The sequence below is a fragment of the Heteronotia binoei genome, chromosome 7 (assembly GCF_032191835.1).
Source record: "Heteronotia binoei isolate CCM8104 ecotype False Entrance Well chromosome 7, APGP_CSIRO_Hbin_v1, whole genome shotgun sequence".
NCBI classification, from domain to species: Eukaryota; Metazoa; Chordata; class Lepidosauria; order Squamata; family Gekkonidae; genus Heteronotia; species Heteronotia binoei.
In genome coordinates, this window is record NC_083229.1 from 102,041,130 (window position 1) to 102,329,487 (window position 288,358).

A 288,358-nucleotide genomic window follows, 5' to 3' on the forward strand; every position below is an offset into this window, starting at 1 on the left:
TGCTTCATTTTGTGCTCCTAACCCAAATCTTCCAACAGTATTTGATTCTGCTTGTTTCCTACTTTTACATTCCTGTCAGCTATGATTATCAGCACATCTTGTTTAGGTGTGTAATCAATTTCTCCCTGGAGACTTGCATAAAAGCTTTCAATTTCTTTCTCATCAGCATCTGTAGTTGAGGCATAAACTTGAATGATGGCTATGTTGATAGGCTTTCCATGAAATCCGATTGATATTATTTGGTCAGGCTTTGCATTATAGCCCCTGTCTGCTGTCACTATTAGAGCAACTCTGTTTTCTCTTCTGTGCCATTTCCACAGCAAAACACTTTTGCAATTTTCTGACTGAAATATCCTAATCCAATCCACTGTAATTCACACACTCCCAGGATTGCACTGTTGAAATCTTCTATTTCTCATTTTACTATTTCAGGTTTATCTTGATTAATACTCCTCATGTTCTGTGTTACTATTATGTGTCAAGCCGCTTTGGACTTTCCTTTTGCATCCATTCATGTCAACAACTGACTGTCCTTTTGGCTTTAGTCCAGATGCATTATTAAGAACAGCACTATCCGTAGCTGTCCTTAGCTCTTCCCCAGTAGCTGAGTGCTATCCAACCTGGGGTTTCATCTTCCAGCACTATATCTTTTCCTCATTTTGAACTGTCTCATCATAGGGGTTTTTTTTAAGGTAAGAGATTATCAGAAGTGGTTTACCACTGCCTTCTTCTGTGCAGTACTATTCAGGGTTAGCTGAAAGGGCACTGCTGTTGTTTACAGAAGAACCTCTGCAAGTGTCACCTTCCACTACTGCTGCCACCCAATAGCTACCTTTCAAGGATTCCTCCACCTCCATCACCACTGGAATGGTCTATTCTCATCTGCTGATGTGGCTGTTGATTCCCAAAGGGAGTGAGTCTGGTGTCTCAGCTATGACCATTCCACCTTGAGTGATTTGGCTAGGAGTTTAAACTTTGTATTACGGTATTGCTCTTAGCTTTGCTGACACACACATCTCCTCACCAAGTTAAGGTGTGTGTTCAAGAGTGATGGAAGGGCTTTTTTTTCTGGGAAAAAAGGTGCCAGAACTCTTAAAAGGGAAATGAAGGAGAAACACATGGATGCCCCTCATGAACTTTTGAACATCTTTTGATAATTTTCTTTCCACAAAGGGGTTCCAGAACTCTGTTCTGCCACATTCCCCCAGAAAGAAAGCCCTGATTGTAGGTATTGCTACTTTGTGTGTTATTGAAGACCAATAGATTAAATGTTGAATAGGAACAAACACAAAACCCACCATATGCAGAAATTCCAGGCTGTCAATACAATATTTCCACCCATCCATTACCAATATTTCTTTCTCCAAAAAGCCCTGACAAGAGGGAGGAATATACCTCTGAAAATAATATAATCTGCTCAGGATATACTATCCGCTCACAAATTAAACTATGGGTTGGATTCAACCAGCTTTCCTGCTGTTGAAATAAGAAGGAGGTATCATGGGAATAAGGTGAAATGGGAGCTGTAGAGAGAATTTGGGCACGTTTGAATGAGGGGGGGGGAGAAGCCCTGGCTGGATCCAACCCTATGATAGCAATATTTAAGATACAGAAAGAAATTAGGAAAAAAGAAGAAATATAACAATCCCATGTGACTGTAACTCCCTTCAGATGGTCTGAGAAAATGTAAATTTGGATCAAAATAAACAGACAATTTTTTCAAATAAACAATGAAACAAATGAGCCTTGGAACTGATACGAGCAAACATTAAGCAATTCCTGATTTAATTCAAAGCAATGGCCAGGATCTAGTCCAAGATAGAAACACTGTGGACTACCCTGGAAACAGTGATCACAAAAGCTACCAAATTAAATGCATTTGTGGAGAGAAATTTCCCAGATCAGTGCCATTTAATTTGAAAAACAGGAATTTCTCAGAAAGATTAGATAAGAAGATTGTAAAAAAAAAAAAAGTATGCATGTGGGGATAGAACACAGCACAGTATGTGATGGGGTAGGTTACTTAAAATCAACTATAACAGGGATGTAGATAAAATGTATGCCACCTAGAGGGAAAGCATTAACTAATCTGAGAAGGGTGCCAGCAGAGTTGACCAGCACAATCTGCATGGCTCTAAAAAGACGGTGAGGGGTCTGGAGACCAAGTACTACGAGGAACAGCTGAAGGAGCTAGGTATGTTTAGCCTGGAGAGGAGATGACTGAGAGGGGATACGATCACCATCTTCAAGTACTTGAAGGGATGGTACAGAATTGTTTTCTGTTGCCCCAGAAGGTCAGACCAGAACCGACGGGCTGAGATTAAATCAAAAGAGTTTCAAAAGAGTTAGGAAGAACTTCCTGACCATTAGAGCGGTTCCTCAATGGAACAGGTTTCCTCATGAAGTGGTGGGCTCTCCTTCCTTGGAGGTTTTTAAACAGAGGCTAGATGGCCATCTGACAGCAATTCTCTGAATTAGGCAGATCATGAGAAGGAGGGCAGAAAGGGTTGCATCAATGCTTAGTTCTTGTGGCCTTTTCTTAAGAGGTAGAGGTAGTCCCCTGTGCAAGCAACAGTCGTTTCCGACTCTGGGGTGACGTTGCTTTCACAATGTTTTCACAGCAGACTTTTTATGGAGTGGTTTGCCATTGCTTTCCCCAGTCATCTATACAAGCTGGGTACACATTTTACTGGCCTTGGAAGGATGGAAGGCTGAGTCAACCTTGAGCCGGCTACTTGAACCCAGTTTCCGCCAGGATCGAACTCAGGTTGTGAGCAGAGCTTAGTACTGCAGCTTTACCACTCTGAGCCTCGGGCCTTTTCTTAAACACCCAGGGAAATGCTGTTTGCCATTTTGGGGTCAGGCAGGAATTTTTCCTCCAGGCCAGTTTGCCAGGGATCCTGGACAGTTTTTATTTTTTTTTATCTGTTGCCATCTTCTGGCCATAGAGTAGGTGTCACTGGGAGTGAGGTATTTTTGAATCTCCTGCATTGTGCAGGGGGTTGGACTAGATGACCCTGGAGATCCCTGACAATTCCATGATTCTAAGAAGCCCTCTTATAAAAAAAAACATAAAAAGAACAGACAATCCAGAAAGCCACAAGAAACTATCAGTAAGGCAAGTCAAAAAGGAATGGAAAGAGCAAACTGAAACACAGACAGTAAAAACTAATATTTTTCAAGGCACCAAAGCACCAGCTGGAGACAAGAACTAAGAGAATGAAATTACAGAGAAAACTGCTTCTATTTGGAGAAAAACAAGAGAATTTTGGAACAGGAAGTGTATGTTTCTTTGCTATATATAGCAATTACAGTGCAATCCTAAGAGCACTTCCCTGGGAGTAAGTACCCCTGAATATAATGAGACTTCTGAGTTGACTTGCTTGTTAGGTTCCGAGAATTACTTTGCTAAGCAGTGCTCTGCAAGTCACTTTGACTAAGGTGAAATGACTGTTTAGTTCTTTCATCATCAGATAAACACCATAAAATTTCTCACCTTGATTTTTTAAAATGTTTTCAAAACCACCCATGTGATTCTAGCAATTTGTAATTCAACTAACTTTTTTTACTACTACTTAGAGTCACTACAGGGTTGATCTACATGTTATGTTTCTCCAGGGGACACCCCCAAGTGGAGAGGTGCATTCTGGAGCTCTAGGTTTCCCAGATGTCATGCCCTAATTCTGATCAAGACTCCAGGGGACAGAGGGGTGACATAGACCTTCCCTATGACATTTTCCCAGTCTGAAATGACACTGGGGGTGTATTTACACTACGTTAGATAATGCATTTTGCAACTGGACTTTTACTTTGTAAGAATAGCAAAAATCCAGTTGCAAAACACATTACTTAGTGTATTTATTTATTATTTGTTCAAGTAAATAAATAAATAAAATAAATAAATTACTTAATGTAGTGTGAAGGCACCCTGTGTGTGCTACAATTTGCCTCATTGTAGAAACATATTTCTTTGTTCTGTCTATGTGCCACAGTCTCAATCTGAATTGGGCCCCACTCACCCAGGAACCACAGAATTTCAGAACACGGCTCCCCACCTGACCAAGGAATGTCCCTGGAAAAAATGTAACACATAGTTAAACCCTGTCTTTGTAAATTCTACCCACAAATATGTTCTTGTTACCACAAAGAGAAATCTGGGAACAACTCCATGTTCTGACTGTTCTACCCACTTCTCCATAATCACTTGGCTAAATTATTTGGAAACATGGTAGAATCCAATTCATATAATCTGATTATAATACGATAAATATAATTAAGGTGCATCAAAGTTCTTTAGGATCCATACCAGAAACCAAAGTGCTGCCAGACAGTATCAGTCTCCTTTACCACCATCCATTTTACCAGTCATTAAGGATAAACAATCATTTGTTTCAAAGCACTATACAGTTGTTGTATTAAATTAATAGTATGAATAGCATTAAGGAGAGGAAACTATGCTGAGTAATTTTTGCAGTGTTTCTTGAGCCAACAGGCGGCCTCATTCAGAAATCAGTTCTGTGTATTAGTTTATTTTTTCTATTTCTATTTGAAATGTCTATGGAGAAGGACTCCACTACTCACTGGGAAAGCCCTGCCCTTCAGCCCAACCAGTCTAACCGGAGAGCAGCAGCAGCAGTGCCAAGGTTGCTTTTGCCAGCCTTAGTTCCTGGCTACCTCTGATTCAGTGCTTAGGACTGCTGCCTTAGGGGAGAGAAAGTTATCTGCCAGAAGGACCATCCTGGACAAGCAGGTTTCATCTTCAATCTGCCACATCAGTGCTAGCATCAGTATACCCTGTGGTGGAGCAGCTGACTGGGCCAAGAGCTTCTGCCTGAGCCCACCAGGGCCCCTCCCTCGCCACCAGTCTCTGTACCCTTCCCTGCCATTCATTGCAAGATCCTACTTCCCAGCACCGGAGGAAGAAGAAGAAGACCAAAGGAATATAAGAGCAGTTTACAATCTCTTTTCCCTTCACTTCTTTTGTGAGGTAGGTGAGGCAGAGAGAGCTCTGACAGAAACTACTTTTGAGAGGAACAGCTCTGTGAGAACTTGTGACTGACTCAAGGTGCATGTGGAGGAGTGGGGAATCAAACCTGGTTCTTCCGTGTCCAAGGACAGTCAGGAACAGAGCAGCAGTGAGTGGCAGTGAGCAAAGGGGGCAGATGGAGGCCCTCCAATGAATGGGACATACAGATGGAAGGGGGGGTGAATGGAGTGGCTTGGGCCCCACATAGCTACAGGCCTGATATTCAGTCATTGGGGGGGGCATGCAGTGGGGTGGGTGAAAAGGTAAGCAAGGGGAGCTGGCTCTGGGCAGTAGGGAGCCTAGAGCCCCCCTCCAAAAAAAAAAAGAAACTAGAGGAGGCACTGAACCACATCCACCCTTAACATACAGCCCATTGCAATAACTGCTAGGACTTTGAATAACATTCCGGTTTATTAGTTGCAATCTACTATTCTGAGAAACGTGTGCTTATGTTGTTTTAAACTACCTCCAGAATAAAGGTGTCTTTTTTTTTTGTATATTCAAAGTAAATTGTGCACATTCCCTCAAGTAATCCTCACAACAACCTTTTAATGAAAGCTAGTGCTATCACCCACATATTGCAGACGGGATGTGTGTGTGAAACCACAATTTCACTAAGGCAAGACAATGTTCCCTGATTCATAACTCACGCTTTTAACCACAGCACCACACCAGTTATTTAGGTGCCCCCAACGCTTAGCACACACCAATGGGACTTTAGACTTCTTTCCTCTTTGAACTTCTATGAGCAGGAAAGCACAGGAACCTGCAGTTTGGGAAATACAAGCTCTAGTGAACATCTTTCAGACGCACTGCTTGACTGCAATGTTGCCAGCTCATGGACTGTGTAAGGCTTGGTTGCTCCTCCGGTCCTGACTCCTCCAGTGAAGCCAAAATTACAGTAGTACGAGGTGGTCCAAGCTCCTGCGCAGAACCAGCTGCACTAGCGGCTGACTGACTTCCGTTCCAACACTTCACTCCCTGAGACACACATATCGGGAAGGCCCAGCCTCTGGTCCCGTTTCCCCTCCCCTGCAAAACTGCTTTGGCTCTTTTTCAAGTTCTCTGTCGTCCAGGGAGAGGGCCAGGGGGGAAAGGGGGAAAGAGGTTGTGGAACTGCAAAATACAAAAGCAGGTTGGTGGGGGAGCATAATTCTAAAATAAGCTCTAAAATAAGGTCAGTGAGGCTTTATATAAGTAGCACTGCCCCAGTGGCCCCTCCCAGGGGACTGATGTGACTGTCCTGCCTACTCAGCTGCTTGGCATCTGCCAACCCCCCCCCCCCCAAAAAAAACCCTTATCCACTCCTCTGGAACTCTACCTGACCTGAAGCAAAGCCTGGTATGCTTAGTGTTCAGGAAGACCTGTAAAAATATATATTTTGAAGGGCTTTCCCTGATGGTTGACATTCTTTGCTGTTGCACAAATTCCCTGTATGGACTAGGATGATGAGTTTTACTTATGAGGAAATGGCTGTATAACTCATATCATGGCAACATAGTTTTAAACTTATTTATTTTAGCGACATTTTTGGAAGCTGCTGGGCAGATGCTAGAAATGAATATAGGTGTCCACCATTCTCCCTGCCATGGAACTCTTCAAGGCCCAGGGAGACACACACACAGGGTGCTTTCACACCCACTAAATAAAGCACTTTCAATGCACTTTCCTACTGGATTTTACTGTGTGAACAGACAAAACCCAGTTGGAGAGTGCATTGAAATTGGATGAATGCATTATTTAGTATGTGTGATTGCAGCCACACACGCACACCCCAATTGCCTGGGTCAGGAGCTGAAAATATCTGTTTGGGTGGTTAAAAACAGTTCCTAGGTATATGCAAGAGCTGCATTATTGAAGAGGAGAAAAACTATCCCGACTGCATTCCGGGGTTGGCTATCCAAACTGAGAGGTCACTAGAAGTGCACCTGATACGCTGAAGGAAGTTTTTAACCCCCCAGACCGTGGAAAGAGTTGTGGGATTGTGTACTGGAAACTCCAAATTAAATTATAAGCAACTTGTATCCGCAACAATTATGCGTGGGCCTTAGCGCTTTTTTCTTTTTTAAGCGCGGCTGCATCAGCTGGCGCAGAAGTCGGCGAGGCCTGCGCCTTGAGTCAGTGAAGGCTGCCCAGAGAAGCCAGTTGGCATCCGGAAGCGGCGTAAGGGTGAAATTTGCTGTAAGTCCGGCCCCTGAAATAACAACAGTCCGTCTAAAAATAGGCTTGTTTTCTGTCTTAAAGTTGCCTCTCACTTTGTCAGTCATCCGCAAGCCCTAAAATAAAGTCCGGTTCGCAGCCTCTACTGGTAGCGCCTGTAAACAAACTTCGCGAGGAGGGGAGGGGAGGGGAGGGGAGGGGAGGGGAGGGGAAGGCCGGCCGGCCGGCCAGCCAGCGTAGGAAGGCCTTCTGAGGCCTGGTGGCGGCGGCAGCAGCCAAAGCCAGCCAAGGGAGCCGGGGGCCGCTTGGGCCCGGCGAGCAGGCAGCAGGAACATCTGGCGGCGGTGGGGCCAGCTGCGCGCCGCAGCCCAGGCGGCCAAGGTTAGCTGGCTGCGGTTCCCCTCTGCCGCCACTGCTGCTGCTGCCGCCTCTCCCTCGAAAACTCCCTCGGACTTGGAGGCCAGCCAGCGTGGCCAAGGCAACGGCATTAAACAGGAGGCAACAGACTGGGGATTCCGTCATTTCAGTGCAGAAGCGCGGAGGGGAGGGCGGGAAGGAGGGGAGACAACACTGAGAGCAGCAGGCAGGAGAGGGAAGGAGGCAGGGAGGGAGGCGCTTTCCGCAGGCTGGCCGAGCGCAAGCAAGAGCCCCCTGCTTCCTCTCTCCTGCCGCCCCATCCTGAGAGCCCTCCAGGGCCTGAAGGAAGCCGAGACGGGAGGGCGGCTCGAGTGCCGCGAGTGGGCGGGGGAAATGCCGCTTGCGTGTACAACACAGAGAGGCGATGCGCTTTGACAGTCTCTGCTGAGGGTGGGTGGGGGGGGATGATATGTAGCGCGCGCGCGCAAAAGTCTGTCTTAATGCACTTGCTGGGGATGCTGCGGGCATGTTGGGAGGATAAATGTGCCTCACTGACTGTCTTCCTGGCTGCGTACACACGAGTTTTGGCTGGACTGGACGGGGATGTAGGCGAGCCGCCGAACGTGGGGAAAGCAAGCCTTGCGCTTGCGGGAGAGCGAGGGGAAAGGAGTGTTCCGTCTGGTTGCACGGAATGGTGGCGAATTCACGCGTGCAAAAACTCATCCCTTGATGCCACAGCCAGCAAGCGATGAACATAAGCGTGTATAGCCTCGTCTCTCTCTCTTTTTAAAAGTGTTTATGTCTTGTGACTATGTATCTGTTGGCTGCATGGCTTTTCGAGGTACTTAAAGAGTGCACATTCTGATTCTGGACACACGTCGCCTGGAAGCGTTGTGTGTAAGTTTGGCTGCCTTCGCAGTGGGTGTAGAGACGATATCGATTTGTCTGTTTGCGTTGCGCAGAGGATGCGCGCTGGTAGCGCAAACAGTGCGGAAGCTAATAGTTCTTCCGTTCGATCTCAGAGATGGTGGCTGGTTTATTGTGCCCCCGCACTTGCAACTGCACTGGGGAAGCGGAGGCGCGGGTGGGTCTTTGCAATGCTGTCCCTCGTATCACTTAGTGTTTGGCGCACTAGGACTCTGTGCACACTTAAGGGGGGGCGCCAAAAAGGTGTGCAACAGCTCATATCCCCTCTCTATACTGCAATCAGATCCTGCTACCCCCGCCTGTTCACGATTTCCCTGGTTACGAACGAGCCACCTTAACAGCCAGGGGCCGAATATGCGAGCAGGGGAGCGGGCAGCCGGTGGAGACACGCACTTTCATTGACCTGAATCTTCCGCAGCCGGGGAAAAGAGCGCTGGGTCTTCCGTCCTCCCCAAACGCTCAAAGCAAACGAAGCCCGGACCTCTCCTTCGTCGCCCTCCCCCGCCCCTTCTTGCTCATTTGTCGCGGTGATCCCCTCCGAGCCACGAGGGAAGCCTCCTGCTTGCTCCGCCAGACTCGTCCCCAGTGGAGGGAAACCGGAAAGCTCCCAGCTCCAGCCAAGCGGTAGCTGGGGAGACGAGGTCGCGCCGAACGCGCACGGGCGGGCGGGGAAACGAGTAAAAAGACCTGCGACTGGAAAGCGACGCACAGCTGGGTGGGCTCTTGCAAAGCCGGGCGGCATGCGACAGGAGCCCGACTCTCAGTTCAGGCTGGAGCGGCAGACTCCGTAGGAACCCGGAAAACGGGCGGCCGCTGGAACGACAACCGAGGCCACCCGAGTTGGAAACTAGCAAGTCGCCCGCTTGTCGGGACACATGCAAAGTCCTCTCCCGCATGCGCAACCCCTCTGCTTTCAGCCAGGCCTGCTTTCCGGGAAGCGGGCAGAGGGCGCGTGCTGGCCACGTGTTTCTGTGGCGGCCTGTAAAGCCCCCCATTGTTTGGCCAGTGGGTGGGGTGATGTAGCCCCAAGAACCCAGGCTGCATAAGATAGAGGCCTTGCTGTTGTACAGCTTTTTAATTAGGGTTGCCCCGTGGCCACCAGCAGCGGATGAAGGGGGGGGGGGGAGGTGTAGCGTTGCTAGATCCACCTTGAGAAACTCCTGGAGATTTGAGGATGGAGCCTGGGGAGGATGAAGCCCTCCGTGAGGTACAGGGCCTCTCTAAAGCTTCCATTCCAAAGGAACGGATCTCTGTAGTCTGGAGCAGGACCGGATCTACAGTTTTAAGGGGGGCACAAGATGTAATTCCCAGGGATGCCCAGGTCCCACTGGGAGGCTGGCATCCTTATTTCTAATCCTGTTACCCTTTTTAAGGTAAACCACAGTGAGAGCCCGTGTTTGCAAAGCGGCATATAAATCCACCCAGTCATGTGCAGGCTCGACGCGCTTCAATGCAGGCTCCATGCGCAGCAAACCTTGCCAAAACACCCCCTCCCTAGCGCGCGCGCGCAGCCGCTCTCCTTCCACTCGGTCCGAGTTCTTGAATAAACACTTAGTTTTGCCCCCCTTTTCCCGGCTGCGGAGCAGTGTGGTTTGAGGTCCCCGTTTCTTTTAGGAACTGCTCGGTTCTAGTGCAGAAGGTGGTATTTCACAGGTATTTCTTCCTTCCAGTTAAGACTGTGGTCCTGGAGCACGTGGTCACTAACTTCACCAACCCTCTTTTTCCTTACCAGGTTTCCCCAAGCGGCTTTATAGCTTATGGGTCTGGAATCGCAGATGTGACGAGATGCAGGTTCCTATGTCTCTTTGTATATCGGCGGTCTTAGGTGACCACAGTCTTCCTTCCCAACAAGATATTAGGGCTCCCCTTTTGACAGGGAGAGGAGGAAGGAATCCAAATAGGATTGAATCAGAACCTAGCAAGATGGGGGAGTGGGGGTATTCTACTATGCCCAGTACATTTTTAGTAGAAAAAGCTCAGCGGGAGCTTATTTGCATATTAGGCCACATACCCCTGATGTCACCAGTTTCACATAGGGCTTTTGGTAGAAAAAGCGCAGCAGGGGCTCTTTTGCATATTAGGCCACACCCCTGATGCCAAGCCAAACCGGAACTGCGCTCCTGTGCGTTCCTGCTAAAAAAGCCTGACTATGCCTACTATGCATGGGGAGGGGCTGCTTTATAGACTGAGGAGCTTCATGTGGGTAGCCACGTGTTGCTCTGAAGCAACACCAAAGTTTGAGCGAGTCCTGTGGCACCTTCAAAGCCAACAAAGTTTAATTCTGGGTCTTAGTTTCCGTGTGCACGCGCACTTCGGAGCTGCTTCTGATCTCTCCATCCTCGCCTCCTCCCCCTTGAGTCCCGGGCCCGTTTTGACAGCGCTGCGGAGATAGTTACAGAAGAACAACAATTTCAGTAGATCCTCTTAGACTTGAAACGAACTCTTCGGAGTCTGTTACTCATTTAGCAGAATGGGATTTTCCTTTCTATTCTTTGCCAGTTGATGCTGTTTTCCAAATTTCCACAGCGGGGGAAGCCTGCGATTTTTTTTTTTTTTCCATAAAAAAAATCTAATGATTTCAACATGCAAAGATTCTTTATCCCTCCTCCGCATTCCCCGTTCCTCCCCTTTTATTTAAAGGTAATTAATGAAACGCTTTGCTGCTCGGGCTTTGGAAACTACTGGACGCCCCCCCCCCCATCCCCGCCGCCTTGGGGTCAGCAGGAGTCAGGTGGGGACTCTGGGTGGAAAGAGGTCCCGCTGGAAAGCCAGATCTGCCTCTTCAGCAGAATCTGGGAGGAGGGGGGGGGAGTTCCTCTCGGACTTCTCCTGCAGCTTCTTTCCCCCCTGCTGCTGGCTGGCTGGGCTCCTTCGCCAGGCAGCTGAGAGTAGCTCGCCGGACCCGTGACATCACGGGGCGCTGGGCGGGGAGAGGGGCTGGGAGGGGGAAGGAGGGAGGGGGGGTGTTTTCCACCTTTAAAAAGGCAGCAGCCGCCGGGCGGCCGTGCGTCAGAGAGAGACTTAGAGACTCTGCAAACTTTCCCGATCAAAATAAACGCCGGCCCCACATCAGGCACCGGGAGAAGGGAGGGAGCGAGAGAGCCGCGTGTGCGAGCCACTTCCTGAGCGCGCTCTCTCCCTTCTCTTTTGGAGCAGGAGCTCTCGGTGCCTCCTGCTGCCCCGCAAACCCTTCCCCGCCCCGCTCTCCAAACTCAACGCTCATCTTCAGTGACGTCTCTCGGGGGGACAACTACAAAGATTTAGCAGTATTCCGTAAAACGATTGGGGGCTTCCTTGTCTTTTCTGAGAAGTGGGGCCAAAGAAAGCGAGCAAGAAAGAAACTCCAACAAACTTGCTTTTCCGCTCCATATTATTTAGAGCGACAGAGATTGTGTGCGTAAACTGTTGCGAAGGGGGACCCGAACCTCCTCCACCGCACTTTTTTTTTTATTCGCGGAGCGGATGCCAAAGCGGTGATCCTCTTAATCAAATCCTCTTTGCGCCTCGAGATCCAGCCAAGTGCCGACATCAGAAACTTTGGGTGCGTTTCCAGCCGCCTTCTCCAGCAGCAGCAGCATGAAATCAGCGGAGGAAGGTAAAGTCAGGAATCTCGGCTGCCTACCCCCCCCCGCCCCTCCCCTCCCCCCGTCCAGCCGTCTGCAGTTTTTGACATTTGCTGGTCCGGCTGCTGGAAGAAGGGGGGGGGGCGGGAGAGCGCGCGGCGCGCCATGCCAAGGGAAACCCGGGCAGGCGTCTGGCCGGCCGGCCGGCGAGGCGTGCGTGTGCGCGCAAAGGCAGGAGGGTCGGGCAGGCCCGCGGTTGGCGCCGACTGCCGCGATTGGGAGGGAAGCGGTGTCCCCCTGGTGTTTCCCCAAAGCAGTCCTGAGGGTTGCCTGCTGCGACTCCTTGCCAATAGGTGTCTCCTCTGCCTTGCTGAAACTTGGCCTTGAGCGCTGCGGCGCCTCGAGGCGGCAGGCCGGGGAGGAGGGCGGCAGGGAGGGAGGCGCCCAAAATAAAAATAAGCCGCGCGCGGGGTCCTTTGGGGTGGGCGCTCTGCCGGGCGGGAGCCTCGCTGACGTTGGATGCGCAACAAAGCGGCGCTTATGGAAGCGGGGAGGAGGACTCGGAAGGGTGGAGCGGGCTCCTTCTGGAAACCCAAGGAATCCCAGGACACAGTGGAGTTCTTGGCGGGTGTGCCTGCGTTGGCTGCCTGCTGCCTCTGTGCGTTGTACGTGTCAGGGTTTTCCAGAACAGTGTGCAGAACCCATCCAGCCCAATCGAATTACTTTTAACCACTAAATGCTAACGTTCAATAGCGCCGACGGGATTGTGAGGAGATGTCATAAACATGAGCTCTTGACAGAGCACACCCAATAATTAAGACCTCTTGGAGAGAGCAGTTTTAAGCCTGTTCTTTCAAAAGTTGAGTTCCGGAGTAGCTTAAGCCGCCGCCCCCCCCCCCATGACATCACATACATGCCCCCTTGAAAACTGGCAATTCTTTTTATTGATTCTGTTGGAAGAAAGGTTCTTTAAAGACGTGCTTAGGTGATTAGATTTGTAAAGTAATTTTTTTTCTTGGTGTGATGGTTTAATTCCGCCCTGGTATGTTTTGGTATGGTAACTACACTGAGCCAAAAAAAATATATATATACATTATTTAAAGTCCAGCTTTCTCATGTGGGCTCGAGGCAAATTACACAAATTTAATACAATTGACAGGATGGGACACTCAGTTTACAGTGAAATAGGATTTGGGTTGTGGGACCAACCAGAAATCAGGGGGAGTGGAAACAATTGAAGAAAGGCATAAGTGTTAACTTGACATACAATGATGGAAGATTCCATAGTAGGATCCATTTTACACCAAATCATATACAGTAGTGTAGACCACTGTCCCCAATAAATCTGGCCCCGTAACTTTGTGAATCATTTGTATAAAAGGTAAAGGTAGCTCACTCTGCAAGCACCAGTTGTTTCTGACTTGGGGTGACATCACATCATGATGTTTTCACAGCAGACTTTTTACCGGGTGGTTTGCCATCGCCTTCCCAGTCATCTACACTTTACCACAGTATAGCGCTCTCCTATTGCCCATGTACAAAAGTCCTCTTGAGTAATTCGGTTTTGCACAGTTTGAGGAAAGCCAGGAGAACGAGAGCTTTCCTGATCTTTGGTAGGCCATTCCGTAAGGTGGGGGCCACATGAGAGAAGGGACATGTATGGGCAGTGGTTGATTTTGTCCGTTAGCAGGTTAGCACCTGCAGCAGAAGACCTTGCTCAAATGAGCAAAGCTGTTGTGGCAGAGCATAAGGGTGAGAGGCAGTCTCACAGATATGAGGCCAAAAGCAAAATTATTTGTGGACTTCAGTAAGATAACTCTGGAATAACATGCTGTGGAAATGGCAGCTTAATAGCCTTATCCATAAACCAGTTAAACTGGAGCGTCTAAGGATTTAAGATGTGTAGCACGATCCTAGAAACCAATTGATAGAGCTTGTTCTCAAGTAAGTCTGCTAGGATGACAACCTTCAACTCCACTCCATTTCCCTTATAATCTAGAACCATTCTACTGGATTTGGCAGATAAAGTTGGTATCCTAGTCCTGAACAATTGGTAACCTTAGTAATAGGACCAGGTTTGAACCAAGCCCAATTCACTTTAATGGAATTTACTTTTGAATATGTAGTATGTATTTGTAGCATTGTCTTGCAAGAATTTCTTGATGATCTCTCAATACAAAATTAGTTTCAAATAAAGTATGCAAGTCACATGCTTACCAGGAAGTAGTCCCAGTTGAACTCCTCAGTGTATAAACACATTTAGGATTCCTAAACTGATGGCACTCCATGTGATGTGTTTAGTATCGGGAAATAAATCAGTCGAAATTCAAGCGCTTTCATTTCTAACTAGTTCATAGGTTGATATTAAAATATTATTTTCGAGAGACTTCCTCTATTGGCATACTAGAATTCATTCTCATTTGATATATGTATATGTAACATATATTAGAGCAATGCAGATATATTATATTGTAAAATACAGGGTAGCACAGCAGGTAATGGTAAACATATCAATTAACACATGACTATCATTTTTTAAAATTGAATGAGATAGCAGTATGATGTTAATATTAACCCTAGGTTTACAACTTAGAGCATAAATTAATTTTACATGTGTAATTATATGAAAACGTCATTTAAAGTGTAGAATAGTGAATTTACGTGCATCAGGCCAAACCTTACTCAGATCAATAGGACTTACTGCCAGTTAATTGCAGCTTTCCTTTTTAATCTTTTATGTTTCCCTTCATCCCTGCAGCTGTGGTCTCATGTGACTTTTGTCCACATGGGTTCCATAATCTTCAGTATAACTTTTTAATTGGTCAGCAGTTGCCCCTCCTCTTTCTATCACCAGTGGAAAAACTAGTAGGATAAGAACCAGGTTGTAAAGTCATTTATACAATCCTGTCACTCAAAATTGGGTTTTTCAAATGAGAGCCAGATAGTAAGACACAGGCCATCTAGTTTAGTATCTTTTTTTTGGGGGGGGGATTGCAGTGCCACTCTCAGATATGTTGTTTTATAAAATAATTTTATACCTAGATATTTTCAAAATTTGGAATATTTCATCTGTCATTAGATGGGGTAATGACAGAAAGTTTCTTGATAGAAGAGAGTTAACAATTTGAGTCGTTTAGTGCTTGGGCTGTACTGAAACCCTTCAAATTCCTCCTCTTCCAATTAACTTGTCATCTTCCTCATAGTGTTAGCGGCTGTGCCTTTTTAACGCTTGGAATATTTCGTGCAAAATGGTGAGACTTCAGCAGTTTTATGAACTTCTATTTTCAATTTCTGAACATGTAACAGTCAAACTGAAATGAAACACTGTGAAAAACTAAGCAAGGCTGCCCGTGGAGCAAAGGAGTTGCAGACAGTTGATACTGATGAGGTAGGCTTCCTGATGAGACATGAGGTCTCCCCAGTGCATCATGGTCAGATAAGGGAAAAGGCTAGTGACTCTTAATGTCATGGAAACTGTCGGAGAGGCTGTGTCTTACTGCTTTGTGTGGATCATGACAGGAGTCAGTGGGCGAACTCTCGGTCTTTGCTAATCTTCTAGGTCCTTCTCCAGGACTTGTGAAAGCATCTTATGAGTTCCTGTGCTCTTCCTCCTTTCGTCTTTGTTCTTCTTGCCCTTCTCTTCCGGTTTGAAAGCGTCTGTGACGACTCTAGGCAAAATGTCTGTCTGCCTGTGTTAGTAATACTTACCATGCCGTCCTAAGCGGAGTGACACCCTGTTGAATCCTTTAAAATCAGGGCACTTAGAAGGCTGTAACTCTGTTTAGGATTGCATTGTTAGGTTCTTTCACTTATGAGGAAGTTGCTTAATGCTAGTGGCTCCCATGCAGCAGTCCCTCACCCCACATGCACGCCTGCCCTGGCATGAGCACATGCTGCTCGAAAGCTGTGCCTCTCCCCACAAGCAAATGTACGCTACATGCACGTCACTACATGCACTTCATACATTACTATCCTTCGTGCGATTTCTTATGCAAAAGTGACTTATAGCTTTTAATATTCAATGTGGTCTTGAAGACCTGAGACATTTCAATCTTGATTTAGGGAGCTTGCTAGGATCACATTCTGAAAATGCTGAACTAAAGCAGAACTGAGTCACAAAACGAAAGAACTCTTGTGCCCTGCCAATGGTGATTTGCTGTCTGTGATGGTGAAACTGCACCATGTCTTATTGTTTGCAAAATGATTTGATTCCTCAGGAATTCTCACCAGAATATATTCATGAGCAGTAACAGCAGATGCCCTGTCCTGGATAGCCCAGGCTAGCTTGATCTCCTCAAAACTTAGTCAACCCTGGCTAGTGTTTGGATGGGAGACTCCAGGGGTCATTTTGTAGAAAAATAGGTGGTGGAGCTCATCCAGGGATTGTTATGCAGCTGCACATACTATTCAATGGACAAGGAGGTGGAACTCTCAGAAGAAGGGGTGAAACTCTCAGAAAGGTTCAGGAGCTGCACTCCTGTGACCTCCCACTGAATCCGAGGCCTGGGAGACTCCAAGAAATACCAGGGTCATCATGACTTGGAGGCAGGCAATGGCAAACCACCTCTGAACGTCTCTTGCCTTGAAAGCCCTACGGGGTGCCATAAGTCAGATGTAAGTTGAAGGCAAAAAGTAAGCAGACAAGACTTTGTGTGCTAGTGAAAGTAAAAGTGTGCTGGATCTTACCAGAGTCTCTTGCAAGTCCAGCTGTAATTAAGGACAGCTGTGTACGGATGTTTGCTTGATTTCTGAATCACAATGCATCTTAAAAACTAGATTCTAGTCATTTTCTGGAGTTATTTTTTTTTTTGACAGGCTGAAGTTTAAAAAGTAGCAATGTATGCAATATCAATACCGGAAAACAAAATGCAGTTCTGAACTTGATTATTATTAGAGTGTGTTGTTAATAGAGAGCATTCTGGCCTTTGACAACTGTTCTTAAAACATTTTGTTTTAGGTAGGCAAGCACCTGTGTTTTATTTTTCATTTTGATTGGATTACAGACATAACATTGCCTCTATCAGTGTACAAGTTTTCCCATCTGTTTCATTTTCAGAGTTAACTATGCTTCAACATAAAGTATAAACCAGAATTTTCTCTAATAATGATTAACTACATTTTGCAGCCATGATTAGAAATTGGTTTAATTTTATTTTATTGGTTTTCAGTCTGTGGAAATTGGTTTTCAGTCTGTGGTTTGACTTAATCGTGGTTCTAACATTAACATCAATGCAGATGTAATGCAGGGGTAACCAATGGTAGCTCTTAAGATGTTTTTTGCCTACAACTCCCATCAGCCCCAGCCATTGGCCATATAGGTAATATAGGATTATGGCTACCTCGAAAAATAAAGGGGATGGGGTAATGTATGTGCAAGAGGGCAGAAGTGGCAGTGCACTCACATGTGGTGTCATGTGGTAGTCATAATCCTAAGGGACCTGGAAGTATTACATTTGTGCAAAGCCTACGGGTGTCTTCATGGTATGCCTTTTATACAGGAAAACAAAGTTCAGTAAGAGCTCCCAGTTAGATGTTATGAATCTATTATAGAATGTGTTCTGTCCTGGTTACATGTTGTAAGACCCAGGCTGTTCTTTAAACAATGTATTCAGCTGGTATTTGATTTTCCAGTTTTGGCGGGAGGGGCTTCTACAGGAGTGGGCAGCCTCAAAGCTCGTGTTCCATGGACACAAGTCTGTGCACCCATGGAAATGCTATGCTGGACCCCTAGTCTTTTGCTTCTCAATGCTCAAATGGAGCCCAGGGGAAGACATCAAGTTAATATAATTTTTTAAAAATCTAGGTGAAGGTAGGCAATCATTTACCCAATGGGACTTACTGCCTTGGGGCAATGTGGGGAGTTGATTTCCTGGTCTGTCCCTCTGGTGGTAATATTGCAGCCACTTCCCAGATGCTTTAGTTTTGGGATCAAATGTAGATGATGTATGCAGATAACATAGATGGCCAGATCTCCTTGTGGGTGGATCCCCGCCACTCTAGGGTTTGCCACACACAAGGTACTAGATGAGACTGTACTAATTCAGATGGAATCCAAATTTTGTAATGTTCTTCTGCACGTCTTCTTCGAAAGTAGAAAATTAGCACACCAAAGGGTAGGCAATGTTATTTATTAGCCTTCTCCCTGATATACCAGTTCTTTTCTTGCAGAGAAGAACTATTTGTGCGTTGGAGTGCTCAGAAATATCAGCTGCCACAGGTAGCCTAACGTGGTCTGTTCTACCATCTCTGGGTTCTGCTGTCTCATTTTACTGTATGTGGAGACCAAGTCCAAGTCAGAACATGATAAATTATAATATGTATTTTCCTTCAGATGGTAACTGAACCACCAAACAAAAAGTAGCCAACTAGTCCTGTATCTACTGGTAGTACCCGACTAGTTCTATACCTAGTCCTATGACTTGACAGAGGCTCAAGTATCCAATTTTTGCTACCTGCTTTTGCTGTGGGTGACATGCTGTTTGGTGTGCACAGCCTTTCTGGTGTATATGTACCTGAAGTAGCAAACCTATCAGTGCTGAGAGATCTGACCCACATTTTTGCATGCCATCTGGCTAGCACTGGTATAAAGACCACTGCAGACGGGCTGGGAGAGAACTATCAAATGGCTGGGTTAAAGTCATATAGAAAAAAGATCCAAATATTATAGAAAAGTGGTGTAATGAAGCAGTGCAAGCAGTTATGTGATTATTTTTTCCTGCTTTTAAAACAAACAGCCACCAAAATGTATCAATAGGAGGGGCTGCAATTTTAAAAAGGGACTCAACTGCAGGAGAAGAGGGCATCCTCTGTGTGCATTGTGTACAAAAATGCCACCCTACCCAAGCTGCTTTTATGCTGCTGAAATATGAGAGTCCATACATTTTCCTCAGCAAGGTAAAGGCAGCTTTGGGGTGGTGATTTTCAGCAGGAAAACAGTAAAAAGGGAATGAGTCCCGTCTCTCCTCTTTCATGCTTTTAAATCACAGCCACCTGCACATGCATTCTGTTAAATAAATTTTAAAAAGAAACTGATCCCAGAATGACATGTTAACATGCTGTTCCACTCACATGTGCATAGCTTTTTAAATTTCTATTGGTCACACAGCTGTTTACACGCATGTCTTTTCTGCCAAGTAAGGATGTCCAAATCTAGCTTTAGCTTTTTAGTACAGAACAAATGGAAACCCAGAAGGACTTGTGGGAAACATCTCATTTTCTCCTCCCCCACTATTTCCTCTTTATCTTTCCTGAAAGTCCCCAAGTCTCCCCTTTTCCTGCTTCCTGATCTCCTTCGTGAGTTGCCAACTCCAGGTTGGGAAATTCCTGGAGATTTGGGGGTGGAACCTCAAGAGGGTTTGGGGAGGGAAGCAACCTCTCAGCAGGGTATAATTCCATAGAGTCCACCCTGAAAAGTAGTCACTTTCTCCAGGGGAAGTTATCTCTGTCATCCGGAGAGTGATTGTGATCTCCTCCAGCTCCCACCTGGTTGTTAAAGAAAACAAGATGGGAGAAAGCTATGCAGAAAAGTAAAATCAAAAAGAATAAAAGTATCATAGCTTAAAGATTACTAAATATTAGGCCACACACCCCTGATGTAGCCAGTCCTCCAAGCTTATAGGGCTCTTAGTACAGGGCCTACTGTAAGCTCCAGGAGGATTGACTATCTCAGAGATGTGTGGCCTAATATGCAAAGAAGTTCCTGCTACAAAAAAAGCCCTGACAAAATATGCAATAAAGAAACAATATCAGAATTCATTCACAGTTTCAATATTCACTCTAGAGGTAATATTCAACAATAACAATCATGAAGCAAAAGTCCATCAGTATATTCATACAAATGTCTACAGTTTAAGTTTTCAGATACAGTCTTAGAAACAGTTCCTAAAGAAAACGCAGAAAATAAATAAACAGTCCTTTCCCTCTTACTTGGGGTATCAAAATCTCAGTGATAGTATGTACAAATCTGTACAAATCTCATATGTACATAGTTCCCCTTTAATTTCTTCTTTTCTGGTCGATTGTTAATACAATGGATAAAGGTCCCACTATGGAAGAGTGGTGGCCAAAACAAGCAGCAAGTTGACCGCTTGTCCAAGACTGGAGTTCTGCCTATGAGGAGATTGATAACAGGATTTGGAATGTATGAGGAGTGACCCTTATCACATGTATCATGATACAAGAAGTACATGTTTTGTATTTATTGGTGTTCTTTAGTTATTTGGTTACCATACCTCTGGTATTATTGTTGCAGCTACTCTTGCATAACCTTCTCCTGTTTTGCTACATTGTTCACAACTACTGTCATTGGATATAAGTATCCAAAGTTTTGGCTGTCTTCCCTAATGGAATATAAGATAATTTTGAATTGTTTGCTGCTGTAAAACCCGTAGAAGGGTGCCAAAGGAGAATGACATGCGGAGCAAACTCACTTTTGTGTATCATTGTGTGCCTCTTACACAACTGCCTTGCAAAGGGCTGCTGTTCTAGATTACGGTTTTGTGCAGACATGCTCCAGATCTGATTTCTTCCATGCTCTCCTACCCATGGACAACTTTGGTTACTGCTATCACTACATCTCGTTTCCCACCCACCACGCACCTTTTCTTATCACTCAATCTTTTGATGTTGTCACAAGTATCTTGGTACCTAAAACATTCTCTGGAGTCTTATTGGCACTTTATGCTGCAATCGTTTACTTTGTTCTGTCAGGAGATTTTATCAGCCTGGAATAAGCGCATCTGCATTTTCATTCTTTTATTATGGGTTCAAGATTTCTAGTCCCCAGTATATCTTTTCTGTGTCTCCTATATTATCTGGCTCATATTGGGCCAGATTATCTGACCCAAATATGATCTTGGGTATCCTAAGCAGTCCAGAGGGGTAGCCGAAGTAATCTGTTATAGCAAAATAAAATGGAATTCCGCAGCACTTTAAAAAACACTTATTCAATCATGCACTTTTGTGTGTCAGAGCTTGCTTCTTTAGTTGCAATTATCAGCAAATCATTTTCCACATTTTTATGAGGAAAATTACAGAAAGTTGGGGAGGCAAAAGTTGGGGGCAGAGAAAGACTCAGTTATCCATTCAGTGTTAGAGGTTCACGCACGCCATGTGGATGGTAACTGGGTTACTCCAGAAGCAGAGGGGTACCATAATAACATTTCAGTTGTTCTTGAATGGCTATTCTTGCTAGCTGAAGCTACATTGCTTCTTGAGGAGAGGAGTTATTTCTAAAGGTTTGATATCTGGTACATGACTGTATGAAAGTCTTTAAATTGCACCTGCATGCCTGGCCAACAATGGCTTCTCAAGACCTTCTTTTACGACCTTGCGGTAATGAGGTTTTGCCATTTTAAAAGAAGTTGGGAGTCATTTAACTCTTCCTGATAGTTCCATTACACACATCATCAGCAACCTGTATTCTTCTATTTGGTCTTAAACTGTATTTTCATGTACAACAATTGTTTGAATTTTATTCAGACTGAGGTGTAAACCAAATAAGAAGAGCATGGCAGTTAGAGATGTGAAGGCCCAGAGGAAAAAATGAAAACATTTGGGAAATTTTCCACCCAGATTTTCCAATAGAAAAATTGGAAATTTGGAGGTGTGCTGAAAAAAAAAAAATCCTATGAAATATTTTCTGTTTTAGAATGAATGAAATACTTCTATAGAAGAGGTGGGCATGCTGAGGACATATACAGCCCTTAAATCCAAGATGCATTTCTGCCCCCAGAAGGATCCCTAATCTTCATACCAGGAGCATGCAGAGCTTTCATCGCTTCTCAACAGTTGCATGCCTTCTGTTATCCTTTTGACCTGACGTGGCTGACTATTTCACTTCTCCCTGAACCCACAGTGACACATTTCCCCACAGACTGTGTAAAAAGTAGCTTATCACCCTACCTTGCAGGAAGGAGAAGAAAGACTGGAAAGAGGTGCCTCAGAAACTGCACTGAAGGCTCAAAGGATGACTGAAGATTTCATTGAGAATGTAGTTATCTCTAACCTAGGGCTTTTTTTTGGTAAAAAAGCCCGTCAGGAACTCATTTGCATATTAGACCACACCCCCTGGCACCAAGCCAGCCAGAATGGCATGCCTGTGCATTCCTGTTAAAAAAAAGCCCTTCTTTAACCAGATAGCAAAATTTAAAGTACATGTGCTATGACAACAGAAGGTGCTTCTGCTTGCAGCTTTCTCTCGTATTGGGTATGTTTGCAATTTTGCTTGTATAAAACCATGGCACCTGTAACTTTTAAATTCCATAAATGTGTCAAATATTGCATTTATATGCTAAGTCGGCCTGTTGGCTGCGTTTGACACGGTCGACCATCGGCTACTGACGTGCCGCCTCGCCGACGTGGGGATTCAGGGGTTGGCCTTACAGTGGCTTTCCTCTTTCCTGGAAGGTCGGGGACAAAGGGTCGCAATTGGAGGGGAGCTAACCCGGAGGTGCACACTCGATTGTGGTGTGACCCAAGGGGCGGTTCTCTCCCCGATGTTATTTAACATCTACATGCAGCCTCTTGCCCAGATTGCCCGAAGGTACGGGCTAGGGTGTCACCAGTACGCTGATGACACCCAGCTCTATCTACTGATGGATGGCCAGCCGGTCTGCGCCCCGGAAAATCTTGATCGGGCACTACAGGCCATGGCTGAGTGGCTCAGACTGAGTGGGCTGAGGCTAAATCCTGCGAAGACAGAGGTCCTTTGCTTGGGTTGCCGCGGGCCGGGAGGGGGAATCCCCCTACCAGTTTTTGACGGTGCGCCGCTGACAGCGGCGGACAGGGTCAGGAGCTTGGGGGTGCTATTGGAGCCTTCCCTAAAGATGGAGGCTCAGATAGCAGCCGCTGCCAAGTCCGCGTTTTTTCATCTTAGGCGGGCAAGGCAGTTGGCCCCCTTCCTGGAGCGCGACGACCTAGCAACAGTGATCCATGCTACGGTCACCTCGAGGTTGGACTACTGCAATGCCCTCTACATGGGGCTGCCCCTGTCCCGAACTCGGAAATTGCAGCTGGTGCAGAATGCCGCGGCCCGGCTGTTATTGGGTCTCCCAAAGTGGGAACACATTCGGCCAGGTCTAAGGACCCTGCACTGGCTTCCAGTGATATACCGAGTCCGGTACAAGGTGCTGGTTATTACCTTTAAAGCCCTATATGGCCTGGGACCTGCCTACCTGAAGGACCGTCTCTCCCCACATGTTCCCCAGAGAGTACTGAGGTCGGGAACACAAAATCTCCTCACTATCCCTGGGCCAAAAGAAGCCCGCTTGAAATCCACCAGAGAAAGGGCTTTCTCCGTTATGGCCCCTACATGGTGGAATCAGCTGCCGGAGGAGGTGAGGGCCCTGCGGGACCTTGTCCAGTTCCGCAGGGCCTGTAAGACGACCCTCTTCCGGCTAGCCTACACCTAGCTAAGATGAGAACTCAGTGTAGCTTGCCAGACTTCTGTTTTATATGTATTTGGAACGTTTACTGGTTTTAAGGTTTTAACTGTTTAAATGTTTAATGGTTTATATATTTAAATATTGTTTAATTTTTATGTTGATCAATTGCTGGAAGCCGCCCTGAGCCACTTGTGGGAAGGGCGGGATACAAGTCATAGATAAATAAATAAATAAATAAATAAATAAATAAATAAATAAATAAATAAATAAATAAATAAATAAATAAAAAATGATGCATTTTTGGCATGTATGACAGCGCCCCAAGACTTTAAAAGGCAGGAACTTTCTGAACTCCGTTGGCTTGCGGTGGATTTTCCCAGTCAATTATCCCCCCCCCTCCCCAATAGCTGAAGAGATACCAGAATAGATCACACATAAAACTTCCATGTGCATACAGGAGGCAATTTATGCCAGTTTCTCCCTTCTGTGACAAAACTCTGACCCCACCCCAGCTCTGGGGAATGCCAGCAGCCATCCCACAGGAGCAATATTGGGGGCGGGGCGGGGGATTTGGGACTTCAATGGGCAAGAAAAGGCAGGGAAGTTGTACTTCTGCAAATGGAAAACTCCTGTCTGAAGAAATTTGAAGAGGAGTCCAAGCCATTTAATTACTGAATAACCACAACAACAAACTCCTGTCAATAAACTGAGTCTGTCAAGATCTGTCCATCATGGACTGAAAACTTTGTTCCTGTTTAGTTTACTTGTGATTTCATCTTTATGAAACAACTGAAAATTCTTTCATAGTATTATTTTGTTCATATCTCTTGAGTGTTAGCATATGTCAGCTCAGATCTAACAGCAAATATATGAATATTACTTTGTCTGGAAGTAAAAAAAATGTTATGGTTTGCCACTGTGTAAATGAACCTAGGCTAAGGACATCTATAGGCTTGCATGTCCCACCTTCAGGATTCCACACCTGCTTGCAATTTTAGCTTTCAGGGAAAGTGCAACTCGCAGTTTGCTGTTATGTCTGAACTGGCAAACTATGGTTTGCAGTAAAAGCAGAAATCATTAATTGGTTGACTGTGCAAAAGGTAAAGGATTCTCCAGGTTTGTTCATGCAGCGCGACAGCAAAATCTGGCTTGCCATTACTTCTGAAGTGATTCATATTCTTCTGTAGTCTCTGCCAGGTTTGTCTGCAACAAATATAGGATGAACTCATACCACGTGTTTTTCTACCTTTACCTTTTGACTCGTATCCCTTCACGGCGCTGGAACTTTTGAAAATAGCATGAATTTGAGGTTGATACTTTTTTTTTTAATGGAATATTGCTCTGAGGTCCAACTCCTGGAACACACATTTGTAATCTTGTTCTCAGTGGCCCATCAGTGGGTCTGTTGCTGTTATGATCATTATTCATGCAAAATTTAAATTAGTCCCAGCTCTCAGACCCACCCAGGACACCCCTTGTGTATGAGAATTGAATGCTTGGAATTCGAACAGGGCTGCCTTTCACTTTACATTTACCAGACACTTGGCAATCTTTTTCTAAAGCACTGGTGTTTGAAAGCTGAAGTGCTCCAACTTGTGCCCATGGCAATTTTAAAAGCCTCTGCTGTGTGACTGCCCATTCATGTGGAGATCTGCATCCTCTCCCCCCCTCCACCCCGCAGACCTGAGGAGTTTTGTGTATCAGTTAAGGGACTGTATAGAATAGATTCTTTTATCTCTTTCTGCAGTCTAAATATTATCTTTAAGATTTTCTTTATCTGTTTTTAAATGTTTCAGCAAGATGGTTAAATTTGCCACACTTCCTGTGTTCTTCTAAGTATGCTGGACAGACTTTATGCAATGGGTGATCTCCCACTTGCAGCACCTGCTTATCTCTAGAGTATTACTTTCTGTTTTCAGCTTTTGAGGGTAAGTGCATTCTTTACTCTGAAGCAGGCTTTTTAGACATTTCAAAAGAGCATCTTCCCTCCCCTTTCTGTTGCCCCTGGTCCTCTCAGCTGAGCTGTAGCAACTTGCTCTGCCCTGCATATATCCACCGTAAATCTGTTTGTCTCGGAAATCTGGTTTTTCACTTGCCTTATGATATTGGATTGCATGCTGAGCAATTTTTAATAGGTTATTTGCTCTGCTCCTCAAATTTGCAGCTGTGCACTAAGTACTTTAAATTAGTCACATATGAAATTTCTGCTTCACTCTTAGTTAAGAATTAGCTCCAACGCAGACTTAGGGATGCCACCTCCAGATGGGACCTGGGAATCCCCTGGAATTACAGCTCATCTCCAGACTCCAGAAATCAGTTCCCCTGGAGAAAATGGATGCTTTTAAGAGTGGGCTCCATTGAGGTCCCAGACCTCTCAGCTCCATCCCTAAATCTGCAGGAGTTTCCCAACCTGGATCTAGCAACCCTACTGCCCTATCCCTGCTAGTGGCCAGGGGAGAACCTGGCAACCCTAAACTATATATTTTATCTTTGTTTTCAATGTCATTACATTGCAAATTATTAACTACGACCAATTTCCCACTAGTCTTAACTCGTTCTCACTCTCCTCTTCTCCGCGGGGCTTCTGTCGGATTTCACTCTATCTGCCCCAGGGCTGCAACTAGCTTCGTCTTTTTGTGGGACAAACAGAAACTGGTTTTTAGAGGATCTTGTTTGCTTCACGAAAGAGGCAAGGCAAGTTGCAGCCTCGGGGCAGCTTGTGCGAAATCCAACAGAAGCCCTGCTGAGAAGAGGAGAGTGAGAACGAGGTAAGACTAGTGGGAAATTGGTCGTAGTTAATAAGAAGAGGAGAGTGAGAGCGAGGTAAGGTTAGTGGGGAATCAGTCTACATTTTTTGCATATTTCCCTGCCCTGATTGAAGTCTCCCTTAATCTCCCCTAACTATGAAGTCCTAATCAAATCCTGTTTCCTTTGGTCCAGTTTCCTGGCATACAGGTTTTCTGGAGTATTTAACTAGATCATTTTTTAAAAAGATTTTTCTTCTGACACTTGCAATAGTTGCTGCTGTTTTCATATTTGTGAAATGATGTCACAGGTAGTCGAAATGTGTATAAAAATACTGAGCACTGGGCAACCTTTATTACAGCTGATCTCAATGCCACTACTGTTCTAGGTTGCAGTTTTCTGTCAATATTCCCCAGAAGTGCTTCTCACCAAGCAGCCGTTCATAGAACACTTGGGTTGTGGGTTGCAAAGCTGCCCCTCAAAAAACGTTTAGATTCGCCTAGGCCACGATCACACTCACCATTAAATCCATCCCTAACCCGTCGCTATTATACCCTGCAGCTTTTTTACAACAAATTTCCTGATCAGACATCCCTCCATCCTTCAGTTCTAAGCAGCGTTGGTCCTGTCGCTGGTTGATCAGAGGTCTCAACCGGACCTCATTTTTTGAGATGGCATTCCACACTCATGCAAGCGCAGTACGTGGGATATTGTGCTTGGCTTTTTTTTTTAAAGGTGCCGGAAAAGGTGAGCGATCTGCCCCCCCATTTAAACACTCAGAAAGGAAGGGGAAGCCCAGGAGCTCTCTTTGCTGTCTCTCTGCCTGGCGGGGAGACAGTAAAGGTGGGTGATCTTCCTCCCCCCCCCCCATTTAAACACCCTGACATGGTGTTTAAATGGGGGGGGAGCACGGCAACTCTCTTTGCTGTCTCTCCGCCTGGCGGGGAGACGGAAAAGGTGGGTCATCTTCCTTCCCTGGCAGGGAGACAGCAAAGGTGGGCAATCTGCCTCCCCCCCCCATTTAGGAAAGGTCCCCTGTTCAAGAACCAGTCGTTTTCGACTCTGGGGTGATGCTGCTTTCACAAAGTTTTCATGGCAGACCTTTTACGAGGTGGTTTGCCATTGCCTTCCACAGTCATCTATACTTTCCCCCCCAGCAAGCTGGGTACATATTTTACTGACTTCGGAAGGTTGGAAGGCTGAGTCAACAATTGCTGGCGCAATGATATCATTTGGAGTGGGCTCTCGCAGGGAAGCGGATGTGCGCTTGCAACGAGTCGGCTACAATGGAGCGTTCAAACATAGAAAGTACACGCAGGAGTTGTCGGAAGCATTCTTATTCTGGATTTAATGTACTATCAAAAAAGTCCGCATCTCAGTTGTGGCAGTTCGGGACACGAACGAGCCAACGACCACTGCCAGATGCTGATGTTTGGACAACCGCATAAAATCCGACATGCATTTGGCTTTCATCCATGCCCATCTCGTCAGTTTATGTGCGTCTGACCTCGGCCCTAGCAGACTTTATTCAGTCCATTTATAAATAAGCTGTTTGTCCCTAGTTCTGGCCACCCTCTTTATTTTGTCATTGAAGATAGTTTTATTTGAAAACTAGATGCCGTGGCTACAATCTAATACAAAGCTGGGTTTGCCAAACTCCTTGATTTCAGTGGTTTTGGTTAGGTGTGTCTCACACTGTACTGGAATCTGGCCTTTGTGTTCTGATATCCTAATATAGCTGCACTACTTATTGAAAATATACACACTGAAGACAGAAGTGAAAGCGTTAGCAAATTTTACAACTGCTCTGCATATTTTCGACATGAGTAGAGTAAACTCCCACTAAAGATTAGAAATCTAAAAAATAAAAATGAAACAAGAAAAAGATGAGAAAGCAGGATGCCCTACATTCCAGCTATTTCCCACCCGGGTTCCTTTTTAAAAATTACCTGGATGATTCTGCTCATCCACATGAGAGGGGGTTTTTTGTTTGTTTTAACAATGATGCCAAAGACTTTCTCCATACCCTGGTGATTCAGCCTCGCAAACTTTGAGCAAACAGCTGGGAGTAAAGAAGGAAACCAAAAGCCAGCAAAGCACAGAAGGGCTGGTGCATTGCACAATGTATGTCCTGCCAATCGGCTGTGCAGATGTGCCTCTTAAATCAATAACAGCCACCTCTTTCACTCAGAGCCAGTTCTTTCACTCTCTCACACACATACTCAAGCCCGTGCCCATCCTCAAGCTCTCGGCTAGTTCTCCGTTAAGACTTAGGAGTATTTTGCTGCTGCAGCAGCGGTGTTAAGGGCTAGTGGCTACTACCAGTTTAATGCTAGGTTTTAAAAATTGCCTGAGGGAAAACCAGGAGCTGATGTTTGCCAGAGCAGACTAAACTGTAGCAGAAAATTTGTAAGGCAATATAGCACTTTGTTATGGAAAGTAGCAGGAGAGGGAGAAACATAATGGGTCTCATGGAAAAAAAATGGTATTTTCCTGGCACTCTGTGATGGACTTTTCAGGCATTGGCCTGGAAAATGGGATTCCCAGGGTCTATAGAGGAATACCATTTCCATAACTGCTTTTATAAAGTATTCCTTTGAAATATAGCCTGGAAGATCTGGGAGCTCCGCAGTTCTGGCTTCTGGGGCAGTGAGGTCATTTGCATGTTGCAGACTGTAAAATTATCTTGGCTAATGTGAAAGTATTATATTTCACAGCACAAAATTACAGCCCTGCTTAATAACAACAACAAATTGTTAAAGCTCTGCAAATAACTTTGTTGTTGTTGTTAAGAAACAGCTACGGTAGGTTGCACTCTTCAGTGTACTTACAAATCCCACTAAATATAGGATTATTCTGACATAATTTGGGAGTAAGTGCAAGTGTTTTAATAAAGGGTATGCAGACTGTAAATGAAGACGGCAACCATGATATCCTGGATGTTTTTTGATTCTGAATCTGGGAGTCTAGAAGTGAAACTTGCAGAAGGAAACTTGCAGGCTACTGGAAGACTGCTCCAGTTGGTTGATCGTGAGATCTGTCCTGCTCCTTCTGATTCATCATAGTCCCGAACTTTGATTACACAGTTTGCAAATGATCTTCAGTGTGGGCTACACCTACTCCTTGATGGATATTGCTTTAGCATTGTGCTATAGCAGGCAATGGCAAACCACCCTGTAAAAAGTCTACCAATGGCAAACCACCCTGTAAAAAGTTAAAATGTTGTGAAAGCAACGTCACCCCAGAGTTGAAAATGACTGGCACTTGCACAGGGGACTACCTTTACCTTTTTTTTTTAATAGCAGTCATTCACCTGCTGAATTGTCTTGGTCACAGAGAAGAACTCACCTGTGAATTACTGCAATAACCCAACAATAGTGCAATATCCAACAGTGTTTGGACGTGGCCCTGCTAACATAGTACTGTTCAGTTCAGTACTTTTATTGGCATTCATAAAAAATACAACAATGATTACAGATTGAAATGCTTCTTCAGATTTGAAAAACAATTTTAAAAAATCACCCAGTAAGAGATCTAATCTTGTGCCCCCCTGATCATCATAGCAGTTGAAAGATACCTTGCTACAAAGGATGTAATATGGGGACACGGGTCAGATAACAGAAAGAAAACTAGCCTCTCTTCAGATAGTCCATGAAGATTAAACAAGAGGGGGATAATTATGAAGTCCTGCACTTTTTCATAAAAATCTCGGTAGGGTAAAATTTGAGCTACGAATTCAGGTTTCCTTCCTCTACATGGGCAGAGTCTTTTGTGAGAAGAAGAGGAGGAGATTGGACTTATGCCCTGCCCTTCACTACCTGAAGGTGTCTCAGAGCGGCTGACAATCTCCTTTCCCTTCCCCTCCCCATAACAGACACCCTGTGAGGTAAATGGAGCTGAGAGAGCTCTAACAGAAACTGCTCTTGAACAGAACAGCTCTCCGAGAACTTGTGACTGACTCAGGGTTACATCAGCAGGTGTATGTGGAGGAGTGGAGAATCAAGTCCGGTTCCCCCAGATAAGAGCCTGCCCACTTAGCCACTACACCAAAATGGTAACATAGTACTTGGGAACATATACATGTCTGCTCTATTATTTCTTCCTCTTTTTAATGTATATTTTAAGTATCTGTTGGCCACCGCAGATGCTTCAGCTAAATAATGTTGGTAATAATAACCAAGGCTCCCTGCCCTTCCCCTAAAAGACCAGAGATCCCTGAAGGGCAAAGGAGATAAATCCATATTATTATATGTTCATTGTTATGAAAATTCAGTTAAGCCAGTTTCCTGTAGTGGTTAAGTGTGTGGACTCTTATCTGGGAGAACCGGGTTTGATTCCCCATTCCTCCACTTGCACCTGCTGGAATGGCCTTAGGTCAGCCATAGCTTTCATAGGAGTTGTCCTTGAAAGAGCAGTTGCTGTAAGAGCTCTCCTAGCCCCACCTACCTTGCAGGGTGTCTGTTGATGGGGGGAGAGGTAAAGGAGATTGTGACTGCTCTGAGATTCAGAGTATAGTTGTTGTTGTTGTTCGGTCGCACAACCGACTCTGACTCTTTGCGACTCCATGACAAAGTCATGCCAGGCCCTCCTGTCGTCCACCATCCTCCAAAGTCTGCTCAAACTTGTGTTAGTTACATCAGTTATGCTGTCCAGTCATCTCATCTTTTGCCATCCCCTTCTTTTGCCTTCTGTCTTTCCCAGAGTATGGGCTGGGATATAAATCCAATTTCTCCTCCTCCTCCTCTTCCTCTCCCAAGTGTGGTATAAAGGCTAGGGTGCTGGACTAGGCTTGAGAGGACACAGGATTAAATCCCTACTCAGTCATCGGGTGACCTTGGGCCAGTATCTCTCCATCTCTCTCTGTTTGCCATGCTTTACTGGGTTGTTGTAAGACTTCTTCTTCTTTTTTTTAAAGAACCATTTGTGCCGCCCTGAGCCGCTTGGAGGAAGGGTGAGATTAAAAATGAATTAAATAAAATGAATGAGTGTTATTGAAACCAGTAGTACCAGTTTAATTGTGGCTTGCAAATTAGTCCCCTGGTCTTATGTATGTTGTGCTATCATGCTGGCACTGCAAACTGATACGCCATTATAAATTAAAGGACTAAAAATGTTACCCATAGGTTCACATGGGGAGCTTAAATTGAGGCCCGTGATCAGTTACCTATAGTTATAACACAGCATGGTCTGTTGATGGGGGCAAGGAGAAGTTTGGTACTTCACGGTGTACGAACATGGCATTTCCTAGAAGATAGTTGCTTTCCCCCCTTACTTGGATGGTTGGTTGTGGTTTGGTGGTATCATCTGTGGGTCAGCTGTGGCAAACATACACAGGATGGCCTGTGTTTTGCATGATGTGGGTCAGTTGTGGCTGGATACAAGGACATTCTCAGAATCACCCGCTTATACAGACTGGCATTCTCCATTCCTCTTAAAGGCTTCCTCATTTGTCAGCTAGCCAAGAAGATGTTTTAGAATCAGCATGCTCTGGGAAACTGGAAACCTCTGGCAATTAGACTGTTGTCTAGCGGGTAGAGTGAAATACAAACCCTATCATTTCCTTGACGCCTGTGCCATACTTTTGAGCTGAACCCCTGTTTCTCGCCATTCCTTATGCCGCCAAAGAAAAAATGGGGTGTTTGCCAAAAAGTGTATGTTTGCCACCTTACATGAGGAAAGAGTTTTCTTCACCTACCTTGTATAGGAATTCAAAAACAATGCAGAAGGTAGGAGGGGGGGGGGACTAAAGGCATCTTTAATTGGAACAAAGGTTTAATTGTCCCAACCTGTTTTAAAAATAGGAACTCACCTACAATTCATCTTGTGAGTGATTTTGGCGAGTTTAATTATTTTTAAGAATGCTCCAGAAGAGTGAGGAGAAGGCAAAACCAGTTGATGTAAGATGAGTTCAACTACCATATGGTTTCCAAGTGTCCTATACAACCAGTTTATAATATATTAGTTAAATTCATTCACCTCTTGCTTGCTTCAGAATACAAAACTGTAATTCAGTAGTTCCATTTGCCACATAGTTCTGGTACTGGGTAGTGGTTAGAGAGTCAGACTGGGATATGGGAGACTCAGGTGTGAATTCTCACTTTGTCCTGGGAGCTTGCTGAACCGTCTTGGGCTGGTTACACATTCAGCCTCACCTACCTCACAGGATTGTTGTGAGAATAAAATAGAGGAGAGGGGCATTGGGTAAGCTACTTTTGGGTCCCCATTAGTGGGAAAAGCAAAGCATGCATAAATAAATAAATACATGGATATTAATAGAAAAATATTTTTTCACACTTTTCTGTCCATGTCAATGCATTCATCCATCTGGTCCATAGAACTTAATAAAATTTATGTGAAACTGGTCATGTGAATTGATTCTAAAATCCTCCCCGCCCCCTATTAAAAGTATTCACACAAATGGGGACTCCTGTTCAGCTCTAGTTGTTCTGAGAAAGACAAGCATTACGTAGGAGGGGGGAAAGACAACTCTGTGTGTGTGTGTTTTACTGTTGAAGTGTTTACTGTTGAAGCTTTGGAAGGGGTTATATTTCACTAGTGGTAATTTTGTGTGTTAAGTTATTGGTTGAAAATCTAACAGTAGTTTCAATTAGCTCAAAAGAATGGATGGTCTTGAACTTCAGGGTAACTACTTCTGTCTTCCTTGAGATAAATTGTTGGGTGGGTGTCATTGGATAATACGACAGCATCTCCTGTGCTCCTTGCAAAGAATGAAGAGCAATCAAGAAAAGCAGGCACTGAATCCCTGCAAACATTGCAGTATGGTCAATGAATTCTTTTTAAAAAAGAACAAGTGTGTTGATTGTTGATACTGGATGCCAAAAGTTGGCGGAGAGCTGTTTTTATGTTCATGAGATTCTATAAGACAGTGGATCGATAATATGGTTTCCAAATTTCCCAATGCATGAATGTTTCTCCTCTGGAGAAACTATTCAGAATAAAATCAGTTTATAATATATTGATCAAATTCATTCATCTCCTGCTTATTTCGAAATTAAAATTATCTAATTCTGTAGGGGGGGCGGGTTGCCACACAGTAAGAGAGCCAATGTGGTGCAGAGGTTAAAATGTTGGACTAGGATCTGGGAAATCAGATTCAAATCCCCACTTGTGCCATGGAAACTTGCTGGGTGACCTTGGACCAGTCACATAATATCAGCCTAACCTACCTTACAGGGTTGTTGTGAGGTTAAAATGGAGGAAAGGAGAATAATGTGAGCTGCTTTGGGGTAAAATAAGGGATAAATAAAATGATAGAAATCAGGGCACTTTTTTATAGCAGGAACTCCTTTGCATATTAGGCTACACCCCCCTGATGTAGCCAATCCTCCAAGAGCTCACAGTAGGCCGTGTAAGAAAAGCATGTAAGCTCTTGGAGGATTGGCTACATCAGGGGGGGTGTAGCCTAACATACAAAGGAGTTCCTGCTACAAAAAAAGCCCTGATAGAAATCATTTGGGAAGAATGCAGGTAAGAATCTAGGTGTCTATTTTTTTAATTTGGTCACCTTTCTTCCATCATGGTGGTTGATGGTGTAGGTGGGGTTCCCAAGAAGTCTCCCATCCAGAAACTGACCAGGCCCAGATCTGCTTAGCTTCAGGCAATGTGTCTTTAGAACATACCTTGGGAGATCAGTCACAGTTCCAGGATTCTCTAGCACTGTGACAAATCCATATCTAACTGGTGGGTGGATATGCTGTAAAAATTACCGCAAAATTACAAAAGACATTTGTTCAGCAAGCATCTCTTGAGTTCATGGATTGGAGCTCCAACCTTGTTGATTTTGTAGACACTTCTGGGAATTTTGAGAACAATGAGGCTCACGGTTTTTGGGGCTATCACGGTTTTGGGGGCTATCACAAAATGTTCTAAGTGTCTTCTGGTGGAGGCAGCTGTTCCTGAATGGATACTCTCTGCAGTCACAAAGACAATGCCTCTTGGGCTCTTCTTGAAGTACCTCCTGTTTCAAAGAGGTGGAGGAAAGCCAGGACTGATCCTTTGGCTTTTGAAGAGGCATGCTTTGGAAGGAGCAAGTTTATGCCAAGAAATACATCAGAGAGCATACAAATATTACTAATGAACAACCCATGAAAAGTTTTGTACGTGGTTGCTGGAGATCTGCTATTACAACTGATCTCCAGGCAACAGAGATCAGTTCACCTGAAGAAAATGGATGCTTTGCAAGGTGAACTCTGGCATTATTATTATTATTAGTTTATTTATATTTCGCCCATTCCCCCATTGGGGGCTCAGAGCGGAGTACAGCAAATAGAAATAAAATCACAATAAAATCAAAATAAAACCAATTACAACATTCATCAAGTACAGCAAGATGATTCAGCAAGATGACATGGCAGCAAGGTGGTATAGCACAAAATAGTACCGCAATACAGCAACACAGTACAGTAGTGCAGTAGAGCAGCAGAGCAGTAGCGGGGAGGCCAACCGATCAATAAATAGATGCCCACTGCCTCATCCAAAGACCTGGTGGAACAGCTCCGTTTTACAGGCCCTATGAAAGGCCAGCAAGCCAGGTAGGGCCTGGATCTCCATAGGGAGCTGATTCCACCAGGTCAGGGCCAGGACCGAGAAAGTCCTGGCCCTGGTAGAGGCAAGACAGGTATCTCTTGGGCTGGGGGCTATCAGAAGATCTTGGGAGGACTAACGAAGCGACCTCCAGGGCGCATATGGTAAGAGACGGTCCCGTAGGTATGTTGGTCACAGGCCATGCAAGGCCTTAAAAGTCAAAACTAACACCATGAAACGGATCCGGTACTCTATAGACAGCCAGTGCAGGTCACGGAGCACCGGCCGTATGCTCACCTGTATAGGTGATGCAGTCAGCAGGCAAGCTGCTGCATTCTGCACCTGCTGCAGTTTCTGGATCAGTTTCAGGGGCAGGCCAGCATAGAGCGAGTTGCAGTAGTCCAGCCTGGAAGTCACCATTGCATGGGTCACTGTAGCCAGGTCTTGGGGGGATAGGTATGGTGCTAGCTGCCTGATCTGCTGTAGATGGGAAAAGGCAGACCCAGCAGCCGCTGTGATCTGGGCCTCCATGGAGAGGGAGGCTTCCAGAATCACCCCCAGACTCTTCACCTGTTGGGCTGGTACCAGAACAGCACCGCCCAGGGCTGGGAGCTGGATGCCCATTGAAGACCCTCCCTTTCTCTAAACTCCACCATCCTCAGCCTCTACTCCCAAAATCTCCAGGTATTTCCCAACCTGGAGCTGACACAACCCTACATGGCAGATTTGCAGGGTTTATAGTTTCACTACCAGGTTGAGATGAGAAGACAGCATTTGGATTTTTGACTCTGCCACCAATAGAGTTGCTGGCTGACAAGAAAAAAGTATACTGTCTGGGTTTGCTATTTGCAAGCCAGGTGCTAGAACAGCAAGCAGGCCATTTCTTCCTTGCACCAGCCATTGTTTTTGGAGAAGGAGGGTTTGGTAAAGCTGTACGCTTTAGGAGAAAGAGAGGCTGGTATCCTGCCTCTGTATCTACCCAAAGTGCTGTCTGCCTGTCCACCTTCACCCTCGAGATGTGTTTCTGGCCTCCACACCCCTAAGCTCCAGATAGCTGTTACCTACTATTTAAATTTAATTTTTAGATTTATATCCCACCCTTTCCCACAAGCAGGCTCCAGGTCTTAAAAAGAAATGATTAGGGCCCTGGAAAGCCCTTCTTGACCAAGTGTGCCCAGAATGTGCCTGAAACATATTCAGAGCCTGGCTTCCTTCTTTATGTTTGTTATGGGAATGCTGGTGGCACAATGAGACAGCAGAAATTTAAACACCTATTACAGATTAAAAATAAAACATCATAAAAACATAACAGTATAAAAACATAGGCAATACAGCATCAAAAACACAGACAGCAAAGCCTCACAGAAAGTAAAGCGGAGCTAAGTTGTGGACCTCACGGACTGCGGTTAGTTGACTTGTTTTCACATTTTGGATCTAACTGCACAAGACATTTAAACTATTTGGAAACTATTTTAAGTCATGAGTTCCTCAAAGAACTCTGGGGGTGGTAGTATTGTGAGGGAGGATTGTTAGCCATGAATCGCTATTTCATTTGTCAGTAGTTTCCAGTTGTGACAGAATGAAAGATCTGAAAGATGCTTTCATATATAGTCTAGATCCTGATGGCTCTCTTTGGATACAAGGTGGAGAATTCATTCAATCAGGACAACCTGTGATTTGGGAGGGGGGAGGGGTACTAGCTGTGTTTCTGATTTTCACTGCCTTTTCCCCTGAGAGTATAGCTGAACTCCTTTAAGACATCTGGTGTTCTTTGCTCCCCCCCCAAAGACCCTTTCCTTTTTTACACTGGTTGTGGCCTGGGTAGCATAAGTCAACCTCTGGCAAACTGGCCCTGTGTCTTAGGCCTCTGTTCCCCCGTGTGTCTCTGTGGTGTAATATGCGTTGTATTCTGCACAGGCCTACTGACAACCACCTCCTATTTCAGGTAGCAGTCATGTAACTGCTGCATCAGCACCAATGGCATTTTGCCACCAGCATTCCCATAGCATTCACACAACAAACATGAAGAATGAAGGCAGGCTCTGAATATGTTTCAGGCCCTAGTCATTTCTTTATGTGTCGGTTGTGAGGACCAACTGTGTACTACTGCCAGACAATGAAGCAACCACAACGCCCCTGAGTCAGGGGGACAGAATAATCTCCCAGGCCCTTGTAGGTCAAGGGGGCGAGGAAGGTACATTTCATTTCATTTCCTCATGTGTAGGGCTGCAAGCCATGGGGCTGGATGGGAGAAGGGGGTGGGCAGACCGCATTCTGTCTGGGAGGGCAGCCCCCCTCCCCTCATCGCAGCCCAGATCACCAGGCAGGGGAGAAGAGAGGACATGGAGAGACAGGCACGCTCAGTTGGACTGTAACTTGAGCAGAGAGGGTTTATTTTAAAATGAGGAACCAGGGAGAGGCGGGCAGAGGAGAGCAACTAGAGTGTTGAAGTTTCCGGGTGCAGATAAACAAAGGGAGGGGGAGGATCCCACAGAGAGAGGGGGGGGGAGGCAGCGGATCGAGAGATAAGAGAGCAGCGCTCGCCAAAGGGTCACGTTACACGCGCGCACACACACAACTCAGGAGGGGCTGCGGTCGCCTCCCGGGACTTGTTGCACGGAGCGGCGCCGGGATCAAAGGGGAGCGCGCTCAGGGCCCCTGCCCGGCCCAGTGGTGACGGTGGGGGGGGGGGGCGGCTCATTGCCCAGCCTGCCCCAGCAGCTGATCGGCTGCAGCCCCTGCAACAGGTGTCCCGGGGACACAGCCGCACGCGCCTTGGGAAAATCCACTGCAACTTTCCCAGCCCGCTGCAAAGGGAGGAGGAGGAGGTCTCGGCGGGAGCTGCTGCTGCTGCGGCCAAGCCATGACCGGCCTGGAGGAAGAGCCAGAGTTCGATTTCGATTTCCTCTTCGAGTTTAACCAGAGCGACGAGGGCGCCAGCGGCAGAGGTGGGTGCGCAGGCGGACTTGAGAGGCATCCTCGGGGGACCGGACGGGCAGAGGGGAACGGGCCGGCGGATGGGGGGGGGGGGGAGGATTAGCTTGGCAGCGCTTATTTTGCAGCCCGTCAAATGTAGCGGTTCTTCTGGGGCTGGGCGGCAGCGATTGCCGCAATAGGCTGAGCCGGAGGAAGAAGGAGCCTGAAGCGCCGCCCGGCTCTGGGATGAGAGGCGCCACTAGCCCCATTGCGCCCCTTCGCTTCCCCCCAGAGACGGATCTGCTCAGATCAAGCCATCTAGCTACTTTGCTAGAGTCCTGCCCGATCTCCGGTCGGGACGGCAGATCAAAATGGCTCAGCAACCACAGCCCTTTTCTTAATCGTTCCTCGCGGGCTTGAACGCCGTTTTGACACGCGACGCTCAAAACGCATTTCCGCCCCCTAAAAAAAGCCACATTTGGTTGCAAGGGCGTCGAGAGTGTGCAACGTGCCGCTCTCTTCGACATCCTGGACCTGCATTCTAACATTCGCACGTGGCTATGCAAAGCGGCTGCGGCGATAAACTTAAAAAGAGGAAACGGCCTAATTTGGGACGCCTGAGGAATAAACCCGGCTTAAACAATGAGGGCGGCTGTACAGGGGAGGCTGGGCGGGCGGGAGGGCTGAGGCAGCTGGGAGGCTGGGGGAACGGGATTGGAGACAGGACAGCTCGTGCCACTGGGAGGGCCTTTAGACAAGGGAGCAGAGCTGGAACGTGGGTTAGTGAAGTCTGCCAGGACTTTGGCTGCACGCTGGTTATTCTAGCTGGAAGGTTTTGGAGCTAGGCGTGTCCACCCAAGAATTAAGAGTTCTGGGGAAACACTGATGTGGAACAGGAGATGGGTTGGTAGGTTTCAGACAAGAGCCTCCAATGGCCCCAGGGTGGTTAAAGTAACCCTTGTGAGTTCCCAAGCTCTCACAAGAGCTTCATTTTCATGAGAGCCAAGCCTCATGGGTGACTTGCTGTGCTTTATTTCAAGAGGGCTGGGGTGTTGGACAGGGACTGTCTTTACCTCTTGCTGTGAAGCCGCAGACTGGGCATTAGTAGCTGTGGAGGGGTGGGGGGATGACAGAGAGGGCCCCAATGGCTGTGGTAGCTCGGTCTTCCATTTGATACGGTTTCTGGCTGAAAGGTTCCCAAACAGAATCATTCCTTTCTTGCACTGTTATAACGAAGAAGTCCTATTAAAATGTTAGCAGATCTCCAGCATAAGAACATAAGAAGTGCACTGCTGGGTCAGATCCAATGGTCCATCTAGTCCTACATCCTGTCTCGCTCAGTGGCCACCCAGTCCTCTGGAGGGCAAGCAACAGGGCATAGAGGCCGAGACCTTCCCCTGATGTTGTTTCACAGGTTGACTGCCTCTGAACATGGAGGTTCCCCTCAATCACCATGGCTAGTAGCCACTAAGAGAATCTATCTAATCCGCTTTTGAAGCTGTTTTATTCCCGTGGCCATCACTACATCCATTGGCTACAAACTCCACATTTTATTGGCTCTCTGTGTAAAGAAGTATTTCCTTTTGTCTATCCTAAATCTACTGCCCATCAGCTTCATTGGATGACCTCAAGTTCTAGTATTTTGGGAGAGGAAAAAAATTCTCTTTGTCAACTCTCTGCATAATTTTATAAACCAATATCATGTCCTCGGAGCCCCGTGGTGCAGAGTGTGAAAGCTGCAGTGCTGCAGTGCTAAGCTCTGCTCACGACCTGAGCTCGATCCCCGGCGGAAGCTGAGTTTTCAGGTAGCCGGCTCAAGGTTGACTCATCCTTCCATCCTTCTGAGGTCGGTAAAATAAGTACCCAGCTTGCTGGGGGGAAAGTGTAGATGACTGGGGAAGGCAATGGCAAACCACCCCATAAAAAGTTTGCCATGAAAACATTGTGAAAGCAACGTCACCCCAGAGTCGGAAATGACTGGTGCTTGCACAGGGGACCTTTCCTTTCCTATCATGTCCTTCTTACTTGCCTCTTTTCTAAACGGAAAAATTCCAGTCCTTTCCTCATAGGGAAGGTGCTCCAACCTCCTAATCATCTTGGTTGTCCTGGTCTGTACTTTTTCCAGCTCTGTGATGACTTTTGTTTGTTTGCTTAGATACAGTGACAGGAACTGTACACAGGATTTCAAATGATGTCATACCATAGAGACAGTTTGGTGTAGTGGTTAACTGCGTGGACTCTTATTTGGGAGAACTGGGTTTGATTCCCCACTCCTCCACTTGCAGCTGCTGGAATGGCCTTGGGTCAGCCATAGCTCTTGTAAGAGTTGTCCTTGAAAGGGCAGCTTCTATGAGAGCTCTCTCAGCCCCACCCACCTTACAGGGTGTCCGTTGTGGGGGAAGGAGATAATGGAGATTGTAAGCGGCTTTGAGTCTCTGATTCAGAGAGAAGGGTGGGGTATATATCTGCGGTCGTCTTCTTCTTCTATACGGGGGCATTATAATGTTGGCCATTTTATTTTCAGTCCCTTTCCTAATAACCCCTAACATAAGAGTTTGCCTTTTTCACCACTGCAGCACACTGGGTTGACACTTCCATTGAGTATCCACTATGACCTTGAGATCTGTTCCCCTCTCAGTCTGAGCAAGTTCAGGCCCCATTCACTTATACTTGAAGTTGAGACTCTTTTTGTCCCCGTATGCATGACCTCACACTTACCAACAATGAACTTCATTTGCCACATATTCTCCCACTCATCCAGCTTGTGGTGATCCTCTTAGGGATGCTTTTAACCATCCTGAATAATTTGTCATTTGCGAACGTGACCATTACACTACTCACCCCTGGTTCCAGTTAATTTGTGAATAAATAGTACCAGTCCCAATACCGATCCTTGTGGGACCCAATCACTTATGTGGTGCCCAGTAGACCCTCTAGCCACCTCCCAAGCTCCCTGTGAAGAGGCCGGCCTAAGGACTTACTGCCAGGGCATGTATTTCTAATAACAGGGGGGAGGCCACCCGCCTTCCCACAGGTTGCTGCCACCAGACTGGTTTGTTTTATAGGGCCCAATCCACCCTAGTTTCCCTTATAAAGGGCAGTTGCTGTGACAGCCCTCTCAGCCCCACCCACCTCACTGGGTGTCTGTTGTGCAGGGAGAAGATATAGGAGATTGTAAGCCGCTCTGAGTCTCTGATTCAGAGAGAAGGGCGGGGTATAAATCTGCAGTTCTTCTTCTTAAGGGGTCAACAGTTTCCAACTAACCCAAAGATGGTTAGCACATTTCACTGTCTTTTAAGTAGGGCTGATAGGCACTGGTACCTTACAAGCCACTGACGTAACAAAAGGTTTAAACAAAGTTTTATTTTAACTGTGTAGGTAATCCTCCAACACAATGCAATTAAAAATAAAAGCTTCAAAGCTAGCTAATACCTCAACCCTCAGGTCAATTTTAGGAAACCATAACAATCCAGAGTCCCACAGGCACTCCCTTCCTGGGATGGTCCAGCCCAGTCCCCCAGGGTTCCCAAATATTCTTGCTGACCCTTAGGTCACTGCCACTTCTTGCCTCAGCAAGTAGACAAAGGCTCCCAAACTAAGAGCAAAGCTCTCCTTTTTCTATGGCACCAGCCTCTAATTGGCCATCAAGGCCTGATACCCTGCAGTTGGTGGCTCCACCCTGAGGCAACAGCAGAAAGGGAGATATCCTGGGAAACTTAAGTCAATTTAAAACTTACCCCTGGCACTACAGCTTATTTTTCTCCATTGTGAGAACTGTCCATTGAATCCTACTCAAGATCACAAACACAGAATCATGTGGCAGCGCCTGATGATGTCAAGGGACGAGGCCTGATGACATCATATATTTTCTCAGTGATCCCCATGTAGAGGCCTGTAACAGTTTGAGTTGTGCATCTTCTGGAGTGGCAAGTGAAAGGTTTGGAGAGAGACAGGATCTCAGCTGAAGTGAGGAGACTGGAATTGATTCCTGTACAAACCAGGGATAAGGAGAAAAGACTGGAGGGCCATTCAAGACAGACCCTTTTTGGAAGGCTCCTGCAATATAGCAGTCAACCTGCCAGGAGTCTGCCAGGCACAACTGCTTATTTCTTGATGGGTTGATCTCTTGGCACTTGATTCGGGTTGGGGATGGGCTTTCCCAGATCATGTTGCTTGGAAGTTGAGAGAGTAATGACATGGTAGGTATGGAAGTAGCTTGGCTAAGGGCACCTCCCCGCCCCCAGCCCTTAAGAGGATATGTTCTAAGAGTGTATGTACTATTGTGACATGTAGGCCAGTTTTGGTCATAAAGGGTTTCTGGGTTTTAATCCTCAGTAGTAGCATAAGGCTCTACAGAATTTATAATTGCAAAGCAGTAACATTAATTGGTGTCTGAGGATGGGGTCCCTCTGGCCCCGACACTTAACCTCCTTCTAAGGGACCCCAGCAAACCTGCTGTGGTGGTGACAAGTAGAGTTCTGCAGCCTATACTGCTAGCTGGCCCCGCCCTGGTGGCAAAAGCCTCAGATGACTGTTATACTGTTGTATACAGTATACAGTACTGTTGTACTGGGGTCTTATTGCCTGAGCTTGAGACAGGAACTCCTTGCAAACCAGGGTTCTGAAGCCTGGAAGAACTGGCCAATCAGGATGCTAGGCATGTAACGATGAGATGCAAATGTAGGATTCTGGGGTGAACCAGTAGGAGTAACTGTTGCCTGGTAGGGGGGGCGTGGTTAACCATGACCAGAGTGTATATAATGAGTGAAGTGTCTGTGCTGTTTGTGACTGTTTCTTCTTGCAATGAAGTGTTCTTGGTTGATTCAGAGCTGGCTGAACTCACTTTACAATAGTGACTGTCCTTGGGTGCCAGAGAATGAGCAAAAGAGGCAAGCTGGGGACAGCTGGGTAGCAGTGAGAAACTAGTAAAAGAAAGGGCAACCTCTGAGGGCTCACTAGAGCAAGTTGAAGGCCTAGTAGGCAAAAAAACAGCCTGGGGAAATATGAGGAAAAGGGGCTAGAAGAGGCTTCTAACAACTTGAAGGAGAAATGGCAGGCTGGAGAGGGTGGAGGGACAACAGCTGGGAGGCTACTCATTGAAGGACCCTGAGATGCATTGGTGGGGGTGTGGGGAAGTCCCCCCCCCCCAGGTACTCCTTCATAAAGCCTACCTTGAGACAATTAAGAACTTTGTCTTCAAAGCTAGAGGCCAGGGAGAGAGGGAACCAGAGTAAAGTTATATCCTCCTCCTCTCCATTGCTGAGGCATTGCTCTCAGGCACACTGGAAAAGGACAAGATGGAAGACAAGTTGCTCCTTGACTCTGGCCCCCGACCAACGGAGACTGAAAGTGGATATGAGGAAGTTTTTTTTTTGAGATTTTTCTGGGTTTTACACAAACTGCTCGATATGGAAGAGGCTGGGAGGGTTTCCAGGTTGTCAATTCATGGAGCACAATCTGCGTACTGTGTTAAAAACCACTACCTGCAGAGTGGGAAAAGTTGCCAGGAATACACCAGTTATTTTGGTGAGGCTTTACTTCAGTGGGTCAGCTACTCTGAATCCCATCTGTCCAGTGAATGAAAGCCTGAGCTCCATCTGGCAGTGTGTTGTGCTTCAATAAATAGCCACAATTAATGATTGATTTAGGGACAGTTCACAGAAGCGCTTTGCACGTAACTTGGAAGGCTCCCCCCACTCCATGGCTAAATTTCATCATGCATAGAAATAATAGGTTTGAACTGTTTGTCATGAGCACAGATTGCAGTCTTGGATATTTCTATGAAACTTGAACCGATTTGCACTCACTTTACGCCGCTCTCACGTTCATCTTCTCAGTGCGGCATCCTCCGATTTCCCACTATCTGCCCCGGGGCTGCAGCAAAAATCTGCGTTTAAGTGCAGCAAACAGAAACTGGTTTTTAGCAGTTTCTGTTTGCTATGTGCAAATGCCAATCCTTGCTGCAGTCCCGGGGCAGATAGTAGGAAATTGGAAGGATGCCTTGCTGAGAAGATAAACGTGGGAGGCGGCATAAGGTGAGTGCGAAATGAGTGCAACAGTAGAAAGGATTGCTGCATTATGGGGACAGTAGTTTGTGCTGAAGATAATCAGACAAACCATTTGCTATTGTATTTACTTGAAAGAAAGATGACCCTGATTGTTAGCTGACTGTTACGTGCAAAAAGTTTTTTAGTTTTAGACATAACTGTAATTTTTATGCAAATTTAAGGTGACCTCCTTTTATGACATACCTGGGAAACCCCTGTAGTCTTGCATATGCCTGGTACACTGTAGGCAAACAAAAGTCTGAGGGGCTGTGTGAATCAAATTCGGGACATGGCTTGTATTGTTATTACCAGACCATTTTCACAGGGTAGGAGAGAGCTAGGCAAATGGGATTTCCCATTGTCTGTTCCCATTTTAGCATGCCTGACCTACGAGGAATCTTAAACATTTGGAAACAGAAGTGGCTGCCCAGGGCCAGTACGTCCCAGTTGGCCAGCTACGTGGCCGCCTAGAGCACACCAACACCACAGGGGTGGGCGGCGGGTACCCCTCTTCTCACATGTACCCCACCGCCTCAGTGCCCTTTCCCCATTGCTGTGCTCACCCTTGCAGGGCCAGGGGTGATTCAGACAAGGCAGGCAGCAGCAGAGCAGCAGGAGCCACACAGCCCCCCCACCCCCCCAAGCACCACCAACAGCAATGACAGCACCAGCCTGGCAGTGCTGCAGTTCCTTGACAACCAACTGCCCCGCTACCCCTGCCATTCTTGCACACAGCTCCTTTATATGATGCTTACATATGGAAGTCTTCACTGGCTCAAGAGCTGGACCTGCCCACACCTGCCGTTGTACAGAGTATTCAGCGGTGTGAATTGGTCCTGAATTGTTTCTTATGCACATACCAAGAAATTCCTTTGACAGAGATCCATAAAGCACATACTGACCTCTACTCTGTCTCTTTTAGATGTGACAGAATGGATTTGGGACAGATCAGCAGTTTACTTTCTGATCTGAATGAAGGTGTGCAAGAGTAGGTTTCAGATTCATATACTCCTCCCACACCCGCTTTAATTGCTCCAGGGACAGTGAAGGGAAATCCTGTGTTCTAATAGCAGTGAGAGTGGAGGAACAAACACATGAACTCAAGGCTTTTAAACTTGTTTTCCCTGAGGATAGTTCTAGGTGGTGGTGGTGGAGTTACAATAATATCATAGATAAATTGGGCTACGTCTGCTCCTGACTCTCTCTCTCTCTGACTGTCATAAGCAGTGTTCCCTCTAAGCTTCTGAGTCTTGTGAGCAAAAATTCTACTTTGTGAGCTACTGGCATAAAAATTGTGAGCTACTGCATAAATGAGTGTTCTCTGGGGCAGTGTTCCCTCTAAGCTGAGTTAGCGTGAGCTAGCTCACAGATTTTTAGCCTCCAGCTCACACATTTTTGTCTTAGTTCAGGAAAAATGACCCCAGAACACAATAATTCATGCAGTAGCTCACAACTTTAATACAAGTAGCTCACAGAGTAGAATTTTTGCTCACAAGACTCTGAGGCTTAGAGGGAACATTGCTCTGGGGTCATCCTTCCTGAGCTAAGACAAAAATGTGTGAGCTGGAGGCCAAAAATCTGTGAGCTAGCTCACGCTAACTCAGCTTGAAGGGAACATTGGTCATAAGACATTTTCTGTGGTTAAGTAAAACTGGTGAGGAGTTATTTACTGTATGAATTCCCTACGTATATATGAATAAATGTTATTTTCAAGAATTGTTATCTCTGTCATGGTGAGTGGTTGGAGCCCAAGGTAGAGTGATGTTGAATAGTTGTTCCATTTGTACTACATTGCTCCTGTGGTGTACTGAATATCTTTTGGTAGGCAGCCATTTTTGCAAAGGTGTCTGGCAAAAAGGTTTGTATACAGGTGTTGAACATATTAATGATGCTTGACATGATGTAAATCAGCCCAAAGTATAGTTGAACTTCTGATGGAGGCTCTTGAATTATGTTGTGTGTTGTGCAAAAGGTGCTTTGTTTAATGTATGTAAATCCTAGGTGGAGCTGTGAATTGCTAGTAAACAAAAAAGGGAAAGCATTAAGTAACCATGCCAAAGCGACAGGCTCGGCATCTCCTTTGCGCATGCAGTGCTAGGGAGGATTAAGTTGCGTTGGGAATTCAGCCATGATCATTAACAGAGCTGTTCCGGATCTCAGTGTGTAAGTAGAAGAGAATCATTGCCTGGGGTATAGGCCTCCTGGGAAGGGAGGAAACAAACATTGCATGTAGAGGAAGTTCAGAAGTCTTGACTTGTTTGTTTCTTTCATTCAGGAACACAGAATTCTTTAAAAAGCAAGTGATGTTTGCAACGCATGTTGAAACGAGAGCTGGCTTTAAGAAGAAGAATATTGATCTGGCTTACATGATAAACTGAATGGTGGAAATACCATACAGGGTTTGTTTTGTGATAAGAACTAGCAGGCCTGATTTTTGGGGGGGGGGGGGCGTGTTATGCCACAATTGCACAGAACGTTTCTGGAAGTGTTTAAAAATAATTTCTAGTTCTCGTGACTGCAGAGAAGAGATGTAAATTATGATCGTTGGCATATAGTAGAATCTCCTCACTGAAGGTCAAAAACTATTCAGTTAAGGAAGTGACCCATCCGTTGCAAATTCACCGCTCACAAAAGGGTTTTGCTGCTGTTGGATGTGTGAAGCCTTGAAAGGTGCCCTTCAGCACTTCCGTCTACCTCTTCAAAAGGCTCATGGAAAGTACTTATTTGTGAGCACAATAATTAGTCCAGCCTGGGAAATGCCAGTTGTTCTGAGATTCTTTGAACAAGGAAGTGGCTGCTCCACTTGCGTGTAAGAAACAGCTCTCTTTCCTTTGTGCTGTGTGTGTCTGTTGTGTGGCTATTGCTGATTCGTAGGGCAACTGAGTATCTGTCTTTGCAGAAACACTGGTGACAGATACCAGTAGCTGTATGAGATTAGTTGTTCAGACCCTTTTTAGTTGTGTTGGGATGAGATTTGTACACGGTGCTAGCTACCATCTTTGGAGTAAATAATAATTAGAAATAGATGAAAAATCAATAAGATGGAAATTGCCTTTGAAAGATTAATGCGAGAGAACAAATAAAAGCCTAATTGGATTCTAGTGCTGTTTCACTCCAGAGGATCAATAACCCCAGAAACGAGTGTTGCCCAGTAGAGCCTTCTGTATTCTATGTAGGTGCTAATGGGATCAAAATAGAAATTTTACCTCTGGGCTTTTCTGCTTCAATATAAGACGGAACTTAGTTCACATTTCCTGTGTAATGTCTTTCTCCATTGTATGTTTTCCCTCCTCCTTCCGTTTCCTTCCTTGTGCTTCCCTCCTTTTTTCACTCTCGCAAGGGTTAAATTCTCTTGTGGGTATGGAAATGGTAGGATCTGAGTTTCTTAATAATATTTTTAGGCTGTAAAACATTGCATTTCAAAAGTACTGTTTTCTATCGGAGAATAAAACTCTTGTAAGTCTCCCCCGCCCCATTTTTGCATAATAGTAAGGGTAGTCACTCTGGGGTGACGTTGCATCACAACGTTTTAATGGCAGACTTTTTATGGGGTGGTTTGCCATTGCCTTCCCCAGTCATTTACAATTTACCCCCAGCAAGCTGAGTACTCATTTTACTGACCTCAGAAGGATGGAAGACTGAGTCAACCTTGAGCTGGCTACCTGAACCCAGCTTCCATTGGGATCAAACTCAGGTTGTGAGCAGAGTTTGGACTGCAGTTCTGCAGCTTACCACTCTGCACCACAGGGCTCTCTATTTTTGCATAATACCTAGTGTATGTTATGCAAATAAGAGGTCTATCCAACCTGTGGCACAAGTAGCATGCCTGGATGGGTGAGCCCATTGACCCACCTCCAACACATTGCCAGACTTGCACTTTACCTCTCTCTCACATGTTCCATGTTCTCTGCTCTCTAGACCAGAAGTGGAATTATATCAAGGGCTCCACATGCACTGTAGTGCTCACTGGAGCAGCTCTCCCTCTGCCCTTGTGTAACATTGGAGAAAAAGGTTGGTCACACTACAGTATGTCAGTCACAGTATGCAGAGATCAGTCCTAATCAGAATCACGCTCAGGTCTGTTCAGGGGGACTTTCTTCTGGGAAAGTGTTCTTAGGATTGCTCTGAAAGTCTCTTAAGGCAGATTTGAATGTTACAGGGACTACTGATAAAGAACTCTCATGTGGTTTTCAGATCCTCTTTGCATGATTCTAGTGTCCTCTCCAGAGCAGAGCTTGTGCATTTCCTTTGTGGGTAGATGTGGAAATGCAAGATTCATATCGTTCTAAAGCAGGGGTGTCAAACATGCGGCCTGGGGGCCAAATCAGGCCCCCAGAGGGCTCCTATCAGCCCCCCCCCCCCGAGCAACTGGCTGTTGTCTGGTTCCTTCTCCCTCTCTCTTGCTTCTTTCTGCATCACAGCTTGCTTTGCCAGGCTTGCTCAATAACACAAGAGCTCCAGAGCAAAGCCTCTATTGTCTTCATTGGCTGAGGCTTCTCCCTTGGGGAGGAAGTGAGGGAGGAATAGCTTGCTTTGCAGGGCTCTCCAAGTTGCACAGCAGAGCTCCTAAGCCAAGCCTCTCTTCCTTCTGTTGGCTGAACCCCCTCCCCCCATCCCCTGGGGAAGGAAGGAAACAGCCAGAGCTTCTTTTGCCCAGTTCCCTGGATTGCATGGGAGAGATACAAAGAAAGCACCTTTAAGACCAACGAGTGCTAATGTTTTAAGCGTGTTTTATTTTAAGTTTTTAAAAATCTTTTTAATTGTGTTTATGTGTGGCCTTTATGAAGCTTATATCTCCTCTACCTGGCTTTGCATTTTATGACACACATGGCCCGGCCTGACAAGGTCACATTTATGTCAGATCTGGCCCTCATAACAAATGAATTTGACTCTCCTGCTCTAAAGTATTTCTTTGTTGGACTGCTACATGCAGTAGACATGAGAAATGCGGGGAAAAAATATGCACAACTTAGTTTCTCAGTACTTCTGTAGTACTCAGTGCTGTCTTAAGTGTACAGTCTCCTGTGCATTCTTCCTACTAGCATGTCATACAATTCCTACTTGGTGAAAGGGGGGCTGTGATTCAGAGATAGTGATGAGACTGGCTGTGGCTTAGTGGTAGAACATCTGCTTTGCAATGTTATAAATCTTACGTTCGATCCCTGGCATCTTCAATTAAAGGGATCTGGTAGTAGATGTTATGAAAGATTTCTTCTTGAGTCCCTAGAGCAGGGGTGGCCAAACTTGCTTAAGGTAAGAGCCACATAGAATAAATATTTGACGTTTGAGAGCCATAAGACATGAATGTCAGATGTTTGAGAGCCACAAGGAAGGAAGGAAAGGTGGAAAGAAAGCAAATAGATGGGAGGGGCAGGAGGAGGGAGGTAGAGGTGGAAAGAAAGCAACTTCAAATGTATTTTCCAAGTTGCTGGCTGGCTTGGCTTGGAGAAGTGATTTTAAAGAGACAAATGCCTTTTCCAAGCCAGCTGATTGGGTGGTGAGGGCTTTGAGAGCCACACAATATGTGTGAAAGAGCCACATGTGGCTCCCGAGCCAGTTTGGCAACCCCTGCCCTAGAGAGCTGCTGCCAGTCAGAGTAATAAATAACTGACCTTGACAGACCAACAGGAAGCAGCCATGGATCAGTGGAAGGACGTCTCCTTTTAGGCAGAAGGTCACAGGTCCAATCTCTGGCATCTCCCGTTAAAGGGTCTGTGGTAGCAGGTATCAGGAGAAATCCCAAAGAACAGCTGCCAGAGTATAAAGTACCTGAGCTAAGGGCCTGACTTTGTACCAGGGAGCTACAGATGTTTATTTTATTTTATTATATTTCTATCTTGCCCTGCCGCGCAAGTGGGCTCAGGGCAGGTTACAACCAAATTAAAAAACAATTAAAATACATTACAATAATATAATTGAAAAATCTAATAACATAACTCCCAAGATGGCGATCAGTTAACAGAGTTCCTGGATGAGCCTGTACGTATGCCCAGATGGATCAGAGAGCTGGGCGAGTGGGCATCAAGCACCACTGGTATATCTACATGAGGAACATATTCATTCAATTTGTTCAAGACTGGTCACTGTGTGAATGTTGAGCTTGGCCACTGTTTCATGTTAGGATTTTGGTTTACTAAGAAGTTATTTGTGTGTTCAGCATCTCATGTCATTCTTTTTATTTCTGTTTTTTATTTTTATTTTACAGAACATTATATCTATGCATCTTCAAATATAAGTTCGAGCTTGCCTCTAAGTGTGGCACATCCTTCATTGTCAACTCCATGTCATGGCCTTCAGATATCTAATCCAGTCATTTCGATTGTCCCATCAACTAATCATCCTTCAGGATACGAAGGGCACGCTGACAGTGGCACCGCTGGATATTATCTGTCTCCAAATGTCAGACCTAATGGAGTGCCAGCACTAGAAAGCCCTAGAATTGAAATAACCTCTTACTTGGGACTGCATCACAACAACAACCAGTTCTTCCATGATGCGGAGGTTGAGGAGGCCATCCCAAATGCCAAGAGGTCACCTTCTACGGCCACGCTGAACTTACCAAACATTGAGGCTTATAGAGACCCTTCATGCCTGAGCCCAGCAAGCAGTTTGTCTTCCAGAAGTTGCAATTCAGAAGCATCTTCCTATGAATCCAATTACTCTTATCCCTATACTTCTCCCCAGACCTCTCCTTGGCAGTCACCATGTGTATCACCTAAGACCACTGACACCGAGGAGGGGTACCCACGAAACGTGGTAGCCTGCACATTACTTAATTCGCCCAGACATTCTCCCTCTGGATCTCCCAGAACAAGCATTACAGAGGAAAACTGGGTGAGTAATCGCAACTCGAGGCCATCTTCTCCTTGTAACAAGAGAAAATACAGTTTGAATGGCAGACAGACTTCCTACTCGCCACACCACTCTCCAACACCCTCTCCCCAGAGCTCTCCAAGGGTTAGTGTTACTGATGAGACATGGCTGGGAAACACTAACCAATACACCAGTTCTGCGATTGTTGCAGCTATCAATGCTCTCACCACCGATAGCACAATAGACATGAATGATGGGATTCCTATCAAATCCAGGAAAACTGCAATAGATCACACCCCTTCCATGACACTCAAGACTGAACCGAGTGGTGATGAACATGGGACTGTATCACCAACGGCTGACTTATCACCAGAAGAGTTTCCTGGATTCCAGCACATCAGGAAAGGAAGCTTCTGTGATCAGTATCTCTCAGTGCCCCAGAATCCTTATCAGTGGGCTAAATCAAAACCTCTGTCTCCGACATCATACATGAGGTACAATTTATTTTTGCACGTATGTTTTTAAGCAGCTTTATTTTTAAATGTAGTTTTCTTTCAGCCTTTCCCGTAACCTTTCTCTTCTACATTTTAAATCCAAGAGCTTTATTTTTAAATGTCGTTTTCTTTCAGCCTTTCCATTAATCCTTCTCTTCTACAACACTTTAAATTCAAGAGTCATAGAATCATAGAGTTGGAAGGGACCTCCAGGGTCATCTAGTCCAACCCCCTGCACAATGTAGGAAACTCACAAATATCTCCCCCTAAATTCACAGGATCTTCATTGCTGTCAGCTGGCCATCTAGCCTCTGTTTAAAAACCTCCAAGGAAGGAGAACCAACCACCTCCTGAAGAAGCCTGTTTCACTTAGGAACCACTCTAACGGTCAGGAAGCTCTTCCTAATGTTGAGCCAGAAATTATTTTGATTTAATTTCAACCCATTGGTTCTGGTCTGTCCTTCTGGGGCAACAGAAAACAATTCCAGTCACAGAAAAGATGACCACAGATCTCTGCTAGAACCAGAGTTGGTGGTTGGTGGTTAGCTTTGTTTTTATTAAGTTTTTTGCTGATTTGTTTTTACAGGCTTGAAAACATTTAAATGCTCTTAGAGGTAGGTACTAGGAGACAAGGAAGGAAGTAGAGGGCTGCTGCCGAAGGGGGGGAATTACCCCCCCAGATGTGTCTGACAGGAGCCAACCCTACAAAGCAACAAAAAATACAGAACAAAACTGAAACATAAAACAAAATGACATTTAAATCTAATAACATCTTACCCTAATAATGTGCAGTCTGCTCTTTGACCAGCCTGGCCTAGATTATTACTTCTGAGCCCTGTTTGTTTTACATAGCATCATTTTAAGGACCTTAGTTAAAATATTAATATTAACCTGTAGTAATCTTAGTAGGTTCTCTTTTTCCATTACTTGTGTGTGAAATGTCATAACAATGACTGCTTGGTCATTCTGTTTTTCATTCTGAATGGGTTGTCCATATCACACACATAGCACACACAAAATGGGTGGCCATGTTAGTCTATCTGTAGCAGTAGAAAAGAGTAAGAGTCCTGTGGTATCTTAAAGACTAACAAAATTTGTGGTAGGGTATGAACTTTCATGAATCACTGCTCACTTCTTCATATACCTTAAACCAAATGTTGTTAGCCTTTAAGGTGCTACAGGACTCTAATGCATGAATATGGTCTCTGTTCCTTTGTAGCGTGAGATGCAGCCACAGTCGTCTTTGCTTTGAGGAATTTGAAAGTAGCCCAGGACAGAGGCCAAGCACAGACCTCTGTTCCAGACAAAGGTGTTAAAAATTGGCATTGAATTTGGCAGGTCAAATTCTGATGGGCATTTGAGCTTAGCTGAGGTCCTGATTTGTTGCATACTCAGTTGGGTCAAATCAAGCAATGCTTAGTCATGGCAAATGATAAGATGGTGGCTTCTGAGCACCTTGCAAAGCTGCAGACTGTTAGTTTATTCTACTAAATTGATATTGCTGGGCCGCACAATGCATACATTGATAACTGAGTTGCTGTAATTGGCAGCCCATGTCCACCTGTTTATTCACAGACTTTTAGTCCCTGTTTGGAAGTGTTTCTGTACAGAGTCATGGCATTCTGTCCTTGTAAACCATGCAGCACTCATATGCAGTCGGCTTGCCAATCCCCAGGTCCCAGTGAGGGTTCTCCTGCTTTCCCAGGCTCCTTCCTGCTCCCAGACAGCTGGCTGGCGGAGGGAAGCCCCGCCCCCACAGCACCCATGTGCCTTTCCACCTCCGGAGGCTTCAGGCTCCGCTAGGAAAGGCTTCCTCTTGTGTCTGTAAAGCTGATGGATGGTGTGTCTGTGTCTTTAAGACTGAATGGGGGCGAGGGGGGGGGGGGTAAGCAGAAGAACATGGCTGCTCCCAGTGGCTGTGGTTGCACAATCTTTTCAGAGGTCCTTTGCATAGGAAAGGTAAACTTGAACTTTTGGTTGCTCTGTGTTACTTTGAAGAAGTTGGAAGTTCAGCAACTTGTGATTAAAGATGCCAATCCTCTACTTCAGAGTTGTCAGAAACGGGGCAGGGGGGGAGGGAAATGTCTGCCGGGCACTTCATTATTCCCCATAGAGATCAATTCTCATAGGGTATAATGGAGAATTGATCTGGGGGTGTCTGGGACTCTGAAGGGGCTGTTTTTTGAGGTAGAGGCACCAACTTTTCAGCGTAGCATCCAGTGCCTTTCCTCAAAACGCCCTCCAAGTTTCAAAAAGATTGAACTGGGGGTCCAATTCTATGAGTCCCAAAAGAAGGTGCCCCTATCCTTCATTATTTCTAATGTAGGAAAGGCATTTAAAAGGTGTGCGGTTACTTTAAATGTCATGGTCAGAACTCCCTTTGGAGTTCAGTTGTGCTTGTCAGAACTTTGCTTATGGCTCCATACCCCCAGATATTTCTTGAATTAGACTTGGCAACCCATGTCAATAGGCTGGAAATCTCACAATTCAAGATGGATGGCATATGGAGAAAAGCACGTAAAATGAAGTGAGGAAATATACAATTTCTACATATCACTTATGTTTGTGCCCTAAAATTCTGAATGGGGTGCTGTGAAACTAGTGCAAGTGAGAACTCCTAGGAGGTGCTCAGTTGATTGAAGTCTTTGTGATTTCTGAAAGTGCAATTTAATGTAAAAGAACAAACACTTTCCTTCAGGGCCAGTAGTGTTTATACTACTTAATGCCTTTCCTACATTTGCAATATAAGCTGTGGGAAAAGAAACCCCAAAAAACTTCACCTAGATGAATACTCTGTTAGTTTTTTAACTTTAGAAAAAATCTTATGGTGAATAGACTGCTTTAATCTTCATCATTCAGTAGTTTACAGATAATCTTTTTAAAAAGAAGAAAAGTTAAAATGATCCCTATTGTGTTACTGAAAGCAAAGAAAAACGAAATGAGTTCCAGCATTATGTGTGCATAGAATAATTTTCCACTGTTTTGCTTTTGTGTAAAAATATGTTTCCTGGTTTTCAATCTGTTTCCATGTGATCTCATTAACTTGTGCTGCAGGACAGCTGGAAGCTACTGTAAAAGTGTGATTTAAGTTATTTTACCAATCAAGTGCCCTGCCCAAGCTTCCTTTTATCCATAAAACCTTTTCATTTCATGTCTATGAATTAGGCAATTGAACACAGACGGCACGGCACAATCATGGACTACACAACTAAAATTGTTATTTTAAACAGCCTAAAAAAATAGGTAGTCAGTCTGCCCCCCACCCTGTTATTTTACACATCTGCTCTGTTTCAAAGTCTGAGTTAAGTTCCAACAAATAATGCAGATTCCAAAATCCACCCTGTCATAAGCTTTATTTGCCAGAACTATTGTATTACCTCCTGTGTTTCTTCCTGAATTAAAAAAAATCCTACAACGTAAAAGTGATGTGGAAAATTCCAAATGAGTAGCTGTTTTTCACATAGATTCCATGTTAACATGGAGGCCACGTTTGCCTCTATTTGTCAACAAGGCCTCCTCATCCTGATAATTGAGCAATACTAAAAACAGACAGATAAAATTTGTTTCACCCAGATGTACTTTCTCATGTCACAGTAGAATTGCCAGGTCCGACTCAGGTAATATCTGGGGCTTTGGTGGTGGAACCAGGAGACTTTGGGGGTGGAGCCAGGAGCAAAGTTGTGACAAGCATGATTGAACTCTTAAGGGAGTTCTGGCTGTCACATTTAAAGAGACAAAACTCTTAAATGCATCCCCTTCATTGGAAATAATGATGGATGGAGACACCTCCTTTTGGGGCTCATAGACTTGAACCTCCTGGTCTAATCTTTTTGAAACATTGGGGGGGGGCGGTTTGGAGGGGAGAGGCACCAGATGCTATGCTAAAAATCTCATGTCTCTACCTCAAAAAACAGCCCCCTCCCGATACACACAGATTCTCCATTATACCATATGGGAACTGGTCTCCATAGAGTATAATGGAGTGCTCCGCAGATATTCAACACTCCCCCTCTTCTGCTAACCCTGAAGCAGGGGGAGGATCTCCAAACCAGGTGATCCCCTACCTCCAATTGGGAATTGGCAACACTACAAACAGCAGGCTTCTACTCAGCAGGGCATTGCAGCGAATCCTGGCTTCTTGATGAATCTACCTATATGATATATGCATTTATAAAAACTTACTCTGTTTTTAGGTGAACATTTATGTTTTTAAATGCGAAACTGCCCTCAGTTACAAATTGTGTCAGTGTTGAATAGGGATTTGTAGAACATGGGTTCAGTTTGCTATTGACCCTGGTTAAATGACTGCAGCGTGATCCAGCCAAAGGTTCAGGTTAAGAGAGCCAGTTTGGTGTAGTGGTTAAGTGTGCGGACTGTTATCTGGGAGAACCGGGTTTGATTCCCCACTCCTCCACCTTCTGGAATGGTCTTGGGTTAGCCATAGCTCTCCCAGAGCTGTCCTTGAAAGAGCCCTCTCAGCCCCATCCACCTCACAGGGTGTCTGTTGTGCGGGGAGAAGATATAGGAGATTGTAAGCTGCTCTGAATCTCTGATTCAGAGAGAAGGGCGGGGTATAAATCTGCAATTCTTCTTCTAGGATGAATGAAATGTGCACCTAAATCTTCCCCACTGGAAACAGTGCACTTTAAAAGTACTTGACTTGGCTGGATCATGTCCAGTCTCTAGGCCTTACCTGCTAAATCAGAATCTCCACAAGCTATTCCAAATGGTGACAATAAACGAGAGTCAAACGGAAGTGCTTTGCAAGTTTTAAAAAAATGCTACGTAAAGAATTTTAAAAACTTGCATGCCACTGAGCTGATTATTTTAATTTATACAGAATTTTTACTCTGCAAGACATTTAAAAATGGCATCTTAGTGACAACCTGGCGAGGTCATTTTAACCCATTATGCAGATAGGGAATGTACTGTTAAACAGAGGTCATTCACTAAGTACCAAAACTAACCATGACAGCAAGAGAAATATGACTGGATCTCTGATTTTTTTAGGAGGTGGGATTGTGTTAAGCCTTCTCCCCATGTAGTTTCCCCAGTGGAAATCCTACCCCCCCCCCCCCCATACCAGAGTTTCTCTTGTCTCTCTGAGGGAAAATCTACACACGAACCAAGCAACAGTTCTAAGGAGGGTAGTATTTGCATTGTGAAAGCAGTAAAGGGGAAACAGTCCATTCCTCCATGCCCACTTTCATGCAACCTGCAGCAGGCATTAACTTAAAAAAATGCAGGAGAGCCAATGAAGACAACTTGTTCAGAAAAGCCGACTTGTTCAGAGAAGATGATGTGAAATTCAAAAACTGAGTCCCAGCAATGCCTCAAACAAAACATCTGGGTGTTGTTTTCATACAAAGGCCCACATTGATAACCTTGTATGTGGTTGTATTATGTGTGCATTTTAAAGTTCCCCTCTGTTTGCAGTCAGTTAGCCTTTAATCTCCTATTTCAGCATTTAGAAAGTGTTTACAACAGAAGGAGGAGTACATAAGGAGAGAATTGATACAAGCAGATTAACAACCATGTGAATCATGCTGCTTCCAGCAAAGTGGAATAACTTATCTAAACTCTTCCATCTATGATGGAAAATACTCTTGAGGCAAATGCCTACAGTTTAGTAAAGCCAAAATATGGAATATTTTAATAATCCCTTCTTAGCTTTTGTTTAAGCATCTTTGACAAAAGGTATAAGAAAGCAAAGATAATGTGCCTTTTTAATGTCATACAATTTATAGTTACAGATACACTACTAACAAACTCACTTGCAAAGAAGAGATTATTCATGCCATTGGCTTTCCCCCAAGCAACAGGTCTGTTCCTTGTGTGTTTTTTTTCATTTGTTTTCTTTGTGCTGGAGTGCAAACAAGACATCTGTTCAAAAGCAAGTGGTGAGAAGAGAGGGCTTTGCAGGGAACATCATGAGAACGTAAGAGAAACCATGTTGGATTAGGCCAATACTCTGTCACACAGTGGCCAAAAAAACCAGGTGCCATCAGGAGGTCCACTAGTGGGGCCAGGACACTAAAAGCCCTCCCACACTACATAATGTGATGTAAAAACTAGAGTGATACAATTTTTTTTCTCCAGTTGGTATGGGAGAGACCTCCACACAATGATACTTTTTGAAGATGATAAAGATGATGATTATATTGGATTGATATCTGCCTTTCACTCTGAATCTGAGTCTCAGAACAGTTTGCAACCTCCTTTACCTTCCTCCCCCACAACAGACACCTCATAAGGTAGGTGGAGCTGAGAGAACTCTCACAGAAGCTGCCCTTTCAAGGACAGCTCTGCAAAAGCTATGGCTGACCCAAGGCCATTCCAGCAGCTGCAAGTGGAGGAGTGGGGAATCAAACCCAGTTCTCCCAGATGTCTGCGCACCTTAAGGTCGGGGCTTAAGAAGGCAAGGGATACTGACTACAAAAGGCAAACAATACTGACTCATTTACCTATTAGGCCACGCCCCTGACAGCAGTGTTTCACACAGCTTTTTTTGTAGAAAAAGCCCAGCTGAAACTCATTTGCATATTAGGCCACACTCATTGATGTTAAGCCAGCTGGAACTGCGTTCATGTGTGTTCTTACTCAGAAAAAGCCCTGAAAAGGAGAGATGGTCCTGAACACTCTTGTTCTCTCTCCAGCTACCTGCAGCATAGTTCTCCCCTCCTCCTTTTTTTCTTCTTTTGACATCAAGTTGCAGGCAGCCAACTTATGGCAACTCTGTTGGGTTTTCAAGTCAAGAGAGGTTCAGAGGTGGTTTGCCAGTAGCAGCCGAACTTCCTTGGTAGATTCTCATCTAAAGCCGACCCTACTTAGCTGCTTCTGAGATCTGATAAGATTGTGGCCATCCTGGTCAAAGCACAGTTCTTTAGCCTTGCATTTTTTAAAATTGTGGTTATTTTCAAGGCTTATCATCATTACAGACTTGAACTGGTTTGAGATTCATGGACTCCAGGGAGCTGTAGTTCTGTGCAAGGAACTTGGACTGTCTACCAAAACAAAATGTCTTAGATTTTTTTTGGGGGGGGGGAGGGGGGAACTAATGAATGTTGAATTGATATAAAAGTTTATCCTGCTGATAGTGATGGTTCATTTGGACCAGGGTGTTGCCATTGTCAGGGCTCAGCCTTGGAACAGAATGTGCCTGTGAGCAGATGCTGAGGCCATTTCCATCACCTTTGCCAGGACCGAATGCACCTATTTTTGGAGGGGGGGCAAAGTTAAAAAAATGGCACCCCTACTACCCTCCTACCATAGAGATCTACCTATTTTGGAGAGAAAGGGGTTGCTGGTGGCACCCCCCTATTTCTGGCGCCTGGGGCAGCTGCCTTCTCTGCCCCCCCCCCTAGATCCGGCCCTGACCTTTGCATAGGTAGAGAGACTCCCAACATACCAGAGATAAGGGGAAAAGACTGGGGGCAAAGGAGTCATGTTTCTACAGCTTCCCTTTTGCTAGAACTAAAACATTGGTAGATTTGCTTTAGTTTTCTGCACACAGTACAAACATATTCACCTTATGCACTCACCTCTCTGTGTCGTCTGTGAAAACTTCATTGAAATCTATTTAAGCCAATAATGCACACAATGCCAGATTCAGAAATAAATTGGCATTATTATAAAAGAGTGGTGATGCCTCCATTCCATCAAACAGCATGGTCTTCCCAAGTTTCTGATGTTAGATGTGGAAGTTCACATATTTTGTGAAGGCACATGCACACTAGGATTGTAGATACCCACACAAAGAAATCTTCAGGAATGTCTGTGTCTTGAGCTGATGTACTATTGCAAGTAATATGTAGAATTTCTTAATTGATTGCATCATGGCTGATGTAACTTTCTAGCAACCATTTTCCCCCAATTAAATATACCTTTACATTTTGCTAGATATAGACTCTCATAAGATCTCAGAAGCTAAGCAGGGTCAGCCCTGGTTAGTATTTGATGGGAGATCTCTAAGGAATGCCAGGGTCATGACACAGAAGCAAGCAATGACAAACCGTCTCTGAACGTCTGAAAACCCTGCCATAAGTCAGCTGTGAATTAACAGCAAAACACACGCAAACAATAAATTAAGGTACAAATATGTATTGTGTATACTATCTCAGATATTCAGTAGGTTTGTGTATCACAGCATCATGCTTTGCCAAAAGTCTTCTAATCTAATGTATTGCTTGTGCTTTCTAATTAAAATACCAAATGTTTCTGTCATACCACCTAAACTGTATATAATCATATGTACTTTCAGCAGTTAATTCTGGCATATCATTGTATCAGTGCAGAATCAGCATCCTCAACATGTGACCCCCAGCATGTTCTTTTAGAATGCACAGGGTTTCTGTGTAATGCCCGCCCTCAGTGGGATTCGCTCTTCCTGGGGGCATGCTTTTACATTTTGCTTGAAAGCATGGAAGCTTCAATGTTCATGACATGGGAAGCTGTTCCCCAGGCAGCATAGATTTAAAAATAACAGACAGATTTATGATTTCACCACATTTTCACATAAGGTAGATGAAACACATCCACAAAGCTGCCTGACCCCCGCAGGGTACGATATATGCCCTGCCTGCCTATTAGGTTTTAGCAAGGAGAACTTCCATGTGCCTGAAATAGCCACTGCTGTAGGCATTATACTGTTTGACAAGGCATCTGTGGCATTACTAGTAGGTTTCATATTTTCTTGTCTTTATAAATTGGCTATCTAGTTAAATTGCATTACTCTGCTGTTATTGGGTGTTTTGTTGTCTGTATGTTTGGCTGCCATAAAACCTTTTACCTTATTTAATTGGCATTTTAAAAAAATATGTTAAATAAAAGGTCTTGGTATATTCCTCCCCTCCACGCACCCACACACATACTGGTTTACATAAAAGGAAAAGGGTAGGATTGGGTTGGGTTGCTTTAAGAAACTTATCAACCATGACAGTTTGGTCATCATAAAACATCTGTATGTCACAAAACATAAAAAGTAAAGGTAGTCCCCTGTGCAAGCACCAGTCATTTCTGACTCTGAGGTGACGTTACACAACGTTTTCATGGCAGACTTTTAAAGGGGTGGTTTGCCATTGCCTTCCCCAGTCATCTACACTCCCGCCTCCCCCGCCCAGCAAGCTGGGTACTCACCTCAGAAGGATGAAAGACTGAGTCAACCTCAAGCCAGCTACCTGAACTCAGCTTCCGCTGGGATCAAACTCAGGTCGTGAGCAGAGCTTAGGACTGCAGTATTGCAGCTTTACCACTCTGTGCCACGGGGCTCTTGTCTCAAAACATAGCTTTACCTAATAAGTGTTACTGTCAAGCCAATTGACTGAAACAAAATCCAAGCAAATACTTTTTTTTGTTTCCTCTGAGCACCTTCAAAAGCAAACTGTATCTTTAAACTATAAAGCAAACTGTAAGGGAATGTTTAAACAAGTGCCAAACGTTACTACTAAAAATGTAGCAGTGTTTATATATAAAGCAGAGATTTTCATTCCATTATAAAATGTTTTATATTCATGTGCACCTAAAAAGCAAGCTGATTTTTATGGCTGAATTCAAATGAGGATCAGATCTGCTGGATCAGATCTGATATTTGCCTCTTCACATGTCCTGGGTTAAATAAAAGAACACTTGTATTTTGGGCTTCAGGAATTCTCATTTAATCCCTTCAGAGTGGCTGTGTTGCTCTAATTTGTCATGTGTCTGTGTTTTAAAAAAAAATTTTTTTAAAGAAAAACTGGCTGTTCAGTGAAGAGACATGCCTCTATACACTGCACATCTTGGGGGGAGAGTCTGTAACTGGCATTAAATAAAACTTGGCCCTTCAGCACTCTAGCATAACAAATGTTTTTGGGGACCATTTTGCACCGATCACTTGCAGCCCGTAGAAGATTCCCTAAATAATGGACTGAGAAAGAGGATTAGAAACTGCCAATAGTGAGCATCCTTTTGTGTGCAAGCCTGTTATAGTTGCTTACAAATTGATGCCCTCACACATGACTGCTGAAGTTGGGTTCTGGCTAGGGTTGCCAAGTCCAATTAAAGAAAAATCTGGGGACTTTGGGGGTGGAGCCAGGAGACATTGGGGGTGGAGCCAGGAGACATTGGGGGTGGAACCAGGAACAAGGATGTGACAAGCATAATTGAACTCCAAGGGAGTTCTGGCCATCACATTTAAAGGGACAGCTCACCTTTTTAAATGCCTTTCTTCCATAGGAAATAATTAAGGATAGGGGCACCATCTTTTGGGGCTCATAGAATTGGACCCTCTGGTCCAATCGTTTTGAAACTTGGGGGGTATTTTGGGGAGAGGCACTAGATGCTAGATTAAAAATTTGGTGCCTCTACCTCAAAAAATAGTCCCCCCAGAGCCCCCAATACCCACGGATCAATTCCTTATTATTCCCTATGGGAATTGTTCTCCATAGGGAATAATAGAGTGCCTAGTAGACATTTCCCTCCCCCCCACACACACACGCTTTCTAAAGGGGGGGAGGGCCTCCATACCAGGAAATCCCCCCCTCCCTGCCCCCTCCCTCTTTCACACACACAAATACTTACCAGATCTTCTTCCGGAGAACTCTTGCTTTGAAAACGAAAGCAAAGAAAGGGAGGGGCCGTTCTCCGAAGCCCTTCCTGTTTCCTCCTTCCTGCCCAGCCTTAAAGGGGCAGCCGTTTTACAAACTGCTCAGGAGCTCAATACCCTACAGGTATGTTCTCCCCCCCCCTCCACCCCCCCCCCCCCGCTTCCCGATTTCTGGAGACCGGGGGGTGAAGCTGCAAAACCAGAAGTCTCCCGCCAAAGCGGGGTGGTTGGGAAGCCTAGTTCTGGCAGACTGACTGGTAAGCATTGATAAGGGCTTCTACAGTGCATATTGTGGGGGGGGGGGGCAGTGGGGGGAGGGAGAAAACCAAAGTATGCCACCCAAGTAGAATTAAGAGCATTTTCCTCATTACCTTTTAAAATTTTGTTTTGTTCCATGGCTTTGGCGTGCATAACCGTCCCCCCCTCTTAAATTTTGGTTTAACTAGGAGGATTTCTTAAAATAATTCTAAAATTGGACTGTGCACATTTTGATACAACTGCCTATCCTTCAGTTCACTTGTCTTTTCTTCTTCTCCTTCCGCATTATGGTCTGCACCTGTCCATGGTTAAAACACTGAAAAGCAGCAACCCCGATCATATTGTATGTATGATTGTTTCAAAGTGTTTACTGTGGGGTGTTTCAGTGATATTTACAAGTGCTCCTATACCCTGCTGAAACCATGCTTAAAGAATCTTGACCCGACTGTACATATTTATTTATTTACAAAATTTATATCCCACCATTTTGCCTAGTCAGGGCCACCAAGGTGACTAAAAAACCAAAATATTATTTTTAAAAATAATAATAAAATCAATTAAAATCCAAACTATTAGACATGTAAACACACAAAAAAAGCAGCAATTAAAACATAGGGTAGGAAGGTCAGTGGGATCACATCAAGCATTTTGGTAGTACTTTTTCAGGATACGTGTACTCGCTATGAGTGAAGCAGCACCCATAAAGAATATGGATATATATGTATGATCTCTTCTGTACTAGTTCTGTGGTTTCAACAAGCATTTTATTAATGCAACAGGGGGGAAGGGATGGAGAGTTTGTGTGACAGACGATGAGGCAGAGGCCTGGGGTCGGGTTGCTCATACCCAGTCCACCTCCCCACCAATGCTTCCTCTAAGCTATGGAGTCTTGTGAGCAAAACTTCTATTTTGTGAGTTACTGGCATTAAAGTTGTGAGCTACTGCATAAATTAGTTTGGGGCCGTTTTTCCTGAGTTAAGACAAAAATGTGTGAGCTGAAGGCTAAAAAACTATGAGCTAGCTCTTACTAACTTAGCTTAGAGGGGACATTGCTCCCCACACATTCAGTGAACTTGTGGGCTGCTACCTGTACCAAGCTTGTGTCTAGGGTTCCCAACTCCAGATTGGGAAACTTCTGGAGTTTTGGGAGTGGAGCCTGGGGAGGACAGAGGCCTCAGTGGGGTATCATGCCATAGAGTCCACCCTCCAGAGCAGCCATTTTCTCCAGAGGAACTGATCTCTATAGTCAGGAAATGAGCTGAAATTCTGGGGGATCTCCCTGTCCCCCCTGGATGCTGGCATCCCTACTTGTGTCCTTCTGTTATGCCATAGGCAATACAGGCACAGCTCCTGCACCCCTGAGCATCAGTGGATGGTCCTGTGCTGATCTTTTGTTTGTACCGAACCTTTCAGTAAATGTAGGGCTGCTGGGGTTTTTTAAAAACAACAACAACACCCCTTGTCTTATATTTCCAAACAAAGCCAGGATTTGAACCCCACACATTGTCTATAGAATAAGAGTGAACAATTTTGGTTTAAATAGCATAGAAGTGACTAGGTAGATTATGTAGCCTTATTAGTAATATATTTTTGCTATTAATTTTTAAACTGGCAGGCTATTAAATTGAGCCCATAGGGTTGCCACCCTCTGGGTGGTGGCTGGAAATCTCTTGGAATCACATCTGATCTCCAGGCAACAGAGATCAGTTCATCTGGAGAAAATGGTCACTTTGGGAGGTGCCCCAATGAAGTCCCTCCCGTCCCCAAGCTCTGCCTTCCTCAGGCTCCACCCCCAAAATCTCCAGGTATTTCCCAACCTAGAGCTGACACCCCATCTCTTTTCCATTCATAGCCATTTTATGCATACAGATTAAGCAAGTTCTTAAAAAAATTATATGGACAGAAAGGGCATTCCACACAGAACAAGTCAGGAAATCTAGATTTGCTGCTGAAGGTTTGTTTGACTGCAAGTACAAGCAATCCTGTGCTTCAAGGAGTGTATTTGTAAGAAGGAGGTATTTTCAAACACATTTGTCTCATTCACCATTTACATTTCTGAGTGTATCCTTTAAATTTTTTAAAAAACCCTAATATGTGATGAAATAATACCTTCCACTCATTGTACATCTGCCTCAGTATTTCTTCACGTGTTCTTTTCGTGTAAAATCCCTGTGTGGCATGATTGGAGTCTGTCTAATCATAGGAGCCCCACTTTTCACAAAGAGCTTTTAAGGTCTAAATATAAGCTCAGTATCTCTTCCTTTAACTCTACTGTGCTGCAGGAAATTAAGTGTACAATGAAGATAACCTAGTATAGGAAATCACACTAGCAAGCCACAGCCCATGGAACTGTTAAAAGCATCATGCTGCTTCCTCTATCAGGAAAACTACAGTTAATTGTACACTTATTATTATTGGTCAGGACTTGTAAATTGCAAAAGAATTTTAATGATGGGTTGTAGGCTTGAATTTTATGGCTGCCTTGTAATGAAATGAACAACTTTTTTTTAATCAGCATTTCAGCTGCCATTCTGAGATCAAAACAGGAAAAAGGAGTTTTTTGTGTTGTTGTTTTTAATCAGCTATTTTTCCATTTTTATTTTTGTTGGAACTTTGGAGAGAATATCTTTGTAATGATGGAAGGATTTTTTTTAATTACCCTGCAAATGTCATAATCTGATAAATATTTTGTCTTTAGTTACAAGGGAAGGGAGAGAAGGGGCAGAAAAAGCCCATTATTTTGCCCTAATATAAGCAGAATCACCTGCTTTATGGTATTCAGTGATCATCAGCATATGCAGAGGTGCTCCGTGTTTTGCAGATTTCTGGTGCAGTCAAGCAAAGTCTCTTGAAAGTTATCCAAGAACGTTTCAAACTGCAGTGTATATTGTGAGCAACACAAGAAAGTAGACAGGCCTTTCAGAATTCGCTAAATGTGTTCGATTCATGGTAGTTACCTCAAGTTGCTAAATAGGTTAGCAGTGACACAGTAGCATGCTCCAGTTATGAACATTTTGCTTTACTCTTTAAAAATAATCATGGTTTTGACTGAAGTTGGGGAGAATATGTTGTCTGTCAGTTGCACCTTAGGGAGATTTTCCTTAATGCAATCACAGGGCGGGGGAAGGTCCTTAACATGTTTGCAACATTTGTGTCTCTGTTTTTTGGATTCACAAATAAGAACTGAGCTGCTTGTAAGTTACAGCAATAGGAGACTGACTTCACTTGAAGAGTTAAAAGTCAATGTTTGTGTTTGAGGCAACATTCTGTATTCTGAGCCTGAGGATCAATCTTTGTTTCCTCTCAGCACTTGGTTACAAGGGGGTTAAGAAAGATATAAAATACAGTGTGATATCTTATTTGAAGATTCAAATATTGGAATAAAAATTGCTATACGCGTTCTTGACATAATTGTACATTACATGATCAGTTGGGGGGTTGAGCTGGGGCTCGACCCCCCAACTGTTTTCAAGAAGGTTAGGAACAAGCAAACACTATGCTTTATGTACTAGTTTCAGAAAGCAAGCGTTCATAAGCATGACCTATTTAGTAGTTAAAAGTTCAAGTACAGTGGCACCTTTAAGACCAACAAAGTTTTATTCAGTATGAGTTTGCGTGCAGGCACACTTCTTCAGATAAAATGAAATTGAAGAAAACCATTCAAACTTATAGATAGGGCTGAACAGCAAATTAGTATATAACATTATGAAGGCATTTTGAGGCTAAAAGGAACAACAAGCCAACTATACAAGGTCAATAGCTGTATGGATCTAATTAAGAGAGAGCACTAATTGAAGCAATAAATGTGTCAAAAGAGGAGATAACTGTGTAAGAGAATCTTTTATAATTGTGAGAAGTTAACTGAGATTTAGTAGTGAAGAAAGTGGTTCTTAATTGGTGTCCACCAATGTGTTTTCTGGCACCCACTTGTTTTTTCCCCAAAACAGGGAGTTTTGGCTTTCCTTCATCTCATTAGAGTAGCAAGTACTTCAGAAAAGCTCAGGAATCATAATCTTAGGGTCTGCAGGAAACACCGGAAATGCCTCCATCATAGGACAATCCTTGGATTGGAGCCTCTCTACATTTTGTGATTACTTCTCCCCCATGGCAGCCTTTTTGTGGTGGTGTTTACTACCTTTTCCTTAAGGTACCCAAAGGCTCAACAAATTTGAGGACCATGAGTTAAAGCACAATTAGTGTGTATTAAGTGATTATAAATATGCTTAAAACAAGAGCACCTTGCTTGACTGGACCACCCAAGTCTACCTATCTCAGCATTCTTTGCCAAATTCCCAGCGGAACATAGATACCATTCTGGGAAAATGGTCAACAGTTCACTGGTAAACTGTATTCTGATTTATCATTTCTGAGTTATAGGTAGCCAGTCTGTCAATCTGTGCTACTTATAGTTTAGACAACAGAAGTATATGCCATAACTTGGATAAGAGCAGGAAGGTCCATAATCTTGGCTAAAGCATGATCAGGTTATACACTCTTGTCTCCCTCTTTAGAATTGCATTGTAACTTCTTCCCAGCTCATTATAAAGCTAGTTTTGCAGTTTAGGACAGGAAGGCTTTATATGTACAGTAGCTCACACTTGAGATTTATGGCACACTTTTTAAAAAAAGCTGGCTACCACTTCCTTATAACAATAGCATGAACTTGAAATTGTCAGTGTCATGCTGTCACTTGGGCTCATAATTCTCCTCAAGCAGAATTCAGAGTAAGCACTGTTTTCACATGGCTGAAATAATCTCTGTCAAGCTTCTCCAACACCATTTTTGAGCTGTATAAATTTATTAGCTCTATGTCAGGCATGCATCAAAAGAGTGAGGTGATTAGATCTTCATGGGAGTTTCCCTTGAATCCACATTAGAACTCCAGCTAGGTGTGTACAAAAGTCTCTGAAAAAAGCAGATGTTGAATGATTGGTAGAGCCCATTTCTGATAATACCTCTTGTCCAACCATGTTGATGGGCTGTGGTACAAGTAGGCAGGGAACCATAGTAGGTTGAGGACACATAAGGTATTTCTTGGCTGAGGATAGGAAAGATAAACTCTTAGTCAATGTTCTCTCTAAGCTATGGAGTCTTGTGAGCAAAAATTCTGCTTTGTGAGCTACTGGCAATAAAATTGTGAGCAAGTGATTTGGCTACTGCATAAATTAGTTTGCTCTGGGACCATCCTTCCTGAGCTAAGACAAAAATGTGTATGCTATGAGTTAGCTCACACTAACTCAGCATAGAGGGAACATTGCTTTTAGTGATATTTGTGTTTCAGATACAGCTTCAGATTGTTAGGAAATAGCTACCATAATGATCAGATTCCCAGTTGCCATGTTGAGTCCCTTTTAGAGAAAGACAGGTTTATAGTGTTATAAATAAATAAATCTCTTTCAATTCAAATGTATTTGGTCTATGACCAGTACAAATCAAAGTTTTTTAAAAAATACAGTAAATTAAATAGAAAAATACAAAGGGTCATACCTGCTGATATAATGGTTAGAATTTACTATAATTTAAGGTCCATTCGTAAAATTTCTCAGTGAATTTTGCAAGCCACTGTGGAGGGGGGGGGAGTGCACAACTAATATATGTAGCAATGCTGGCCCCAGAAAGTGAGACATGTTTGGTCAGTCTTGTGCTGATGAGGAGGTTTATAGAAGTTTTGTATTGACAGCAGAATTTTGATGTGAGCAAAAGATAAACTTGTTTGAATGGAAGTTGAATACACTGAAGTCCTGGTACTCCCCAAAGTCCATTTCAGAGTAGAGCTGCTGGTATAGGTTTTCCATTTCTTACTGATCACCTCTGTACTTTTTTGATTAATGGACTGATACATTAAGTGGATTTTCTTTAAAAAAAACACCTTAGAAACATTTTTCCATTTTGTTTAAGCATCTGATAGCTCCTGGCTCATCAAATCTGCATCATCCATAAATCTTCATAAAATAACCATTGCCTTTTAAATTACTTATGTCATGCCATTATCTCCACTGATGAAATTTCAGATGTAAGATGGTGAAGGATGAACTGCTAAACATGGTCTCTAAAGTAATAGCGTGAGATTCTTGTGGTTTATGATAGTATGCTTGTTAATATTTAATCCTTGTCGTTTTCCATTACAGTCCATCCTTGCCTGCTCTGGATTGGCAGTTGCCATCTCACTCAGGACCTTATGAACTTCGGATTGAAGTGCAGCCCAAGTCCCACCACAGAGCCCATTACGAAACAGAAGGGAGTCGAGGGGCTGTGAAGGCATCTGCTGGGGGACATCCAATGGTGCAGGTAATAGCTTTTTCAGTGCAACAAAGCTGGCTTGTTGTAGTTGTTCTGAGAAGAACATATACAGAGCTCTTTGCATGCCCTTAAAAACATTTCTGAGAGTAGTTAGTGTTCTCTCTCCATTGCTTAACCTTTTGTCACTTATTGAGCTAATGAAATCTCATCTTTTATTGTTTGCAAGTACTGTGTTGCACTGAGCGTAACTTTTCAATGTCCCAAAAGAAGACCACATGGATCTGATTGTATGCTCTGTGAGCTGCTTGTATGCATTTGTGGTTGCAACCAAAATGCTTCTGTGTGCCATTAAGTATGTAAACCTTGCCACCTGGGTCTTGTCTAAAGCTGCAGTCATATACATAATTGCATATGTTTCAAGCTCATTCATGTAAGTGGATTTAGATGTGCCTAACTCTACATAAGCTTGTACAGTGTTTTCCTACACCAGTGGTGGGAGAGCCAAATAAGTACTTCCTGGGCAATAGGGCAGATCCACATGGCGATTCCCTTGTTACAGCAACGTGCAGAAGCATTTTCACCAACCACCATATTATATTATATATTATTATGTATTATATATCAAAAGGTAGGTGTCTTTGGTAAAAAAGTGTATATATGTTTGTTGGATTTGGGGGAAGCTAGCTAGTATTTGGAACAGTAGAAGCTTACAAAATATTTGCTTTATTAGGACCTGACATTTCTGTCATGTGGAGCGCATTTATTTAATTGCTTTCAGGGAAAAAAATCTTTCTTGAAACTTGTTCTGTGCTCATTCTTTGAAAAAATTGTGCAAGTTTAGGAATAGTTTTCAGCTGGGAACAATTTCAGTTCTGTTTTCCAGAGAGATAGCTAATAGAGGATGAACCAAATTGTGCACAGTTGTTTTGTTCATTTACCCAAGTATGGAACGTTCTGTAATTTATCTTTCACTATCATCTTTAGCTTATTCAGTGCACAAATTATTTAACAATTCCTTCTGTATTTTTGAAAACCCACATTGAATGATATCTAAAGTGAAATTTGGAGCTATAAGTCTGTTCCATGAGTATGTATTTTGCTATATTCCTGGAACAGGGAAATGTAGAGGGGAGGCACCAATTCACAGTGGCCAGCTTGACATTTAAAATTTCCACCCAGGGTGACTGGAAAAAACGGAGTGCAGTGCCAGCATTTAATTGGGCTAAATGTGTCCAGGCACTCCCCTGCAATCGCTTGTTACAGTGTGTGGAAATGAAATGAAGCATGCTGCATGTCTCTGCCTAGGTAGCCATGTGGAATAGAAACAAATGTCAGATATGGAGAAGTAATGAAGAAGCTGAATCTATTTTTCAGTCCCTAGAACAAGTGGAGCTGGTTCTTTTTGGCTTTCCTGTGTTCTCCCTTCTCTGCAGAAAATAAGACTGTATTATGAAGGGTCCTCCCACCCCTGGTGTTTTTTCACTTATTCTCAGCAGACTCTCCTCCATCAATTGACCACTCACATTTGACCATTCAGACGCAATAAAGACGTGCATCTGTGGCCATTTATCTATATGTGTTTTGAGATCATGGACAGGGAAAAAATATCACCAGAAGTCAGGGCCAGCCGCAGGCTATCAGGCATTCTAGACAAGGCTAACTTCTGGTGCCCCTCCCCTGCACTGATAACATCACCAAGTCACATGGGGGGCACCAAATTTGGCACCCCTAGAAGACCAGCACCCTAGGCAATTGCCTAGTGGCAGGGCTGTAGAAGAGATAAGCACAGCTCTGTTGATGTTCCTTCTTCTGCACAAATTTGAAAGGTACAGGAGACCAGTCCTGTATTGCAGTAATTGCTGTTAAGATGGTGTTGGTTTTGCCTGCACATCTGGAGCTAGATGCAACCACTGCCACCCCACCCACTAAAGCTTTCCATCCTGTGCAACACCCATTTTGGTACGTTGTCGTTGCTGTGAATGGAGTTGGAATGCTCATTGCAGTACAGAAAATGCATCTGATAAATGCTACACCCACTCCAACTGAGCCCTGATACTTGCTGCTTCCCTCATTATGGCATCTCTTTCCCACTGCCACTGATCCGGGCCAGCTAACTAGTGATAGGTTGGATATCACCTGTTTATAAGGAAGAACCTTGGCATTGTAACTGCACTGATATATACTTGCTATCTTCTGAGTGAATATGCATACAGTCACATGTGCCCTTAATATATTTCACTCCTACGTGTTTCTCTTTACTTGTTTGAGTGTTTGGCTACCATGGCAGCCCAAGTTATCATAAAGATTTCTAAATGCTTGGAGAATGAGATGAGCTGACACACCTTGAAAGATCTAAAAATGCTTTGAGAAACTGGCTAATCAAAGGTGCTGGTTAATTGGGCACTATGAGGTAATGCTTGGCAAAGCGCTTCATACCCAGTCTCATAAAACTTCGCTACTAATCATAATCCTCCTCAGAAATTCAGTACTTTTCCTGTCAAGCTGCTACAAGGGAGAGAGAAATGCTTTCTATTCTGGGAATTTTTTATTTCAAATTCTGCCCTCCCACTAACATCCTGTATGACTCTAGGCAGCAATTTAATTTCTTCAGTAGTGTTTATGTGCATAAATTTTTCATATTTACAGACTATCAGGTATATCAGTGCAACATGTACATGTACAATGTGCATAAGAAACATAGGAGGAAGTAAAGGGCTGTCTAGGGCTAAATCCAACAATCCTTCCTTTTTTGCAGTGGGCAGTGATCATTATTTTGGGCTTGTTTCTGGACAGGCACACACCATACTAGGAAATGGCTGAGAAATATTAAGGAGTAAAGAGTGACAAAAACAAGAGATCGATTGAAATCATAAAAGAAGTGGAAACAAGTCCTTGAGACAGCCAAGAACACACACTTCCCATAATTATAGGGCTCATTTAGATTACTGGTCCAGTATTAATGTCCTTTGTGTGTTGGGGGGCAGGCCTAGGACTGAAGCACATAGCCCCACAGGGATCATGTCATGTGTGGAAAGAACTGTGGGTACTGAAGAAAAATTGTATATACATAGATATTCACAAATGCCTGGAACAGCATGAAATTCATGGTCCAGTCCTGAAATACGTGTTCCCAGGGCCAAGACCTACACCCACTTTATGTACTCCAGGTCATAGTTTAACATACACTGTTACCCAAACGCACATGAAGAGTGTCCCCTTCATGTGTAGAATTGTAACTTGAGTCCTGGGATAAAGAGGGATAATTTGTTGTTCGCACAGTACTTAGTCTAACAAACTACATCTCCCATGGAAGGAAAGATAGAAGGTAGACAGATACTTAACCAGCAGCAAGTAACTATATCTACCTCTGTATGTCTTTACAAGAGAGTAGAAACAGAAAAGGTGGTCTATGCTAAACGTGCATGAAAGAATCAGGAAACAGTCCAGTTCAGTGTTTCACATTTGCAGGGTCATGACTTGGTACCTGGCCACGGAAGCCTCACTACAGGGTCACAAGAAAAGCCAAAGCTAGCCCTGCCCCCAACAAAGCTAGCCCTGCCCCATCTCTGTGTTATGCAGAGAGGAGCTGGGCTGCCTCTCCTTCCTTCTCCCCTGTTTGAGAGAAAAACTGGCATCCATTGGCACTTTAGACACATGAAGTGTTCTTCAAGGTATGAGCTTTCATGTGCTTTGCAGTATGTTCTTTTGGGGAGATTTCCCTGGGAGGCTTGGGCAGCAAAGAAGGGTGTGTGGTTTTTTTTCAGCCGGGAGGGGTGGGGAGTGGGCATTCCAGTAATTGTTTTTTTTACCAAACGACCCTTGGGCAGAATTTTTGCTGTCTGGGGTCATCTGATAGTGAGGAAGGCTTTTTTTTCTCCTCCCCCCTTCTTTCTTTCTTTCCCTGCAAGTGATGCTCTGTGTATTCTTGGTGCTGGGGGGGGGGGAAGCAACAGTGGGAGGGCTTCTAGTGCCCTGGGTCCACTGGTGGACATTCTGGTGCTTTTGGGGCATTGTATGAGGGAATTTTGGACTGGATAGTCCACTGGCCTGATCCAACATGGCTTCTCTTATGTTTATGTTCTTTCTTTCCATGTCTTTCTTTTCTTTTCCTTCCATTTCATTCTTTCCCTTTCTCTTTCTTTCCTTCCATTTTTGCTGGATGAAACTTTTCTGTTCATCATACTGTTGTTCCAGACATAGGAGCTCTACCAATGAAAAGTTGGCACCCCCAGTTGTAGCCAGGTGGCCTTCTATGAGATTTCTGTGTGAGTGAGTGAGAGTAAGAGGTGTGGGGCAGAAAGAGATAACTGGAGATTACTGCAGTATATCTCAACAGCACTGGAAGAGATGGTATTTTGAATTTGGCACCATTTTACTGGTCCTGCTTTTAACAGCTATCTGACACCAAAATTAAACTCCTCCTGTAGATATTAAAAAGGATGAAAGTAGTTCACTGGCTAAATATCTGCACAACAGGTTGCTTTTAAAGGCATGGGGAACACAGCCAGTAAAAAGCTGCAAGCCCCTCATAAATATCCTTTTTGGGATAACTGCAGAAAAGCTTATATGAACTTCATATAACTTAAAATTAATTCATTAATTGGAGTACAATTCTCTGCTACCTTTCACAGCAATTTCCCAGTGTTTCAACTAAAGAATAGTATGAAAAATAACTGTCAAAAGATTTTCTTGAAACCAAGCAAGCTTGGTTGTAGCTTGAGGCAGTGTTCCAGTAGTAGCAGCTGAAGGAAGGGCCTACTAAATGTGTTAGCATATTTTGAGATAGAGCAACTGCCGTGGCCCAGTGTGAGTGGTACACAGTGCTGGCATTCCTGTTGGCAATGGCAACAGCACTCCCAACTGCATACACTGGCCAGTGCTGTTGAGGAAGGGATGTGTAGGTGGTGCAGGCAATTGAACATGGGCCTTAGGAGTGCTTGCAAGCTGGAGAAGAATACACAAACAGATAGGTACATGCAGGTGTGGCGGTGAAAAGAGAGGACCACCCACTTTTCCCCCCCATTTTGGCTCAGCATGAGTTTCAGAGAGATTTTTTCTGAAAATGAATTTACTTTCAAAGAAGAGACAGGTTTGGGGGAGTGCCCTGGAAGTGACATCACAGGAAAAGGTGGAGTTTTGGTTCAGTGTGCCCCAGAAGTGACATCACTTGGTCCTTGGCACCACAGGAAATGACATAATTCCTGTCTCCCGACTCCACCCCCAAAGTCTCCTGGCTCCACCCCCAAATTTTAGTGGGTAACGAAGGACAAGTGTAAAAATAACCAGGCCACAAGAAAGAAAAGTTTGGGAAACCCTGGTCTAGTTGAAAAATTCCATTGCTCATACAGGTGACTCCAAGCACACATGCTAAGGAAGAACAGCAGGAACCCATACAGAGAGTTGTGACCTGGAAGACCTAGCTATGATAATGTAATGCATATACTTGAAGAAAGATGCAGCCATGTAGACACCAGACAAGAAAAAGTGTTGTCCTGTCTCAATCCTTCTGAGTGAGACAGAGGATAAATATGTTGATAAATTCTTTATTTGTGTAAATAATAGAATTATACTTCAGACATGTTCCTTTTTATTCCTGATCCCATTAGTCTAGTACTCCAGATAATCATGTTAGTTCTATGAAGTGGAAGCACAGCAACACCATTAATTGTCTCACCCCCAAGATAATGTGGGAAGTCCTGGACCAGGAGAGAGGAGTCTAAGGTGCAATTTTATACCTCATGCCAGTGTCTTCCCTTGGTAAATGAACAGGAGCCACAGCAACTGTGTCCCTATGTTGTCTCAAACTACTCCTGTTACCCAGTAGTGTGAGAAAGAGCAGCACTACTAGCCCCCATACCACTGGAATAACACAAGAATCCAGGCTAAGACAAGATTGAAATATCAGTATATCAAACCTGACCCAACTCCATTTTGAGACAAGCTGTATTGTTTGTCCCTTTATCTGTCCTGTGAAAAATACTTCAGAATTTTCAAAACCAGGAAGTGTGCACACACTCTACATGACTAATCCGTAAAATGCAAATTAGGCAGTGGAGGCCTTTTGGGAAGACACGTGAATTAGGATATGCCAATTTACTGTACAGGTTTAGACCCACATAAAAGGTAAACGTAGTGCAAACACCAAGTAGTTACTAACCCATGGGGTGATGTTGTAAGCCAAAATGCCCTCAAAACAAGGTTGGGGAATTAGTCAGGTGAGCACCTGGCTCACTAGGGATCGTTTTCCCAATGTATACAAGATTAACCAACCAGAGAGTAATGCTTAAATAATGGGGACTCTAATTAAGTAAAACAATTACAATTTATTCTAGAAAATATAGGCATAAATACAAGATAGAATACTCATACAATCATACATACAGTCCTAGGAAATATATAGAGAGATATAGAGGAACACATGGGTAGACAAACAAGGTGATATTTACCTATCGTAGTCTTCAAGGAAGGCTCCAATGGCGACAAAAAAGGACGAGGGAAATGGACCCAAAACTGTGGCCAGAATTGGGGATGGATCTAGACAGAAGAACTGGGGTACTGTTAGATGCACACATGAGTGGAGTTGGGTCAGAGGTTAAATAGACTACCTTAGACCCTCAGGGGCTGGGAGGTATAGGGGAAGAGAAAGGGGAGGCTCTGCAGTGACCATAAGGCTGGACTTCTGCAGTAGCCAATAGAAAGTGCATTGGTGACACCTAATTGGGTGCTTGCTCTTGACCAATGGATTTGCCTGGATCCTGGATACCTGAGAGAACTTTCAGATTGAAATGGACCAGGGGAAGGCTCCAAAGTGACAGTTGGGAAGAAGAATAGAAGTGATTACTGGGTGGGGAACACTTAAGATTAAATGGACATATCTAAAAAGGTGACAATAGAGAATCAAATGTTGGCCTAGGTAACACCCGGTTTACAATGGAACTTGGCTTTTGGCTGAAGATGGTCTTCCTCTTCCTTAGTCTTCTTCCTGGCACCAGTCTTTGTCCTGGGTTTCGTTAGACAAAGGCTTGAGTGGTCTGGCAGGATCCATGGCTGGATAAGCTTGATTGCCTTATGCAGAAGTTGAAGCAGCTGTTGGATATGGAGTCAGGAAAACAAGATGGATTCTGGTGGTGTTAGCCTTTGGTTCATGGAAACAGGCTGGAAACATGGTGGCATGGCTTCTTCCACTGCAGCGGCCAAGACTGGGCACACAAAGAGGAGCTGAAAGCTTGTCTGTAGTTCTGGCTAACACCCATCTAGAGATGTAGAATGCTGCTGCAAAGCTGAGGCTTATAGTATCTACATAAGCCTTAGAAACTGTGGGCAAAGTCCACTTCTTAGGGCAGATGTGTGCAAGTCAAAACTCCAGCAACCCTGGCCAACCATACTGGTGATCACAATGTCCATATGTATGAAAAGTAGAAGGCTTTTCCTTACAATGTCACATCATGACATTTTCTTGGCAGACTTTTAATGGGGTGGTTTGCCATTGCTTTTCCCAGTCATCTACACTTTACCCCCAGCAAGCTGGGTACTCAGTTTACCGATCTCGGGAAGGATGGAAAGCTGAGTCAACCTTGAGCCACATGCATGGTATAAAATTTATTAGTACCCAACAAGGCTATGCTGTTGAATATTGAGGGCTGATTTGCTTCCCCCCCTTTAATACTATTACTCGTAACTAAAGGCTGGCTTCAGTGTTCCCTCTCTGAGTTAGTGGGAGCTAGCTGACAGTTTTTTAGCCTCTGGCTCACACATTTTTTTGTCTTAACTCAGAAAGGAGGGCACCAGAACCACTTAATTTAAGCAGTAGCCAAATCGCTCACAGCTTTAATGCCAGTAGCTCACAAAGTTGAATTTTTGCTGACAAGACTCCACGGCTTAAAGGGAACATTGGTTGTCTCCAAAGGCTATTTTCTGTCAGCATGAGGTGCTTCTTCCAGCAGAAAGGATATGCATGGTTTTCAGTTATTCTCCTACCCCTGCATATCTTGCTTTACCACTTATGATATTCCATGGGGTACCCTGCCACCTGGAGTAGCATTTTGAGGAACTCAGCAGGATTAATTGGGGGAAGGAGGTAGAAAATTCCTTTTCCACCAGCCAGCTTCTACTAATGCTACTTTGGATCTTTCCTCTACCTTGAAAAGAGTGTGACACCTTATTTTTTTCAACTTTTTAACCTTCAAACCCTAACTTCTGATTAAGAACCTCACTAATAAGATTTTTTTTCTCATTTTAGATGGATGGATATATGGATAGATGGGGAGAGAGAAAGAGAGAGAGATGAGTGGATAAATTTAGATATATAAATAGATATAGATATATAAATAGAATATCTAGGTAGAGGTTTCTATGTAACAAGAAGGAATCTTATTTGCATTGGGGAGGTAAAATAAAGATGGAGAGATTAATTTCTTACTAGCTTCGCTTGGTGGCCTGGCCAGGTGAGCTATTATTATTATTATTAATTTCTGCTAACTGGAAGGTTTATTGAATACAATTCACATAGGTTTGTCTCAGAACATTTAAGGGTTTTAATAAAATTTCCTACACAGAATTGTGCTGAGAGGTGCTGAGTCTCACCAACATCTTCCCATGCCTTTCAGTAGCTAAGGTTCAGCTGAATGCTGCCCAGCACCAAGACCCCTTGTCTCTGTAGCCAGTGAGCAGCTGATTTAGGTGAAGTCCCTTCATCCATAGATGCCTCAAGATGCAACTGACTTTATTGCCACAGTCATTTGTAGACTTCGTGGCTTAGTAGTCATGCTATACCTATCTCACTTTATCTCCTAACTTAAACCATTTAGATCAAACATATCTAATGATGGTGTGCTTTGTTGCACTGAAATGCCACTTTGTTTTTTAGATGTGCAGTCAAGTTACTAGATGAAGGGTGTATGGGAGTCACTTTACACATTCACCTTACATAATGGGTAAGGTGTTGTGTATTCCATTTCCTTCTGGATCTTTCTGGCATAGTTGTTAATTTATCCATTTCTGTTCTGATCTTCTTTCCCCAAAAGTTTGTATTGTTTTATTCTGTCAATCACAGACTCTTCCTACTTCCTAGATACCCTAGTGTTCCTAGAGGATGCTTGCTTCTGTCGCTTCTCACAGAGGCTTTGCCAGTAGAAGGGTGGGAACATTGCCCAGTGTTTTTCCTTTGATGGTCTACCACCTCTGCTTTTGTCGTGAATTGCAATCTGACAACAGAGGGCCACACCATCAAGACACAATCTTTAGCCTCTTGTTTTTTTCCTGGAAGCCATCGCAAATAATGAACAAACAATAAGATGTGAACTAGAACTGAGTCCTCTTGCACATTTTATCCCAGAGAGGGTATCTTGAAGGATAAGCAGAGATCCACTGATGTTTCAGCCGTGCTAACAAAAAATGACATATGGGAAAGAATCTGAAAGAAAATGAGCAGATCGAAAGAAAAGAGTCCACCCATACTCTGAATGAAACATAATGCACAGTGGCTATTTTATGCTTCACATCAAGAAGGCAGATTGGACTACCCCACCACAAAAAAAAGAAAGAAGCCCCAGTGAGCAGTGATTCAGTTTATCTTGACATGATGGTCTTCCTTGTATGCTTTTTGTAACTTGCACTTGAAAGGAAATGTTACCTCTATAGCCGATGGGGATATTTGATCCTTTTTTATGGTGAGAGAATAGAGAAATTGGCAAACACCTGTTAGCCAGGTTGCCATTAATAGCATGCAGCCACAGAACTGTGCTACAGTCCAGACAGAGGCTATGTTTTATAGCTTTGCTTTAGACAGCCGTTACTTCTCAAGAATAAATCTAATCTGAATGGCTTTCACACATCTCGCCTCTGCATAGTTAAAGCTGACCTTAGAGTAGCAGACAGATAATCAAAACCGAAAAGGAGAATAGTCTGGCAGATGTGTTATGAATATTATTGCTGCTGTAAATGTAATAAATGGTTGTGTGGTTCTGCATCATTAATATATTATTTGGAGGCAGGGAAAGATTTCCTACCTCACATAAAGATAGTTGCTGTATAACCAAAGCTTACTAAGATGGCTAGATCTAGCCTTCCCCAGAACACTTCTTTCAGAAAGTAAAAGTGCTGGGAATTATAATTTTGAATGATTAGAGATTTGCACGGAATGTAGTTGTGTTGGCTTCTCACAATGAGACATAGTTTAAAGTAATGAGTAGTCCAATAAGATGTTATGGGGGGGGGCATGATTGCTCTCTCTAAGTATTTGAAGAGTTGTCACTTAGAGGGCAGCAGAGGAGAGGACTAGTAATAATGGGTTTAAATGAAGGGCAGGAAGGTATCAATTGGATATTAGAAAAAACTTACTTATTGTAAGAGTTGTTCAACAGTGGAATCAGCTACTGAGGGAAGTGGTGAGCTGCCCCTCACTGGCAATCTTTAAGCAGCAGCTGGACAAACACTTGTCAGGGATGCTAGAGGCGGATCCTACATTGAGCCCCTGGTAGACTAGATGGCATGTATGGTCCCTTCCAACTCTATGATTCTATGTATGCAATGAAATATGTATAATTTTTATTAAGATATTTCTTCCAGGCAGAATATTTGAAATGAAAATTAGTTGTATTGTGACTGGGTGACTAATGCTTCTAGTCACTCTATGGTTAATGTGTGCTGTGCTAAGCCTGAGGGTCCATGGGTTATGTCCACTGGAGGGGGGGGGACAGTGGGATGTCTCTCTCTTTGGGCATAATACTATCAGTTGGATCCTATCTAAAACTTCTGTGCATTGGGAAGCTTCCATATACAGAAGCACAACTTTTCCACCTCTCCCTCCTGTTTCAGCCTGAAATCCCCCTCCCAAAAATGCTGCTTCTGGGTGATGGGGGCCACAATGCGGGGGGGGGGAATTGGAGAGCTGCAGCAGGAGGGCAAAAATGGCACAGATTTCCTCTCCCCCAGCAGAATCCAACCCTGTATCTATTACCATGTACTATGAAACTAACAGCATTAAAAACTGACCTTCAGAGTATACAAGGCAGAGTAGTTTGATTGAAAAGGCAAAAACAAAAAAGCCATCTATATTTGAAATACCAAATGCCAGCTTCACAATGCAGATTTGTGTTCCGTATCTTAATTGGAAGTTCCGTCAGGAGTAGCTTCTTTGCCATGGCACCCCTACAAAAGTGGTTCCTTTGCCCACACATCTTGCTGCATTACTATTGGGATGGGTTTATTTACCTCTGGGGGATATCTGTTAGAGACCTAGAATGGCTGCTTTGGAGAAGTAGAAAAGTGAGGGAAATTTATTTTTTAATTATAATTCTTGGCTCTGTATATCCAGGAAAAAAACAGACCTGCTTGTTGTAGATGGTTATGTGTACTTAGGATATGTTCAGGATTTTCAGCATTTCTACAATTTCTATTCCTGTGACTTATAACAACAGCATCACATGCCAAATTCAACAGGTGAAATATTTTCTGGTATGGAGAATAACTATGTGAGGGGGGGTGGAGTTTTACCTGCTTCCATTCTGTCAGATGCACCACAGTTTAAAGGAGCCGGAGTAAGTCTAGTTAAAAGAAAACAACAACTGGCAGCTCTGAAGGGATGGGAGTTTATCTTACTGAGAGCAAAGAGAGTAGGTAGGGTAAGGAGATTTGGGCATGTTTTTACAAACATTTAAAATAATACAGGAACTGTTGGTGCTACTAGAATAGGGTTGGGCTGATGGGGGAGAGCTAGAATGATTGATAAAAATGGAAAGCGCACATCATTAGTTAATTATATATATCAGTGCCACCTAGATGGCATAATTAGGGCGGGGATGTTCTGGCAGAGAGAGTTATGAGAACAGGTAGGTGGATATGGAATTGGTTCTTGATTCCTCTCCCTCACTTATTCACTAGTTTATAATATAAATAGGACTTGTTTTTGGCACGTCACACGGGCTTCTCAACCCGTCCTCATACAACCTCAGTCTTAGTTTAATGGATCAGTCCCCTGATGCAGAAGTCGCACATGCATCCTGTACCCAGATGCAGATCTTCTTTATAGAGAAGTAAGTTCCTCAGGTGGTTGCAGTGATTTCAGCCACACTAGAACACCCTCTTCTGAGTTCTGCAGTGTTTTGGTTGATGTTTCTGATGTGTTGTTTGCGGATCCAGGGGCATAAGGGGGGGTGCAGATAAGGAATGATATGATGGACTACTGATAATATTAGGAATAAAAAGGTCCTAGCTTTATTGAATACACTGCAGGAGAACTGGGGCGGCATGGGGACAGATCCTGCATCAGACGTCCTGCCTGCTGACCAGTGAACCCCACACTCCAGTTCACCTGCTGGGGGTGCAACTGATGAGTTGAAAATCCCAGGGAGTCACATGGATGCCAGTCACTGCATGGCTCCTTTTCCCACCTGATAGTGTGAGCCCCTGATAGTGAGACAGAGGGACGATGATTGAAGACAGGAGGGCCTGGCGTGACTTTGTCCATGGGGTTGCAAAGAGTTGGACTTGACTATGCGACTGAACAACAACAACAGTGAGAGCCCCACTGACAGCCAAGCTGGCCATGCTGCTGAATTGGCTCCACCCGAAGACTCCACCCTAAACCACAGGATATGGGAATGCCAGCACTGCCTCCCTAGCCAAAAGAATCCATCCCAGTGCCCAAACTACCATGAGAGCAGAAGGGAGTTAACTGTCTCCTGCCAATGCTCCTAAGCCTGTAATCAACAAAGCTACCCATTCCGTATTCTTTGTAGCCACCTTTGTGAAATGACTTCACGTTGCAGTGGACATTGAGATGCTGGGGCCCATGAAAGAATTCAAAATCCCCCACTGAAACTCTCCTGCATGTATTTAGTAGTGGCCCTGTTGAGGTAGCAGGGGCAGCAAGCCATGAAGGCAGCCAAGTGTTTAGCCAACAAAAATCAAAACAAGTAGCACCGGGGGACATACTGGAATGTGCTAGATGTAGAAAAGGCATTGGTCTGCCATCCTCACTCCTTTCTGCTACCAGAGCTGGAAGACCAGGCAGTGAGAAAGGGCTGTTGTTACTCTGGAGGCAAGATGCCTGAAGCAGTCATCGCGATTATGCTCAAATTTACATCTGCTCCATTGGCACATGCCCTGATTATACTCCCAACATGCATGCCAGACAACACCCTGCCTGAAGCTGGGCCCCGTATGAGGACCCTACCATGAGGAGCCCGAGCTTGTCATCCAGAAGGTTTCACCTAGTTACCACCTTATGCAAGGCCATCTTCCTAAAGCCTCATCATATTCAATGGCAGGAATGTCCTCCAGCAAGCCTGTAGAGCATTCACAAGGTTGCTGGACATCTGCCAGCCTTGCTTTGTGTAAGCTGGCTGCATATCTTGGCAATCACTCTGGAATCTGTGCTCAGCACCCTTGGGGGGCACTTATACTAGGGAGTGGGGGCCCATCTTGCCCACCTGATCTTCTTGCTTCAGAAGGGTAAATACCCCAAACCTGCTGCCAGACTTCCCATGGAATTTTTGCAGGAGTGAGATGGGTGATTCCAGCCCCCAAGACTGCACAGAGCCCCACCCCCACATCTGGCCATCCTCCTGTTGCTGAAGACCCCACCCCTGCACAGGCTATGTAGTAAGACCACTGGAGACCACATGGTCCTTTACTACTCTGCCCCCCCCCCGTCCCAGAGCCCAAAGAGGTGGTTCGGGATAAGCCTAGCCACGGCTTCCTGTGCTTTCCACATCAAGCTTTTCTCATGCGGTTGCCTTACAAGTAGTAACTACCTAGCAAGTTCTTTCTGCAAGTGACATAGTATGAATTGTTCTTCTTACATACCACAGATAGTCAAACTGACATGCTTTAGTAAAAGTCCAACAAGATAGATTCAACTGCAATACACTATTAGCAAAATAATTTCCCCCAAATTTTAGATTTCTTTGTGTCTAATAAAAAAAAGCATGCAATAGTAGTGTTTGGGATTTATTTCCTTTAAGAATTAGTGTGTGCTCTATCATTCCATTAGTAGCTATTAGAATGAGACAAATGGGCTCCTGATTGAGTGAGAACAGAGAGAATGAGCCAAAGAACATAACATTTGCACCATTTGCTCACATTTTCTCCAGGAAAGTGTTCCACTGCCAACTGCCGAAGAAAAATGGCAAGAGATGTGCTTTAGCTGCACTTTTTCTTACCCCTTCATAGTTTACTCTTTGGTCTCTGATTACATTGGGGGGGGATCAGCTGAGCCCCCCACCAAATTCATTAAACGCTTCATGGATATGATCCTAGCTGACCTTTGGTTGTGAAAGATGAGTAGTGGAGAAATGCCAACATTGCTTTGTGCCATTTATTTTGTAGTGGATATTTCCTATTAGAATTGGACTGCCATAGAGTGATATTTATCTGTAGTCTTTAGATAAGTGCACCTTTACAAGTGCAATCCTATGCAAAGTTTCCCCAGTCCAAGTCTATTGAAGCAAATGGGCTTAGACTGAGGTACTTCTACACAGGATCGCACAGTTAGTGGCCATAACATAATTAGTCTTCTTCTCAGTTAGTCTACACTTCCATATCTTTAGATTTCTTGTCACGACTACTCAATCTGTTGGCTAGGGCTACAGCCTTTACTCATTTAATGACTAGATTAATTGGTTAAAAGTTAATGGGATTTGCAGCTCAGTCTTCACCTACCTTACCCAGAAGTAAAACTCCATGATCAGCAGAATTTACTTGAGTGGAGGTAAGTTTACAGTACAGTCCTGTGCAGAGTTACTCCAGCATGAACTCATTAGTTTCAGTGAGCTTAGACTGGAGTATCTCTGTTTACTATCGCATTGTTAGTGTATTTAGGTTAAGCACTAGTCAACTGCTTTGTCCAATTGATATCCATGTGACAACACCAACCCATTTTCTCTGGATTGAGGCCATTGTATATTGAAAAATTCATTCTGCTTTCAGTGTAGCTTTGGTCCAAGGAAGATCATATGCCTTCTTTATTTATAATTTACATTTCCCATTGTTTATGGGTTTAGAAAGTTGTAAGACCCATAACAATATGCCTGTTGGCGCACCATGTGTAATCACAATGCATGTTTCTATTTTAATCCATCATAATTCCCACCCATAAAGGTGAAAATACATCATCACATTACTCTTAGGCAGGAAGCATGCAATCCTGACTTTCACTAGGAGTACAAGCTCATCATTTCTCTTCTCTTGAAGTGCTGGTTGAGATCTAGATGATAAGAGGGATAATTTATTACAACATTTGCTGCACAAATAAATATAAATCAAGCTTCTTGCAATACTGTCAATGCAATACCTGACCCACCCTGCAAAGTGTGAAGAAGAGTTTCAGTTTTTCAGTCCAATAGTATCCAGTGCTACTTTGTATAAATATGAATGTATGTTTACAGGACACAGTCTTATAGATTTTTAGAAAGTTCCACCTGTACTTTCTTCTAGTTTCTAAATCAGCACTGGAATGCTCTAAGTTGTGCCACTCCAAAATATACATTCTAAAAGGATTCCTAGTCTAAGTTGTAATTTTTGGAAGAAGAGTTGGATTTATACCTCACCAGAGTGTTAAAGCTGCAGTACTGCAGTCCTAAGCTCTGTTCACGACCTGAGTTTGATCCCCGGTGGAAGCTGGGTTTTCAGGTAGCCGGCTCGAGGTTGACTCAGCCTTCCATCCTTCCGAGGTTGGTAAAATGAGTACCCAGCTTGCTGGGGGAAAAGCGTAGATGACTGGGGAAGGCAATGGCAAACCACCCCGTAAAAAGTCTGCCATGAAAACGTTGTGAAAGCAACGTCACCCCAGAGTCGAAAATGACTGGTGCTTGCACAGGGGACCTTTCCTTTCCTTTTCCCTTGAAGTCTCAGAGTGGTTTACAATCTTCTTCCCTTCCTCTCCCCGCAGCCGACACCCTGTGAGGTAGGTGGTGCTGAGGAAGCTCTCAGAGAACTGCACCTGGGAGAACAGCTCTGAGAGAACTGTGGCCGACTCAAGGTCACCCAATGTCTTCATGTAGAGGAGTGGTTCTCCCAGATTAGAGTTTGCACACTTAACCACTACCCCAAACTGGCTCTCTCTTTTACAAGACACCAGAAAATTTCAGAGAGTCCAATAGTATATTTCCTTCCTACTGTGACACTCATGTACAAGTCTTGTTAATGACAACCATGCATCTTTCTAAATAGTCAAAACTATTTACATACATTATTGCAAAAGTTACATCAACAAGATGGCACTTAACCTTTTTGGCATCCACATGACAACCATCAGCTTTAAAATCTTATTGTACTCTGCAGATCATGTACTTGCAGCCTCAGCATGATAGTGTTCTGTGCCCCAGGTGTACAGATGCTGTATTTATAAACCAGCATAACAGGCTAAGAAATTTCTAAACTTCACACCTGCTTCATGAAGCACCAACATAGCCAAATGTTTTGACAATTTACGGTGTTTATAACCCTTACAACAGCTGTGTAAGGTAGACCAGTATTACCCCTATATGACAGGTGGGTTGGGAGTGGGGTTTAAAGCTGAGAATACTGGCTTGTATTCGTGAACCCCCTGCCAAAAAGAGACGGTCTCCTCTTGTCCCCAGATGGAACCAGGCTGCTGGTGCTTAAAATCAAAAAGGTGGCAGAGAAGTTTTTAAACTAAATCTTGGGGGAAAGCTGACAGGAGATGAAATGTCTCTGGTTCGGGAGGACTCATCTCAAAGAGATGAAGGGTTGGCTGCTATTTTTCTACCGGGTAACAGATCAGAGTTGTCCACTGTGATGGTGACAAACAGTATGGACTGTCTGCCAGAGTCTCGAGGCGGCAGGAGGAAGGTGGCGGGCTTAGCTTGCCTGGGAAATTATAGATGTTTGTATGCAAATGCTAGAAGTGTTCGAAGTAAAATTGGTGAATTGGAATGTTTAGTGTTGGGAAAAAACATGGACATGGGAATTTCAGAAACTTGGTAGAATGAGGAGAATCAGTGGGACACGGTGATTCCTGGATATAAGTTATATCAGAAGGATAGGGAGGGAAGGGTTGGAGGTGGGGTGGCTCTGTATGTCAGAGAGGATATACGGTCCAGTAAGACTGAGGTCAGAGAATTAGATTCACTTTTAGAAATGCTTTGGGTTGAAATAGAGGGCCCAAAAGGAAATTTAACTATGGGAGTTTGTTATCGCCCACCAAATCAAAAGAGAGAGAACGATTATAATATGATGGAAGGCTTAAAGATAGCGGCTAAACGTAAAAACTGTGTCATAATAGGTTATTTTAACTACCCACAGATTGATTGGGTCAATATGTGTTCTGGCCGAGAGAAAGATATTGAGTTTCTTGATGCTCTCAATGACTGTGCTATGGAGCAGATGGTCTCAGAACCTACCAGGGGTGAGGCGAGCCTGGAATTGGTCCTAAGTAATGCCCAAGACTTGGTGAGAGATGTAAAAGTGATTGTGCCGCTTGGGAGCAGTGACCATAATGTTATTGATTTCACTGTTTGTATAAATAGGGAGTTGCCCACTGAGATGAGGTGGCATGTGAGGAGGAAACTGAAAGGAAAGGTAAATATGGTCAAAACCCTTGGGGAAGCTTGGAGACTATTTAAAACTATAATCCTAGAAGCTCAGATAAAATACATACCACAAGTTAGGAAAGGCACAAACAGGCATAAGAAAAGGCCTGCATGGTTAACAAACAAAGTAATGGAAGCTGTAAAAGGTAAGAAGGACTCCTTTAAGCGGTGGAAAACCAGTCCAAGTGAGATTAGTAAAAGGGAACACAGGCTGTGGCAAATCAAATGCAAGACTGTGATCAGGCAGGCAAAAAGGGTCTATGAGGAGCATATTGCAAAAAACATAAACACCAACAATAAAAATTTCTTCAAATATATTAGAAGTAGGAAACCAGCCAGGGAGGCAGTGGGGCCCTTGGATGACCATGGGGTAAAAGGATTACTGAAGGAGGATAGGGAAATGGCTGAGAAGCTGAATGAATTTTTTGCCTCCGTCTTCACTGTGGAAGATGAGAACTTTTTGCCCGCCCCAGAACCACTAATTTTGGAAGGGGTGTTGAAAGACCTGAGTCAGATTGAGGTGACAAAAGAGGAGGTCCTACAACTGATAGACAAATTAAAAACTAATAAGTCACCGGGTCCGGATGGCATACATCCGAGAGTTCTGAAAGAACTCAAAGTTGAACTTGTGGATCTTCTAACAAAAATCTGTAATCTTTCATTGAAATCTGCCTCCGTTCCTGAGGACTGGAAGGTAGCAAATGTCACCCCCATCTTTAAAAAGGGTTCCAGAGGAGATCTGGGAAATTACAGGCCAGTCAGTCTGACTTCAATACCGGGAAAGTTGGTAGAAAGCATTTTCAAGGACAGAATGAGTAGGCACATTGATGGACACGGGTTATTGAGGAAGACTCAGCATGGGTTCTGTAAGGGAAGATCTTGCCTCACTAACCTGTTACATTTCTTTGAGGGGGTGAACAAACATGTGGACAAAGGAGACCCGATAGATGTTGTTTACCTTGACTTCCAGAAAGCTTTTGATAAAGTTCCTCATCAAAGGCTCCTTAGAAAGCTTGAAAGTCATGGAGTAAAAGGACAGGTCCTCTTGTGGATCAAAAACTGGCTGAGTAATAGGAAGCAGAGAGTAAGTATAAATGGGCAATCTTCGCAGTGGAGGACGGGAAGCAGTGGGGTGCCGCAGGGCTCAGTACTGGGTCCCATGCTCTTTAACTTGTTCATAAATGATTTAGAGTTGGGAGTGAGCAGTGAAGTGGGCAAGTTTGCGGATGACACTAAATTGTTCAGGGTGGTGAGAACCAGAGAGGATTGTGAGGAACTCCAAAGGGATCTGTTGAGGCTGGGTGAGTTGGCGTCAACGTGGCAGATGCGGTTCAATGTGGCCAAGTGCAAAGTAATGCACATTGGGGCCAAGAATCCCAGCTACAAATACAAGTTGATGGGGTGTGAACTGGCAGAGACTGACCAAGAGAGAGATCTTGGGGTCGTGGTAGATAACTCACTGAAAATGTCAAGGCAGTGTGCGTATGCAATAAAAAAGGCCAACGCCATGCTGGGAATTATTAGGAAGGGAATTGAAAACAAATCAGCCAGTATCATAATGCCCCTGTATAAATCGATGGTGCGGTCTCATTTGGAGTACTGTGTGCAGTTCTGGTCACCGCACCTCAAAAAGGATATTATAGCATTGGAGAAAGTCCAGAAAAGGGCAACTAGAATGATTAAAGGGCTGGAACACTTTCCCTATGAAGAAAGGTTGAAACGCTTGGGACTCTTCAGCTTGGAGAAACATCGACTGCGGGGTGACATGATAGAGGTTTACAAGATAATGCATGGGATGGAGAAAGTAGAGAAAGAAGTACTTTTCTCCCTTTCTCACAATACAAGAACTCGTGGGCATTCGATGAAATTGCTGAGAAACAGGTTAAAACGGATAAAAGGAAATACTTTTTCACCCAAAGGGTGATTAACATGTGGAATTCACTGCCACAGGAGGTGGTGGCGGCTACAAGCATAGACAGCTTCAAGAGGGGTTTAGATAAAAATATGGAGCATAGGTCCATCAGTGGCTATTAGCCACAGTGTGTGTGTGTGTGTGTGTGTGTGTATAAATAAAATTTTTGCCACTGTGTGACACAGAGTGTTGGACTGGATGGGCCATTGGCCTGATCTAACATGGCTTCTCTTATGTTCTTATTCAATCTTGCTGACTTTCCCACCTCTCCCTCCTGCTGCAGCCCAAAATTCATTTCTGGAGGATGGGGGACCTTAATGAGAAATATAAGAAGGCAGTGGGTTGTCCCCCACTGAACATTTTCGCTGATATTGGGGGTTTCAGTTTCCTCTCACCAGTCCAACCCACTGTCCCACTATGTTTCTCATTAAGACAACAAATGATTGTGTACATACAGATGTTTCATCTCTAAATAGTACTTAGAAACACTATAAACAAGGTTGTCTAGAACCACATATGTTTGTATAATTGACAAGCATAACTGCATGAGCCATGTTGAACAGTGAAGCTGTATAAAAACGAGCCATATAAAAACTTAGGAGGGACATGATGTGCCCATACAAGTTGAAATGTTGAGAACTGGGTGAGAAATTTGTTGAATTTTGTTAGAATTTTCATATATGTTGCCTCCTAATGGTCATTGAAACAGAGAATGGTGTTTATCTCTTGATCAAAGAAGCTTTCATAATTCCAAGTCATTTCTCAAAGATATGGTTCTATGAGGAGGCGTTGAGAGAAAATGAAGCAAATTAGGAGATGTGTAGATGTGAATAGAAAGGCAAATGTTTTATTTTGTCCTTTTTTTGTATGGAACTTGTGTGCATTACAAGAATTAAGTTACTGGATCTATGAATAGTTGCTTCTGAAGGGGTCTGTTGAAACTGACTGACACAAAGCAGAAAGCAATTTCAAGTCTTTCTAATTGATCTGTTTAGAAAAATTACAGTTAGTTCTTATACATGCCACAGTAATTTGCAAACCTGCCTTTGTGAGTACTAACTTCACTAAGCAATCATGCTATTTATTTATTTAGGACACTTATATTCTGTTTCTCTGGATAAGCTGCTCAAGGCAGCTTACAAAGAGAAAGTTGATAAACTCGTAGAACACAAAACTCATTTAAAATAATGCTATTTTTTTTTTAAAAAAAAGCCAGAGCATAAAACTGCACAAAACTACTTAGCAGCCTAAAATGGATCTCAAACTCATTCTCAGGCTAAAGATAATTTTAAAAGTTCAACCTTATCTTTTTAACCAGGGTTTTAATTTCGCTTTGGCCCAGTGCATACAGATGAGTAGGGTAGGTGCCAAGTGAAGTTTGAGGGGAAGGGAATTCCAAAGCCAAGCTTTGTCTCTGGTCACCACTCACCAGACCTCTCCTGGTGGGAGCCCTGTGTCTGAAGAGGAATTTAAGGATATGTGACTGTTGTGATTACTATAGAAATAATTCCAATATTTGTCCAGTTTTGATATGTCAGTTCTACCATATATGTATTGAATGTTACTTGACCAGTTTGTTTGGAGGGGGGGATAGCTACCATGACTGCCCCTTTACAAGCATCCTAATTTCACTTCATGTTATAGTTTCACCAAGGAGCCTGTTCACACTTCATAATGACCAGATAAGTGCCATGATATGCTTCTCATCATTCTTTACTACCCACTTTTATGAGCCAAATGGCTATGGGTGCCTGAAATGCCAGAATGGCAGGCTACAGATTTAAACTGTAATTATAACATGCTGTATCACCTGAAAGGAATTTCAGATGTCAAGGCAGACATTGGATATTGTTATATCTTGAGACAAACATAAATTAATATGACCTTTAAAAAAATGTATTAGCCCTCAGAAGAGAAACTTTATTCCCAATGCATCAAGAACATAATTTATAACTATAAAAGTGCAATCCTACTCAAGGCCAAACTAAACATTACAATTTTTAAACAACTGAATCCATGTTCCTCAAAACACTTTTCAGGGTGTAAGCATCATTCTGTAAAACCACACTTACTGCTGAAAAGCTCTACTTAGAACTGCTTCCATTAACACACACACACACATATATATATGTTTTTTCTTTGAACCTAAAGTATTTGGCACACTATATAAATTATTTAGTTTATTTCCACGAAATGCAAGTCAAGTCAAGTTTATTGCATTAGCTTACAGCCATTTAAATGACATTAAGCACAACATAGTATAAAACAATTAAAATACATATTAGAACCTATAAAATAGCCATTAAAATCTGAAAACATATTATTAATAATAATATCTCCTATATAATCATTCTTTTAGCGGATTGGTCATGAATCATATACTATCCCATTGGCTGAGCTGCCTGTCGCTGCTTCACTGAGGAGAAAAAGAATCCCTTTCCTTGATTGGTTGAAGGAGGGAGGAGATGGGAAAGAGCCAGAGAAAGTCTTCCCTTGATTGAGGGAAGGAGGGAAAGAGCCAGATAAAGGAGGGAAAGAGCCAGATAAAGTCTTTCCTTGATTGGCTGAGGGCCAGTCTTCTCCTCTGGAAGGGAAATAGCCAAAGACGGAGGGGGGGATTGTGTCCTGTGGCAGCAGAGCAGATACAGAGAGGAGGGGAGGGAGGGAGGGAAAGACAGAGAAAGACAATGCACAGCTTTGCAGTGCAGTCCACTTCAGAGGACTGTGTCCCAGTTGAAATTGTGACAGAGAGTCTGCCTGGAACAAAATCTAATCAGATCTGTTCTTTGAGAAAGCATTTGGGAAATGTGTTTGGAATAAGCTAGCATTCATGTCAGAGAAAGAAGGAAGATATGTATGGTGAAGAGATAAATTTTTGTGGGACTCAAATTGAATGGATTGAACATTTAAGGAGTTGTTACTAATAGTGTGTCTTGGAAATACTACACTTCTTCCTTATGTCCTTTGAAGAAGACAGTTTCCTTAATTATCTGCATGGCACCGTCTTTTTGAACATACAGAATTGTAGTGCACATTAATATGTCTGTAATAACATAATATTTTGGATTTTATGTATAGTATTGGTGCACAGTTCTTTTGGATTACTAATCTCCAGGTGAGGGCTGGAAATCACTCAGAATTACAAATACTCTCCAGATGACAGAGATTACTTCCCCTGGAGAAAATGGCTGCTTTGCAGGGTCGACTCTGTGTTATTATACCCTGCTAAGGTCATTTCTCTCCTGCTTTGGTCTACACTGTGATTTCAGACCACTCACAGACTTTCAACATAACCTACCTCACAGGGTTGTTGTGCAGATTAAATGGAAGAGAGGAGAATGATGTAAGCTTCTTTGGTCCTAACTGCAGACAAAGGCTGTATTTTTCCTAGACAGAGGCTTCAGGGCAGAGGGAGGAGATGGAAAGCTAAAGTCTGATCAATCCCCCTACAGAAAATAGCTGCCTTGGATAGGTGGGAAAACAGCAAGGGGGGGCAGTCACCCAGAGCCTTTTTCTACAGCCCGTTGTATTTTTCCTCACAGCAGACCTTATTCCTAGTAATAATAATTTTAAAAATATAATTACCATATGGCATCATGTGCAGAATAGCCAAGAGATCCTAAGATTGTCTGGCAGCCACAAGTTCTGTCTGTTAAAGACATAAACATTAATCTTAGTAACAAAGAGCAAGGTTCAACAACAAACTACTGATCCCATAATAGCACAGAAAGACCCCACATAAAAAGATAACTATTCGTTGATTACACTGGCATCAGAGGGTTTTGAATGGATCTTTATAACTAAGGCAATAAAATTTTTCATTTTTAATGTGACCCATTTAATTTAGTATGCTAGTAATATTACAGATTTGGACCAATCCAGTCATAAAATGTTCATGAGGTATTCACAATCCACTGCAAATTTTGGACACAAAAAACCACATGACCCAGGTTCTCAACAGATCTCTGGTCACAAGAGCAGACTTGCTCATTATATGGGATATCATTGTAATATCTTAATTTTGCTAGTGGTAAGATATCCTGTGTTCAAAATGTGATAGATCTGTTATATAAGCTGGAAGGTTTAATGGAGTGGAGGAAAGCGACCTGTGAAGGGAGGATGCTCTTGAGGTGCCTGATGATACAACATCAACTTGAGCACTTATATCCAATAGCCTTTTTAAATTAACTGTTTGGCTGCAAAAAAACAAAAATTAGCCTTCTTAGATATTCTGAGAAACCAAGTTTAGCTACTGCATTTGATACATGACTTCTCCATGAGTTAAATTTCATCTCATCATAAAACAGATATTAAAAAACTCAGAAGTCGGCAGAAAAAGATTTTCAAAACCAGCACTGGAAGTTAATTTAATGACAGCTTTGAGGACTAGAGTTGGTATTGGAGGCAAGAACAACTCCGGTTTAACTGTAGTTGATGTTGTTGCATTTGGGACTGCTAATAACACAAGTGTGAATTTGTTTTGAATATTTTCAAGTGGGTGCAGATTTCCAAATCCCTATACTGGAGCTTCATATAATAACTGGGAAAGTTCTGTAAATTTCCAAAAGTGGGGATACCAGATGGCCTCATCTTGTTTTATAAAATCTGAGGATACCAAACACAGTCTTTCTGAAATTTTGCTTTGCGTATTCAGTGTGTAATGACCAAGAGTCAGAATTGTGGAAGATTAACCCTAGGCATTTGAAAGAAGTTACCTGCTCTAACGGGATCCTATCCATTGTCTAGTTGTGGAGATGAGCCCTTTTACAAAAGACCCTGATCCTTTGCTATGTCATAATTTACATGTAGTAAATTATTTCTACAGTAAAGGCTAAACTTTCAAGCAGCCTTCTAAGGCCGACTTGTGTATGGAATATAAACAAGTATAATCAGGATAAAGAAGTATTGAAATGGGTTTCTTACCGAGCCTAGCTGGAAAACAATGCACTCTTGAAAGATGTTCAACAATATCATTGCAGTAAACATCACAAGCAAAGGGACCAAGATACAACCCTGGCACACACCATTTGAAGTTACAAGACCAGACAACTGGCCGTTAATAACTAGTCTAACCTTAAGAGTAGTATTGGTATAAAGTCCTTTAATATGTTTCAGCAACCTATCCTCAGTATTCAAATTATTCACTTTACCCCCAAAGACTCTGTCTTGGGATAGAATCAAAAGCTGCTTTAAGACCAATGAATGCAACATATATGTGTCTAGGTAATCCTTTCATGTATTTATTAATAAAGTGCTGTGATAGGAGATCTAAGGCTGAATGTTCTGGCCTAAATCCAGTTTGCTCTGGAACCAGCAAATCTCTTTCAGACATCTACATCTCTAGTTTTAATAAGAGGTGCCATACCTATAGTTTTCCTGTAATGCTGAGTAAATTTATTGGCCTGTAGTTAGCTGGATCTTTTTGTTCTCCCTTCCTATAGATTGGTATAACAATAGAGGAAGTCTATCAGGTTCGCTGACATTTGGGTCAGACTGGTTCTGTTTTGTTTGTGGATTTTGATCAGTCATTTTTAATTCCTCTGTATCATTTTGCATTGCATACCAGTATAATCTGAACTGTAGTCGTTTACACTTTACTCAAACGTGTAGTTAATTGTGCATGCTTTGGCATCTCGCTTGCTGTAACGTTCTCAAGATGTGCTAGAGGAAGTTAGACTGTTATCTGGTAGCCATGGCAGCATCTGAATTTCGCCAGACGACCTTGAGCATCCAGGGCAGACTTTATACTGTGCACCTAATCCTGGGAACCTAACTGACAGGGACTGGCTTTAATTTGCGCACCTTTTTTCCTTGGTATAATATTGGTTCCGTTTGTGACTTACTCTGTTCCCAGCAATAGCTTCATAGCGCTAAGGTCCATTGCTCTGTATTGATCCTTAAACAACTGACCATTTCTATATGTGCTGTGTGGATTGGGATCAATAACTGACAAAACCTCACAAAGTTCATCCCTGAGGAAATTTACCCATTCTATCAATATGGATGAACAAATTAGATACTAAATATTTTATTTCACGGAGTGACTGCAGGTAAATCAGGTACTAAGATTTGTGAATTTATCATGATGGTTCGAACTGTATCATCCCCCATCTTACAGTCATTAAATAACTGAAGGAAGTGGTCTTCCCAGCTACTCTTAGATACATAAGAATCTAATTCCCAACATATGCTTCCATCTAATTTTGGAATAAGGTGCCAGAATTTTGCCATGTCCTTCTGGCCTAATCCCAAGGCTAGCTCCTGCCATGATTCTTTTTGTGAAGTGAGCTTTTTCTTCCTGAGAAGCTGTTTATAATTATAATGTAATTTGAAAAGTGGGTTGGTAAACAATTATTTAGACCCAGCTTGTACATTTTAAGAGCCCACCTAAGATTCTTTTTTCTTGTTCCGGTATTTGTTGTTAAACCAGAAGTTTTAGCTTGCTGTTTTTCGTTTGATATTTTTATATTCTTAAACAAAAGGGGTTTCAAAGCTTTAACCATGTTATTGTATAGAATCAGGGCAGTACTGATATCTTGGGCTGTAAGGATACCATCCCTAAGTTTAAGACAAAAGAACAGTTACTTTAACACCTGTATTTCAGATTTGTGTTTGATGGTCTGTTTTATTCTCAAATCTGCTATAATTTCACCTTGAACTAATGGCAAGGGATCCGTTATTTCACCATTCAGCATACTATCAAAGTTGCTTATGTAAAACATAAGTAGTCAACCACTCTCTGGGAGGGACCCACTGAGAACTGTAAACTATCATCCAGGAGAGCTAGTGATATTAATACATAATCTCACTGGCTCCTCTCTGGCTAAAATAAATAAATTCACCCTGTTTGTCACCTTGCATATTGTCATTTATTGTTACTAGATCAAATTTATTAGTTTAGTTGGTAAAGAATAATTCCAGTTTTGTTAACTAGAATATCTTTTGTTCTCCTTTTCTCATTATAGAGTTCCATATTATAACTATCAACCTTCTCTCTTAAACTACTATAATCAGTGTGGGCATTAACATCTCCTAACAGCATCATCTTTGATTTAGGATGTTTGACCTCGAGTTCAGTAAGGTAATCTTCCAAATCAACAATGATCATGATAAAAGGGGGAAGAATTTATTTATTCAACTTATATCCCGCCCTCTCCGCAAGCGGACTCAGAATAAGAAAGGATGCAAACATTAACTACTATTATCTGATTTTTGAACACCAAAAGGCAAGCCATTGCCAGGAACCTTAAAGGAAAAAAAAATAAATTAGAGTTTGTCAGAGTTATCTGGGGCAGAATGATTAGATAGAGTAAGTAAATTATCAGCTTCAATGGAATAGACTGAATTATTAGTCAAGTCAGAAAGGTATCATATTATAATTGCCCTATCTGCATCATTCTTGGTCTGTTCAGGCAGAATAACTATATCCTCCACCATCATTAATTCACTAGTAGGCTCTTTCCCAGATTTCTCATTGACTTAGTATTGCATCCTATTCTTACCCTCTGCATCCCTATTTGATGGAATCTGAGTATCATGATTTCTCTAACTATTTACATGTTTATCCATGACTTTATTACTCATTACACTCAATGAAGGGGTTGTGGATCCAGAATTAAAGACACATGTGCAATCCATACATTGTATATTAGTAATGAATTCTTACATTCCAGAATAATTGAAGGTTGCTCTTCTCTGACAAAGGTTACAATATTTTTTACTTTGCCTTGAAGTAAGTGGCACATTTACATTGATGATATTGCTAAGTCTAACTGTCAGATTACTCAGTCATTCCAAATTGGCTCTAATTTGTAGTTTTTTTAAATTCCATCCAGGAGTTTGACCACCAGGCAATGGAAATACTGAAAAAGTCAAGGAGTTCTTGATTCACCTTTATTGTTGGGTACAATTTTCAGGAGTTTGCATAGAAGTTCTCAGCAATAATTCACCCATCTTTAATCCCCTGGGCAACTAATAATTTTGTCTGAAGTATACTTTTGCTGTAGATTCTGTTCTGAGTAGGTTGTGAAAAAACCTTGTGATCAGCAATGTGGATTTGATCTCATCCATGGTTGCATTAATCGCTGATAGACTCTTGAATAACTTAACAACTAATTTACTAATCAGGAGAAAGAAACAGTGTGCTGATAAAATCCAGTTCAAACATAGTTGTTCCTTGGCACACCAAGATAAATCAGGAGAAAGAATTTGGACATTGTCATCAATATTAAGTTTTTCTGATAAAAATAAGTCAGCAATACTTCCCCAAGGTGAATCCAAAATGTCTTCCTCATCTAGAGATGTAAAGTGATTAAAATTATAAAGGTTCCAAAACACCCTGTTAACTTGTCTGTTTTATCTGAAGTATTGTTGTTCTGTTCTAATTGCAAATGGGGCTCTGAATTACATCACAATTTAAAGCCTTAGTATACAAAGCCATATTTTTAGGTTAACAAATTACATTAATTTCTACACTCCAAATTCCTAGCTCACTATTTGTATGATCTTTTTAGGCCATTGTTCATCCAGACAGTAACTCCAGTATTAAATATCGTGGTTACAATCCAATATTTCCCAGTACTTATCCTTCTCCAAATATTTATAGAAATGAAGCTTTTAAATATAGCTTCTGACTTAATCTCTTCTTATGGCAACCTTTCTTTACATAGGCTTTCTTCTGGCTAGAATAAGTATGAATGTTTCAGCACATACGGAAAATTCATTTTCTATATTAAAAATAGCAGTGATTGACCAAATGCAACCTTGTGATGGTCCACCATCATTGTGTGTGATGGAGCTGTCATAACATTGTACAGATACAGGATGGTCCCCATAAATACTTCCCTTACTGTATGTACACACTAGGGGGGGTTGAATCCAGCTAGCTTTCCTACTAATATGACCCCCATTCCACATGGCTTTTGTCCCATGATTCTTATCAGAACTTTTTTGGTGATCACAGATCACTCTTCTTCCTTTCACCAATGGAAAATCTGGCAAGCTGTATCCTTGTGTCTTCTTTGGATTAGCAATGCTAACAACAAACTGTTGAATGTGAAATGCCAACTGGATTCTTAAGTCTCCAAGTCCATCTGTCACTCAGCATGTGTGTTTATTAAAAAAACAACAAACCAGAGGCAACTGTAGCTACTCAAAGAAATTTCAGATCTGACATTCTGATTTACATCAAATTAAAGCTAATAGTAATACTCCTTTTGGTTTTGATGGCTGTGAATTGCAGTTTACACAATGTAGTAAAAATAAACATTCTTACTGGGGCACTTTTTCTTTGGCATTGACACATTTTTAATCAGCTGATGCTTCCCTTATGCAGCTGATAGGTAAATAGAAGCCTGTTGTAAAGACTGCTTATACACACACACACAAACACACACAACTTAGATTAAATTTATTCCCCTTCATATTCTTTGCAAACATAGTGATGTTAGGGCAGCAATTCAAATTCATACCCAGGAAATCAGACTCTGCTCTTCCAGCCAGGTTCAGCAAAACTGTAGTAAATTACCCATCCTGCGTTATCATTAACTTTTTCATCTGAGATCAAAACAGCTCATAAATTTGTGCATGTGCTTCTACTCTCGTGTGCCAGTACAAACTGCCAGCAATTCAAATGGAGTATTTGACTGGAATCCAGATGTTTTGCAGTATCTAAATGTGAAACTGAAACAATTTTTGACATTACTTTGGCCTTTTCCTTCCACCCCCATCCCCTCTTCCCAACACCCTTTAAATTAATTGTTCACTATTGTGAGATGCCCTCACTGTCATCATGTAAGACCTGAAAGGGCTAAGAATTTTGTGAGTTCTCAGTGTGCATGTCCCATGTTGTGGTGACTAAGATTATTACTCCTTTATTATCACATAGTTGGGTTATTACTGTAAGTTACTTATCCTTCAGCAATTCCTAGTGATTTAGAGAGGGACTGATACTGTACATCTACCATCAGTGTCTGGGGGTAGTCACAGTTTCTTTTTCTTTTCTTTTGGTGGGGGATCAGGACTGAATTCTCACACTTGCAGTGCAACCCTAAAATGAGTTACACATTTCTAAATCCATTGAAGTCAGTAAACTTAGAAATGTGAAACTTTCTAAGATTTCTCTATTCTTCATTGTTTTGTCCAATTTCCTGAAGATTATACTGGTGAATTTATCTGTTCTCGAAAGACTATTAAGCCATAGTTCAGGTTGGTGCCAAGCAAGTCTACAGAGACATCAATGCATCTGCTTAGCCCTTCTCTTTCTGTTCTTGCTGGTTTTTATTCTAGCAAGAAGAATGGAAGATTTATGTTTGCAAAGGGTTTGTTGATTTCTTCCTTGCTTGGCCAGTTCTTTCTAGCTTAGGTTAATCAATCAGTCAATCAAAACCTTTATTGGCATAGATCTAGTTTAGGTGTTTTTTTCAGCTCAAACTAGGAACAGAAGAGATCATGTGTAACTTGCCAAAAGGAGTGCACGGAATGCTATTTTGAAAGTTGTGCATGTATGTGTCAAATGGTTGCAGATCCAAGAAAAAATAAGAGCTAATACAAGTCTTCTGGGGTTTACGTTCACTTGTGAATGTGACACAACCCCAGTGCTTTCCTCAATCCCTCCAGAGATTCTGTTCTTCATCTTCCCCCACTGGTAATCTGCACTCATGGCAACAAAAGTGCAGTTTACAGAATTTTCTGTATTTTTTATCTTAGTGAATCTTGAGATAACTCTAGAATCCTTAAGCCATGATCCAAAAGAGAGTCATATTGTAGAGCCATTCAGCCAGTTTATTCAGGTAAGCAATAGTGAGGACCAGATCTCATTCCAGGTATACAAGAGCTCTTTCCTTTTGAGACATTGTCTGAATAAAATTATGAGTATAAAAAACAAAAAAAAATGGTGCGGAAAAGGTTGGGTGCCAGTGTGTTCGTGCATACCAGTAGCGCTAAAAGAAGGCTTCACAGTCTGAAACTCTTTTATATATAGTGTCATCAAAAGTAGCTGTTCTCTTGGACTGTGTTAAAGTATCATTCCCATAGATCTAATAAACTCTAAAGGAGGAGGGGAGGGAATGTGTTGTGATTTCATAATTGTAAGCTGCAGGAAACAACCTTAAGAACTAAAGAAATGTGTCTGCTACTCAGTTGTTTTGGAGACTAATGGATATGTCTCAAGACTGTAGCCCTAAAGAACATTTTGCCTAGAAAGGTGTTCAAAATGCCTAGTAAGCCCATCATATCTCTATTAATGAAAGATCAATGTGTTCTAGTTGCATAGCAGAATCTATAATATTTGCATATGAACATCTTCTTGTGAATGGATTATCTTTTCTACAAGCCTAATAACATGATATATAGACACACTCATTTATGCCATCTTTGATGCATACATTACAATAAACAAGCCAACTATCTTTTACTCTCTTACCCAGTTTACACCCTCTTTTGTTATTTGGGAAACCACTAACTTTTAATTGTGATTAATCAGTAAGGAATTATGGTGAAAAAGTGACTGGGTCTTTTTAGCACACTGATATTTTTGAAGTGAAAACTGTAAATGAGCGTTCTGATCAGCAGTGCAAATCAAAAACAAAACAACCCCCCCTCGGATTGCCTTTCTTTTTTGTGATGTGTGCAAACGAGCAAGGTGAAGGGGGTTTTGTGGGCTGCCCAGGACTATTTCCTGACTACTTCAATGTTCAGAGTGATGTGATTCTAAGTACCAGTCCAACAGTTCCTGTCATACAAAGAAGGCTTCCCTAATTATCTTTTTATTTCAAGATTGATATCTGAGGCTTTGTTATTCAAGCCAGCAACATGAGGGCTGTAGATTAGCTCTGATGCTTGCTTTCATCTGGGCTTGGTCAAAAATTTTCCTACTTTTCTTTCTGGTTCACGCTGCTCATCCATCTATAATGAAGAATTCTAGAGATGGGTTGGCAGATCAGGAACTTTCCTTCATCCCCAGCAATCCCTTTGATGCGCCCATATTAAACTGAGACTCTGTGGGTAAAAACTACTGGAAATGTCTCCTGAACACACCCTGCTGAAATAAATGAGACTCATGCAAGACTGTGTAGATATTCTTGGGTTTGTGCCTACAATAAGCTCATTTTCAGGCTCAGAAAGATATGTAGGGAGAGGTTAATTTTCATTTGGGTGTTTTTTTAAAATCCTGATCTAACATATAGTGTAACTATGCTTATTCACAATGAGTTAATGGTGTGGCATTAACACTTATCATATATAAGGAATAGCAGAGGAAAAGGGTAAATAAGAGAAATCAAACTATTTATTGACACTTGACCCCTGTCATACAGGCAAGAACCACTCCCAAATTTCCTAGCTCCATTTTCAGTAATGTTCACAACAAGAATAATATTGTGTATAAATTCAACAATCAATAATGTATCATACTAGATATTAACAGTAAACCATAAATGCATTCATAAATTCTCTCTATATGCTTACTTTTCAAATGTCCATTTTCAACAATAACGACCAAAGAATCAATAATAACCAACAGACGTTTGACAGCATGTTACTTCAAATTTTTAAAAAGGGTGACTGTGTAGCTTTTTGAATTCAGCATTTATGAACTGATTATTTGATTGGTCATTATTGTTGAAAGTGGACATTTGAAAAGAGAACATACAGAAAATTTATTGTTTATTGTAATATCTAGCATATTACATTATTGACTGTTAAATTTGTATATGGTGTTATAATTGTTTTACACATTCTGCACACTGTGGTTTCCCTTGTGTTTGTGAATAATAAGCTCACAGCAGTATTTTAGTAGGCACAATGAGATCAAAATAAGTAAAGTTCCATGTTTCTGTTGGCTAAACTATATGTATGTTTGTGATGACATCCAAGCTGAGCAAATTTGCTTGTAGATGTCAACTACACTGTGTGTGTGTGTGTGTGTGTGTGTGTATGTGTGTGTATATATATATATATATATATATATATATATATATATATATATATATATATATATATATATATGATAGATATTAATATAAATTATATTTGATTAGATGGTCTGGTCAGGGTTGAAGTAATATATTAATGTGAATTTGTGATTTGTACAGGCAGTAGGTTAAGGGTAGCTTGAGGGAGTGTACATATTAAAACGCTGTGTGTAATGGTGGTATAACTTGACAACTAAAGCTTGAAAGCAATGGTGAACAGGGCAGACTTTTGGGTCACTTGTGAATGCCAACAGATCTAACCATTGCCCCCCCTGGTGAGTTGTATCTGCCCTGGAAGAAGGAGAAAAGGAAGACTTTTTCTACCAATATACAACTTCTGAACATTCGAAGCCATAGGTGAGGGACTAGAAATTTTGATAAAAATTGAAATACATGTAATGCTTAGTTTCTTATTGAACAACATTTTGTTGTTTTACCATGATAAAATACATCAGGGGTGGCCAATGGTAGCTCTCCAGATGTTTTTTGCCTACAACTCCCATCAGCCCCAGCCATTGGCCATGCTGGCTGGGGCTGATGGGAGTTTTAGGCAAAAAAACTTCTGGAGAGCTACCATTGGCCACCCCTGAAATACATGATTTAAAACTTGCCATATAATATTTTACTATGGGGCATATATATGACATGTAAAAGTGTAAATGCAATAAAAATTACAAATATTGCCAATAGTATAGTGAGGTTACTGGCTGTGTATCCTATGCTACCTGAGCACCCAAATCTTTGTTTTTGCTATTTGAGAAGCAGAAGAGAAAAGTAAAAGTTCAAAATAGAAAGCACAAGTGTTGTAGCAAACAAAGGTATTAGACAGGAAGAGTCTCATATAGGAGCAGTAGGACTAACAGCATATTTGGGTATTAAGTTAAACTTTATAACATTGAAAGCATCAAACCCTTCAATAGTGTATTATCATTACACACATTTTGTATATAATTGTGGACAAAATTAGGTTCATATAAACAATACATCATTGAAAATACATTAAATATGTTTATTTAGGAATGATCATGTACTTAATTCTGAACTTGGACTCAGAATGTGGATTTTAAAAACTCACACAATAAGACCAGGTATAGAATGCGGAAATGATACTACAAACCTGGAGGAACCCCCCCTCCCCCAGGATTGCAGTAAAACTTTCAGAGGTAATCTGCTCCAAATCCATAAAACCAGGGCATAGCTTTAAAAGTAAAGAGCAGCCAAGAGGGAAGGAGTGCGTGAGCAACAGGCAGCAGTGGTGATGTGGGAGGAGGAGGTGGAAAAGGCAAAGAAGTTAAAGGAGGGAGAAGAGGCAATAATAATGACAATGGGGAAAGAGAATGGAGGAGGAAGATATGATGATGGGAAGGTTGAGGGTGAGCAGGAGGAGAGGAAGCTGTTCACTGGGTGGGACTTCCATAAATCCTTGTGGCCATCCTTGTAATTATTTAATGCTATTGCTTATCTTTAATAAAAATCTTCATACTGCACATTATGAGTAAATAAAAAATCTTCTTAAAAAGCGATTCAAAAAGAGAAAACACTTAATTTCTCAGTGCTCTGACATATCTAATTTTTCTGTGGGAGGGGGAGCTCTAATTTTTACAGAGTCTTACTGCCAAAGCTGTCAAATGTAATCTTTCCCCAAACCAGCAAACGCTTTCCAAAAAAATGTAAAGTCTTTACCAGGTATCTGAAGACAGGGAGATAATAGTTCTGAAGTGTCTCACTGCAGGAGAGTGGGCCACAGAAAATGCCGTATAATATACAGGGGCTCTGTAACTTATACTTAGGGATTCCCTGACAGAGGTATTGATTGGGGGTGGCAGTGGTTGTCTAAACACAAAATATTTGAAAGCTACTGACACAACATAGAATTCACATTTGTCTTTCTCTTTCTTGGTAGTAGTTGATTAAAACAGCCACAGACTGTTGTGGCAGTAGCAGTCAGTAGTGCCCACCCATTGTTTGGTGAATGTCCAATGCCAGACAGCAGCTGAGCTAATGTCCAATCTGACCTATAAATGGACAGCTCGGTCCTACAAACTCAGCTGTAATTTCTATTGAACATTTTTAGTTTTCATAATAAAATGGTTTGCCAAGCAGTTTTGGATCTAACTCTTCATTTTACTGCAATTTAATTCCTCCCACTGGAGTTTTAATATGTTTTTGGATTACACATACTCATTTGAAGTGAGAATTTGGCCAGTGGCTTTGTAGCATTGGAGGAGAAGGTTTGTTTCAGAATGACTTCCCTATTCAAAATATTGCCAAGCAAGTAGCTTTCTGTCTGTCTCTTCTCCATCAGTTATATGCAGCTATCTCTGCATTTAGACAACTTTATGCAGAATTAATGCGCTTAGCACATTTCACATGAACCAAATGCTTTCATTCAAAAATGGCTGTAAATCCTGGAAAGTTCCATTTATCTCAGTAGGACTTAAGGATACATTACTTTATACAGGCTCACAACAGGAATGTAAAAGTGGTTTCCTAAGGAACTGGTAAGAAATTTGACTATAGTAATTGGGAGTTCCTAAGAAATCTTTTATCAGTCATTTCTAGGGCTAATTTAGACTCCACTATCACTACCCATAATACACTTCCATGGACTTAGAGTGTTTATTGAATAAGGTGTTGGATTAGGGTCTAGAAGGCCAAGGTGTGAATCCCCACTCTGCCATGGAAGCATGCTTGGGCCTGTCACAGACACTCAACCTACCGTACCTCACAAGATTGTTGTGATGATAAAATGGAGAAAGGGAGAATACTGTAAGCCAATTTTGAGTCCCCATTGGAGGAGAAAAATGGGTATAAATTAAAAATTTTAAATGCAGGAATAGTTTGAAAACCATGTTTGGCTTATATGTTGTTGATCACATGGATTTTATCATGGCATGTGCATGCCATATGAATACTGTCATGATGACCCCCCTGTCCAGCTCAGCAGCTCAGAGAAAGATTCTGAGCAGCCAACACCACCAACTATGGAGGGCCAGCAGGACCAAGGAGAGCCTAACATGGCCAAGGTACCTGCAGTCAATGGTCTAGTAGCACCAGAGGCCATCCCATCTTGAGCCTGCAAGGTAGGCCTCACTACTGGCCCCTGAAATAGTCACCAGGCCTCCGCTGGGCAGAACCCAGACTCAGGGGACACTCTGCAGGAACAGTGACAGCAGAAGGCCTGTACCGAGATGGTCCAAAGGCAGCAATATGTTTGGCTGGCTATACACAACCCCATCTCGGAGCCAGGCAGTGAGAACAATAATTCTTCGCAGGATCCTGGCCAAAGCACAGTGCAGCTGCAGGAGCTCAACACCTGCCAGCAAGGCAGCTGAATCTGATTACTTCCCAGCCTGTTTAGGCTGAGGCTTGGGGAAGCTGCTTTGCTGGATCAACCGGTCCACTAGGTATAGTTCTGTGTGTCAGCATCTTGCTTTCAGTTCCAACTCCTGTCAACACTCCTAAGACTCACTATCTAGACCTAAGGGCTCTGCTAAGAGGAGATCTGACTAGACCTGCTTGCAGCCTGCAAGACACATATGCTTGGAAGCCATGGCCCGTTGTGGTTCCTCAACAGATATATCCAGACAGTCATCATGTGCCACAAATCAGCATGTGGATTTCATGCTTTTCCTACATGGAAGTGCTTTCCGTGTATGAAAAATTCATTGTGTAAAACAGCCTTCCTAGAGAAATGTGTGCTAGACACTGTAAGGTCGGTCTTGTAAGTCTGTGAATGGGAAAATAATTATTGGGACAGTTGAAATCATATTTTGAGATAATTCCATTTATGATAGAATTTTATCTTTAAAATCATCATGAGTCAAACGGCCACGCTCAGTGTTTTCGACTGCCTTCTGACTGCCAACAGATTCAGACCTAATTATAATCCAAGCCAACAACTGACCACAGCTGCTTTGGTCTGCTTTTAAACTTGCTGTGTTTCATTAGGCTGCTTCAAAATATGATGTTGATTGCTGCAATGCATAAAATGCTCATGTTTCTTGGATAAGGCATGTAAGGGAGTAAGGTGGGAGGGACTAGGCAATCTTTCATCTTGTAGTAGAGACTGAATTTATTTACCAACCAATACTTACAGTTTGCTTTTTCACTGAGACTCAAAGTAGATTACAAGTCAATACAATCAGTATGATGTGACATATAATGAACAGTGTACAAGAACTAGAATTATAAAAATCTAAATGAGCATTTCATATTAGACATGATACAGAATACAGATATAATGAAGAAAAATGGTATTATACTAGTGAAAGAACAATTCAGTGACAACAGGATAATATTTATTTATTTGTTATATTTATATCCCGCCCATTCTATGCAGACTCAAGGCGGCTAACAGCATAAAATACACAATAAACAATATTCAAACAATCAAATAAATTGCAATGGGGCTTCTTTAGGTGGATCATATAATATTTTCCTTTCTCAGCGCGTACAGATCCTAAGCAGTTAGTACTAAAGTGCGATCCAGATGTGATGGCAGCCCTCTCCCATTAGATATTATATGCCATCTGAAACAGTTCAGTCTTGCAGGCCCTGCAGAACTGCGATAAGTCCCACAGGGCCCTGATGGTTTCTGGGAGGATGTTCCAAAATATTGGGGCCGTAACCGAGAAGGCTCTTGCTCTGGTGGAATTACGCCTAGCCTCTTTTAGCCCAGAAAAGCCAAAAGATTTTGAGAGCTTGATCGCAGTGCTCTCTGGGGAACATGTGTACAATGAACAGATAATATGTCCTGTACAGATAATATGTCCTGTACAATAGTCCACAGTCCCTTATGCTTTTTAAAGTGCCTTTCTGGATCGTTCTGTTACAGTATAGCAGAATTACCTTTCCAATTTATAGGAAATTACCTTTCCAATTTATAGGAAAGCACCTACAGAAGACCCTGAAGCATTAGGTGAAACTGTTGTGGCAGGACATAGAAGAGATGCCCCTGCAGGTATAGGAGTCTAAGGACATAAGAAGAGTCTTGCTGGATCAGACCAGTGGTCCATCTAGTCCAGCATCCTATCTCACAGAGTGGCCAACCAATTCCTCTGGAAGGCCAAGACCATCCCCTGATGTTACCTCATGACTCGGATTCAGAAGTTTAGTGCTTCTCAAAGTGGAGATTCCCCTCTGTCACCATGTATGATAGCCACTTCTAACTCTATCTTCCATGAGTTTGTCTAATCCTCTTTTAAAGCTGTAGTAGGGAATTCCACATTTTCATCACTCTCTGTGTAAAAAAGAATCTTCTTTTGTCAATCCTGAATCTATTGCCCATCAGCTTCATTGGATGCCCTCCAGCTCTAGTGTTTCAGGAGAGGGAGAAAAAAATTTCTTTTTTCGACCCAGTCCTCAGAGGCTAGATTTTTTCTTCATTTTTCTGTCCCCTCACTGACTGAGCAGCACTGGTAACAAGTTTTCTTCTCCCCTGAAGAAACATTGGCTGTCCCACCCTGTCAGTAACATATGTTTTGGCTATTTGCTCAGCCCAGGAACTTGAGGGAAGGAATAGGATCACCCTGTAACTGAAATCCTTGAAAATGGCACTTAACAAAAGGTTTTCTTTAACATCCAGGGGAAATGTCAAGTCAAATCAGGGGTTGAAATTACTGAGGTAATTTCATATATCAGGCTAATGAGAGATTCTTAAATTATTCAGTTACTTAGATCTTTATATTGAGAGGCTTTTGTTCCAGTGTTTCCCCAAACACTCTTTGTTGGTCTTAAAGGTGCTACTGGACTCCTACTTTATTCTGTTGCTTCAGACCAACACGGCTGCCCACCTGGATAATTTTATTTTATAATCACTGATTCTTTTTGGTGCCCAGAAGGATGGAATCTTCTTCCCAGTACCCAGTTCTCTTTGGAACACCAGTACTCTTCTTGAGTTTTTGTCTGACTTTTAAGGTCTCTACAGACAGTTTCTAATTACTTCAGACCAGGGAATTCTGTACTTCCTGTTTGACTGGGTAGGAAATCTTCTTCTTCTCTCTAGAAGACCTATCCTCTTTCCTTTGGCCTGAATGGGAGTCTTCTCTACTACCCAAACTTCCTTGCCAAACTCTCTCCCAGTTCTCTCTCCATATTCAAACTCAGCTGATGCTGTATTCAGAATGTGTTCATTCAGAGTTGAAATCTGTCAGCATTAAACCCTTTTCTTTCAGGGCTATTCTCAGATGGTCTTAGAACTTCTTTCAATTAAGGCAGGAATCTGAATGCAGTTCAGAAGTACTCAGCTGATGCTAACCAATCAGATCTCTTAGAACAGCTTGTCACTCAAACCCTTCACAGTCGTTTTGTTGTTAGTACAGCACTTCTAAGCATCTTAAAAGTGCAGTCTGTCACATCACCTCTCTCCACCCCATGCATAATTTTATAAACCTCTATCATGTACTCCCTTAGTCATCTCTTCCAAACCAAAAAGTCCCAGACTGATTTCACAGTCACCCTACACCGCTCTGACGTTCCTCTTTTCAGTGCGGCATCCTTCCGATTTCCCACTATCTGCCCCAGGGCTTCAGCTTGCTTTGCTGTTTTTGCACAGCAAAGCGAAACTGGTTTTTAGCAGTTTCTCTTTGCCTCGCAAAAACAGCAACGCAAGCTGAAGGCCCGGGGCAGATGGTGGGAAATCGGAAAGATGCAGTGCTGAAAAGAGGAACGTCAGAACAGCTAAGGGTGAGTGTGAAATCTGTCCCAGACTCTTCAGCCTTTCCTCATGGGATAGGTGCTTCAGCCCCCTAATCATCTTGGTTACCCTCATCTGTACTTTTTCTAGCTCTGCCATGTCTTTTTTTGAGATATGGTGACCAGAACTATACATAGTATTCCAAATGAGGCCTTACCATATATCTGTACAGGACTTTGCATGTGATAATTAGTACCTTGAATTAAATAGCTGCAGAACTGTAACTGATGGGCAAGAGGTGTAACATGCATGCTTTACCTGGCTCTGGATAATAAGTTGACTTTAAGGGCAGTCTCATGTAGAGTGCATTACTGGTAGTCTAGTATTAACATTATAGACCCATACATAGTGCATTGTAGTAATCCATCCTTGATAGAATCATAGAGTTAGACTTTATATTGCTATGGCAAGGATCCAGATGGCTTGATTGGCCTCATCAAGATAGGGAGCTGTTTCCCAAACTTGACAAAGTTAGAAGAAAGAAACTTGCTTCTTCAGCAGTAATGATGAGTCTAGTATAATTCATTCTCTCTTAATCAAGTCATCAAGGGTCAGCTAAACCCCATTAAAAGTGAAGAGTACAATATTCTTCAAGGCCTTAGCTGTCCCAACCAGCATGACTTCTGTCTTATCAGGATTTAGTTTCAATTTGCTTGTTGTTAGCCATTTAACCAAAGCAGTCAGGCAGTGGCTCAACTCTCTTATTATATCACCAGAAAATTTGGATAGAGAAATAGATCTGGGTGTTGTCAGCATAGAAGACACACAATTCCAAATCTACAAATCATTTCTATTTAGGGTTCTACATAGATATTGAAGAGTGTGCCCTGTGGAACCCCAAAGACCAGGAGCAAGAGATCCCCCACTCCCATTTCCCACTGCCACTCCTATAGCTAGCGAGAGAGAAATATGCAAAAAAAAATGCCATTGGGTAATGGCATTACATCACTTCTGGGAAGAATCTGGAAGTGATGCCACTCCACTCTAGGAATTGCTGGAAGCTCTTGAGTATTCCTAGAGAACATTTTCTAGTGAGACATAATGGCACCCAGATTCCTTCCAGTTGCCAAGCTGCTGGCTGGCAACCCTAACCACAGAACAATTGGGGATAACTGTTCTCCAATAGCAACTTGTTGAGACTGGTCTGTAAGGGAACAGTGTAAACCAGTGCAAAGCTCATTCTCTGATACCTACTTCTGCCTCCAAATGTCTCAACAAAATGACATGGTCCATTGTATCAAAGGTTGCAGATAAATCTACCAGGAGCAACAAAGAGGACTATACAAAGAATTCTGTACGATACTTTAGGAAAAGAACTCTGAATATCTTGCAAGCCCAAAAATGTTATTTGTGAGGACAGTCTACATGGAACAAAAGTGAACCCATTCCAGCTACTGCATCCTTAAAAGTAATAGTCTGTACAGCTACCCCTGTTATAGCTTTGAAAATAGGCACATGCTCTAAAATTAGGCAAGCACTGAATACATCCTTTAAATGTTGATTCTTGTATGATGTTTTACTGCTCCTGGTGGTGCAAGGGAGCAGGTTATATGACATAATACAGAAAGTAAATACCACAATGCAGTTGGTGATCATTTAGAGGGAATACACTGTGATTCCAGTACAACTGTCCCTAATGAAGGCATGAAGAAAGTAGGGGGTTTAGTTTGCAGTTTATGAAAGATTAATTATTTTTTTGTTCCTTCTGGACCTGAAATAAGTGGGCAACTAAGTATGTAATATGCTGTCAGCAGACATCTGTGTTGAATTAGTAGCTTGAAGAATGGCAAGATCTGCTGTCAAATTCGAATTGAAAGGAATGAGAGAACAAGTGAGGCAACAAATGTCTGAGAGCTACTTTCCCCCTGAGGCAAGAATGTTGATTTTAAAAGATTTTAAGGCCAATATTTTGCTCTGCTCTGCTATAGTCTGGTGTGCATGCAAGGCCCCATCTCATCCCCTTGATCTAGGAGTAGAAGGCAGAACTTTCCTGGAGCAGATGCAGGAACTGGTATGGCTGAACTATCTGGCACTTGAGAGGAGAGCTCTACATTGTGCAGTAGTGCTCCCCAAGAGGGTTTACTGGGGTACCAGCAAAGTTTTATTCAAGGTATGAACCTCTGTGTGCAAGCATACTTACCGAAGAAGTGTGTTTGCACACGAACGCTCATACCTTGAATAAAACTTTGTTGGTCTTAAAGGTGCCACTGAACTCAAACTTTGTTCTAGGAATATTCCTAACCTTCCAACCCCCCATTTTAAAAAACAGAAGAGGATGGTCAAACACAAGAACTAACCCTACTGTTAGTTTGTAGCAGCAAAATTAAACAGAAGTCAAATATTACCTTAATAATTAAAAATATTCATCCCAGTATAATTTTTTGTAAACCAGAGCTCACTTTATCAGATGGATTGTGTCCTGGCTCTCATTGTAACATATGCCCACTTCCACCTTTCTGTTGCTTGTAGTTCTAAGAATACAGGGCTTTTTTTGTAGAAAAAGCCCAGCAGGAACTCATTTGCATATTAAGTCACATACCCTGACACCAAGCCAACCGGAACTGCGTTCCTGTGCATTCCTGCTCAAAAAAAGGCTTGCATATCTGTAGTGGAGGTCCACTGCATGCATCTAATGAATTGAGCTCTGATTCGCGAATCTTATGTGAAAACAGATTTTGTTAGTCTTTAAAGTGGACTTCTGTTTAATGGTTATTTCAGTTTTGTAGCTGAAGTGCTTGTTTGTGTCACAGGCATTTAAGTCAGAGTCTTGGACAGGGTGGACAATATAATTCTGAAGAGAGCCCTGTCTTTGAGAGCCTATTTGCAATATTCCACCATTCTGTGTGGCAGGTTTAGGAGGACCTCTAAAATGTGGTGATGTAATGGTGTGGTTAGCCAGTGCCAGCACACATTATTACTTTGAATTCCACCATAGACTGTAAAATGAAATCAAGCCAGAAGAAAGGGAAAGGTATTTTCATATAACACATTTTTTTTGTCATATATGAACCCTCAGAAGGTTCATAGACTCTTTTAACTGTATTTTGAACAGCATTATAAATCTTTACCACAGAATATATCTTTGTGTCCCCCAAACATCTCAACATTTTTTCAGGGAATAAATTAGGAGGAGAATTATAATGTTTGTATACAGTTACAGCTCTGAATATAGTTTTTCCCTCTTGCTAATAGTTATAGAAACTTGAATTAAATGAGCACATACAGACCATGCAACTTGTCTGGAGTGAATATTTGGCCCAAGGAATCCTTTTATCCCGTAACAGTGTTTTGATTGGCCAGAGGCCATGTTCTAAGGGGTTCACAAAAGTTAATTAAAATAATAATAATGCTTTCAGTCTCTCCCCTAATAAATTAATTCCTGCTTGCCAGTAGGATACAGGCTACTTACTGTTGATATACAGTTTTTTTAAAAAATAGAATATCTAAGAAGTCTCAAACCTACAGTGAAGCTAGCTGAAAAATAAGGCTTAGAGAAGAAGCTCTAGCTTTTGTCATTTGGCAACAGTAATGTAAATAAGGTAGAATTTTCAAGCTGTATGCACTGGCTGAGCTTTCTGTGGCTTCCTACTATGAAACTGTGTGGCCTAGGGTTGCCAGATTTATGTTGGGGAACTCCTGGAGATTTGGGGATGGAGCCTGGGGAGGACATAAAGTACACCTTTCAAACAATCCATTTTCTCCAGGAAAGCTAATATCTGGAAATGATCTGTAATTCCAGGGGTCCGCAGGTGTCAACTGGAGACTGGCATCCCTAGGACTAGGTGCCATGTGGCAGTGGTAATGAATCCTAATTCTTCTGGCACACCGCAGAATTCTGTTTGGACATGAGGCTAATGCAGATTAATACTTACTCCCTTTCCACCTTTCTTCATCTCACATTCTGTGTTGTACTTCTTTCTGAATATATATTTTTAAATCACACACAAAAAAACCTCCTTAGCCCCATGTTTTGATGAGCATTGCAAATATTAGAGAGGAGATCCAATCCACATAGGTTTGCCAGCCAGGAGCTGGTAACTGGAAGGAGTCTGGTGGGGTGGTGAGAAGACATGGGGAAGGTGCTGTCAAACCACAGCATTTTGCTGCCTCCAGGAAAAATCTCTATGCTCGGAATTTCTAGAAATTATGGTAAAATAAGAGATTCTTGTGTCTTCTAGAGCAAAGTGACATCACTCCCAGGTTTTCCCCAGAGGTGATGTTGCGCTGTGTTTTTTTTTTTCACAGCAACACGAGTTGGGGACAGGGAGTTTCATCCCCCCGTGGGTAAATAATCCAAATCCACAATATTATGTGTGAGAAGAACAGCATCCTTACAGATTCATGTGGTATTCTAAACAGACATTTTGTATGATATTTCAGGTGTGTGGGTGTGTGAAAATACTTCTTGCAGTGTTTTATCAGGACCCAATCTGAATGATAATTTTTTTTCAGGAACTTCCTCACATCACCCACTTTTTAGTCCTACTGTTTCCTGTTACAAAAAGTACTTCCTCCAAAATGTAAGAAATATTGTTGTGAGTTGAAAGAGCTAGCATCTCCTGTTTGGCATTTTCTTTTTTAAAAAACATTTAATTAGTTACATTATTATTTTTTATCTCTCGTTTCAGCCAGCATTGGTTCACAAAGTTATTAAAAACCCAATACCAATGACAATAGAATTCAGTAAAATGTTCCTTAGAGAAAGGACACCCAGCTCCACTGGAAGTGGCCACAATAGAGAGATGAGTGGTAGCTCCCTGTCCTCATTTTTCATTCTGTTTGTCATTAAAAGCATTTTTAATATTTCAAAGAATATGCGATGAGAAAATTCTTTAAACAGTTGCTGGTGTGATGTAGCCTTTTTCTGATTAATTTAATTTAAAAAGACAAGAGAAAGGGTCAGTGGGAGAATAAGCACAGGGCAACCCTCCAGCCCTCATCCATGTCATTTGCCTTTCTTCACGCTCAGGCTACCTCTCTGTGGGGGTTGGTAGATTGGCAATGTCATCCATGCACACCCGTTCCCACAGCTTTGAAGAGCACTCCAAAAGTAACCTCCATATGGCTTGACAAGAACCCAGTAGTCATTCCTCCCATGTAATTGTTATTATGAACTAACCAACCATTTTTTAAACATCCAGCCTAACGAAGAATTCTAGAGAATCTGAAAACTTTCACAGTGCTTTGTGCCACTTTGATTGGTCTTAACAAAAGGCACTGCATAGATTTTGCCTTTGGGTTTTTCTCTGGACAAGCATGACTACCTGGAACTTCTGGGTCCCCCCCCCCTCCACCCTGTTTGGGTATTTCTGTGGATCAGCATTGCTACCTGGAATCCTGTAGCAGCCATGTTCACATTCAAGAGGGTTTGCCAGTTAAGATGATGCTTCTTAGCAGCATTTGTTTAGTTTTAACAGTGGACTTGCCAGGTTTTGCTAGCTAACTCTTCCAAATTGCAGATGGAAGGAGCGCCAGTGGTGCCAGATATAACGAGGATTTTGCATGCAATACGTTTTGCAGAAACTTGGGCAGAGTCTTCATGGTGTGCACACATGAGACATCTTGCCTGTTGTACGGCTTGCCAAGAGGTAGCCAGACACTGCAACAGATTGAACTACTTAGATGAGGTTTTCCTTCCCTGCCTCTTCCAATCTTCTGTTCTGATTTCTTATACTGAAGCCTCTTGCATGTCACTGCCATACAAACTGCAGTCTAAAAACTTTAGTTTTTCTTAAAGTGAAAGATGAACCAGAGGAGCACGAGCAGCAGGGCCTGAAATGAAAATGGTTTCAGCTTGACACCATTTGGTATATCCTGGGCTTGCAGAATTTGTATGTCATGTTAAAAGTATTCAGAGTTTTCATGGTGAAGGTTTTGAGGCTTGGGGCTAGGAGAAAAATGTTTTAAAAGTATTCTTGCTCAGTTCTCTACAAAAGTGAACATTTTCTATCATCTTGAATATTTTTTTTCCATCTCTAAAATGTTATGCTGTTTCTAAGATTTTGGCACACACCCCCTCCCCCCCCCCCAATATGATTGAAATATAACAACAGAAGTAAGTGATGAAACTAGGTTCTTTTTTTCCACAGTCCCATTGGCCTGGCTTTTCTGGAGAAACACAGACTCCATTGTTGTTAACCCATTTTTCATAGAAAGCTGTTATATGAAATATCTGAATGTATGATGCTGTGCTGTTCAAAGCCCATCTTGGACTGCCATGCCTGAGGTCATCTAGAACAATGAGACATTCTCTGAGTGTACCTTTTTATCGTTCTAATATTATGTTACCAAAAAGCGGGTGGGGGGAGGCTTAAGCACCTGTCACAAGTTTTTCTCCTTAAATTAGACTCTCTTGCTTATAAAAAATTTAATAGATTCCTCGCCGCTTATATACGTATGGTGCTTAGTCGGAGTTCTTTCTGTTCTCTTGCCAGCTACACGGTTACTTAGAAAGTGAACCGCTCACGCTACAGCTGTTCATCGGGACCGCAGACGACCGCCTGCTGCGACCTCATGCCTTCTACCAGGTTCATCGGATCACTGGGAAAACCGTTTCTACTACCAGCCACGAAACCATACTTTCTAATACCAAAGTCTTGGAAATCCCACTTCTACCTGAAAACAACATGAGAGCAATGTAAGGCCAACATCTTCCTCTATGTAGCCGTGTTGTCCTTTACAGTCTCCCCTTATTATTGCAAACTAATATTTTGTGTCTTCTCTCCCCCCCCCCCCCGCCCCCAAAAAGAAAAAATCTGCAGAATCCTATACCAGATCTTTCCAGTAGGAAATTTTTTACAACTTTTTTAGGTGGCTTGCACATAATAGTCTTAATGTCTATGTAAATTGTGCAAATAGTTATTTGGAACAACTGATTGTTTTTGCCTGTAGAGCTTCAACCAGTGTGCTTCTTTGCCATTTAAAATGAGTATATCAATTACAGAGCTGTAAATATCTTCCACCTCAGCTCCTGCTTTTAGGCTCTTAATCGGACACCACCTAATTCCTGTAGGCTGTTCTATATGAAATCCAGCCTACTAGAACTCTTCCTAAGAAGCAAAAAAAGAAAGTAGGGGGTGTGTCTGTGTGAGTGAAGATTTGTTAGGCTGAAAGTACACGTGGCATGCAAGCCTTGCCTTTTCTTTTTAAGCCAAAGTTAGCTGTCGGTCTAGAGTGGCAGACTTGGAGAAGAGATGTAGAATTGCGTTGCTGTGCTTTATGCCCTCTAGTTGTTTTCCCACTGGGGCCAGGTTCATGAAGACAGGAAAGTGGATTGTATCACTTCAGACTGCAGACAGACAATCAAATATTGAAATGCCCTCCTGTGCTAATAACCCTCTGCAAGGCAAAAAGCAACACAACTGCTACGCTAGGTTTCTGTTTGCATGTATCTTTAATGTGAACAGACAATCAGAACTGGAGTTTATCACCTGTACTCTGAAGAGACATTGTCTGTTCTATCACCGCATGCCCATCTGATTGTTCTGTGTATGTGAACTGCATCTAAACTACCTCCCCCACAACCTAGCCTTGCCTAGGGTGCCAAACAGTCTAGGTCTAGCCCTAGTGAAGAGAGTGAGATTTCTTCTGCCCTTGCAATTCAGAATGAGGTCAACAAATGGTATTACAAACATAGTCCCTGTACACAATGACCTGGAACCCCGAGGAATCTGAGGCTGTAATTCTAAAGACCCTTTCTGGGAGGAAGCCTCATTGGCTAGCATAGATCTTGCTTCTGAGTGGACCTCCTTCTGTGAACCAGTTTAGCCCAGCATAAATAGCACTGCTACTTACTTGACTGTTGAGATTAATCAAATGTTTTGAGTGCTTTGCCAAGCCATTTGAATAAATGAAGTTGTATTACACATACATTTACACCAGTTCTGAAAGTCCATTTAATCCATCAAGATTTTGAAAGGCAGGTTAATTAGAAAGCACCTTGTTTAATTATTGTTTAGGAAACTTTGCTGTTGCTCGCATTTAAAGTTGCCACCTCTGGGTTGGGAAATACCTGGAGATTTAGGAGGTGGAGCCTGGGGAAGGAGGGGTTTGGCATGGGGGGCCCTCAGTAGTGTATAATACCATAGAGTCCGCCTTCCAAAGCAGACATTTTGTCCAGGGGAACTGATATTTGTCACCTGAAGATGAGTTCTAAATTCTGGGAGATCTCCACGTCTCACCTAGAGGTTGGTGACACTATCAGTATTATATTTACAATGGGAATTCCATGGATTTGTGACAGTGAACACCTTAATCCTATGCAAAACTGAAGTTCAGGCTATGGCTCATATTAACCTGTCATGGTAGTCAGTCTGCTGGGTAAACATCTTTTTGCTTTTCTGCCTTTCATTTGCAATCATACTGTACCGGGATGATATGTATGCATATTAGGGGTATGTGAAAGTTACTTCCAATCCTTGCTCAGTTCTGTGCTGGATCTGGCCCTAAGGACTGTTACCTGCTCATTAAATAGGACTCTAGATGGACACATTTGTACAGCTTCTGGGATTAGCCTGCAGCACCTGTGCCATACTTTGTAATGGCTGACCTGACTCTTTTTTGCCACCACAGCAGCTCACTTTTTCAGAAAACCGAGAGAGAGGTCTGACTGTAGTTTATACTTTATAGTGGGACTGTCGTGCCAAATTCTAGTTGAAAATGTATGTGGAAATTGGCTTTACTCCATGACAGTCAATGGCATGCAGTCAATTTATACAAGCAGAGCATATGGCCAGCCATCTTCCCAGTTACTGAAGTCAGATCACTATTTCTTGTCTTTGGCAGGCATACAACATACATCTTCCTAACTCATAATTACGATGTTTGATAGCACTTTTTATATACAGATAGAGCTTCTGATTTTTTTTTTTGCTGATGAAGATTCAACAGGTATAGCTTACCCTAGCGTGAAAATGCAACAATTCACATGTTGGATTTTGGCATGTCGTAAAGTTGATAAGGTAGCACTTTTATAAAGCATATAGGATCCTAAAACTGAAAGGGAAAACATGCAGTGAAATTGCTCTAAGTATTCCATTATTTAAAAGCTGCATAGATTTCTGTGCCAGAGAATATAAATTATGATAAGAGTATCGTATCAATGGCTATAATAAATTTTAATCAAACATTCCACAGATCTGACATTTATATAAGGATTGCTATGAATGTGGTCATAGTACCTCTCTCTTGATACAGCTGTAACAATAGGGTCAGGGAAAGAGTGTAGACCTTCTCTTATTATTAAAGCCTTCTGTGCTCTGTGTCCAGGATATATTGAGGTCTGTTTTCTCCCAGTAATCCTACCCAGAGGTTAAGACCTTCCTTGCACATATACAGTAGCATCTGAAACAACACCAGAGCTCTTGAGTGATTGCTTTTTAATGATGAAAACATCCCATTTTCATTCTGGACACTAACAAAACTGAAGTCAGAAATCAGAGCCAGATTAACAATTAGGCCAAGTAGGCACTGGCCTATGGGCCCCCATGTCTTTAGGAGCCCCAGGCCAGCTTTCCCCCCATTTCCCAGCTGCTTGCAGCCCTCCCAGCCTGCACGTACAGCCAGCAACTGAGCTGCTCTTTGCCCAACTTGCCTGGTGTGGCTGCTGCTGGTTTTGTCGCCAAGTTTGCCTCTCCCCCACAGCTTAGTAAAAGGGGCTTTTAAGAAGGTGGCTGCAGTGGGGGCCATGGGTGGCAGGGAGGGTGCTCAGACTCTGAGATAACTTGTGAGGGGGCCTCCAAGATTTCAACTGCCTAGGGACCTCCACAGAGATAGAATCCAGCACTGTCAGAAATGCTCAGTTTAGCTCAGTCAGTATGATCAGTTATGAACCTCTTTTGTGGTCCTGCTTATTTCTCTTTGCTTTCTAATGTCATGCAGTCTCCTTCTCAGCTTTTGATTTATCTGCCTGTCTTTCAATACAGTTTGGTGATATACTTTGAAGACAAAGGTGGAGCTTTGCAAGTGATGTCATTAGTAATCTAGGTAGCAGAAATTGGTTTAGCTATTTGGTAGAACCTACACAGCCAAGAATGGCTTGGTGGTAGACCCTTGAAGTGGAATCCCAAGTCCATGAATACATTATTTCTACTGATAGCAATTTTGGTAACCAAGGTCAGAATTCATAAGATCCCATATAAGCCTCATTTCTACAACTGTAGCAATAATTGAGAACTTCTGTTTAATTATCCATTGTGTCACAGTGTTAAATACAAATAACCTTTCAAAATCAGAGTTCTTAAATTTACAAACTATAATATTGAGGTTTGTTGCTTTTTTGTTAAGAGTTAGCAATATTATTTTTATTTGGAGTTAGCAACATATCTTGCTGAATTTGTTTTTTGTCATAGAATACACTCTACTGTAGTCATTTAAAAATTTCTGGTTTTAAATAAATGATTGGCTGGTATTCAGCCAGCAGCCAGCACTCATACTATGTTGTATGCTATGGAAAGGAAAGGTCCCCTGTGCAAGCACCAGTCGTTTCTGACTCTGGGGTGACGCTGCTTTCACAACGTTTTCACGGCAGACTTTTTACAGGGTGGTTTGCCATTGCCTTCCCCAGTCATCTACACTTTCCCCCCAGCAAGCTGGGTACTCATTTTACCGACCTCGGAAGGATGGAAGACTGAGTCAACCTTGAGCCGGCTACCTGAACCCAGCTTCCGCCGGGAATCGAACTCAGGTCTTGAGCAGAGCTTAGGACTGCAGTACTGCAGCTTTAACACTCTGTCATGGGGCTCTTTGTATGCTATGACCAATAGCTAAAATAGTCTGACTGAACTGAGTAAATTATATTCTCAGCTCTGGGGTTGTCGTGAATTTTTCACCGACATTTTGTTGGTGCAGATCAGTTTAGTTGTTTTGGCAAGCCTATAAATGAAAACAAACAACACTTTCTGGTTATTGATGCCATTTCCTAATAAAAAAAAAATTTCTTTGAAAAATTCATTGGGTTTGAATTTAATTCATCAACTTTAATCTCAAAACCAAGCTGATTTTTACTCAGTTGTCATAAATTCTCCATCTGTTTAAGAATTTCTTAAATCCTAGTCATACATTGATGTCTGTGGTGATTAAGTAGTAGGAAGTGCATCCAGTAATGATAAATAGTTATGAAATAGTCACAAAATGTCTTCTGATAACCATATGGGATTCTTAGCTACAGTGCTGTCAAGAATATATTTCCATTTGTCAGAGAAGTGCCAGAAAGATTAATAGCACAAAGGTCTAAACCTGTAAACATCTATTTTAGGATTTTACTTAGTCTTCTGGCTACTTTCAGAGGGGTGGACTGAAAAAGCACTCCAGATTATTTGCTGTTGTATCCATATAAGTGATAAATGGTAAGAGAGATTGTGAAACAGCTGCCTTGTAACTGCCTATTTCTCTACATAATTCTGTGAAATGTAGCAGTAAGTAAAATAATTCCAGGTGGGCAGCTATGTTGGTCTGAAGCAGTAGAACAAAGTTAAGAGTCCAGTGGTGTCTTTAAGACCAATAAAGTTTGATTCAAGGTATGAGCTTTGGTGTGCACACTTTGTTGGTACCACTGGACTCTTACTTTGTTCTGCTACTAAAATAATTGTAGATGGAGAGTCGAGTGAGGGCTCATGTGTGGACCTCATCAGTGACTGAGCTTCTGGCAACTGTGTGACTGACTGATCAAAACTTGGTGCCTAGAGTGGGGATAAGCAGAAGAAAAGGTCTGAGGAATCAAGTTCTGCTAATGGCTCTCTGTGAAGTTTCTTATGTTTTTTTCAAAGAACGTGTAATTATGTTCCAAAGACATAGTGGAGATGCAGACAATCTGAACATGTGTAATTCCGGAAGACTATGAAAGTGAGTTGAAAAGTTCTGTTTTTGATTTTGGTCAGCATTGACTGCGCTGGAATACTGAAACTCAGAAATTCAGACATTGAACTGCGGAAAGGGGAAACTGATATTGGAAGGAAGAACACTCGAGTTCGTCTTGTCTTCCGTGTTCACATTCCCCAGCCCAATGGGAGAACCCTTTCTCTGCAAGTAGCCTCCAACCCAATTGAATGCTGTAAGTATCAGTTTTTGTTAGTACCAGTTTTTGTCAATGCATTTGGGGTCAATACGATATCGTGTATGGTCCACAAATCTTCCTGAAGTCCACCGACTGCTTTCATTTGAGGCAGAAGAAATGCTCCCAGCTACAGCAGCAGCAAGTAGCACAGGAATGGGGTCTGCATGCTCCTTTCCCATCCCCCTTGCTCGACTGCCACCCATGAACCCCCTCTCCTCCCTGCCATGTCTGTGCATTACACAGCTCACACCTTCCCCTATAAACAGCTTTTTTCTTTTTCTCAGCTACACTACAGCTGAGGAAACTGTACATTATGGTTTGCATGAGTTGCCACGAGCTAGCTGCCAGTCCGCAGTGGCAAATCCTGTATAAAAGCACAGCAGGGTCCCTATTCGGACTGGGACCACAGCACATGAAAAAGGGGCTCCAGCATTCCCCCTTCTCACCATTTTTCAGGAACCAAAACAGCTTGTCCCCAAGCTGTTTCAGCTCCTGAAAATGGTGCCTGGGAAGGCAGAAACCCCACTCTCTGTGCTGTGTCCTGATCCAAACCAGGCCTCTGCAGAATTTTTACACAGAAGTTACCACTGGGAACTCTGCAGCTGCATTATGGCTGCGAGTCCCCATGGAAAACTTGAGTAAAGCATAACATTTAGTTTGGCTTTAGGTGAGCTTCTAAAGAACTTGGCTGGAAGGAGTATGTGAAAGAAAGAGATCACCAAAATATATTTTATGGACAAGGCTGCCAGATTCCATATAACTACTAAAAAATAATCTGATTGTGGGTTAATATTGTATAAATCTTAAATACTGTGTAAAAGAAGGGCTAAAGACAAAACATAAATGTATCTGGGAGCCTTCTCCCAGATAACATTATGCTGAATTTACTTGAATTATATTGTAGTATAAGGTACAGGTAGAATTATTTTGGGCTTCACACTACAAAAGATTTACCTCAAGAGATTACTTTTGGCTACTTTGCAACTATGTTCAGTGATAATCCAAAAATGTTTCTGGAGTATGATTTAACAATGCTATAAAGATTGTATGGTGCTTTCAGAATATGATATAGCACGTTATGCCCATTCGTTTTCAAGTGTACTTCACGCATGATATAATATAGATCCCATTCTTCAAACATGCTATAAAAAGATATATCTTCTTCAGCTCTCTCTCTCTCTCTTTCTTTCTCTGGATCCAAACCAGGCCTCTGCAGAATTTTTATTTTGTATTGTTTGTAATGTTTTATTTTGTATTGATTATGGTGTTTTTCTTTTTGATCTAATCAGCTCAGAGATCTGCTCAGGAACTGCCTTTGGTGGAGAAGCAAAGTGTTGATAGCTATCATGTGATGGGCGGGAAAAAAATGATACTGACTGGACACAACTTTCTTCAAGACTCCAAAGTCATTTTTGTGGAGAAAGCTCCAGGTATTTAAAACTCTGGTCCTGAAAATTAGTGCATATGCATGTGCCTCTAATGCCAGTGTAATATCCGCCTTAGTTCCTGTAAGAAAGGCAGACTATAAATAACATAAATAAAGAAAAACAGTGTCATGGTGGACTGTGGTGCTGCACTGTAGTAAAAGCTCTTCTACCTTGTTCTGCATACTTAACTTGCTGATCACACTAACAGCATTATTCCAAATTTGGATGAAAGGCTGATTCCCTCCTTAGGATTGCAGTCTAAATACAGCCCCCTATCCAGAATGAATTTTTTAAAAAACACCTATTGAACGTAGCTATTCCACAGCAGCAAACAGTGTTAGCCCATTGTGCATATGTCTCTGGAGCCTTAGCCAATCCTGGCATTATGTGTCTGTACAATGCATGCATTTTCAAACACATATTTACCGTGTCATTGTAAAGCACTCTCTGTGTGTATATCTCAGAAAATGTGTTGTGTAAATGTTCATCTGTTAGAAGCAAACAAAAAAAACCCAGAGCCCTTTGGCAGTTCTAAAAATGAAAATGTATTATGGCATAAATTTTTGTGGACTGGAGCCCCCTTTGTCAAAGCCATCCTGGGTTGGCCGAAATACACATCCATCATTGTAGAAGGAAAGTTTGTTAGCAGCTGGTCCAGAAGTCTTGCTGGGCAAAGGGTTGCAGTAGGTCTCTCATATTTCTGCAAAGCCAAATAAAAAAATGTTAGAGGTACAAGATAAGAACAGAGTGACCCATCCCTAAAGTAACAGATAATATTATTTTTCTTGCTATGCTAATGAAACACCTAAAGAGGAGGATCAAGCTTAAAGGCCTACAAGATTACACAGGTATGCCTTCATGAGTCAAAGCTTCCTTCATCAGATACCTGACATAAAGACCTTTGACTCTCAGAACCTTCTACTCTGGAATTCTCGTTGACCTTTAAGATGCTGCTAGACTTGAAGCTTGCTTTTCTACTGCTGAACATCACAGCTACCCATCTGAAAACTAAAAAGGAACACTTTCCACAGTGGGAAAGACCAATGGGGTAAACTCTTGCTGCAAAAACAAAAAGGAGTCTTGCGTTGGCTTAAACTTTAACAGATTTATTGTAGTGTAAACTTCCAGGGGCCACAGCCCAGGCATCTGATGAAGTGGGCTCTAGCCGGCAGATAGCTTAAGCTACAAGAAATCTGTTAGTCGTTAAGGTACTACAAGGCTCCCTTATGTTTTTCGTAGTGGAAAGGATAATCTAATCTTGATAGAGGCTGAACGAAATTTGCCAGTAAATCCTGGTTGATCAGTTTTCTCTTTGGAGCCAGCCATTATTGGTGATTTTGAGGTCAACAGCGGAGTGTTCTGGAAGATTGAAATCTTCTCCTGCTAAGGGCAGAGCTGGAAAGACTGACCTGATTGTCCTGAAAGGTATTGTTGCAAGTAGGTGGCATGTAATCGTTCTGGAGGATGTGCCGGAAGATGAGCCCTAATGGTAAAGCTGGTTTAGTTAGATCCTGTAATACTGCTTCTTGAGTAGATAGGGTGCTAGAGCTCGCACAAGGGTTGTTGCTAAGCTAAAATAAAGTGTTTGGGAACATGTCCCTGTGCAGGTGCAGCGAGTTAATACCAATTGGAATGTCTGTTATGAAAACGTTCTCGGAACTTGGCTATATAAGGCTATGGTTCTGTATTGAGGGAATCTTTCTTATTGATGAGTGCCACTGTACATTATGACATAGCTATACATAAAGTTGACAATGTCACCTGACAGCTATGCAAATTTTTTCAGTCGTAGTTAGTATTAACAGTATTGTAGGGTATAGGATTGGGAGCAGGGAAATTCAGATTCAGAATGATTCCCCTATATCATGAAGCTCACCTGTGAGCTTGGATCAATAAGTCTCTCAGTCCAAAGGATGCAGCATTCTTGTAAAGGTAAAATGGAACAGGTGAGAATAGCGTCTACCACCCTGAATTCATTTGAGGAATGGTTTGATAAAAGTAATAAATAAAAAGCAATGTAGTTTGAATATCATAGATGCTAGCAGATTATTCCTTTCAATAGTACTTTTAAAAACTGAATTTTCTGTGTTGGTCATTTTCATTGCTTCATTTTAATCTTAACCATGTAAATATAATTTCTGAGGGAAACGGTAGCAACTGAATGTTGGAATTATTTTTGCAATAAATGTATTGATGTCAATATGTAATTTCTCATCACTGTATTAAAAGTAGTAAATATAATGTGTGTGTAGCTTTGTTAATTTATTAGATGCTCATTTGTGAAAATTAATTTGTCTTTACCACAGTCTGTGCATGCACAGACATGTTATTTCCAAGAGCAAAAAGGTTACATTATGAGTGAAGAAGAAAAGTCTTTTTTGCTTGTTTGCCTGTGATCTTTTGTAACTTGAAATTCCCATTCCTATTCTGAGGCACTGTATGACCCACACTAAACTGCAAAGAGATAGGTGGGTGTGAAAGCACTTGGTTCCTGGCCAAATCAGGTCTATCTGCCATTTTTATTTGAGCCTGCTACAGAGATTGTGAATTAAGTACATTTAATCCAAATTAAGTTCCAGACAAAATGTGGCTAGAACAGATAGCTGTGGGTAAAAAAGTGCGGTCAGTGAAGGTGAGAGCCGAGGAGGAGGAGCGATTTTTTAAAGGCTTCTTGTTTTGGAAAGGGTTTCCGTGGTGCTGGCAGAAACCAGAAATTCCACAGCTGCTTGTCAAAACCCACTGAACTTTAAGCCGTCTCCTGAAATTCTCAAGCACTTTGCTTCTCCCAGCTATTCAAATGAAGGCTTTGATAATCATGGCCATTTAACCCTCGACATTCACTGAGTTCCAAAAAGATTGCTGCTCCACTATGTAATCTATGACTGTCCTTAGCTGCATTATATGATACATTCGAGGTGGAAATAGTTTTGCTGAGTAAGGCAGTTTCTTTTGATTGTCAAATGGGAGTGCAATGCAGTTCCCGAGACGCACATTAACTGGCTCAGCCAGCTGCCCAAATTCAGCTTCAAGGGTGAACCCAGTGGACAGGTCTCCATAGAGAATGTGATTACCGTAACAGCTACTGTGAGAGTTTGTGCAGAATAAACTTTGAGAGAAAACTGCAAGCTTTTTTTTCCTTTAAAGAACAATTAAGTGTCTCCTATATGTGATGCACCTCACGTTATCTCTTTTTGCCACTTAATGCAGTGGTAGAAGAAGCTGCCATTAAGGTGTGCTCTTAGGAAGCAATCAGAGGAAATATTACAATTAGAAGCTATTTAATACATGATTTAAACATTGGCTTTTCCATCCATATTTCTGTTTTTTTAATCAATGTAAACCGATGACATGACTAATGGTTAATGGAACTTAAGCTTATGTCAAGGCTTATTCAGTTATGCTCTGAACTCAGATAAGCTGCCACTATCACTTCAGCAAAATCCCGGGAACAAACAGATATTTTATTTAGGTTTATTGGATTTTTATCCCGCCCTCCCTGCCGAAGCAGGCTCAGCGCAGCTCACAACCAGTAATATTAAGACAATACACTCACGTTACGTTACATCATAATTTAAAATTAAACAATTAGAACAGTTAAAGACAATCTGGTGCTAATCACATTTGATATTATCTCATTTCAGATGATGTTCAGTATATATTAGGTGTATATCAGTCGCACCATATCAGTCATTCCAGATCAATTAAAGGCCTGCCGGAATAGTGTTGTCTTACAGGCCTTGTGGAACTGGGCGAAGTCCCGCAAGGCCCTAATCTCTTCCGGCATCTTATTCCACCAATAGGGAGCAACAATCGAGTAGACTCTCTCTCTAGTGGACTTTAGTCTAGCCTCCCTCGACCCGGGGATCACTAATAGATTTTGTGTCCCAGATCTAAGTACCCTCTGGGGAATATGTGGGGAGACGAGGTCCCTAAGGTATTATTTGTTTACTTTACTCATACCTCACTTTTGTCTCCAGTGGGGACCCAAAGCAATTTACATCATTCTGTTGTCCTCACATCAACTGAGGGGGAGGGGTTAGGCTGGGACAGGCCCAAGGTCACCCAGTAAACTTCTATAGCAGAGTGGGGATTCGAACCAGGGTCTCCCAGATCCTAGCCTGATTTTCTAACCAATGCACCACATTGGCAGCCTAGATTAGTTAATATTACCTACAAAAATATGATATTTTATAGCTGTGTTCTGTAAAATTACAATTGAATCCTCGTTCGTAGATTTTTTTTTTCTTAGCCAAAACCCCATGCTGTGTCTTCTTTAAGAGTTAGCTTTCTGGAGGAATAGCATTATCCTTTCGTGGGAGAGGGGAGGGTCAGTTGGCCTAGCCAAACAAAGACTCATATGAGAAGGAATCCCTAAAGAATGATCAAGTCTTTTCTTGAAGTAGAAGTCAGCAGTGGAGATGATGTGCTTTCAATATACCTTTCTCATCACTGTATTCTAGTATTTAAAAAAAAAAAACTGAAGCACTAATATCACCTGGGATGCTCTAGATGTGTATTAAATGAAAAGTCTAGGTGTCGAGATTAGTTGCTTAAAGTAAGGAACTAAAAATGTGAGAAAGTAGGGGTGGCATCCCAAAAAGGGCTGAAGCATAATGTATATACAGTATCAAGGAACACAGGAAAAGACTACTGCTATTGCAAGAGAAGTCAACTGGTCTCTTCAAGAAGTACACTATCATTTCCTCAGACATTCTGTAGTGCAGTTTTTAAATAAAATATACGGTGTTGAAGGAAGCCTGTACTTCAAGGGATTTTTGTCAATAGTTAATTACTTACACATAGGACTGTATTTTCTGGTGATGGGAGTCAATATGAAATGTTAAGACATTCAGCTATAGTAGTTATGCAACTGAAGATGGTAGCTATGTTTTTTTAAATGTTCAGGCTTCTTAAATTCAAATTTCCTTACAACAGTAGGTTCAATTGTTATTTTGAATGTTGCAAATTTCTGTTTATATAGAGAGTGTTATGGTTTTACACTTTTCTTTCTGTTTGCATTGCCGTTTTAGTTTTGGATGCATTTCTTCCCCAACATTCAACAGAAAGGGTTTCAAGAAGTTCAGAAGTGGGTACATTTATCTCTTCAAGAGCAGTAACAAGATTCTTTTTGGGAGACTTCATCTTCAAAGCTAATTTTAACTGAATTGGCTGATAGAGAGAGAGACAAGTTCAAAGATATGGGAATTCTGTATTCTCAATGAAGTGTTTTTAAAGAAACCACAGAATTTAGGGACCAGTTCTAAAATAACTGGGAGAAAACATTTCATCAAATCATGTCATTTGTGCAATGAACTCACAGATGATCTCTTAGATCCAGTTTAATAGATGATTTTAAAACGATATTGAGAAACTGTAGGAGTCTTGTCAGAAACCAACTCATGTTGTGTTGGGACATTTCTACTATAGTAACTAAGTGGCAACCATCATTACTATAGATACATGGATCTTTGTAACTTCTCCAGCTTTTTTTTAGAGCGGGTTGCTGCTAGGTTAGTTATCTAAAAGATTCTAGTACAATTATTGGTGGGGAGAGCATTTTAAGTTTGTCTTTTAAGACTGCCATTTTAGGTTTGCTAGGTGTAGCGGCATCCCCTAATGTGGATTTTCCAGAACTGTGTTTCATCTTGTAAGTTTTAATAGAAAGCTAAGCTAGTAAGGTCTAGGGGCGCTGTCATTCTAATATTGTAGAATTTGGAAGGTTGTAATGTATCTTTCTGTAGCTCTAATAAAGAATTGGAATGAAGTCCTCAAACTTGAACTGCTTAAATTATCCACACATGAATCAATCAAATGATATGCTATTGTTTTTCCCTGGCTAAGAATAATTCTGGGGAGAAAGTTCATGTAGAAGCATTAATGTTTTTTTAAAAAATCACAAAACCAATATGTTCCTCAGAAACTTTAATGGCCCTTGGATAGGGACTATATTACCATAGACATTTCATTTTGCACTGCTGTGTTTGAAGGCTGAAGGTTTGGTGTCTGTTTTGATGAGATGAGACGTGGAGACTAGTGAGCAGACTCTTGGCTGAACTCCATTTAGTAAAAGATCTTACATTTTCAGAGATCTTTCCATTGGTCTTTCCACTGCCAGCAGCAGTTTGAGGGGCAACTAGCCAGCAAAGGGTCAAGTTTCAGACTGGTAGTCAGGCTGTAGTTCACATAATAAACTGAGTGGCAGAATATCCCTATGTCACATGCCTTATGCATAATATTTTCTGTATCTGCCTCTGTCAAACTGTGTTACATCGATTTTGTTTTCTGCTGGGTTGATTTCTGTATTAACTTCTTTGCAACAAGCTTGAACATTTTTGCCAGCAAGAGGGGCTAGAAACATGAAGGGTTCAGAGCACAAAAGTTGATGTGAAGGTCACTTGTACCTATTTCCTGGAGTGGTATTAGCATATGAAGGGGTTTCTGGCCACTTACCAATACTAGATATCTTTAGCAGGGAGTTTCATGGGATGACAGAATCATTGCTCAGTGGAATCCTTTCATACACATATAGTAGTTACAGCATATCTAGTAGGAAATATTTCAGATTTTCCTAGCTGCACAGCATAAGAAAGACAGAATAGACCACAGTCCATACACATAAGAAGTCTTATCCTACAGAATTTCACTTAGATTTTCTAAGATGGTTGTTTTCCATTTCAAACTTTTTGTCCTGGATCAAAAATTTGATTTTAAAAAAAGATTATATCCACACCTGTATTTATATATGCACAACTTCTGCTGTTAGAAGCACAGATGAACTTTTAGATGACCAAATGGTTATTTGTGGAATAATGCAAATGGGGTTTGCTTATAACAGAAGTAAGTTTATGAGTGTAGGGCTCCCTGTGTACCCTCAAACAATCCACTTTCTTCATCTTCAGCTATGCTGCTCAGACCAGAAAGTAACCAGGAACTTTCTGACATACATTATGTCACATTATTTTATGACAGTACATTATGGTTTAGCATTGCAGGAAACTTGAAGACATTGAACAGAGGTGTCCTTTAGTCACACATGAGCTTGCATTTGGTGGTGGAAAGTGCTGTCCAATTGCAGCTGACATAGGGCAACCCAATAGAGTTTTCAAGGCAAGAGACCAAGAGAGATGGCTTGCCATTGCCTGACTCTGTGTAGCAACTCTGGACGTCCTTGCTCATCTCCCAGCCAGGTACTAATGAGGGCTCACCTTGGTTAGTTCCCAGTCTGACAAGTTAAGGCTAGCTTGGGCTTTCCAGGTCAGGATGAGCTAGATATTTAGCCTTTATCAAATACAATATTTTGCTGATCTTATTCATGACTGAGGATAACACATTCCTTTACTGAAAATTCAAAACCAGGTTAAAGTTTCAAGAATCAGGGGGACTTCATGCTGTTTGTTTGTTTGCTTGTTTGTTTATTAAATTTGATTTCTATCCTGCCCTTCAAACTGAGGGCCAGTTTGGTGTAGTGGCTAAGTGTGTAGACTCTTATCTGAGAGAACCAGGTTTGATTCCCCACTCCTTCACATGCAATTGCTGGAGTGACCTTGGGTCAATCCATAACTTTCTCAGAGCTGTTCTGCTCAAGAGCAGTTCTTGGAGAGTTCTCTCAGCCCCACCTACCTCACGGGTTTCTATTGTGTGGAGGGGAAGGGAAAGGAGATTGTAAGCCACTCTAAGACTCCTTCGGGTTGTGGGCGGGGTATAAATCCAATCTCTTCTTCTTCTCCCTGCAAGCAGACTCATGGTGGGTCACAACATAAACATTAATAACAATACTACATTAAAATTCTAAAACATTTATTAAAACAAGACCAACCGTGAGATGGCATACTGAAAAACTATAGTTTCGGTTCTGTTTTAACAGTTAGTAAGTACAGTCCGCCTCATGGGTTCCAGTTGTATAACTCCCTGTCAGCTCCAATCAAAGTGGAATAATTTTAGTGTTTGACTGGCAGTTGGAGCGGTGGTTTGAGCAGGAGTGGCCAATGTTAACCGGACGTCTGTAGCCTCAACGAAAAGCCTGGTAGAATAGCTCCATTTTGCAGGCCCTGCAGAATTGTAACACATCTTGCAGAGCCCCTATATCTATTGGGAGCTCATTCTACTAGGTCAGAGCCAGGGCTGAGAATGTTCTGGCCCTAGTCAGGCAAGTTGGATGTCTTTTAGGCCAGAGATTATAAATAGATTATTGATTAGTTGTGTGTAAAGCCCTTTGAGGTACATAAGAGGAGAGGGCCTTAAAGGTTAAAACCAACACCTTGAAATGGATCCAGAACTCGATCGGCAGCCTGTGCAGCTTGTACAGTACCTGCTGAATGTGCGCCCATGAAGACATCACAGAGCAGGCGCGCTGCCACATTCTGCACTAGCTATAGCTAGTATAAGGGTAGGCCCATGTAGACAGAGTTAAAATAATCTGGAATGGTCTAATTATGCAACAGTCTAATTATAAAATAACTAGAATGTTTGCTATGTTAGTTTACTAAGCAGTAAGTGGCTAATCTACTCTGATATATTAATCTGATGAAATTGGCCACTGCCTACCAAACTTAATGCCACAATAAATGCGTTGGTGTTTAAAGACCCACAAGACATGTGTTTCTGACATCACAATGAGTCTTGTCAGGAAGAGGTATTATTGTCCGTAAGGATGTCATTGGCTTAGAAGCTACATTGCTTTGATCTAGAAGAAAAATACTATACAGTACAGTCCACATAGTCCTTTTACTAGGGCCAATGAAAACGACACAAAACATTGTGCAAGTTTTTGAGTTCAAGAACTGTTCATCAGGCTGGATGTTACAAAATGAAGAAATGTGAGGAGGGGGGGGGAGATGTTTTGGGCCATGATTTTAAGGCCTGTTCTTGCCAGCATTCCTGTGCTTAAAGTTGGCAGGCAAGTTGATATACAGTATTTATTGCCTTGTGTGACATGTTGATCCCTAGTTTCTGTGAGCAAACAACAACAAACAATTGACGCCTCTTCACTGAAGTTACAAAGGCCACCTATTTTGGACCACCTGCAAATAACTTTTGAAAGGATTTGATCTCACAGTAGATCTGGAAATAGTCGCATATCAGACAGAGACTTTGTGAACCAACCAGCTCTGTCTAGTTAAAAGAACCTCAGGAAATGAGCCTCATCAGCCAGGGAAGTCTGGCACCAATAGTCAGAGGGATTCAGGTAAAGCTCCCAGAACATTACAGTAGCTTCTTGGTCAGGGTCTGCTCACCAGTTTGAGCTATCAAGAGATCTACTTGCCTTCTCCTTCCTTTGGGGATAGGCCATGACTCAGTGGTAGATCATCTGTTTGGATTGCAGAAGGTACAAGGTTCAGTCTCTGGCATCTCCAGTTTTTAAAAATCAGGCGGTAGGTGATGTGAAAGACCACTGCCTGAGACACTGGAGAGCTGCTGCCGGTCTGAGAAGATGATACTGACTTTCATGGCAGGAGTGGCCAACGGTAGCTCTCCAATGTTTTTTGCCTACAACTCCCATCAGCCCCAGCCAGCATGCCAATGCTGGGGCTGATGGGAATTGTAGGCAAAAACATTGGAGAGCTACCTTTGGCCAACCCTGGACTAATGGTCTGATTCATTATAAAGCAGCTTCATGTGTTCCTCTCTCTGCTTCTGACTTCAGCCGCACAGGATTTTAGTTTGAAAATAACCTTAGCATTGGAACTCCAAGGAACTTCCATAGCATTTAACAGAATAAGTAATTGCCTAGAGCTCTGAACTTTCTAAAGACGTCTCATGGGTCTAAATTAGTTGAGTGATCTTAGATCCTTTCTTGGGGGAATGGGGAGATAAACAGAACTTGTTTACTTTGGTGATGACCACACAGCCTCATAAATGGCCAAAAAACAGTCTGTGATCATTAATGGTTGCTTCTGCAAAGATCTCTTCTCCAAGTATGCAGCTCCTTATCTCCCAAGGGTATCTCTGAGCACAGTTATGATTAGCTACAGTTTTAATGTTGGTTCATTGGGAGCTTTTCCTTACCTTCAGGATTTAATCACAAGACTACAACCATTAAGGGGATGAGAATATTAATCCAGTCCAGGGTGTATTCATACATCTCCATCAAGTTATCACAGAACTGTCCACACATGGTGTCCTTTCGTGCACAGAAACCTGGACTGAGCCTTAACTGTTTTAAGAAGCATGACTTTGGACTGCATTTTGTGCATATCCTTGGTAGTAAATAGGTCCTTTCAAAGATCCCTCAATTTTATGTGTATCCCAATCTGCAGCTACCCATTGCAAATCTTCAGTTTCCAGCTGCTGGCGGAAGTATATCTCTGGTTCCTCTGTTGCTTTCATGCAGTGGCACTCATTCATAGGAGGTAGGCCTTCTTTGATCAATAGTTTAGACAGCTATATGCACAATCCCCTTAAAACAGAGAACAGAGTAGTGGTTAACTGTGTGGACTCTAATATGGGAGAACTGGGTTTGATTTTCCACTCCTCCACATGCAGCTGCTGATGTGACCTTGGGTCAGCCACAAGTTTTCAGCAAAACTATCTCTCATTCACATCAAACATGTGATATGAATGACCCGTACCTGAGACCCTGGAGAGCCGCTGCTAGTCAGGGTAGACAATACTGACTTTGATGGACCAAGGGTCTGACTTGGTATAAGGCAGATTCATGTGTTCATGTGAGAACCTTGGGCATATCACAAGTGATTCTTCCCAGATACACCATGAAAACAGGAAGCCAGATGGTCTAAGATTTGAATCTGGAAGTCCTGAAATCAAATCCCAGGTTTATATTCTCACTAGAGAGTCTTGCAGTACTCACTTCTTATCTTTCTGGGGCAGTTCCCAATGCGAATATAATATATATTTATAGCAGGCAGGGCTTTTTTGTAGGAATAGCCCAGCATGAACCATTTGCATATTAGGCTACACCCCATGACATCACCATTGTTTCACAAAAAAGCCCAGCAGGAACTCATTTGCATATTAGATCACAATCCCTGACTCCAAGCCAGCCAGAACTGCATTCTTGTGCGTTCTTCTCAAAAAAGCCCTGATCGCAGGGGTCTCCAACCTTCTGGCCCATGGGGGGCTGCATTAGAATGCTCATTGCCTTAAGAGGGACACATCTTAAATCAAAATGTAACAAAATTATTAACCTAAGTATTTAGATCAAAAATAAACATTCAGAGGTCAATGAAGAAATGTCAACTTGAATGCAATACATTTTGGGGCAATATTTTACTGTGGAACCTAAGCATATTTACCTTAGTCAGAGTGATTTTTGTGGCTGTTTTCTGTTAGCCAAGGCATTAATGTACAAGTTGAGGTTTGTGACATTAAAATGTCATGTAAATGTTCTTCTGTAAGTTTCACAGTTTTCATCCTGGAAAAAGTTTGTTCACAGATCGGTGTTGTGCCAAAGACTGTGAACATGCTTACAGCAAATTTCTTGAGGTTGATAAATATATCAGGTAGACCAGAGCAGAAATCTGACAGACTATTTTATTTGGAAATGTCTCTTAGATGATCACTGGCTTGCAAATCAATTAGTTTCATCTGGAAAAAGTACTTCCATCTTCTTGTGCTACTTCAAATGGACTGTGAGACATTCTTATTTCCTTTCCATGATTATGGCAATCAGTGAATCTGTTCTGGAATTCCACCTGTAATAGGTTCAGTGCTTTGATATGTCTTTCAGCATTGAATTGTAAATTCCCATCCTTCTCAAATTTTAGTCCATTGTAGCATGAGAAATTTGAAAAGTTACCTTCACTAACTTGCTTCATAAAAATGTTTAGTTTCTCTTCAAAAGCTTTTAATTCAGAATACAAGTAAAGTAACACACAAGCTTTATCCATGTTCAAAATAGAAGCACTCTAGTCCATTTGTCTCTAAAGACACAGTGCTCATCTGCAATTTCTTTTTTTTAAACAGCGCTTTCTTTTGCAGGCATCATCTCAAAGTTTTTAGCAGAGCAGCAGTTGCAGAGTTTCAATATAATCCTTGAATAAATAAAAATATGAATATAGTTTTAGGGAGCTAATTCTTCCCTTTCTCATCAAATCCAACCCACTTTAGCTGCTATTAGCTGGGGATTTTCATTTTGCCCATGGCAAAGAAGAGAAGAGACCCCTGCCTCCCTACCCAGTTTGGTTTGAGAGCCAGTTTGGTGTAGTGGTTAAGTGTGCGGACTCTTATCTGGGAGAACCGGATTTGATTCCCCACTCCTCCACTTGCAGCTGCTGGAATGGCCTTGGGTCAGCCATAGTTCCGGCAGAGGTTGTCTGTGAAAGGGCAGCTGCTGTGAGAGTCCTCTCAGCCCCTCCCAACTCACAGGGTGTCTGTTGTGGGGGAGGAAGGTAAAGGAGATTGTGAGCTGCTCTGAGTGGAGAGCAGGATATAAATCCAGGGGTCATTTTGTACAAAAATAGGTGGTGGAGGTCATCCAGGGATTGTTATGCAGCTGCACATACTATTCAATGGACAAGGAGGTGGAACTCTCAGAAGGAGGAGGTGGAACTCTCAGAAAGGTTCAGGAGCTGTGCTCTTGTGAGCTCCCACTGAATCTGAGGCCTGTATATCATCTTCTTCTTACCCGTGACAGTTTTTAGGAGTATTGGACCACGTGCACAGGCTAGGAAGATTTTTTTTTAAAAAAAGGATTATGAATCTGACCTACCAGATGGCAGAGTTGCAATTCTAAGTACACAGAATACTATGAGATTTATTTTTTAATAAACACACTGCCTTGAGGTTTATATCTACACATGCTAATACTTTAAAAACTGAGGGCCCTCCAAAAAAAGGGCAGGTAGAGAAGATGAGTGAATGAAAAGGCAGCCTTCCACCTGGAATGGAGGATATGCCATAACATTGGCTTCAAATTATATGCAGGGCGCACATACACATCACTACCAGCCAGCCAAGCCCTAATTATAAGAAGCTAAATGGCAGCTGGAGAGAGGGGAACTTTGCTGGAGGAAGGTGTGGGGAGGGGAATCCCATAAGCTTCCTTAAGAGAGTACACCTTCCCTCTCAACCCAAGGGGCTACTCACCAGGATGAATGAGAAGTCTCCTAGCTGGAGTGAGTGCGGGATAGGGTTGCCATGTTTTACCAGGCTTCCAGCAGGGGGTCCTGGCTCCTTCCTGGGATCTTCTTGCACATGCACACAGTGATGTACCCATTCATGCAGTTGCTTTATCTCCCTTACACACATATATAGCCTTCAACATGGTACTGCATGGAGAGGAGGAGTGGAAAAGCTGAGTGGTACAGATACCCAAATAGCCGAATTGCTAGTATGGAGGGTAAGACCAAGAGGAGGCTGACGGAAGGAACTTGAGACCAGAAGAAACAATGTTACTATTGTGTTTTTTGCAAGAAAAGGACAGGAAGAACAGCAGTAAATGGTGCCTCTTGAGACAGGATGAATAGTGTGAGTCTGAGGAAAAATGCTTTGAGGGTGATAGCAGCAAACAAGCAGGTTGGAGGGCCACAAAGAAAGAGTTTGGGGGCCACATGTGGCCCACCAGCTGTAGGTTAGGGACCCCTAGTTTATAGGACTGAGGTTCTAAAGCATTGTACAAACTAATATTTATAAAAGCATACTTCGTGATATTTCTAAGAGCTTTAACATACTTCGTATAAAATGCTTTTTTAATGCTTAAGACTCTAATCAATATGAACAAAAGTACTGAATTTATTATACAACATTAATATGCATTACAGGAAAATAATGAAGTTGGTGAGCCTTAGAAAACTTTTTGCTTTTGCTGCTGCTCTGTTAGAACAAGCCCACAATGCCTTTTTTATGTAGAAATCTTTGAGATGGGTGTGGTGGGGAAGCCGTTTCTGTGACTCACACTGCAGGGAATTCCCTAATGATTTTAGAATATTTTTACTCTAGACTTCTGCAGTTTCCTTTTAACTCTGCACAGAACAGTTTATGCAGAGTGAATTACAAAGACCTATTCAGTGCTGAGCCATTCCATTTCAGATCCCTGCTTATATTTTTAGCAATTCAAAACTAGCTTATATAAATGAGGTAGGTGTGCAGAATTGCTGGCTACTGTTATCAATCTCCACATGTCAAACTTTCCGACAGAACCTCTTGTCCTTCAGCAGAAAAACACAGATTGCTACCACCGAAAGGTGGCTAATTCTACTGCAACCAGAAACAATTAACACATTATCTGTTGATGTGCTCCTTGTTCATTCTCAAGAGGGTTCATTAATATGTTAACTTTAGGCTGGGAGGGGATTTCCGTCTCCTGCTCTCACTACAGCACCAAATGCTGCTCCAGGGGTAAAGCGTGTTGGTTGACGTCTGCTATGGGAGGGGGGAATCAGCAAACATTTTCGGTCAGTAGAAATTTCCGCTAGATCTGGTCCTTTGTGTGTAAAAACCTACGTTTCTTTGAAGCCATGTTGCTTTCCACAGCAAATGCAGCCTATTCAAAGGAGTTGTTTCAGTTATATCTGGTTTCATGCCAACATGAAAGCAACTACAAAAAAGCAAGGCAGTCAACCTTCATTGACATGTGACAAGAAGAAACCATTGCATTTAGAAACCTGGGGGATTTAGTGCATGATGTGAAGGGATCCGTCACGATACGTTTCCTTTTGTTTTGTACACTTTATGGAAAGTTTACTGAAATGAAGATGCAAGTCTCCAACATATATCTGCTGATTTGTCTTGTTCTGGGTTCTACTCACCAGGGCTGGCCCTGCCAGTAGGTAAACTAGTTGATTGCCTAGGGCACCAACCTTCTGGGGGTGACAAATTGGGCACAACCATGTGACTTGGTTATGTTATGAGTGCACGGGGGGGGGGCGGGCACCAGAAGTTAGCCTTGCCTAGGGTGCTGGACAGTCTAGGACTGGCCCTGCTACTCACCACCATCACTAGCAGCTATATAAACAGTGTTCGGGGGGCATATGATAGGTTCTAAGGCTGGGCAGTTGTGTGCTTAGATTGTGCCCCTCTTCCCTTCTATGCACACTGGTGCAGGCAATGAGGTGAAAGATTTGAACAATTTCTGGATCGGAGCAAGGGTGGTTTGAAGACTTGCACTGCAAGCCTGTGGTGACCCATACTTCAGGTTCAATATAGTTGCAGATCATCCTGTTTAAATAAACTTCTTAGTTTAACCAAATACCGTTGTCGTGTTTTCATTCAAGGGGTGGGCAGGCAATGGATATCTTAAAACTGAGCGTACTGCCCAGAAACAATCCCAATTTGTTTGTATTAGTTTAAGCATTCAGCAGCCATCGTTGTGTGGGCAGGGAGTGTTTTAGCTCAGTTTTATTTTAGTTTTCCAAGGTTCAGGTAGTAGACTAACCTCTCAAATTCAGAAGTCATAAAATTTCACTGCAGAGAAGCTCTTTATCCTGTAGGATATCTCTGGAAATCATTGTTGCTTTTCCTTGTTGTCATCTGAGATATAAACAACACAAATCTGTTTGGGAGAGAATAACTTGGGTTAGACTCTTAATGGGAATGCCTGAAATGTGTCTGTTTCAGCTTTATGTTATGTCTGTAATTTGAATTATTTGCATTTTGGAAAGGTATAAATTGCTCTGGTGTACTTTCATTGGATTTTGGCCAGGTAGGGAGTTGCCTTCGGCTGTGAGTCAGCCAGGCTGATGCAGATGTGGCAGCCTCACAATGGAAACTTTTGTGGTGTATCACTCCTCACTCCTCTGGCACATTCTGACTAGAGACGGCATCTTGCATACTTGGGTAGGATGCTTGGCAAAAGTCACCCTGACAGAAGGCCTTTTACTCTAATATAAGCAAGTCTTTTAGCACTCTGAGACCCCTAAAATTATTCCATCTATTCCCATTTCTCTCTCTTGCTTAATTTTAGCTGATCTGTACAAACCTAGAAAACATGTTTACTGTTAGAGGTTGACGTAGTGATCTTAGGTTTCCTTTCTGGACTTGATCCCAGGCCGTGGGCGTAGAGATTTCCCCCTTGGTTCACCAGACGTAACATAAGGAATTGTCTGCTTTTTCTTTCTTTCTGGTTTTTATTTTATTTATTTATTTTGTGGGGTCTCTGCTTCATAGCAATTTCTCCTCCTTATGTTTTTGTTAAATGAAATGTCACTAACTTTTATTGAGTCATCTGTTCCTTTCTCCTTTTTTTCTTTCTTTTTCTTTCTTTTTTTTTGTAACTGCAAAAGTCTGGACATTCTCAAGAGAATTTCTTACTGGAACTGCAATAACTCTTATTGCTTTCAGATAACTAAAGATACAATACAACCACCTACCTTTGGATTCTATTTTTTTTTTAAAACTTAGAACACATAAAACTTAAAAACCTCTTGTGAAAAACGCACACGCTTAACTGCAAAAGCAAAGTGTTATAAAAATGTATAGCACAAAGCACTGTTATAAAAATTAACTAAACAGTAGAAGACTTTGCCAGAAATACAGACAGATACTAATAAAACAGTATCCCAGTTCAGGTCTTTCAGAATGTAAACTAAGCATACCAAAAGTTTGACTTCTCACACTTCATGTATAAAAGTGTAATGACCTCAAGCAGTTCAGTTGCAAGTCTGGATTCTGGTAGGTAAATTTGTATTGATTTATTACACTTTTCTCCAACCCTTTCTCTAAGGATTTCAGAGTGGCATATATGGTCCTATCCTTGCCCTTTTATCAACAATCCTGTTTAGGCTAAGAACATGCAAGTCACCCTGTATCATGCAGAGAGACTTCTATTGCTGTGGGAGGAACTGAGCTTGGATTCCCTAGGGTTGCCCAGGTGTGTGTTGGAAAATCCTTAGAGACTTTAGGGGTGGCTCTGGGAGAGAGCAGGATTTGGAGAGGGGAGGGGCCTCAGCATGGTACAATGCCCTAGAGTACACCTTTCAAATGACCCATTTTCCCAGGGGAGCTGATCAGTTGTAAAAGTGGGAGATCCCCAGTCCCCAGCTGGAAGCTGGCAAACCTGGTTTCCCTAATCTATGTCCAGCGCATTAACTACCAGACCATACTGGATTGCAAACATCAATCCTTAGTGAGATCATAAATCTGCAATAATTTGTGTTTTTCCCAGAAGAAAAGAAGAGGCCCATCCTTTGGGTTTTTAACCCTTGACTGCTCTTCAGTTTGGAGAGCAGAACTGGAATGAAGATGCATCTGGTAGATGAATTGTGAAATTATTAATTCTCTAGAAATAAATGGCTGTTGGTATACATTTATGTGTTCAGGGCTCATGGCTTCTGCAAATGAGATCCCTGACTCACTAACCTGGGTTTCATTTTTGGGAGGAGGTCGCTATATGTGTAGGAGTGATGTACAGAACATTTTTGTTCAGTTTTTCAGATACCTTTTGACAATAGCTATTAAGAAAATGTACCTGTTATAGGATAAGAGTTTAAAAGATTAATCCTCTTATGGATCGGTTACTAGTTAAAAGAAGAGGAAGACCACTAATTGACAGGTTGTACAACTGAAAGAAATCAGCAGTAAATATTTGGAGTTGGGTTGGACAATAAGGTAATCAGACTTGTGGAAGACACCAAAAAGGGGATTTTGTCTGTGCACCAAAATGACAGATGGGACTGTGGGCAAATTCACACATTATATGTAGCTCTGTAACCTTATTAACAAACTTATTTCTTCTGTTCTTTCACTGATTGTAGCCACTGGAGCTGTGATTTCAAGTGTTCTACAGCAGCGAGAAAGCAAACTCATTGTTAGAATTCGGAAAAGGGACTGAAAATTAAAAGTATCAGTGTTATCATATACATCTGTGGTATGGCTGTGATATGATAACTTTTTAGACACTTGGTACCAAACTAGAGCTGCATCTATGCATTGATGGATATTGCACTGTGGATACTGAAACATCACTGTGCTGTAGCAATCATTCACAACTGGAAAGAAGCCATATTTGGGGATGTTTCTGCATTACCAGAGTAATGCAAGAAGAATTGCAACCCTTTAGAGCTTCTGGGCACCTCTGGACTTCTGACACCAAGTGATGGTGGCAGCCACAAAATGGCTGTTGCAGAAGATACCCTATGTGCTATAAAATGGCCGCCATAGCTTATCTTCAGTCACACAGCGAAGATCCATGTGCTGTGGTGGCAGCTGCTGCCAAAGCAACATTTAAAAAAAACCTTTACAGCTGATGAGTTATTCAGTGGTCAATCAGAACCCCTGCTTGGCAAAAACTCCACCTGGCCCCTTTCAAAAAAACACTTGGCAGGCACCAGAAAGGGTGTTAGTGGACTCCTGGCATATTGCAGGCAGCCCTGGTTCTAAGCTATGCTGCTGAAGTACTATCACAGGAATATCTTCAATGGCAGTATGCAAGCCTGCTCAAGTGTATCCTCTGTGACACTCAGACAAGATAATGATAAGGTAACACAGGGATGTCCTAGATGGTTGCCATAAAGATGAACATTAGTAGGATCTGACAAAATCATACCAGCATCTGTATTGCGTGAGTTTCCGAAGGGTGCAAGTAAACATCATTATATCTAATTCTGAAACAGATCATAAAATGTGGATCAAGGATTCCGTATAATGAGGCCAGGGACAGACAGGGGAAAGCCCCATGTGCAGAAAAATATGACATGTAAAAGAAAAATTAATTGGAGGTTAGAAAAACTTAAAATCATTGAAGCACGTTCTGCTTCTTTAAGAAAAATGTATCCCTGAGATCTTGTGAGGGTACATTTTGAAATCTTAGTACGCTGGGGTGGGGGTGGGGACTGTTGAATCCAAGTGTTGGTTAGTGTCAGTGTGGAGAAGGGATGAAGAGACGGAATTTTAGAAGGTCCAAAAGTAGGAAGGAGAGACGGTAAATCTGGAAAGTGGAGGAGCAGAAAAAGTAAGAAGGGAAAGCTGAAGATCCCTGTGCAAGCACCGAGTCATTACCGACCCATGGGGTGATGTCATGTCATGATGTTTTCTTGGCAGACTTTTTATGGTGGACTTGCCATTGCCTTCCTCAGTCATGTACACTTTACCCCCAGCAAGCTGGGTACTCATTTAACTGACCTCGGAAGGATGGAAGCCTGAGTTAACCTTGAGCTGGCTACCTGAACTGCAGAATGCGACAGAGGCTGCTTGGGTAGAAACAGAAAATTAAAGTGTCTGGGAGAGTCAGGAAGAGCCTGCAAACACTGCTGAGGGGGAGGGCACACAAGATCCTCCACCATGAGTCCTGCAGAAGCCTTGCCTCTGGCAGATGTTCCCCTTTGAGGTGGGGGAATCTTTTCTAGTGGAACCTTGGCAACATATCTTTCTAGCTTGACTTCCCCTAACCTTCATAGAGCCTTCATGTTAGCCCACTTTAATGTCCTTCCGTCTGCTGTGTTGAATGGGAGGTTTAAGAAAATTCCCTATTCCAACAGGTTTTGTGTTTGTGGTCTGAGGAATATAGAAAGTACTGAACACGTTCTCCTGCACTGTACATTTTACTGTGATATTTGTGCCATTTACTTAGATCCTCTTCTTCAAAATCATGAGGGACTATCTGATGGTGGTAAGACTCTCTTCCTATTGTCCACTCATAACCCTGAGATTGTTGAGACTGTGGCTAAATATCAGTGCTATGCTTCTAAGAGGAGAGGAATGTTTCAAATGTTGGGGTAATATATATGTACTTTCTTCCTTGCTGATTGTGCACATCTATGCTGTTATGCCAATAAAGGTTGTTGTTGTTGTTGTTGAGTCCTGCAGGTCTCCCAGTTGTTTAAAGAGAAACAATCTGTAGTGACTGGCTGTGCAATAATCTGCATTTTGCAATAGGATTTCTTTTGTAAAAAGCATGTTGGTTACTGATATTTATAGTAAATCAGACAGCTTTAAATGAGTCACTGTTATCCTGGACGTGAAAGTGAAAAGAGAAGAAAAAGGCCATTCACTGGTGCTTGAAGAGAGGCTTAAAAATGCAAACAGTGATGTGGCAAGAGGTTTAAAATAAGAAATATTTGCATTCATACATCCCAGCATGGTAATAAATATACAAAATGGATGACATCAGGTTTCCTACTGCAGGTGCCTTTGCCTGAATTCCAAATGCTGGGTAGGCAAAACTTGTGTGCAGCAACAGGCTGGCACCTGCAAGCGTGACAGACATACAAGTGGATAAGCTTGTGTAATAGATCTCTGGGCGAGGAAAGAGAACCAATAGATGGGTCTGTTCTTTACCCTGCTCAAAGTTCTAGCTGTGGCGCTATTTCCATTTTCCCTTTGAGCAGACATTCATATTTCTTGTAAATTGCTTGAAACATCTAACAGGTTCAGCCTGGGTGGCTAATTTGAAAGCATGTCTTCTTCTTTTTAATGTCATATGCAGAGGTACAGTTGTGGAATATGATTGCTCCGAATGCAGATGGTCCCACATTCAGTAGCTGGCACTTTCAGTTAAAAGGCTAATAGGTGATGAGACTTTCTCTGCCAAACAATACTGAGCTACTTGACCAGTGGTCTAGTAGCTTTATATGTTTTTATGGGAGATTTGAAAATGGTCATTTATTTCCCATTTTTTAAAAAAATCTATGAGGAGATAATAAGGGAAGCGAATTAGACATGTCTTTTTATCTTCTTATATTTTAGATGGTCATCATGTGTGGGAAATGGAAGCCAAAACTGACAAAGAGCTGTGTAAGCCAGTAAGTATATCCGTCCTGCCTTCATTCCTCAGTGAATGCATTCATGCGTGTCTGTTCATCATTCACTTACTGTGGTGGTTTGTATGTGTGAAAAAGCTGGATTAAACACCACTACTTTCATATCATCTGACTTGTTAAACGCAAATGTTTTCAATGGAAGCAGTTCCAACTTCTGCTTAGTGCATCATATTTCTCTCAGAGCACAGCTAAATATAAAGCAGTTCATTGCACTAAACAGAACAGGCATCAAGCATTTTAAGGTTTATTCACGTTTTGTGCTCAGGTCTGTTCATTCAGTTGTGGGGTGTTTGAAGCTCAGTTCTTTGCATATTCACTCAGAAGGAAGCCTCACTAAATTAAATGGGTCTCCTCCCAAGTAGGTGTCTGTGCTTGTGTGAATTGACCCTAAGGGCCTTCACTTGAAATACGAGGCTGTACTTTATTTAAAGGTTGAAATATCCTCTTGTTTCTTTTTAAACAAGGGAGTAAACGAAAAAGCTTAGTAAAATATGTTACATTAAATTTTTATTGTTGTGTTTTTGCAGTAAAGCTGGTCTGCATTTTTCGCCTTATTAACAGGGCAGTAACTAGATGCTGCTGTTTTTTTAAAAAAAAACGTTATCTTTGAGGGTGGGAGAGATGGGGAATTATTTTTGTGCTTCTTTTCTGTTCTGCTATCCCTTCCTTGGCCCTGGTTTTCATATTCCTCAGGTATCAAACACTTAAGGTCAGTGTACTGGTACATACACAACAAGACATGTCGGTTTGATCCTGACATAGGGCTGCCAAGTTCCTACCAGGGGCAGGGGAACCCCTGGTTTAAGGGACCCCAACCTGCCGGCATGGAGCAGGTCAACCCCCAAAGGGCCCCATTGTCACGCCATGTGCCCTGCGTGATGATGTCACCCGGAAATGACATCATTGTGCCAGGCATGGTGCACCAGGGATTTTCTAGGATTCGCGATAAAACTCTATGGTACCACGAATCCCAGAACATCACACTGGGAATGCTACAGAGTGGCAGAGGGACTTGGCAACCCTACCCTGACAGTGTAGATACTGACTAGTTTTTAATTCACATTTAAAAAAAAAAAAACAGTACAAACTATAGGGGAAAATATGCTATGAGAGTACATATACATTTCTTCTTGTAATCACATGCTGGGGAACTTTAAAAGCTCATGTTTAAAGTACCATAACATGTGGAAAACAAAATCATGACTATATTTGCTATGTTTTGGTGACAGTTGATAACATTTTAAGCCCCTCTGAATCGGTGGGTCAGTGTTTACTGGCAGTAAGAAGAGCTGTAAGCAGTACCCTTTTTTTGTAGAAAAAGTCCAGCAGGAGCTCATTTGCCTATTAGGCCGCATCACCTGGCCCGGGAGCACATGACTGCCGAATGACAGGTTGGGCCAGCTGGAGCCCTGGCCAGCCCAGGGGGAGCTTTGCTTCTGTGGGCTCTGGCAAAAAAAAAAGCCCTGGCTGTAAGAAGAAACAAAGCATCTATGTCAGGGGTGGCCAACGGTAGCTCTGCAGATGTTTTTTGCCTACAACTCCCATCAGCCCCAGCCATTGGCCTTGCTGGCTGGGGCTGATGGGAGTTATAGGCAAAAAACATCTGGAGAGCTACCGTTGGCCACCCCTGCTCTATGTGAAGAGAGATTGAAGCAAATCCTGGAGTTTGGCTTCAATCTGGTGTTTAAAAAAATTTGTTGCAAGTCCCCTTGAATATGTTTTATTAAACAGTGGGACATAAACATTTTATGTAAAATAAGTGGAAAGTAAAGAAAAAGTTTCTTCCTTCTTAAGAAGGTTCCATTTACACTGAAGAGATGAGAAGGTTGTGTGGTTGAGGTAAAGACTGGAAGTGAGGCTTTGTAGATATTGAAAATACGGACTCAAAAGCAACATGTTTCTCAGAGTGTCTGGGGAAACCTCTCTATAGACATTTTTAACTTGGGGATGTTTGATATTGGGGGGGGGGGGTGTTACTCAGTACAGTTCTGAAGAAAACACATGTACAACATTCATCAACAACACATATCAGATAGGAGGCATGAAAACTGTACTTTTCATTGTTCACTCTTTGAAAATACCTGCAAGTTGTGATAGAGAACGGGTCATGCAGATACATGCTCCTAAGAAATTTAAGGAAGGCACTGACAGGAAGATAGGGTGGACAAAAGGAGAAGGGCTTAGTCTACCTAGTCTCCCCTCAAGTAGCCCCATTTCCCCCATTCCCCAAGCACTGACTTGCAAGTATTTCAGAGAGACATGGTAAAAAAATACACAAGTGTTTACTTCACGTTTCCACATTACAGAAAATATGCCAAGCTTTCAGGTAGCTTCCTCACATTTGTGTATGAATATGATAGCACAGAGGTCTTCTGTGTAAATCAGTTTTTATAATGTTGATATTTTTTTTTTTACCATAACCATACATTTTCTTTTAGACATCATTGGTGATTGAGATACCGCCATTCCGCAATCAGAGAATTACAAGTCCTGTCCAGGTTAATTTCTATGTCTGCAATGGAAAGAGAAAGAGAAGCCAGTGCCAGCTTTTCACCTACCTTCCTGCTAATGGTAACAACATATTTATAATTTCAAGTGGCAGAAACTAAGTATTGTGTAGATCATAGAAAGAAATGGTACCATAAGAAATAATAGTAAACCTGCAGTGCTCTTGAGCAATTTAAGCCCTACATAAATATTCTTAAATTATATTGTCAGATACCCTGAAAAAGATTTTATTGGTCTTGCTTTAAATAAATAATGCGCTGGTTCTTTGGTAGAGGCCTCTGATCACCTTTACTGTTGTTACTAACTTATAAGTAACTAGAGGCAGCTTATCCCTTATTTACAGAAGATATGACACATGCAGGGCCGACCCTGCCACTGGACAAACTAGGCAATTGCCTAGCCTTCTGGGGGTGATGAATTGGGCACCCCCCACATGACTCAGTGACCTCACGTGACATCACACGATATGCTGCCGTTGGCCCACTTCTGTCAGCCTTGCCTAGGATGCCAGTTAGTCTAGGGCTGGCCCTGAACACATGCTGCCACCACCATCCTGAAGAATTATTTGAGTAACATCAGGCTGTAAAGAACAGATACTGTTCATGGAGGGGGGGAGTAGAGGAGTAATTTAAGCGGCCCTTCTTGCCACAGCACTCTTTTTCCTTGCTTAGCATATTTTTTCAGGCTTTCTCAGGGAGAAGATGGAGGTCAGCCTTGGCATATTTGGCAACTTTGAAAAAAGGCACACACACCCTTAACTTGCTACTATCTTCATAAAACATGCAAGAGTGCCACGTTCTCAGGGTGCAGGCAGGCAGGAGTCCAAAGCCAGTCCAAGGTCAAAGTCCAGGAAGTCAAGCAGGAGCCAAGTCACCAATGCAGAATCACAAACTGGAATCAGAAGTCAGTGTCTAAAAGCCAAAAGGTCAGGGTGCCAAGGAAATCAAGCAGGTCAGAATCAGGAAGGAGCGTGGATGCAACCCAGAGAATAGACTTGTTGCTTCCAGAAGGTTACCAGGTCCTGGGTGGGAGCTATATGGGAGTCTCAATCAGCCTGCTCCCTGGGTGGCAGTGACTCTGCTAGAACTCAGGGCTGAGAGACCTGAAGCATCGACGTGCTTCATGTCTTCGCTCTGAAAGTTCTTTCTGGAGCCTGCATCAAACTCTTGAGATGGAAGGAGGACAGCTTGGAGTAGATTGATCGTCAACAGCTGACACTGGTGCCTGGCTAGTGATTGATAGGTCAGCTGCTGTTTGTTCAGCTGAGGAACTGGCTGGCAGCTCTTCCAGGTCTGTTAACCCTTCCAGCTCCTCTTCAGGGCTCCTTGACAGGGCTCATGACACCGAGCAAGGGGATTGACTGATGTCACATCATATATTTATAGGCATTTATATGGAGTGGAATAATGGTGCACAACAGCAATCTGCTCTTTTAGCTTGGCACTTCCGCTTGCAACCATGAGTTTGCAGAATTTTCCCGAAAAAGGCAACACAATACACATGTACTACAGATACATATAGCATGCTAATCTGGAAGCTAAAACTAGATTGCACAGTCCACTTTAATTTGGTGTCTCTTCAAAAAACAGCCCCCCAAAGCCCCAGATACCCCCAGATCAATTCCCCATTGTAGCCTATGAGACCATTGACTATAATGGTCCCCATAGGGTATAATGGAGCCAAAAAATTGACAATCCCAAATATTTCCCAAATCTGAACACCATACCACTATTGAATCCAAGAATATCAGGAAACACCAATATTTTTTAGATTCAATATACCCAAACCCAAAAAATACCAAATTATTTTTGCACACTCCTACCTATGGACTTCCTGCTAAACATTTGTACCAGGTATATCAGGTTTCCTCAAAACTATTGGAATGAATGAATGAATGAAAACAAATAGAAAATAATGAAAGGGAAGATGATGTGCTGTCTTTTAAAAAGAGATAAGACTCCTCTGATATTAAGCCCAGCACCTTTATATACATACTATAATGGGTGTGCAGGTGGAAACAGAAATAATTGCAGACAGCTGCATGTCACAACAAACCTGCTATACCAGCTCAGGAGGAAAAGAGGAACACAAGGACTTGTCATTGCTGTGCCCAAAGGGGCATGTGCGCTAGCCTTGTCTTGGGCCTGAGACGTGCAGTTGGGCTGGTGTACATGCCAACTGATTACAATTACAGGGCTTTTTTGTAGAAATAGCCCAGCAGAAACTCATTTGCATATTAGGCCACACACCCCTGCCGCCAAGCCAGCTAGAACTGCATTCCAGTGCATTCCTGCTAAAAGAAAAACCCTGCACAGTCAGCAATTGATAATGATATTTAGCATTTACAGTGTTTTTGAAAGCTGAAAGCAGCATCTGCTTTTTCAGCAATCTATAAAGCATGTCAGTATTACCATCCCCATATTGCAGAAGAAGGAGGGAGGCTATGGCTGAGACAGTAGAGAGTTGGTGGCTGCTACTAACTTAGCCACTACCATTTTACAGGCATAACAAAGTATACTTTGCAAATGCTCTTTTTGAAGGAAGCGCATTATCATGCTAAATCAAGATCAAGATATGTTCTGTACATATGTGAGAGAATGTATTTCTCTCTTTAAATCACTTCTCCAAGCCAAGCCAGCCAGTGACTTGGAAAGTGCATTTAAAGTTAAAGTTGCTTTCTTTCCATCTCTCCCTCCTACCTCCCCCACCTATTTGCCTTCCTTTCCTCCTTCCTTGCAGCTCTCAAGCATTTGACACCCGTGTCTTGTGGCTCTGACATTTATTATATGTGGCTCTTACATTAAGCAAGTCAGGCCACCCCTGCTCAGGATGCTTGGTGCTGACCCCACCACTAGCTGTGGTTACTGTGATAAGAATAATACAATAACCTCAGTAAAGGTTATTGGACCCTCTTTTTGTTCAACCTATGTATGAATGATCTTTCAACTTCCTTTAATAAGTTTTGCTATCCAGCCCATTTTGGTCAATTGCAATATTCCAGTTCTGTTTTACACTGTTGATACTGCTCTGATCTCTCAGACAACAGTTGGTTTGCAGAGATCATTTTAAAAATTCTAAGAATTTTGTATTAAGGAAGACCTGAAAATAAACTACCAGAAAACTAAAGGAGTTGTTTTCTCAGAAAAAAAAAAAGGAATCCTTCAGTGTTCAGATGGACTCTGAATGGGGAAGAAATTCAGCAAGTGAACAAGTTTTTATCTTTGGGTATCCTTTTCACATCTGACCTAAAATGGAGCCTCATCAGTCACTGATAAGGAGAAAAGCAAAAACTTGTGCCAACAGCTTACTAAGCTTTTTTTCTAAATGGTGGTGGGAACTATGGTCCAGGTTCTGTTCAAGTCTTTAGCCTAAAAGTCATTCCTATTATCCTTTATGGAGCAGCCATAAGGATTGTCTCGGTTAATTAAAACATTGACAATTTTCTTTTTTTTTTTCTGTGATAATTATTAAACTTTCCTCACTATGTGGCCAATGTGGCTCTCTGTTCAGAACTGAGCCAATCTTCCCTTGAGGCAAGGGCTTGGTTACAAGTGTTTAGGCTGCTCATCAAGTCATACCCGAGCAGCAAAGGCTACCCAGCATTTCTGAAAGAAGACTCTTACAGGTCAATGTGATTTAAGACTGTCTTTGAGAAACTGTTGACTCTTGATGTTAACCTGGGCACTATCCAGGCTCTGGGCTTTCATGCAGTATTTGCTTTGGTGAGAAATTGTGTAAAATCAATCACCAAAGCTCTGCCTTTAGAGCACACCACACTTGTTCATCCCAATTTACTGTTATTCCACCTCCAAGATCTCTTCCTTCCTACATCTATCTGTTGTCTTCTCAAAGCCTGTTAAGGGTGTTCATTCTGGCCGGACGAAATGCTCACTCCTGGGCAGTTATGAGGGGTAGGTTCATGCGTTTACCTTATTCAGAACGAATCTGCGCTGTCCCTTAGGTAAGACTGACATGATAGTGCATATCCTTCTGGAGTGTCCTTTGAATGCTAATCTGAGAAGGCATTATATTTTACAGTGTTTGCAAGTTCATTCAGACGTATATTCCTATGACTTAGTTACCTTTTTACTTCCTGATCCTAAAAGAGATCCAAAAAGAACTCTAGCAGTTTCAAAAAATGTTTTTCCTCCTTTTCTCTTTTGGATGATAAGTGATTAACAACAACTATCCACTGATCAATGTATCATAGAGCTTTTATTGGAAAAACAAAAGGAAAGGAATAATAAAAGTACTTTTAAGTCATTTACTCTGTAGCATTTCACCAATATGAGACCAAATTTAGTTCCTAAAATTCATAGTACTTCCAATAACTAACATCTGTTTTAAAACTTAAGTTTAAGGATGGGCGAAATTACTTGCTCTGTGTTAAAAAAAACACAACAACCCTCTACCAGTTATAAGAGTGACAGCTAGAACATTGCCAGATATGTTTTTCCAGATAAGAATTCTACTTTTTTGTTTGCTTGTAATGTCCCCTGGCAGTTTTTATTCAGTGCTGAGGACCTAGCTTTCCTTTTTGATATTCTGCTCTTCTGCGAGTACAACACCACTCACTCATTTCCTATCAGTGTTACTGGGGACTATATGGTTTTAAAATTTCAGCGCAGGAAACAAATATAATTGACCCAAGACCTAGAAAGTTCCTAATAATGTTCTATTGAGTAAATAAAGATAGCAATATTAGACTGGGGGTGGGAAACACTTCTAATGCTCAAGCTGTCGAGAAGGCTGCCAATGTAACAAGGGCAACTGGGCTCCAATCCACAAATAACATTTTTTTTTGGGGGGGGGTTTCCCCTTATGGTCCTTTTTCCCAAATAAAAGTAGCCTTGACTGTCCTCCTACACACCTACTTACCATATTCTGGCACCTTTAAAAAGTGCTTCCACACTTCTAAAACTTCTGCTAGCTGCATTTGTGCGCTGCCAAATTCATGCTAAATATTTCTCCAAGTGTATGTATGTTAGGGCCCAGGCTGTTCACACGGTAGAAAGAATCCTGTACACAAAAAGGCAGTTTATGTGTTGAAAGTGATATAATGACACTTAACCTTTCATAAGACCATTGAAGGGCTAATTCTTTAAGCTGCACAACATAGTAGGGCCTTTATCCATATATTTATACTCCACTTTTCTCCCCAAATGGGACCCATTTCAGCTTACAACAGTTCTTCCTCTCTTATGCTTTATCCTCACAACAACTTAAAAGGTCGATTGAGTGGAGACGGAGAGATTGGCTCAGGGACACCCAGTTAGCTTCCATGGCAAAGTATGGATTCAAACCTTGGTCTCCCAGATTCTATTCTGATACTATAACCATCACAGTATGCTGAAGCTCAGGCGTTTTGTATTAACATAGCAGAAATGGGACTGAAGTAAGGAGCTGAAACCAAGAGATACTGTTGATTTGTCTAAGTCTGCTCAGCTACTGGTGACTTCAGCTCATGTTGTTAACCATCACCTTCCACCAGCAGGTCTTAGGGTATGGATGGATGCAGTACATACAGATATTCCTACCATGAAGTGATGTGGTTTTGAACTGGCCCTGTTCATAATGGGTACATTGCTGAAGTAACCAAAGACTGTTTTAGATGAGGTTGTTGAAGTATAAATGATCTAATTTCACACAGAAATTACCACACCTTTACAATATGGAGTCAGCAACCTTATAGGAAAAATGCTTTTAACAGAGTTATATCCATCTCAGTACACAGCATTCTAGATCATTTCAAAAGTCCCACAGTACCCCTTGTGAAAAATCTAAGCACTGCAGAATGAAAGCTACAGTGATTCTGAGCATATTTCTGAAAATAGTGGCCAACTTTGTCAGCATTGGGCTCTACTTCCTGTTCTGTGTCTATAATTATCTCTTGACTGTTTGCCGCAATAGTTTTCTAGTGATGACATTTAAAAGTTACCCTACTCTTTTGCATTCTCTCTCCCACACTTTCTTTACTAAAATGCTATGCCAGTCTTACACAGGGGAAAGTAATAAAAAGAGATGCAGTGTGCTATGGCTCTCTTTATTGCCACACAGATCTTTGGTTTTACTGCTAGTCTCTTGACATGTTTCAGCTTTAAACTTTCATGCTAAGTTGAGCAAACTCTTTAACCTTGCTGCGTCTGCAGAACAGTTTGTTGGATTGCATGAGGGGGAAAATGGCCCACTTATTATTTTTAAAAAGGGATCATAAAAGACTCAAGGAGGTGTAATATAATCATTTTAAATGTTGTAGAAGATGCCTGCTCTAGGATAATTTTGCAAGATACAAGGGATATTTGTTGCTTTATACTGAATACTAGATGGCCAGTATTTTGCCAGCCATAAAACTATTCAGGGCTTATCTTGCTGAGTCCATTAGAAAAGCTGTAACTGGTCCAAGAGTGCAGTTTTTTGATGGGCAAAGTGAAGTAAAGTAGTGGAATGCCATAGAGCCAGGGCCATTTCAAGGTATTTCATCGCACCAAGCAAGGTACCATTCTGCTGTCCCTTGTTTAGCTTATAATCAACTCATGCCCAACTGCTGTTGTAGACCAGCTTTCTTGATAGCTGGAATCATGCAGTTTAGTCAACAGCTAAGTCCATGTTCAAAAGTACAAAAGTTTTTTCAAATTGATATTGAACCAAGCCCAGCTACCAAGCTAGAAAATACTAGGGGCCTTATGAGAGTGTATCAACAATTAACAGCCTCTTATTTCTTTGTACATTTAAGAAATAAGCCCTAGATAACTGAATGCCAGCAGTTCTGTCAGCTTCTCTTTAATCCCAGAATGAACAACTACAATAAAATAAGGTCGGTATCCAAGACAGGATGGGCTTTGAGTTCCATAGGAAAACAGTGAATTTCATTTGAAAGGTTGCTGCAGGAGAACCTGTGCACACATTGACTCTGTTTGGGGCTGCCCCCCCCCCCTTAAAAGTTTTGGGTAGGAAAAAATATGTCCATGACTGGTCTGCACAAAAACTGTCCCAGTGTGTGTCTGCACAGAAGGTGTCAATGAACAACAGCTACAGTTAAGTGGAACCATGTTTTTCTATACACTGTGGACATATCCGGTTTTCAGATCATATTGATTTCTTTAAATGTTCTATCTTCTGAAGCTTTTGAAGCAAACCTCTGTGTATTTTCAAACTCATACATCAGATTAAGAAACAGCCTAAAGGATGAAATGGTAGAGCCTTGTTGCAACCTGTGCAAATCTTCTGAATTCATGAAGATAGAATTGGAAGTTCAGAATTGGAACCTATTAATCATTTTGGAATTGATTCTGATTAAAGAAGAAAGTTGATGGTGGCATTTTGGAAGGCAATGTTACTTGTTTTTTTAAAAAGATTTTATGTAGCTAATTTTCCACACTTATTGTGACCTTTGCTGTGTAATATTACTGAACATGAGTCAGCAGTGCAATGCGGTAGCTAAAAAGGCAAATGTGATTTTGGGCTATATCAACAGAAGTATAGTGTCTAGATCATACAAAGTGATTGTATCACTTTATTCTGCTCTGGTGAGACCTCACCTGGAATATTCTGTTCAGTTTTGGGCACCACAATTTAAGAAGGATATAGATAAGCTAGAACATGTCCAGTGGAGGACAACAAAGATGGTGATGGGTCTGGAGACCAGGTCCTATGAGAAAAGGCTGATGTATGTTTAGGCTGGAGAGGAGATGACTGAGAGTACTTGAAGGGCTTTCATAGAGAGGATGGTGCAGAGTCATTTTCTGTTGCCCCAGAAGGTCGAACCAGAACCAATGGGTTGAAATTAAATCAAAAGAGTTTCTAGCTAAACAGCAGAAAGAACTTCCTGACATTTAGACCAGTTCCTCAGTGGAACAGGCTTCCTCGGGAAGTGATGGGCTCTCCCTCCTTGGAGGTTTTTAAACAGAGGCTAGCTGGCCATCTGACAGTAATGCTGATCTTGTGAATTAGGCATTTTTATTTTTTGTTTATCTTCTGGGCGTGGAGCAGGTGTCACTAAGAGTTTGTGGGGGAAAGTATTTGTGAATTTTTTGCATTGTGCAGAAGGTTGGACTAGATGACCCTGGATGTCCCTTCCAACGCTGTGATTCTGTGACTCTTGATTCTGTGATGACTGAACAAATCAATGTTATTAAAAGTCTGCCTAAGTATCTGTATTTAATCACAATCCTTAATACTATGATCTGTTATGCAGAAACAAATTGCATTTGGAAAGAGGATCACTTGTGAGATGCTTACTAATATCAATTATATCTCTGGTAAGCAGGTGTTGCAGGTTTTTGCTATATGTGGAAATTGTTGATTATAGAGAATGAGCATTGTTGTAAAGTACAAATAATTAAAGCTTTCTGACTTTACTACAGTGTCAACGGCTTCTGTATTCAACCCTAAGGTGGTGCCAGTTGGGAAAATAGAAAAATAAGATCTGCATAAGAACCTAATGAGGCTGCTTGCTGTTCCACCGGTAACACTGCAGAGGAGGAAAGATTTAATTATTGCTTGCATAAAGCAAGTACCTTTAAAATTACAGATATATCAGTACGATTTCATGTGTTTAGATATATAATACATTACATGGTAAAAAAAAACTTGGAACACATAAGAAAATAAACACTGCATGCTTTTTCAATTTTCTAAAAGCTTTCAATTTTTTCTCCTGTCCTGTGAAAAAAAATGTTTTCCCACTATGACTTCAAAATTTTCTGAAATTACTTATCTCTGTTCTTACATTAAAAGTCTGGAGTAGAATATTCCTCATAGAAAACCAGTTGGGGAAGGCAGGTTTTACCCTGTGGTCTGCCAGACTGTGATACTAGGATCCAGTGATTTATTGGGTCTTGTCCAGTACTAGAATCCTAAGAACATTTTAATAACCCATGCCTTGGGTCCCTTGTGCACTTTAGCTCACTATTTTGTCCCATACTTTAATCTTGATGGTAGAAACAGGAGTAATTATGTATTCAAAGTCTGTGACTTGATGTATAAAGAGTAGGGTTGCCAGCTCCAGATGGGAAATACCTGGAGATTCGAGGAGTGGAGCCTGAGGAACATAAGAGCCCTGCTGGATCAGACCAAAAGTCCATCTAGTCCAGCTTCCTGTCTCACTCAGTGGCTAACCAGTTCCTCTGGATGGCCAAAAACAGGACACAGAGGCCAAGACCTACCCCTGATGTTGTCTCCTGGCTCTGGGATTAGTGCCTCTGAATGTGGAGGTTCCCCTGAGTCACCATCGCTAGTAGCCATTGATAGATGTGTTCTCCATAGAAATATCTAATCCCATTTTAAATCTGTTTATTCCTGTGGCCATCACTACATTCTCTGGTAAGAAATTCCACATTTTAATCATTCTCTCTGTAAAGTAGTATTTCCTTTTGTACATCCTGAACCTACTACATATCTGCTTCATTGAATGTTCTCGAGTTCTTGTATTTTGGGAGAGTGAGAAAACGTTATCTTGGTCAATTTCTATCCACCCCGTGCGCAATTTTATAAACCTCTATTATGCCTCCCCTTTAGTCATCTGTTTTCTAATCTGAAAAGTCCCAGGCTCTTCAGCCTTTCCTCATAGGGAAAGTGCTCTAACCTCTAATCTTCTTGGTTGCCCTCTTCCGTGTTTTTTCCAGCTCTGGAATGTCCTTTTTGTGATACAGCGACCAGAAGTATCCACAGTATACCAAATGAGGAGGGTGGGGTTTGGGAAGAGGAGGAGCTTAAGTGGGGTGTGACATGGAGTTCCCCTTCTGCAGTGGCCATTTTCTCCAGGTGAACTGATTTCTGTAACCTCAGGAGATCAGACTCCAGCTACCATGTGGAGGCTGGCAACCCTAATAAAGAGAGTCCATCTTAATCTAAAGGGTTGGACCAGACGATTTTAAAATACTTTCTGGCCATGAGATTTTGTGAAGTTTCCCTTGCTGGTAAGACTTCTGAGCAGTCTTCCTCTTTGAATACAATGACACTGTGGGAAGAGTTCACCATGGTTGCCAGCTCCATATATAACAAGTAGGTGGCATGGGGCAATATGTATTCTAGGTGGAAATGTGAAACAATGTCTCTCTTCTGTGCATATGCTTTTTCTTTGCAGTTGTCTGTTTTTTGGCTGTCATGTGACATAGCATTCCGTTGTGATATTTAACAGTCTATGAAAAAGCTGGCAGAACTTTGTCAGTTTTGTTTCCATTTGGAAACAAATGCATTTTGAGAGCCTTTGCAAGTAGATTGCCATCAAGCCCTGTAAATGGGGTATTTTCTAGGGTAAAAGAGTAGAACTATATTTTTATTGTTGTTCCTGCCTTTTCTCTGATTTTAGGAGGGCTTTTTGTCCCATGTCAATTGTGAATTAATGTACTATCCTCCATGCTGTTCATAAATGTATCATCTGCTTGCCAGGATTCAAGAAAATATGCCTGATTTATAGACTGCAGCCAGCTAATTCTTTAAGTAGAAATTCTGGATCACGAATACTTCTGTTCCCATCCCACTGTGTACCATCTGCACCTGTAAAGCTTCTAAGTCATGTCAAAAAGAAGCATAGACTCCAAGGAACTCTATTTCAGGGGGGGAAATGACTGCATCGCTTTATTTTATCTTGAGGTTCCATCTTGTTCCCATCATGTATTGCTCTTGTGATATCTCCTTGAAGGTCAATGTCATATGTAGTGATGGAATGCTAAGACTGAATATAGGATACCTAGTTTCAGAGATCTCCGATGGAACTGAGTAAGCCCCTGGTCTCAAGTTATATCCAAAGCATGCTTTTTGCAATTAATGCAGTGCTAAGCAGGAAATGGGGGGGGGGGGGGGTACCTTGAGGATTTCTGTCCAAGGACATCTGAGTGTGCCAATGGATAAAATTAGGATAATATGGATGAAGAACTATTATTCACATCAAAAGATCAGAAAGTGGACACTTGAACAACTTCAACAGAGCTTTGTTTTCTACAAGCAGCATTCAACTTTAGTAATACCACTTAACTGCTGGCTAATTCATACTTCTGAGTGTCTCTTTTGTAAATTCTGAGAAAGAAAAAGTGCTGAGTTTGATAAGCATTTTCCCTTGAACTGTATATTCTACATATAGACTGAAGAGATGGGGAGATAAAATGCATCCTTGTCTGACACCTTTGCCAATTGGAAACCATTTTATTTCTCTATATTTTGTCCCAGTAGTAGCCTCTTGTGCAGATGACAGGCTGTGCATCAAAACAATCAGTTGTTGTGGCACCCTCATTTCTTTTAAAACCAAATATAGCTTTTCATAGTCACCACAGTCAAAAGTTTTGCTGTAGTCTATGAAATACAAGCTGATCTTCTGAAATTCTCTCATATGCTGCAATAACCAACATAAATGTGCAGTGACCTCTAGTGCTTCTTCCTTTTTTCAATCCAGCTTGAACATCTGGCATTTCTCATTCTATATATAGTAACAATCTTTATTGTAAAATTTTGAGCATCGCTTTACTTGCATGAGAAATCAAGGCGATGGTCCAGTAGTTGCTGCAGTCTTTGATGTCTCCTTTTTTAAATATGTAGATTGAGTGTTTCCAGTTTGTGGGCCATTGTTTTGTTTTCCATATTTGTTGCTGTATTCTTGTCAAGATTTTGATGGCTTCCATTTCTGTATCGTGGAATCTCTGTTGATATCCCATCTACTCCTGGTGATTTGTCCCTTCCCATTGCTCTCAGTGCAGCTTTCTCTTCAGTTTCTCAAACTCTAGGTTCTTTTTCAAAAGTTTCTTCTTTGAAGGAATCTGTCATTCTTTCATCTTTTCTTCTGAGAGTCAGAATGGTGTAGTGGTTAAGAGCAGTGTTCTCTAATCTGCAGAATCATTTTTGATTCCCCACTCCTCTACATGAAGTCTGCTGGGTGACTGTGGGCCAGGAGAGGATTGTAAGCCACTTTAAAACTTCTTAGCATAGAGCAGGCCCGGCGCATAGGAGTAAGCCACGTAGGTGGCTGCCTAGGGTGCCAAATGGTCTACAGGGCACTGCTAGGCACCCCCTTCCCACATGCCAGCTGGCGCAGCTCTGTCTCTTTCCCCCACCTCAGACTTGGGGCGAAGGAAAGAGGCAGCTCGGCCTCACTTCTGGGCTGCCTCCCCTGCAGGGAAGACATCCCGAGAGTGAGGACTAGGCCCCGTGCCGGCTCTTTCCCCCGCCCGAGACTCGTGCGGAGGAAAGAGGCGGCTTGCCTTGGCTTTGCTCCCGGGCTGCCTCCTCTGCATTTTATGACACACATGGGCCAGCCTGACAGAGTCGCATTTATGTCAGATCTGGCCCTCATAAAAATGAGTTCGATGCCCCTGTCCTAGAAAGTGAAAGAGAAGACAACCTTCAGAGAATATCACTGGAAGTACATGCACCACAGCCAATAAAGTTTCATTATTAACATGAATGCCTTTATCTACAAGAAGACAGAATATGTCAGAATATGTTGTGGCATCTTACAGCTGCCCTAACTGAAGAAATAGGCTCTTACCTATGAAAGGTCTTGCTGTAATAAATTTGCTTATTTTAAAAAGGATACCAAATTCTTGGTTGTCATCTGATTGGCAGCTGAATGCATTGTAGCCTTGCCTCTTGGAAAAATATGTCTTTCTTATACATTCTAACAGCCAAAAGCAAAATAGATATATTTTAGAGCAGTGAAAATATGGATTTCTAACATGTTGGAGCAAATGGGCCTGTTAAGAAAGTCATACATTTTAAAATTGATCATGCTCATACTTCCTCAGCAAAATTGTTCATTATCTTTTATCAAGATTTATAACTTTTATGTTCAGAGCCCTTCATTTCACATTGAGTCTCATTGTACCTTTTCAAACTTTTTTTGTGTTCTGTTTTAGTAACTGGTTGCTAATGAATTTTTTTCCTGTCATTTCAGACAGGCTTGTTTTAGTAACCAGCTGCTAGCAGAAATTATTTACTTGTTCATGCAAGCTTGCTTGCATTGGGTAGCAAAGTGTGGTTGGGTCGCTTTTGAGGGAAACTGCTTTCTTCCATTTTCAGCTCCTTCGTTGTGCTTTTGAACTGCTGTGGTGTGCTGTTTAAAATGTCGTACCACTTCCTACAATATCGCTTTTTTTCCTGCCCTTTTTCACCGCATGATCTTTCTTGGACTTAAAAAAAAAACTTTCTAAGGTGGGCGCTAAACCACTATAGCACTGAAGTGAAACAGCAGCACCTTTGAGGTATATTGACTCCATTCAGTGGTGCCTCTATGGTGATTTAGTGCTATAGCACTCACCTTTGATCTTTTTTTTTTAAGTCCAAGGAACATTGCGCAGTGAAAAAGGATGACGAAAAAGCAGCATTGCTTGAAATTACCATAGCAATTCAGAGACAACTCGTTAACAGAAGGAAATTCACTGTATGAAACCCCTTGCCCTTGTATTAGTTTATTTGAACTAGAGAACATCTTTGTTCTAATTTCCTATCTTGACACCTCTAATGAAATCATCATGGAACACTTAGGACCATATTCACTGGGCCAACCGCAAGTAGACCTGAAAATCTCTAAACCATGCAGCAGACAGAGAACAGTCTTGAGGGAACTGATGGAGTTCCATTTTAGAGAGCTGAACAATTCTGCTTCATACTAAATAGAATCTCCTGTAGATTAGTTCCTATGAGAAAGAAGGCATAATCTTTTAGAGTGGGATACAAATTGTAAAACAAGAACAATGACAAAACCTTTCCAAATTAAAAATTATTTGCCATTCTCAGTTCACGTACCTTTACACAGGTTCATGTCACACACAGGTTAATGTTTTCAGATAGTGTTTTATACCATTTGTTGTACAGCATTGATTCAGTACTGACTGATATGCATTTTTTACCATTTTCAGACATTCTTTTCACCCTCATAGAGCTACAAAACCAAAATGTAACTGTTGTTTTCTATGTAGAAAGCTTACTTACTGAGCCTCACTTAATAAAAACACCTCACATCAAAGCCTAGTTTATACCTTTTAGGCAGACCCAATGTCAGTGAAATCCTATGTAAATAAATATCCTGTCTGGAAATATCCTATATGGAAAATGTTTTTGAAGAAAATAAACATTACCATTAATCTATGTAAGGAAATGCCCCTAAATTCCAGAACATCATAGTCACCTGTCCGGTTCCCAGAGTGCCTGGAGACAGAGCTCACACACATCTGCCAGAAGGACATAGGTTTGTCTACCAGACTGGAAAGGACGTATGAGTACCAACAGCCACAACGCTAAAGCAGCACTCTGTGTCCCTGGGAGAGCACCAGCAAGGAGAACGGATGGTTTCCAGTCTCGTCCGGGCGAACGCCATCTCTATCTTGGAGCGGAAGAAAGCGCACCGTTAGGAGCTATCCAGGCCATGCGGTTTTCAGCTTCGACCATAGAATCCACTTTGGGAGGCTAATACCAGCTATCTCCCAGCAGTGCCAAGACTCCATTTCAGCACAGCGGGAAACACACGTACGCAACAGATGTTACCCACCCATGGAACCATCAAGCTTATCCAGGCATGGATCCTGCCGGACCGCCTAAGCCTTTGTCTAATGAAACTCAAGGCAAAGACTGGTAGCAAGAACACAGAAGAAGAGGAAGACCATCTTCAGCCAGAGCCAAGTTCCTTTGTGTAAACCCTTGGACCCTCAGGAGATGGGAGGTACAAGGGTGTTACCTAGGCAATAATTTGGCCATCTATTGTCACCCTTTTGGATAAGTTTAATAATCTTAAGTACCCCTCCACCCAGTAATTTCTCCCATTCTTCTCCCCAACTGTCATTTTGGAGCCTCCCCCTTGGCCCATGGTCACCTGCACAGCCAATCAGGTAACCCGGGCCCAAGCTTGTTCATTGGTCAGTTATGGGTACCCAATTAGGTGCCACCAATCAACTTGCTATTGGCTACTTCAGAAGTCCAGCCCTTATGGTCACTACAGAGCCTCCCCTTTCTCCTCCCTTGTACCTCCCATCTCCTGAGGGTCCAAGGTAGTCTATTTAACCTCTGACCCAACTCCACTCATGTGTGAATCTAGCAGTACCCTATCTCCGCTGACTAGATCCATCCCTGATTCTTGGCCAGTTGAGGGTCCCATTTCCCCCATCCTCTTTCGTCGCCATTGGAGCCTTCCTTGAAGACTACGATAGGTAATTATCACCCTGTTTGTCTACCCATGTGTTGTCTCTATATCGCTCTCTATTTTTCTTAGGACTGTATGAATGATTTTATGAGTATTTTATCTTGTATGTAAGCCTATATTTTTCTGGAATAAATTTTAATTGTTTTACTTAATTAGAGTCCCTAATATTTTTAAGCATTAATTTCTGGATGTGGAATCCTGTATACACAGGTAAAAGATCCTATTAAGCCAGGTGCCCATCTGACAATTCCCCAACCTCAGTTATGAGGGCATTTTGGCTTACATCTAAAGCTGTCATTCTGTGATTTCACTTCTGAATAGCAACCCAATACACAACTTAGTTACATCATGCTACCATGTTAACCATTACTGGTTACCATTGAATCTGCTGCAGTGCCCTTTACTGCATACATAGGCATGACTAATTAGCATGCAACCCCTCAAGTAATTTATGAAACCTTTCCTGTGGCACCATAAGCTGTGGGTTAGAGATGACCACTATGGATTGCATATTCATCATTTACCTGAGTAAGCAAGCTCTCATGATAAAATAAGGATTAATTGGGAAGTTTTGGTAGATGCTCAACTACTTAAGCTAAAGAACTGGATTTTAGAAAATACATTTCTCATTAACTATGGTTGTAATCCCATGCACAATTTGGAAGTATACCTCATTGAAGGTAGTAGAATATAAATTGCATATAAATTAACTTTCATTCCAACTATTCATTGATTTAAATCCAGTTTGCTGTTGAAAGCTTTTGTGGCTGGAGTCCATTGGTTATTGTCAGGACATATTTTGTAGAAAAAGCCCAGCAGGAACTCATTTGCATATTAGGCGACATCCTGTGATGTCACCATTGTTCTGCACAGGGCCTTTTTGTAGAAAAGGCCCAGCAGAAACTCATTTGCATGTTAGGCCACACCCCTTGACACCAAGGCAGCTGGAACTGTATTCCTGTGCGTTCCTTCTAAAAAATCTATTGTAGATTTTTCTGAACTATGTGGCTGTGGTCTTGGCATTGTGAGACCTGATGTTTCACCAGCAACTCTGACCAGTATCCTCAGAGGTGTAACCAAAAAAACTGGAGTTTTGGGCCATATCCCAGAGAGAACTCCAGTTTTCTGGGTTACACCTCTGAGGATACCAGTCACAGTTGCTGACAAAATATCAGGTCTAACAATACCAAGACCATGGCCACACAGCCTGAAAAGTCTACAACAACCAATTAAATCCAGTTATTTAACACAACTACAAATCACACACACTGCTGAACATAAATGCTAAATCAGTGCCTTCAGTTATAGATTGGACTGTCTACTTAACCTGCTTTGAAGTAAACAGTATGGAAGAACGAATGGCCTTATTCCTGACCATTTCATACCAGTAGAGATTCTGTCTGAGTTGCTGTCCAGTACATAATAAACTTTTACAAACACTTCAGTCTTCTCTTCCTGTTTTTTTTAGTGACATTGACTTGTTTACAATAGGCACTTAGTCTGTTGCAGTGATTGCCATTGTGCTGAGAACTTTTGTATAGGTGTGTGCTCTGTCTATATACCTCTTTGGACTGTGGATACTGACCATAACTCTGATTCAATTTTTTGATAAATTGTATCATCTCTTGGGAAAGGAACACCTGAAACAGTGAATATCAAAGTCCAGACATAAATAGGAGATGAAATAATTGAGACAAACGCTCATATTTGGAATCAGCAATATTTACTGGGGAGAACCCTCATTTTAGTTCCTGATGTGGAAGATTTTGGCATGAACTTCTGGAAGTCCTTATTATCTACTGGGATCTAGAAAAATAACATACATATTCATATTATTTTTGTTGTTACTGGTGTTATTCTGCTTATCCTTAGGATTGTATAGTTGTGTATAGTGTACAATAGATTACTTTGTTCATATTTTGGGGGCATGTTCCTGTTTTGTTACTCTTGCAATGATATATGTGGCAGACACAGTGATTGCTTAATTGGAAGATTAGGTGGCCTGTTCTTGCAAGGAATTGCTTATAAGTATCTGAATCAAGTCAGTCATAGTCCTGATAGTTCTGGCTGATTTTTTTTTTTTTGTTTCCCCTAGTGTAAGTAATAAAACCATACCATAGACACAGTTTTACTTTTTGTTTTTGAAAAAGAAAAGTCAGATTCTAGTTTATTCAAGACAAAGTCTTATGATGAAATGCATCATTTTTCATGAGCTTGCCATTCTCCTGACAGTTTTGTTTTTGTGAACTCTGAAAGCCCCCTCTTTTTTTTTTGCCTCTTCGTGCTTTAATTTACCCATTGTGCAGACATCTATCAAATGGGCCATCAGTAGCAGTACACATGCAGTAGTACATCCAAGTTAAAATTCTTGCTTTGATTACTACAAATCCGTGGAGCCCTTGGGTCCAGAGCTTCTACTGCAGCACAGCTATTTGCAAATAGATTTTTATAGCACATTAGAGCTGGAGGAGAGTCCAAAGAAAATAGTCTTTTTCAATATTAGAACCAGCTGTGACTTTCTTGTGTGGATGACTCATTCATATTTTTTATGGGGTGGGAGAACCAGGCAAAGGACACACAGAGTCTTATTCAAGATGTTGTTTGTTTTTGCAAAGGGTATCCTAGCCACAAGCCAACTTGATCATACCAGTGTGCAACGCTGTGTTTATTCAAAGCACTTTTCTATTTTTTATTCTTTCAACAGTTCCAATTATAAAAACAGAACCCACTGACGACTATGAGCCTGCTCAAACCTGTGGACCAAGGAACCAAGGATTAAGCCCTCTCTCCAAGCCATACTACAGCCAGCAGATCATGATGCCTCCTGATCCTGGCTCGTGCCTTGTGGCTGGCTTCACTTCCTGTCAGCCGAGAAACACTGTGATGTCATCGTCTCCCAGCTCAAGTCCTAAGCTGCACGATCTTTCCACTCCTGCTTACAAGTGCATCACCAACCCAGGCCACAGCCACCTAGGACTTCAGCAGACCGTTGGAGGGGTCCCCACCATACAGGAAGTGTCAAGGTCTATAGTTGTGCACCCAAGCTCTCCAGATCAGGCATCTCACATCATGCTGCAGCCGCAGGTGAGTCAACATCTGAGCAGTAGCTGTACCCTTGGTTACCAGCAAACACTCTATCCCAACAGTCCCTCATCTCCAGTTCCATCTGTAACCCAAGAGCCAACCTTTTTGCAGTCCTGCAGTCCAACTCACTCATCCATAATGGGTCAGCAGCAACTGCCGAATGTTCAAAGAAATGAATCTCCAGCAGATCAGCCACTGTCGTTGCCCGAGTTGCATGAGGACAGTAATCATAATTTGGCCCCTATTCCTGTAACGATCAAGTGTGAACCTGAGGAATTGGACCAGTTATACCTGGATGATGGTAAGTCTTCTGCAGATGTAGAGGTTTGTGTTCAGCCATTTTGATGTGCCACTGAGTTCTTTTAAACTCCATAAGCATTGATGGGGAAGATTGCCAATTAACAGTCTTGTGGTTTGGAGCAGGATTTTGCTTGGGTAGACCTCGGTATGGGAAAGATTTCTTTAATATCATCCTCAGTAATGAAAATGTATGATCCAAATTTTAAATCCTGATAGGCATTGCTGAATTATCTGCATGTCCAATAGTTACAGTGCAGTAATCTTAACCATATGGTATTGGCCTTCGCCCATGCCAGTGCTTGCAGAATGGCACTGAAACCCCATTTTGAATTGTCCCATTGTCTGTATTATGTTACATCTTGAAATAAGCAAGCCTGCTCTAAGGAACTAAATGATAAAACTGCTCTATTTCAGGTAAAACTTTAAAATAAAAAAACTAAGTCATAACATTCACTCCTTGGCATTTGAAATTCAAGTTTGCTTCCCTTCCATACCTTCACCTCTCTTGCTTTCTAATAAATTTGTAGTTGGCTTTTTATTAAAAATGCTCCAACAAGTGTGTCAAATTTCCAAAGATTTATTTGTTCAGTGTAATAAAGGGTAGAAACTGAAATGTATATTACCTTATATTAGTTGATGCCTAAAACCATGGTAGCTATTACGAATTTATGCCGTCATGAGGTCCCATTCAATAACTGCATAATCTCATAAAAGGCACTGTTAGTTGACAAAGGTATTTGCCTTTGAACAGATCTTGTTTCAGTACAAATATGCAAGTGACAGTCAGCTAAGGGGGAAATGATTCCCAAAGGCAGTTTATTGTAAAAAAAAAAAAAAACACCTTGTGGAATATTTTATTCCATTTTAATCAGCAGGGCTCCATCTGAATTCAGATTTCAAATATTAGTATTTTAAAGCCTGAATAAGCAATATTATGTTCTATGGCTATGGGGTTTTATAAACACCCTGCTCAGATGTCAGGAAACTGCCCCCAAATCAGGAGGAATAACATTGATCAAAATAGTATACAACTGGTAACAAACTTTTTTTTGTATTAATGAGATCAATTAATCAAAACCGTTATTGGCACAGAACAAAACACATAATGATCACAGATTCCACAGATTTTAAATATACAAAGACAGTCATCCCACCAGAGCTTTAACCTTGTATTCTCTAACCCTCAGAACAGTAGAGAGGAACCTTGCCACTGCAAAGGTATTATGGGAGTGGAGATCTGATAGAAGGAAGGATATGCGTCTCTCTTATGGGCAACTGCCTGTTGATCAAAAAGGGGCTAATTAAGCCATCCCATATTTTGTTGTAGAATTCACAACTAAGCAAGATGTGAGAATCAATTCTGTTTTCCTGCTACTACACAGACAAGTCCTTTCAGGGTAGGGAACATTTGCAAATCTAACATAAAGGACTGCTGATGGTAAAGTGTCAAAGCGTGTGAGCATAAAAGCTCGTCTTAACGATGGGGCTGTAAGCTGTGAAAAATAGGCAGCTATAAGTCCATTTCTCAATGTTATATCGAACTTCAGAGGGGAGCTGGTAATACCGGAATGGAGAGTTTGCTTTTCAGTGTCAAGTATTAATGAGATATTCATTTAGACTTTGTAGTATAAAAATGAATTGCATGCTGACACATTATCTAAAAAAGATATCCAAGAGCCACCTTTTGTTACATTTTGTTCAAGTGCTGATGTGTGTAAGCCAAAGAATATGACTTGTACAACCACGTTTAACGCATTGCTTCCCACTCAGTCCCCTTTTGAGGCATGGCTGGCTTTAGAGTATTTTTTTGATTGAAGCAAAATGACATCCCTTTTGTACATTTTCTTGATGTAACTTGCAAAAATAGAGTTGAAAAGCAGGAAAATAACACCTCTAGAATATTTCACCCTAAATTTAGATGTTTTAATGGTCTTTTAGAAAATTACATCTAAATCCTACATATTAGAAAACTATACAAAAATATTTGCTTATTATGATATACACTGCCTCCTGGTTAAGACATTATAGTTTGGAGGGCTTGTCTCAACCAGTAGAATATTCCCTGCTAACTACCCGACTTGTTTTGGAGGCTTAGTTATCTTTGGCCATTCCCATTCACCTTTATTTATTTCCCCTTCTGTGGCTGCTTTCAGGCATCACAAGAAACTGTGGTTTCTAAATTATGAATTTAAATGGCTCAACAAACTGGGGTTTGTTGTTTAGCACTATACCAGGAATTCAAACTGGGGCTTGCAGTTGATTGGTTAACCTAAATTGTACTAACTGTGATTGGTTTTGTTGTATGAATTTACAAACTATAGTTTGTGGTATGGCACACCCTTCATGGACACTTGGTCACAGAGTTGATAGTCTAGGAAGGACGTCCTTCCTGCTATGTGACAGAAAGCTGGCAATAAGCTAATGAACCATTATTTATGCATAAACTGTGATTTGTCGGTTATGTTTGATAGCCAAACTAGAGTTTGTTATGCAAACCAAACTTTAAATAACCCATGGCTTAATGTTAGGATGCCAGGTCTTACCTGGCCACCAACAAGGTGATTTCTTTTGCGTGCATGGTGCAATGACATCACCCAGAAGTGACATCATCATGCCAGGCACATTATGTGGGGATGCTCTAGTATTTTGGGAAAAAAATTCTATGGTACCATAGAGATTTTTTTTGTGCATCCCTGCACAACATGCCTGGTACAATGATGTCACTTCCGAGGGACATCATTGTGCTGGGCATGTTGGGCACCAACAAAACTCTTTGGGGGCAGGGCTTCTCCACAAGCCAGTTTTGTGCAAGCACGTTGGAGGTCCCAAAACTGGGGGGAAAACCAATCCCAGAGGGAGGCTGGGAATCCTATTTATTGTGGTATCTGAATATATTCTGTCTTTGTCACATACTTACCTGAAAGGGGAGACACCTTGATCACAAAATCTGTAAACTAGTTTTGCAAAACAGAATTGGTCATTCCACTGCAAAACAGCTCTTGAATAGGTTATTAATCTCATTAATGTTTGTGCTGTATATTTTGATTCCTGCAGCACAGCACTACTCAGTTGCACAGCTATTTCCTACCATTAAAAACATCAAAGAAATTAGGTGGAGTTATCAATGAATGTTATCTCCATAAGCAACAAGGGAACACATGAGCATGGACAGGAAGAGACTCTTGGAAAAGTGACTGATGATCCAGCTTTCCAACACACTTTAAAGAGATATTATTAGACACAGTTTCATTACACATACTGATAGAAATAGGAATTAAGAGAAAACAAAATAAAACAAGACATTTTTAGTTATGTTTCTAAGCATCTAAAAACTACTGGAGTTTTGATTGGCAGTCATTTTCTGTTACCTGAATTTTGGTTCTTAATCCCGGCGCACAATATCAGTAAAATGCCATACAATCTAAGGAGTTGTCCTAAATACACTTTTGGGGGCTGCATTCTGTTGAAAGCATTAAGATTAGTACACATACGTAGAATGCTCGTGCTGGTCACTTAACTGGGTTCTGTTTTCAACACATGAGGATTATCTCCTGAGTTATAAGAAAATATAACTTGGATTAAGTCTTATTTCAAGGAAAACCTGTTTAGAATCCCTGTCTTTACATTAGTTCAAACATCCACAAAACATCCTACTGTTATTAAGGACGCTTTTGCATTGTGAGCCTGTGACATGGGTGTGGACATTGTCACAGCTACCTGGAAATGATTACCAAGTTTCAGATTATGCTGAATTCCTTCCTTCCAGTAATATATCAGCTCACATGCAGAGCCAGATCTACCCATTTTTTGAGTGGGAAAAAGTTAAAAAAAAATTGCACCCTCACTCAAAAAATGATGTGTTGAGGGATGCTTGCTGCTCCAGGCAAGGCATCCCTCACCCCCACTCCGGCAAAGCACCCCCAGTCTTCCTCCCCACAGGCACCCACTCATTTTCTCCTTCTTGGGTCTGTGGCATTTGCTCCATCCTCGCACACATGCTGCCACAATGCTCTCACTTTCTCCTTCCCAGGACTGTGCATACAGATCCAGGAAGAAGAAAGGGGGGGCACTGCAGCATTTGCTCCATACTTGGTTCGGACAGAGCACATGACACTCCCACTTTCTCCTTCCCAGGAAGGAAAAAGGGGCAGAGGGCACCACCACAGTGTTTGCTCTGTCCTTGGCTCCAAGGACAGAGCACATGCACAGACCTGTAAAGGAAAAAAGGGGGGCGGAGGAAGGAGGGGAGTATTTATTGCTCCACCCACCCACCATCTAGGAGCACCCAATTTGATGCCCCCAACAGCTCCTGGGGCGGGTGCTTCCTCTGCCCCCCTAGATCCGGCCCTGCTCACATGAGTCCTCCTCTACCCATTCTGATTTTCCATACACCTTTTACCTCCCAGTGAAAAAATTAACTGGTAGGAGTGATTTTGGAGGGGGAAATGGCTGGCAATTAAAGGGATAAACTGCTACTTCCTGCCTCATCAGTCTTTACCTTAAACTGAAGCTTCCCCCTCCAGTGATTGATGTAATAAATGAAACCACAGGGAAAGGAGAAGGGGAAATCACAGGATGACATATAACTTATTGTCATTAACCATCTAGAATGTTATCCTTAAAATGCTTCCCTGAAGTGCCTTAACAGGTAGGGTTGCCAGGTCCCCACTGGCCACGATTGGGAGATGAGGGTTAGACTTGCCAGATTCAGGTTGGGAAATTCCTGGAGATTTGGGAATGGAGGAGGATCCCCAGGCCCCACCTGGAGGCTGGCATCTCTCAGTCCAAAATACGGACATAATGCAAAATTGGCATGCTCAAGACTTCACTTGAATGGGCTTTAACGCCCCTAACTCTTCAGTGTATTATGGGCCTGTATAACCACCCCATAACAAAAAAGTCTACCAAGAAATCGTCATGATGTGATGTCATCCCATGGGTCACTGATGACTCAGTGCTTGTGCAGGGGACTATAATCCCCTGCACAATCTTCCAAATGTCACTTATAATCTTCCAAATGTCACTCACTACCAGAACATTTGAGATAAAGCTACAGCACGAGAAGACCAAAATGGTATGCTAAGCTACCATTAGTTAGAGTGGAACAGTCTAACTCAGCTTAGTATAACTTTTCTGAAATAAACTAGCTGTGTGTTTTATCTACAGATACCTCACTTCATAGCCTTCAGTACAAAATAGCTGTCTAGGTGCCACTTTTGGCCTCTGGCTAGAATTACCTGAAACAGTTTTGCAGAATGGAATTTAAGAGCTAAACTTATTTGTGTATTTGTGCACCTTGTATGTATTTCTCCCCCACATTTTCTTTCTAACAATAAGCTTGATAAGATGACAGTGTCTAGGATTTTTTATATATCAATACAATGAAACTATATAGGCTATAAAGAGTTGCCTGGATTTTTGAGACACGGCTGACAGCCGCTATCAAAATCACTTCATCAGCTTCTTTTCAGTGCCAGTCAGCTTTTGCCCCTTATAATTGTCTCTGCACAGCTGTGAGTTTTATAGCACTTTGCCCATGAATGCATACATTTCAAGTGTGCTCTCGCTCTCTTTTAAACAAGGTAAATTGGGAGTATTAAACTCTCATGTAAGTATGTAAAAATGGCAAAACCACAAGCAAAGTGTTACAGAACGCCACAGCCTAACCGGACATTTTAAAGGTGTCTCTTAAAAAATAACTTTTGCAGTAAAAGCTGTAACTTATGGAAGTAATATGAGCCATTGCTAATGTCCTTCCCATGAATTGCTTACACTGTCGAACTGTTAGATGTCTGACATGTCCATATTTCTCCTGTACAGTATATATTAAATTCTGTTGCCTTTATGCATTAAGTTGAGCAGGGTGGGGTGGGTGTGTTAAATACATATATATAGATTTCACATTTATATATAAATTTATATATCAATTTGAAATGCACAGATTTGGTCATATAGTTTATTTGAACAAGAACTGTACCAGGCAGAATTATTCTTATGCTGAAATGTATCCTTTTTCATGCACCTCAGCTTTGTGATTAAAGGGATTGACTCCCAAGACATTAAGTTTAGTCTGCTGCTGCCACAATTATGCCTTTTTAAAACTTCTGAGTTCGCTCACTGATTTCCAGTAGTCCAGATGTCATTAGAACAACATGCAGGTACTCTACAAAGTCCAGTAATACTGTCATCACATTGGACTGGATTTCAAGCTCCCCATATTGCTCCCCTCCCTACGTCTCCTTTAGCCTCATCTAGCAGCTCTGGAGGAAAACAAAAGGCTTTCCTCATGGAAAGTTTTAGTAAAAGCTGGCTGCATGCCCAGATTGAGCCCCCCTCTTCATTTGTAATGATGATTGAAAGCGTACATACTACTGTGGTAAAACATGCTGAGTCGCTAACATTGGAAATGAAGGTTAGACAAGATGGGTAGGAGGATGGAGAAATAAAGAACTCAAGTAATTCATTATGGGTCAGCCCATTAATGGACTTAAATGTCTACAGCTGAGTAGCTGACCATTAACTGAAAACCATGCAGGTTACAATATTATGTTTTCCTTTTAGATTCCATCTTTGCAAAGGCAACCAACCTCTCTAAGAAGACTCTCAAAGAACACTTTTGGGAAGGCTGAGGTGTCACAAGATGAAGTAGTGAGGTTGGATCCCAATTAAAAATTCTGTAGATAGAAGTATTTTTTCAGGACATTCCCCTCCAGCTGCAACCCAAAACGCCCCTCCCAGAGTTGTTGTGGGGGGACAGAGAACCTACAGCAATTCCTTCAAGAGGAGTTGGAGGTTTGCTGTGAGAGACAGAAATCAGTGAAAATCCCCTTCCCTTTGCATACATGGAAAGTTTAGGCAGGATCCAAACAGTGTTCCCTCTAAGCTGAGTTAGTGTGAGCTAGCTCACAGGTTTTTAGCCTCCAGCTCACACAGTTTTGTCTTGGCTCAGGAAGGATGACTCCAGAGAACTATAACTTATGCAGTAGCTCACAACTTTCATGCCATTAGCCAGGGCTTTTTTAGTAGAAAATCCCAACAGGAACTCATTTGCATATTAGGCTACACACCCTGACATCACGGTTGTTTTGCAAGGGGCTTTTTTTCTGAAAAAGCCCAGCAGGAACTCATTTGCATACTAGGCCACACTCCCTGACACCAAGCCAGCCAGAACTGCGTTCCTGCTCAAAAAAAGCCCTGCTGTTAGCTAACAACTTTAATACCAGTAGCTCACAAAGTGGAATTTTTTGCTCACAAGACTCTGCAGCTTAGAGGGAACATGGGATCCAAACCATTATTTCTGTTTTCCACTATTTCCTTGGCCTGCAATTTGTTTATAAGTCATTTTTGAATTCTCATTAAATTTCACAGCTGTATACTTGACAGTCACACATGACTATTCGATACATCTTATAGATTGTAAAGTCTTATATAAAAGTTAATAAAATTGTATTTTTAAAAAAACTTCACAGATCATAACAGTGTGCTTCATGTATTAATTTGGTTTAATCAGAAGATAATTTGCTCCATTGTATCTTATTTCCTCTCTACCCTGCTGCAGTATCAGGGGTGCAAAAGAACAGGAGAAAGATTTTAAAAATAAATGGAAAAAAGGAAATAGGAAAGCAAAGTAGATAACCAATTCAAAACATAAAGGATGCAATTCCCAACACACAGACATCATTCTATACTACCATAGTGCAGCTTTTAGGTACTAGAGAGGCTCTTCAGATTGGTTTCCTGGTTATTGCTTCTATTTTGGAATAATTCAGTCAGTCTCTTCTGTAAAATAAGGGATATGGGGCACCACAGCTGGAGGAAAGCCAAAGTATAAATATGGCAGGACAGCAGAGGAAGCAGAAGGATTAATAAAGAACCCCCAAAATGTAAGCACTAAAAACAAATGGATCAAATCAAGCCTGAACTCTCAAAAAGCTAAAAATTACCAAATGGAGGCTATCATACATGAGAAGACAAGAGTCTCTGGAAAAGACAATAATGCTATGAAAAGTTGAATGTAGAAGGAAACAAGGAAGACCCAGTATGAGATGGATTGACTCAACCAAGGCTGCGATCCCACACACTAAATAATGCACTTTCAATCCACTTTCAGTGCACTTTGCAACTGGATTTTACTGTGTGAACCGGCAAAAACCAGTTGGAAAGTGCATTGAAAGTGTATTGAAAGTGCTTTATTCAGTGTGTGTGATCACAGCCCAAGGAAGCCATCACCCTTAGTTTGCAAAACCTGAGCAAGGTAATTAATGATAGGGCATTTGGGAGGTCATTTATTCATCAGGTTGCCATAAATTGGAAGCATCTTGACAGCACTTAACACACATGTGTGCACAAATTAATGGCATGTCCCAAGTGTTAATAGCCCAGTGTGAACAGATTCATTGGATAGATTTAGTCTTTAAATGTGCATTGCTTTAGAAAGTTGATGGCAAAATAATGTAAACTGTTTTAAATCCCTTTGGGGAGAAAAGTGGCATAGAAATGCCTAATAAATAAATATGAAGGCTGTGACAGGTTTTAATTGTAAGAAAAAGAAGTTAGTGAACAATGAAGAAGTTAATCGTAGGATTTAGATATAAGTGCCATATGATTTTAAGGATGAGCAGGGTTTTTTGAGCAGGAACGCACAGGAGCACAGTTCCGACTGCCCTGGCATCAGGGTGTGCGGCCTAATATGCAAATAATTTCCTGCTGGGCTTTTTCTACAAAAAAAGCTTTGAGGATGAGAAACAATTTTAGAAAGTACAACAAAGAAAGGTGTTGGAGAAGAAGATAAAAACTAATGCACCATGCAGTATCTGCAAGGTAGACAGTGACATTGTCGATAGATAGTGTAATTAGTGGAGGATTGGTTAAGAAAAGTGATTATACCAATTTTGAGAAGGTGATAAAACATTCCAATGGAGACATCAGACAGGCCATTAGAGATGTGAGATTATCTCTCAGGAAATGGTTTTAGAACTGTCATTTAGGCAACCAAGAATTCCACAACGAGAAGATCAGTAACGGTGGACAAACAACCCTGAATACTGCTTGGCTATAATTACTAATCTTTTCCTGCAATGAGCAGCCACACAAGAATGTTGAACAAATGGCCAAGCCATGCTCAGCTCTCCTGGGCTGATTACTGTCCAAAGGCCACGTCGGTACCCTGCATGTACAGAAAGTGCATCCCAGAATGCATGTCACTTCCCCCAGCAATATACAGGAATCCACAGCTGACCAATCAGTGTGCATAGAATTCTTATCTGTTCTAAGAATTTGTTGTTTTAGTGTAAAAGGCTGAGGACCATTCAACTCTCCTTTGTGTTGCTGCAGTTCAAAGTTATTTGCATGGGGAACCAGTGAGGCTAATTAGGAAATGGAAGAAAGGAACAAGTATGCTAGAAGTTGGAGTCCTGTAAAACTGATAGACTAATATGCAGACAATGTATACATTTTGTATTAAAGGTTTTAATTAAGCAAAATATACTGATCACTGTAACTTTAAATGCCTGTGGACATATTGTCATATGAAGCTGCCTTATACTCAGACTGGCAGTGGCTCTCTAGGGTCCCAAGCTAAGGTTTTTCACACCTACTTGCCTGGATCCTTTTTAGTAGGAGATGCCGTGGATTGAACCTGGGACCTTCTGTTTACCAAGCAGATGCTCTACCACTGAGCCACCGTCCCTCCCCATTGCAATTACAGCCTGTGCAATTACAGCCAAATAGTTCTTGGGCAAACAAATGGAAATATTATTGCAACTCACTTCCACATTTTAGTTATTGCCTTCCTTCCTTAATACCATTCCAGATAGGAAGGATTTTTAAAATAACCTTAATTTTGCTCGGTGGATAAGGGCTGACTGCACACAAGTTATAGTTACATTTGTTTGCTTATAAGCCTGATTTGGTGCCAAAGAAAATTTACATTGTGCAGAAGCAAAGCTTTCTTTCCCCAGAAAGCATTGTTCACATGCTTCCATTCATCACTGGAATATGATATTCGTTTGAAATATTCCTGGAGAACGTCACTGGAGAGCTGCACAGTGTTGGCAGATCAGTCCACAGCCACTGTGGGAGCTGCTTAAACTCTTGTTACTCTAATGACCCAACCTGTCTTGACAAAAATGCTTCTGGAGACATTATTTTTCAAAAGTAGGCCTGTAGCCAATGTGGGGCCAGTGGGAGACCCTCTCTCTTGCATTGAGATCTTGGCCATCCCTAACAATTGCATGTGTTTTGCATTGTAGGTGAGGAACAGTAGTACTTGTGGCACACTTTGTTATTAGGAGCAGATTGGGACACCATGGGTGGGCACCAGCCCTAGAGGGAGAAAATTCTGGTATTTAATCTTCAGAGATACATTTGATGTGTCAGGCAGCTGGGAAAGTGTGGGGTTTAGTTGTTCTTAGACCTGTGAGCCAGAGAGCAATCTTTCTGGTAAGCATTTTGGATCACCAGCAAACAGGCGGGCATTCAGCGTATCAACTTATACTGACTGGATGAATCCAGCAAGGTAATTTGTCAGACAGTGAGACACAGCAGACGACATGGGAAATACTCAGGAAGAAACCACATGAGACTATGAACACAGAGAAGGACTGACAAACTGCATGTTGAAGGGAAACTGGAGAGATACCAGCAGGAGGGGCAGAGAACAAGAGAGAAGAAATAGGACACATTGTTTAAAATGAACTTGTGGGTTTGTTGCACACAGAGAAAGTCTTGTGGAAAGAGCCATGTTTATATGGAGAGTGCCAATAATATGGCTGCTTTCCTTGTTGCTGCACATCCCTGGCCTGATATTTGCTATGCTGGAAAGTGCATAGGAAATTTTTTTAAATGCCTGGTGAAGGCAAACTCTTGAGCTTGAAGTTTGTGTCTCAAACAAGCCAGTGCTTGAACCATAACAAAGTGCAAAGGAAATAGCCTGATACTAGTCTGCTATTGGTGACTGATGCTAGTGGGATAAAGAAAACAGCCCCACCACGCATACCCTATTATAGGGTTCCTATCACACAGTTATTTTGTCTCCCACACTGTGGCCTCTACCTCCTCAGGTAAGCTAGGCATTTGACAGCCTGCCTGACCTATTGTGAATACTATCAGACTTTGTACGTCTTTTGATTGGATTTTGGCTTTGATCTTCCAGTTGCTTTTTATTGTTACATACATATCATGATGCAAACAGTAACACAACCCATCTGTCAGGAATTACATTAATCAAATAAGCTGATCCTTGTATGTTGCTAACATGTCTAAGGAGCAATTTTACCCCAGGAAGTAGACGATGATTTAATATATAGCAGACTTGGCTAACTGTTGGCAAGGTATTGTGTTATTGTATTTTTAAGTGATAAAAGTCCTGCTGTTGCTCCGTCAAATATCAGTGCTCCTCTTTGATTAGAAGGGAGCTTCTCCAGGCCCATTTTAGCAGTCAGAATTGGAATGCAGAGTAGTTGCATTATTTGAACATAGTTGCTGACAGTCATACACCAGATTTTGTTGCAGAACAATCAGGTGCAACATGAGAGGTCCCTCCCCCACCCAAAATTGCTTGGTAGCTGCAGCTTTTAGATACTTTAACAAGAGCATCAAGTACCTTCTTGGTTTGTTCTCTCAAAAGTATTAGGATTAAAGGCAAGTTAGAGTAAAAAGCAACCTCAGGAATATTATTAGAAACGGGATTGTCAACCTCCCTGTTGGGGCTGGAAATTTCCTGGAATTAACTGGTCTCAAGACTGCAGAGACCAGTTTCACTGGGGAAAATGGCTGCTTTGGAGGATAGACTCTATAGCGTTATATCCCACTGAAGTCCCTCTCCTTCCAAACCCCAACCTTGCTAAGCTCAACCCCCCAAATCTCCAGGAGCTCCCCAGCTCAGCGCTGACAGCTGGGGTTCCCAGCCTCTTGCTGGGTGTGGGGGTTCCGCCAGTTTTGAGACCTTCAGCCCATCAGCATGGAGCTGGCCAGTGGAGGATCCCCACCCCAAAGAGCTCCATCAGCACTTAACAAGCCCAGCACAATGATGTCACCTGGAAGTGATGGGACACTCCAGCATTTGGGTAAAAACTCTATGGTGCCTGGTATGATGATGTCACTTCCGGGTGATGTCATCATGCAGAAAGCGTGCACAAGAAGTCTACCCTGTTGGCAGCCAGGTAAGACCTGACAACCCTACTGACAACCCTACTGAGAAATGTAATCTATGAAAGAACTGCTGCACCAGGGAATACAGCCTGTTTTATTTTATTGCATATATAGCCTTTCTTTTTTCCATGGAAATCAAGATGCCAGACATGAGGTTTCTAGGTAGTTTCCTATTTGGGTTCTGACCAGGTCTAGTCCTGCTTTGCTTTAACATAGTTGCTGCATCATATATGTGCAGACTATGCTCTTGGAATCTTCTCATGAAACCAAAATAGTAGTAACTCTATAACTAGTAGAGCCACACAACCCCCCCCCCCCCCTAAATATCTCTCCAATTCTTCCTGGTTATGTCACAAATACTATATGTTGGCTAAGTGAGTTTTTTAAAAGGGGAGGTGAGCTTTGAAAATAATATCTAGAACACAGATAGCTGTTTTAACTGGTTAACAAGAAAGCTTTCAAATTAAAGTTTATTAGGAAAAAAACTATTTTAAAGGGGGAGGATATGCCTAGCCTTTTATGTACTGTTAAAAAGGTTTTTTCTTCACTGCTTGAATAATTGTGTGTGGTGAGTGATGCTAGTATGTGCCTGTAAAATACATAACTGAGCCTTCTGAACATTCTCCAGGCATTATTGACCCAAACGTTTCTTAGAAATACAAGGTCAGGAAGAAGAAGGAAAAGCCCTGTAAAACTGCTGCAGGGTAGCAGATCTGAAATCTGACTTCAGCAGGCTCAAGTGACAGGACCACTTTCCCTTTTTTCTTTCTGTTTTTTTCTAAAGTGGAAAATGCAATTGTGAAGGTAATTTCTCCACCATTAAAAAAAACTTTTTAAAATTATTATGTAAATATAAACTCAGTCTGTGAGCCATTCCAAGACCTTAGCTTAGACTACACTACTTTTTTGGTATCTCCCTCTCCGCAGTCAGTCTGGACTATCCATTAATGGTGCTTTTTAAAAATGACAGCACTTTGTAATAATAGACGGCTATTGTAACTAGCACTGTCAGGGAACCTTGGTTACATTTTAAAAGGTAATATGTATGAATCACTTAGAAGACTCTAAAGTCTAATTAAAAGCTAATTAATAACAATATCATCATCCTGGCTTTTCTGCAAGCTATGCAAAACTGAATTACTCAAGAGGGCTTTTCTACACAGACAACAGGGTAGTGCTGTATAAAATGCGTCACAAAGTTACTTGGATATATTACTGGGTACTGTGGTCTGTACTTTTACGTATAGTTCACTGTGGGTTGGGTCCTGTTGTGTAATTTCACATCATTTAATGTGTCATGTTAACACTTACGCATTCCTTCAGTTCTGTTTTTAGACTTCTGCCTGGTTCTGCAACCCCAAATCCTAATTCGTTACTTATTGAATTTCCCATCTTGTTGATTGTATTGTCTCACCCTGTTGTATTTACTCATGCCTTGAGTCCAAGTGAAAAAGGCAGATTATAAATAATGTAAATAAAACAGAGGCTGGATGGCCATCTGACAGCAGTGCAGATCCTGTGAATTTGCTGGGGGGGGGCGGTGATATTTGTGAATTTCCTGCATTGTGCAGGGGGTTGGACTAGATGCCCCTGGAGGTCCCGTCTAACTTTATGATTCTATGAAATATTAAAAACAAAACTAGTTGTACCCTTCCAGCAGACTAGTGGTGTTAATTGCAGCACAGCACTGTGCATGTTTGTTTTAGGTTTCCCATACTACTGAGGTAAACATCCCCTACTTAAGGCCATAGCATATCCCTGAAGCATTCAGTAAGGGCCCTAACACTGCACTGCAAGTTTCCCCAGGAGGGAAATGTGGGCCAGCCTGTACATATACCCCATTCCACCTCTGCAGTTAAGAGCTCCCTTGTGTTATGTCTGGACTGGCTTTCATGGTCTTCCAAAGTCTCTCAAACTGTGGATTTGGAAGTATGTGAGTATATGAAAGCAAGGTTTGTGTGGCTGATTGAGAGATTTCTGCAATACAGTCAAAGTTTTGTCTGAAAACATGCCTTTTTAGGCCACATCCTTAGCTCATCAAAAAACAGAAGAGCGCCAATACTTAAAAGAGAGCTCCCACAGTGTACATCCATTGAGGTTCAGATTTGTGCTCTGAAGAAAAAAACAGAGATCACACAGAATGGATTGAGAAGGATTTTTAAAGCATTACATATAATTCAGAAAGGCTTACAAATGTTTTCATAATAAAAATGAGGTTTGGGAATACCATCAGAGGGCTCAGATTTAAGAATAATAATACCAGTAGGTATTGCAACAGAATCTCGAAGCAAAATCAAGAGACCAGATAGTCATCTTTCACAAAGTGGATAAGTCAGTGGGGATATCATGGTATGTGTAACTTGTCACCACTTTTATTTAATAAGAAGACTTGTTACAAATATGATGACCACAGAACTGATCACCAGCTTACAAGAACTGGATATAGGGAGTCACATTCAGTGACTCAAGTTGTGTTATGTTTCCAAACCCATTTCTGCAGTTTTCTCCAATGTTCTCAGGCTGCTTTTAAAAAGTGAGTTTGAATTTATGGCTACCTTGACTATTTTTCTTAAGTATGGAGAAAAGGGAAATATGAGGGAAGAAAATAATATGTCAAGTAGAAGGGGCAGAAGAAGAGAAATAATATTTGGAGTGGCAAACCCCCCCCCCCAACATCATGGTAGCTCTTATTAGCCTAATTTAATTTAATTTAATTTAATTTAATTTAATTTTTTTATTTATGCCCCGCCCTATCCCCGTGGCGCAGAGTGGTAAAGCAGCAGTACTGCGTACTGTGATCTGTACTCTCTGCTCACAACCTGAGTTCAATTCCGATGGAAGCTGGATACAGGTAGCCGGCCCAAGGTTGACTCAGCCTTCCATCCTTCCGAGGTTGGTAAAATGAGTACCCAGCTTGCTGGGGGGGGAAGTGTAAAAGGTCGTTTTCGCACTCACCTTAATCAGCAGCGACGACCCTCTTCACCGCGCAGGATCTGCGCAGATTTCGCACTAATTGCCACGGAGCACCCAAAAGAACTGGAAAGTCCCGGCGCTTTTGCGGCGCAAACGGAAACTGGTTTTTGGCGGTTTCCGTTTGCGCCGCAAAAGCGCCGGGACTTTTCGGCTCTTCTGGGTGCTCCGCGGCAATTAGTGCGAAATCCGTGCAGATCCTGCGCGGTGAAGAGGGTCGTCACTGCTGATTAAGGTGAGTGCGAAAACGACCAAAGACTGGGGAAAGCAATGGCAAACCACCCTGTAAAAAGTCTGCCGTGAAAACGTCGTCACCCCATAGTCGGAAACGACTGGTGCTTGCACAGGGGACCTTTCCTTTCCCTATCCCACAAGCGGGCTCTGGGTGGCTTACAACATTAAAACCTTACAGAAACATTAAACAAACCACATCCAGACTAGATAATATCATAATTACAGAATTAACAGAAACCATGATCCACATCATTCGCAACGAGTCATAAACCACATAGAGGCTGGTAGTATTCACCATAGCATAAGCACCTAGATGGTAAGGTGCTGCGGGGGGAGTGATGACTTCAGGAGACACCCGCTGGATCAATTAAAAGCCTGGCAGAAGAGCCCCTTCTTACAGGCCCTGCAAAACTTAGATAAGCCTCTCAGGGCCCAGATCCCCAGTGGGAGCTCATTCCACCAGGTGGGGGCCTGGACCGAAAGGCCTTGGCCCTTGTTGAAGCCAGTCGGGCATCCTTAGGACTACGGATACAAACACTAGAAAAACAAAGATGTATTTCTCAGCTTCATCCTACAGTCTTTTAAACTATAAGCCTGTTATCAGGGTAAAAAAATAAAAGCAGTATATAGCCAGTCTTTGCTGTCCTTGATGGTGTTGTCTACAGAACAGACCCTTATGCCTTTACAGTACCTCAATTTTCATTCGGTATTTTCTCTCATAACTTTACTTTCTCCACTTGTCTTTCTCTTAAGCCGTTGCTTCTGAGAGCCCTACATGCTCTGACCTTTGTGTAAGCCTGCCTAAGGGTCTCCCATGCATTAGTACCATATTTTAGCCATCATCCTTTGTTCCTCTTTATTCCATCAGCATGTTCCTTTTTTTCCTCCAGGCTTCATATAGTTTTTCTCCCAGCCAAACTAATTTGTCATTTCTCTCATACAGTTTGCACTGGATGTCAGATATCTGTGTCTCCAACATTGTTAGAATATTTATTAATACCATGATACTCCAGCAGTAAAGGAAGCTTTTGAACACCATTGTGACACACTGGGAGCTGTTTGCATGAAATCCATTTGTTAAAACATTAAATTCCCTCTAATTGACAAATCAACAAATGGGATGGGCCTATTACAGTCATGGCCATTGTTAACATTTTGCAGAATCATTATTTGTACCCAAAATAAAAGTACCTGGAGAGGCCACATAAAAATGTTCCAAGTAAATAAAAATTCTATCACTGTGGCAGGGCTATACTCCTCTGGAATTCCTGTAAAAGGTGTTCATATTCTTATTGGCATAGAAGGAGATATATTGCACCTAGAACAGAATCACTTTGTTATAGCCCTAAATCTCTTCCAAAAATGTAGTATGTGGTATTTCAAAATTAACTGAAAAGCAACAGTTATGTATGGCTAGGTGTTTAAGGAAATATCTGGATTTTCAGGTATTTCTATGCAAATTATCTCCTGCATGCAAGTCAGGCCAGAAACTGACTTGGCTATGTCAATTCATGCACAGCACAACACAGTGTTAACCTCAAAGCCATATACAGCCAGGGACCTGCTTATCTGCAAGACCGTCTCTCCCCATGTATGCTTCACAGAGCGTTATACTCAGCGGATCAACATCTACTAGCTATCCCTGGCCCCAAAGATGTCCAGCTGGCTTCAGCTGTGGCCCCAGCCTGGTGGAACAAGCTCCCACTTGAGATCAGAGCCCTGTGTGATTGCTACAATTCTGCAGAGCCTGTAAAATGGAGCTATTCTGCCAAGCTTTGGGATGAGGTAGCAGACACCCAAATCCATCTTGACCTCCCCCACTGATCATGCTGACCACTGACTAGCCCAAACTGAGCATCATTGTCAAGAAAAAACCCAATTTGTTGTTTATTGTTTCAATAGTAATATAATTTTGTTGTGTGACTTGTAACCCGCCCTGAGCCTGCTTTGGGTGGGTGGGTGGGTGGGGAATAAAAGTTTACATGCATACATACATATATAAAATTTCCTTGCAATAGACACACTTAATGTTTTGAGTTGCCAAATTTCTGGAAAATTTTAAAACTCTGCCAGAATGCACTTAACAGATTAGAATGTGTTTAGGAATGTCAATAAAATTGTCTTGATATTCCAGTTCATTACATTAATGAATTATTTTAATATAGCTGACATTTTAATATAATATCAGACATAGCAGATCATTGCTAATTATTGGGCATGTAAAGAAGTCTGCTTATGTAATGTATTGCAGAATAAATTGTATGACTCAAATAATTTAAATTCCATACATCATGCAAATTGTTCAGTGTTACATATGTTACAACTGCAAGAGTTCCTCATATATATAAATTTTAAGACAGCTTTTCTTTTAAAATTCTGTACAAAACTCTAGTTCTTTTGGCAAATTAATTTAGCTGTGTGATTGAAAAATTTTGCATATAAGAAGATTCTTGAGGGATCAGACCAGTGATCCATCTAGTCCAGCATCCTGTCGCACACTATGGCCAATCAATTCCTACTTTACAGCCAACAACAGGGCATAATGGCCAAGGCCTTCCCTTGATAAGAACATAAGAACAGCCCTGCTGGATCAGACCAGTAGTCCATCTAGTCCAGCATCCTGTCTCACACAATGGCCAACCAGTTTCTCTAGAGGTCCATCAACAGGGCATAGAAACCAAGACCACATATAAATAGGAACAAGACTCCAGGTTGCTCAGTTCTTTCTGCTTCTGAGTAGCTAACTGGACTGCTGGCACAACACTCTTCCTTGTTGATGACTTTGCTGATGGAGGTGAACTTGGTGGCTGTCCTCAGCTCTCTGACTCTCCATCTGCCTGCCATAGGACTATCCTCATTGTCTTCCAGTGACAAAAATGCTTGATGTTCAGTGGAAGACCTGTAGTTCTGGAATTAAGTTTTGTGTCAAGTAGATGTTTAGTTTGTGCAGATTTTTTCTTGACAGGGAATAATGTCATCAACGTAAGCAGAATAAAATACACCTGTATGAAAAGACAAAATAAAATGTCAACATATTTAATCAGAATCAGTTTCTTATAGGAATGCTTGCACATGTGCAAAATGAGTCAGAGAATAAACATGTCATACTGCAATATGGTTTTTTAAAAAGATCTGTTAATGGAAACAGCTGGACATGTGTTCATAAGGTGCTTTCCAACTTCTGGGTTAGATCCAACATGGCTCACATGAGACTTTTGGGTTGGTCAGCGGATTGCTGGTTGGGTTATTAGACCCAGGGCTTATGTACTCCTTGAACTCCTAGTTGATGTGAAGCAATGAATGTTTCACTGCATTTTGCAAGGCAATATAGACCTCTCAAAGAACTATACTGGGGAAACACTATGCTAATATAACAGAAACAGAAAGCAGAGAAGATAGCTGCCCACACATTTTCAGCTATATATTTAGCATTAATTTGGGGAAGTACCTGCAGTGTAATCTCCAAGCAGAATATTAAGTACTTCTAGACCAAAACCACCCTAGCTCTTAATTTAAGCACTAAAAAAGAAACTTGCTTGTCTTAATCATTGGTGTGTGTGATCTCTTCAGCATGCTTGCTCCTACAAAAGATGACTGAAACCTAGAACTTTTTGTACCCACTCCTGGGAAAACTGAATGGATACAATAAACAGGATCCTTGTAAGTGGAAATGCTGAGCAGGGCTTTACTGAGCTGAAGTTTGTTTCCTTTCTTTTTCCTGCCTCTGTTTAATTCAGCTATAGAAATTCAACTGGGCAGGCTCAGGAGCTGCATCCAGTAGTCTGCAGTTCTTCTCTTTTTTATGACTGATTTCGCACTAACCTTGCTCCGCAGCCGATTTCCCTTTTTCTCCGGATTGCTCCATGCCACCATTTTTTGACGGGGCAACCCCCGATTCGACGCGCAGCAATGTAGACCTGAAAAAACAGGATTACATTGCCGTGCATCAAATTGGGGGTTGCTGTGATGAAAAATGGAGGTGCGGAGCAGCTTGTGTGAAATCGCTAGCTTGCTCCGGAGAAAAAGGGAAGCCTGCTGCAGATCTAGGTTAGTGCGAAATAGGCTTATATTGCACAAAAAAGCCAATGGGGAGTAAAACGTCGGGCAGAAATAGAAACAGAAACATAACCATCCTGCTTCCTGTTCCAGTGACAAATGAAGTATAGCTTCCAACTGTCTCTTCTGTTACCCAAAACTTTTTGAGAACTTAAAAAACAAAGAGCCTTGACCTGGCTGGCCCAGACTAGCCCAATCTCATCATTTCTTCGAAGCTAAGAGGGTCAGCCCTGGTTCATATTTGGATGGGAAACCTTAAAGGAATTCCAGGGTTGCTATGCAGAGGAAAGCAATGTCTCTTGCTTTGAAAAACCTAGAACATCGCCGTAAGTCAGCTGCAACTTGACAGCATTTACATACATGCAACAAATATTATCCATCAGAGTATATCAGTGGTAGAATATGATGCAGTGCTGAGAAATATATGTGGCTGGCACAAATCTTATTCGGTATTATTGTCAAAGTACTTTTCATTTTCTCAAACTCAGCTTCCATCCCAGGTCTTTTTTCCCACAGGGAGTTTGGGTTCATGCACAGGCATAGCCCTCTTGGAGCAAGCTCATTTCCTTTAGGGCACTGAGTTGCGAAGCATGAAGTTAGTCTCTCTAAAGAGACTCATGAACTTGCTAAGAAAGATGTTGTTCTCCTTGACTTTTACAATGGGGGTTATTTATAGGAAGTCATATATCAAGAGGGAAGGAGGGATAGAAAGAACAATTTTGTAACGAGAGGGAGCATATGGGCTGAAAATCAATGCGATATACTGTTTGCATCTCTAGCACAGTCATCTAGTACAGGAGGAGACAACCTTTTTGGACCATTACATATGACCACCTGTTTGACGTGCTAGAGATGCAAACAGTATATCATATGTAAAGTAGGGAAATGTCTGGACTATACTCCATTGCTACTCTCTGATGCTCCAGTGACCTGGTTTTTGGCAGGTGTAAATATGTTTCTGGTTACTTATTTCCAGTGAACTGTCTATATTTGTCATTTTGTTTGATAGTGCTTTCCTTACATGATACAAACTAAGGCAAACACATATTCTTTACTCAAATGTGTTACATAGATATCATGATACTAGTCACATATTTTTGGGGAGGGTTTGCTCCCCAAAATAATATACTGTGGCAAGAACTTGGGCTGGTTTGGGATGGTTAAGAATTCTTTTTTTAAGTGGCATACCTTATATATAGTCCCACAGCTTAGTTGGTGTGTATGACTTCTTTGGGCCAACAGATGACGGTTTTGCTTCTGTTAACTTTTATTAACCACCATTAGCCTTAAAGCAGTCTTTATTCTGACTCTTAGGATAATGTTTTGGGGATTCCCTCTCTTGAGTTTCCCTCAATTGTAAGCTGTGAAGATCACTCTCCAGTTACTACATTGCATCCTTGCTAGCAGCATAGTAAGCTTCCTTTAGTGTCACAACTCATCCATTAAGTTCTTGCTAACTAGTGGCAAGGTCTTCCCCACCATTTCGAAATCAGTGGCTGAGAAAATGGCAATATTGTTTAAATGTTTTGTTTTGTTTTTCACTAAATCTTCCCACTCATTATTTGGAACCTCTTTCTGAGTCACTTATCCTTACTTATCTATCCGTTGGAGACATAGCTAATCAAAGTTTGATATTCAGTACAATAGGAAAAGTGTGCTGTAGCGCACTATCTGTTATCCTAGCAATGATGGAAACTTATTCCCATGGTCACAGCAGAGGGTTTGGTTTTGTTCTGACTTTGTTACCCTCAATATAGAGGGTTGTCGTACACAACATCAAATCCGCCAGATGAAACTTTCATCCTTTATGTGTGCATTATCAGCTCCCAGAATAAACGTCTTCTCTTTTTTTCCCCTTTTCTTATTCTTTCCCACCCCATTTTGTGAAAATTTGTGCTCTGGGATGCTTCTCTATCAGGCCTCTGCAGCTGCTGTTGTTTTAGATATGGCAGGAAGTAGGTACCGGAAAACACTTAGTGCTCACGGCCCTCAGAAAAATCTAGAAATTCCTCTGATTTACTCAAGCCTCTGGCTCCAATCAAAGCCAATAAGGGATGTGGGGGGGAGGGAGCTTCAATCAGACAACTGTGTCTGGGCTGCAAATGTCAGGACTGAAGTTTTAGCCATCACCTTCTTCCAGTGTACTCCAGAGACATTTGATATGACTGTGTAAATCATGAAGTACTTGGCTCTGAGAAAAAGTTCCACTTCAGTTAACATTGCAGAAGTGGGACTGACACGTGTGCAGTCAGCACATGCAAAGGCTTCTGTTGCACAGTCTTCGGCCAGCTGAGGAAAGCCCCCTTTTAAAATTCCTTTGGGACAAGAGCTTCTATAAAGCACCTCCGTTTTCTGGCTCTAGCTTTCTCATGCCTGGCATACACATAAAAGTAGATTGCCTCAAAGGTGTGTTCACTGTATTTCTATAAATGCTTTAACAGTACCTGGGGGGGGGGGGGAGGGAGGGAGAAGACACTGACCAGGGAATGTGCACAGAAAATACATGGCAAACCTAATAAAGCCCCCAAACTTACCCTGTTACTATGATTTGTTTGAAAATGGTTCTGCTAAACCTATTTTGTTTTGCAGGACTGCTGAGCAGGGCAGTGGGGGAGGGCTTTAAATATCTACAATAAAATAAAAAACACAACAACAGTGTTTAAACCAGGCAAAATTTCTGAACCTCAGGAATATATAACATGATCTGCTGCATCTTTCCCCTCACATTTATAAAACAAGGCCTTAAAGAAATCACCACCAAGTTGACAAGGAGGCATCTAGCCTGCTGGCAGTGAGGAATACAGTACACCAGACCCACTTGCTTGCATGGGCTTTCCTGCCAGTCTCCTGAAATTCATAAGAATTGTGCAAGACAGCAATGCTACGTGTTGCATTGCCTCCCTACTTAACATCTGTAAATGTTTTTTTTTAGGGGGGGAACAGAAATTACGCATTAAGATATTTCTTCTTTAATTACAGCCTCCAGATGAGATTTGTTAAGGCTGGAGAAATGTATCCCATAGTGACTGTTGTCAATAAGTGAACAGTCCCTAAAGCTATCCAGGACTGGGGAAGCCATGCTGCTTGCTGCTTTTGGCTCTGCTCCCTGCTTTATAATGTCAAACTTAGAACCGCCTTTATATGCACTTTCAGTTTTTTTTTTCCATGGGAGCCTTTGCCAGCAAGCTGTAAACTACCATATATCACTCAGATTTAAGAACCTAAACTTTAAAACTAATTAAACACTTGTTGACATTGTAATAAAAATCAGGAATCGAACTGAGCAGCTCAGTAAAACTACACTTCCCATTATTTTATGCATTTAAGATTGTTTGCTAGGATTCCCAGACTCCCAACACAACGAAGTTATTTCCTCCTGACAGACAGCTGGAAGAAGAAGCCACTGAATGGATCAAATTATGTGGCAAACTGTGGGGTTAAAGTCTTAAGAGATAAAATAGCATCTCCTCTGTCCCCACATCACTTTCCATTTGCTCTTAGCCAGATGAAACTTTCATCGCTTGATTTTTCTACAAAGTCAAGTTGTCTATGTTTATAAAGAGATATCTGCCAAAACTTGTATAGTAGGAGTTCAGCAAGGTCTGGAACAGTGTCCTTCTAAAGTCAGGTAGATGCGTGACTTTGTTCTCTCTTCTATCTTCCTATGTAACAGATCCAAGTGGGCAGCTGTGTTGTAACAGTTAACATTGATATCCTTTCTATAACTTTTCTCTTTCTTTGTCAAGTGGAAACCACATCTTCCCCACTGACCCTCACTCCAGATCTCCATTCGTCTTAACATTTTCTTCCAAAGCCGGTAGGAATGAAAGTAATGCATGTAAGAATGTGTTCAATGCTGTCTTGTGAAAGGTGTATTGCAGCAAAAGTTTTAAAAATCAAAGCTTTATAACAAACCAGTCTTTTTTAAAAGTTGTAACTATTTTCAAAGGGTACTAGATTAATAAGAAGTTAAGGCTAGAAAGGCCTTGACCTGGACGGCCCAGGCCTGCCCAATGTCATCAGATTTCAGAAGCTAAGTAGGGTTGGCCCTAGTTTAGGGTTGCCAAGTCCAATTCAAGAAATATCTGGGGACTTTGGGGGTGGAGCCAGGAGACTTTGGGGGTGGAGCCAGGAGACATTAGGGGTGGAGCCAAGATCAAGGCTGTGACAAGCATAATTGAACTCCAAAGGGAGTTCTGGCCATCACATTTAAAGGGACAGCACACCTTTTCAATTCCTTCCTTCCATAGGAAATAATGGATAGGGATACCTTCTTTTGGGGCTCATAGAATTGGGCCCCCTGGTCTAATCTTTTTGAAACTTGGGGGGTATTTTGGGGAGAGGCACTAGATGCTATACAGAAAATTTGGTGCCTCTACCCCAAAAAACAGCCCCCCCAGAGCCCCAGATACCCGCGGATCAATTCTCTGTGATTTTCTATGGGAATAAATCTCCATAGGGAATAATAGATTTCCCAGCAGACATTTCCCTCCCCTCCCCCTGCTTTCTGACGACCCTGAAGTGGGGGGAGGGTCTCCAAACCGGGGGATCCCCTGCCCTCACCTGGGGATTGGCAACCCTACCCTAGTTAGTGTTCGGATGGGAGACCACCAGGTAAGTTCAGGAATGCTACACAGAGGCAGGCAGCGGCCAAACCACCTTTGTTTGTCTCCTGCTTCAAAACACCTCCAAGGGTGTCAAATTCATTTCTTATGAGGGCCGGATCTGACATAAATGAGACCTTGTGGGGCCGGGCCATGTGTGTCATAAAACGTAATGCCAGGTAGCAGAGATTCAAATGTTATAAAGGACACTGAGATGCTTTCTTTGTATCTCTCTCATGAGATCGAGAGAACTGGATAAAGAAAGCTCTGGCTCTTTCCCTCCCTCCCCAGGGGATGAGGAGGGGAGAAAGCCTCAGCCAATAGAAGGAAGAGAGACTTGGCTCAGTAGGTCTGCTGTGTGATTGAGATAGCAACCCTGGATTGCTCTCCCCCCTTCCTCCCCAATGGAGGAGCCTCAGCCAATGGAAAAAATAGAGGCTTTTTGTGCTTTCATTTTGCATGGAATTAAGTGTCCTTAACTATATATGATAGGTAGAACTTGCTTAGAGATCCTTCTGTTTCAGTAACTTTCACTTATATTTGATTTGTACTTCTCTGGGGTAAATGAATTATGTATTGTGGCCCGTGTGATTTTTGAATTTGCTTGTGCAAAAGAGCCTGGGTTTATATTGCTCCATCAGAGAGTTCAGAGCACAGAATGCTATGCGGAATAAAGTTTTCAGAATATAATAACATAGTCTTTTACAGCTACATAAGAACATGGGGAGGGGTTCTGCATTCTTCATAGAATTCTGATAAGTGCTACAGCTCTGATGCAGGCAGCCAGTTCCGTTTGTTGCAGATTTTCTGTTTTATGTTCATACCATTCTTTTATTGCTTAAACTGCCTCACGGTTGACCAAAGCACATAGAATTTCACATAAAGCTGTATGTCCTGCAGAAGCACAACCCCTAGCCAGGATGACACATTGTAAATTTCCCACATACCAATACAATGAGGTGTTCTCTCCGGAAGTTTGAGAACATCAGAATGGCAGATTGCAAGTGATTGCTCTAAAAGTGCATTGCAAAATGTTTTGAGTGGCTCCAGCTTTTGAAGTGGGCTTCAGAAACGAATGTTCTTCCTACTTGAGTTAGGGAGAAGCATATTGAATAATATAAATGGAGACTCTGGGATAAGCCAAAGTAGCTGCTGCTGCTGGCCATGGGAGTAGATGCCTGATTGGACAAAGTTTATTATATGCAAAGTGTTTGAGTAATTACAGAATTTTAAGTTGATGGGGGGGGGATATCTAGCAGTGTTCACTCTGAAAGAGTTCTGCTTCATCTCCTTCAGTGGGTCTTTCCCACAAGATCTGGTCTCAAAGGCCTAGCCATGACTATCAGTGAAGGAATGCTGTAAAGCCAATTTCCAGCTCTTTCAGCAGCTTGTGGCCCCTCTCCAGCAAACAGCAGTGTTCTAGAGCAGGGGTAGCCAAACTCGCTTAACAATAAGAGCCACAGAGAATAAATGTCAGATGTTTGAGATCCACAAGACATGGATGTCAGATGTTTGAGAGCCTAAAAACAGGAAGGAAGGAAGGAAGGAAGGAAGGAAGGAAGGAAGGAAGGAAGGAAGGAAGGAAGGAAGGAAGGAAGGAAGGAAGGAAGGAAGGAAGGTGAAGAGGGACAGAAAGGTAGAAAGAAAGCAACTTGAACCTTAAATGCATTCTCCAAGCTGCCGGCTGGCTTGGCTTGGAGAAGTGATTTAAAGAGGTATATGCCTTTTCCAAGCAGGTCAACAGGGCAGTGGGGGCTTCAACAGCCACACAATATGTTCGAAAGAGTCGCATATGACTCCCAAGCCACAGTTTGGCCACACCTGTTCTAAAGTGTCTGCCGTAGTAACTGGCATGTTGAGTGGGTAGGATTGCATGATTAATCTGAATTTTTCTGTGTACAAACACGAGTCCATTGCATCCCTTTTCCCCACCTACCCAATAGTAATTTTTCTCAGCGAAGAAAATTTATGCTATTACCCTACCATTGTAAATCCTACTTCTGCAATATCCTTAATTTTCTGTTACTGGAACATCCTCCCTTTTAAATTAAGAGGCACACCTGTAGAAAAAACTGGTAGCTGACCACAAGCTGCCAGTTTCCAGTCCCCAACTGATCAAGGCAGTCAAACTGTTTCCATTTATTCTTTTACTTTTAGCATTCTTTATACCTTTATTCTTTTCAAGATTGCTCCCTCCTGATGCAGAATAGTAATGGAAGCTGGGCATTCCTACCGTAGGTAGGATGGTAACTGGGTTGACGAAACAGGTAATAAACAAAACTGTCTTTTGTAGAAAACAACTGCCAACAAATAAGCCACAATCCTAGAGTCACAGAAGAATGAAAGAGTCAGAAGGAGTCTGTTCAGCTAATATGTCCAATCTCCCTGCTCAGTGAAGGAAGACCCACGCTGACAGATGGCTATCTAGCCTCTGCTTGAAGACCTCCAATGAGGAAAAGCTAGCATCCCTCTATGTAGTTGGTTCTGCTGTCAAACAGCTATCGCTGTTAGAAAGTTTTAATGTTCATTCATGAGGGAAGCCCATTAAATCTAGTCTTGCTATAAGGAACAGGAGAAAACAAGACTTTGCTCTCTTCCGTGTAATAGTCCATCAGGTATTTAAAGAAAACAATCATGTCTTCCCTCCATCAGTCTTCCTAATCCAAGCTAAACATATACAGTTCCTTCAGTCTTTCCTCATAGGACATGTTTTCCGGAACCTGAACATTTTTTTGTTGCCCTCCTCTGGTGAACCCATTCCAGTTTGTCTAAACCTTTCTATGAGAGCAGCACCATAACGGGGCACAGTATTCCAAATGAAGTTTGATTAGTAGGGTGTAAAGCTAAACTGTTTTTTCTCATGCTATTGCTACAATACTTCCTGTGCATGCTTGCTTTAGAGCAAGGCTCACTGAACTTGATTGAACTGAGCAAAGATTAGGCTGTATAGTGAAGCCATTTGGCCTGCATGATATGTCATGCCTTCCTAGTAAAAGGCAAGAAATTTTAAGTGAAAACAGGAAATCTGTAAACATTGAGTGTTTTTGCTGGTGGGTACAAAATGTCTGCTGACAAGTGATATGCCTAAGTGTCATGTAACAAGGATTGGTGTGAACCTATCATTGACACCAGATGTTTGCAGTAAGATGATGTGTCCTTGACCATGCTATGTGCTACACTTAATTCCATCTGGTTTTATTTTAACCACAAAGTGTCAATTATTTTAAAATCCTGCAATCCTAAGTTATATTATTTAAATTCTGCTCTCGCAACAGTTTTGTATCAGGACCAGAATGCCTGCTGGCATAGCCATCATGAATCAATTAGAACCATAAAAGGGGAAAAAATGACTTAGGCTATGTCCACACAGAAATGTCTCATTTTCCCAGTTCAACCACATGAGGATTTTTGTATTGTCCTTTCTTTGTGTGAAGTATGCCATGCCACCATTTCCCCATAATTACCCTGGTCTACAAAAGAATCACTGTGGGCTGTACATGTTTGTGTATGGTTTTAGGGCTCTGATGCATTTGATTCAGAATATCAAAGCTTCCCCTACCCCAGTTCCATATGGCGATGCCCCTAAATTATAGCAATATTTATTTATTTAATAGGATTTATATCCCGCCCTCCCCGCTGAAGCAGGCTCAGGGCGAAACAACAATAAAAATATTTACAATTCTGAGCTTTAACAATTAAAACGTTGAGCAAATTAGACAATAAACAATTAAAACTGATTAAAACAATTTTGGTGCTAGTATCATTAATTTCCAGTGTCTTCAGCCCTCTTGGGTATCCTCATATACTACTATAAGTTCAGTTGAAGGCGAGTGGAAACAGAGTTGTCTTACGGGCCTTGCGGAACTGGGCAAAGTCCTGCAAGGCTCTTACTTCTTCCGGGAGTTGGTTCCACCAATTTCATATTGTCATATTGAAAGAAACACTAGGTAGAATTGGGATTGATCAATAAGTGCCTATTTCAGCTTGATTATCCAGTCTTACATGCCAGCTTGACTCTTCGTGAGACTTCTGAAATTCAAGCCAGGTTCTATTTTTAAAAACAAATTTAAAATGTGCCCTAATGAATAGGAGAAGATGGCAATTTCAGAGTCATCAACAGGAGTACAATCTTCTACCACTTTCAGAAGCCATTTATAAATCTCTGCAGCTGAGGAGGTATTGGAACCAAGTACAGTCCTGACATCTACATGGCCTGAGAGATTCCAGAAATGTTCATTCTTCTCCAAGTCTTAGATACCTTACCTAGTTGTGGCAGCACAAAATGGCATGCACAAAACTGAAGCTTGAAGGGTTTCTCAGTGAAATGTTTTCAGTAGAAAGCAGCACTGAAATCCAAAAATCAGTCATACTAGATCACCATTTGAGGATAATCAAGCAGGATGCAACACTCAAAGTGCATTGGCATGCAACAATATGATGACTGAAAATCATAACTGCTGGAGGTATGATGATGATGTGTCTCATGACGCCCTGAGCCTGCCTTAGCCGCCCTGAGCCTGCCTAGGCGGGGAGGGCGGGATATAAATAAAATTAATAATAATAATAATAATCTATTCTATTGGAAACCCTGTATTACCTAGTTGTAATATGGTAAGGTCCTCATTAATGGTAGTTACCTAGTTGTAATATGGTAGTTACCTAGTTGTAATATGGTAATATGGTAAGGTCCTCATTCTTTCTGCCACAGTCACATATGCTTTTTATTATCTCATATTAGTCTATACCGGCATTTCCCATCCACAGGGTCGGGAACCGGGAACAGGACCTCCGGCAGGGAGACTAACACAGCGCTCGGGCTCCCCCCCCCCCCCATTTAAACACCAGTCAGGTGTTTAAATGCGGGGAAAGGCAACTCACCTGCTTTTCCAGCCTCCCTGCAAGGCGGGAAAACTGCAAAGGCAGTTTCTGGGCTCCCCCACCCAATTAAACACCCGCCGGGCAGGGAGATGGCAAAGGGAGCTCCAGGCTCACCCCCCCCCTTTAAACATCCCGACAGGGTGTTTAAAAGGGGGGGGGGGAGATCACCTGCCTTTGCCATCTCCCTGCCAGGCAGGGAGATGGCAAAGGGGAGCTCCAGGCTTCCCTCCCTTTTAAACACCCCGGCAGGGTGTTTAAATAGGGGGGGAAGAGATCGCCTGCCTTTCCCATCTCCCTGCTAATCCTGCTAGGCAAGGAGATGGCAAAGGGAGCTCCAGGCTCCCCCCTTTAAGCACCCTGACAGGGTGTTTAAAAGTGGGGGAGGGGAGATCGCCTGCCTTTCCCATCTCTCCGACAGGCAGGGAGATGGCAAAGGGAGCTCTGGGCTCCCCCCTTTTAAACACTCCGACAGGGTGTTTAAAAGGGGGGGGGGAGATCGCCTGCCTTTGCTGTCTCCCTGCCAGGCAGGGAGATGGCAAAGGGAACTCCAAGTCCCCCCCTCCTTTTAAACACCCCCAGCAAGGTGTTTGAATCGGGTGTGTGTGACAGATTGTCTCCCTTTGCAGTATCCCCAGCAGGTGGGAAGATATCATTTCTTGTTTCCCGGTTCCACCCCCAAAGTCTCTTGGTTCCACTCCCAAATTTTACTGGGCCAGGAAGGAGCAGTATAAAAATAACCAGGCCAGGAAGGGTAAAAGTTTGGGAAACCCTGGTCTATACCATACTGTTCATCTTCAGTCTTCTGTGCAGTCCCACATTGGGACTGCATTTGGTCAGGCCAGCCACCAGAGGCTCTCTTACAGCTAAACTTGATATTTTTAATACTCCGATGGGAGATCCTCTGAGAGGAGTCCCCTGAAGAGCACATTGGAGACTATCTTCCTGTCTAAAAGGTCACATGCTCTGCAGGGAGGGGCCTCCTTTCCCCTTAGTTCTTTTTTCACTGCTGGGTCATTGTTGTTCTTTCCAACATTGCTGTGTAACAGAAGGTATTTTTAAAGATGTACCCAGTGCAGTACAAAAAGATTCACTCTAAGAACCATTTGCTTTGCCTTTTTTGTTTGGGTGGGGCCCACAATACTGTCACATGCAAGATTTGCCCGCAATTTACTGAAAACACTCTCTTGGATCCAGCAGCACATTTAAAGGCAAGCTTATGGGAGAAAGCGCTTTCTTGCTCTAACAGCTTGGCAGCTAAGGTGTCTGCCCTGTGCAAGTCCATTCCCTGCCTTTGAAGTCCCCAGCTAGAATCAGCCAAGTTTCGAGCCCACCTTCAAGTGCATTGGCCCAGCAGGGACAGAACCAAAGTGTTGGACCCAGTTGCTTACTCATTCAGATGAACATTGCACTTCAGAAACCCCAACCAAGAAGGCTAGATCTAAGACCAAATACAAGGAGAAGCATTAGTCTAGCTCAATGGCTCCTCCCAATATGACGGGTATATCAGTTCCAACCCAGCCAACCTCTGTTCCAAAGAAACAGGAAGAGATTTCTCCACATACACTCTCATTGCATGCTCCTCACCAACCTGATAGTTCTCAGAAGGAGAGATAGAGCCAGATTGAGGTATGCTCACAGTTCCTGCAGTGAGCCAGTCTTCAGAACCTTTTCTTTTGGCCTGTGACAGGTATCCATGCCTCCACTTCCTTGGCAAGGCTACTGTCATGATCCTGGGCCTAGTGAGACCTACAGGCTCCAGAGAAGCATGTCTTGGAGTTATTACTGAAAACCTACATTTTCCAGGATCCCCTCTGTCCCTCTGATTGGGTGGCAAGGTTTTGGAGGGAAACTAGCCCAGAGAGGGGTGGGATCTGGTAAGAGAGCATAAAAAGGGCCAAGCACAGGCAGGGTGTGTTCTTTCCTTGAGAGGCTGCAGTCAGAGAGGTTCTCTGTCTAGAGAGGTCACAGACAGAGAAGGAGTGATCACTGGAACAGACTGTAGGAAGATCCTTCACCTCAGGGAGGTGGTGAGTTTTGGTATTAGAGTAGGGACTGTATAGCTAAATGTGTCAGGGCTTTTGTTTATTTGCATAACATTTACTGTTTCATATTCACTATAGTACTAAATCTTTATCACGCACTTATTGTTTTAGAGCACTAATAATAAACTTTTTTGTTATACTGCCTAGGTTCTCACATCTCCTTGGTCACAGTTAAGAGGTATTTATTAATAAAGGAAGACAAGGGTGGTTGGGTGTTCTGTGCCCTCCCATGCAGACCCCTACCAGAGTGGTGGCAGCCAGTAGAAGGCCCTGCTAGGCCCCTGCTATGTGACAGCTACCCTTATTATTTTACTTCACCTTGTCTACAGGAATGCACAGAACAGAGGCATTCATCTTCTTGTAATCAGCTTTTACCCCAGTTTGGTACCCCCACAGTGTCTCCTCAGCCCCTTATGGGGCATTCTGAGATTCTGAGGGAGAGCAGGTTGAGAGGTTGGTCTCCATCTGGCCCAGGCTCAGATCTACCATCAGCCTCCTCACCTGATGATAATATAGGGGATCCTGATCTGATATCACCCAATGAATACTCAAGCAGAGTTTTTGAAGGGAAAGGTCATTCAGGTTGTTACAGACAATACTACAGCAATAATCTTTATAAATCAACAAGGTGGGGGACTGCTTTGGTGCCCTCTGCAGGGAAGCCAATACCTTTTGGGAAATAGCTATAGCTCAGGGATCCTCTCTTCACGTAATATTGACAGGACACTTTGTAATGTGGCAGGTACTGCCAATACAAGAGCGGACATCCTCAGCAGAATGGGACACTCAGAACACAAATAGTCTCTTGGGGAGCAGTACATACTGCCAATGGAGGTTCCCCAGAATGGGCCTGTTTGCTACTGACAGCAATATGAAAGCCCCAGTATTCTGCTCCAAGGTGGGCAATAGCCATCTCTTTATCAGGGATGCATGACATATTTGATGAACAGGCAAGGATTCTATGCTTCCAAACCTGATTATTGGCAGGATTTTGAGCAAAATAGGGAAGGAGCATACTTGATGCTTCCTAGTTACTCCATTTTGGCTCAGGCAGGTCTGGTTACAGATTGTCCTATCAATATCAGAGGGATGTTACATTAATCTGCTCCACAAGGGCCCTATGATCCATCACAAGGTGTACAGACTCAGACTGACAGCTTGGTACTGAACAATCCCAATTCAAGTTCTCCATCCAAGTAGCTAACATCTTGCTCAATGCTTGTAGACCCTCCGCTAGATGGTCCTATATGAGTAAATGGGTTTGTTTTTCTACATGGAACAAGGGGTTCCCACAGAGTCTTAGCCTTTTGCTCTGGTGTCTGATTATTTGATGACTCTTAAGGAATCGGGCCTAGCTGTTTTGTCCCTGAATGTGCACCTTGCAACTGTATCTGCCCATCATGTGAAGGTTCAAGGTAGGACCTTATTTTCCCACCCAGGAGTTTCTTGAAGGGGCTGTTTAATTTGTACCTCAGTGGTCTTTGTTAGTAGTTTTATCCCAACTTATGCCAGCCCCTTTCGAGCCACTTAGATCATGCAGTTTGTGACTCTTGTCTTGCAAGGTCTCATTCCTTGTAGCAATTACCTCAGTTAGGAGAGTAGGGGAGTTGGCTGACCCTCCATTCATCAAGTTTCAGATAAGCTATGTAGTATTAAAGCCCAGCCTTTATTTTTTACGCAAAGTGGTATCTACTTTCCACCGAGCCAAGACATCATCCTCCTAATGTCCTTTCCATCACCCACATAGGACAGTGCATTCTTTAGATGTTAAGAGATCTTTATTATTTTGTTTGGACAGAATGAGGGGTTTCCAACAGTTTCCACATTTATTTGTTTGTTACTCAGGCAGTTCCAAGGGGAAGCTGGCCTCAGCAAAAACCATATCCAGGTGGATAATGTCTGCAGCTTGGCTAGGCTGCATGCAAGCTAATGTGGGGGTCTGAGCACATTCTATAAGGGCACAGGCAAAGTCATCAACATTCTAGAGGGGTATTCCCTTGGAGGACATCTGTAGAGCGGCTATGTGGTCATCATCTGATAGAATCGTTAGACATTACTCTGTGAACGTTAATGCAAGAAAAAATTAAGCAGTTGGCAGAAATGTCCTGCATTCCTCGTTCCGGTAAAGCTCACCCTACCTCCAAGGTAAGTAGCTTTGTAGTCTCCCAATGTGGGACTGCAGAAAAGACTAAAGATGAAAACAGTGTTGCACTTACATGTAACTGTTGTTCATTGAGATGTCTTCTGTGCAGGCACACATTTCTTCCCTCCTGCCCTGCTGTGAGTTCAAGGGATATAATTTATCTGTGGGTCTTGCAACAGCTCAAGAGAACTGAAGGAAAGGGGGGACCCTCCCTGCAGAGCATGTGACCATTTGGGTGGGAAGATGGCATCCAGTGTGCTCTGCAGGGAGAGGTGTTCCCCTCAAAGTGTTAAAACTACCAAGTTTAGCTAGAAGCAGGGCTCATTTTGTAGCAGGACCTCCTTGCATATTAGGCTACATAGCCCTGATGTAGCCAATCCTCCAAGAGTTTACAGTAGGCCCTGTACTAAGAGCCCTGTAAGCTCTTGGAGGATTGGCTACATCAGAGTTGTGTGGCCCAATATGCAAAGGAGATCTTGCTACAAAATGACCCCTGGCTAGAAGTGCTCTCACTGGCAGGCCTGAGCAAGTGGAATCCCAATGTGTGCCTTCACAGAAGACTTCTCAGTGAACAGCAAACTGGAAGTTGAGCTCTGGACAGGCAATCTTGATAGCCAAAAGAGGAAATTATGTTGCAAAATAATAATGGAGATCACAGAGCAAAAGTTTGGAGACATGTAAGATCTGTGTGAAGGAAAAAGGATTGCGTACAGTGGCCATGGAAGTAGGCATGCTTGTTTCTAGGCTTGGTGGTATTTTGTTGAGCTGCAGGAAGATTGAGATGAGCTTTGTGAAGTGCTGCAATACTCCACCTCTTCCCTTTTGTCCTCCCTTTGCTTCTCTTCCCACTGTCTTTGTAATACTTTTCCTCCCCTTTCTTCTTTTCTCTTTTTCTACAATAAATCAGCAGATATGGGCTGGTGGGAGAGAATATATTATTTTGTAATTAGAGGTGTTCTCATGCTGCAGTTTTATTACGGCTTGGATAATTCAAAAACGTAATTTCAAATCTTTAAAAAGTCAGAGTGTAAATGTAGAAATGTCTACCTGAATGTCTAAATGCAAGTAACTTGATATTTATTTAGTATTCCTTCATGTATCAGAAGATCAGCTGCAGATTAGTAATCGTCAGTACCTAGGGCAGATTTCATGATTCATAGAAGCCACAGATGTGGGGCAACAGGATGGATGAGTAGATGTGCTCCTGACTTTTCCAGCTGCATCTGATTACTATCTTGCACCTAATTGCTATCTTGTTCTATGGCTACTGGTTTTATGTATAGCTATAAATAAGGTGTTGCCTGGAATGAATTATGGTAAGTCAGTACTGCTTGAGAACAATTTTTAATACAATGTGTGCTTAGAAGTATGCATACATGCAAGAACCATTGAACATCAGAGCCGACACTTCATTTATACCAAGGATGCCAATGTCTCTTTTCAGAGCTCACTGTTCTCCAAATGGTAGCTCATACAAGAAAAGACACAAGTTCCAAATTGGCCCTTCACACTTTATAGGATCTGTTGTGAAATTATCACCACCTGGTAAGAAGAGATTCACAGTTATGGAGTGCATAGTTGGGCAAAATGTTTGTCACATATCAAGTAAAATATGCTTGGGCTTCTTGGTCAGATCTGGTCCATGGCCTTTTGCTGAGCATCACTGATTTAGGCCATCAGTTGCTGGCATAAACGAAAAGCAAGATATATTAATAAATCCTGCTTAGAGTCTCATCTACTTTTTCCACAGATGGAAGGATTTCAGTCCACAGGAGCCCAACTTTGTCACCTCCCCTCTGTTGCTGCAAATACCCCCCAAATGCTACTTTTGGGGGTGAGGGAACCCGCCTAAGTATAGCCTGAAAAGAACTAGAAATATGTCGCAAGAGGGAAGAATTGCAGAGTCCCCTCCACCATGCAGGCAGACATTTTAGGCAGAATCCAATTCATTCAGAAATAAAATAAAAGGGAGCACTAAGCTTGCCAGCTCCCAGATCCCAGCAGGGATCCCCTGGTTTTGCATGCTCCTCTCTGCTGCCAGTGAGCTGTTTGGGAGGGGGGAAACCCTGCCCCAACAGCCAGCATGTGCCTTTAAATCTTGGCAGGCTTAGAAGAAACTTGGAAGATGTGTGCGCTCCTTTGAATCTCATTGAGACTAAAGCTATATGGGTGAGGCAAGCAGGCAGAGCCACATGGCTCTTCCTGGTAAATGTATGATGCATCTGAAGGTGAGTACTGCAAGCTGGAGATCAGTTGTAAAAACAGGAGATCTCCTTTATTTTCCTGTTAGTTGACATATACCAAATGATTACATTCATCAACTTCCATGAGTAAACTGCCCCAGTGAAATCACAAAAGTGTATGCTTGCAAACTGTTTTTTATTTTGGCTGCTTTGTGAGTGTGTGTGTTCACTTTCATTTAGTGGAAGTGCAGCTGCTGGGGGACAAGGAAATGAAGACTGTATTCAAGGGAACTGTATTGCTGTATTTTTAAATTTTATTTTAGGGAATGGGAAAGTCTCCTGGCTCCACCCCGGGTATTTTCTGAGTTGGACCTAGCAACCCTAGAGAGCACAGAGACTTTTTCATTTCTTATGAGAGTCTTTACAATTTTAATTCCTTAATCTTAAGAATCAGCAGTTTTATTTAACATATGATAATTCTGTGTTTGTGTTTTATTTTCTTTGTGGTGTGAATATTGTGTAAACGTTGAACACAGGCCTAGCTTTTGTTTCAGTTAGTTGTGCTATAGGAATGTAAATACATAACTTTGGTTAAGATGTGGCTATTTTCTCATTTCTCTTTAGAAAAGGAGAAATGAGAAAATAGCCACATCTTAACCAAAGTTATGTATTTACATTAATATATGTGCATACATAAATGGCTGTGGGAGCTGGTGGGTATGGCTGTAGCATAACATGATAGGCAGCACTTTTCATACATTTCTTTTAATTAAAACTATTGCTTTTAAAAGGGTTTCTGAAATCTTCATTATTGCTGTTTGCTGTTTGGTTTTGCTGCATTTTATGAAGGGTGTTATATTCTTCAGTCAGCTATTTACAGGCCACATCAATGTAGTCATGCGAATGACACACAGCCTTTTGAGAGCCTGACAGCTTCCATTGGTTAAAAATCTGGCACTATTTATAGCAAAGTGAATCCAACTTTTGCATCTTTTTCAACTGTTGTTGGTTAGAAAATATAAAGCCAGAGAGGTTCATACCATATGAGCTGATAAATCTGGGCACAGGATGGATTTGGGATAGGAACTCTGTCCTGTCTTAGTCAAGTGGTTACTGCATTTTGTTTTCATTGCATTCCATTGCAGAACTTCCCTCGGTTAATCCTCCAGGCTGTCTCCACAGTAGAATTATCTCTGTTAAACTGTATTGCATCTCAGTGTTTGAAAAAAAGTCCAACAAAATAATCTTATTTGAAAGAATCTTATTTGCAGAATCTTATTTTAAAAACTCTTAGTAAATGCATTCAAACAAGCAATGTAATTAGGTGGTACCCCACCACCTAATTACATTGCGTTTCTCCTTCTAAAGCCTGTTGCAGAAGAAGAAACTGCCTTTCTTCAGAAACTTAGACAGGAAGAGTGTGCCCTTTCCACAGTCGTTTGATTCCACAATGTAGATTTATCAGGCCAACAAGGTAGGAAAATTATTCCACTTTAATGACTGTCAAACATCACTTCCAAAACACACATCATATATGGGAGGATCATCTTTTATTAAAACCTTGCTACTTGTCACTCACTTGTTTCACCAGCCTATTGCCTTGTTCTGCAAAATAGTGTGCCCTGTAGAAGTGGCTTATTGTGATTAAAGGGAGAGAAATAAGTGAGGTTTAGACATATACCTGAAGTAATACAAGATCTGGTGTCTTCATGGAATGAAGTTATATTTTCCACTGCTGAATAAACCTTTTTTTGTTGTTAGTTATTTTATGTATATTTTAAATTCTATGGCTTTTAGAGTGATCTGTTGTATAATACAGCTTTTGTTCTTCAGGGATTAAATACTTCTAGTTTCCACCCATGTCAGAGATGTTACTGATTTTAGAACAGCCATCCAAACAAGATCGTTATTTTTTAGTTATATAATATTCTGTAAGCTTTGCTACATAAAAAGAATGCTATATATTAATTAGTCATTAATATATACCCTGGCAATAAAAATCTCTATTCTACAAAAAAAGCCCAGCAGGAATTGATTTGCACATTAGGCCACACCCCCTGACACCAAGCAAGCTGTAACTGCATTCCTGTGTGTTCCTGCTCAAAAAGTGCCCTGATTGTAATGTATATGGAGAATTTAATCACATTAATGATAATAGATTTATTTAGTAATTTATACCCCATCAGTGGGAGGGATGTATATATATTTAAATATATTTTAAACCTTTATTAGCTGATTTTCTCCCTTGTGGAACTCAAGGCAGATTACAATATAACAATTATTTTTTTAAAAAAATATTTAAAAGCATATCAATAAAACAACAATTATAAAAATACATGAAGTCACAATTTAGATTTTAAAACTCTAAATTAGGACTGGCAGTGAATAAAAACTAAATCAGTCAAATGCAGTCCTAAATAAAACTGTGTGAGGGAAAGAAAAACTGGGAGAGAAAATGGGCAGAGCAAAGAGTTGCACGTAACTAGAAACAGCAGAGATTCAGAAGGTGGAATATATGGATTTTGAAATAACCAAACAGAGCTTTGGCTGCAGGCCTTTAGTGCAATTATGATATAATGATTTTATTTTAGGAAGTTTTTTTCTAGATTTTTACTGGTTGACTACTGGGAGAATGCCAGCTGCTGTACAATTGCACACATTTGTCTAAATGTTTGATTCCCCCCCCCCCCCAACAACCTTTGAGACTGAGCTCTACAAAAGATTCAGCGGACCGGGGGGGGGGGGGGACTGGAAAAGATTGGAACAATGTATAAAGATAAGATGGAACTCTGCTAGGTAAAGAGACAATGTGTATGTATTTTCCTATGCAACAGAGAGACTACATGTGTGCCAGTTTGCATGTCTTACAACATTTACAGCAACCTGGAAAAAGGAGCTGAACACCTTAAAGTCCTATAAGTTCTTTCATCCACACAACAGTCATATAAGGCAGGACAGCATTCCAGTTTGACTGAAGAGGAACTAAATCAGGATCCCCAATGCAGTTCCTGTGGTTGCCATGACACCCACTGACACCTTTCCTGGTGCCCACCAAGTGTTTTTAGAAAGTAAGGCAAGCCAGATGGGACTTTTGTCCAACAAGACTTCCGATTAGCCACTGGAGATCTGAGTGGCTGTACAGATTTGCTCAGCAGCAGCAGCCACCCCAGCACAAGGATGTTCACTGTGTGACTGAAGGTAAGCTGCAGTAACCATTTTATGGCTGGCTCCATTGCCTGTGGCAGCTATTCTCTGGCAGCCATTTTGTGACTGCACACACCACACTATGTCTAAATTCTAAAGGTGCCTGCCAGCTCAAAAAGGTTGAACATTTTGTGTTGCTTATAAGGTTTGATAAAACCATTGAGTAAAGGAGAAATTGCATTTTATAGAATGGTCCTAACATAACATTTAGGGTGAGTTCACACATTGCAGTTCCTTTGCTCAGCGAGAGCAACATCAAACAATGATTTGCATGTGTAAAACTGCCTTCACGGGTGAAGAACTCACAGGCGCAGACCAGGTTGTCATGCTACCTTGTATCCCTTCAACTGCAACACTTTACAAAAGAGGCAACTCACAGTTTCAGGAGTGAGTCATCGGATTATGATTCACATCACAAAACTATGTACGTGCAAGCATGAATTGACCACCAGAAGGATGATTAATGATATACCCCACATGCACATTGGGAACCAAGGCAACTCATAACAGGAGAGCTGGGTTACTTGATTCATTTATGCTAAAGGGCATCATTTGCAAACTTAGATGTTTGACACAAGAGAGTTTAGGATTCCACCTCTGTTGCCATCATTTTGAGATTGCATCTTCCTTATTTCATAGCATTACACCTGAGAGAATCTAGTGGGTTTAGAACAGGTAACTTTTAAAAAATAACTCTAGGTCTAGCTTGGTGAAAACTGTGGGCAGAAATTACAAATGACCCACACAAAGTATAATGTAAATGAAAATGTAGCCCAGTGAACTGAAGTATGTAGTTCTCTTGGTATTAAATGTCTTTTTATGCCATAGCTGTAATTTTTATGATTTGTTTGACAGTTTGTCATGTACGTGGTGTTGTAAAAAGCAGGAAGCATTTTTATCTTTCTGGGAGGAGGTTTACAATCTATTATGGCCTATTCAATGGCAACTGAGGACACTGAAATCTAGCAAGATCGGACAGTGAACTACAAGTTTAGTTAAGTACCCTATTGACATAGTTTCATACTTGAACGTCCATTGTTATAAGATCTAGCCAGTGAACTTATTTTTCATTAAATGTATTCGTGGTTCAATAGATTATCTGCAATTCCAGAACTGATAGCCACTGCAGAAGAAAAAAAAGACACACTTATGTGATAATTCACCTGAAACATGCATTTGGAAAATGGGATTTACAAGATATTTCCCAGTGACAGCCAATACTGTGTTTTAAATGTCTTTGTAACATCAGTCTGGAGTAGAAGGAACAGAATACAAAAGTGGAAACATCTGAGCTTACTGAATTTCTGTATTGTCACCTTCAAGTGGGGAGCAAGGGCAGACACTTCTGGTTCTGCTACTAATTAATAGACAACTGGTGGGGGTATGCCACTTGGAGACAAGAGCAGATGCCCCCCTGCATAGTCTGCAACAGATTGGTAGCAATATACAGTGTACCTGTCTCAATTCTGTAATAATTACACTTAGGAAGGTTAATGCTATTTTTCTTCCCTCAGAACTTGGGTACTATGGATGAGTAAAATAATTTCCAGTACAGAATTTGTATAGGTGCAGTATATCTTCTACTGGACCATTAATGAAAGTGTATATAGTTTGAGACTGCCCAGAATTCATTTACAGATGACATTTCTCAATCAGAATGACTAGAAAATAAGTATGGGTAGTGTGACCAATATTCATATCATTTTTAATAGTGTCTATGTATAATAATGCTGTTAGGAACCCCGTGGCACAGAGTGGTAAAGCTGCAGTACTGCAGTCTGAACACTCTGCTCATGACCTGAGTTCGATCCCAGCGGAAGCTGGGTTCAGGCAGCCGGCTCGAGGTTGACTCAGCCTTCCATCCTTCCGAGGTTGGTAAAATGAGTACACCAGCTTGCTGGGGGGAAAGTGTAGATGACTGGGGAAGGCAATGGCAAACCACCCCATAAAAAGTCTGCCATGAAAACGTCATGATGTGATGTCACCCCAGAGGCAGAAATGACTGGTGCTTGCACAGGGGAATACCTTTTTTTAATGTATAATACTAGGGGGGGGGGAACTGCGTGAAATATCTGTAAATAATCAATAAAGTGTGTGTGTGTGTGTGTGTATATATATAGTGGAGTTTGCCACAGATTAGTAGCAATATACAGTGCTCATGTTTTTGTACTCTAATGATTACACTTGGGCACTATGGATAAGTAAGTGTAGAGTATTTTTTTAGAGACTAGATTTTGCATTCAGTATGGTGGTGGATGGTATGATAAATACATACGCTTTATTATTTACAAATATTTCACAAGGTGGTTTTTTTCCCCTCTATCTGTCAAACATGCTAGGCAGACACGTGCTAAATACCAGATTGTGATGAGGATATTATTTCTTTAAGGTTAAGAACCTTAAACATTTTTGCCTAGCCTGTGACTGAGAACCACTGTGGTGTAGTGGTTAGAATGCTGGACTAAGATCTGAGAGACCCAGCTTCAGATTCCCACTGGAAGCTTGCTTAGGTGACCTTGTGCCAGTCACATATCCTAAACATATCCTATCTTGTAAGGCTCTTGTGAGGATATGATTGAGAATGATGTAGGCTTTGAGTTCCCATCAGGGAGGCAAATGAGGTATATGAACCAAGCCAATAAATTAGGGTTGCCAAGTCCAATTTAAGAAATATATGGGGACTTTGGGGGTGGAGCCAGGAGACATTAGGGGTGGAGCCAAGATCAAGGCTGTGACAAGCATAATTGAACTCCAAAGGGAGTTCTGGCCATCACATTTAAAGGGACGGCACACCTTTTCAATGCCTTCCTCCCTTAGGAAATTATGAAGGATAGGGGCACCTTCTTTTAGGGCTCATAGAATTGGACCCCCTGGTCCAATCTTTTTGAAACTTGGAGGGTATGTTGGGGAGAGGCACTAGATGCTATATTGAAATTTTGGTGCCTCTACCCCAAAAGACAGCCCCCCCAGAACCCCAGATACCCGCGGTTCAATTCTCCATGATTTTCTATGGGAATAAATCTCTATAGGGAATAATAAGAGTTCCCAGCAGACATTTCCCTCCCCTCCCCCCGCTTTCTGATGACCCTGAAGCGGGGGGAGGATCTCCAAACTGGGGGATCCCCTGCCCCAACCTGGGGATTGGCAGCCCTACAATAAATGCAGTCTGACCTTCGTTCACTTTATTTCCTCCACTCCATCGTTTGATTTAACAAAAATATGACTAAAGGGGAGACATGAAAGAGGTTTATAAAATTATGCATGAGGGGGAGAGAGTTGAGAAAGATAATTTTTTCTCCCCCTCCCAAAATACTAGAAATTGAGGGCATCCAATGAATCTGCTGGGCAGATTCTGGAGGGGAAAGGAATCCTTTTTACACAGAAAATGATTAAAATGTGGAATTCACTCCCAGAGTTTGTAGTAATGGCAACAGGAGTAAAACAGCTTTAAAAGGGGATTAGATAGATTCATGGAGGATAGGACTATTAGCAGTTACTAGCCATTGTGACTGAGGGAAACTTCCATGTTCAGAAGCACTAAATCTTTGAATCCCAGGGCCAGGAGGCAACATCAGGAGCAGGTCTTTGCCTCTATGCCCTGTTGTTGGCCCTCCAGAGAAACTGGTTAGCTACTGTGTGAGACAAGATGGACCACTGGTCTGATCCAACAGGGATCTTATGTTTTTATGATTTGGTAAAACTTTGCAAGAGCGATTATCAAACTGGAACAAAGTATGGAAACATGACAAAATCCAGAATTGTGACTGGGTTTGTATTTAGTTCTAAAAAACCATGCATCATGGGTCAGAGCCAAGTGAAGAGACACTATGTATGTATGAATAAGCATTACATTTGACTATAAGTTGAAACATCAAATATACACAATTCTGTTTATCAGGGCCTTTTTTTTTTTTTTTTGAGCAGGAACGCAGTTCTGGCTGACTTGGTGTCAGGGGGTGTGACCCAATATGCAAATGAGTTCTGCTGGGCTTTTTCTACAAAAAAGTCCTGTGTGAAGCAATGGTCACACCAGGGTGTGTGGCCTAATATGCAAATGAATTCCTGCTGGGCTGCTTCTACCAAAAGAGCCCTGCTGTTTATATACAGTTCATCTGATTTAAAGGTCTGCAGGACACTTAGCTACACAGAACTTCAAAGGAGCAAGGCTTTCCTCATTCTTTCCATTATTGTGTCTAACTATGCATGCAATGGGCATCGCAATCACTGAAATATGTAAAACAGCAGGATGTCTTCTATTTCAATTGGGCAGAGGGAATAATTAAAGTGTCCCTACCCACCCCTTAATGTCTCATGGGTTCCCAGATCCTTCAGCAGACAAACCTTCAAATCAGCCAGCCAGCCCACATTACTGTACTTCTATCTCTGATCATGCTGTTTGTAGTTTAACTTGTAGTTTAACAGGACAGATGCTCATTCATCCTGGGAGGCTGAAGAAAACAGGAGCCCGTCCTGTGGCAAATTCTTTACTTCACTGCACAGTTTTATTAATTTATTCACTTCCCAGTGGCTCAAGGCAGTTTACGAATCACAATTTAAAACATTCAGAATAAAATAAAACCCCAAATAACAACCACCCACAATACCTGCAATCTTATTGTTTATTTAAATATTTGTTAATAAGAATATTTGGTTCTTATTCTTTAAACAACAGCCTAGTGCACAGAAACCAAGTGAAACATTTCTTACAATTATTCTCCATACCAGTAAAAAAAAACCCTTCACTTTTTGGCCCAGCTGGTTGCTGTTAAAGACACAGGAATAAAACCAATTAAAAGGTGACTGTCCTTCACTAGTGTAAGGTTTTAGTAACTTTTACTTCACAGAGAGCAGCCATTACATTGAAAATATTCCCATTTCCACCCTGCGCACCTAACAACTGCCAGAAGGGGTGAGAATAATGGCTGCCCTCCATCAAGTAAGCATTAGGCATAGGGATACACCTACTTCCAGGACATTAGCCAATGAGTGTTAACCATGTGGACTGGAAGGAAGACTTGTGAAAAGCCTATCAGAGCTGGGCAGGACTGTTTTTGTAGCAGGAAGCCCATTCACAAACTCCTGATGTAGCTAATCCTCCTGGAGTTTACAGAAGGCTCTGTACTAAGAGCTCTGTAAGTTCTTGGAGGATTGGCTACATTAGGAGTGTGTGGTTAATATGCAAAGGAATTCCTGCTATTAAAAAAGCCTGGGGGGGTAGTAAAGGATAAATGGCATAATGTAGCTGAGTGGAAGAAAGCTGTTCAGTAGCAGGGTTTTTTAGTATTTAGATGGGTGGGGGGTGAAGAAGGTACAAGGCAGTCCACAAATAGTGAGAAACATTTTCAACAAAGGAATGGAAAATACTCACTTATTAACTGATGAGAACTAGCTGCTTTGCCAGTATTGCAAGAGTGGAAAAGAAGAGATGCAGTGCCTTTAAAAATTAGAAGCTGGCTTTGCAAGGCAAGCCAGATTTTATCATGTAGTTCAATATGGACCATATTCTATCTTTGCTGATTATTGAGGGATAAGTAGAGAGGTACAGGCTCATAAGTCACTTCTGTCCTTTCAGTTGCTTTGTAATGTTCCTAAGTACTCTGATTGTAGGAACACTTAAGGGTGCATAGTACACTATCACATTAATTTAAACTTTGTTTTATCCCTTTAAAAATATACTCCATTTTAGAGACCAGACATTGATAGGATATTCATCTTGGCTTCTCAAATTGCAACTTCAGCTTTCTGTGACCTTTCTTTGAAATTCCCAATCCCCCTGTTATTTTACTGTTGCTATTTGGCATCTCTGGTTCTTAACTTGTGCTTGCAAATTATGTATAGCATTGAAAAGTCATAGGAAATCTGGATTCACATTCTTTTATGTACCAAAGCATTCATCATTGTAGTTTGTGGGCTTGTATCATTGCTTAAGTATTCCCTTACTTTCTCTTTTGTCTTTAACAGCTATAATAATTTCACTAAATTTTCTGTGCCATTGAAGAATGTAGCATTAGCAAATTATAATATCTAGGGTGAAAGGATTTCAAGCTAAGGAAGAAATGTGGGCTGTACTCTGCTACAATAACGTTAATATGAAGTTGCCTTTTACCTCAAATAGTATGAGGATTATACCATGGACTTTTTAGCAAGGGACAGGTCAGGTTCTTTATTGTAAGGAACAATGGGTGCTTTCACGCAGCGACTGTTTGCAAGTGGATTTTGCTATTCTTATACAGTAAAAATTCAGTTGCAAAGAATGATATTTAGTGTGCATGAATGCACTCAACCAGTTTACTGTAGGGAGGGGGAAACCAAAATATCAGCTAAGTTTGTCTTTTTGTTTTCAAGCTTAGACTGTGGCATAACAAATGATTAACAGTCTTATTGTTAAATATCTTCTGCTGAACCTTCTCCTTATTTGTGAAAAGGGAGACTCAAAATGTTGTGTCAGTAATATTATTCAGTTAAAAACAAAAGTTTCCATGACAAGGTCACTTTAAAGTTAAATATAGGAAGAAAAGCTCCTTATTAAACTAAATTGTGGTGCAGCAGCTTGCCACATCCTGTTGCAGAGTGGCATCTGCTGTGTTTAGCAAGGGAAAAGAAGCCTTTTCAAACCTCTGGCAGGTAGTGTGGTCACTCAATGAACCTGCCTTTCATAACTCTGTTTTGGCATTTTAAAAAAATCGTGATGTCAGTGGAAAAGGTGAATATAAAGATGGAAACTATCAGTTTGACAGATTTGAGAAGTGGAGGACAGGTTGGGAAACTGTGGGTGTAATTGGTAACTTCACCAGAAAACATTTTTAAAGAAAACGCTATATGAATGGGTAGAAAGGAAGGATTTCACTAATCTACAGGAATGCTTCTATGTATTGTAAACTGAAGTTTCTGCCTTAAATTGCAATTTGGCCATAAACTGGCTACATAATTTTAGCATGTCAGATATCTCTCTAGATCACTGAGTTCCTAGCATCTGTAAAAAGGGTCTTGTCCCATTCTCAAAAAGATTTTATAAAGCTTAAATCAGCTATTGTAAAAGCCACTGGAATTTCAGTGTAACGGTACTATGCAGATAGATATTCCTAGAATATATTAAAACAAGGACTTGTGGAAGACATCTCATTTTCCTCTGCACACACACACTATTTCCTCTTGCCCTTCCCTGAAAACCCCCCAGTTTCTCCCCTTTTCCTGCTTCCTTCTCTCCTTCCTAACCACTAGCCATCCTAATTTTATCTGCTCCCCTGTCTCTGCTTTTCTTTCTTCCTTTCCCCAGCAGCCTTTCCCCAGAAAAATCTGGCCCAGTTGCTTGTGGCCAGTCAGGCTGGACTAGTTGTACAGTGGTGAGCCTAAACTTTATTTTGTATCCCCCTACCCTCTTTCCATTGCTCTTTCCATCTTCCTGGCAGCCCCCATATCCCCAGCTTCCCCTGCTTCCTTCTCTTCTTACCACCTACCTACCAACCAACCTACCTTTTATTACCCCTCTCATATTCAGCTACATTTATTTATTTACTTCAGCCATATACTACACCTTTCTCCCTAATGAATTATTTGCCTCTCCTCCATTTTAGCCTCACAACATCCCTGTGAGGTAGGTTGGGGGAGAGTATGTAACTGGCCCATGGTCATGTTTCCACAATAGAATGGGAATTTGAAACTTGTTTTCCTGGATCCTAATCTTAAATGCTATATGACACTGGCTTTCATGTAGTGGCTGCTGTTGAACAGTAGAAAGCAGCCAGACCTGGGTGAGTCTTGCAAGTCATGTGGTAGCAAGCTGCCTGTAGTTGCAGCTGGGCCTGGCCCCAGTGAGTTCTCTCTCAAAAGCAAACATAGCATTGAAAAGTATCTGTCCCCTCGCCAGATTTTTACTGACAGGAACCAAGGCTTAAAGGCAGGCAGTACTGTAGTAGTTATCTTGCAACAGCCACTGAAGGAATTAATTTCTTAAAGCTACAGGCACTGCTATCACTTTTGGGAAGGGGTTAAACCCACCACCACTCTGTTCTTTTGTTTGTTTATTAGATTTCAGGTTCTTCTGAAAACCTGGGGCTTTTCTCAGGTTTGTAGAAAGATCTGTCTTGTTTGCCCATGGATCCAGGCTCTATATTTAAAAATTCACAGATGGAGCTATGTTGAGAATTAGATACATTGATAGTAACTCTTTGCATCCAGTGAAACTGGGAACTAAGGTCCATGATTACTTCAGAAATTAAAGTCAAAAATAAACTCAAGCATTATTGACGTTCTTCATCTTGATATATACAGGATTTAACTTAGTAGATGTAACACATTTAAATTCCAGAAATATGGATGTTACATGTTAAGCTAACTAAAAGGTATTTACTCTTAGAAGAGCTGGAAAATGGAATGAAACATAGCAAGCCGGGTTATTTTTGAATTTTTAAAAAACTGATTAACTTTTCTATTTTTCGGATTGTAGACACAGTACAAATCCAAAAATTTGAGTCTGATTTTTTTCTGTTTAAACAAAATAGTAATATTTATTGTTAATTGAGGTTTGGGCCTGTTTTATTTTAACTGCTGTCTAGAACTCTCTCTGTTGCCCCTGAGATACCGATAGAAAACCATGGGGTCTACTTAAGATGTGTTTAGAAGGAGAAAGTATTGTCCCAATAAACAAAGTATCTTCTACAGATCTTGATTCAGTGAGCAACTTTGTTTTTGCTCACCCTCATTTTCTTTAGAGGTTTTCCTTCTAGCAACAAATTTGAGCTAGGAATCAGTAAATTTACCCAGTGTCTACCTGTGGTTCCTCCCCTTTTATGCTTTTCAAGCAGCTATTAGGACAGTAGATTTTAGCAGTACATGTAAGTTTATCTTTTTCTGTCTTTTATTTGATAGTGTTAAATGTCCCTCTTTCCTTGGGTCAGTTTGTGTTAAACACCAGAATGGATTGTGAAATTAAAATGGCCAGGGTGCAAGCCAAGCTGAGAGGCCCATATGGTCAATGTTGTAGGGACCACAATGTCACCAGTGGCACCAACACTAGGTATCACCTCTTTTTGGCTTCTGCTGCCACTTGGTAGCAGTGAGGGATGGTGAGCTGACACCAATCTTTGCTGCTGCTGACAGGTTTGAGCCTAAGAGATTGACATAGCTGCTGAAGCTTAACTCTGCTTGCTCCTGGCCACCACTGACCCTCTAGGCCAGGAAGTATGTCATAAAATATAATGCCAGGTAGGAGAGATATAAACTTTATAAAAGAAACACACACTTAGCCCAATCCATCTCACTGGCTTGTTGAACCTCAGCCAACAGAAGGAAGAGAGGCTTGGCTCAGTAGTTCTTCTGTGCAATTGAGAGAGGCTGGCAAAGCTAGCTCTCCTTTTCCCCTTTCCTCCCCAAGGAAGGAGGTTTGATCTATAGCTCCTGTGCGATTGAGCAAGCCTGGCAAGGCAAGTTGTGATACAGAAGAAAGCAAAAGCTGGAGAAGGAAGCAGACAACAGTGATTTGCTCATGGGCCTGATAGGAGCATTCCGGGGGGCTGATTTGGCCCTTGGGCCGAATGTTTGACACCCTTGCTCTAGGCAGTGGCTCATGGGAAATTTTCCCTGTAAGTTAAATAGCCAATCCACCCCTGGTAAAAGCAAAGGAATCACGAAAAGCCCTGCTTTTGACCTAAACATCATCAGCCAGCCAGAAGCAAGAACAGGGCTTCCATTTCTGCCAGTGCATATAAGGTATTTCTAGTGAAAGCTGCTAGATCAGTCACTCTTTTGCTTTTCCTTCTTTTGCTTGTTTGTAGTAAACAAGTGGACCTTTGAAGAAACAGACAGCAATGTTGTATTACAGAACTACTTGTATTACTGTTCTCCCTAGAAATGGGGTGAACCCCCTTGTGTCCCTTTGAGACATTTTCCTGCTGCCTCATAGTTCTAGAGGAGAAGGCACAACTTCATAGCTCAGCCGCCCTGAGCCTGCTTTGCGGGGAGGGCGGGATATAAATAAAAAGTATTATTATTATTATTTCTCAGATATAACCTTTAAAGCTGTAGCAGATACTCCCTTAACATGCTATCCATTCCAAACACTCTCTGATTTTAAGTTGTTTTCCTGACACAAAATATGTCATGAGTCTGAGTTCAACAGCTAAGAACTGCAGGAAGTTTACTTTTGATCAGCACGTCCCTTGCTCGAACAAACACATGGAATTATCTAGGCAGGAATGATCAGCAGTCCACAGGCAAAGGGAAACTTGGGCTTTTCCAGGCTAGTTCCATGACGTGGGCATGTGTTTCCCCTTCCCTGTGATGTTAGGAAAGCTCCAAAGTGGTGACAGCCTTACTGATGACATTTTGTCCATCTTAATGTAAATCAAGTAGTGGCAGGGGCCACGGAGAGGCGGGTTGGAAATAGAAGGGATGTTGTGCAGTTCACTGTTGATGGCCTTTGCCAGGTTCAGTCATTTCCTGTCAATCTGCCAAAAATCACAAGCGATAAATGGACATAACTGAAGTGTGGGAAACTGCATAGCCTAACAGTCTACAGTCAGGGGATGAAAGAATAATCACAATGAACAAAAACACTGTGCAGCCAGACCCACTGCTCAATCCTTAGTTTATAGATTGTGTAAATTAAGACTTCCCTGAAATGCCCAGTATGGATTTTTGAAATTGATGCTTCACCCTTAGATGTTTAATTGATATGGAAAAGTGGGCTGTGCTATTGTGGAAGCACTTCAGTTAACAGCTACCATTCTCAGGTGCCTACATTAGTATTGGTTCTTTCCTGCTGTCAACTCTCCCACTGTGGAAATATCCACATTGGCAACCATATCTAACAGAACCATGGGCATTTTTAGGCATTAATGTCAGGACTTTGCAACTTTATATGTGGTTCTTGCAACTGTGCAGATAGTTAATGTGCAACTGATCAGTTCTTCTATAGACTTCTTGCTTGTCACTTTTGTTTTCAGAGCCAACCTAAATATTTTTTTTGTATGTAACTAAACTTAGAGAGATGCAATGCAACAAAGCTGAAGAGTGACTTTTCTCATGGAAATCATGATCTCGCCCACAAATTAGCATGTTGATTCCTTCGGTGTGAGTCTACTCTTTGGCATATAGCCAAGCGCTGCTCTGCTACTCACTGGTATTTTATAATTAGCGCCCCGAAAAGAAACTGGTAAAACATAACTGTCTTTAAATATATCTTTCAGCAGAAGAAAAGCTGGTATGAATACACTGGAATAAATTTTCTCTGTTTGTGTTGTCTTCTCCTTTGCAGTAAATGAAATAATAAGGAATGATCTCTCCAGCACCAACGTCCATTCGTAGCTGGCCATCTAGAAACGCTTGCTGTTTTAAGCTTAGCTGAGACATCGGATTCAGATAAACTGAAGACAATCCCCGGTACCTCTCTGCTCTTCCAGTTTCTTGAATGTCTGGAACTGGCCGTTACCTCTTTTGTGTGTCTATATATAATATGTCTCAAAAGAAATTCACTGGCTGGCTTCAACCAGGGGGGGGAAATACCTTTTTAAAAGAAAATCATCTCAAGGAAAATGGAGAAGACCAGGTGGCGCGTTTTGTGGGCTGAAATAGGAAAAGTGACACAACGATGACTCACCGGCTTCAGATCTATTCCCACCCCCTTTGGTTCTGCTAGACAACAGTCCTTGAAGTGCCTTATTTTGTTAGCTTGTGGTATCAGGACATTTTACTGGCAGTTTTGAATTTGCTGCCATCTAAAGTATTTCTAGGCATAGTAACTATACATCATACGATAGAATTTATTATGTTAAAACAAACTGCTAGTATAAGTAAAAAAAAAACTGTTGAAAGTAAAATACATGTCTAAATGACAGGATTTCTTCATCTTTCTCTCCTGGAACTGTGTCTCACACCTTGTTGCCTTATTTCTGATGCATTAAAAAAAAAAACCCTCCAGATAGTCATCTCAGCTGTATATTCTTCAGCCTACCCAAGGTCAGTGCTCATGAATCGTAGGATTGTAAATGTATTAGCATGTTGTTATTTTGATTCAAATTTGGCTTCAGATACAGCACAGGTGAACTGAATAGCACAAAAAAAAGGTTGATGGACAAAATCATTGGCATCGATCTCTTTCTCAAAGATGTCATGTGCACGTTATGCATGTACAAACTAGTATATATGCTTATATAATATAAATATATATATATGTATATGGCAGGTATACCTGGTTGCCTTGTGAAGGCTTAGAATTCAGCAATAAATTTCTGATTCTGAGAATGCAGTCTGCATCCCAAGCAAAGGCTCTGCTATTTCTGCGTTGTGGGTTTCCTAAGTTTAAGACGAGTATGCATTTTCTTTCCTCATGCTGGTAAGCAAGCACTTTAGACTGTCAGGATGGACACATATGACATATATATTAACTACCAAACAACAAAGGATGAGTTAAAGCAATTGTAAATACTGTCAGCAAAGAATGTAAAATATTTGTTCAGTCATAAGATTTATTATTCCAATGAAGCCTTATTAACTCTCTGCTTATATGTACTACAAATATTACCAAAACCAAATGTTTTGATATGCACCACTGTATAAATCGTTTTCTGATTTTAGCTTTGTATTTGTAGAGTACATATAGAATCTGTGCATGCACTGTAGCCTTTAATGTTGTATTTTGTATCACCAATGACTATACTATGTAGCTAGCTATGGCATATTATTTCTCATAAGCTGCAGGAAAGCATGGCTTCATTTTAAAAGCATTTAACGTGAATATGGTGCCTTAGGAAAGATGTGTGAACTACACCTCCCTAACTAAGGTGGTGACAAATTAAGTGCAGTGTACAGTTTATACAAACTCAACAGGTTTCACAAAAGGGTGAAACAGTCCTAACCATTTAGAATTATTACTCTGTACAATTATGTCTTACTTCCTTTATAACAAACAAAAAGCCATATTTGTAACTTTTGCACATTACTGTGAAAAACGTAAGAATATATAATATGGCTGTATGTAAATATTATTATGTTACTCGATCACCAAATTGGCAGTTCTCTCCCAGCTCTTTGACAAACACGTATTTACCCGGTACTTAGCTTTGTATAAGTTGCATGCATTTTCTTCTATTCTGCCAGACTGTTAAAAGAAATTGACAAATTTCTGCTGAACTTTGTAACTAGAAAATAGAGCTAATAAAGCACAACAATAACGTTTTAGAGTGGTTCATCTTTTCACTCTTGGTGGGGAAGGGAACTCATGAAAGGATATGCTTTTCATTAGATATGTTAATATCTATATTTTGTATATCCTTGGCACTGCTAGTTCGAGTCACTTTCTATGTATTATAATCATTTTACAACCCCCTGCTTATGTACAGCTTCATTTTAGTGGGAACTTGCGCAGAAACAACACTTAGTGGATTATTACCCCCTCCCCCTTTTTTAACATATTAAGCCAAGAAAAATTGTTCTTTTCATGTTTTTCTACATTTTAAAAGATGTCGTTTTCAAGAAAGAAATTGATATCCAGTGTAATTTTCACATGCTCAGTTCTCTCTCTCCCTACTTCTGAAATATCAATAGAGTGTAAAAGCAGGAACTTCTGAGTATGCCAAAGGATTTTTGACTTGCATACAGAATTATCTTGGGTGAGGCCCTGCCTACACAAGCACCAAAAAGCTTGCTGTTCAGCAGTAACCCTGCAAGATAATTATAGGTATTGTTCCCAGTATGTCACATCTCCTCCCTGGTCATTTCTTCTTCTTTAAGCTGTTTGGAAATGTGTTACATTCAACTCTAGCTCTAAAATGCTATGCATCTCTTGTATATTGTATCCATGAATAAAAACAATCCAAAACATAGCTCTGATAAGAATGTGGGGGGGGGGGTTGGGGGGGGGTTCATAAATCATTTTTACTAAATTCAGTGTTATGTATACTTGCAGATGAATAAGTTCTTTTGGTAACAAGAAAGCTGCAACCCAGTTCATGTTCTCGTGTAGTCAGAGATCACACAAAACAATGGCTAGTCTCCTGACAGCAAGAGTAGGTCCCACAGTTGTTCAAACTATTGAGGCAGCCTAACTGGCTCAAGGGTGACTGCTATTGATCAGTAACAAGCAGCCAGGCCTTGTTCAGTCAGGGATCCGTGCTAGCCTCTTGGTGCACGGAGGCTTCCTTGGCTGGCATAATTTCCCTACCGTTTCCCCCTTTGGCTAAATGAACACATGAGGCTGCTTTATACTAAATCAGACCCTTGGTCTGTCCAAGTCACTATTGTCTACATTGGCTGGTAGCAGCTCCCCAGGGTCTCAGGCAGAGGTCTTTCACATCACCTACTGCCAGATTTTTTAACTGGAGAAGCTGGGGATTGCACCTGGGACCTTTTGCATGCCAAGCTGATTCTCTGCTACTGAGCCACTGACCGCCCCCCTCCCCAAATCTATGCTTTGCTTCAGACACCATTTCACTCCTGATTCCTGACAAATCTACCGTTGTTCAAATCAAACAGTGCACCACCATACCTGAACAAGAGCCCCGTGGAACTCATTGGCTCACTGGAGGGACAGCTACAGCTTGAACATCCTCATCACAGCACATAATTCTCCTGGTCTTGGAAGTCAAATGACTCAGAAGGCTAATCTGTTTTGAGGAAGGACAAGATTATCAGCCTTCAACTTGCTTCCTGTCCAGCATACTCACCCTGAGCATTTTGTGTTGCTGCCCCAAGCCACCAATGGTTCCTGTAACCAATATCTTGAGTTGGTAATTACTAGAGTAGTTTCTTACCAGATACATTAATACCAGATCATATTACTCTGTTAATAATGTTCTGCTATTTAATACAGACTGCATTGTTCTGACAAAGAACATGCTATGTATAAAATGCCCCAGGTTTAGTTCCAGGTAGACACTAGATCCCAGGGTGATTGGCTCAGGAAGTATCTCCATCAATATATGTATCAGACAAGCCTTTATTGGCATGTATAGACATACACAGTAGAAGGTCGACCAAATTACAGATTAGGAGAGTACAGAGTCCATACAAAGTAAGATTAAAAGTACAAGATAAAAACAGAAATAATAGCATAATAAAGCCTAATACACAGTATTACTTATCAGGGCGTGTAACCATAACACTATGAAGAAACTTGGTTACTATTCCAGTTATTTCAATATCTGGGTCATCAAGCTACATCAATATATGCTGAAATCTCCTTGCTTTGGTAGCATTGCCAAGAGAAATCTAGGAGAGTTAGACAGTATGCTGGAAATAAGACAGCCCCACATGATATGGTATAAAAGCTTAATGTCCATTAAGGTGGTGGTGTTTTTTTTACCGAAACCATTATATCTGAGATTTGTAGAGTTGCGAATCCCCAGATGGGGGCAGGGGATGCCCCGGTTTAGAGGTCCTCTCCCCTCTTCAGGACTATCAGAAAGTGGGATGGGAGAGGGAAATGTCTGCTGGGCACTCCATTATTCCCTATGAAGATTGGTCTCCATAGGATATAATGGAGAATCAAACAGTGGGTCTCTGGATGGGCACCAAATTTTCAGCATAGCATCTTGTACCTTTCTTTTTTTTAAAAAAGCCTTAAATTTTAAAAAGATTGGACTAGTGGGTCCAATTATATGAACCCCAAAAGAAGGTGCTTCTACCCTCCATTATTTCCAGTGGAAGGAAGGCATTTAGAAGGAGTATGGTCCCTTTAAATGTGATGGCCAGAACTTCCTTCAGAGTTCAATCATGCTTGTTACAACCTTGCTCCCAGCTCCACCCCCAAAAGTCCCCAGATATTTCCCGAGTTGGACCTGGCCATCCTAGAGATTTGGAAAGTAATAGTACTTTGCTGGACTCTTGTGAGGTTTCATTTCAAGTATTTCTGCTAAGTTCCAGGCATCATAAATTGAGGGGCCAGGCTGACTACCTGGAAAGCTCTCAGAGTTGTCTCCTACTGTGAATTTTTTTGCTTGCAGGAACACTGACAAATGATGCTCATATATGAAGTTTTTTATGTTGGATGTTGCCCTCACATAAAATCTACAACAACATAAAGAGTCTGGGAATCCATATCTTACACTTCGATGACTGTTAGAAAGTAAAATCTGAGGCACTTGCTGCAACTAGCAAGAAAATGATGAGATATTTTTATTTACAGGACTGTAGATTTAGAGGAAATGTGAGGCCAGCTCACTAACAATAGGACAGAAGAATCACCTTTTTTTAAGGGTTTCAAGAAAAAATATAAAAATACCAAAGAACTGCTAATTGCAGAGTATGTAATCTCAGAACAAGGGACTGGTCTCTAGCTGGTTCATTGGAGCCTTTCCCACCCAACAGTTACGAACCTAGCCTGTGTATGGTGCTATAAAAAGCCATAGCAGAAGAATCAGTGCTCCACTAGACACCAAATTAAAATTTCTCTTCAACAGAACCCTAGCCTGGGGTACTAGTTTCTGGCTGCTACTTCATAGATAGATACCTATTATTTATAAGCTAATGTATACAAATACTTTGGAAGTGCTATTTTATAGGTACCCATTTTACAGAGCAAAAACTCTAGGTATCTTTCCCAAGACCAAAATGTGAATCCATGACACAAGAGCACATTGGTTTATGAGAAAATACAAATCCTTTTCCCTGAGAACATTTGTACACCCAAACAGGAGCCACGTGAACTTCCCTGAACCAACAAACCCTATGCTGAACTATCTCACAAAGACATTTGCACATAGAATCTCAATGACTATGTTGGTGTTCAGTGCTCCAACAGAATGGGCTGCAGGGATAAAGCAATTCACGTTTTAATGATGGGATCATGTGACAGGATGCTGAGGAAGCAGAAGGGAGGAATATATATCACAGAACTTCAGGAAAACTTTAGCCAGACCTTCTAGCTCTGTGTGAGGCAAAGAAGATCCAGGAAAAGGTTAGTTTAGCTCCTATCAGTTGGCATCCAGAGCCTAGGCCAAAAATGGCCAAATATACTTAACATAAGATGCACACAGAATAAACATCAGATGTTTGAGAGCTGCAAAAACATGAATAAATATTTATACACACGCCTTTATTAAAACTCTTAACACTTTCTTTGCACAGAATGATAAAATACATATATATACGCTTTATAATAAAACCATGCTAGAAGGAGACTTTAAAAAAAACAAAAGCTGGGAATAATAGTCCCCATAAGACCAGCAAAGGAAAAGGTTAGGGAATTATTTTTTGACACCAGTACCATATAAATCACTGACCAACTAGGGTTGCCAGGTCCAACTCACGAAATATCTGGCATGATTGAACTCCAAAGGGAGTTCTGGACATCACATTTAAAGTGACCACACCTTTTAAATGCCTTAAATAATGAAGGATTTAAATAATGAAGGATAGGGGCACCTTCTTTTGGGGCTCATAAAATTGGACCCCCAATCCAATCTTTTTGAAACTTGGGAAGTATTTTAAGGAGAGGCACCAGATACTATCCTTGCCTCTACCTCAAAAAACAGCCCTCCTGGAGCCCCAGACACACAGGGATCAATTATCATTATGCTCTATGGGAATCGGTCTCCATAGGGTATAATGGAGTGCTCAGCAGACATTTCCCTCTCCCTCCTCACTTTCTGATAACCCTGAAGCATGGAGAGGGCCTCCAAACTGGGGGATCCCCTGCCCCCAACTGGAGATTGGGAACCCTATGACCACCACTTGCATCATTATGTGTCTCTCTTTGCCTTGACACCAAGGTTAGTAAATACAGCTCATAAAAGAGCTATGAAACTAAGGGGGAACCCTGCACAGCCCTCTTTAATTTGGTCCCGCCTTTCATTGGCTCCCTCGGGGCTTGCACTCTCTTTCTCTGGGCAACCTCTGTGGTGATGGAGAAGAGCTTACAAGCCTACTTATTCCCCCCTCCTTCCCTGCTTCACAGGGTGGAAATAGTCACCTACCCATAGGTCAGCACTCATAAGTTAACTGAGGTCACAATTCTAAGCATGCTTACTTGAGAGTAAGTCTTCATTAAGTTCCTCTGACCTCTGGGGACCACACAATATGTGTGAAAGAGCTGCATGTGGTTCCTGAGCCACAGTTTGGCCACTCCAGCCTAGGCCAACCACTGTAATGTGTACTGGGAGTTAAACAGTAAACATTTCCTGGCCTTGAAGTGTGGTGTAGTGTTTCAAAGTGCCAGACAAAGATCTGAGAGAGCCAGGTTTGACTCCTCACTCTGCTGTGGGAAGCCTGCTGGATAACCTTGGCTCACGCACTCTCTTTCACATAACATAACTCACAAGATTGTTGTGAGAAGAAAAACGGAAAAAGGGAGAACAACACTGTAACCTGATTTGGAGACAAGTAGAGTTTAAAGTAAATTTCTGCCCTTCCAGGTGGGTAGCCATGTTGGTCTGAAGCAACAGGACAAAGTTTGAGTCCAGTGGCACTTTTAAGATCAACAAAGTTTTATTCTAGGTATAAGTTGTCATGTTCATGGCCACTTCTTCAGATACATTGAAACAGAAGCTCCCAGCAAGCAGAGGGTGAGGAGGGTGTCGTCAGGAAGACCCAATTTTTATGTACTGATCAGAAGTTGATTTCTAAAGTCTGTAATTGGCTTTTAGAGGTAAGAATGCAGGATGAAGTAGTTAAAGAAACTTGGGTAAGATGGATGCAGGATTTTGGTTATAACATAGAATTAGTGGAATGGGAAAAAATTTGGAAAGAGAATCTCAAATTAACTAAATCGGTCACATTTAAAGAAAACATCTGCAAGATGGTATATCGTTGGTACTTCACGCCTGAGAAACTAGCTAAAATTTATCCTAACTCTTCTAACAAATGCTGGAAATGTAATAGGACAAGGGGAACTCTGTACCATTGTTGGTGGCAATGTGAAAAAGCCAAAAAATTCTGGGCCCAGATCCATGCATGGGCCCAAAAAATATTGAAAATAACCATGCAGCATACACCTGAATTATATTTGTTAAATATATGTAAGAACTCTATCCTGAAATTAACTAGAAAACTTTTATTGTATATAGTAACTGTGGCTAGATTAATACATGCTAGATATTGGAAAATTCAGCAAGTACCAGGGAAAGAGGAATTTCTGCAAAAATTATATGAAATAGCAGAAATGGACTTTTTGATGACTAAACTGAGAGAAGGGAATATAGAGAAATGTAAAGAAACTTGGAAACCGTTATATGATTGGGCAAAAGTGTATGATAACTGAAATGGAATGAAGGAAAATGACATATATTGATGCAAACCTTAAGCTCCTTTTTTGTTATATGTTGCGTTAGTTTATTATTATTCTTGTGTTGTCTTTTTGTCTATTGTTATTTTTGCTATGTAAAAAATAAAATATATGTCAAATGCAGGAAGACCCAATTAGAGTCAAGATGCATAAGTAACTGAGCAGTAAATATCACTAAGACAGGATGTAGCAGCAGATTAGCATACAGCATAATAAAGGAGTTTATAACAGATGCGATAATTCAGTGACGGTAGAATGAGTAGTGAGATAAGTCTGTTAAGCCTTGGGAGTTTCATTAATTTTTTTGTTATCATCTAGTGCTTGTGTGTGTGTGTATCAATCAAAGCAGTAGCTGTACACCAATCAAAGCAGTAGCTCTCCCCCTACTAGCATAAAGTTACCCAAAATTACATCACTATGACAAGCAAGTATCATAATCTTTGGGGGTCTCCTGGATCCCACACTGCAGCCATCTCTGTTACACTTAGGATTTCTTTATCCATTCCTCTTGTCCTGGCAGAATCCAAGAACCCACAAAGGTAATGCTAGAACACAGCTTCCAGACTTGAACAGCTGTATACTAAACTATATGCATTTGATGTTTTACTTGACTGAAAAAAATATATGATGCTGGTTGAGGCACTAAAAGGATATAAACCTCTGCTCTTGAACAAGGGCTAATCTGTCAACATAGCTACCTGTAGGCCTGGTAATTGACCTATAGCCCTATCATTTCCCTTTCCTTTCCCCACACCCAGCATCATGAGATTTAGGAATAATAAACATTCCCTCCATTTTCAACTGATGCACTTGAATACAGGAATCAGATTACAGCATAACCTGCAAAAAATATAATGCTCATTGCTTCTGTAAGGTAACAGAGAACACAGAGGGGTTATTTACCATGTAGAGCTGATCTTTATCAGTTTAATGTAGCAAAACAGTTTGGATCAAAATGAAAGACATTGGACTAATGTGAACCTGGCTCTTCTGTTGTGTTGAAGCTAGAAATTCTTGAACAGATTTCTGGCTGACTTCCCTGTACTTCTGCATAAGATCTGCAGACAGATGCATATTGTTTTTTAAAAAAAACATTTTAAAACTCAGGTATAATAATCATAGGTACAAATAAACAAAATACAGCAGGGCTGTAGTTACAGGGGAGGAGCCAATAACCTCCCCTAAATATGCCATGCATCACCTCTGAACTCCTATGTTTCATTTTATATCTCATTGCTGAGATATAAAAGGAAATGTGTAAACAGTTTTGATCTGGATTGCCTGGAAAGAACTGGGGGGCAGGGAGGCTGCAAGAGGGTTGGAATTGAGCCAGTTAACCTCTTCCTGAGCAGCTTCATTCTCAGAAGTAATTCAGGCCATGGGAGGTAGCAGGAGCAGCCTGGTATCTGGTTTAATAATCAAAAACAAACCACCTTGCTATAACTTGCCTGCTGTATGAAAGGATTTGTGCCTTTGAGCATGTGCAAAATTAATAACCACTGTCAAGCTCCTGTCCCAACTTTACCACCCTCCAGAACCTTTCACAACAGAAGGTGAAGTATTTTACTGCAGAAGACTAAGAGGTTAAAGTGACATAATATTCAGGCCGTCTGAAGTCCCATCACCTCTCTCTGCAGAATAAGGTCTATGAACTGATCTAAATAAATCTGTGCCAAGAATAATCAGGGGTTTTTTAATGGTAAGGCTACCAATCATCTATACATATCAAAGTGCTTTTCCCTCCCTACACAGGAACTGTACACTTCTATCTATCTAATATTATGGGATAATTTCTAGATTGGAGAATTTGCAAACAGGTGTACTTTAGGATTCTCCCATTTTAGTGACTCAGGCACTGATTAGTTGCCATTTTCCACCCACCCACAGCTTTCCCAATTGTAAGCCAAAATGCCCTCAAAACAAGGTTGGGGAATTGTTAGGTGGGCACCTGGCTCACTCAGGATCTTTTACCTGTGTATACAGGATTACCACGTCCAGAAAAGTAATGCTTAAAATATTAGGGACTCTAATTAAGTAAAACAATTAAAATTTATTAAGAAAAATATAGGCTTCCATACAATATACAATATTTAGTCTTCAAGGAAGGCTCCAATGGCGACGAGCGAGGAAGTGGGAGAGGGGACCCGAAACTGATCAGGAATCGGGGATGGATCTATGCAGCGGAAGTTGGGATACTGATAGAAGCACACCTGTGGGTAGTTAGTCCACAGATTATAAGGACTCTCTTGAGCCCTTAGGGGATGGGTGGTACAAGGGAGGAGGAAGGTGGTCAGCTGATGCATGACCTCACGAAAAGGGGAGGTTTCGCAGTGACCATAAGGGCTGGACTATTGCGACAACCAATAGAAAGTTCATTGGTGGCACCTAATTGGGTGCTTGCTCTTGACCAATGGACTGGCCTGGATCCTGGATACCTGAGTGAACTTTCAGGTTGAAATGGACCAGGGGGAGGCTCCAAAATGACAGCTGGGAAGAAGAATAGAGAGATTATTTGGGTGGGGAGATACTTAGGACTAGTAGACTTATCTAAAAGAGTGACAATAGAGAGTCAAATCATGGCCTAGGTAACACCCAGTTTGTACAAAGGAACTTGGCTCTGGCTGAAGATGGTCTTCCTCTTCTTCTGTCTTCTCCTTGGCACTAGTCTTTGTCTTGAGTTCCGTCAAACAAAGAAAGTGGCAACTGGACAATTAACCACTTCTGGGGTGGGTAGGTTGCTTGCAGGCACAGGTGACATCTGGTGTGTACGTGAGCCATCCACTTCAATGGAATGGAGTCAAGCCTGGTAGGAAGATGTCTGCGTATGGTGTTAGCCCTCCACGGTGGATTCCATGGTCAGTGCTTCAAAACCATTCATCTGGATAGCTCCTGGCGGCACAGTCTCTTCCGTCCCATAGCTTGGATGGAGTCATACGGAACGACGGGGAGCTGTCCGCTCTCCTGGTGGGCACTCTTGTACCGGTCTAGAGTGTCTTTGTAGCGTTATGGCTGCTAGTACTGCATAAGTCCCTTTTGCCTCTGGATAAGTTTACTCACACACTCTGGCCAGACATCTGCAAGTCACTTCTCCAGGTGTTCTGGCAACTGAGCTGGTGATTATGATGTTCTGTAAGGGGGGTTTTCCTCACACAATACAGTTTTGAATCCTATACTGAAATCTTCTTCCATGCAACATCACTTGAAAGGAGAATGTAGGTATGATGATCTCTTCCCTCTCTCACAGTCAGGATTTTCCCTTCTGTCTTCTTTCTTGCTGAGCAGCTCATTTATCTATTCTTATTTGTATGTCTATGGCTGTCCTACCCAGTCATGTACACACACATGCAGGCTCAGCCTAGGGAACCAAGGAAAGAGATGAAATAATTTCTTATATTCTGCTTTTGAGAGTTCAAAATAAACAAAATGTTTAATTTAGCTCGGAGGAGAAAAGATCAGGTGGAATCAAGTATAGGATGTATGAGGTGAACAGATCATCGTCATCATTATCATCATCATCAGAGGAGGAGGAGGAGACTGGATTTATACCCTGCCATTCGCTAAATGAAGAAGAGCGTCTTACAATCTCTTTCCCTTCCCCTCCCCACAACAGACACCCTGTGAGGTAGGTGGGGCTGAGAGAGCTCTGGCAGAAACTAGCATAATCTGGATGCACCAATGAGACTCAGAGTTTAGGATGATAGGGATTTGGCATCTATATCAATGTTTTCATGCCTCCTCAGCATAACGTTTCTGGCAATATATTTGATACACAATGTGGTAGCTGTCACTGCCAAACTTCACCTGGGGGTGACCTGGAGAACTTCAGAGGAAGGAGGAATGAATAGAAGAAAACAAGAAGAGAAAGGAACAAGTCAAAAAGAAGAATCTAGGAAATAATCAAAAGGAGGAGTCACATCAAGAGGATGGGGTAGGTCGAGGAAAGGAACTAAATAGAAAGGCACAAATGAATAAGAGGAATCAAACAGTGAGCAGAGGAAAAAATCTGTTTAGGTTGTGTTGTTGTTGTTATACAGTTGAAAGTTCCAGTGCAAAGAAATTTAGTGTGGTAAGGGATATCTGTATAGGATTGTGGAAAGCTCGGCTGGGTCATAGTGGTGTAACTTGGGACCTAAGTCTCACACATGCATTTACCCAGGCATGGAAATACATGCTAGAGGACTTCAGGTATCTACATTAAAGATCCACTTAAATCCAAAAGCCACTGCAACATGGGCCCATGGGTCAACATGGAGACTCACTATGACATCCTTGGGACAGACATGTGGCAACACAGTTTTCAGGATGATTACTACACATAACTGTTTTCTGTATATGAATTTTATAACTTGAAGTAGACCTTTATGCTGGATTGCTAGCACTCTGGCAGTCAGGATTGCTAACAAAAATTCAAATTCTACTCTGACCTAAAAATCATGTAACAAGGGATGTCACTCATTCTACTGAAGTACCCTAAACTATCAGAATACAGCTACCTAGGTCTATAATCACTTCCAGACACCAAGTTCTTCCAGAGAAAAATCAGCAATGCAACAAAAAAAAATGATTTTTATGCTGTTTTTATGCTGTTGTTTCAGGTGAGTGTGTTTCTTGAGTCCCTACTTCTGCCTCTGAGCTTGTCCCTTATTTTAGTATTCAGAACTGGTAGGTATACATTAATATTTAATATATGTAAACTGGTAGATTTTCATGTTGGTAGTAAACTTACTAGTGAATCCAACAGTTTGCCCTAGAGCTTACCAAGTGGTCAAAGGATCTCATTCTATAAAGTAACTTACATTCCAGTGTGCTCTTTGGGTTTGAAATGATGCCACTGGAGAAGAGGCATGGATTAATTGCTTGCACATAGCATATACTGCAAATCCGAGGTTTTGAGGGTTAGCCTTCCCTTGATCCTGTTTACTTTTCTTCCAGAAATATGAATTGCTCTAACCTATCATCTGGTGAATGTTTTAATTATTTAATATTTTGGTTGGTAAGGAAAGTTGTTTGTTTTGGACTCATGGAATAACTGGTACAAAATGCAAAATAAGTTATATGATCTTTTTTATTGGGTAGCTAGCTACCAGAAAAGACTAAAACGTCTTTTGCAAGAATAACTGTCCTGTCTGTTTAGATAGATGACAATTTGGGATCTTTCTGTTTTGTTCCAATTATTGTTACTGTTGGGTTTCTGATGCAATTTCACTTCCTGTTGTCATGAGTTAATTAAATGTTTGTATATAAGAACATAAGAGAAGCCATGTTGGATCAGGCCAACGGCCCATCAAGTCCAACACTCTGTGTCACACAGTGGCAAAAAATTTTATATACACACATACACTGTGGCTAATAGCCACTGATGGACCTGTGCTCCATATTTTTATCTAAACCCTTCTTGAAGGTGGCTATACTTGTGGCCGCCACCACCTCCTGTGGCAGTAAATTCCACATGTTAATCACCCTTTGGGTGAAGAAGTACTTCCTTTTATCCGTTTTAACCTGTCTGCTCAGCAATTTCATCGAATGCCCACGAGTTCTTGTATTGTGAGAAAGGGAGAAAAGTACTTCTTTCTCTACTTTCTCCATCCCATGCATTATCTTGTAAACCTCTATAATGTCACCCCGCAGTCGACGTTTCTCCAAGCTAAAGAGTCCCAAGCGTTTCAACCTTTCTTCATAGGGAAAGTGCTCCAGCCCTTTAATCATTCTAGTTGCCCTTCTCTGGACTTTCTCCAATGCTATAATATCCTTTTTGAGGTGCGGCGACCAGAACTGCACACAGTACTCCAAATGAGACCTCACCATCGATTTATAGAGGGGCATTATGATACTGGCTGATTTGTTTTCAATTCCCTTCCTAATAATTCCCAACATGGCGTTGGCCTTTTTTTATTGCGAACGCACACTGTCTTGACATTTTCAGTGAGTTATCTACCACGACCCCAAGATCTCTCTCTTGGTCAGTCTCTGCCAGTTCACACCCCATCAACTTGTATTTGTAGCTGGGATTCTTGGCCCCAATGTGCATTACTTTGCACTTGGCCACATTGAACCGCATCTGCCACGTTGACGCCCACTCACCCAGCCTCAACATATCCCTTTGGAGTTCCTCACAATCCTCTCTGGTTCTCACCACCCTGAACAATTTAGTGTCATCCGCAAACTTGGCCACTTCATATGCACGCTGATGTTTAGCCAGTGAGTACGTAGAGCCAATGAGAATGTTTGCACGTACTTCCCGCCAAGGCTAGGTGTCAATATGCATAGTGACCATTGAGGGAGAGCCCTAATAGGCTAATCCATATATTTGGGTGGTGGTCTGAGGGAAACCATTTGGTAAGTTTTATTGCCCTTTGTGTTAAGCCCTTAGATCTCCATGCAGTAGAAGTTAGGACTCCTGAGAGTCGAGATGTAGCCTAGAAGTTAGAAAGGATATTGAATTCTTCTTTGTTTTCTAGAAATCCCAGTCAACCCTTTCCTCATTAGTAAACTACTTTGATTCTTAAGCTAAACCGTGTGCCTGGCTGCTTTTGTGGTTCTCTCCACGTTACTCTGCTAAAGGTATATGAAAACCCCAACAGTTACTCATCCTGTATTATCCTTGTGTACTCATACAAAAAGAAGAAGAATTGGATTTATACCCCACCCTTCTCTTGAAGTCTCAGAACAGCTTACAATCTCCTTCCCTTCCTCTCCTTACAACAGGGAAGGAGGGGGGTGGGGCTGAGAGAGCTCTGAGAGAACTGCTCTTAAGAGAACAGCTCTGAGAAGAATGCCATAACCAACCTGCAAAATAATCCAGATATTATAATAAAATAAGCTGACAAGGGAGCAGCCATTGTCATAATGGACTAAACAAACTATATGCAAGAAGCTGTGACCATTTTCAAACACCAGTTTCTACAGGCTTCTGTCCTCAGACATCACACATGAACACCAGTGAGAACTCAACAAAATCATGAAGAAATTGCCAACACACATACAGAAACAAATATTTATGGATACACCCCAAGAACCTTGACTGGGCACTTTCTACCTCCTGGCAACCCTGGATGTCCCATTGTCTCAAGCATAAGCACAATCACTGTAGGTGTATCAGGATATATGGACTCCATCCTGAGACCATACATTATTAATACCCCCAGCTCTGTCTGTGATACCACAGACTTCCTGAGAAAACTGCTGTTCATTGACTGTCTCTCTCCAAAAACAGCCACCTGAGACTCTGTATACCAACTCCCCTGTGTCATTTCCGACTGGAGTGAAGTCACATCACAGTGTTTTCATGGCAGACTTTTTGTTACAGGGTGGATTGCCATTGCCATCCCCAGTCATCTACACTTTACCCCCAGCAAGCTGGGTACTAATTTTACTGACCTCAGAAGGATGGAAGGCTGAGTCAACCTTGAGCTGGCTACCTGAATCCTGCTTCTGTCAGGATTGAACTCAGATCGTGAGCAGAGCTTGAACTGCAGTACTCCAGTTTAACACTCTGTACCACAGGGCTCCTTGAATTATTTTACACAAGAAATAAACTTCCTGGACACCACTATATAGATATAGAAAGGACACATAAGTACCACATTATACCAGAAACTGACAGATTGGCAAACATATCTACATGCCTCCAGCTACCACCCCAATTGCCTCAAACAATCTGTTGTCTATAGCCAAGCCTTATGCTATAGTCACATCCTCCTGATATGAAGAGAAAGATGATTGGAAAGTGCAGAATGATACCCAGGGACAACTTGCTGCAAGACAAGCCCAAAGAAAATGACAACAGAACACCACTGTGGTCACATACAGCTCACAACTCAAGCCAGTTCAATGTATTATTAGCAACCTCCAACCCATACTGGATAGTGACACTTCCCTCACACAGGCACTGTGGGGGCCAACCTTTTCTTGCTTACATACAGCCTCCTAACTTAAAACAACTTCTCACCTACAATGGTAAACTACTTAACAGTAACACGGGCTCTTGTACCAAGACCTGAAACAAACCAAGATGCCAAATTAGCTCTCAAAGAGATCCTAGCTATACCATCAGTGGACCCAGCAGCATCAGCCATACCATCTCAGGTTCATACCTTTGCTCATCCTCTAATGTGATTTATGCCATCACATGGCAACAATGCCCTTCCACCCTCTACATTGGACAAACAGGTCAGTCCCTATGACAAAGAATATATGAACATAAGTCTGACATTGGAAACCACAACATTCAAAACCCATTTGGGGAACATTTTAACCTTCCAGGATGTTCAGTTGCTAACCTAAGAGAAGCAGCTCTCTTATAAAGGAATTTCAAGGACAAAATTAGAAAGAGAGACTGCTGGATGGCAACTGATAAGGAAGTTCAATACAATGCTTCCTCCTGGACTGAACTGAGACCTAGGTTTCCTGTATCATTACCCATGCTGGTTTCTCCACGTCTACTCCCTGCATATCACACCTAATCCAATCATGCCTGCTATTGTCATTTGCCTGCTATTGTCATTAGGAATTTGGAATTACTCCAGTCTCTAAGATATAAGGACAGATGGATGCACATTCTAACTATATCTGGATAAGTGAACAATGACGCGTGAAAACTCATATTCTGTCACATTTTCTGGCACATACTCTGTCTTCAAGGTGATACTAGACTCTTGCTCTCTTCTACTGCTACAGACTAGCCCATCTTGATCTATTAAGATTAAGGTTCAGGTTTTAGATGTGAATAAAAACTGACCCTGAATTCTTTCAAGGTTTAAAAGCTGTCTGTGATATGGTTCAACCATCTCCCCAGGTTTGTTTGTTTTTAAAGAAAGGGTCAGTACTATTCCTCCTTCAATTTATTGCCTTTAGGATGAAATTTGCAAGTAAATTTGGAGTGTTACTAATGATCCCTGCACTTCAAGAGCTCCAAGCAACATCAGCAATTCTTCAAGACAGTCTATCATCGATACCTGAAGACACTTTGGACTGCAGGAGCAAGATAGATTGTCAGACCTGAGTAAATGGAAGTCGAGTATGTATTGAAGTCAGACTCACTAAGGACGGAAGAATCAAAATCATCAAAGCTTGGTGCATAATGGCTCAAGACAAGAGGTCTAGCAAATATTGTTCTGATATCATTGTAACCACAAGGGCTTCTCGGATATGGTTCTCGAAGACGTTTAAATTAGCAAAGAGTGCTTGTCATTAATCTTTTATAATGGCTTCTGGGAGCCACAGTTCATTTAAACATTTTACATTTTTATTACTTATGTATGCAGGGCAGCAATTAAAGCTGTCGTGGTCACATAATGAAGACTAATGAAACCAAGAGTATAGGAGGTTTTCATTTGCTGTCAATCTAAATAAGCTGTCTCCGCCCAAAGTGCATGTGCGTACTCGTATTTCTTTGGAGACACATCACAGCATAAAATAAACAAATCAATGAACTTTGCCCACCAAACACACAAGGATATTGATAACTGAACCCATCACATCATAATAATTGTCAGAACTGTAGATCAGCTATAGTGGAATAAATGCTCCCCCAATGAAATTATAAACAATACTTTATACTGATCTAATTTCAGATGAAGGTTACAACTGTTTCAGATAATGATTATAAAAATGACCAGACAATATTACACAAAAGGAAATAAGTCAAAGAACAGGGCCCCAGTTGGGCATATGGAAATATCTTTGTTGCCTTAACTGTTTCTCAGATGCAGCCAGGTGTAATGTCTCCTCCCAACCCCAAACATTTATGTCTCAAACCTGTATAAGTTTTCAGTTCTATTCTGCTACATTGAAGATCTATTGTGCAGCCTCATCTGGAATACTATGTGCAGGTCTGGTTATGATATCTCCAAAAGGGCATTGTAGAGCTGGAAAAAGATGAGAAAGAAGAGTTGTTGTTTTTACCCTACTTTTCTCTACCCAAAGGAGTCTCAAAGTGGCTTACAATCACCTTCCCTTCCTCCCCCCACAACAGTTACCTTGTGAGGTATGTGGGGCTGAGAGAGTTCTGAGAGAACTGTGGCTGACCTAAGGTGTTGCTCCAGCCCTTTATCTGGAGCTTTTTTAATCCCCTCCTCACTTTCCCCAGGCACTTCCCACCCCCCAAAAAATGTCCTAGCTACGGGCCTGGATATAGTCAGCTTTAAAGGAGGATTAGATTCTTATGTATACCAATGACTATCAGCCATGGTGACTGAAGGACATTTTTTCATTCAGAGGGAATATAAATCCCAGAGCCAGGAAGCAACATCTGAGGAAAGTCTTGGCTTCTAGACCCTCTTGTTAGCCTTCCAGAATAACTGCTTGGCAACTGTGGGCAAGTCTATATCTGTGGCTATCACTACACACTTTGTCAGTGGATCCACACTGTAGTAACTCATTGAGATAGGATGCTGGACTGGATGGCCCATGATTCTGATCCAACAGGGCTCTTATGTTCCTGAAAACCTTTCTCTCACATTCTGAAGAATACTAAGAACTAGGTTAAATTGACTTTCTCTATTTACACATTTTCCAACTGTAATTAATCTGAGAAACAGAGAATGCATGTAAAGTCAGGTTCATGGATGAACGGGGATTTGGTCTTGGGTTTGGGGTTGGATTTCCAAATCTAACACATTTATTCACTGGCTTCCACTTTGAATTCATTCACAATGTCCCCCTTACACATTTTGCATAATATCAGTGTCCTTCAGAAACAATCCCCAGCCGTGCTGGAGATGCTTTTCTGTGACATCTTCTCATGCAGCTGGAGCAGCCTGTCCATGATGAAACCATGTGGGCAGGACCAAAAATGTTTCACTCTTTCTCCAAATGGGAGTCGCCCATACTATTGATCCTGACTCCAACTTTGGGCATCTTGTCTCCCAGTCATGCAAAAGCACATCATGGAGAAGTGACTCCTATGCATCTGTAGTTGCATCTGAAGAAGGGTAGCCACCCTCCAGGTGGCACCTGGAGATATCCTGCTGTTAGAATTGTCCTCCAAACAACCAAGATCCATACATCTGGAAAAAAATGGCTGCTTTGGAGGGTGGAGTCTATGGCATTATACCCTGCTGAGCCCAGCCCTGTCCATGATCCACCCCCAAAATATCCAGATCTTTCCCAACCCAGAGCTGGCAACCCTTAATGGGGTTTCATAGTTATTCTAGATTCATGAGGAAAGGGTGACATTGAAGCACAGTTCAGGGTACCTGGAAGGAAAAACCTGTAGCTCTCTGTCAGCTTTTGCATTTTTCCTTGTCACTTCACTCAGCTTGTTTGTTGTTTGCACTATTTCTTGGCCTTCATTTCTCCTCATACAGGGTAGATAATAACATAAAACCAACCACAACAATAATAAACATAGCATTTTAAAACAGTTTTAATTAAGAACAATGTATCACAATAAAAAGAGAGTCTGTGGCAGCCAGCTAGGCATAAAAAAACTCCAAAACTATTTAATCTCAAGAATAAAACTGCAAAGCCCTCATATAGTTCAGTCTTATAGCTTTGCTGGAAGATCAGCCAGATCAGCTCCCTGGGGCTGTTCCCAAAGAGTGGGGAACAACTGAGAAGGGCTTAGGGTAACCAGGTCCCCTGTGGTCACCAGCAGGGGATGGGGGGATAAAGTAGCCAGCTCCAGGCTGGGAAACAGGTTGGAGATTTGGGAGTGAAATCTGGGGAAGACAGGGACCTCAGTAGGGCATAATGCCATAGAGTCCACCCTCCAAAGCATCCATTTTTTCCAAGGGAACATCTCCATAGCCTGAAGATGAGATGCAATTCCAGGTGGTGGTTGAGAGAGCCTTGGCAATAGAGATGAAGAACTGTCCTACTGCAGAAGAACATTTAGGGAGAGATTATTACATTTGGACAAGGGAAAACACTCAATGTCCCCTCTAAGCCATGGAGTTTTGTGAGCAAAAATTCTATTTTGTGCGCTACCGGTATTAAAGTTGTGAGCAAGCCATTTGGCTACTGCTAAATTAATTTTCTCTGGGACCATCCATCTTTGAGCTGAAACAAAAATGAGTGAGCCGGAGACTAAAAAACTGTGAGCTAGCTCACATTCAGCTTAGAGGGAACACTGCACCTGGGAAAGGCAGTCTTCCAGGGAAATTTTATAGAAGGTCTGGGAAACACCCAAAGGAGGCAGAATGGAAGAAGAATTTCTCAAAGAGATTTTAATTAAATAGCCAAATTCACTATGAAATAGGGTTGCTAACTTCCAGGTGAGGCCCAGAGTTCTCCCAGAATTACAACTGATCTCCAGACTACAGAGATTAATTTCTCTGGAGGAAATGGCATTTTTGGAGGACAGACTCTAGGGCATCACATCCCCGCGGGACTCCCTCCCCTACATTCTGCCTGCTCCTGGCACCACCAGGAATTTCCCAAGTCAGAGTTGGCAAATCTACAATGGAGAGAGGAAGGTCAGGCTGTGTTTGGGTACTTGTGTGATACATGAAACAGTAGCATGGTAAGACGATGCTGGACAGGTTTATTCTCTCTCTTTCTCTCTTCTATGTGGCACTTCTTTTAAGTATTTTTGGATTTTTGTGTGCGTGTCTACACCTGGAAGTGATAGTGACCTCTAGTGACTGACCCCTACTGGGGGCCTAGAGGATATTCAGAGAGGTAGCTGAATAAAGCCTGCCCCTGTCCTTGCGAATCCTGGTATTTCAAGGTGGTCTCCCATCCAAGTATTTGCCAGAGTCGACCTTGCTCAACTTCCGATGAGATTGGGCTTGCCTGAGCTACCCAGGAACTGTCCTCTGAGGCACTTCTGAAAGGCACTGACATCACACCACTGAAGGAGGCTGGCACAGTGAGGAGGAATGTAACACAGCCCAGGCCTTATTGTACCCCTCAGTATCTTTCTGAGCTACAGCCCTCAGATGAATGTCTGTTCTTTGAGTTTGTTTTAAATAGCCACTTTGAGTATGTGATGATAAGTTGGGGTATACATATTTTAGATAAATAAATAACAAAAATTGTGAGTCGTTTGAGCTGAGATTTTCTTGGAGTTTTTCCCTTTGTTTGGACACTTTCAGCTCAGATGCCTTACATGGAAATTAATAACAGTAAGATAACTGCCCAAGGCTGTTCTCGTTCTCTCTCTCTCTCTCTCTCTCTCTCTCTCTCTCTCTCTCTCTCTCTCTCTCTGTGTTTGTGTGTTGTATGTGTGTAAAGCTCTTTTAAGTTGCAGCTGACGTATAGTATAGGGTTTTCAAGACAAGTGATTAATAGAGGTGGGTTGCCGTTGACTTCCTCTGCAAAATCTACCTTGGTGGTCTCCCATCCAAATACTAACCCTGCTTAGCTTCCAAAATCTGATGAGCTCAGGCCATACTATAGTGTTCTACAACCCCAATAATTTCTGTTCTGGGGGGGACACAATTTTGTTGGATACCTTCTAAAGGTGAGAATTTCTCATTTTGAGGAGCGCAATGAGATAACAACATCTTGATGCTTACGTTTTCTGAACCACTCTGAAGTAAAGAGTTTTGGAGGGAAGATGGGGATTAGTCATCCCACTGTGAAGTCTGATCCTTCAGAGAGATGATCTGTACTTCAGAAATGTTGTGTTTTGACCAAAGTCCTAATTTTCAAATATTTTACTGTCTCATGGTAACATTAAGAAGGATTTGGGCTTTTTAAAAGTTGACTGTTGCACTTTTGAGGGCACTTGTAAGTAGGTCAAAGGGAACACACACTGTATCTACTGCTGTAACTGAACCAATAGTTGTTACATTTAATTTACATCTGTGCTAGTTTCACATTTCACTTTTCCTCTACTTCATCTTTGTTTCCTTTTCTGCCTTTCAGAGAGCTATTTAAAAAAACCCTACCACCCACAGGTTGCACTTACACTTTTCAGTAATTTTTCACCAATATAGTCTTTACTTCTCTCTTTCAGTCTGAATGTAGTTCAGTTATAAACCTTCCCACATTCTCTGTGTTCCCTCAGCCTGGAGCTGACTTTACTCCTAAACATCACATTTTGCATGCACCATGCTTGTCAAATTAAACAAGTGAGATGTAGGGTGAGCAGTCCTTTGAGGCTGGGATGACTTAACTCTTTCTCCAGGTACAATACTAGTTGCTTTAATGGAGGGGACAGGGTAAGGAGGAATTTCTCTCATTCTTTCCACTCCAGAGTCCTTCATCTAAGACTCTAGACCACCAAAAGATATGATATGAGGTAGGGGAAGGCCTAGCTCTACCAATTGCAACTGTTTCCCACGTCATATCAACCACAGCAGGAAATAGGTTCAGTACCGACTCATCTGTGATATTTGCTAGGCAGCCTTGGCCAAATTTCAACATTTTGTATTCCCCGGGAAACAGGATTGTTTCCCAGGGAATACAAATGTGATCAGCTAGTATTCTTTCTTTTTTGTGGGTTTTAAATTATTTTGTGTGTGTGTGTTTGCACCTGGAAGTCATGCCAAGCTCTGGTGACTGACGTTGGGGCCTGGAGGATATTCAGAGAGGTGGCTGAACAGAGCCTGTCCTCCCAACCGAGTATTTCAAGGAAGTCTCCCATCCAAGTAATAATTACAGTCAACCCTGCTTAGCTTCCAAGATCTGACACTTGCTTGGGCTATCCAGGTCAGGGCTGATCAGCTAGTATTCTTGAAAGACACTGAGAGGCAACAGACGAAATAAAGTTACTCCTCAAATATACTGCCTCTATATTTATTTTTTAAAAGAGGCCAACAAATCTAGCAAATAAAAGGACAGAGGAGTGGGCAGGCCTGTCCTCAGGGAGGCGACATATTCCTTCCAAGGGGACTCAATGCTATTGCTTTTAGCACCAAGAGGGAGAGGAACAGGCTACAAACGCTGCCGCTACCTAGAAATGGGCTCAGCCAAGGCCATGAAATGTTGGCACCTGGCCAACAATGCCAACCCCTGACTCTGACCCTGGACTTTCCTTTGGAATGGCCAGATCTCCTGCAACCTGATTACTAGGTCTCCTACTTTGACAGAAGACTTCCCGCCACCTGCCAGCCACTGTTGCTGAGCTGCTCTGCAGCAGAAATATGGTGGGGAAATGGTGGTGCAGTTAGCATCAGGGCTTTTTTTGAGCAGGAACGCACAGGAACACAGTTCTGGCTGGCTTGGTGACAGGGGGTGTGGCCTAATATGCAAATGAGTCATTGCTGGGCTTTTTCTACAAAAAAAGCCCTGTGTGAAACAGTGGTGATGTCAGGTGTGTGTGGCCTAATATGCAAATGAGTTCCTGCTGGTCTTTGTCTTTAAAAAAAAAAGCCCTGATTAGCATCATCCGAATACCATTGTCACAACCCAGAAGTGGTGTCATTGCATCAGGCAATGTTCTAGCATTTACCCAGGGCCGACCCTAGACTGTCTGGCACCCTAGGCAAGGATAACTTCTGGTGCTTCCCCCTCCCCCCGCACTGATAGCATCACCGAGTCACATGAGGGGCATCCAATTTGACAGTCCCAGGATGCCGGCGCCATAGGCAATTGCCTAATTTGCCTAGTGGCAAGGCTGGCCCTGAATTTACCCAGGACTCTATGGTTAAATCCTGCAGTTCAAATGTTAATACTCAGAGTATAGAACCTGAGAGTTCAACGATGGCTTTGGTTGGAATAGTGTGTGGAATCTAGTGTCACTTTGTGATTTTTTTTTTAACAAGTTCTTCTTCCTATCCTTTTAGGAGAAGAATCTGGCTTCTAGGGTGCGGTCACACATACCATTAAAAGCTTGTGTGTAGCGCTCAAATCTGAACTGCTGAATATTGATTCAATGCAGGGCAGTTCAGACGAGCATCCAAGAATGCGATTCATTCTGTTGTGCGCGATCAGACATCCAATACTATCATGCTCATTTCTTGGAGCATGCGTAATCAGATGGTAATTTCTGGGAGGGGAGGGGGTCCATTGAACATGCGCCCAACTGTTTGGAGCTGGGAAATCAAAACTTTCTTCAGAGGCAGGGGGAAGGGCAAAAGTTTCCAGAATTAACGTTGCCGATCCAAACCACGGAACTGCCAGGAATTATTTTCCTAGAAATTGGCAATGACAATGATATCTTGAAATCCTCCACATTGAAAAAAAAATAATTTTTTCCTGTTCTGAATAGTGGGATAATGCCCCCCCCTCCGATCCTGTGTTGATTGGAGAAGCAGAAGTGTCACCTCAGATTCCCGGATGATCTGGCAATGCGCATGTCTGCTGGGGCTTTTTTTTTTTTTAAAGGTGAGAGGCAGTATCGCGCGTGAGCTGTCCAAACAACAAAAAGCCTATCTTGTGCCGCTGTTTTGACAAAGGGCCAGACTTTATGTGCTGTCAAATTAACGCTGCACTGATCCGCAGCAAGTCGGAATGACCCCGGATGACGCTCGATTGCCAGATGTGCATGTCTGAACGAACACATTTAATCCGTCAGCCAGACGGAGCTGTGTCGTCACTAATGGTATCTGTGACCGCACCCCTAGTGTGACTGAGCAAGTGTCTAATTTCAAGTATTTTAGCCTTCATGTTGCCTCTTCTAATTGGGAATTTTATTATTCTTTTCTCCTCAAGCCCACCAAAGTACATCTAGTAGCAATCATGACTTTTTAAAAAAATCATTCCAAAGGGCAAATTTTACCGGTATGAGATAGCAGATGCTCAAGGCTGTGTCCTACTTTTGGAGCTTCTGGCTTATTTTATTTTGATTCTTTTTTAAGCTCCTATTCTGGGAGGGTTATATTTTCTTTCTTTTGTTTCTCTCCTGTTCCCTCTTTTATTTTGAAGTTTTGATCATATCTGCATCTTTGTAGCCAGTGGCAAAAGCTCCCTCTTCCTGACTCCCTCCCTCAGGTGTGGGGGAGTTGCACAACTGGTTTACCTCTTTTAATCCCTATTTCTACTCCATTTTTTATTTTATTTTACATCATCCTACCTTCTCCCTCCCCCCAGAGGGGTTTACTAGGAAAAGGAGTAGTTTAGTTTACCTGTTTTTGGCCTGGTTTGTTCCTGGTTTGTAGCCTATAGCTACTAATCCATCTGTCTTGAGTTACTAACTTATTGAATTTATTAGCCTGTAATATTACTTCCTTTATTTGTTAACTTATTATGACTAGGAAAAGAGACTGCCTTTTTGAGGACCACCCCCAGCCATCTTCTAAACAGACCAAGCTCAATGACTTTTTTAAACTAAATGCTAGCACTAATGAAAATTTTAAAGCTCTCCAGGAGAGTTTTGGGAGTATTGAGGACACCCCTTCTATGGGACTAGAGGGCAAAATACCAGAAGATTACACCCCTTCAGCATCTTGATCTCTTTAAAAAACTACCATACTCTCCCTAGAAGGATCTCATGAACCTGGCCAACTTTTCCAGGGGGCTGGTGAGGATACTTCTATTTTAAATATATTAGTATCTCAGACATGCTGCCTTGATGAGACACTACAGAAGATTTATGAGCAATTAAATGCCCTGGCCACTTTAACTACTAAGGCAATAAGAATTCCAAATTCTCCACCAACAAGGGTAGAGGCAGGAGAGGTTCTGTTGGACTTGGATTGCAGCCTAGGAGCAACAAAAGGCAAAGGTCTGTTCTCAACCCATGTAGGGTGCTCTTGAATAGTTATCCTTTTAGAGGCTATACAATTAACCGGGGTGGGGGGTGGGTTGACAGATTAGAGAGCTGCTCTATTAAATCAAAGGCGTGGAAATATAGATTTAAAATATTATGAGTGACTGATAGGCTCTATCTGTTCTGACATACTGATGCTTCTTTTTTTCACCATCATAGCAGAACCCTGGAAATGTAAGTTTGTTGTTCAACATGCACAACACAAGGCTGGTTCTGAGCTGTCTCATGTAGATGCTGCTAACAGCATGCATCAGTGATACTAATTCAGTGGCCTGGGAGCCACATGTAATTCTTTGAAATGCCCCTGTGGCTTTTCTGAATGCTGTTCACCAATATGGCTCCTGAAACATGGGGCAGGTGAGTGGGCAAGGCCATTGTCCAGTGCAGCCTGTAGTTGACAGGGATTCTGCATCTTGAAACACCCATCTGCAGAAGCACAGATAAGCTGCAAATCTCCTTGAGATCCCTTACCAGGGTAAGAAGCAGCAATGAGTACTGCTGGCATACATTATACTGAACATCAGGTTTGGAAAGGCAACATGGTAGATGCAGCACATTTTTCATGGCCTGTGGAACTAATGTTGCAAAAACATTCTCATGCTGAAGACAGATAAAAGTGTGACACTGTGTCTTATTGCAGTGGTATCCTGCTATTACTACCATCATTTAATCTGGGCCTATACCTGCTTACCTTGTATGATGTGCCCTTCTTGCCTGTGGTACACTTTATGTGTTGTTTTATTGTTTCCACTTGTTTAATTTTAATGCATTGTTTCAACTCTGAACTGTAGGTTTTTATTGTTCTTACTGTATGTTGTGTTTATGGGAAAGGGCGGAATATAAGCCTACTAAATAAATAAAAGGTTTTTTTAAAAAAATTAAAAAGAACTGAAAGGAGAAAGGAAGAGGCCTACATTTCCATACATTTATTTTATTCCACTATGATCAAATAAGATATGCAGGTTTTTGAATTAGTACAGAACCCAGCAAGCTTGTGAATGAAAATGATATTAGGAGGAATGTACACACCATAAGGAACAGTGTACCTATCATACCATCTTCTATTAGCAGTTGGACCCCTTCTCCTGCTGAAGGGCAGCTTAAGGCAAAAGCACCCCTCTGTACATCACCTTAAAAATGTAAGTGTAAGGACATTGCTTGGGCTAAAATAGATGCCAGTCAGGCAGTGACCTGGGAAATTAGTCAAAGTGTGAGCAAAGAAGCAGGCTAGCTATGTCCCCATCCTAGTTCTGGAGACATGCACAGCTCAGAACAATAGGTCACCCAGGACCTATTGATATACTCAGGAATAATCACACCAACACCCTAGCCTGGCTTCCCCTTCACCCATTATCCTAGATTAAGTGCTGCTCAAGCAATGCTTAAGTCTATTCACCTTCTCTATCACTCTTCCTATTTGGTGCTTGTAGGGCCATCAAGTCTCTCCCATCCCTTTGTCTACCTCTGGTAGAATGATCAGCTCATTATCCTCTGGTGGTGTGTCAACATGCCTCAGGATACATGTTGCCCTATAAATACACCACCCTAGTGCCTGAGAAGTGTGTGTTTTTGGATTCCTCTCACCCCCCCCCCCCAATTGTGGGCTTCTTCTTTATCTTTCCTTCACTGAATGAAATGCTGTTTCACTCTGGCCATTTTCCCACTGACCTTACTCCGGAGCGACGTCCCTCTTCACCGCGCAGCGTCTGCGCGGATTTCCCACCAACTGCTGCGCACAACCAGGAAGTGCCGCGGCTTTTGCGTCGCAGATGTAAACCGCTAAAAACCAGTTTACATCTCTGCTGTTTTCGTGGACCTCTCCAAGACAAGCAAATATCAACCTATTCCTAGAGACTACTGTTTCCTCACTCTTCCCTGCTTTTTCAAGTTAGCTCTTGAATGTTGTGTGTTTTGCTGAATTAACCTTTCTTTTTCATCATTTTCTTTGTTAATAAAAAGGTTTTTTTTAATTTGAACGATTTGTCTGCTTATTTCAAGCGTTCTCACAAGGACAATCCCCATAGGCTTTGGTGTTTAGATCTCAGTTGCCCCCTCTCACACAGTCTCCTTTTGCTAATTCCCTTTTGCTAATTCCCCCCAACTACTTGGAGAGTATCCCTTTGGGTAACACTTCAACCCTCTGCAAAATTATTGTCAGTCTTGTACAGTTACCATCTCTGGGTTGAAAAATTCCTGGAAATTTGGGAGACAGAACCTGGAAAGGCTGGAGTTTGGGTAGGGGAGAGACCTCAGCAGGGATGGGATATCAGAGTCCATCCCCCACAGCTGCCATTTTCTCCAGAGGAAGTGACATCTGTGGTCTGTAGCTCAGTTGTACTTCTGAGAGATCTCAAGGCCCCACCTGGATGTTGGCAGTCCTAAACCTCTAGCTTAAAATGTACATACTCAGTAAAACTCTTTGCTGTTGCTCTGTAAAGTCCTTTCACAACAAGAGCTGTAATATGTTGCTCCCTGACATCAATACACATCTTAAATATTTTTTATTCTTGCATGCTAATACCTTGCAGTTCTATCTTCAAAAACACACAGTCCAAATACACTGGAGAACTTTCAGCATGAGTCATGCAAAAGAGCAGCAAGAGTCAAGCTTTTCCTGTTCTTCCCATTCTGGATGGAGAAACAATTCAGCAAAGGAGTTTCCTCTCTTCTTAGCCAGGAGTTTTCCTCCCTTTCCCACTCCCAGTTGTCTCTTCTATTCCAGGCTGCAGAAGTATCAGCTGAAGCTGATTCAAGAGCTTTCTGCATTTCCAGACTTAACCGAAATGGGTGGGGAAACAAACCACAGCTGCTCAAGTGAAGTAGAATCTACCAGTTGGCTCCTTAGCCAGTTGAATCATTCCACTAGCTAAGATTTTTTTCCCCCCCTTCAGCTAAATTGGGCAATTTTTAACAGCTTTTAAAGACTTACTTGGCAGATACCCAGGAAGCCTAACCTATGCCATTTTATTGCACATGCTTCTCTCTCACACACACACATGCATACACACATTTAACTCACTTTCACTCTTTAACTCAGAACAGTTTCAGCATAAAGAAGGTACATGTAAAGAGAATTTCAGACACTTGCCAGTCATGTACGCAGAGCCTTTGTTATCAATACTTAATCACTTGCTGCAAAAAGGGAGTTTACCAAGCATTTCTTTGCTCTATAGTAATCCTTCATATTCTCACTAAGTAGTATATTAGGGTATATGTGCTCCAAGCCAATTCTGTTTTATCACTAGTGCTGTTTTATCACTGGTGCAGGGATTCTTGCAAGTTACAACTTTGAGTCTTTTTTAAAGATGGAACTGAGATTACCATTTCCCTCCTCATACAGTTATTGGTGTATCAAATGGGCACCAGGTCAACATAAGATCCGTTCTGCGGCCATCATATAGATTCCAGGAAGGCTGTGGAAACTGTAAAAAGGTGCCCAGAGGAAGTCTGGGAATGGATGAGGGTTAACAAGCAGAAACTTAATCCTGACAAAACAGATGTCCAACTGGTATAGGAAAGGTCTGACCCAGGAATTGTGTTATCTCTTGTTCTGGATGGTGCTGTGCTCCCCCTAAAGGAGCAGGTTCACAACTTGGGGGTGCTCCTGGACCTGGACCTCCTATTGGATAAACAGGTTGCAACAGTGCCCAGGGGCGGCTTTCACCAGTTTCAGCTGATGAACCAGCTGCAGGGCCTTCTGGACAGAAAAGACCTTGTCACAATGGTGCAAGCCCTGGTAACATTTAAACTGGATTACTGCAGTGCACCATATGTGGGGTTGTTCTTGAAGACTGTCTAGAAGCTGCAGTTGGTACAGAATCATGTAGGCAGAGTGCTGCCAGGAGCGGGTTGGAGGAACCAAATCACTCCAGTCTTGTTCCACCTAGACTGGCTTCTGATTTGCTTCTGGGCTCAATTCAAGTGGCTGGTATTGACATCTAAAGCTCTATATGGCTTGGGACCCACATACCTTAAGGACTGCTTTCTCCCATATGAATCTACCCTACCTTCTTTGGAAGCCCTGAGTGAATTGCCTTTGCCATCTGTGGCTAGATGGGTGGCAACCTTAAAGAGAGCTTTCTTGGTTGTTGCACCAAAACTTTGGAAATCTCTCCCCACGATTCACCTGTTTCCCTCTATGGGCATTGTCCGCCAGCAGGTGAAGATGTTTTGTTTCTTTGGTACATCCCCAGTAACTGTTATTGGCCCTCCTCCCTCGTACTGGTATTGTTTGCTTATATGATTTTTGTATTATTTTATCATTCAACTTTGTTTTAATTGCTCAAATGTTTTTATGCATGCTACATTGGAAACTCTGCAAGAGTGTTTATATATAGTCCAAAATAAATATAGTGAAGATAAAGCAAATGATGCATCAGATAATTTAACATAGTCTAGTTCCAAGTGATAGTTGGGGAGCGAGCATAATGTAGTATAGAGACTGGTTGTTGAAACTCAGCCTGAGTTTAGTAGCTCCAACCTAGCAGCCTAGATGGCTCAGACTAGCCAGATCTTGTCAGAGCTCAGAAGCTAAGCAGGGTTAGCCATAGTTAGTACTTGGATGGGAGACCACCAAAAAAGTCCCAGATTCAGGGCCGGCCCTGCCACTAGAAAAATAGGTGATTGCCTAGGGCGCTGGCATTATGGGGACTCCAAATTGGGCACCCCCCCATGTGACTCAGTGATGTTATCAGTGCAGAGGGTGTTAGCCTTGCCTACCAGACGTTAGCCTTGCCTAGGGTGCCAGACAGTCTAGGACCAGCCCTGCTCAGATTGCAAGACAGAGGAAGGCAATGGCAAGCCACCCCTGCTAATCTCTTGCCTTGAAAGCCCCATGATGGGGTCTCCATAAGTTGGTTGTGACTTTCACATTCATATTTTTCCAGCAAGTGAAAGTTTAAAGCTTCTCACAAAGTCTTAGGATCTTAGAGAGAGGCTTTAGTTTCAGTATTTCCTCAAATGCAGTCTGCCACAACCCCATTAGCCCATACTTGACATTGGGGCTTTTTTTGTCACAATGTGCATCACCTTACACTTACCAACACTGAACTTCATTTGCCACATTGTCACCCACTCAACCCAATCACTCACCCCAGTAGATCACATTCTACACCTTCTGCCTTTCTTCTCTGCTGGCATGAATGGCTATTCCAGGCTCTGCCTTCTGCCTGACCCACCTGGTAAAGAAGAGGCCACATTTGGTCACTGAGAACTTTAGATACAATCAACAAACTCTTCCTTGATCCTTTGATTAATGCAAGAGATGGCTTTGCCCCCGGGCATGTTCTGTGAGTGTCACCTTTGACCACCACAACAGCTAGGTTTGTGGAGCGCTGATTTTACAATGAGTAATCTGTTTCTAATAAATTAGATTTGATAGAGTCTTCCTAAATAATCTGTTTCTCATTAAGATTTTTTTTTGTTTGAGAAGGATTAAATAAATAACAATATAGGTTAAAAAATATTTCTCTACAGATATTACATGCCTTATAAAATTGTTTCACAATGCTAGGAGTTTTTGTTTCTACATGGAGGCATATTTGTGTGTGCATGCATGCACGCGTGCATATGCAAAAAGAATTTTTTTTCTTGTCAAAATCCTATCAGTGTTTGTGGATGAATACACCTGGGAGGGATGGGGCAAGCAATAAATTGCTTTTTCTACATAATTAAAAAAATCTTCCCCAATACAAATAATGTATTGTGCTGCTAAGACCTCAAGGAGCAATTATTTTTCTCAACTGTAGCTGGGTTGTCACACACAATAGGCAGCAAAGTATTTTACTCTTTAGTGATTGTAACATTGGTCCATGGTTTTCTAGGCAAGGTTTTTTGAATTCAGCACACTACTTTTCAAGACACATTATTAGCAGTATTCAAGGCTGGCTCAAAATGAAACTAAACCTGCTGGAGTTTACTGCAACCTGCATTATTCTCACTCTTTCTAAATTGTCTATCAGGAGCTGCTGTGGCTAGAATTTACAAAGGATGTGATGAGCCACCAAACCTACTGCTAAAAATAGGTGTCTTCCTTAGACTATGAAGTGTGCCCCAGCTCTTGCATGACCTCATTTACCCAGGTCAGCCATTGGCTCTCCCTGTTCTAGAAGGACTAGAAAAACTTCCAGTTTAACCAGAGATCTTGTCTAGTTAGCAAAAATATCGCTCAAGTCAAGACCCTTGGTCAGAGGAGCATAATAATAAAGACAAGGTAACAACTGTATCAACTGTGCCCAAACTGTGATGGTGGTCTCTAGAACTGGGGTTTTGGTTTAACTTTAAAACAAATATCAGTTTATATGGCAAGGGTATTATAGTCGTTAGAGCATCATAAGAGAGGTCAATGGCCCATCTAGTCCAACATTCTGTGTCACACAGTGGTCAAAACCCAGGTGCCATAAGGAGGTCCACCAGTGGAGCCAAAACTCCAGAAGCCTTACCACTGTTGCCCCCCTCAACCACCAAGAATATCACTGCCCCAGGAATAGTGTTCTGTCTATACCTTGTGGCTATTATCTACTCATGGACCTCTTCTCCATTTGTTTATCCAATCCCCTCTTGAACCTGTCTATGCTTGTAACCGCCACCACTTCCTGCAGCAGTGAATTCCATGTGCTCATTGCTCTTTGGGTGAAGAAGTACTTTTTATCTGTTCTAACCCTACTGCTCATTAATTCCATTGAGTGCCCAAAATCCTGTATTGTGAGAAAGGGAGAAAAGTACTTCTTTCTCTATCTCCTCTATCCCATGCATAATTCTCTAAACCTCTATCATGTCACCCTTCAGTTGGCACTTCTCCAAAGTAAAGAGTACTAATCTCTTTAACCTTTCTTGATAGGGAAGGTGTTCCATCCCCTTAAACACTTTAGTTGCCCTTTCATATACTTTTTCCAATGCTATAATCAGACTAGATTGTAATCTAGGATCTAGGAGACTAAAGTTAGAACCTTCACTCTACCATGGAAGTTTGCTGGGTGATCTTGAGGCAGCCTTCATACTAGAGCAGCCTATCCTACCTCATATGATTCTGGTGAGGATAAAATGGAAGAAAGGAGATGGATGTAACCTGCTCTGAGGTTACTCAGGAAACAAATGGGCATAAATGAAGCAAAGAAATACATAATCTCGTTTTTTGTCCCTTTATTCCCTCCATCAATTGGCTGATATTTCTTTATCCAAATCACCTGCTGATGCAGTAGAGTTCCTGAGCTTGTGTCTTACTGCTGTGGTTAAATGCCTGAATGAGAACAAGCCGATCCCTGCTGTTGCATTGCAAGAGGAAGGAAGTATGTGAAACTTTAAGAAGCCCTGTAGGACATGTCTGGCTTGCTCCACTGCTTTCATGGGGCCCTTGAAAGCAAGGTTGTCAACTCCAATTTTGGAAATTCATGGAGATACAGAGGCAGTTCCTAGGGAGGGCAGAGTTTGGGAAGGAAACTCAGTGCAGATTAGATGCTATAGAGCAGTGGCTCCCAACCTTTTTGGCACCAGGGACCGGTTTCATGGAAGACAATTTTTCCATGGACCAGTGGGGGAGGGGTGCTGGGGTTTTTGCCACCTTAAGATGCCCAGGTGGGCAGAAGGGGCAGTGGGGCTGCTCTGCCTCGCTTCAAGGCTGCCCCTCCCCTGTAAGGGGAGGCAACCTTGAAGCAAGGCTGTGCTGCCTTTTTCATCCACCTGGGTCCTGGTGGGGCCAAAAGGATCAGTGCAGCAATTCTGCCTTGCTCTGCAGCCCATTTGCTACAGGCCACGGACTGGTACCAGGGGTTAGGGACCTCTGCTATAGAGTCTGCCTGTCCTCTAAAACTGCCATTTCCTAATATCTGTAGTCTGGCGATCAGTTATAATTTGGGGAGGGCTCCATGTCCCACCTAGAAGTTGGCAACTCAGAGGCCTGTTCACTATGCATCCATTGATAGTTTTCTTCCTTTTCCCTCTCTGCACCTCTATTTGTTTTCCCTTTTGTCTCCCCTATTCCTAGATGGAGTGCCAGCTCCGCCAACAGGAAGTGCCAAGGCCCTCTGCCAACAACAAAGAAGGAGCCACCCACCAGAAGCAGCCAGCAGAGCAAATCCATCTGAAGCTCAAAGGCAGACTGTATGTGTAGAGAGAAGGGCCGTCTGCCTAGTTTTGAGTTCTCTGCTATGGATTCGCTTGCTCTGTGGTTCAGCTCACTTTCTTGAATGACTTGCTGTTGTGCACAGGATATGAATACTCTGGGAAAGTTGAAAATGAATTCCCTAGAGATATAAGTGGTAGACACACACTACTGTCCTCTGTTTATTTCCATCTCAAGATGTTCATGAGTTGCTTAGTAGTACTCTTGATAGCTCAGTCCTAGGAGTACAAACAGCCTTTTTTAAAAAAGCCATGTATGGCATAAAAGCATGGCTGTCCATTGCCCCCATTCTGGGTGACTATGGACCATATGCATAACTGTTGTATTATGAAGAAACACTTAGCCCACGTGTTGCTTGTTCATCTCTTCACTTTTGAGAGCCAGACAGAGATGACACCTTTTAATGATCTAAGCAGCTGGAGATATAGACGTTTCTTCCCAGAGGATGCAGTTCCACATACTATAGCCTGTAGGTACAGTGGCTGAAAACAAAATTGGAATTGAACTGATCTTTCACCTAATCTGTTTTGCAAAAGACTGCCTGTTTGGGTCACTTTGATTCTTTTGTTTGGTGAATGCCTCCGTCCCAGATAAAGGTGCTGGGCAGTGTGAATCAGAGCTAGATAAGGAGACTTCTAATGTAAAGATGATGTACTATTTAGGGAAGGCAGGAGCAGGAAGTCTCTCTCTCACACACATACACACACACTCACACAGCATGCTCAGATATCACATGCCATTTCATTAGAAGCACCTATATTCCTGATTATGGGGTATAATCACAATAAACACTCAAAAAAGATTATGCTGTGGAACATCAAGGACTGTGAGGTCTCCTGCCAGCAACCCCTGCTTTTTGCCTCCACTGTCAACTAGTGGTAGAAAAAATAATAATTTTAAAAATCACCATCAGCATGATGTCAAAAGGTCTCTTCCATGGAAAACCCAGATGGGACAGCATGCCACTCTAGGAATTTCTGCAAACTCTATGGTTCTTCCATAGAGTTTCCAGGGATTTCCAGACCAGCATGTGATTATTTCTGGCATTACCCAGAAGTGATGACGCACCTACAGAGTCCCAGTGTCCCCGCCCTAGGTCTCTTGATTGGCACCAGCCATTGGCTGGCAATCCTAGGATCATGTGATATACATGGATGACAGCCAGAAGATGCTGTAGTAAGGAGAGGATGGAGTGAGATGGAATTTAAAAAAAAAAATCTGACTGGATTCAACCCGCTGCTTTTTGACAATTTGACTGAATATACTCAAGTAGTATTTGAACCTTTTTTGCCCCTCCTTATTGAATATCTTTCCACTAGTAAAACCAGAAATGCTTTTCTTTCTCCCTTCCCAACTCTGCCTACCAGACGCACTTTCTATTATTCCATTCTTTTCAAGGTTTTGGTAATTGCCAAATTCTGCATTACAATGATCTACCTTCCATTCTCCTGAGCTTGGTGGACATTTTGGAATATTGATGCTAAATAAATGACTCGAAAGTCTTTTAGAACATGTTCCATGCCCATGTTTTGGATGCGGGCACATTCATCCTTGCTGAAAGTGCTTCACTTAACCAGTTAATGAGTACTTTACTGCAGGGAGAGACCCTGTCTGGTTCCTGGTCAGCTGTGATATGAAAAACTAAAACTTCTGAAAACATATATAAAACCATCCTGCAATGTATCTCTGTATCAGATTTTAGAGTGCACACACTATACTGGTAGAAAGAGAACAAATGCACTTGTTTTTTTCTTTCTCAGTGGTTTGGAATTTAAAGTGTTTTGTTTCACACATTGTACTTAAGCACAGATCAGGAATTCAGCAAGTCATCTCTATTCACCTAGCTCAAAAAACACTAACCTCTGCTTTATCTTGACTGCTGTGCCCTTCCATTGCAAGGGACTGGCTTTGCCTGCCTTTGTTTGCTTTCACTGACATTGCATTAGACCTGTCTCATCTCAGAAGAACTGCACCAGGCAGTACACCCCAGCTCAGATCAGACTTCCACTGGGAGTTCCATGTTTGGAGCCCCAACAATTGTTGAAATTTCACAGGTGAATGTGAGGTCCAATTTGTATTTGGGTCACAAGGAGAGGGGGCTTAGGTTTCCCCGTAACCTGAATTGGCTCTAAAGAGTCAGTATTTGCCACACTGGGAATGGGCTACCAGAATATGCATCCTTAGGCAGATAAATCTTTAGATTAAAACATTCTAGAATTTAGGGACTGTACAAACTGTTAGAAATCTAAACTGTACCAAAATAAAGGAGAGTTTTTACATTATCAAACTGTAACATCTTACCATCAACTGTCCTTGAGGGTCATTACAACCAAATGCCTTCAATTTATATTTTTCCCTGCCCCTTTTGCAGTACTGAAGTAGAAGAACCCATGAGCTGTTATTTTGTAATTAACATATGAGGCTAAATAACTGCTCCACTTGTGGCTGGTACTTGTCATGGACCAGACTACAGACTCCTCCTCATCAAGCAAAGAGGCCAAAGACTCAGCAAAGGAGGCAGATGACACAACTTCTAAGTGTGGAAAAGGGGACATTACATAAAGAGCCTCCTTTGATGAGCAAGAGGTGACCCAAGACTCTAAACAGCCCTTTCACGGTGGGATATATCCCTGCCTTCTGATTCAAACTGGGGCCTTGAACCTCCCACCCCAGAGCCTGCTGCTGAGCCAGCGTTCTCTCATCCACATACCCATCAAGCCTCTTGAACCACCTCAGCCCCCTTCACAGTTCTCACCACTGTAAGTAGGCATGGCACCTTAAACTACTTCAGCATTCTCTGTAAAAAAGTACTCCAGCCTTCGCTGGAACAATATCTGTGCTATTTTGTTGGCAGTAACTTGATTCTTGGACCTCAGCCTTCAGAAGGATAGTAACAGTCCATTCAGCAAAAGATCCAGTTACCTTTTTTCTTGCTAGAGATGATGGCTTAGATTATCCAAGAGAGTGCTGAGATTCTGTGAGCGGAAGGATTTTAGTTAACAGAGACAACTTTCTTACCTCCCTTTCTGGGGGGTGATTGGGGCTGCATAAGAGGGAAGGGCTGAGAAAGTTGTACTCCAAAGGCATAAGTCCTTCCTCACAGAGAAACATTCTGCTGAATCCAAGCCAATGTATATATTCATGAAAGAGTAGCTATTTTTAAAATGTAGTCGTTGATACTAGAACCTGAATGGCAGAGGAATTTCGTTAACCAAACATAAAATTACTGCAAATTGCACTATTCAGTTGTTTTAATTACTATATTGTATTATTGAAAAAGGTCAGTTGAATGTTTAATAAAGATAATTCAAATTAATAATTGTGGGCACTATGATGATTTTCATATGGTTAAATTGATGTTGAAAAGAGGGAGCACAGAGCATCTTCTGAGAACAGGATAAGAACCAATGAAGGTAGGTCTGAGCTAGTATAGAGAAAAACACTTCCAAGACTGATTGGCTTAGGGGAAGGAACACAAGGTAGCAATTCCAGTGTGGTATAGTGATTAAAATGCCACAGTGAAATCTGGGAGGCTCAGATTTGAATCCCTACTCTGCCATGGACACTAGATGGGCTCAGATTTGAATCCCTACTCTGCCATGGGCACTAGTGACTTGTGCCAGTCACATACATTCAGCATAATCTTTTTCAGAGGGTTGTTGTGAAAAGAAAATGGAAGACAAGAGAACAATAAATACTGATTTGTTTTTTTCCATTGGGGAGAAAGACAGGGTTTGGATGAAGTATTTAAAATAAATGTTAATAAAATTAATTAATAAAAAAGCTACCCAGGTTGGCTGGGGGGAAAATCCTTTACCATCTTAGAGCAAAGCCAGGAATGGAAAACTACCAAACAAGATGGAAAATTTATATCTTGACCTCTATGACACCACCCCCTCCACTTCCCTCCCTCAGAGGTAAAATTTTCCCTCCATATTTCTTTCCTTTTACTGACTTACTTGCCCTAGTAATTTGGTTTCTTATTTTGCTGAATAATTCTGGCTGTCCCACCCTGTCATAGTACAATATTTTGGCTGTGGGCTCAGTCTATGACCCTGAGGGAAGGATCAGAAGCTTAACTTAATCAAGTTAAATGGCACTTGAGGCATTCTGAAATTTAAAAAAATTAACATAGTAGAGAAAGGTCAGGTGAAATCAGAGGTTGAAAATTTCTGAGGTAAAATTAGAACATGCACAGACTTTAGTTCTTTTATTTCAGGCTAATGAGAGTTTCTTAAACTATTCACAGTTACTCAAATCTTTATGTTGAGAGGCTTTTGTGTTTTCCCAAACACTCCAATACACTTTCTTTGGCTTGAATGGAGGTCTCCGTCTAACTACCCACTCATCCATGCCAACTTTCTCTAATTCTCCTGTCTTTGTTAAACTGCTCTCAATCAGGGCTGAATTTCAAAACTATTGTACTTTCTTTTTTAACAACAAATAACTTTTATTAAAATTTCATATATAATATAGATTATAAATGTATAAACAAAACTGTCAGTACTCAGCTTTTCTCAGCTAGGGCTGAAATCAGAATTAATCCCTTCAAGATCCAGTTCAGAAGTCTTTCTCTGCTCATCTGATGCTAACCAGTCAAATTGCTCAGGGCAGCCTGTCACTCAAGGCCCTCTGGCTCTGTGAAGAATTAACCCTTCACAGTCTTTTATCTGTTTGCACAGCACTTGTAAGCTTTTAAAAGTGTGGTCCATCACAACCTCCAAGACTCATTATGGAAGCAGGATGGGAAAGTCTTCATACATAGGGCTCCTTCAGCTTTCTCACAAAGCTTTTGCACATATTAAGGATAGCATGTATCGCAATGCTGACCATCCAGATTAGCTGACTTTCCTTAGCTTTGCAAGTGGGAGGATCCTGCCCCTCCACTGTGCATAAAAGCTCCTTATATACTTCACCAGGAGTACTATGCATGCTTTCCCTGAAGTGATCCTGTTCAGTTTTAAAACAATTTTATTTCAGTAACAAATGGTAATAATCAATTCTTACATTATTAATTACTTCTTTTTAACTATCCCATATATTACTTTTCTAACCCCTCCTCCCCCCGTTACTTGACCCCCACAGGTGTTATATACTTAAAATTCTAATATTTAAAGGTATCCTTAACTAATAAAACAAAAATTTCTATTTTTCTTTCTTTTAAGACTTAATCATTATCAAAAATTGTCCAATGTCCTTTTATTTTCCACTCTTTTTCTATATAACTTCTCAACTTCTTCCACTCCAACTTAAAAGTTTCTAGATCATAGTCTCTTAAAATTCTTGTCAATTTGTCCATTTCACTTCATGTTATAACTTTTATAATCCAATCCCATTTCTCTGATATTCTTTCTTGCTTCCACAGCTGCGCATACAATGTCTTAGCAGCTGAGAGCAAGTACCAGATTATAGTTCTATCTTCTTTTGGAAATTTTTCCATACCCCTGAAGTGATCCTAAAACATGTTCGGCTAAGTCTTATTGCCTACAGATATATCGCAGGTTTACTGAGACAACCACCTTTTGTGCAATGTACATAATGGAAGAGTTTGGGGAAAGGTAGGGTTGCCAATCCCCAGATGGGGACAGAGGATTCCCCAGTTTGGAGGCCCTCCTCCCACTTCAGGGTTATCAGAAAGTGGGAGGGGGGGAGGAAAATGTCTGCTGGGCATTCCATTATTCCCCAAGGAGACCAATTCCCATAGGGAATAATGGAGAATTGATCCTTAGGTATCTGGGGCTCAGGGTTGGGGCTTTATTTTAGTTACAGGCACCAAATTTGCAGCATAGTGTCCAGTGCCTCTCTCCAAAACACCCTCCAAGTTTCAAAAGGATTGGACCAGGGGGTCCAATTCTATGAGCCCCAAAAGAACGTGCACCTATCCTTCATTATTTCCAATGGAGGTAAGGCATTTAAAAGATGTGCAGTCCCTTTAAATGTGATGGCCAGAATTCCCTTTGCAGTTCAGTTTGCTTGCCACAACCTTGCTTCTAGCTCCACCCCCAATGTCTCCTGACTCCACCCCCAAAGTTCCCAGATATTTCTTGAATTGGACTTGGCAACCCTAGGAAAGGGTATTATTTGGTGAGGTATCTTTTTGACTGCCCTGACCTGGATAGCACAGGCTAGCCTGGTCTTCTCAGATCTTGGAAGCTGAACAGGGCTGTCCTTGGCTAGTATTTGGATGAGAGACCTCTAAGGAATACCTGGAATATGACAAGGCAATGACAAACAACCTGTGAATGTCTCTTTCCTTGAAAACCCTACAGAGAATGAATACACAAATTGACTTTTCTGTACAGGAGGGAAGGGAAAGGAAAATGGTTAGTATTTGGTGCAGCTCTTCACTCTATCAAAGTTCATTTTGCAAACATTTAATAGTGCTGAGGTGCAGACCCTGGTCTGCTTCCTCCAAAGAGTGAGCTGCTCTAGAACTTAACATCACTGTGTTTTTAATTTTGTTTTTAGCAGAGACTTTCTCCAGTCTTCCTTCTACAGTTTTATGTAAACTCTGGGGTCCTGCCGAATGAAAGTGCTCTCTGTTTCGCAGCCGAGTTGCGGTTTTTGGATTTTACAGCTCCCCCAAAAAATTACTTCACGATGATCCAGTGCACACATCACAGCCCAGAAACCACACGGGAGTTGGGTTGGTAGAGGAAGCTGAGAGTTGCTGAAGTAGTCAGACTGAAATTTATAACGGTGACCTGGGCCCTATCAGGCCTTTATGACAGTGTATAAAGTGAATTGCTGCTTAGTCACCAATTTGGTTGGCAAGATTGGTTGGATTAGGAAATACATAAAAGGTCAGACAGTAGGAGTTTGTCTAGACATCCTATTTTGGATTCTGTGCAGTACTGCGTGTTTCTGTGGCAACCCCTGAAAAACACTCATATTTCAGTAATATTTTTAAAAGATTATACATAGGTGTGTGTTTTCAGTAATAAGCTAGAAAGCTTTCAGAAAAGGAAATTAGCTTTTTTATTTACTCTGTTCAGCTTGTCACTGGCAGGCAATTCCAGAAGGGGACGTAACTCAGTCATGCGCTCTCCAGGCTTTTGGCAATTTAGTAATGGAAGGAGAGGTGATTCCCTCAGGGAAGACTTTGTAACTTGGAGGAACTTGTGGAAATATTAGCAACTGAAAAAAGCCAAGAAGTCAGATCTGCTGTGTTTTCTTTTGCCCGCTCAGTGAAGTTAATTTACTGTTTTCCTGCTAGTGGCTTGCATAGCCCAGATTGTGACTTTTCCAAAAGGGGGAGATAATGTAAACAAGTATGCAACCAAGTTCTCTTTTGGTAAACAGCAAATCAAATGGTACACTTTAAAAATGGAGAGAAGAGTTGGTGGGGGGGGGGTACCAATCTTGATTTTACAAGTTGCAACTTTGTTAGAATTTCAAATAGGGTTTTTAGAAGTATAAAGGTAGGGGGAAGCACAAATCTAGACAACAAAATATTGCAGTGAAGGAGGGAAAGTAACCTGCCAAGGAAAATGAATTTGACAGACTGGTTTTTAAGTTCCATGACATTTTTATTCTTATTATTGTTATTACTCCTTTCTCTCCAGCTCCCTTTCAGAAGTAAAAATGGGAATATTTCCAGATTTAAATCCCTGTTTTTTCTCCACCCGTTATGTTAAGCTGAAAATTTTCTATATGAGCTCTATGAGTGTCATTGACATTAATGGGGTTTCCTGAAATCTTCCAGGTCGAATCACATGCACAAAACACATGCCAATTTATATTAAATAAATGTCGCCATAATTTCTTTATATTCAAAATGTACTTTAGTTTAACATTGTCTACTTGAGTAAAAATTAATTTTAAAAAAAATGAACATACTAGATAGACCTTTCAGCCATGATGGATTAAAGATTCGAGCATATTTCATTCTAACATGATGCCTGTCATCTGGAACCTAGAAAATAGGCTTTCAAATAAAACCAGAAAGACCTGGTACATATTTTTCCTTCTTTGTTCATAATTGTAAATCTTCAGAATAAGTAAATAATCAAGCCCAAAGGATTTCACATTGCCATATGCTGACAGCAGTCACTGGGTTTATATAGCCATGTCTCATCTGAACATAATCTGTTCTATAAGACTATAATATAATGACACTCTTCATCACAGAACTCAAATGGTATTTTGCAAAAGTGGGTCACATTATCTCATTTTATAGATAAGTAACAGATGGGGGAAATTAAGGAGTATTTTTTTTAAAAAAAAATTGCCAGATACCTGGAGCTCTTTTTCTTTTCTTTTTTTGGAATCTGTAAGAATTCAGCTCTGCTCCATCTGTTTTCCTCATTGTCTATTTTAGATTGTAAGCTCCTTGAAAGAATCTGTCTGTTTTGGGCTATGAAAATGTATGAAGGTGCTGCATTTTCTGAGCATGCCTTGTAAATAATATATTACTATTTTGAAAAGCTAGGCAAGCGCTTGCTTCAATTGTTGGTAGCCAGCCAGAAAAACTACAACAAAATTGGGAACATAATTTTCTCAGTCACCTCTCTCTCTGCCTCCCCCCCCCCCCCGCACTCCACACACCCCCACACACAGTGAGCTGCCTTTCTTTGGTTTATTGTCTTTGTGTTAAAGGGTTTGCCAACCTTTTCCCTAGCAAAGCTCCTATGTAGGTATCAATCGTACAGCAAGCAGGAATTCAACAGGGTTCTGCCATCAATTTATCTTCATAGAAGGGGCACAAGTTCTGTAAGGAAGTGGGGGGGGGGATAAAGTAGGGGGGGAGCATCTCAGCATGATTCACTGTAAAAAACCTGTGTGTTTTATACAGTTGATGTCATTACTTTTAAACATCTGATATATTAACTATATAAATGCTCCTCTCTTCACCACCATCCACTTTTAAGCAAAGTGATTTGTGCCTTTGGCACGCAAAGCAAGGTCATAGGTTTCATTTTAATTGTTTGTAATAATAGTAAGGAGTGCACTAGACATTTAGCAACAGTTTGGGAACCCTGGTCAGCAGAAAAAAGACAGCTGCAAAACAGCTGGGGAGGGAGCATTTGAAAAGGGGAAACAGCAGCAAGGGAAGAGATAAGTAACTACTTTCCCCCTGCAAACCCCTCCTGAGACATATATTGGCCAGATTGGTCAGATCACAAGTACAAGAATGAAGCTTTCCTTGCTTTTCCTTTCACCAATTTGGAGCAGTTGGCGAGAAGGTGGTAAAACTCAGATGTATGGTCAAATGTTATACTTGCCTGCCTTTCCATACTGAGCTGCCAGGTATATGAAGAGTCATATATTTCTGCCCCAAACTGATTTAATTAGAAAACAGAGCTGCACTGACCTGTAACTGTTATTCACTGATGTAACTTCTAAGTATGAATACATTGGGACTGTGCTGCAGAAAGAATGTTCTAGATTCTAAGGAACTGAGAGAATGCCCCTCACCTCCATATCAAGTGCAGCAAATTTTCCTGCCTAAACCACTACATGATGTGGAGGAGCTCACCAACCATGAACCCTTCTATTAAGCACCATTGATCATATCAATACAAGAGAGCTCATAGTGGGGTAGGAGGGAGGCAATGTATGCCAGAAGATAAATTGATGAACAACAGTTACAGGTAAGTATCACACTGTTTTCATCTTCCACCTTCTGTGCAGTCCCACATTGGGAAATCTGGGTGGGTGCTCGCCACATGGAGCTCATGGTTCTCAGGGAGCAGGTTCATTCCCTTGAGGCTTGGGTTGCCAACCTGGAGAAGCTGAGGCAGAGAGAGAGGTTTGAGGAAGAGACCCTCAGGGACTTACTAAAACAATCCCACTTCTGTGCTGACAGCTCTTCTGCTGTCGTAGAGTGAGAGTCTTGAGGTCAGAAGTCATTAGTCTGAGGAAAAAGGATGTGATTCTTTAGAAACAACCGCTTCCTTTGGCAGTGGACCAATATCTTTTCATACTGAAGATACCCTGAGGAGCTGGGGGAGGTGAGCTTCTGGTAGTGAGTGATTTGATCATTGCGAATACAGAAAGTGGCATCTGTGACAGGCATTTTGACAGCATGATAATTTGCCTGTCTGGTGTGAAGGTTGTGGACATCACACTCTAGCTAGGGAGACGTCAGCAGGCATGGTGCACGTTGGCACATTAGGAAATCTAATCCTGTGGTCCTGGAGGAAAAATTCAGGTTACTAGGCAAAAAGTTAAAGGCCAGGACCTCAGAGATAGCTATTATGACTTCACCTACTTCCCTCCCTCAGAGACAAGATTTCCCCTCCAATTTTCTCTCCCTTTCTGACTGAGCAGCCCTATTTATCAATTTTCTTGTTTTCTGGAGAACTTTGGCTGCCCCATCCTGTCACAGTATGAAATTTTGCTGCTGGCTTAGCCTAGGAAACTGAAGGAAGGGTTGAGATCCCCCTAAAGCTACTGAAATAGCATTCAATGCTTTTTAAAGTTCAAAAATAACAAAATATTTTATTCAACATAGAGGGGAAACATCAGATGAAATCAAGGGTAAAATTTCGGAGGTAAATCAGTATAGGCACAGACTATACAGTTCATGTTTCAAACAAATGAAAGTTTCTTAAGCTTTTCACAGTTACTTAAACCTTTATGCTGAGAGGCTTTTATGTTTTCCCAAACACTCCAGTACACTTTCTTTAAGCATTCTCTGATTCTTTTGGTTCCCAGAAGGCTGGGATATTCTGTCCAGTACCCAAACTCCTTCACTAAACACACCAGTAATCTTCTTGAATTTTAACTGACTCCTCAGATCAGACCAGGGCTCTTTCCACTCTTCAGAGCTGTCTCCCTGTTTTAAATGGGTAGGGAAATCCTTCTATCACTAGAAGATCCATCCCCTTTTCTGGCCCGAATAGGAATCTTCACCTAACTACCCAGTCCTCCTAACAGCCTTCCCAGTACTCCATCAGTGTTAAATTGTTCTCAGTCCAAGCCAAACACAAACTTTGTCAGCATTAAACCCTTCTCAGTCAGGGCTAGATTCAGACTCATTAGTACTAGACTCTTCTAAGTCAAGGCTGAATTCAGACTGCCCTGTCCTCAGCATTCAGTTTTCAAGTTTTTCTCTGCTTGGCTGATACTAACCAATCAGATCTCTTGGAGCAGCCTGTCACTTAAGGCTCTCTGGCTCCATTACCTATCTACTCATTACCTTTACCTACCTCTCACAGTCCATTACCTATTTACACAGCACTTTTAAGATTTTAAAGTGCAGTCTATCACAACAGTATTCTAAGAAGTGCTGCTGGTTCAGTGCACAGGGCCAGTTAGACAAGCACTGATCGGGGGTCTAAATGTGTGGGAGGAAAGGTTTAGATTTGTTACGCACTGGGGAACTTTCTGGGATAACCAAACCTATACAAAACAGATGGGCTTCATTTGAGCCACTTGAACCAGGCTGTCGGTGACTAATATCATAAAGGTGTCAGAGTAGCTTTTAAGCTAATCCTGGAAAGAAAGCCAGCAAGAGCTGAGGAGCCTCCAGTTTGAGACAAGTCAGCCCAAAGGAATGATTATATAAATGGGGTAATATTGGCAGGAGCATAATAGAACTTGGGAAGGAGAGCATAATGGCAACTGAGGGCCTTGTGTGGTGACTAAGAGGCTGAGGGAGGTGAGGGTTACAGATGGAAATAAATTATAGGTCTATATGCCAGTGCTAGAAATCTCTGAGCCAAGATGAGGAACTGGAGTACTTGGTGTTCGATGACAATTTAGATATAATAGATATCTTTAAAAATATGTTGGAATGGGGAAAATCTCTGGGTTACAGTCATTCCCGGGTATAAGCTCTATAGGCAGGACAGGAGAGGATGGGTTGTTGTTGGTGTTGCAGTGCACAATAAAGAGGGTATACAATTAGATAAGTTAGAAACACTCAGGGAAATTAATTCCCCAACAGAAACTATATTAGTGGAAATACTGGGCCCTAAGGGTTACTTAAAATTAGGGGTATACTATCACCCACCTGATCAAAACTTTGAGGCTGATCTTGAGATGGAAAAGGAAATAAGGGAAGTGACTAAAGCAGATAATGTTATTATCCTGGGAGACTTCAACTACCCTCACATTGACTAGCTAAATGTGTGCTCATGTTACACTGTAGAAATAAGATTCCTAGACATTATTTATTTTATTATATTTCTAACCCATCCTCCCCCACAAGCAGGCTTAGAGTGGTTCACAACAAAATTCAACAGAGTAAAAACATTTTAAAATAATCAAACAATAGCAGTTTAGAACAGTTGAACAATAATCCAATTTTTAAAACCCCAGTAGCATAACCACAAGATGGCAAAAAATTACAAAAGCTTTCAGAGGACATTATGTGTGGGCCCAGATAGAACAGTTGATTGGGAGATGAAAGATGGAATAATTAATTATTAATAGTTAAGATGGAATGAAAGAGATGGTGGAGCCGGGGAGGCTGATATAACTGGACAACCACTGCCTCATCCAAAGGCCTGACAGAACAACTCCATCTTACAGGCCCTGCAGAACTGTAATAAGTCTTGTAAGGCCCTGATCTCACTCAGCAAGGAATTTCACCAGGTCAGGGCCAGAGCAAAAAAGGCCCTGGCCCTGGTTGGGGTTCAGTGGATGTCTTTCAGATTGGGGACCACCAGCAGATGGTGTTCAGAGAAGCACAAGGCTTGCAAGGGCACATATGGGGAGAGCTGGTCCAGTGACACTGACTACTGTCCCTGTGCAGCCTGCCCCTCACAATGCAGCCCCCAGCCCAGCAACCATCACTTGGAGAACCTGAAACCCAAACAGAATATTTGAGAAAAAGTGAGAGTCAACCTTCCACTAATGAAGCTAGAACTCTCCTTGGTATTGAAAGATGTTGGTGCTGAGAATGTGCCCTAGGGTTGAATCTCCTAACCAGCCAGTTCTACAGCAGACTAATGTTGGCCCTGGCATGCTGTGGTGGAGGCCACAAGGCCTAACAGTCTCTGTATCACCACATCAGGCTGCCACCTGTTGGGTAACCAGTGATTTAATGGCCATACCCTTGCCCAAGAAAGAAAATCTCTAGCATCTAGTGAGTCAAGAATGGCACGAACAAAGGTCACTTACTGGATACACTCCAGTCTGTACCTGTCCCATTTTACACACAAACCCAGCTTCTGGCAAGTGGTGAAGATTAGGCAAACATGAATGAAAAGATTCTCCTTGGATGGTGCCATAATAAGCCAATCATCTAAGAATGCAAAAATTGAACAACCCTGGGTTCTCAAGTAGGCCACCACCGCTGTCACACATTTGGTGAAAACCTGAGGTGCTGTTGCCAAACCAAATGGAACTACCCAGTTTGTGAAATATTGAGAGTTGTGCCAGTTGGGATTGTGTTAATGGGACCTTGGTGAATAATCCTGAAATGTCAGAGAATTCCAGACGCCTGCACTGAATCCACAAAATTACTTTCTTCTCTTGTTGAAACAGACCCTCTGTTATACAAGTTTTCTACATAACAATTTGCTGGGACTATCACTTTATGACTTTGTTCCTTTATAACTGGAGGTGTTTTTCTTTTTTGAGTAAGTGATATTGCTACGATATTGAAGTTTAGTATCAAATAGCTATACTCAGAATCATTGCATAATAATAGTACTTTATTAATACATTTGTGAAGATTTAAGCGTCTTTAGAAGACAGTGGTGATTCTTTGACATATAAATCAAATGGGAGGGCAGTGTACTGAAAAATATCTTCTCTGTATTGGAAATGGAGAAATGTATGATTGCCATGGATGGAGATATGGAAGTTGGCATTTTTTAAATCCAGGACAGTAAACGAAGTGTTTATTTTTAAAAATTCAATAACTGCTGGTAACAAAAACATTCTAAACATTGTAATGTGTAAAAACCTGTTTAATAGTTAATTTGTAAAGGTCTAGAGCTGGCCTTCTTCTTAGTTAGTTCTGAACTAGTTTGGATCATCTCCAGGCACCATCTGGAGGCTGGCAGCCCTATTACATCTAAATTGTCAATTTTAATTTTGTCTGCTCCATTTGCCTTAAATATTACTTATTGCAATGTTACTTCTGATAGTTCACCTGCTATCTTGATGCTATGTCTGACTCTCGCTTGGTTTGCAGGGCCCAAACCCTAAAAGACTTGTGCTTGTCTGAACTTCTGCCAGTGAACTGCTTGGCTTTCTTACTATGTGCAGATGTCACCAGAGAGGGTATAAAAAACAGAGTTGTGACTTCTAGTTAGTGGGCATAAATGTACTCACATATGGATATACTTAGTTGGAATATTCTGGTCATTTGGCATCCTGATCCAAGAGTAATTGCAAACAAACAAGTCCTTAGTTGGCCTAGACTGCCAGTTGGCAGCATTTGATTCAAGCTATTTCAAGAAAATGAAATCAGAAATTATGGAAAACTATCCAAGTTGCACATAAGCAGGCAAACACCTTCCTGTTTCCAAATTGGTTTCAGGCATGTTGCTTCTATTGTGCTCTACTAGTATATTGCCTGTAAAACAAGAGCTTATTTTTGTTGAAAATAATAAAAAGCACCATGAAAGCCCTTGTAGAACCACATCAAATATCTCTAACTTCTTGCCCAAATCTGCTAGCTATTACTATTATTACTCATATATTGCTGTCTGGGGAGACAGTGCTGCAAAACACAGTTTATCAAACAAGCATCAGGATCCTGCTGGGAAATGCTTAACTTCCATGGGCAATTTTGGCCTGGTTTTCAAAGGTGTTGACCGGGCACAATTTACATGGACAATGGTGAGAGCTAACTACTCCACACCTTTGAAAATCAAGCCAAATGTGAATAAATCCGCTTCTTTTATGGATGCCAGGGTGTTATTTCTACTTCATAATTAAAGCCAAGTTGTAGGATCTTTTCAAATTTTTATTTATTATTTTTCCATGTAATCTAGTGGGTGGGTTCATTGGGTGAAAAAGCAACATTTTAGAAATAACAAATTTCAGTTCCCCTTTAATCTCTCTTTGATTTGCTTAAGGGAAGAACACACATACAACAACAATTATTCAAGTCCAGTAGGTATTCCCAAGTTTCATGAACCGTACCACTTGATTCCTACCTACCTGCTGGTGCAAGACAGATGGGCCAGACTGGCACCAACAATGAGGCAACTTCTGCAGCTGAGAGAGGCACCAGGTGATCATAAGAAATCAACACACTCCAAGTTTTCAAACCATTTCATTAGTAGAGTCCAAAGATCTTCCAAAGATCCTTGGCTACTTGGGATCTTTGCAAGTCCAAAGGTCCTTGGCTACAACTGGGGAAGAAAGAGAGCAGAAAAACAAGAAAAGATCAACTAAAGATGCAAATGAGGTGCCAAAATTCCAGTCACCTGCCTCAGCTACACAAATATTTTAAGGAAAGAGAGAGCTGCTTCCTTTTCAAAGCATTCTCATAGTTGAAATATAGGGTTCTAATCTGTGATGGCTCTCAGAAAGCCAGCCAGGAAGGCAGTGGGGTCCTTGGATGACCAAGGAATGAAAAGATGATAGGGATGATAGGGAAATGGCAGAGAAGCTGAATGTAATTTTTTTTTACCTTTGTCTTCTCTGTGGAAGATGAGAGGTGCTTGCCCACTCAAGAACTGCCAATTTCAGGAGGGGTGTCAAAAGACCTGAGTCAGATTGAGGTGATAAGAGAGAAGGCCCTACGACTGATGGACAAATTTAAAACTGACAAATCACCATGCCCAGATGGCATACACACCCAAGAGTTCTGAAAGAACTCAGATGTGAACTGGTGAATCTCCTGACAAAAACATGCAACCTATCACTAAAATCTGTCTCCCTTCCCAAGGATTGGAAGGTAGCTAATGTAACTCCCATCTTTAAAAAAGTTGCAGAGGAAATTGCATGCTGGTCATACCGGGTAAGTTGGTGGAATCTGTTATTAAAGACAGAATTAGTTGCCACATTGGTGAACAAAAGCTATTGGGGAAGAATCAGCATGGATTCTGTAACAGAAGGTCTTGTTTCACTAACCTATTAGAGTTCTTTGAGGGAGTAAACAAACACATGGAGAAGGGTAGATATTGTTTACCTAGATTTCCAGAAAGCTTTTGATAAAGTTCCTCAAAGGCTCCTAACTAAACTCAGCAGTCATGGGATAAGAGGACAAGTCCTCTTGTGGATTAAAACTGATTAATTAATTTCAGGAAGCAGAAAGTGGGTATAAATGGACAGTTTTCACAATGGGAGGTGGTAAGCAGTGGGGTACTAGTACTAGGTCTGGTGCATTTTAATTTGTTTATTAATTATTTGGAGTTTGGAGTAAGCAGTGTAGTGACTAAGTTTGCAGATAACACTAAGTTGTTCAGAGTGGTAAGAACAAGGGGAGACTGTGAGGTGCTTCACAGAGATCTGTTGAAGATGGGAGAGTGGGCATCAACATGGCAAATGAGGTTCAATGTGGGCAATTGCAAAGCAATGCACATTGGAGCCAAAAATCCTAACTATGTGTTGATGGGCTCCAAACTGGTAGTAACTGATCAGAAGACAGATTCTGGAGTCATGGTAGATAACCCACGTAGTATGTTGATTCAGGGATCGATTTCCCACTAGCCTTGTCCCAGTCTCATGCTCCTCTTCTCTGTGAGGCTTCTGTCTGATTTTGCACATGCTTCCGCAAGGCTGCAACTCTCTCCACTATGGCAAGCAAGAGCCTCTGAAAACTGGTTTCTGCTTGCTTCAGGAAAGAGGCAGAGTGAGTTGCTGCCCCGCAACAGCTTGTGTGAAATCATATGGAAGCAACACGGAGAAGAGGAGAGCAAGACCCATACGAGGCTAGTGGGGAATTGGTCAGGTTGTGACTGCAATTTAAAAAAGCAAAGCAAAGCAAATGCTGTGCTGGGGATTATTAGGAAAAGGATTGAAAGCAAATCAGCCAGTATCATAATGCCCCTGTATAAATTGATGGCGCAGCCTCATTTGAAATACTGTGTACATTTCTGGTCACCATACCTCAAAAAAGATATTCTAGTATTGGAAAATGTGCAGAAAAGGGCAACTAAAATGATTAAAGAGATGGAACACTGTCCCTATGTAGAAAAGTTAGAGATTAGGGCTCTTTAACTTGGAGAAACAACAATTTAGGGGTGACATGATAAAGGTTTACAAAATTGTGCACAGGACAAAGGATGAAGAGAAAGAAGTACTTTTCACCCTTTCTCACAATACAGGAACTTGTGGGCACTCAATGAAATTAATGAACAATAGGCTTAGAACAGAAGTGCTTCTTTACCCAAAGAGATGTGGAATTCACTACCACAAAAAGTGGTAGTGGCTACAAGCATAAACAGCTTCAAGAGGGGACTGGATAAACATATGAAGCAGAGGTATATGAGTGGCTATTAGCCACAAGGTATAGATGGAACACTTTGTCTGGGGCACTGATGCCCTGTACTCTTGGTGCTTGTGAGGAAACAGTGTGTGGGCTTCTGGACTTCTGACCCTGCTAGTGAACCTCCTGATGGCACCTGAGTTTTGGCCACTGTGTGACACAGGGTATTGGACTAGATGGACCATTAGCCTGATTGAACATGGCTTATCTTATGTTCTAATGGTATTAATTTTAAATTTAGATAGATATTAACAATATGGGACACAATTGTGTGACAAATTTTTAAAAGATCAGCTTTTGGTTGTTGTTCTTTAATGTGTTGTTGCTGTTAGATTGTCGGGGTGGGGCTGTGGTTCAGTGGCAAAGCATCCTGCTTTGCTTGTATAAGTTCCTAGGTTCAGTATGCAGAACCTCCAGTTAAAAAGGATCAGGTAGTAGGTGATTTCAAAGACCTTTTCCTGATACCATGGAGCGCTGCTGCCAGAAGACACGTATGTAGCCATCAGTAGATGGGAGTTTCTGCTGTGAGGAAAAACCCCTTGCAGAACATCGTAGTCACCAACTTGGTTGCCAGAACACCTGGAGAAGTAGCTCACACACGTCTGGCCAGAGTGTGTGAGTGAACCTATCCAGGAGCGAAAAGGACTTATGCAGTACTAGCAGCCACAACGCTACGGAGGCACTTGAGACTGGTACAAGACTGTGCCGCCAGGAGCTATCCAGGCGAACTGTTTTGAAGCACTGACCATGGAATCCACCGTGGAGGGCTAACACCACGTGCAGCCATCTTCCTACCAGGCCAGACTCCATTCCAGAGAAGCGACCGGCTCACGTACTTGCCAGATGTCACCTGTGATTGTAGGCAATCAACCCATCCCAGGTGTGGCTAATCACCCAACCACCACTGTCTTTGTCCAGCAGAACTCAAGACAAAGACTGGCACCAAGAAGAAGACAGAAGAAGATGAAAACCATCTGCAACCAGAGCCAAGTTCCTTTGTGTAAACCGGGTGTTACCTTAGATAACAATTTGGCCCTCTATTGTCATCCTTTTTGATAACTCAAGCATACCTCCACCCAGTGATTTCCCCCATTCTTCTCTTTATTATCTCCTTGGAGCATCCCCACCCTGGTCCATTTCAACCTGAAAGTTCACTCAGGTATCCAGGATCCAAGTCTGTTCGTTGGTCAGAAATGGGCACCCAATTAGGTGACACCAATGGACTTTCTATTGGCTCTCACAGTAGTTCAGCCCTTATGGTCACTGTGAAGCCTCCCCTTTTTTGTGAGGTCATGCACCAGCTGACCACCTTCCTCCTCCCTCGTACCTCCCATCCCCTAAGGGCCCAAGATAGTCCTTATAACCTGTGGACTAGCTACCCACAGGTGTGCTTCTAGCAGTATCCCAATTCCACTGTCTAGATCCATCCTCGATTCCTGATCAGTTTCTGGCCCCCTCTCCCACTTCCTCGCTCGTTGCCATTGGAGCCTTCATTGAAGACTACGATCGGTAAATATCACCCTGTTCGTCTACCCATGTGTTCTTCTATCTCTCTATCTATTTTTCTTAGGACTGTATGTATGATTTTATGAGTATTTTATCTTGTATGAAAGCCTATATTTTTCTGAATAAATTTTAATTGTTTTACTTAATTAGAGTCCCTAATATTTTAAGCATTAATTTCTGGATGTGGAATCCTGTATACACAGGTAAAAGATCCTGATTAAGCCAGGTGCCCACCTGTCAATTCCCCAACCTCGTTTTGAGGGCATTTTGGCTTACACTGCAGCAGATAAAACTGGTTCCCCAGAGCTGTTTCAGGTTAGGAAAATGGTGCATGGAACTACAAGCAAATATCTGAATGAAAGTCCATGTGGTGGCATGAAAACTTGGTAATGTATGAACTGGCCCTGTCTACAGCTGCATGGAAAATCTATCAGCAGCACAGAGATCCTATTGAAATGCCATTGCGTGGACCAGAAACCACTAGTATGGATTGAGAATGGCCTTTCTATATAATTAAACTGAAATGATCCCATATTCCAAGCATCAGTTCTATGATTCCCTTGCCCTGTCATGTGCTCCATCTGGAGAACCTGTAAGGGGAGGAAACAGAGATCTTGACTTCTGTTTGAGTGCCCAATACTTATCCCTAACTCCACTGTACTTAATATTATTTAGTTGTATTACAGGCCCCACCTCTCTTCTTTTCCCTTGGGTAACTAGGTTGCTGCCAGTTAGAGAGTCAGTTTGGTGTAGTGGTTAAGTGCGCAGGCTCTTATCTGGGAGAACCAGGTTTGATTCCCCACTCCTCCACCTGCAGCTGCTGGAATAGCCTTGGGTCAGCCATAGTTCTCATAGGAGTTGTCCTTGAAAGGGCAGCTGCTGTGAGAACTCTCTCAGTCTATAACCGTTATGATTACTGTAATATTTGAGATTACTGTTCCAAACTTTTAACATTTTGTCCTATTATTATTACTACATATAATGTTATAAATTGTACTTTGGTTGTTTCTCCTTGTTGGTATATAGGCTGATTTGTACTGCTATCTTTTTTTAACATGTATTGTTATGGCAATAAAGGTTTTTGGAATTGGAAATAAATTGGCTCTTTCAGCCCCCGTTACCTCATGAGGGTGTCTGTTGTGGGGGGGGGGGACGGTAAAGGAGATTGTAAGCCACACTGAGATTCAGAGTATAGGGTGGGATATAAATCTAATATCTTCTTCTTGCTTACAAAAGCTTATGCCTCTGATAAGAGTTCAGGTGCATCATCACAAAATTGTACATCACATGCTATAGCCATACATATGAAGCAACTGCTCAGTTTCCTTCAAGTACTGAGATACCAAATACAGCAGCCCTGATTCAGTGAAAGTTAGTTATGCATAAGTCCTCTATCAGTACAACATAAATCAGACACAGAAATAACTTTCTTGTCCCGCTGTTTGCAGTAGGCCTTTGTATATGCAACAACCTTGCTCTGGAACAGTGCCAAACAATAAACAGCTGATTTAGAATTCTCAGTAAGAAAGTATTGATTAAGAATGACAAGGAGTACTCAGAAGCATTTTAGAAAGTATATCATAAATATAGCTCTAACTTGACGTTCATTAGTTCCACATGGTATGACCAAAAGCCAAAGAAACTATTTTGTAAGACTACCATATCGCTCAGAAAATATATCAGTCCCCCTCCTGTTATTTTGGCCAAATATTCCTAGGTTGCCATAAATCCACACTTCACCCTGCAGCAATAGGATTGCAACTCGTGGGGAAATAGCAAAGCAAATTTGTATTCACATACATGAAGCTACTGAATAAGATTATTGGTCCATAAAGGTCAGTATTGTCTATTCTGACTGGCAGCAGCTCTCCAAGGTTTTATGTGGAGGTCATTCACATCACCTACTACCAGGTCCTTTCAATTGGAAATGGCAGGGATAGAATCTGGGAGCTTTTGCATGCCAAATAGATGCTCTACCATGGAACCACAGCTCTTCCTCAAGCCAATGGAGGGGAGTCACAATTGGCCTACGCCCCTTATCCCAGAGGAGAAGGCCCACCAATCCATTTGCCCTCCAAAAGGGGAGTAAAGGGGAACTAGCACCAGTGGTATGAGCCAAAAGCTAAGGCATCTAAAGCAGAGAACAAAAAGATCTCAGAGGTTACTACAATAGTTTCTTGGGTCGAAGATGAAGGATTAAGTACTCTTTTTTCCCCCATGGATGATAATAAATAATATTTAATGATGTCCTGATGTTGTTGGCAGCTTTCTTAATATACCTACATGATTCAGAATCACTAATAGAGATATCAGTGAATATACTTGCCTATCGAAATACACCTTGGCTAGTATTTTACATTAGATCACAAAGAATTTTATGGGTCAATGAAAGATGCATCATTTCACAACTTTTAATGGGGGGGAGGATATTTTGATCCCTTATCCTACATGATTGAAACTTTAGCAGATTCCACTTCCGTTCTTCCAGCTTATTTCAGCCAGAATCACCCTTTGAAAATGAGGGGTTTCTCCAGGCTTTGCCTTACAGCCAGATTTTAATATCATGATCTGTCTTGCAACATTCAAAATAATACTGAAGGAGAAAAAGTTGCACTGAAGTGGAAAGATGCATAAATCTCCAATGAATGTGGAACTTTTTCTTCTCACCACTTAAAAGAGACAGAAATCTCCTCTTCTCATGTGATGCATTGTGGTTGCAGTCCTAAGGACACTTTTCTGATGTCCCACTGGTGCCCCATTAAATAACATGGAATTTAAAGCCAAGTAGACATCCTTAGGATTGCTCCCAATGCCTTTGCATGTAAAACTGCCAAGTGCAATATGATGAAGAACTTCTGTACCAGTTTGCCAATTACTGTCCTGACTGTCAATCAGCCTTCCCCACTTTGGGATGACACATTTCCAGGTGGCGATTTAAAAACATGAATAGAGAATCCTCATACCTGGAGAAGTCTCTATAATGTGGTTCCCAATTGTATTACAAGTGTGAGATGAAGCTTCAATATGCGGATGATACTTTTAAGCTTCATGGCAACTCAGCCCACTTCTCCAGGTGACCTCTTCCAGTGCCTTCATGTAGATATCAAAAAGCATGGTGGATAAGATGGACTCTTATGGAATTCCACAGGCCAGAGGCCAAGGGGTCAAGCAACAGTCTTCCAGCACCACCTTCCAGGTAGGACAGAAACCACCACAGATCAGTTTTCCCAGTCCCAACCCTGAAAGGCAGTCTAGAAAGATACCTTAATTGATGGTTCAAGAGCCACTGAGATGTTCAGGAGAATCAACAGGGTCACATTCCCACCCCTATCCTCATGACCATGGCTGTTTCAGTTGTGTAGCCAGGCCTGAAATCAGCTTTGAAAGAATCCAAACAATCCATTTCATCTAGGAATCCCTGAAGTTGTCCAGCTACCATTCATTCACCTTGCTCAATACACCAGTTGCCTTGATATATTTGAGAATGGATGACAGTTGTTCAGATCTCCTCAGTCCAGATTAGATTTCTTTAGAAGTGGATATACCACTGGCCTTTTCAAGACAGGAACAACCATCCTCTCTCTCAAGGAGGTATTAACTGTCTCCCAGCTAAGTTTGACACACCCAGCAGTTTTAGGCAACCAGGAAAGGCAAGGGTCATACAAGCAGGTGGTAGGTCTTAAATTTCCAAGAATCCTGCCCACATCCTCAAACTCAGCTAACTGAAACATATCCCATACAACTGGACAAGTCAGAACTCTGGCACTATCTGATCCTATCATTACCAATGTAGAGTCCAAATCACTATTATTTATTTACTTGTTTGTTCACAAAATGTATATTCCACCTTCCTGCCCTTACAAGGGTTGCTAGGACAGCTAACAATTTAAAACATACCCTGGGTCAAGGCTTCCTTAGAAGTGGACATGCCACAGCCTGCTTAAAGGTTGGGGTGACCACCCCTTCTCTTAAGGAAGCATTAATTGCTTCTCGAACCCTGTCAGTCAACCACTACCCAAGACGATTTAAATAACCAGGAAAGGCAAGGGTCATACAAGCCACTGATAGGCCTCAGACTTACAATGAACTTGTACACATCCTCAGATTGGACAGGTCAGCATCTTGGTACCATCCAGCCTTGTCACTGCAAACATACAGTCCAAATTGGAATAGATGTGAGAGACTCGGTGGGGAGGGCGGGATATAAATCGAATAAAATGAAAATGAAATGAAACTTTATCAGCAAAATGCTGATCAAAACAGTCAGAGTGGGCCACCAGCCAGTCTACTTCCTTCTGCAAGCCAGGTCACAATAGGCCTTTGACCACCCAGCATGGAAGCAAGAGATTTTAGCAAACTGGTCACAGTGCACTGCTGAGCAGTCCACCTCTTCCTGAGGGCCTGATCCCAACAGGCTGTTGACCACCTGGAGTTCCACAGGAATCAGCCGAGTGGATATAAGGGTGGTGGAGAAATGTTGTTTCTTCACTGCCATCACTGCCACAGAGTAGGCTTTGAAATGTGTCTTGTTGGAGTTGTCATGAGTCTTACTATAGTTGTTATGAATACCTTCCTTAAATAAATAAGAACTTCATTAGGTTGCCATTTACTTCCTCTAAGCACTGTTTCATGGCCATAGTAGCTAAAGGTAGACAATTTTCAGGATATTGTAAGTATAATAATAGTTGACATTTTCAGGGTGTGGTTTTTAGGTCCCTAGTACTCTGAACCCTGGCATGGATCTAGCCAGCTTTCTCACTGAATCTCACTTATTCCCCTCCTTACTACAGCTCCCATTCCACATGGCTTTTGTCCTTGTTGGTTCTATGATCCCTAGAATAATATTTTTGGTAGTCTGGGGGGAGGGGGCGATGTTCCCTTCCTCCTTTTTTGGCAAGCAAAAAAAAAAAGATGGTTTGGCTCAACCCCCCTGAGATTCATAGAGTACAGCCTCATTAGGTTACACTGAATAGTAGTAGCACTTCCAAGTACTACTTAACATGTCCTCTGGCAGTTATAAAAAAGGCAGTGATTAAAGAAAATTTCAGCTACATCATACACAGTAGATATGCAGTGATTAAAAATATGATGAATTGTATTTTTATGACTTTACATTCAGTACAAGAACTTCTGTGCCAAGACACTTAACAGCAAATACTGAACAGGGTGGAGCTCATAGTGAAGTCTATGATATGGTTTTGTTAAAACTGTAGTCTATTAATCCTCTCCTACAGAGCCAATAACATGGGAGGGGGGGAATCCCTACTTCAAAGCCACTTGCATGACATTATTTTAAGTAAACAAAACGAAATGCCAAAATTGTGTATCAGGATGTGATTTACAGCATGAATTAAACTCTCTTGAGTGATCACAGACATAATTAATGCTCAATAGCAGCATGTTATGATGTGGCTTTTGCTGCTGGCTCATCTTTTCAAGATTTTTTTTTCCCCCTACGGTTCAGGAAAACAGCTTGGATTGATCAGCTCCGTGCATTAGGAATAAGGGAGAATAATAGAGTACGTTATTAATTATAATTAAGCACAGGAGCAATGCATTGATCTACCATTCTCATGCTAAAGACATGCTCTGTGCTTATCAGTAAGTGCCTTTTAAAATGTTAATAAAGATGGTAATGATAATAATACTTAGCATCTTTGGAGCATTCAAATAAATCTCTTAGCAGTCCTTACAACACCACTGCATGGTAGGGCAGTGGTGCACTACTACAGCTCTTATACAGATTATGTGCTATATTAGTGGCTAAGCCTTCAAAATAAATCATTGGATTGAATTTCCAGCTGTATTATGTTTGTGTGTATTTATTCATCCTAACTCCTGCCTGTTCCTAAAAGCTGTAGGCAGCTTCCATCTAGCAGGAGTGTCAAACATGTGGCCTGTGGAACACACCTGGCACTCACAGAGCTTGTATGAAGCCTGCAAACAACTGCCTGTCCTCTGCTTCCTTCTCCCTCTCTCCTGCTTTCTTCTGCTTCGCAGTTTGCTTTCCCAGGCTCTCTCAATTGCACAGGAGCTGCAGAGCAAGAGAGCTTGCTTTACCAGGCTCTCTCAATTGCACTGTAGAGCTAATGAGCCAAGCCTCTCTGCCCTCCATTGGCTGAGGCTCCTCCCACTGCTCATTTCCCAGGGTGGGGGAGGAAAGAGCAAGAGCTTACTTCACCCAATTCCCTAAGTCACACAGGGGAGGTACAAAGTAAGCACCTTTAAGACCAACAAAGTTTTATTCAAAGTATGGACTTTTTGCCTTGCTACAGGGGGGGGGGGGGCTTGCTACAGCGGGGGGGGGGCTTTTTGGCCTCATTGTGCCAGAGCTCTCCTAGGTAAAACTGGGCTCCCTTCCTCTTTTTCAGTGTATCCATGCCCTCATGATCCAGTCTTCATCAGTTAGAAAGCAATGTGAACTTAAGACTTCCCAAATTGTAGACTGATAGAGATCACTATACATTACTGCCTCACTGTTCTTGCACTGCCACATAGGAGCTGTAGTTCTTTCTCTGGGAAAAACTATAGTTTTGTAGACAAACACATGTCTGGGTTTGATGCCTTCACATTTTCTTGACAAGCACAAGAAGCAAGTGCCCAGTCGTTTCATGCTTTCCTCTGCAGCTTAGGCTCAAAGCACTGACCACAAGATTTCTGTAATGAATGTCAATTAACTAAAAGTAAGTTTGCAACTTACAGATACACACCCGAACAACACTTGAACAGTATACTCAAGACTGCTACAGCACAGACATTGTCTCGATGCAATAATTCAAAGCAAGAAGTGTCAGTTATCAGATTTAAGCATTTTTAAGTTTTAAAAAAATCTTTGTGTTTGTTTCCTTTGTAAAGTTTATATCTCCGCTACCTAGCATTACATTTTATGACACACATGACCCGGCCTGACAGTCTCATTTATGTCAAGTCTGGCCCTCATAACATCTTGTCAAGTTTTGTTACGTCAAGTCTGGCCCTCATAAACATCAGGGTTGACACCCTTGATCTACAGAGTACAATTAAGGATGTGTTGAGGGGAAGCATGGGACTCAGTGGAAACAGAGTGAGAGATGGGCTGTGGCTCAGTAGAAGAGTCTCAGTTTTGCATGCAGAAGATTCCAGTCTCCACCATCTCCCAGTCAAAAAGGAACAGGTGGTAGGTGATGTGAATAACCCTGAAGAGCTGCTGCCAGTCAGAGTAGTAGATGAAAAAATAAGGGAAGATGGGGAGATGGCAGAGAAGCTCAATGACTTTTTTGCTTCTGTGTTCTTCGTGGAAAGCATGGGGCATGTACCCATGCCACAGCCCCTATTTTCAGGAAGGGAGTCTGAAGAACTGAGTCGAATTGAGGTGGCTGAAGATGAAGTTCTAGACCTATTGGGGAAATTAAAAGCCGATAAATCTCCAGGTCCTGATAGCATACACTGAAGAGTTTTTAAGGAATTCAAATGTGAAATAATTGATCAACTAACCTGTATATTTAATGTATCACTAAACTGAGCCACTGTACCAGAAGACTGGAGAGTAACAAATGCAACACCAATTTTTAAAAAGGGATCCAAAGGGGAACCAGGAAACAATAATTGCCGATCCATTTTAAATTCCTTGTCAGATATATAAAATGAACAAAATAATTTCACTTACAACCATAGACATTATTTTCATTTTTCTATTTAAGGCAAATCCTACGTGCATGCCTGATACAAACTATGGACAAATACTATCTGTATATGCAAGATCAGAGCTTTTTTGTAGCAGGAACTCCTTTGCATATTAGGCCACACACCCATGATGTAGCCAATCCTCCAAGAGCTTACAGATTTCTTATTATGGGACCTACTATAAGCTCCAGAAGAATTGGCTACATCAGAGGGGTGTAGACTGATATGCAAAGGAGTTCCTGCTACTAAAAAAGCCTTGTGCAAGATCCTTTTCAAAATGTTATTTACAAAGTAGTCTTATTGCATATTTGTAGAATCCCTGTGGATGGGGTTTCTCATGACAAGACCTTGTGATTCAAACACAAGCAAATGAAAAAACAAGCACTTTATGGCGTAGCATCTCAGTAAAAGAACCATGTTCATATTATCATCAAAAAGTAATTATTTGAATTGGAGGCCTAGAGGCAGAGAAGCGGACTGAGGAACAGAAGACTGCACAGTTTCGAATCAGCATTGGGTCGAAAGGTAAAAATATCTTCAGGGCATGGAGTGCCACTGGCAAGCCATCAGCAGCAAGATAGAAAGAAACCCACAGTACTGTTTGCAATACTTGAGACATATTGCACACCTGGTAAAAAATATCTAAGTCTTACATGAATTGCTTTATGACAGCAAGGGCTATCAGAACCAAAGGATGGGTGGATGACTCAACTGCTCTGAAACAAAAAAGAATGCTTTTCATGATATTGATCATATGATAGGAGACAGGACAGGATCTTAATGGGGTGCATCAAAAGAAATATAGGAGAAATTGCCTCAAGGAGGAGACTTTGCATTAGAGAAAGCAGCAAACATGTATATGAAAAGTCGAGAGTGCAAATGAAAACACTACAGAATAAAATCCCTAGAGGTTCATGAAATTAAGAGACAAATGATACACCACAGACAAACAGGAAACCAGATCACCAGTCCTCACCAGAAGCATGTTTCTGGATAAGAAGAAACAAAACAGTGCAAAAAGTGCGGAAGGAACCATAGCAAAGAAGAGAAATGCAAAACATAGGGAGAGATAATTGCAAAAAAAAAGAAATAATTTTACCCAGCTATGCAGAAAGAGGAAAAGAAACTTGAAGAAAGTGAATGAGATACAAGATGGAAAGGGGCTTCTTGAAATCTATGGCAGTCTAAACACATTATTTTTGGCAGATCCCAGATGAAAAAGAGAAAGGAAATAATTGTGGATATAAAAGTGGGCAAAATAAGAAAGCAATTCCATTTAAAATACAGGAGCTGATGTTAACTCCATTCCAGTTAAACCACTAGCAGATGTAGTTTGGAAAAAGCTGGTTTATCAACCTTATCAGGATCTTAAAAGATGTGTGGAGAAATGTATCCTAAAGTACAATAAGATGATGCATACCTGTACATTTTGCACTTTGGATGAAACTAACACAAAACTGGTATCGGGTTGGAAAACAAGCAAACAACTGAATCTGGTAAGGATTGTGAGACTGGTAAACATAGAAGAAACAGAGATAAAACCAAAAGTGAAAGAACAATTATCAGGGCTAGGCAGTTTACCAGGACTATGTCATATAATGCTGAAGCCAGATGCTAAACTTGTCATCCATACACTAAGAAGAGTACCAATTGGTGTTAGAGAGAAAAAAAGGAAAGCACGGAAATGTATGAAGCAAACTAGAATTCTGGCAAAATTAGATGAATCCACAGGATGGGAAAGTTCTAAGGTGTCCACAAAAAAGAAAAATGCCAAATAATTATACATTTATATGGACCCTTGAGACATAAACCAAGTAATCATGAGAGAACACTACAAACTTCCTAATACAGAGGACATATGCTCTCAACAGACAAGTACTGCAGTGTATTAGATACATGAACTGGGTACTGGCAAGTGCAACTGAAGCTAGATGAAGAAACAAGAAAACTGATTATTTTCAACTCACTATTTGGATGCCAGCACTTTGCCAGAATACCTTCTGAAATTTCTTCTGCCCAGAAATTTTCCTAAAGAAAATTCATGAAACAGTGGAAAGATTAAAAGGTATGAAAGCAATCACTGAGGACATAACTAATACATGGTTCCACAAAGGAAGACCAAGACAACAGCCTGAAAGCACTATTGGAAAGATACAGAGAGAAAAATATGGATTAAACTCAAATAAGAGGCACATAGGAGTTGACACCTTTTCCTATTTTGTTCACATGCTAACTGTAGATGGCATAAAACCAGATCCAGAAAAGAATGGAACAATGCAGCAACTGGAAGCACTAAAGTCCAGATCAAAGGTGAAAACTAATGAGAGTGCTTATTTAGCCAGATTTGCCCCAGGACTTGCACAAATGAAAGCACCACTTTGAGACTCTGTTTGGAAGGATTATTTTTCACAGCCCTACGAACAGAGTCTTCAAAAAAGTGAGCATCTTTTTAAAGATGGAGATGCAGCGGAAACATGGTTAGAAACTCCTGTGTTTGATGACTATGTAAAGAACATGCCTGGCTGTTCACTGCTCTTCATGCTTCCCATAGCAAACTGGAAAGGCTCTGAATAGGCTCTCCCCAATGTCAGCTGCATTCCATGTCAGAAGTCCAAGTCTTTCTTGAGGAGAGTGCCAAAATGTCAAGATAGGAGGCCTTCTGAGCATGGTCTTAGATGTAAATGTTGTTGACTTCAACTCGACTACTCTGAAGGAAGTATTTTGAGGCTTGTAGCCAAAGTCAGTATTAGCAAGTATTAACAAAAATGCTTAAACAATAGAAACATAGAAATTAGGATCACCCCACCCACTGTGCTTAATACATATCCAGTGAGTCATATCCAGAACCTACTGTGAGAAATCTGTGTGGGTGGATGGTGTATAGGCTTCCCTCCCCCTTTTTTTATTACTTGGATGTTTGTCTCTACTAATAATTATTGCACTGTGGGATAATAAACACAGGAAGTGAAATCTTAAGATGCAGTTCAGATATAGGTGTTATATTTATCTACAAAACTGAATAAGAGAATGACTATATTGACCAGGGTGGCACAGGAAAAGTAATTTCACATCAGAAATTACTGCAATCCACTGGACTGGGTGTACTTTCTATAGCCTAAACTAAAGCATGTGATGTCAACACCATAAAGAAGTTCCATAGCTGTACTACCACTCCTGTTAAAATGCATTTGTCATTGTATAAACCAGATATATTGGTGGAAACTGCTTGCAACGAAACACAGCTTACAATGAAATACACATTGCCCTCTCCCTATTTCATTTGACAGCATTTGGACAGTCAGTTTCAGTTTCAGTTTATTTCAATTTATATCCCGACCTTCCCGCCGAAGCGGCTCAGGGTGGCTCACAACATATAATAGTCAATAGAATCAATAGAGTCCAATAGGTAGCCTTTGGGAAACCTGGCTCCAGTTCTTACTTTTAACTCAATGTTTAATTTTGGATAAGCCATTGTTTCTTCATCTGTAAAACAGACATAACAAAGATGAGGTGCTACACAGCTGTGGACCATCCAGAATCCGCACAAACACATCAAGAATATCCATATAAGAGTTATTTATTACAAAGTTGTACATAGAGGAGAGCTGCAGGTGGACCTGGACTGAAGGCATTCATAATGGTTAGGAAAGACAGAGCAAACCACCCTACACACTACCTAGACTCCATGATATGCTGACTGAAAAGTTCTTCCATATAACAGCTCTGTCTGCTTACCAATCATTTGCTGGTAGCTTGCTGGGGGGAAAGTGTAGATGACTGGGGAAGGCAATGGCAAACCACCCCGAAAAAAGTCTGCTGTGAAAACGTTGTGTAAGCAACGTCACCCCAGAGTTGGAAACGACTGATGCTTGCACAGGGGACCTTTCCTTTCCTTTTTCCCTTCAGCTTTATTGCAGATCAAAATGGAAATCTCAGTGAAAGTAAAGCGGTGAGTATTCGATGACACCCAGACTTTGGGATCAAATATAGAATACATAAACTTTAGTCACTCTGAGGATCTCATTCAAATGGCTAAACAGAATTGTCTCAGAGCAGTAGCAACAAAAATACAGTCTCATCCTCTATCTTCCACAGTAATTTCAGAAGATCATCAATTAAATCTCCACTTCCCAAGATTTCCTTTCCAAAGGAACAGTACACAATGAATATCATTCTCTCTTTTTAATGATAAGAATGTAATGTTTTTAAAAGGTCAGGAACTGTTTGCCTGTTATTTAATATTGTGTTTTGAAGAGGCTTTCCCATTATTTGGGGAGAAAACTAGCGCCAAATATTCATCAGCGGTGCTGTACTACTGGCGAGCAGGCAAATTGATAGCTAACGCTGGATTAAGTAATAGTGGCTACATTCAAACTTGGTTTATCTGTCTGTTCCCACATTGAGTGGTCTCCCCAAGCCTTATACCAGCTATTGAGACTCACAGAGTATGCAGTCTATGTTTAACCACACAGGGAAAGAACTGGTACAAGCAGCTCCGTTAATGTAAAGTAAGAAGATAATAGGGCCTGTTTCAAACTGTCTCCCACTGCACAACTATATTTGAGATCTTTCTTTTCCTTCTGTGTTTTTGCTCGTAATATGCTCAATTTAACCTCATTTAAGAGCTGCAAATATTGGCTGACTCTTTCCAGCCATTTTATGGGATCTCAGCCTTTGGATGAACTGCTATGATGTCACAAAAGGCCAAAGGATGGGGGTAGGAAATCATACTGCTAAGAAAGAGAGTGATTGGAAGGGGGAATAAAAAAGGAGGATTGATTCTTAAAGCTTTGACAGCAACAATGAATTGGGGGGGGGGGGGGTACAGAAGAAAAGACGGGGCAGAGGAAACACCAGAAGCATTGAAAAATGCCTGGGAAAAGTCTGATCCAGTGCAGCAGAGATGCAGGGAAACCATGAACATCCTGGTTCTAAAGGAAAACTTCACACAGAATCTAAGAAGCAAAAGGGCCATGTGCTGTTCTTAACTACAAAGGCTGAATTTCACAGGATTCCTTTCCTTACATGGCAGCATATGTATTTCCATACATATACTATCAGGAAGGAGAAACTAAGCAGTATTCCCCCCCCACACACACACACACAATATGCATGAAGATCTGCCAATTTGAACAAATTGTTCTGCAGTTTTTGTGAGTTTTCCATTTATATTTCAAGCATAAACTAGTAAATATCAGAGCTGTCCACCAGTCAGAATAGTGCGTTGTAAATAACAATGGATTCTCTGCATATTCTCTAATTTTGTTCCCCCCCCCCCCCAAAAAATGCAGCATCACAATACATTCCTAGAGTATTTTGATGATAGGCACCCTTCAGAAGGTATAAGCTTAACACAAGGTCTTAAAAAGGTGAAGGTAGTCCCTTGTGCAAACACTGGGTTGCTACCGACTCATGGGGTGACATCATATCATGATGTTTTCTTGGCAGACTTTTTGCAGGGTGGTTTGCCATTGCCTTCCCCAACACAAGGTCTTTGGCTACTTTTATTTGACATTTGAACATACGAGGATTTCTCTTGCCATGATGAAGCCATCACCATCCAGGACTCTGTCCTTCTTTCCCTATATTCAAATGCCATTGTAAGTTACCTTCCTATTTTCAGCTCCTTGTTGTTTTATCTGTGTTGGACTTTCAGTGTACTGTACTTGTAAGGGTGTTGGACTAGAACTAAAGAGATCAAGGTTCAAATTCTTCCTTGACAGGAAACATACTGGGTAAACCTGGGTTAGTCCTCTCCTACCCTAAATTTCCTTACTGGGTTGTTGCTGTGAGCTGTATGTTTTTTTAACAATCAAGAAGTTTGTAAGGGTTAAATGGAGGAAGAGGAACCATGAATCATCCCCTTTGCTCATTAGAGACAAAATGACAAAATATATATTTAATAGGGTGGATCCTACCCCGACCCTACTGTTCTACTGACTAATGTTTACTTGAGACACTGTAGCCTATAGCAGGAATCAGCTGGAACTGTTGCCCTCATATTTTGTGCATGCATGAGGTTGTGATGTAACAATTCTTTTCTGATTGTTCCTTCTAGCTGCACCCCCTGAACTATATTCTGCATTGTTCTTGAAGGTCTCCCAACCACCCTCAGAAGCAGCTTTTCAGAGTATGTAGAAACGGCTATAGAGAGTCATGACAAAAACCGCTTCTGTAAACTCACACCATTTGCAGTTATATGGGATACAATTAAATATGTAAATACACACAGAAAAATTAGAGAAATTTGAGTTGTTAAAACCACAGTCCACTGTATTGTATATACTGCTGAATTTGCCAGTGATTCACATTTCTTGGTAAGCAAACAAATTCCTTTGCCCCCCCAGTCGGAATGAAGAAGCAGACACAAGTGTTGGGTTTTAAACCGGGCCGCTTTATTAAACTTAATTACTGAGAACCGGCAGGGGTGAAAACCTAAACCAGACAAGACCTGGGGTCAACCCCGGACCCCGCCTTGTCCAAAGGGCGAGCCACCCTGCCCCCAGCACAAGCCCGCCGTATTCGGGTTGTAGCTGAGCGGCCAGGCCTCCAGCCATACACCACCTGGGCAGCCTCGATCCCCATGGAAAGATCCGCCCCAGGTGAGGCTCCCTGTGATCTGCATTCCCCGCACTGAGCCGTGTAGCCCATCTACGGTTCATACAGACCACCGCACCAACGGTGCTAGGCCATAGGTGCTCCCCTGAAAACCTGTGGCCAAACCACCTCCAGCCACTGCCAATGCCAAGCCTCTGCTTAGGCATTAGCGCCCCACCGGGTGGCCCAGAGCCAACCGCAACCCTGCCATATCTCATCTAAAAAGGCCCGGTTGCCCAACTCTGAAAGATGAATACCATCCGGCCGATACAGGTCAGCCTGCTCTACCCGTATGGCTGGATGCGGGAGAAGATTCCCAGTACCTCTTCCATAACTTTCTGAATGGCCCTATCGGCCTTGCGCCTAGCGCGCTCCATCCACCCAGGTGAAAAAAAAAAAGGGGGGGGCACCTCCGGTCTTGCATGGCGATCTAGCTGCCCCGACCGGGACCAGCCAAGAAGGACAAGCCCTGGGGTCAACCCTGGACCCCGCCTTGTCCAAAGGGTGAACCACCCTGCCCTCAGCACAAGCCCACCAGATTCGGGTTGTTGCTGAGCGGCCAGGCCCCAGCCATTCACCACCTGCGCTAGCGTCAATACCCTATGGAAAGATACGCTCAGGTGAGGCTGTCCAGTGATCGGTAGTCCCCACACTGAGCCGTGTAGCCCATCTGCGGTTCATACATACCACCTGCACACATGGTGCTGGGCCATAGGTGTTCCCCTGAACGCCCAAGCGAAAGACCCAGATGAGCGGAGAAGGTGCCCTGCCTCACTCCGCACTACGGCCAAACTGGCCCCTGGCGACCCAGCCATTCCCCAACTGCCCCAACGCTGAGGCCCAGCTGGGTGCCTGTTGAAGACCGCCTGGCCCAAGGGGCCGCTGGAACGCCCTGCTGTGCGCGCAGATGAGGACACGCCGCCACTCACTACGAGCCACAGCACCTGAAAAACAGAAAAATTGTCAGAACAAATCATGACCAAGAGGCGATAAAAACCCTTGCCCACTAAAAATGCCCCCTAGGCAACCAGCGGGCGCGCCTGGTTCAACAGGTTGCTGCCCACCGCAGGCCAACCAATGTTGAATCCCGACCTGGGGCGCCCGTCCCGCAGTGTCAGTCATTAGACTGAACAGCTAACGAGCTAATACATAGCACCCAAAACAAGCCATCAACAGGGCCGCATGAAGCAGCCGATCCCGAAAGGGGGACAGCGTCCTGCAGTGCTACCAATTGCCCGGAATTGGGAAGCCGAATAGTCCTCCACTCCAACTTCTCTCACTGCAACTCGCAGGATTGCATAATATGAGCTGTCTAAATCGGCCAGTAATCCTGCAGCCCGCGGCCCCATGGAACTCCTGCATAGGAAAGCCGCTCTACTATAATCCCCTCTGGAACTAGGTGCCAAAGCCAGCTGAATGTCCCTACCAGCTTCAACATCCCAAATCGCCAGGGGTCCAGGGGGAATCGCGCCAGCCGCGAGTCCACTTCCGGGGCGCGCTGCCAAAAGCACTACAGCTATTGACAATATAGAGCGTCCACCGCCCCATTACAGCCTCCGGGTACGTGCCCTCCCAGGAACCAAATATTCCACCGGAGGTAACAAAGTGTGAATAACCTGACCAGGGTCATTGCCCACACCACTCAGAAGTCCCGGAGTTGGTAACATATACTACCGCCATGCTATTGCCCCCGACTAGTCCAAAACCAGTCGGAGAGTAGCTCATACCAAAGGCAAACGGCCACTAGACTTGGGAAAATCCAAAAAATGGCAGAGCCCTACTGGACCCGCTGTCCACGCAGTCGACCCCTAGCGTCCCAAATACGCCTCAAAGAGGCTGCGCCAAGTGCCACCACATTACAAGCAAAGTCAAGGTGACCAACCCTTTACTGTACTTAAAGCGGCGACACCCTGCATTGCCCACTAAGAGCAGCCAACCGGCCCTTAAAATCAGCACCCTTTTTCACCCGCAGCCGAAATGCCTGCTGGTGAGTATAGAGTTCAATGCCCAAGGAATGTAAACGCCGTAGTGGGCCCCTCAGAGTTCACATACACCAAAGGTACCCCCAACTTGATGGCCAACTCCTGAAAGCATGCAAGAGCCAGCGCATCAACTTGTACCTGCTGGACCGACAAAGGTAGGCGCCCCGATAGTGCGCCATGTCATTGAACCCGGTCCTGCCCTATAATGCCCACTCCGACCAAGAGCCAAAGCGCTTGAATGCAGCGCGGGAGACCGATGGGGTGCCCGGTCCATGTAAGATTTGCTATCAAAACAAAAGAAAAACCCCAGAACTCAAATCCTTGTGATAAACTGAGAAGAGGCGAAATAGTGCCTTAATGGCATATTGCAATTGCTGCACCAACACCATAAACCCCACGCTGCTTTAACCGACAGAACAAAGGAAGTGTGCTTCATACCGAACACAATTCCATAATTCACCGTCGCCCCTCTGGGTAGGACGGAAAAGAGTGAGGCGATATTCCCCAGGCGCTTCATTAAGCCCCACCCCGGGGGAAATACACACAATGTGGGTCCCGGCGGCGTACCAAAGGGGGGTCCTAAGACCCCGCCTTCCTAGCACTCTTTGGCCATGTTAGCCCCAACTACGTGCTCAAGACCAGCCACTGACTAGCCATCGACAATGCCCGATCCATATAGAATTTCCCTGCAAAGGAAAGCCCTATAACTCAAAATCCTTGGGGCGGGCAGGCAAGAGGCGAAATGCTGACTTGGTGACGCATATCGCCATCTCGGCCCCCCAACCCCACACCCCGAACTACTTTGACCGCCTAGTCAAAGGAAGTATAGCACACCGAGCATAGCCCTCAGGGCTGGCGTCATTCACCGATGTTCCCTTGGGGAAGACAGGTGGTGGAAAATACGATAATCCCCTGCTGCCTTCTTGGGCACAACCCCAAAGGGGATACCCTCAACGTGGAGACCGGCGGTGAATCAAAGGGTCCAAGGACCCTGCCTTCCTGACATTCTTTGGCTATTTGCCCGGACCACCTGCTCGAGCCCAACAACTGAACAGATTAGGAGCTAAAAAAGGGGGGGCCCTAGGCCCCCCGATATGGAATTCGAAAACACCAGGTAAACCCGTCCTGTGAGTATCGATCGTCTGCCTTCCACGGGTATGTACTCCCCAGCATATTGAGTGCCGTCAGGCGAATGGGGCTGGGCCCCTATTTTCAAAGGGGTGCTGACCGCCACCGCCGCCACCGGGGCGCTTACCCGCCCACTCTGGGCTTTGATCTGCCACAGGCAGAAAGTGCGTGGGCCCCGCTGCAGGGTGGGCACTCATGTCGGAACTTACAGGGGTTTCCTGAGGCACACACCCTTGGATGCGAGCTCTCAACATAACAGCCAGATATGAACCGGCTGGCCCTCGGTAACGCGGGCCCCTGTGGAAAACCATTGTTGCTGCAACCTCTGCACTAGATGGCCACTGTCAGATCTGTCTCCGGCATTTGGTTTTGCTGAGGACATCAACTGCAGCCGCAGCTGCTGATTTATTTGGCCCCACGGCATACCAGGGTTGACGGCAGCCCTCATACTGAAGGCCACGTCGTATTGCAGCCATGCTGCACCGACAAAGTCCGTATACGCCCTAGGAATGCTAGCATGAGGGTTCGGGGGGGGGGTAAAACCACCCGCCACCCTGGGCCGCCGGCCATGCTCCCTGAAATTGGGCATACTGATGACCGCCCCAAGGCAAAATGGCCGGGGGGGGCGAGATGGCCGGGACAGCAGGCGGCGCCACAGCGCATGCCTGTTGGCCCACTGGGGAGAAAACTGGACTGGCAAGCGGGCTAGCTCCAAAAAACCCCAAGCCCACGTCTGGCCAGGACCTGACTGCCAACAACTCCAAATTGCTCAGCGCCCCGTGCCACCCCTCCTGACACCGGCGGGGGGGGGAGTCATTTGAATAGGACCCCACGGCCACCTTTGAACCGGCAGAAGAGGGGGCTTACCACCGTCACCCGGGGAAACTCCAGCCCCTCCAGGGGCCTGCTGCACACCACTACCAGATGCGCCGCCGCCCATTGCCGCAACCGATGGGCCCTCCTCTGGATCCTCCTCCTGGTCTGAATCCAGCGGTGCTTCAGGCTCAGGTGGCCCACCCTGCTACGCAGATAGACGTGCGAGCACGTCTGCCTCAAAAGTCAGCCGCGCCGACCGGCCAGAGGCACGGCGACGCCCTTCCCAAATGGGAGCCCCCCTGGCGACCCTATCTTGTTCCCATGCATCCAGCTGACTCATAATGGCAAGCCTCACTCACTCACCTTGCCCAGGCTCCTCAACCTGGGCACCTTGCTGGCCCCGACCACGGGGTGGGCGGGCGGGCTGTTTGCCCTTAGACTTGCCCTGCCCCTTTTTTGGCACCATCCCAAGTATTTTTATAGGCACGAGCCACCAATAACAGTATCTGCACTTAAAGTTACCACTGCCCCTAACAGGTGGAATATTAAGAAAATGAAGGCAGAGGGCAAAGCTCACCGCCCAAAAGGCCAGAGGCACAGTCTGGCGAGCAAGCAACCACCCAATGGCTCACTAGCTCCCAACACCCACCAAAGAGAAAAGGGGAAGGGGGGAAGGACTGGAAAAAAAAAAACCCAGCCCAATGCACCCAAGAACAGGTTTCAGGCAATCCAAGAAGAAGATGATGATGATATTGGATTTATATCCCGCCCTCCACTCCAAAGAGTCTCAGAGTGGCTCACAATCTCCTTTCCCTTCCTCCCCCACAACAGACACCCTGTGAGGTAGTTGAAGATATTGGATTTATATCCCGCCCTCCACTCCGAAGAGTCTCAGAGCGGCTCACAATCTCCTTTACCTCCCCCCCCACAACAGACACCTTGTGAGGTAGATGAAGATATTGTATTTATATCCTGCCCTCCATTCCGAAGAGTCTCAGAGCGGCTCACAATCTCCTTCCCCCCCCTCCCCCACAACAGACACCCTGCGAGGTGGGTGGGGCTGGAGAGGGCTCTCCCAGCCGCTGCCCTCTCAAGGACAACCTCCGCCAGAGCCATGGCTGACCCAAGGCCATTCCAGCAGGTGCAAGTGGAGGAGTGGGGAACCAAACCCGGTTCTCCCAGACAAGAGTCCGCACACTTAACCACTATACCAAACTGGCTCTCCAGCCAAAAGAGGAGGGGGTGGGAGGGGGAAGTGGGAGTGGTAGGCAGATGTCAGCTCCCTGCGGGCCTGCAATAAAAACTCCTACCAAATGTGTGTGTGGCGGGGGGAGCAACTAGCTCCAATGAGCCAAAGGCCGCTACGGGCCGCACCAGCAACGCCTACTCTGAGGCAGGGAACAACCATTAACTGGCCAGCCGCTTGCGATCTGCCCCTATCAGGAGCCGCTGCGCGCTTCCCTCTCACCGAGGGGAAAAGGAAGGAATGACTACCGCACGCTGCCGCCAGAAATCACCCCCCCAATCCGGCCCCTAAGCAACCAAGGGGCTAGAGAAGACCAGGGCCGCTGCGCAAGCTCCGCGCGCTCGGACCTCCCGGCCGATTACTAAGCCGCGCGCTAATCAACAAAACAAACAACTCAGCCTCGCAAGCGCCACAAGCCTCCCGAAGCAGCAGACTCCGTCGCACCGGTCCTCCGTCGAAGGCCTCGACCGCGCTGCGACCAGCACGCGGCTCTCACACAGAGAGCCAAAGGAGACTGCGTGAGAAGGGGCGGGGAGCTGGGGCTTATATAGCCCCGACTCCCGCCCTAACTAAACACCCATATATCGGGTGATGCAGCTCCTCCCTCCTTCCGGGGAGGCAAAAGCGGCCCCCAGCTCGAGCACAGGCGAGCCGGCTTGGCTGGGAGGGGCCGAACCTTGTTTGGTGTAGTGGTTAAGTGCGTGGACTCTTATCTGAGCGAACCAGGTTTGATTCCCCACTCCTCCACTTGCAGCTGCTGGAATGGCCTTGCGATAGCCATAGCTCTCACAAGAGTTGCCCTTGAAAGGGCAGCTGCTGTGAGAGCCCTCTCAGCCCCACCCACCTCAAAGGGTATCTGTTGTGGGGGAAGATAAAGGAGATTGTGAGCCTCTCTGAGTCTCTGATTCAGAGAGAAAGGCAGGGTATAAATCTGCAATTCTTCTTCTTCTCCTTCTTCTTCTATTATTGTGCTTTGATTCTTGCGTGAGGGAAGCCCAACCTTCTCTGCAAGTCTTTCCCATGTTTGATGACTTCATTAGAAACTGACATACTGAGAACTGATCAAAACCTCTTTAGGGTAGCCACTTACAAAGTATAGTATTACTATCAAAGATTTCAGGTTTTCACGGCTGGTAACATCATTAGGGTTTGTAGAGTCTTTCGGGATCAAGTGCCGTGTTCTACTGGAGAAAGTTTTCCTTCCAGACGTTTCGTTCTCAGCTGCGGAGGATGTTCTCCACTGAGGATGTTCTCCGCAGCTGAGAACGAAACGTCTGGAAGGAAAACTTTCTCCAGTAGAACACGGCACTTGATCCCGAAAGACTCTACAAACCCTAATATAGTATTACTGCACACTTCTCATCTATGTGCTCGTAAAGTAAAAACTCTAGGGCTGTATTTTTAGTTAAGTATCATTTTAAAATTAAAGCTTTATTCATAATTAAGTTTTAGGCAAAAGGACAGTTCCTCAACACCTCAGAGCTTTTTTAATGCAGCATTTAAAGGCTTCTTGCCAGTGATTTCATGCCACTGATTTCATGCCATTGAATTTATGTCAGCCAGTTGCCATTGTTGATTACTAATACTGTGATTGTGAAATCTGCTTTTCTTATAACGTATGTCTTTCATATATGTCTTTCACATTTTATCTTTTTTAATGCATCTGCTGAATGGCTATACTTGGCTTGGCTTTGCACTGCTCATTATTAGCCCATGTAAGTTTGGAGTGAACTAGAATGTGCTCACAGGTGAGCACTTGGCCTTGAAATGCAGGTGGTTATCCGAATTGCTGGCAAGAATGGCTTGGAGTTTTATTCTCACAGAAAGACACTGACTAATGGGGGGATTGAATGCATAATAATTCAAATGCTTTTGTGCACCTGGTGTTGCTGATGTTATTAACTGTCACACCTACAGTATAAGTGTTTGGCCTTACCCTATGAAGTCAGTTCCAGCAAGGAACGTCTTGCTGTGAACATGTATCTTTTCAATAAAGTCCTTATTTGATTCAAATCAAAGAGGCTGAATTGATTAGAACTGTACAGAACCTGACAGGCTGTTATCTAGAAACAACAAACATTGTGTCTATGGGATTCAGTGGTGGTACAGCTACACCTTTGCTGTCTTGAATCATTCAGTGTCCTTATTTTGTATCTAGAGTTCCTGGCATATTTTAGCCTCTTATTTATCCCTGAAAGCATACACAAATAAAAAAGTTGAAGTTAGTAAAGAATTTATTGACTTAATATAATTGATTGTTTGTGGAGTCCCTTTCACCTCCTCTCTGTTGCCAACTGTCCCACTCAGAAATTTGGATACAAATACCAAAGACAAGGGAAACACAAGGTTGGATTCTCCAACTCTTTAACCTGATATCACCTGATTTCCCCTCCTTCCTATAGTCTCCATACCATGTGGCTTTTGTCTATGCAGCTCCCATAATTCTTCACTATTTTAGTGATCAAAAGGGGTCCCCCTCCACTACCAGGAAAAGCTGATAAGGTCCTGTTCACTATGACAAAACCCTGATATTGGGGTAAGGATGAAGTACCCCAAAGGACTCATACAGCCCAGCTAAACCAAGTCAGGAAGGGAGGAAGAACAACACCTCCAGACCAGAACTCTGGAACCAACAACCCCTCCCCCCCAAAAAAAACCCATCGCTCAGAGTCTTCTGAGGGCCCACTGCTACTCTAGAAGATCTACTATGAGTATACAGGTCAGAGATGCTGGAGGGCTTTCCATGTGATAAAAGAGCATCCTTGAAGTGCCAGGTTTTTTAAAACACAGATGTTATCCAGGGAGGTGGGACTTGGGTCTTCAATACTCCATTAAAAACATGGTCAGCCTGATTCTGACCTCTGTTGAAGCAATTTAGTAGCTTTGGAGCTGACCAAGGTGCTGCAGTTGATGTCCTGCCACACCTGCTACCTGTTCCCTAGTACTAGTACTAGTCAGTATTTCCTGTGATCTGTTTCTCTTACAGACATTGTTCTTGTGCTCTCAAACAACAAATTTTGCCTTATCCTGTGGAACTGCCTAAGACAGAAACACCTCAGCAAGACATTACTGCCTTCCTGAAGGGCTCTTCACTATTTTCAGACAAAGGATGTAGTATGTCTTCCATACAAACTCCATAATGCACAGGAGTTATGTCCAGACTCAGAAAGCAGGACCATGCATGCTGTAAAGGTGCTCAGCAGCAGATATCAGGAATCTTGTTATCAGGGATATACTCTGCAGGACCTGGGAGAGCTCCAGGTGAAATAGGCATTGCTCTGTCAAAACTAGGCTCTGCTCTGGACTACTGGAATAATTGTGATGGTTGTCCAAGTCTACAGAACCCTGGCTTGGGTGCCTCTAAGCGCACCTTCTGCCATTACTTTCAGGGAAGTGAGGGGCCTTGGAGGAGGCTGTGAAATTGGAGAAGAAGGTTCAGGCTCCACATCTAAATATTCTGATTTGCTGGTATCAAAGGCAGGTATCAGGTTCCATTCCATAGGAGTGGGCTGTGACTAGCAATGGGCACGAACCAGGAAAATGCAGTTCAGTTTGAGGCAACCCCACAAACCAAACCAAACTAAAATGCCCTCATATGTACCAGTTTGTTATCTTCATGATGTGTTAGAAATTCCAAATTAGCAGGGGATGTCCTGCTGACTCTTCTAGTTGCCCACCAAGTTTGGTGAGGATTGGCCATGGGGGCTAGAAGAATGTAATGGATGTAGAGCAGTGTGTGATGGGCAAGATTTGCTAGCTCATGGTCCTCCTTGAGAGGATGGACTACCACATTGTTGACTGGAAACATGACCCCATGGCCATGGTTGGAGCAAGAGGGAGGCACAGCTGCTTTCTGGCACTGGGCTGGGAAGTGCCAGGTGGAAGTCTACCAGTGACAGCAGTAGGAACAGCACAGGGTTGGCATGTGGAAGGGGCAGATGCTTCACCATCACCACCACCCTCTGAATCACTGTCATTGGAGGGGGGCCCTCTCCAAACAGTGTTAGCAACTGCTGCTGTTGGGGTAGTGTCAAAAACTCTTCAGTGTCCTGTGACAGAGCAGAGAAAGGAGGCTCTGAGACCCCTGGTGATGATGCACTGGTGACATCCTCCAGGGGTGGGAGGGAGGCTGTGTTGGTTCCCAGGGACAGGGTGCTCTGGTACATGGGAGGCTGAGGACTTCTTCCTCCCATGATTACTACCACTTCTACCCATTCTCACCTTCATGGCACTGAAGCCCTGAGACCATCCCTGAGTCCCGACACCCAACTCCTGGCCCACCAAACACCCAAACCCCAGCCGAGAGAATATATCACAAAAAGAAGGGGTGAGAAGTGGAGAAATACAAGCC

The 288,358-nt window shown here is 42.3% G+C and overlaps 1 protein-coding gene across 3 annotated transcripts; it reads left to right on the top strand.

Moving 5' to 3' along the window:
- Positions 1-11,521: 11,521 nt before the first annotated feature.
- NFATC1 (nuclear factor of activated T cells 1) lies at positions 11,522-213,969 on the top strand. 3 transcript variants are annotated; one of them, XM_060244120.1, is made up of 10 exons: positions 11,522-12,065; positions 49,875-50,976; positions 67,942-68,101; positions 113,620-113,822; positions 119,062-119,234; positions 120,527-120,667; positions 141,242-141,297; positions 143,754-143,886; positions 161,652-162,332; positions 212,050-213,969. In XM_060244120.1, the coding sequence occupies exons 1-10, from the start codon at positions 12,047-12,049 to the stop codon at positions 212,097-212,099; spliced, it is 2,718 nt and encodes a 905-aa protein (XP_060100103.1). In that variant the 5' UTR covers positions 11,522-12,046; the 3' UTR covers positions 212,100-213,969. The 3 variants fall into 3 exon arrangements, with proteins under 3 accessions (XP_060100103.1, XP_060100102.1, XP_060100104.1); XM_060244119.1 differs by lacking the exon at positions 11,522-12,065 and adding an exon at positions 37,526-37,654; XM_060244121.1 differs by lacking the exon at positions 11,522-12,065 and adding an exon at positions 37,526-37,654 and having other exon boundaries at positions 161,652-162,031.
- Positions 213,970-288,358: the final 74,389 nt, after the last annotated feature.

What these genes read in the sequence shown, in the direction of transcription:
- NFATC1 (XM_060244119.1), top strand. Translation starts at nt 37,570, where the DNA reads ATGACCGGCCTGGAGGAAGAGCCAGAGTTCGATTTCGATTTCCTCTTC. An exon ending in GAAAACAACATGAGAGCAAT is followed by an intron (nt 113,823 to 119,061) that starts GTAAGGCCAACA and finishes GATTTTGGTCAG; the next exon opens with CATTGACTGCGCTGGAATAC. An exon ending in CCAGTTATACCTGGATGATG is followed by an intron (nt 162,333 to 212,049) that starts GTAAGTCTTCTG and finishes TCTCCTTTGCAG; the next exon opens with TAAATGAAATAATAAGGAAT.